This window comes from Schistosoma haematobium, chromosome 4 (genome assembly GCF_000699445.3).
Source record: "Schistosoma haematobium chromosome 4, whole genome shotgun sequence".
Taxonomy (NCBI): Eukaryota; Metazoa; Platyhelminthes; class Trematoda; order Strigeidida; family Schistosomatidae; genus Schistosoma; species Schistosoma haematobium.
Genome location: NC_067199.1, coordinates 33,702,222 through 33,913,360, shown reverse-complemented (window position 1 = coordinate 33,913,360; position 211,139 = coordinate 33,702,222). Strand labels below are relative to the sequence as shown.

General features: G+C 33.2%; 2 protein-coding genes across 3 annotated transcripts; one reads left to right on the top strand and one right to left on the bottom strand.

Moving 5' to 3' along the window:
- Positions 1–29,636: 29,636 nt before the first annotated feature.
- Positions 29,637–121,421, bottom strand: ARMH3 (Armadillo-like helical domain-containing protein 3). 2 transcript variants are annotated; one of them, XM_051216252.1, is made up of 22 exons: positions 74,355–74,832; positions 74,254–74,319; positions 73,117–73,308; positions 70,129–70,221; positions 69,167–69,328; positions 66,281–66,337; positions 65,222–65,265; positions 63,468–63,525; positions 62,630–62,676; positions 60,534–60,676; positions 54,823–55,203; positions 51,376–51,434; positions 48,338–48,403; positions 47,256–47,325; positions 44,836–44,896; positions 43,102–43,190; positions 40,959–41,041; positions 39,111–39,237; positions 38,120–38,198; positions 37,900–37,978; positions 34,110–34,226; positions 29,637–31,268 (listed from the first exon to the last, which is right to left on the bottom strand). In XM_051216252.1, the coding sequence occupies exons 1-22, from the start codon at positions 74,493–74,495 to the stop codon at positions 31,176–31,178; spliced, it is 2,307 nt and encodes a 768-aa protein (XP_051066822.1). In that variant the 5' UTR covers positions 74,496–74,832; the 3' UTR covers positions 29,637–31,175. The 2 variants fall into 2 exon arrangements, with proteins under 2 accessions (XP_051066822.1, XP_051066821.1); XM_051216251.1 differs by lacking the exons at positions 29,637–31,268; positions 34,110–34,226; positions 37,900–37,978; ... (17 more) ...; positions 74,254–74,319; positions 74,355–74,832 and adding exons at positions 93,992–94,648; positions 96,146–96,318; positions 99,064–99,205; ... (2 more) ...; positions 110,463–110,972; positions 121,391–121,421.
- Positions 121,422–132,935: 11,514 nt separating this feature from the next.
- MS3_00007910 (uncharacterized protein) lies at positions 132,936–206,573 on the top strand. Its single transcript, XM_051216250.1, has 9 exons — positions 132,936–133,733; positions 144,795–144,923; positions 170,904–171,602; positions 176,567–176,609; positions 182,797–183,805; positions 188,834–189,003; positions 200,233–200,684; positions 201,538–201,936; positions 205,039–206,573. The coding sequence occupies exons 1-9, from the start codon at positions 133,260–133,262 to the stop codon at positions 206,296–206,298; spliced, it is 4,635 nt and encodes a 1,544-aa protein (XP_051066820.1). The 5' UTR covers positions 132,936–133,259; the 3' UTR covers positions 206,299–206,573.
- The last annotated feature ends 4,566 nt before the right edge of the window (positions 206,574–211,139 follow it).

Genomic DNA, 211,139 nt, shown 5'->3' with positions numbered 1-211,139 from the left:
AAATAGTACAACGGAACAATGCATTGTTCCGTTGTACTATTTAAACTTGGATTAATTTTAGTTTGGTTATTTATTCTCTGAAGAAGTGACTTACACTAAGCCACGAAACGTCAGAAAATCTAATTTTCTACTCATTGGGATATTACAAATATATTATTTTTATTTATAACAATCAACCCAATGCTCAATTTATTCGAAATTATCAAATCAAACCTTGGTAATGACACCTGCTAGTGATTAAATTGAATTTCATGCTAGCAACGTAAGGGTTTAAATCTCACCATTATTGTTGTTAAGGACTGTGAGTGATCTGTTACTTTTAGCATTTGTACATCCTGTGCGGGTTCTTTCGATATTGCTATCAGTCACAAGTTTATGTAAACAGAGATGGATAGTGGTAGCGATGGGATCTGAGAAGCGCATCTCATATTGTTTAGAACTCGTCAGTTGGATTTACCTGCATCCCAGTCTTGATGTTCATTTCGGAACTCTAATCCATTACCTTTTGTTTCAAATGGCAATGAGTTGTCTATTTAGTTAATGAATCCAGATAAACACTAGCTTGTGCCACACAGCTGAATTATAATTCACTTGAAAGGGTTTGACTTTGTTTATTGTCTGTATCAGGACAATATCGAAGTTATCCGCATAGGATCCACATATACTAAAAGGAACTGATTATTTCCAGTATTCGCGCGGGTGATATATGATTAAGAATGATTAAAGATCAATGGATAATATGCTGTTATTTTAACAGTTTAACTCAATGGTTACTCATAATCTAGAAAGGTATTTTACTGAGAAGTTCATTACACGCGGTGATTACAATAAAGCTAACATATTAACCTTCAACTAATTTACAATATTTTGTGATTATGATGTAGTAACAATGTTGAAATCATTCTTATTCGCAACATGAATAAGCTTTATCAGTAGTTCAATCTCTAATTTATTCATATATTCTTGATAAATTGTTTGTAAGAATTCTATTCAACATTATGGTCATGTTTCAACACAGAAAGTATTCAATGTGTTTAACAATTTACCATCTTTTCAGATAGTGCTGGAAATGTAATCCATAGGATTCTAACATTTAATTTGAATGTATCAAGCTTAATGTGAATTTTTATCATTTTTAATTTATTCATGTCAAAAGTTGTTAATGAAATCTGCTATTAATTGTATAAAAAGGGACGAAGAACTGTTTTATTATTATTATTTGAACACATAGATATTGGTACAAAGAGGCATCAAACAGATATGCGCCACACAAATCTCATTTGATATGTGTGAAGGCTGTGATACCGCCCAAGTGCCCAAACCTAGGCAGGTGGTTTTCTTAGGGGGCCACATCCGGAGCCTTCGACCTGAACGTCTGATTCACAAAGTAGTGGAGCATCGTAAGAAGACTCAGTCACATGGAAGCCGGTGACCAACGATTGGCTCATACGCAATTTGTTCCCTCAGGATACTGGAGCCCATGTGTACCATTGGTTTGGAACCAGGGTTTTTCAACTCCCCTAGGTGGAATCTTTATGTCCACCAACCCCGTTAAAGCGTCGGGCATTCGATTTTCGTCCTCTCAGTTTCGTAAACAACATCCGAGATACGAGAAGGCAATGAGTAGGACTTCCCTGACAGAGGATTTTCAAACTCCCAGTTTAGAAAAAGCAATGTGCAATTTCAATATTTTAATTGTGTAGTTTTAGTGCGAAATTCAAATGTCATGTATTGCAGGAAGTATTGGTATTTTAATGTACTGCTTTAGATGTTTGAAATGATTGGGAAGAATTATCGTTCCCAGCTTTAAATTAAATATAATGGTGTTAAATATATCAAGTACTTAATTCTACTTTTATAGATTGTATATACCAAGGAATTAGAAATTATCCCTAATTCTTAACCCTTAATCTCTAAACAAACCTAAACCTAGTGGTACTTAATCTTGTTGACAAAATCCTTAGGTAGCTCCTCTTATATTTTCGAGTTCAATTTATTGATCAATATGGCTACAGGGCATATTGCATTGTGGCTGATATCAGTTCATGATGAAAATCCTAATTCTCTAATTCAAACCCTTAATACTTAGTTGTAACTATGCTATCTTTATAAGTCGGTTTAAATCCCTTTAAAGGTTCGAGAATATGTATATTCAATACCCATCAGTGCAAGTTTTTGTGACACTTTTTTAATTTACAGGCAGAGTAGTTTGTTGAGGGCATTAAAAGAATTGATAATTTTATTACTTGAGTTCATGAGTCAATTAAAGCTAGACCATCATGAAAAATCTGGAAGCACTCCAAGGTCACTTCGTCCCAGAATGAGTCCTATCAACAGGCCAAATCCACGACCCTGCACGTAAGACTCGAACACAAGTCCTGCGGTCTCGCACGCAAGCGTCTAACCTCTATACCAGTGAGCTGGTATCCAATCGTATTAATGTCTAACTTCAACCAATCCACGAAATTAAGCCACTGTTCTGGGTTCGAAACTCAAGAACAGGATTGTAGATGCGCACTGCTGAGGAGCCCCATACGAGGACGAAAAGGCCGTTCAGTGCTTCCAGGTTTTCAATGATGGTCTAGCATTTATTAACTTATAAATTCAACTCTTAAAATTACTACAATCTCCACAAAACCCTTTCTGTTTAAAATCTATCTGAACTTTATCATATCAATGCTTGTTTTTCCATAAGCTATCCATTCAAATATAATGTTTTTTGTTTGGCTTAAAAGCTAGATAGCAATCAATCAAGGTTATTTTAAGCTCATCGATACACTATATTTTATCATATATATATATATCATAAAACAGATCATGGAACATATAATTCCATGAGTTGACGGATTATCTTTCATAATTATATATTTTCAAAAGAATCATTCTTTTTTTTTCTACCGACCAAATAAAATTGATGCTGGGAATCAAATGTTAAAACAGTTCAACATGAACTAAATTTAACAGGACTAAATATTAAACTTAAACTTAAAGGAGAATTTAAGGTCAATATATATGAATACGTTAGTTGTTTTGTATTCGATCAAAACTTAACTATATAGAATACGTTTACTTCATAGTATGAATAAATATAATGCCTTATAAATACTAACGTCGGATTCATTGAAATCAGTCTGACTTGTGTTGCTTTTTAATACATCTACATCTATTTTTATCAGGTATATGTATATATCCATCCACTGACTTACTATTCAACCATGTGGTTTATTTCTTTTCATTAGTTAAAGTCCAAAAATCTTCAACTAAGAAATCATTGACTGTTAAACAGAAAATTCACAAAGATTTAAATAGGAACTTTTGTCTAAATTTGATCAAATAGTTTCACAGTATTTGGGCGCCGAGTTAATTTGGGACATTAAAGAGAAAGAATGTATTTGTAAAATATCAGCGAAAGAATTTGTCAACGTTTCAGTTGGCAATCTGGTTCAAGCATTTTCAAGAAACATCAAAATTATCGAAGATAAATAGGTACATCGTTCTCCGGTTTACTGTATACTGAATAAGTAATCCAATCAATGTTAACAATGTTTAAAGTAGGTATTTACATTAATGTGTAAGAGATATGTGGTGTGAGACGAAAAGCAATTCCCTAAATAACAGTCTGGTCAGAGTAGTTAGATCGACTTCTTACTTAGCTAACCGTAGTTTCCCATTTTATAATCAATTAGTGGCGTCTACTCAGACAAAGTGCAGGTTACTTGCTTTTGCCTCTTTTATAGGTAACTATCGGTCCAGCTGATCCCATGGCGGATGCTATATCAGATATACTACTAGACGAATAAGTGAACGTCATCCTGAGTGATAAACAAGAACTTTCGTCTAAATTTAATCGAACAGTTTCCCAGTATTTGGGCGCCGTGTTGATGTGAGATATTAAAGAGGAAGAATGTATTTGTAAAACCTCAGTAAATGAATTTGAAGTAAATCCAACGTTTCGACTGGCAATCTGGTCCAGGCTTTTTCAAGGAAATATAATCAAACATCAAAATTGTCGAATATAAATAGGTACATGGTTCTCCGGTTTACCTTATCCTGAATAAGTCATCCAATCAATGTTACCAATGTTTAAAGTAGATATTTACATTAGTGTGTAAGAGACATACAACTAGCTGTCCAATGGTAGCTAATAAATAATAATAAGTAAACCTGAACTCCTTATTCCATTCCATCTATATCGCATCAACTGATTAACAGATATTACACTCAACGGTTCAAATCAGTTATCTTATCTGAATATGTTGAACAATTGACTGAAACATTGAAATAACAAACTTTCAATTACAAATACATTCTTACTCTTTGAATTCTTTTATCTTGTTTATTTATCTTCATTTAATGCACGCTGTGACATTTGTGATTCATATCATATATAAAATGCATATGCTTTCTTAATATTCACCAACCGAAGACAATATATAATGAACGAAATTTCTTCTTCTCACTTACGTATACACACAATCTGTTATCTTAACACTTTTCGTTTCACACCACATATCTCTTACACATTAATGTAAATACCTAATTTAAACATTGCTTACATTGATTGGATTACTTAATCAGTAGACAGTAAACTGGAGAACCATGTACCTATTTATCCTCGATAATTTTGATGTTCCTTGAAAAAGCTTGGACCAGATTGCCAGTCGAAACGTTGGATTTACTTCAAATTCATTCACTGAGATTTTACAAATACATTCTTCTTCTTTAAACAAAGATTATCTTTATGAATGGAAGATGTTGACTTCCTAGTTTGAATGTATTTTTTCCTCATCATTTCATCATTTACATATCGAACTAATTATTCATGAAGTATGACGGATACTCATATTGTTTTTATATTTATAGTTTACCTATTATAAAAAACAAAGGATACATTGAAATATCTATGTTGTTTACATTTCACACTGAACAAAGTGACTTGCAGATTGATTTTCATAATAACACTTTTTAAATCATAAATCCAGGAAAATTCTATTCTGTTGTACAATATACATATGACGTAATAACTTCTATAACAATTACTCTGGTTCTTTATAAAAATATAAAGATTATGGTGCAAACGATCTCCTAGTAATATTCAAGCATTCAAGCACATGAGACCGAAAATCCTGGGTTTGAATTTCGCGAGCAAGATTGTGGATGAGCACTGATGTGGAATCCTATAATAGGATGAAATGGCGGTCTAACATTATTCGGTTTGTGATTTCAATCAAAAAAGCATCAAGATATTTTGTTCCAGTGCTATCATAATATAATAAGTTTAAACTTAGAGAAAACTTTGAAATCTGTTTTCTGTATATTCATTTTTTAATAAAACAACACTTAATCTTAAAACAATTGGAAACCATTGGAATCAACATTAAGAGGTCTAATACTATCAATAATATTATTACAATGACATTAATTCAGCAATTCCATCGAGAAAGTTCTTCTACTTAAAATGATTTATCAAACTAACTAATTGAAATCTATTTATTAACTCTTTTAGTCATCTGAATAGAGAATGAGAGTCAACTTACAATGTGGTCTATCGAATGAGTTATCAGTTTACATTTTCAAGTTATTTGAAACCATCAGTATGAGGTTGTGGAGATTATTGAGTTTTCGATTGAGATCATGAATCGCTGAATGTTAGACCACCATTGAAAACCTGGAAGCAATGGACGGCCATTTCTTTCTAGTATGAGACTGCCCAGCAGTGCGCAACCACGATCCTGCACGCGGGACTCAGACCCAGGACCTTCGGTCTGACGCATGAATGCTTAACCTCAAAATCACCGTGCCAGCATCCAACATTGCTAATGTCTAACGTGGATTGGTTGAAGTTAGATATTATTTAAAACTATTAGTGTTAATTATACTACTTTTCAAAACTATGTATGTTCTATCCAAAGAAGTTGTTATCTCCGACAATGTTATTCGGAACATTATGCTATTATTATTTAGAATTAGGGCAATTAATCTAAAACTTGAAGCCTTTCGATATAACTTTTTGTTTCGTCATAAATAATACGCATTTCTGGTGAGCATTTAATCAGATGAAACAGTTCCTCGGCTTTTACTTACCATAAATAAACAGTCATTTCATTTCATAGGCTTCCATCTAATCGATTTCAAGAAAATTATTTTGACAACAAATGCATATATATATATATATATATATATATATATATATATACTAATTGAATTTTTTCTGGTTAGTGTGTTTTTAGCGAGTTGATTTTATACGGGATGGGGTCGCTAACCCCTTGACCAACCCTCCTCCTATATCCGGGCTTGGGACCGGAAATAGCCATACCATACTTTGACTTGTTTCACTTCATACCAATTAGCGCTGTTTGGTATCTTCATTCATTCAGTGCGAATAATGGAAATATCTTTACGTCTATACTTACTAAATCCATATCTGAATACTTTAATGTTAATACAATTTGTTAGCGTTTCTGTGACGTAATATCATTTGGTTTCAATCACTCTAAATACTTTATATTAATTACTATTGAAAGGTATTCAATGTATTCAATGTTTTATGGTTTGTATTAATAATCAAATTTTATCTCCGTTCATGACAAAGAAAAAAAACAATAAATAAACAACAACATATAAGTGTGTTTACTTTTGATCTAGTTTCCATTATTCAACTTAAAATAGACATATATCTGAGATTTTTAATGCGTTTTCATTGATAACAAGTCAATATTATAGATGTATATGTCTATAGCTTATGCAAATATTTACTTAATGTTTTTTTCAGTTATACATAGCTAGACTTTGTGGTAGGAATAATCAATCAATCAAAATCATTTTCATCTGTAGAAATATATACATAATTCAATAAACCAGAAGTAATTCACTACTGAAAAGACATCGGTAATAAGATGTAGAATCTATTAGAGGATCATAAGATGTATTTTAGTAAGTGAGAACACAAATGGGAGACAATCAAACATTATAGAATATTTTTTAGTAAAATTTGAGAACTATACAGTAAATACTTCATTTGCAAAATATCAGTCAATGTTCTCAGACTTTACTATTCCTTCATTTTTACAGCTATCATTGATTGTTCTCGTTCTCTTTTATTTGTTCTTCTTAACCTTCTACCTCCAGACATTTCTTTTTTGATTGATGATACATACTACTCATGTCTGATGACATCAGTAGTACACATCACAGTATTTCTTTATATGTGCATAAAAATTTCTTTAAAGTCGAAATGATGTAGAAAATTATGATTGTATAATATTTCTCCAAGACAGTAAACTAACTCCGCCTGAGTTACTGCCGGTCCCAAGCCCGGACAAGGAAGGAGGGTTGGGCATGGTGTTAGCGATCCCATCCCGTAGAAAAATAACTCGTTAAAAAAACGCTAACCAGAAAAAAATTAAGACATTAAATTATTCATATGACAAATTGTTTGACTTGAAAACTAATAATGAAAAGACGAAATCATTTAAACTTTAGAGATTTAGATAAATTTAAAAGTTAACCATCATTCAAAATTAAACATATTAAATATTCAAACAAATAAAATTTTAACTAGACTTTAAGTGATCTTAAATCTGACTCTAAATGGATCGTTTTTTCATCAACGGAGATGACTTCGTTAGGTTCGTCGTCGGCGAACTCACTAATCTACTGGGGCTTTTCACTTTGACGTCAATTAGATCGGACGATGTTATCAAGTCGGGCTTACCATTTTAGTGGTTCCCTTTTATTACATGTCTGACTCATTACGTTTGTAACCCGGTATCTGAATACATTTATATCATATGAATGACTGTTGTTGATAATGTACATATCGCCGATCCTCCTATGTAATCATCGACTTAACTTACGTTAGTGTACAACGGAATTAAATACGTCAATAACAATCATTCATAAAACATAGGAAATAGACGTATTAGAATTTCATTTTGGTTACTGACTTATTTAATTCCGTTACACACTAACGCAACTTAGGTCAATGATTACATACGAGAATTGGCGGTATGTATATTATCAACAACAATCATTCATATGATATAACTGGAGTCGAATCCCAGGCCACAAAAGACTCATGTATAGATAATTAGTGTTAACTTTGAAACAGAACTATTGAAGATATGAATAAATAAATTGTTGACCAGTTGACTAATCATTTTGTAACACTTCATTATGTAACATACGAAATGTTTTTTTTCCAAATCAAATCATTCTTAGATTATATTTCGAAATGAAATCGCTTGATAAAGATATTCTGAAGATGATACATCCATTAGTGTGTGATATGTCTTCTCAATTGAACGATACTTTGTTATATCTGGTCGTCGCTGATTGTCAGGTCAGAATCGCTTATCACTTATACTTGTAAAGCGAGGAACCATCACAATTCTCACGACGAGAAAGTAAGAACACAAAGACTTGTATAAGCGAAGATTTATTAACCCCAAAACACGCAGTCAACAACGACCCTAAGTGAAAATACATCCATTTATATATTGATTCGTTAACTGATTTTAATTAATAATTAGAATACTTAGTTATAACAAATCATATGCTGAGTATAGTATAGGTCAACCTAATGCAAGTATATCGTATATTATACAGAATAAGTCATACGGGAAAAACAAAACCGAATACTACACTGAATAATCATCATATCGCATTAAAACAGAAGTAATCTTGAACAAAAAATCATAATGAGCAAATCAATCTAATTTTCGGATTAATAATTTGGATATATAATTGTAGAACCTGAAGAGAATTTATCGAAAAGATTATTCTTCGTTCAAATATTAGTCTTTTAATATGACGGGGATTGCATAATTATTGTTATTAACTAATCAAATCTATGGTTGACATTGGAAATCATTAATGACTTGTGGAGAAATTGTGGCGAAACTCTATTTTATGGACGAGTCAATCAGAAGCGTTTGAGGAATTTCAAGGTCAAAGAGCCAAGTTCAACACCTGATGCTCATATACGATCGGTTTACAGCGGATTTTAGAGTACAGGTGATTATTGAGCGGCTACAAGAGATGAGACTACTTAGAAGTTCCTGTACCTGTGACTGCGGTTATCAAATGACTGCAGTAAATTGTGCAGACTATCGTGATGAGATTGTATTTCGTTGTTCATTATGTTGGAGAAAAACGTCTGCTCGAACGGGGACTTTCTTCGCTCGATCGCGACTGAGACTGAGGCAAAGCATGATAATAGTTGCAAATTGGATAATAAAGGCACCAGTAACACTGGCTGCGGCGTTTACAGATGTTACTGAAATTTCAGCCGTCCAGTGGTATCAGTAAATTCGTGATATATGTGCACTTAAAATGCCACGTCTACACGTATCATTCGGAGGAGTCGGAAGTATTGTAGAAATAGATGAAACAGTAGTACGAAAGCAAAAATACAACAGGGGACGTAGTATTAAGGAAGATTGGGTAAGTAGCACTTCCGTAAATATACTTGACAGCTACTTGGAATTTATGATCGATCATACTAACAACACTGAAGCCATGTGGTCGAGATTGAAGGAATATTTAAGACCGTACTACGAGTCTAGAGGACGACTATATGGACGAGTTCTTATATCGTATGCATTATGATTTCAGAACATCTGAACCTTTATCAAACCTTAACAAGTTTTTAAATCACGTAAAAGAAGAATATTCACTGTAATTCATTAGTTTCTTATAATGTATTTTTACTTTATACTAACTGTCTTCTGATTGGCTAATAATTGTCAAGGCCATTTAGGATTCGTTCAAGGTTCGTCCATAAATTAGTTTCGCCGAAATTGTGAAAGTCTATGTCATTTTGAGCTATGTTATGGTACATTTGTTCAGAAAAATAAAGTATTTAATCAAGTTTACACAATCGTATAAGTTGTTACCATGTAAATCATAATCATGAAAATAATTTATATAAATAAGTCATTACATATTTCAATAGTTAAGATCATGAGCCAGTTGAAGCTAGATCACCATGGGAAACCTGGAAGCACTGGACGGCCGTTTCGTCCTACTGTGTCACTCAATTTCCTGGGTTAGTTGAAGTTATACATTAACACCGTTGGATGCCGGCTCAGTGGTCTAGTGGTTAGTAGGTCCTGGGTTCGAACCTTGCAGATGGCGAGGTCTTGGATGCGCACTGCTGAGGAGTCCCACAATAGGACGAAACGGCCGTCCAGTGCTTCCAGATTTTCCATGGTGATCTAGCTTCAACTGACTCATGATCTTAGCCATTGAAATTACTACAATCTCCACAAAAACCCATCTGACATTACATATTTATCAATAACCTTTAAAATAATTAATACTGTCCATTGTCGTTGACTTTCGAACTTGTACAAACTATTAAATAAGTAGTAAATTACATCAAAACAATTATGGACAGCTTCCTCTGATATAAAGTTGTTGAGGACGATTTTAAACAAACTCTACGCTTTCTTCTACAATTATTAATATTGAAGAACAATGATACACTTCATAGTATTCAGACATACTTCATACGGTGTCATAGTCAGATACTTTGTCATATCATGACGTAAATATTGATAATAATCGATCATTGATTAGAAAACAACATCATGTTGTCTAGAATGTGGCATAAGTCGAATTCTATAGATCATGTTGCCATACAATCTATACACTAGGTGGCATGACATTACAAAACCTATTGTTCCTGTATATTGACTGTGTGTTTTGATAATATTCATCATCATACATATTTTCAATTTCATATGAAGTGATCTGTAACTGTAGTATTTAAACTACTAATCCATTATCACTGAACTAATCATTCATACTAAATAGTTACTATGTTTATTGAGCACTATGGGTAAACATACTGGTTTCGAAAAAACAAACTATCTAATTGTAGATATGTCGAATGGGTTTTCTTTCTATACCATGTAAACCACTATAACAGAATGGACATGCTTAGTTCATCTTTTTACAATCTTATTTCATCTGATTACCTAATAAAATGATGAAAAGAGTTAAGTTGATGTATAACAAAAAAAAATATGAAAATTTTATCAATACTATTTTTCCCTTGACTGAAAATTACAAAAAAAAAACAAAAAAACATCAGGGAAACTTATCAATCAATCAATCAATCAACCAGTCAATCATTCAGAAAATCAAATCAACAGAAAACTAGATAATATCCTTACCTGAATAATAATAATAATAATAATAATAATAATAATAATAAGGATTATTTTGATTCCATGTTCTACTACACATGATATTTATTCACTAACCCTAGAGGTTGAAAGAATAAGCACAGCAACAAAAGATACCGAGTTGAAATTGTGAAATAGGAATTTCAGAGAAGTATTGATAACATTAGTAGTATTATTAGTAGTATAATGCTGATGAAGGAACGAACATATCATAATAATAATTAAATTACATAATGTTTATGTAAGAGAAGTGAAAAAGAAACTTTGAAAATGTCAAAAATAGATCTTATAAAGTGTGTAAAAATGAAAAATAATAAGATTATAGATAGATAGATATCTACACTTATATATCTAATTAGGATTACAAATCATCATCACATTATTAGATTAGTGTTACTATCATTTAGTATCTACATATTCACTATCATATTTGGATACATAATGATAAGGTGTAATGATGATTTTAGCTACATTCTATATTTATTATTATTACCTAGTGATTCTGACATAAGTTCCATGTAAGTGTAAACGTTCACACATTGACCGATATATATATTATTTGGACATGAAAACAAACAACGGCTTAATGATTATAATCAGTGATAAGTTTTGAAAATATAAAAATATTTCTGATGAAAAAGTTAGCAACTGTTGGATTAACATACTTACAATAACATTGTTTATAATACACATTTCAACAACTGTTTAGGCCAACCTAGTCGTTATGGTGTTTTTACATTTATACATTGTGTGTCAACGAACCCCATTAGACAACGCTTTTTGAATGAGAAAAATTCAAATCTCAAAAGGGGATTACTTATTCAACATTAAAAACCAAGAAAAAAAACTAATTGCATTTTGTCTCTAAACTGCTTAAAAACAAAACGTTTCTCTAAACATATAGTCAATGTGATATGTGTTGTAAGTTGTAATCTTGTGCTCTATCAATATATGACGCAATGATATCGCCAATTAGAGAACAGTGATTTATCGACCGAACCGATAACACACAAAACCCGTACGAGCAGCCTAGAGTCTTTATCGATCCTTCTTCCTGACTAGCCCTGCCTGTTGAGTCCAGAACATCAGTTTCAACCTCCACGATATGAATCATGTATTTCAAACATACTGGGCTTATATACAAAAACAAAAAAGGGACATCACACAATAAAATAGAAAACAACATTTGTACAAGATCTAGCCAAATGTGACTGTGAATATGGGAGGCTGTAATTGATAGACTAGGCATAACTTAAGAATGGTAAATCGTATAATAATAGTCTATAAGTCAAAATAAAGCTTATAACAAGGGGAACACGAATATGAATAGTTTATTTATTTAACAATTATGCAATAAAAATATTGTATAGTATTAGCGCATAAATAGATCCCAACAGTTACCATTCCTTACTCTAGCTGGGATATACCAATATGATGTGTAAGTTAGATTACAAAAATTATCTGCTCCTAATCAAGATTATGTTTGAGAATGGTTGACTTGATTCATATAATAGTCAATAGTGTTCGTGTGGATAAAATACATTCTCCTCATCTAACTATAACTAATAATGCTGACGTTCTTGATCTAACTCATAACTCCAGCCTGAATCCGGATAGCTAACATTTTTGGTTACTATAATAAGTAATTTACTCACAATTGATCATCCATTCAAGTTTATTGTTTACTATTCTAAAATGTTATATAATTAGGTAGTATTTTCTGAGTGGCCAGTAATTTGCCCAAGGTCGGCAGTAGTTTTACAGCGTGCTCAAATTGAACATGAAAAATCTATATGCAATTTATTAGTTGGATTCATCAGTCAAATGAAGCTAGACCACCATGGAAAACCTGAAAGTACTGAGTGGTCGTTTCGTCCTAGTATTGGACTTCTCACCAGTGGTTGAAGTTAACATTAGCACCGTTGTATGCCGGCCAGGTTAAGTGTTCGCGCGCTACACTGCTAGACGGAACCGCGGACGCGCACTGCTGAGGAGTTCCATACTAGGACGAAATGGCAGTGGAGTCCTTCTAGGTTCTGAATAATGGTCTATCTTCAATTGACTCATGAATTCAACTATTAAATTACTATAATATTCACAAAACCCCTCTCTGATTATAGTCATATAGAATTTGTTTTTTCTTTATTATATTAATAGAAGGATATATAAATATAAATTGGTTAATGAATGCATTATAGTCATTTACAATACAGTGAAAACATATTTTCGTCAAACATGAAAATCACTATTTAAGCCAAAGATATTCATGACTAAAGTAACATACTTATAGTAATTTGTAGATAAACTTAACTACAATGAATTTGCTTCATCGATACTTGATAAGGTTTTTAAACGAAGAAATGATACTATTTTATCGAATCAAATTCAAATCAGAGAAGTGAAAGACTTTTCAAAATATTCACATAACTGAGATTGGTCTGTGGAGATTGTTGAATTTCATTAGTTTTGAGATTAAGCGCTTGTATGTGAAAGTGAAGACCCTAGGTTCTGTCATTGGTTAGATCATTAGTACACACTCATGAGGAGGTGCATACTACTAAGACAAAAGAGCTTTTCATCCCTTCCAAACTTAATAAGGTCAGTTCATGATGTCTACTATATATATTCATATAAGTTGGTTCTTTTTATAAAGTGATTCTTTTAGAATGCACACAGTCAATATAAATTGTATAATAAATGCATTTATACTTATTCAGACTATTAATTCATGTTTTTGTTAGATAAACGGAAAAAAGGTTTTAATTTGAAACGGTTAAACTAAGATGTTTGTATGCATCTGATGGTTAGGAGGTTGGTTTTTTAACCATTAAATTTAAGGTACAAACCTCACGTCAAGTCAATTTAAGCAGCCAGATAATAATAATGCCATTATCACTTACATAAAACAACGAGACTTGCAGCTGACTTCATAAATCTATTCTTGGTATAAATTAGTACAGTAGAGTAAATGACGGGATAAAAGTGATCGTTAGTTCTATTTACGTACTTACTTACTTATGCCCGTTACCCCCTCGTGGTGGAACATAAGACGTAGAAAGTAAGAAATGAAGATGATATTATGTAGAAAAAAGTTACGCAACAAGTACTTGTAATTAAGGTTGTCACATAAAGAGAAGATTGATAACTGAATCTTTTTGTATGCAGAAACTTTATTTAAATATTATCATGGCAACTGATTCACTAAAATTTAATAAATCCGACATACTTCACTTATTGATAATCCTGAAATATGTAGCGTTGACATCAATCCCACTGTCAAATGAATGGCGGATAAGAATGCACTGTTAGAAAATATTCTTCTATTGTTTTCTCTCTTCCAACATATTCATATATTCAACTTAAAAATAAACAACTGTGTAAATAAACCTTTTATTTGTCTCACCATCTATGTTGAACCTAATATTTTAAACAAGAAGTATTTTTCATCAAACATCCTTGGACATCGGCTCAGTAGTTCAAAGGTTAAACTTTCACGTGTGAGACGAAAGGTCATGAGTTCAAGTCTGGCGTGTGGGATCCTGGATGCACACTGCTGAAGAGTCTCATACTAGAAAGAAGTTTTCAGTCATTGTCTAGATTATATCGACTTATGAATTCAATTGTTTTAAAGATTACTACAATCTCCGTAAATCCCCATTCTGATCAAAGAAATCAATGCTAAAACAAGATAATCATCTGGGAAAAAACTGGATTTAACTCGTATGAACTAAAATCAGTTAAAATGTCTCAGTTCTATCAAAGAATAATGGTTAAACATATGTTTTACCGTGAATGAAACTTGGCTTATCCTTTTACTCTAATTAAAAATTGTTATTTTGAAAACTTACCAAGTAAATGGAATACAATCGTCGGGGTATTCAGAAAAGCACCAAGAAATTCCTTTCTTTCGGCAAATTCATTATAAAGGCTGTATGATTGTAAATATATTACTTATTCCAAAGTGATAATCTATTAGTCATCAATAATCGTTCGTTTTGTTTTTTGTGGTAACATAGGTAAAAAAAAAAGTACAAAAAACATTTTTGTTCACAAGGTGACCGATTATAGAACTTTGTATTAATCAACTTTTAACTGTTTTCAATCAAACCAGATAATATTCTTGAATACTGTTGGATAGAAAAACCAATATATACTTAGCTTCACAAATATAAGTAAACTGTTGGATGTATGTAAAGAATATTAGATGTTAAAGTTGATCTTTTAAGTTGTTGCTGAACAGAAGTCATCTGGAGGATATTAATTTTATGGTTGGTATAAAGAATATTCTTTTGAGAGCATCGGAAATCCCTCACTCCAGGTTGTCTACAATTTTATCAATTTTGATATCGATGTTCGTGTCAAAGGTTTTTTATACTATAAAGGGTGTTAAAATATTTCGACTAATGTGTCTTATATTTATGTCAATAAGTCACGATGGATATTGATTTTCTATAAGTATTACACGTAGAATGTGTTACGTTCAAGTTTTTGCTCTCTTCCGTTAATGAAGCAGAGTATGTCAATCTAATTGTAACTTACGAACCCAAAAATAACAATAGAACAAAACTACAATTCATGCATCAATGTTTATTTCCAAATTACAAGCAATCGACTCAACTATCGTTCTAACAATAATTGCAACAATTACAAAACAAACCTTCAATTTCTTTTCGGTTCCTGGAGCAAAACTTCCAAATACCAAACCAAAGATAAAGAAAAACACAAAATTTCCGAAGATAAATATATGAACATACAAACATACTTTAAAACACAGTGAAATAATTCATGTTCAATATAACAGTTTTTAATCAGTTAAATGTCTTCAGTTCTTCTATGAACATCAAGACTCCAAAGTCATCGTATTTGTACGGTAAAAAATGTAATCAAATTGATCATTCTGCTTTTAAGGACCTAGTATACATTCAATATTGTTCAAATTTAGGAATGAATTCACTAAAAACTGAATTCATTCTTAAATTATTCCTCTTTGTACAAATATTCGTCAAGATTAGAACGAATAGTTTGACAGGAATTGTGTTTCATGTTATGAATGAAATATGTAACCAAGTCAACTTCTTAAATCTTGGGAAAACAGGTTTAATAGTTTAAGTAGAATTTGACATTTGATAATTACCATGTGCTCACTAGTGACTAGCTTCGTGAGGAAATTCTCAGAGTTCTGGTGAGAAGCCGTAACCAAAGAAGCTAATCCGTTTCGGGTAGAAACAGGTGTCTACCTCAGTAAAATGGAAGATGGTCGCGAAACTTCATGGATTGGTTGAGGTTAAACATTAACACCATTGGATGCTGGCTCAGTGGTCCAGTAGGTTAGGCGTTCGCGCGCGAGAGACTGAAGGACCTGGGTTCGAGTCCCGCGAGCAGGTTCGTGGACGCGCACTGCTGAGGAGTCCCGCAATAGGACGAAACGGCTGTCCAGTGCTTCCAGGTTTTTAATAGTGATCTCACATCAATCGGTTCATGATCTCAATAAGAAAAAAATTAAAATAAGCGTTATTTTACACTAGTCTTCTGGAACAAGACATCTATTTCAAAAAGAAAAAGTGTACATCTCTTATCGTTGTTTTTTAGACAACAAGTAATTTAATACCATGTCGAAAAATTTATTTAAGCTTTTTTTAAAAAAATAAAAATACACGCTGTGCTTAGAAATAATGTTTATACTTTTGTGGCCTATGATCTGATTCCAATTAGATTGTATGAATGATTGCTGTTGATAATATACATATCGTCAATCTTTGTATATAATTATCAACTTAATACGTGTTAGTGAATAACGGAATTAAATAAGTCAAATACGAATAAGGATTTGGAATACGTATATTTGTACAGTCATTGATTTGGACAGACAATCAGAGGGATGAAGCGAATAGATTAGAGAGAAACGAAATGAGGCTCAGTGGAGAAAGCGTGTCGTCAGCCAACTGTATTTAATTAAGCGTTAATCATTATTTAAAGCCAGAAAAAATAAGTTACAGATATGTGATGAATCGAATAAGAAATATACACACATAAGCGCTCATATAAAAACAGTCAAGGTTGATAAGTGAATAATTAACAAGGTCAAAACGTGACTCAATTAAAATGGATAAATTAACCTGTCCAGAAGCTAGAATAACTTATATGGGCTTAACATAGCAACTGACACTACAATACTATACCGATTGATTGTAGAGAAAACTAAACTAAATACCAATATTATATATTCAATTCATTTTGAAATATTTGTCAGAACTCAGTAACTAAATGGATAACTCGATGACATTTAAAGTGAACAATATTAGGTTCCAGTCTCGAAGTGAATATCAACACTTGGATTTAAGTATATCCAACTGACGAGTCTCACAAATAGGACGAAACATTGATCCTGAATTCCAATATTAACCACCACCCATCATTTTCTTATAATATTATGTACTATTTTAATAAGAGAATCGAATAGTTTATTATATAAAACTGTCTATCATTTATTCGATTATTATTGAAATGAAATGTTTCATAAGAAAAGGTTTTACTTTAAACTACATTTGTATTTTTCATTCATCCACTGCTACATCTTCATCCATAAACAGATTATTAAATTTACTGTAATTTAAACAACATTATCAGATTTTGTTTTTATGTCAGTCAGATTCATTACTGTAACAGATTTTAAGTGTAGTCACTTAAAATCAAGTAATTATACATTGAATGTATAATAATAATAACAGAATTTACGCCAGTTTACAGGCATGATCAATTTGATATAAATAGTAACATTAGATGTACAGAACAAACATGTGATAGAAGAAAGTTTTAAGTATACTAGTTCTGTAATTGGTTAGGTAGTACATGTATTACAGCGATCCAATGCATTAGCCGGGAGTTTTTAATATTTCTTAAATGGACAGCCTGTTGATTTATGAACGGTGTAATTAAGGTCAATTCGTGTGCCAGATCGAATTAATGATAATTATCTACAACTAAAGAAATTAAAACGAAAACAGAGAGCACGGAAAAACAAATCAGTAATTATCAAAATATGCGTGTGACACAGTGATATACTATTGATGTTATTCAAATTAGTTAAGCTTGCTGGGGACGGTGTTAACACAAAGTGACAGCAAGTGGGTGGTTTTACTTAGGGAATGCACTAATAAAGATGGCTAAACATTTAAAGTCCCTATAATATCACTTGTGGAATGAGATACACTTACAGGTGCCAGAACATTCATTGCGTTTTCAGAGGAGCAGTATGCATCGATGCAGCGAACAAATAATGGGAGTGATTTTATCGTACGGATAGATTGTGGTAAGTTATTCCAGAGTCTAGAAAATTTACAGGTAAAGTAATTCATATAAAGAGATGATTTAGAATAAGTTTGTTTCACTAGTGTCATGGAATTACGGGTGTCATAATGAGAAGTTTCTGCATATTGAATCGCGTGATTGGATGTAAAGGATAGTTTATTAAGTAGTTTGAAGAAAAAGATAAGATTTAGTTGGTGTCTCCTCTTTCATAAAGGGTTTAGCCCAAGTTTATTACATCGAGAATTATAAGTTAAGTTACAATCAGTTCCAAGAATACGAAGTGTAAATCGTCTCTGTACTGATTCCAGCCTTAATCTATCCTTTATGCGCGCACTGCTAAGAATAAACGTGCAATATTCTAGAAGTGGTCGAACACAAACTTTGTACATTAAAATACGTGACTAATTGTTATAAAGGTTTCGAGTTATGTAACCTACTAGACGTTGAGACTTAGAGGTCTGTTTCAATATCTGTTCTGTAAACGACAAGTCTTTGGAGTATCTAAGTCCTAAGTCTACCACTGTACGTAACCTAGATAACACTTCTCCATTTACGGTAAGGTCTAGGTTGAGTGATGTATCGCCAAAGTATATCCATCCACATTTAGCCGTATTAAGCCTCAGTTGCCATTTTAAGCACCGCTGTGCTACCTTGTTAAGCTCCATGCTGATGCAATTTTGCATATTTTTAAGCTCATGTGGAGAAAATGAATAAACTATTTTAAGAACATCTGCATATAGAAGGCGGGACAGCGTTAGACAATGAAGAGGTAATTTTAAATATTTGACGTCGATTACTGAGAAAGGAATCAAACCAAGTTAGAAAAGGATTTCGAACCCCATAAGATGCGACTTTACATATAAGGAGTTGGTGGCTAACCATGTCGAAGGCTTTAGAAATGTCCAGATATAGAACTGAGACTAGATATCCTTGGCTACGTAGAGAATAAACTAAATTAAATATGCTCACTAGTGACTGGCTTCACCAGGTATATCCTGGAGTTCTAGTGAGAAGTGGTGACCAGTAGAGTTCAACCAGGTCTGTTGTGAGGTAGTAACTCACTGAAGACAATGGTGAATGTGTCGCTCAATTTTGTGGATTAGTTGAAGTTAGACATTAACACCGTTGGATGCCGGCTCAGTGGTCTAGTGTTTAAGTGCTCGGGCGCGAAACCAGTAGGTCCTGGATTCGAATCTCGCAGAGGGCGAGGTCGTGGATGCGCACTGCTGAGGAGTCCCACAATAGGACGAAACGGCCGTCCAGTGCTTCCAGGTTTTCCATGGTGGTCTAGCTTCAACTGACTCATGATCTTAACCATTGAAATTACTACAATCTCCACAAAAACCCATCTGATATTAAATTAAAGAAGTCAAAATGACATGTCATGCAAGAACGATTTTTAAGAAATCCATGTTGAGTATCATTGATATATTTTCCAGCGAGCATGTAGTTGGAAAGTTCATCACTTATAATTTTTTCCATAATCCTAGAGATAACTAGAGTGATATTTATCGGCCGATAATTGTTCATGTCAGTCTTATCTCCAGATTTGTAACGTGGTATAATGTACGCGGTTTTCCAACAGTAAGAGTAATCCATTTCGCCCAATGGAAAAGTGTTGAGAAAAGTTACTTCTTACAGGTATGTTATTTAAAACGTTTGAGGGTAACCGTGGGGCACGTTGGTTCACTGTGGTCTGTCCAGTATTAGGCCTAATTACATATTGATTGCAGTGGCCGTTTTGTGAGACATTTGAATCATATCTTCCCTTATAACCTCCCCTACGATGAGTAGGGTAAAGCATGGTGTCGGGAAGTATAGTCTTATTTTTATTTGGTAGGGCCATCGTAATATTTTTGTTATTGGGTCTAGAATCAGAAGGTTCTGTAAATACATTCTTTTTACGTGGCATAGACTTCTTAATCTTGACAGTGTTTTTAAAAGCTGTCGCATTAAAACTAAGTATTTGCTTATGGGCTTCTAATGGTAAACTGAATAATATCGGATTAGTGTCGTAATTAGATGCAAATTGGTTATCAGATGTCACTACAGGCATAATAGGCAAATTAGCACTCTTCGTTGGTAAATCAGAGTACTGGAGAACATGAGATAGGGTCGCTGCATCAGTGGATCCAGCAGCTGATGCAACGTGATTTGTTATAATCTCAATACTTTTATTTTCGTTCAAGGTACGTTTTTGCGTAAGTCTTTGATTAATGGTCTTATCTGAGACTATACGAGCGTTTCTAAACTTTGTAAACACGCAGATTAGCCGCTCGGATTCTTTTAACTGTTCAGCTAATATTTGAGAATCGAATCTGAACAAGACCGGGAACGAGTATTTCTGGTGCTTTTTATTAAGTTAAATGCATTCACATGAACTGTCTTGAAGGTAAGATACTTTTAATATCGAATTCCTTACAGTTTTAATGGGGATTTTGTCAAGTATATTACAGACAATCATGTTATTACGAGAGTCTTCGTTTGGTAACTTCATTAGAGATAAAATAGTGTATAGGTAAAAGAAATATTGTTCTCTGAAGTATAGTTTATCATTATTTTTCTTCCGTTTTAAAGAAAGATGAAAGTTAAGTGTTATCTATCTTTATTTATTCATTATAACACAATGTAAGTAAATAAGTTATAGTGTGGTGTATACTACTGATGACGATAGATATTAGTATATATCATCGATCGAAAGTTAAACACCAGGCAGGAGAAAGTTAAGAAGATCGAAGAAAAGAGAACGAGAACAGTGAATGATTGGTGTAGAAACGAAGGAACAATGAAGTATGAGATAACTGATTGAAATTTTGCAAATGAAGTATTTACTGTCTGGTTCTCAGATTTTACTAAGAGATTCTGTAATTTTATGTTCAATTACATACGATTGTCCCGCTTGTGTTCTGGTTCACTACAATGGTATTGTTATTGAGGACGGCATTGTAGGGGCCGACTCTATGTCAAGCCCACATAGATTATTCGAGCCTCTGAACAGATAAATCTACTCATCAATTGTCCGTCACTAATTTTTGTCTGACTATAAATATCGATTCACGCTTGATTAAATGAAGTTGGCTAACTCGCCTTTTCCACCGCACATCATTTCATTTTGCTTCGCTTTCTGGTCAACGATTGTACTAAATATACGTATTCAAAACTTCATTCTCGTATTTGACTTAATTCTATTATTCACTAACGCGAGATAAGTCGATAATACTATCTGAGGATTGACGATATGTATATTTCTATAACAATCATAATACGATTTAAATGGAGTCAGATAATGAGTCACAAAAGCATAACGATCATAATATGAAATTTCCAACCAAGTAGGTATGGATTCCGCGGAATCTATTTGGATTTGGATAATAAGATAGTATATTGTCAAACACTAAGCAGTTCTTTATATATATTCTACAGTTTAGTTATCAAAGTCTACAACGGTATCATGATATTTAGGAAGTAAGATTAGTATTGTGAATCAATTATCAAGTACAAGTGTATTAAATTATCTTTGAGAAACACATTATCAGTGGGCTGGTGAACAGAAATAGAGTCTATGAAGAAAATATTAAATTGAGGATCAAGTAATCTATCAGTTAAGATGTTCTATAAAAAACAGGAACAATTAAGCACTCTACATATGAAAAGTGGATAGAAAGCAAATGCTTAAACCTCTCTATCGAATTCAGTGGTTTCAGTATGAATTATCAAGTTAGGTAAACATCTCACATGCATGTATATATACGTTCTTATGATTCATTTTCGTGTTCTACCTATTACCTAGAACTTTATAAACAAAGACAAATAACTCGATCGTTAACACAGCTTTGACCATATCACTTGTATTCAGATATTTAATGATGAATTACTTATTATACATATATAGTAGATGTACAATATTGCATATTAAACAAATGTATACATTTCAACTTAAAGAAATATCATAATCATCCTTATAATGAAAAGGACAAGTTCCATACTGTATAAACTGTTTGAGATCATCCGTAATTTGTCAGGTTATTTCTACGATGAAAATACTCTTCGATAAAAATATGGCTATGAAATATGAAGAGTAATAATCTCTATATGAAACTAGATATCATATTTCTTACACAAATAGCAACACTCAAATCTGTAGAACCCACAGTTGCAAATCAAAAAACTCAAAAAGCAGAGGCAGCGATTATTAGTTAAGAATAAAAACGTAAAGATGAACATGGGTATTTAAAGTTATTAGTATTGTCAATAACATCATTATAATTCAGCCAATCCACAAGGAAGCAAGTTATACCATTGTCCAACCATAGTATGTCACGTTGATATTCTAGAAGGTTCTATCAGGTTCTTATTAGACAGAATCTCCTCAGTTCCTTTAGAGCCTTTGGAGGCTTTGTTATGCTTTTCGAAACCGTCTCCACATTATCTAATAACTAAGAAACTGTCCGTATATATATGCATTAAAATATGTTAGACTATTATCCTATCTTATTATCAATGCTCCTGTACAACTTGTTATAACGATACAATTATTTGAACTTACTACATTCCTAGTTTTTAAACTAAATAAGAGTAGGGAAATTATCTTTTATTTTTTGACTGATCACGTTGATTTCCTTCATATTTCCGTATGTACACATGTATACATTAAAATGTAATCATGAAAAGTTAAACCAGAAACTAATTACAATAGAATTAACTACTTATCTAATCATAACAACAGCAACAAAACATTCATACATACAGACATGTACACAAACTCATAAATTTATATAGAATACATATTGGATATAGAATAAAATTGGCAAAGGATGAAGAGTGAAAAAATTTTTCACTGCCCCACCCCGCCCCATCTCTTTCTTTCTTTTTTTCTTTTCTTGTATTATTTTATTGATGTATCTAAGCGTTGATGAAATAAAATAATAGTCGGCTTTTGTTTCATTTTGAAAACTCACTAGATAAACAAGAAAAATGTACCTATTCAAGTTTTATTATAGTGATAAACAGTTAGAGAATACCACGAAATTGAGCGACACATTCACCATTGTCTTCAGTGAGTTACTATCTCACAACAGACCTAGTTGAACTCCACTGGTCACTACTTCTCATTAGAACTTCACGATATACCTCTTGAAGCCAGTCACTAGTGAGCATATGTTGATTAATATCAGATGGGTTTTGTGCATATTATAGTAATTTCAATGGTTTAGATCATGAGTCAGTTGAACCTAGACTATCATGGAAAACCTGAAGTCACTGGACGGCCGTTTCGTCCTACTGTGTCGCTCAATTTCGCGGATTAGTTGAAGTTATACATTAACACCATTGGATGCCGGCTCAGTGGTCTAGTGGTTAGTAGGTCCTGGGTTCGAACCTCGCAGATGGCGAGGTCGTGGATGCACATTGCTGAGGAGTGCCACAATGGGGCGAAACGGCCGTTCAGCGCTTCCAGATTTTCCATGGTGATCTAGCTTCAACTGACTCATGATCTTGTAGGAAAATATCATGTAAATGATAGTTTTCTTAAATAGAACATTGCCAATCATGAAAACCCTATTCTTAAAATAGAAAAAAAATCACTTATATCTTTATTTCATTAATCTGACATTATAATAATAACTTATCCATAAATTGATCTCTTCTATTGCCAATCATATAACCAGATTATAAACAAAAATGTAAAAAAGAAAAGTGTAATAAATTTGATTTATCAATAAATAAATCAATATTGAATTGATTTCCTTTTTGTTGAATGACGTTTTTTTATCGAATTTCTTTTGTGTAGAAACTATGGTGAGACTATAATTTATGAACGACCTTTGAGTTACGCTAAACTGATCTTGAGAGGGTCTACCTAGTAACTAGAACTAAATGACGGTTATAAATTAGTGTGAGGAATTCCAATTATGATTTACAGTTGATAGTTAAGATTGAGAATAAGATTTAGGGTTTTCATTACGAACTGACATCATTTATAATGCCCAGACTCTATTTAACCAAATGGATGAGTGAATTTCGGGCCAAAATCCGAGACCTGTTATCTTATATCTGATTGGTTCGTCCATAAATTATAGTCTCGCTGAAAGTGTTAGATATTAGAATCAAATAAATCTACAACAAACAAAAATATTTGTCAACATTTATTTCCAGACTATTTTTTTTAATATAAATTAAATGAGCTTGGATAATGTTTAAGACTATGGTTTAAAGATAATGGTTTATTGACGATGTACCGTGCATTTAACTAAGAAGAAATGACTTAGTGATTGATGTAGTCAAAATTTAAACAGTAATTTGTGAAGTGAGAACTCTCTTCCAGATAGTTGACTGTAGCCGATTGGGTAGTATGATTAGCTCTTATAATTATAGTTCGGTTCAAAACCAAATACATAACAATGTACCTGACAAATGAGTTTGAACTCAATTATTACATTGTCAACGCTAACATCATCAATGTATACTTTGACGTATTATATTCTATATGACAATCGATGATTTTCGGTTATTTGTTTTACGTTAGCAATCTTCATGAAGTCAAGTGATTTACTCTATCTGCACATGTTAGTTAAATATTGAAGAATGCCACAGGTATTCGGAGTTTGACAACGCTTTAACCAGTAACACCTCTAATGAAGCGTACCCATCAAGTGAAATCAAAAGACAGAATCGAGGAGGTTCGGAGATATATTTGATAGGCTACTAATATATCGAGGATCGTTTGATCTAATCTGGCTAGCGATTGCAGGGGTTGTTGAGCACGGCGTTCCCACTCGTGATCTGGTGAGGATGCATGACCGAGTGCCTTAAGCTAGGTGAGTCCATTAAAACTAATGTGGTCACCATCGAATCACAAAAACTTACAGAGCTATTTATTTTGCGGACTTATTTACCGCTACAGATCACTCCCCCCCTAGTGGGGAAGTGATGACCTTAAGACGTGGCCAGCCAGAAGTTTATACCCAATGAGTTTGTCGTTGGTAAACACTCTTCTGATAGCTTGCTAGGTTTAACAGCGTCTGGTCCTCTTTCTTTACTATAAGGGACCATGAAGTACAATATAGTGGGAAAAAATAATGTACAATGAAAATTTTGGTTCCTCGTAAAGCTCACCGTCCTTTTTTTATTTTGGGGATTTATTTACCGCTACAATATCATATTGATGGATTGGAATATAAATGGTAATAATAGGATTATATATACAAATAAGTCTGAAATGATCTCAGCAACTGAAATTTAAATAATTCAAACGTTTCGTCCAACAAAATCGTTAGAACCTCTTTAGTGTAATAATTAAATTATCAAGGGATATGTAGCGTTTGACAAAAAAATCTATACTAAAAGCCTATCTATTCATGGTCAGATGTTCACTAAGGTTTTTTAGTTCAGTTTTTTCCCATTAAATGCCATATATTTTTTGATATTTTGTTTAATGTACTGAAGAAGTTCAAACGACTATATCTGACGAAACATTTGAGTTTTTCAAATTTCATTTGCTAAGATTGTTTCAAATATTATAAGCAAAGATGGGTAGCGGCTAGCGGTGGAATCCGGGGCACGATTTTCGTCTTATTTGGGACTTGTCACAACTGGGCTGGAGTTTAAATGTTCCCATTGATGTTTAGCATTACAATTGATCTGTCTCTTATTGGTATATGATCATACTTTGTATTTCCTTGATGTTGCCTTAATTCACAAGCAATATAAGCAAAAATGGATGTAGATACATTCAGCTTATAATGCTTGTAAATTAAGGTAGTATTGAGACAATCTGCACAGGAAACACATATGCCAATAAGAGAATGATCAGCTGCAGTTCTAAACATAAATACAAAGATTCAAACAAACAATTCAAAATGAATAACAATAATGGGAATAATTTGTCAAAATAACAATACATAGATTCATGTAGAAAGATAATACCGAAATGATTTGTCTAAAAACAAGCTGTTCCATTTTATTTATTTTGAAGGATAAAACATATATAGAAAATATAATTCATATGTAAATAGTAAAACCCATTATGATGAGACCTTATTATCAATGATAAACTATAATAATGATAATAATACGGATACTCACAGTAAATGACTGTTTTCAACATAACACAGATAATAATTAGAAAATAATAGAGAGGGAGAAAGAGAAAGAATTACAATCTCTATCAACTTTACCTCTTCTCTTAATAAATTAGTTCGAATCAAACTGAATAACTGACGAGTAAAAGCAACGTCGGAAAAAAAAGAAAACAGACTACAACTATGAGAGATGAACAGAAAAAAGGTTCATCCTGAAAAAATAAACAACTGGAAAAGAGAACATTTGAAATTTTAGGGTGTAAATATAAATATATGTACACGATAGTTTCTAATTTGGTATCTTCAGTTAAGGATTATCTTAAAACTAAGGAATACATAAACTTTTAAGAAACAAACAATATATATATGCTAATTGTGATTACTTTGAAAAATAAATACAAGCCATGAGATCTGTTAGTGGTATTTGTCATAAACTGAAGTTATTTATGGTACCAATGGAAAATTGGACATCTGTGACTGGTGGCGTTCAATTAGGTTAGAATTGAGGCGTTAAATACCACGGACATATTGTAATAGTCCTGTTATATTTTTTAATGATTGAAGTTGGATATTCGGAGTTTGGATACTAACTCAATGAATTAATTAATTCATTCATTTGAACAAAAATATTGGTACAATGGGGCACCATACGCATATGTACCACATGATAGCAATGATGCCAGTAGGAGTTAGCACTGATTTGTGTGAGGGCTGTGATGCTGCTCGGGTGCCAGAACCGAAACAGGTAGTTTTCTTATGAGGTCACTCCTTGAGCCTCTGACTAAGACGTCTAATCCACAAGGTAGTGGAGCATCGTAAGCAGGTGGAGTCCCATGGTAGTCGGTGACCGAAAATTGTTTCACACGCCATTTGTTCCCTCAGGATACTGGAGCCCATGTGCACCACTGGTTTGGGATCCGGTTAAAGGGCCGGACATTCGATTTTCGTTCTCTCATTTCGTAATCAACACCCCCGCCACGAGAAGGCAATGACTAGGACTTCCCTGACAGAGGTTATATACGCGTGGCCATGTGGGAGCATTTCGAGAGGGAGAGCGGACTCTACCCACTCTCGGCCGCACCAGGGCATTTGGGGGCGACTCACCTATAGTTTCGCCCTCTATCCTTTATAGATTGATTTTACACAAGTTATGATTGCCTATTTGTGATATGTTGTATTCTAACAATAAATGTATAAACATACATAAATGTTAAGGATATGATGTAGTGAAATTCAATTGCTCACTGTTTTCGATTTCATATTAACCACCAGACTAGAAAAAGACTACGTTCTAGACCAACGGGCATAAAAACATTCGTGATCATTGTTCGAGGTTATTTGTTATCGTCCAAAGCATGACACTAATTAAGAAGAATATCATTAATCTAATAAGCATTGAAATACATATGTCATTAATGAACTCCATTACTAAGCGATTAAATCATGTGGACTCTAATAATTAATTGAAAACTTTGTTTTTCAAGCTAATAACAAAAAAATACTCGAAAAGCAGTTAAGAAAACAATGAAATCAAATCGTAGAAAAAAACAAACCGGAAGTCTATGGTAAGAAATACTGCCTTCAAGACAAAACAAGGGAAGGAGAGTCACTTCGTAATAGTAATAATAATAATAACTAAATAATTTAAAACCTTGGACAATACGACTTGATAGATTAGAAATTAATCAATTCAAGAAATAAATATTAAATTAATAATAATAATGATAATAATAGTAATAATGGACTGTGGTTGGAGGTAGTCGACAAGAAACCCTGGACTCGGGTTTCGTGCTACTTGGCACTCGTCAACAAGGTGTACCTGTAATCTTGAGGAAAATTAATCATTACAACTAAAAATATTGAATCAATAATAATAATAGTAATAGCTAAAAAGGGTAAGAAATGGTTAAAAAAAATCATGAATAGACATTTTTTAAAAAAAAATTATAGTAGTTTAATTGACATTTTTAAACTTGGAAACAAGTTCTTTCACTATATATAAAACATATATACACATTACTTAAGATTAGAATTCAATAGTGCTATATATATATGAATATGAATATCGTACACAAAAATTATGATTATTCTCATGAATATGTATAAAATTATTATATTGTAAATGAAAAATCATTAATCAAAATGATTATACAATTCAACTTACTTAGCATAGAAACAAAAATCAGGAAAGAATAAGAAATGAGGAGGTGTTGTTGTTGTTGTCAACTAGCAGACAACTATTAATAATTGGTTTGTTTCAAAGATGAAGAATTTTAAGTAATTAAAATTGTCAAAATCTTTCAACATTGAATAGTCTATTTCAAACGGATAAACATTTGTACAAAGAGGCACCAAACAGATATGCGCCACATAAATCATTCGATTTATATGAGGGATGGCACAATGCCCAGGTACCCAAACCGAAGCAGGTGGTGGTGGGGGGCACACTCTAATAATTGAACAACTTACACTTTATTTCTGACATTATGTATCAATTCAAATAAAATTTTATGTGATTTTAATGTGAAGATGATTTTTATCACTAACATTAAAATAACTTCGATTGATGAACTAACAGAACGTGATTTGATTGGTGATTTAACCTAAAGTGAGATTTCATAACAATATAAGTGATTAAAAGCTGAACCTACACATATCACATAGAGTACGTACAGTATAGACCATCAGACTAAAATCTAATGATCTTCATGGCATGATATAGAATGATATACAATCTATGTTATTGGTGAATTAAAGAAAAAACTGTATTCAACTTAGTTGACTACACTTTGTACTAGAACCTCCGAAGTCTATCTTAAACCTTGTTGTCAGTGAGTATGTGATAGTTATTTATGGAAAGTGGAATATATTTTAGGTGTGGTTTCCAAAACTAACAAACGTCTACTGGATGATATGAAATGTACATAAAGTACCATCTCACCGAAGAGTTTTGATTCTGAATTTATTTGCATTTATCGGAAGGATGCATTTACAAATCTAAAGAAATCGATATTTAGCAGTAAATAAAAAGAGTCACTCAACTTATTTGTCAGTGGTGTTATCTTTGACTTATGCAAACTACGAGTATAACTCAAAATTTACAAAAATATCATAACGTTGTAATATATATTCTTCTTAGATGATCTGAATGGTTTCTGAATGTTACATCAGGCTGATACCTGTAAGACATGCATTCCGGTTACAAACAAATGAATACAGTGACCAATATATCACTACTTAACCACAGTGAAACTAATGTATATAATGCGAAAAGAACTATTCTTCAGTAACACAAAAATTTTATTGAACTTAAACGAATATCTTGAAGTTGAATTTCAGACCTTGAGCATGAAGGCATTCATTGATTCTGACCAACCATGTATAAGTAAAAATACCTGCATGCTGTATTCTACAAACAGTTTGTAAACCCGAAATAATGGACTTTTTGAGATTCATAGATTCTAAAGGCAATTAAATAATTTCACTGTATTCGATGAGAACATGAATGATGAGGATGTTCATTTATTCGATTGTACAACTTCCTAGTAAACTTAAATATATCATCCATTGTTCCTACGGTTTTTTTTCCCAACTTTCTACTCTTAAAACAATACACAGATTAAGGTACATACATACATGAAAATTATACACAAATTCCTAGAACGGTTTTTAAACTGAATAATCATATCGTACAGAAAAGTTAACACGAAACTTTTACGATAGAATTATTTATTAAAAATATGTATACAGCTGGACAGCAACTTAACATGTACAATAAACTATACTACTTGCCAATAAACAGTAGTATAAACAAATATTAAAAATAAATAAGCCAGTAAGTTTGTTATTTACCACAGTAATCTAGTTACTCCAATGATATGTTTACATACACTACTTATATAATATTAATAGTAAACAAGCATTTTATGCAAAATTAGAATACATTGATGAATGTTCATTTAATGAATGATTATGATCACATTAGAATAATAGTAGTGTGTATAGATGAGAATACAACAAACCATGGTAAAAAATAAATGAATAGAAAAGTAAATATGCATACTTTGAAAAATTTGTTATTTGTATAAAGATAATGTGTTGACAAATATTTCCAAAGGTTTTACGTACAAACTCAGATTATAGGAAAATCAAACTAGGAAAAAAACCAAGTATAGAAATACAATGACAAAATCAAAGGAGAATAAGATATGAGACAAACAACAACAACAACAAAAATCACAAACCGAATAACCATGAGTTAAAAACAAATAAAAGAATACAATCTATCAAGGGATCATATCAATATCAATATTGTTAGACAATGAAAGGTTATTCTGTTTGATAAATATACATCGAGTTAACATCTCCTTAATCCGACTGTTTTGTCGAATTACAAAAGAAAAAACTATAGAAAGAGAAAAAGTTATGAAAGACGTAAAGAAGAACAAAGAAAACAACAAATACAAATACCTTCTTATTTTGGCATACAACATTTAGAAGTGTCATTCATTGTTGTTTTGTTCCTCTTCTTTTTTTTAAAGAAAATATTCACATTCATAATACTGTAGCAGTGTATTTTGTCTTTAAGTTTATTACTTCATGGTATTGATGATAATTCATGCAATTGATTTTGTATATCTAAACTTGAATCTAAACAATCTTTACGTATTTGTTTACTGATCGATTCAATCTATATTGGTGTATCGGTCGGTCGGTCGATAAAAAGTATGATAAATTAGAATGAGCAGAAAATGAGAGGGAGAAAAAAAAACATTTGAATAATGTATATTGACAAAAACAAAAACCAAAGAAAAGATCGTATAATAATAATATAAATAATTCAATGATTACAATATTTTATACACTTAAACCTTTAGATTAAAATAGTATGACGGAAAGTTATGTTAATTTAATTCAGTTATTCAGTTACTCTGAAGAATCGACTTACATTATGTCATGAAACATCAGAATTACAATTTTTCTACTTATTCAGATCACAACAAAAAAATATGCTTATCATTAACTCTCTACCTGTTATATCCGGGCGAGAACAAATGAGTGAAAACTGTTAGGAACTACTTATGAACTACCTGGTGATTTCAGTCTATCCTATCGCATGGTCGGTTTGGTATAAAGTAGGAGGTGAATACTGCAGTAGATTCGGATCATACAACAAAACACTCAACACAATATCTATAATGAAACTATGATTTATATTTTGCCCCCAAATGACCTGTTACGGCCGAGAGTGGGGTGGACCCACCCTCCTCTCGAAATGCTCTCACACGGCCACGAGTATACAGCCTCTGCCAGGGAAGTCCTACTCACTACCTTCTCATGGTGGGGGTGTTGTTTACGAAAATTAGAACGAAAAGCGAATGTTTGGCGCTTTAACCGGATTCCAAACCAGTGGTGCACATGGGCTCCAGTATCCTGAGGGAACAAATGGCGTATGAAACAATTTTCGGTCACCGGCTACCATGGGACTGTATCTCCTTACGATGCTCCACTGCCTTGTGGGTCAGACCTTCAGGTCGAAGGCTCGGGGGGTGGCCCCCCCTAAGAAAACCACCTGCTTCGGTTTGGGCACCCGGCAGTATCACAGTCCTTACACAAAAGTGTGGCGCATATATATTTGGTGCCCTCTAGTACCAATATTTATGTGTTCAAATAAATAAAAATAAATAAACAAATTTATATTCCATTTATTTGTGTACCCTAGAGACACTTCAAACTTTCGATTAGACATTTTTGATTCTCACAACTTTCTATGAATGAACGTTGAATGATACCACAAAGGGGAAATATGAGAAGTTTCTCGTCAAAAGTTAGTTTAATAACAGGCTACCAATAACGCTAGATCTTTCGAAACTTACAGAGAAAGTGTTAATATTATAGATAAATTTTAATCTTAACCTATAAGATCAGATTCTACAATTTTCTTGAGAAAATTAGCCGAAAGAAATTTCAATGTTCACCACGCTGGAAAATATTCCCTCAGAACAATAGTAAATACTTTTCAAACAATATTTAGAATAAGGGCTAAGCGGATAACACGATAGCGTTCGAAGCAAGTCAGTCAGTCAGTAACAACGTAGAACTTCGTACATACGTACATCAGTTCCAGTTGCCACACCACCTTAGCACAGAGATGCAGTTGTCGATTCTAATCCCGTGGTGGTAGAGGTAGCAAGAGTATAAGCAGTAATAGGGAAGATTAGGGTTTGGAGATGTTATTTAAAGAGTATAATCCAGTGAAATAAATTTGAAAAGAGGAAAAAGAAATGAACATGAAGAATTCAGAAGATTAGAATATGGGAGAACACAAAGAGTGGATGCACCTGCGCCATTGCAAACGATTTTGAGCCATGTCATTCAGGGTCTCTAAACATCGGTTGCTATCATCTCGTGGTCCCCAACCAGGTAGTCTACACCTACCAACATGACTCAGTCCACTTGTCAGTGACTTCATGGACTTGTGCCATGTTTTGGTCTGGCCACCCCTAGCTTTCTTCCAACCTACTCCTATACCAGTGAACATCACTCATCGAGGTAGTCGGTCGTTGGGCATACGTAACACGTGTCCCAGCCATCTCAACTGATGAAGTTTCACTACGTCATCAATTGATTTGCCATCCTTACCTAGTACCCGTTTCCTAACAACTGTGTTACTTACTCGATGGTCCCATGATATACGAGCAATGTTTCGAAGACACCTATGATCGAATACTAGTAACCTACGAATATCCTCACTCTTACCGGCCATGTTTCACTGCCATAAAGTAGGATAGAACGAACTACTGCCCAGTAAACCCGTCCTTTGGTTGATAGACGGATATCTCGCCTACGCCATAAATGACGCAAGTTGGCAAAAGCTGGTCGATCCTTCTGTATCCGTGCTGAGATTTCGTCACACACCAGACCACAAGGGCTGATGAGACTTCTCAGATAAGTGAAGCAGTCGACACGCTCAACTACTTGGCTCCCTATCACTAGTTCGGGTGTTGATGTAACCCAGTCCTGAAGCAACATTTTGCATTTCGAGGGAGAGAATCGCATCCCGAACATGCTTGCATTGTTGCTTAGAGTGGTCAGAAGACTCTGCATTTTGTCAGCGTCTTCGCCAAATAAAACAATGTCATCAGCATATTCTAAGTCAACAAGTGAACCTCCCGGTAGAAGTTCAACCCCTGTAAATTTAGATGAGGAGAGTGTTATCTCTAAAAGTACGTCAATGACAAAGTTGAACAAGAATGGGGAGAGTGGGCAGCCCTGACGAACACCACTTGAGGTAGCAAACGGTATTGGGTTTAAGTCTCAGCGTGAGCGTTAACATTGAGATGCAAGTACATTCAACTGACGAGCCCCAAATAGGACGAAACGCGCATCCGACATTCTAATACTAGACACCATTTATCTCTGGTTATATTTCAGTGATTTTATTCTCTAGATATTGAAAACAATTTTAATTACACGAGCTTATTTTAACAACAAAGAAAAAAAAACCCAGAACAAATCAATAAATACTTACAATATTATGAAACATTATTGAATCTTCATTGTCACTCTCAAACTCTTCAATTTTATCTAAATCTTCTAAAAATCGTAAAGTCAATGAATCATAATTGGCTCGAACAATGTCTAAAACCTATTGAAAGATAATAATAATAATAATAATAATAATAATAATAATAATAATAATAATAATAATAATAATAATAAAGAAACAAACAAAATGAAATGACAAATTTATTATTTAGATTATAAAAATTGGGCATATTAAAAATGACATAAATTACTGATTATATATATCATCAGTAGATAATAAGATCTTATTCTTATATTGTCAATGTTATGAATGGACGCAATCCCTTATATATTAATTGTCATGTTATCGATCAGTATTTCATACTAAATGTATTAATGGAGTTATAGTGTTGTTATCCGTTTAGGTGAATAGACATAAAGGCACAGAAATGCAAGTAACTAGTATGAATTCTTGATGATAGATCTTATAATGAAAAATGCCTACTAGAATATAATTTGGGTCTAGAAGTTTCATTTTCACTAACTTCAATCATCTAATAACAAACACTAGTTAAGACAGATTTTAATTTGTCCATAATTTACAAGATAAAGACAATATGATGTGATTAAAATACATTGATAAAGCGTTAACATGAAATCTCTTGAATCCATTCAAGAGCATTTGTGTAATTCCATTTTTTAAAGTATGATATTGATTAGTAAAGACTATTCATACTAAAGGAAAAGAGTTTAATATTTCCTGAGGAAAGGGTGTGATTATAAAATAATGAAAAAAACACGTCATTCAAGCTAACGGGCTCAATCACTAATTATTGATCTGAATCAACTAGGTGAAGTCAAGCCTAACTGGTTTAGTCTACAAATAAACTTAGACCAATGAATAGAAATTATGCATGACAGTAGCTCGAGATCGAAAAGATTTTTTCAAATACAATAATTGACTTACTGAAACTTCGTTATTTTTACTTATATATTTATTTACTTGTAATTCTTTACTCTTATTTTCCTCAGTACTTTTGATAATAGTAATGACAATGGCATTCATTTAAAAATCCACGTACTCCATTTTGAGCCATAACTTAAGTGTGATTTACTTTATTTTATTTCAACACATAGATAATGGTACAAAGAGGCACCAAGTACATATGTGCCACACAAATCTCATCCGATATGTGTGAGGGCTGTGATACTGCCCGTATACCCAAACCGAAGCAGGTGGTTTTCTTAGGGGGCCACTCCCCGAGCCTTCGACCTGAAGGTCTGACCCACAAGGCAGTAGAGCATCGTCAGGAGATGCAGTCCCATGGAAGCCGGTGACCAACAATTGGTTCATATGCCATTTGTTCCCTCAGGATACTGGAGCCCATGTGCACCATTGGTTTGGAATCCGGTTAAAGCGCCGGACATTCGCTTTTTGTCCTCTCATTTTCGTAAACAACACCCCCACCACGAGAAGGCAGTGAGTAGGAATTCCCTGGCAGAGGCTATATACGCGTGGCCATGTGAGAGCATTTCAAGAGGGAGAGCGGACTCTCCCTACTCTCGGCCGTACCAAGACATTTGGGGGCTAAGTGTGATAAGTAGAGAGGTGCTATTAGCCTAAACAAATCAAAATAACAGAGCTAATCGCTGAGACTACTAAGTCATCGCGGTCAATATCATTCATTGTTTTAAGTTCAATTCCACTTATAAATTAATTACTGATGTCGACAATTCAATATATATATATATATACATACTTTTATCTGGATCATGAAAAATGTAGTTTAGTCGTCTTGTACACATACATAAAGTCAGTCATTAACAACGTCGAACATCGTACGTACGTACATCAATTCAAGTTGTCAACACATACATAAAACACAAACTAGTAACTACTTAGATTCAACATAAAATATAATCAGATACATAATAAACTCAAAGTGAAAAATAAATAAATTGGTATATGTATGTGTATGTGTCTGATTATGTGTTGATGTATGTATACCGTTTTAGAAATGACATAAACAACTGTATACACACATATCTACAACAAATAACACAACCAATATCGGTTTAACAATTGATTAAATGTTAACAATGATAGTATTCGTCTAAATAGTAACAGTAATAAGTAATATTACTATCATTATTATAACTATTCATAGTTATTATTGTAGATTAAAGAAACAAACAAATATTCAGTAATAAGAATGTCTCAATAAAAAGATATTTTTAGTTAGTTTATTAGAATAAGCAAATACTTTTACTTTAGAATAATTTTCATTTAATTCATGATACAGATTATTGAGATTTAGTTTAGTAACGGATTTATATCATTAGAAAAGTATCAGTTGCTTTGAGATAAATCTTGGAAGTGAAGAAGTTCCAGACAACTAATGAGTTTCAATAAAGGTAGTGAAATAGTTCTTAAATTGTACTAAGTGGGAAATTTATGATATAAACTCAGTACAGCTTGAAGTTATTTTGATGACAGGAGAACTGAAGTTTTTAGTAACACTATATTGTGAACAAAGATTTACATACATACATGACTAGAAAGCATCCGTTACTTCACGACAAATGGTGCGGATTGCCAACTAGCATGAAACCTAAGTCCAAGGTTTCCTACCTGAGACCACTAAACAACTCAATATAGTGTATTCGATGTGGAATCCCTAAGATTAGTGTCCACATTGCAGCTTGGCCGAAAAAAACCAATCAACAATAAAAAGTTGGGATAAACATGACATTAATTACTACCCATCGGCCAACTGATTACAAGATTTATTGAAAGTGGAAATTGGATTCAATATTACAGTTAGTACAGATAAATAAAATGAGTTTAAGTGTTATCTCAGTAGCAAGAATCTAAAAAAATGTATATTACAGGTAATCAAATGTGCCTGGACATTATAATACTGAAGAACTGTAAATTTTTTTCACCATAAATACTAAGACAATATCTTCTAGCTACGATTTATTTTTAATGATGACAAAATTTACAGCAAAGTGATTTTTTTAACTACAATTGATTAAGACTATGTAAGCGAATTATGAAATATGGAACTTGTTATTCTACTGCATGAACTATATGCACAAGCTATTGAATGTCTGGACACAGTAGCTATGTGAATAACGCAATCGTGTTTGAGGCAAGCGGTATTGGGTCCGAGTCCCGGAGTGAAAATTAACGCCAGGATGCAGGTACATCCAGCTGACGAGTCCCAAGCTGGACGAAAAGTGTATCTTGGATCCTACTACTAGTCACCATTCATCTCTGCTTATAAATAACTAGTAACTTTTAGATACTCAGCAGTTCGTAAAGTACAGTAAAGGATTTTAATTTTCTCAAGTTTAACTGAGTAAAAGCAGGCAACAAAAGCGATCGCCTTCAATACATTAGGCCAATCACAGATTGGCTAAATCATAGGTGGACGTGATTGGCTAAGAAATAACTTGCACTTCCAAGGTAAAAGACACAATCGGTGGTCTAATTTTCGAAGGGACAGATATATATATGTAGATGAATGAGTACGAATACAATGATTCAGTTAACCCATAGACTCCCTTTTTCATTGCCAGTGTTCTTACTGGAGTTGGCAGTTAAGTTCATGTATAAAACGACTGCATATCAGCATCAACTAACTCATGGACACTGTATGTCACAACAAATTTAATAAGTTATAATGTACAAGGACGGAGAGGGTAATATTATTTCGAAAATTCAATATATATATATATATATATATATATATATATATATATATATATATATATCAACAAGCATTTACTTGATTCTCCGTAAGAGAAGTTACATTGTTTAATGTTGAGAATGAAGCAATTTTAGCGTTGAAATGATTAACAATTGATCTGAAAAAGAAAAGAAAACATTCACCCATATATAACAGGGAATATAAAGCATAAATAAAGATGATAAATAAGAGAACTGTTAATAAATAATGAAATCATTAACAACTAACTAATTTAGTAAATATTTTACATAACACATACCGTAGAGTGCTTAATTGAAGTACAACACAGGATGCAGCATCTTTAATTTCTATGACAGTACTAGTTGAATGTTGAAGAGCTATATACACATGAAAAAAGAATATGAGAGTGGGAGGAAAAAATGATACTCATTTAATTGTGATTAAATCTATAACTAACATTCATCATACTTATTTAAACAGTTAATAAGATGAGACACGTGTAGGTAGCTCATATTATTTTCGGAACGACTTAACTCTAACGGTTGCGACATCCTACTGGAGCTTCCAAGTCTTTAGAAGCCAGTCATAGGTAAACGTGTAATAGTGGTAGTAATAATAATTGTTATCAATATTCAGATGGTGAATGAGTTTTATTCTGATATTAATGTTCGTCATAAAAAAGATTTACACGAATATTTCTAATGCATGAGTAGTATATATCCAAGTTCAATATTAGTGTGTTAAAGGGCTATGCTAAAGTCTATTTATAGATTAAGTGAATTATGCTGATGTAAATGGAACCGCACAATCTTGAGAAACATTCCTAAATTAAAAACCATACAATTGGCCCAGCAATCGGAATTCACTTGACGATCTAGGCTAGACCACAATTGAAAACCTGGAATTAATGAACGGCAGCTTCGTCTTAGTATGGGACTTCTCAGCAGTGAGCATTTGTGATCCCACTCGTGGGGTCCGAATCAAAGACCTTCGGTCTTGCGCGCGAGCGCTTAGACTGTAGACCGTTGAGCCGGCATCCGGTGGTGTTAATATCTAACTTCAATCGGTTCATGATCTTGCGCAACCCTTCAATCATGGTCTGAGAAGGATAACTATCACACAACCGATACATATTGAACTCGTGAATTAAACTGTTTACATAATACGATCTCCATAAACCTCTTTGACTCTAGCTCAAATGAACAATAACACAGATTGGTTGTTTATGATAATATTGATAATAATAATCAGTATAAGCACATGATGTACAAAAAACTGTTCAAACTTACAATACTCATAAAGATTCTCAACAAGTAAATGCATACGTATTAATTCATAGTATAAGTTATCATAAACGTCAGGCGATTGAAGAAATTTATCACCATGAAGAATGAAAAAGTTGAATATTTGAAGTGACTAGATGATTAAATATAAAAGGAAGATAAAGGAAAATAAAAATATCACGAAAACTAGAAAGTGAATGAATGGAAGATAATATCTACCAACTTGATATATGTAACTTATTCAGTAACTATACTTTTATTTAATTCTATTTATTATTTAAACACATAAACATTGGCAACAAATACAGACGCGCCACACTTCGTCTTTCGATTTCAAAGACGGGTAAAATACGGTCCGGGCGCCTGAACCGATGCAGGTGGTTTTGTTAGGAGGCCATACCCTGGGCATTTGATCTGAAGGTCTAATCCATAAGGTAGTGGAGTAACGTTAGGAGATACTTTAAGCAACAACCTAATTTAACGATAATTGGAGACGATAAACAAATCACTGTTTTAGAAATCTAAAATAAACTGCACATAGAATGCATAAAGATTACTTAACATGAAATATAAGAAAAAAGTATTTACTGAGTTATTAGTGATATTGTGGTGTGTGCAACGATAACGATGTTTACCAAGAAGTGCACTTTTAAGAATAGTATTTTCATAAAACAGTTAGCTAATCAACATTCATTTGTGAGATTAAAACTAAATATGTATTGAACTTTGTTACAAACAGATTATCAAGGTTCTAAAAATAATAACTATTAGAGTAAACAACCTTTTGATAAACAATGATTATGCTCTCTTAATACTATTGATAACTTAACAAATAATAAAACCTACAAATTAATAGTCTAATATTTATTAGTAAAATGTTTGTTTATAATAACGAATGCTCTTGGTGGATGAGTTTGTAGTAGAAAAAATATATTAGTTTAAGGGATTTTGCAGAAACTATAAAATTCTTGGAGTTTACATGATGAAGTGATTTTGACTAGACCATTATTAAGAAACAGGAAGCGAGATGGATAGCCATTTTAGTCGTAGTATGGGACTTCACAAAAATATCCATCAACGACTTCACCATAGAGGATCGAACTCAAGACCTTTGATCTTTCGTAGGAATACGTATGCTTTATACAATTGAGCTGGGATCCAATAATGTGCTTGTTAGCTTTAATTAGCTCGCAATATTGAGCGACTAACTTTGATGGTTAACTATCTTACATCTGATATGGTTGGACTCAATTAGCCAAGGTTTCTCACTAGAACCATAGGAATCCCATTCTGAAACTAGTCACTAGTGAACACAAAATTAGTATATTAGCATAGTGGTAGGACTCTTTGAACATCGAATCACTGACTAATCTTGGCTAGACCATAAACGGGAATAAGGAGGCACTGGAACAAACTATTTTATTGAGGATTTCAAGAATATTTATATGGAATTTAATGTCTAACCAATTACTTAAAAAATCGCTACAAAACATTAATATTGATTTTCATAAGAGAGAAGAGGACATCTTTTCTATATTTAACAAATGTGACATAAAAAATTTCTTTGAGAATAATCTATATCAAGGACTGATCTTACTAAAGTAAATACTAAAATTCGAGGAGCAGACGATAACTGTTTCATCTTATTATGGGTTTCATCAGCGTTAGCGAATAATCATCATTCATTATTCACTAACGTTATCTGTTTTAAATTGAGCAACATTCATAAACCTCCTATACTAAAAATAAATTTCTTTTTCTTTTCAACAAAAAAGAGAGTAGTTCTGATAACAACCAGGTAAATAGAATCAAGAATTCTACAAACATAAAATCAATAACTAGATTATATCATACCTTTTCCATTAATTTCAAAGCATCAAGCAATTGTAAATTACTGCAATCCAAGTTGAGGACAAATTTGAGTAAACTTAAAATAACTAATAACGTAAACGAGGAGAAAAGAAAAGAAAAGGAAGGTTTCAGTTATTGATTTGATACTCTTTTTAACAGTTATTCATATTTATTCATAAAGTTACGTAAACGTGTGTATGGATTTGTGCGCATACATGAACGATATAGCATTAAGTTATAAGTTCGAGTCTTGCACCATTAAATTCGGTTTTAGCAGTAGTCGTATTTAATTGACCACATGCAGTAGAATAGCATTTAAGTTATATTATTGAACGAAGAAATTAACAATATAAGTTTAGAGTTGTATACACGAGATGATTATCTTTTAACATTAATAATAATTTTTAAGTAGGCTGGTGTAGTAGTTGTACAATTTTAATCAACACAAATTTATAAAAGGAAGCTTTAGTAGTAATGTGGTGTATACTACTTATGTTGATAGGCATATATAAGATGTAACACCAATCAGAAGTGGAGTGCCTGGCAGAAGAAGGTTGAGAAGATCGAATTGAAGAAAACAGGAAGGTAAACAGAGAGTAATTGTAATAACAGGAATGAAGGAACAATAAAGTTTGTAAGAGATAATTGATGAAAGATATGCAAACAAAGTATTTAATGTGTGGTTTTCGTATTTTACGAAGACATTCTTTAGTTGTGCATATAAAAATAAGTTGGTTATCCTCACCTGAGGTCTCGTTAACTACAGTAGTGAGCCTTGAAAATAAAATAATTTGCCCAAAATATTTATATATGAAGTTTATGAGTTATGTTTTTAACGTAACTAATAACAAGATGAGGATTACCAAGTATAGTAAGATTTAGAGTAGGATACAAAATGAAATGGTTTACATTTTATCCTAAAACATTTATTAGTCTTAATTTGACGTAAGGTGAATAACTATGTGACTAGACGCTTGATGTTAGCTAGATAAGGAGAAGATTAGAAGAAAGTTAGACTCGGTCAAAATCAAAAACTTGACATCAATCCATAAAGATAGTGACAATTGGTCTGAAGCATTTTGTTCAATACAGAGTATTTGAAGCTATAAAATTTTTCTTACGAAATATTAGTTGTTAACATTACAATGAACTTTGTGATGTATTAAAACTGGAGTAAGATAGATATGATCCAATTTTCATCGCTTGAACATCATAGTAACTGTAACTTATTATCAATGGAAATTAACTACCCAGATGAACAATATAAACTGAGAGTAAAAAGGTGATATGTAGACGCCTTAACAAAATTAGAACGCGAATTAGTCGATACATATGAAAAAAAAATTAGAATTAGTATTCCATTACACTGTCCAATATTGAATAATTCAATCGAAATAATACTTATATTATTAAATTGTTTAAAATGATAAAAGACATCAGACAGTGTTTATAGGCATCTCTTCATAAGGATTTGATACAAATGTGGATTGATTAAAAACGTAATAATAAAAGAAATAGTAGTGGTAAAAGCAACAAAAGAAGAAGAGATTAAACAAGTAATACAAAGGAGTGAGACCAAAATTTATGGACGACCTTTGAGTGACGCTAGACTGATCTTGAGAGGGTCTACCTGATAACTAGAACTAAATGACAGTTATAAATTAGTGTGAGGAATTCCAATTATGATTTACAGTTGATGATTAAGGTTAGGAATTAGATTTAGGGTTTTCATTACGAACTGACATCAGTTATAATGCCAAGACTCTATTTAGCCAAATGGATGAGTGAATTTCGGGCCAAAATCCAAGACATCTTATCTCATACCTGATTGGTTCGTTCATAAATTATAGTCTCGTCTAAAAAAGAAATGTATTTTAAAAAAGAGTGAATACATTTGTATCATGGTTACTTATTTCAATCCATGTCATTCAAGATTTTCAGTCATTGATTACGACAATCATGTGTACTTCCATAACCAAGTAGTGTAAATAGGCAAAGCTAAATCTATGATAATTATGAAGCTATGAGTCTGTTCTGTCAATTTCTAAATGTACAGGCCAAAAAAAACTATTATAGAAAAATTTAAGAAAGAAAAAATATTTTTAAAGGAACGATAACAACAATAACAGAAAAAAAGGTATCTAACCTGTCCATAATGATTTCCAGTCGAATTCCAAACGAATTTTATGCATTTTCTGATAACATAGTAAATTTTGACATACGATTAAACAAAGTCTAAGAAGAATAGATATTTAGAAGCGGAGGGCATGACAATAGATTAAGTTTATAATGAAGAGGAAAAAGGAAAATAAAAGAGTTGTTATTAGCCATGAATTAACCAGTTACATTCCAAGTATATCATCATATCATTATTTCCCATATAAAACTAGTTCAGTTTAATATGAAATCTAAGTCTTCACAGAGAAGAAATCATAAATATAAATAGATATATGATACTAGGGACAAATGCCTACAGAGACGTTACTCATTGAGATGACGGGATAAGATGATATTGTTTAGGTCAATTCTTCCAATATCAATTCATTATGAAATTCAATAACAGTAACGTTTTGTGGTCAATCGATCAATTCAGTATAAAATTTGTTTTATACGACAAGTGAGTAGTGTCAGTCGGTGTGACTTGTTTATTCTCTGTATTAATTCAGGTGGACCATAATTATTGTGTGATTTTAAAGTAACTCTGAATTCTGTCTACGTATTAGTACCATAACGTCTGCGTGTAATTCGGAGTATAAATGATCATATTGCAGTCTAAAAATGATGTGATTTGGGATATGTTTGTCGTCATGTTTTTCATTCAACAAATTTTCACTGAGCCAGTCTTTCGTGTTCTCACTTTAAGTTGTGGAAGTTGAAGTAGTTCCCGTTTTCCAGTAAAAGCAATAGGATCAAGGAATAGCAGTGGTTCCCAAATGTCAAGTAAAAGCAATAAGACTGAGGATCCATCGGAGTTGATACATACATAACCGCGACGACTCCCCAAATATAGCAGTTCGTTGTCCAGCTACAAAAGTCTCAACTGGGTCAATTTTACAGTTACAACGCTCATAAAAACAGAAGTTTGTTATATCCGAATTATTTATGGAGTATTATTGCACATTTTCTTACTGGATAATTATTAAGTAGTTAGATTATACCCCTATATATATATATTCCTTTTATTATAAGCTTCCATTTGATCTATTGACTATTGTTATATGATTTACTACTCTTAACTTATTCCCAAATTATCAGTTACAGTATCTCACACTCAGCCACGTCTTGCCTGATCTTGTATAATTGTTATTTTCTACTTTATGGTGTGATACAGTCTGGTCTGCTTGTATATAAACGAAGTATGTCTAAAATATACGATTAACACAGCGGAGGCTGATATTTATGTACTGGACTGGATGGGGTGGGCTAGTCAAGAAGTTGATACACAGAGGACCAACAAGAATTCAGAGTTGACTCTAGGCTGCTCGTACTGGTTCATGCGTCATTGGTCTGGCACAGTACCAAGGTCATATAAACAGGTGTTCTATTGGCGATTCAATCACGTGATATATTAACAGGTTCATGGGACATAACAGTTGTCCTAGATGGTAGAATAATTATGTGTGTAATACCGCGAAAAGATGTAAATTACTTGCTTTCAACTTAGTGCATTGAGAGTCATATGTTATTTATTGTGAAGCCTGAAGATCTTAGGTTCGATTGGTAGCAGAATTGTGCTTTAGCACTGTTAAGACGTTTCATACTAAGATTAAACATATGTTCAATACTCTCAGGAGTTCAATACTTTCACAGTAGAAATCAGACTACGACAAAGAATATGATTATATTTAGTTGTTCATAGTAAAATGAATAATTCACATACTTATATAAACGATGTGGAAGTTTCTTCATCAAATGTCCATGAGCAAATTCTATCATCAAGTCTAAATTGGAAAAGTAGATAAATAAACATAGACGTAATCAAAAACCGGAAAACATACAGTGTAGTAAGCTTATGATAATACTAAGTTAATTTGATTGAAATTATAAAATGATTTTTATCCTATAAATTTCCATTATTAATAGTTTCATTTTTATCAATCAATGTATAATCATTCATCACGGATAAATAGTAATTTCAATATAAGGTAGGGTGAAAAGTCGAACTCTACGATTCATGATAAACCGATTTTTAGGTCAAGGACTGGTTAAATCAGCTATATCAATAAAAGGTAGTATTTGTCACGGATTGATCTCATTTGAAGTAACAATGAGAACTACTTATGATTAATAGATTACGTATATGCTGGAGGTGAAGCAATTTTCACCAAAGGCATTGAATGGCCGTTGTGGTAGAATGAAAATTCAAATCGCACTGTTGTGAACGAACACTCGAGGCGGGGACAACCAATTTATTGTTTAATACAAGATTACAGAACATCTTCATAAGATATGAGAACCATACATTATATACTTCATTTGCAAATATCCCATCAACTGTCCTTCATATTCTGTATGATTCGTCCACCTCACAATTCCTTTCTATTTCCCTTTCTGTTTTCTTCAACTGGATTATCCTAGCTTCCTAATGCCAGGCATTCCACTTTTGATTAGTGTTGCATACTACTGATATCGACAGACATTAGTAGAATACAAGAACACGACCGGACGTTGATGTTGTAGTTCTAGAGCTTGAGCATTTGCCATCAGATTTGAAAATACTGGGTTAGATCCCCAGTGAAGTCGTGCGTACGCACGCGTAAAGAGTTCCATATCATGATGAAATAGTTGTTCAGTGATCTCTGGCTTTCAATTGTATCTCATTTGAGATTAATCTGTAACGAATGCAACTTACAAATTAAACCAGTCTTTACAAAAACCGCTTCAAATAAATCAGTCAAAGTCCAGAATATACATTATAAGAAGTTCTGGTTATGAAACTATAAACTACCAAAAAGTAGTACAAAAAGCAATGTTAGTTAAGTTTCACACATTCACGCTTCTTACTACAAATTACAGGATATCAATTATTAACTACGTGTAATGACACTGCATTAATGTGATTGCCTTTAATCGTCGTTTCCAACAAATTCTAATTCAGCCATCATCAAATTGCGACAATTCAACATTCGGACAAACTGCTTAAGTCAATAAGGATATTACACAACCTTGTCGAATTTCGACTATCATATATAACTGACTAGACTATCGTGACTAGTGAAAATAACTCTACATAAGAGAAACGACTCGAAAACACTACAATTCGTTATATCATAATGGGTTTTGTGGAGATTTTTAGAAGTTTCACAGTTTGAAATCATAAGTCAATTGAAGCTAGACCACCATGGAAATTTCTAAAAATCTCCACAAAACCCATTCTGATAATAATCAACTGCTCACTAGTGACTGGTTTCAGGAGATACTCTTGGAGTTCTAGTGAGAAGCCGTTACCAGTGGAGTTCAACCAGGTCTGCTGTGAGATATCAGCTGACTGAAGACAATGGTGTACGGTGGCGCAACTTCGTGGATTGGCTGAAGTTAGACATTAACACTGTTGGATGCCGGCTCAGTGGTCTAATGGTTAAGTGCTCACGCGCGAAACCAGTAGGTCCTAGGTTCGAGTCCCGCGGGGTGCGGGGTTGTGGATGCGCACTGCTGAGGAGTCCGATACTAGGACGGAACGGCCGTCCAGTGCTTCCAGGTTCCCCATGGTGGTCTAGCTTCAATTGACTCATGATTTCAACCATGTGGAATTTGTTATATCTTGATAAAATTTTGAAAATACGGAGAACAACTTAAAAACTGTGTAAAATTCAGTTTGATCTATATCAAAGAGTAGTATAAAATGATATTGAATTACGCAGAGGTTATTCAATCAAGATAAAACTCACTTTTATTTGTACGGTACAAGAAGCGTAACAATGAATTCACTATGTCAATTCATGGGTTTTAAGGTAAACGTTAGTTTAGAGACCGGTTTTGCCATTATTATGAGTCGTAGACAAGTAAATTACTTTCTTACCAAGTCTATATTTTCAGACAACGTTTTATGCTCCATTGCCTTAGCACCGGATGGAATATTATACAATTTTACACTCAGACAACCATAGTGACAACCCATCAAAAGTTAACAGTCAGTTAAAACAATCTCTTTGAAATAATTAATACCTACAACATGAATTGACTTCAACCATAGAAGAGAGCATTTCAGTTAGTACAACATTTAATTTAGCTAAAAGTACTAAAGATTATAAAATGACAAAACAATATGTCAAGAAAAAGAAGTAGAAAATACAAACCAACCTAAAATAACCATAGCAATCGGACGACTTGTAAATGCATTGTAGCTTTTCGGATCAGATTTACGTGAACGCTATTGAGAAATGAAAAAAGAAGAAATACACTCAAGACAGATTTGCAGAAAATAGACATGGACCTTATTTCGTGCTGGACTGCATGTAGGCTAGCTTAGCGGTAAATACCACAAACTGGAGTGTTACACATAAATTCTATGCCTTCTTGAAACCGATGTGTGGGATTATTGGTGTTCAACTATGTGCTGTTGATGAAAAGTGCAGCTAAATGTGTAAATTAATCCAAAGTGCATACTGCTTTGAACACTGACAACGCATAATGCGGTCACACCTGATTAATGTTCAGCCTGAAGTAAACTAGGTACTTTAAGCTGTAATTTCGTGGTCTGGAAAGCTAAGACTAACTCAGAAATGATACGAAACAGGAAAATTCGATCATCTAATTAACATAAAGGGTTGCGGTGTTAACTGATTGTATTTGACTTATTGTGCTTCCAATCCAGTACTCTCAATGTTAAAGTGAAGAAATCCAACGACGTTGCAACTATGACCCCAGTCCTCTAAGCCTCATGACTCAACTCCCCGGTTGGTTAACCTGAAGTGAAATGGACATTTACAGGTATAATTGGGCTGCGAGCTATCACGCACAGGGTTATAGTTGAAGACCTCAAGAAAACCGATTCAATGGTACTAACTCCCCATCTGAACGTAGTTCTTGGACCAAGTAAACTCCCAAATCTCACGACGCCCCGCGTAACGTTCATGCCAAAATATGTAATACCAAGAAACGCAGCGAACTATCATAGCGACCACAAATACCCGATGTCTTCATGATATCCTGGCAAAACACTGATTGCCACTTTTCCCAGCCCAGTGTAAACATGAACACTGAGATGCGAGCAAGTACACCAAGCTGATGAGTCCCACACAGGACGACGAAACGTGAGCCTTGGATTCTAATGTTAGTTACAAATCTTGTATTCTAATAAATTTTTACCACAGGGATAAATTGTAAATAAAAGCAATGCAATAAAACAACACATGAAAATGATATACAAGCTATTAACTCACAGATTTATGTATTCTAACTTTAAAACTGGTTTGCATATCATGCAATAAGGGACAAGCCAATTGATTCTATAGGAAATTACAAAACGACGAACGAAATTGGTTTATCACTCCCATATTTATTAAATGTACGCATACAAACAATTTTCTACGAAAAATAAGTGATGTTGTGTAATTCTCTGGTTAAAATTTGAAAAATCACATTAACGCAGTTATATAATGGAAGGAATCAAAAAAATACTAAACCCAGATTTATTTGACATGTATCTAGACGACAGAGTAATTTCAACATGGTTCAAAGAGAAAATTGAACGACAGAATTTAATTGGTGCAAAGAACTAGATGAAGATGGTATTAAGCAATACTCAATTACTGTTAATATCTCGTAGGGTGTAGAGTGTCGGTTGTGGATACAAAAAGTCTGTGGTAACGTCTCAAACTGTAAAACTGGGTGATCTAGATTCGAATTCACCAGCGAGGACCAGTTCCTTTCAGATTGTAGATATGCTTTATTGATGAGTGCCAACTAGCAAAAAACCTGGGTTCAAAATTTCCTGCCAACTACCACTAACCAAATTACATGTACTATGGTTATGATCTATTTATCAAAATCGAATTTATCCTAATATAAAAATTTTGTTCTGTTTTGTATTGATAGGAAAAGAAAAGAAAAACAAATTTTTTCACTTAATTAGTCAGATTATAAGATCATGAAGTTCTAACATTTACGATGTCTACTTTTGAACTGCTTCTTTAATCTTTTCTCATTTTTCATTTATTTCTTACTTCAACTTCAATACTTTGAAAACTGTCAGTAATCTCGAAGGTGTATATTCTGATCAACTTATGACCACATAATTGAAGAGAGATATTTAAGATATTATTTTAAGCAACTGACTGGTGATAATTATATTCAAGTTTAGTTATTTATCATACATACAATGCATTCTTGATCTAATCCATTCGAAGAGCAAAATCTATGTAGATAAAAGTTTAAAGAGTAAAATAGAAAGATGTAACTAGATCTCCATTGTATGGAGTACAAATCTTGAAAAGCGATAAGAATCTTCATCCATGTTATGGTAAAATATTTCATAATCATAGCAATTATGTTTGAAATGGAGAATTCAACTAGCCTACATAATAGACAATCATGTAACTCAGTATGTTTTAAAACAATGTTACTAACAGCAGGTCATCATTATCAGCAGTGCTTTTCAGAATATCAACGTTGTTTTCTTTTTTTTATGAGACAAGTATTATGAATGTTCTAGTAATGAATACTTATAGTTCAAAAACAATGAAGAATAAATATAATGAATTCTGTACAGTTTAAAGGCTCAATATTACTACCCTAAACAATGTATACATTTATGTATTTTAATATAATTTTATAAAAGTGAGAAACAATGAAGTAATTAATGATGATTACGTTATGTGTAGATTCTTAAAATTTACTCGGTGTTATGTAACAGATCACACATCAGTGTAGTGCTCATAGATTTAACTGATTTCTTTCTTAACTCGATTCAAACATAGCTTTACAACTACTTTAATTTTTTGATTGAGATCATGAACCGATTGGTGTTAGACCACCACAATTGAAAACCTGGAAGCACTGGACAGCCGCTTCATCCTATTGTGGGGCTCCTCAGCAGTGCACATCCAGGATTCCGCTGGCGGGATTCGAACCCAGGGCCTTCGGTCTCGCGTGCGAACGCTTAACCAACTGGACCACTGAGCCGGCATCCAACGGTGATAGTTTCTAATATCAACCAATCCACGAAATTGCGCGACCAACTTCCGTTGTACTGAGGTAGATACCTGTCTCTACCCGACAAGGATTATCTCCACTGGTCACGGCTTCTCACTAGAACTCCGAGAATTCCCTCACGAAGCTAGTCGCTAGTGAGCACATGTTGATTACTAGTATAGGGGTTGTGAAGATTATTAAGTTTTTGATTGAGATCATGTTAAGAAGTAAGCGACTGGAGCTGTCACTTTAAATTAATAGGCATGTTAGTCTATAGTGATGACTCAAACAAGGTAAATTAGCTAGAGTACATGGTTATTAGATTCATACGAAAGTAGGTAAGTTTATTGGAGAACAATAAGATCAAAGTAAATCCCAAAGATCAATATGTTGAATGTACTGCCGTGTAATGGAAAATCATCACTCCGAGAGGCGTTACTTTTTCACAGACAAAAAGAATGGGTTACTAAATATCGTCCTTGATAATAGTATTCTCCACATGCCTCATGATTTTCCAGTATTTGTGATATGGTTTAATAAATACAGGGTTAATTCAACATAGGGTGACTAGCATGAAAGATTCACTCTTTAGGGTCATACATTCTGATATTAAATCGAGAAAACAATAAGTACTAAACCATATTGTTTTCCAAGTTCCTCAGTTAGAAATATCATTTTAGAATATGTGGGACAAGAAATGTTAGTTACATAAACACACCTTCAACAGCTATCGAATCCCACTGTGTATTCCGACAAACGATTTCCTTGTCTCCTGACCTAGTTCATAGCTCAAATCAGTTGATCATAGTCCGTGTAGAGCCTAGTACACATGTGCATCATCCAAAGTAGCAATATTATTTCACCACAGTGTAATTATATTAATAAAACAAATATAAAGTTAGTTGCGATAATTAGTCACAGCAAAACTAAACACAGAATATGGGAGAATGAGATAAGGGGATAAAAAGTATAAAAAAGACAATATTCAAACTTGAGATTTATACGAAAATAAGAGTGCATGTATCTGCATAACTATGACCGATTCGCAACCACAATAACTCCAATCATCGGTCTTAACAATTACATGGATCTTGACTACACAAACAAAGGTCAGACCAATAATCAATGACTTGGCGACTAATGGAGCACCTTGGTTTGTCTACACTCCTAAATATTTTCCAATCCATTCCTACACCATCCAGTATCGATGAAAGTTAAAATAATTTATAAAAATCACTTGTAAGATCAACAATAAAAGAACTAATAAATTCAGGTTACTCAGTCATACCTGAGTTATACAGCAAAGAATAATTAAGCAAAGATGACAACTGTTTAGTGATTCCGGAGCTAAAAAAAGAAAAAAGAATTTAAAAATTCAACATTCAATGATAAGAAAATAACAACAAAGAAGAAAACACGACTGAAAAAAGAATGCTCATGAACAAGTTATTCTTTATTAAAATAACCAGACAATAAAAACAGTAATTTGAAAGTCATGTTTCAAGCTCTTAAAGTCTTGAGAAAGCTTTCCGACCTTCTCCTAAAAGCTCGGCGCTCTGATGTAGTAATAATGGCCAGTGACTTTAATGCTCAAGTAGGTAAACTAAGCGAAAGAGAAAGACACCTAGGTGGATCTTATGGTGTCGTGGCTCAAAGAACAGATAATGGCGACCGTCTGATGCAACTATGCTCAGATAACCGCCTGTTTCTTGCAAATACTATCTTTAGGCATAAGAAAAAACATCTTTTAACATGGTGACCCCCTAATTCGTCCCAACGTTGGACCCAAATAGGTCACATCGCTATCAGCCACCGACGGAGGGGCTCGAAAGAAAACTGTCGCTCATTCTGGAGCACATGCTTAGATTCACATCATGCTCTAGTGCGAGCGCGTATTTGTCTGCGTCTTACTGGATGTAACAAAGACGCTGCAAGGAAACCTGTTAGGGTCCTATTTAATGATAGTCAAGTTAAGAGTATATTTCAGGAACAACTAGGAAAACAGTTAGGCAGCCATATAGGTGATGCCCACCCCGAGGCAACATGGAATGATATCCGAAAAGCTGTGGAAACAGCTGTGATACCTGCTAGTACAGTAAACCGTAAGGTTAGGGAGCAACACTGGATCTCAGAAGCATCTACCGCACTGATAGATGCTCGAAAACTCATTCAATCTGGATCTGAACGTAACGAAGAGCGGAGTCAGCTTAAGCGCAAGCTGACAAGAAGCCTACGCAATGATCGTCAACAGTGATGGGTAGCGAAAGCAAGAGAGCAAAAATGAAGATTGGTGCAGAATAATATGAACTCATCTTAGTTCGTTGGGTTCTCATCAACTACTTACAACCTATAATATTTAAACTCAAAGTTATCACAGGTATTGACATACTTATAATAACTACGAAGGTGATTAGACATGAATCACATGTATCTGCCAAAGCAGTTACATTGATACAACAGACAGGAGGGCCTACATCCGATTCAAAAAACATATTCCAAAAGTCGAAAGGTCAAGTCGATTAAAAGCATCCAGCAGTGCCATCTCGAGACATCTCCTTGATACTGGACATCAAGTCGACACACTGAAGTCTTTTAAAGTGATTAATAAACAATCAAACTCCAATCTTCCACAATTCGCCAAAGCGATAGCGATCAAATGTCTGAAACCAGATCTATGAGTTCAAAAAGAACCACTCATAAATCTTTCTTTGCCCTGATAACATTACATCATTTTTATTGCGTCACTTATTATTTAAACTCTTTTCCATCTTATGATTATATCATTGTCACTTTTCGTCAATTCATAATTGACTGATTCCAACTTATATCTTTCTTTATTACCATTAATCTGTTTTCGGTTACTTCATTACGCAATCATCTAATGTTTGTGAACTCTACGAGTTCCAATCACTATTTCAATGTTCTGGAACTCTCCCTTCCAAACTTTATTTATTTATCTGTAGCAAAAATTTTATGGTCGTATTAACTCTATTGAAATCTTAGTTACATCATGATACACACATATTCATCACTAATCACTGTCGCATTTATAAATATGTCAATATCTGTAATAACTTTGATCTTTAAATGTTACAGGTTGGAAGCAGCTGATGAGAATCTGACGAAATAAAATGAATTCATATTATTTTTCACCAAACTTCGTTCTTGCTCTACTTATATTCTTCAGCTTGCATATAATTTATATTGAAATTCTCTAATGTCGTTTCAAATATGGAAGAAACACTAAATCATAACATTTTATTGACAGATGAGGAGATAAGCGATATAAAAACGAATGTTAAAAATATTTCACACCTCACCAATTTTCTATATGCGCATATCACGGATTAGAAATCTGTTCCGCTGTTACGTTATTATTTTTTACCTTCTCACTAGCAATCCCGCTTTTATCTTTGTTAGTTATTGATACTGTACTCGATAATATTTATTATTTATTTATTATAACACATAGATATTGGTACAAGGAGGCACTAAATACATATGCGCCACACAAATCTCATTCGATATGTGTGAGGACTGTGATACTGCCCGTAAACCCAAACCGAAGCAGGTGGTTTTCTTAGGGGGCCACTCCCCGAGCCTTCGACCTGAAGGTCTGACCCACAAGGCAGTGGAGCATCGTAAGGAGATGCAGTCCCATGGTAGCCGGTGACCAACAATTGGTTCATACGCCATTTGTTCCCGCAGGATACTAGAGCCCATGTGCAACATTGGTTTGGAATCCGGTTAAAGCGCCGGACATTCGCTTTTTGTCCTCTCATTTTCGTAAACAACACCCCCACCACGAGAAGGTAGTGAGTAGGACTTCCCTGGCAGAGGCTATATACGCGTGGCCATGTGGGAACTCTAGAATGCTGGTAATTGCAGCTGACGGGTCACAAATAGGACTGATCGAGCGTCTTGGATTTCATTGATAGCCACTATTTAGCTCTGCTTAAAATGGTTGTGACTTAGCGGGAATATTGAACCAATCCGTACAGGATGCATATATGTCAAAAGAGACAACAATTGCAGTCCTAAACAACAGTGGGAGGATTCAAACAACCAACATGCATGAAATCATATTTGTATTCCTGATTTATTCTATTCTTAACCATTCTAGTCATTTTGTAATTCCGCCAGTAAGTAAGCAGCCATTTTGTGTAGATCACTTGAAAAGTATCAGGATTTAATCGCTGCGGGTTGGATGTGAAGAGCGCTTGATTTCGTTATTTTGTTGCTTCCCCGGAATTCGTTGAATTCCTCTTCTGAATTCGATGGATTTTACAGTAGGAATGAATAAGGTTATTTATTATTTACTATACTTGTTTCTATAACAATTCAGTTGGAATGAATCTTTGTTAAAATGAATATGTATAACGAAAACCTTAGACATTTCTAGCACAGCATTTCCATTTCTCCATGGTATAGCCAAATGTATTCAAAGAAATGAAGTGATCAATTTCATTTTTGTGTACCCTTTCGGTGTTGATCGAATACTATCGAACACGTTAAAACGTAGCCACTGGTCTGAACGACTCAAATCCGTTTGCTCTATGTCCTAAAAGCTAAGTGGTAATTTCATAAACTCCAAAGCAGGGTGACATGAGTTCGAATTCCTCAAAGATCACCAGTTCACGCAAGACTGAGTGAAAGCCATGCACTAACAAGTGCCAAACTAGTATGAAACCTAGGTCGAAAAAAGATAAATACTATCATTAGTATAAGTACTCACTTTTAACATCTTGCATTACAACAGAACAATATTCTAATAAATCAGCCAATAAATTTCTCGGTTCCATAGATGGTGCATACAGTGAATCTATGTCCAAATTGAGGTTATTATTATTATTACTATTAAACTGTCCATTACTAAATGATGATATTGTATTCAACCGATTACTATTGACACTTTTAGTTGAATGATTTAAAGATGATAAACTTTGTGGGCTGGAAGATCTACTGTTAATACTACTACCGTTATTATTATTGGTAGTATTGATAGTGGTATTAGTTGTAATAGCGGATACAGGAACAGCTTTACCCGGTGAAACTAAATTTGGATCCAAATAACCAACCATAGATTCAGTACTAATAGCTTTTAAAATTCTATAATCTGTAAAATGAAAAAAACGAACATATAAAACATTGTAAATAATGAACATGAGGTAAATTGAGTTGTTTATGAGAAATTAAATTTTACTGTTTAAAAAAAGAAGAGATTTCATCAAATCACAGTAACATCACTGGCGGCCATACCAAAACATGTCACAAGTCCATGAAATCACTGACAAGTGGACTAACCGATGGTTAGAGACCTTGAATGACATGGCTCGAAATCGTTTGCAATGGTGTAGGTGAATCAATTCTTTGTGTTCTCCCAAATTCTAATCTTCTGAATTCTCCTCTTTCCAAATTTATTTCACTGCATTGTACTCCTTGAATAACATTTTCAAACCCTAATCTTTCCGATTACTGTTTATACCCTTACTATCTCTACCACTACGGGATTTGAATCGACAACTGCATCTCTAGGCTAATATGGTATGGCAACTGGAACTGATGTACGTACATAAGAAGTTCTACGTTATTACTGACTGATTGATTAAATATTTTACTGAGACATTAGAAATACATGTTAAGCAAAGAGTTACTTTAAATTAGTACTTCATTATGAATATTTACACTAACATTCAGAATTTAGTTTTACAATTAAGTATAGTAAAATCAATACGGATTAGTAAGGAATTAAAGAGTAAAATAATTTAATTACTAATTAAATCAACGGATATTAAAATGAAAATTAAATCAAAATTACATCTTTTTACGTAACTAGTGAAAAGAGTTAATCGATTGAGCAATAGAGCATTTAGTTTTAATTTTGAATCCATTAATTACTATATTTTGGTACAAAATATTGAGGTATTCTATTCAAGTGATTAACTATCTTTAAAGTTCATCTTCCAAGGTAATTGGAAAGTTGGCAAAGGGAGTTTGTTTTCGTCTTCTTAGCATTTTTGAAGCATTTGATAGGCATTCGGAAAAACCAGAATTATGAGTACAAAAAAGAACTTGTACAACTTCTCCTTCTACCATGGTCTTAATCTCTCGTAAGCTTCTTTTCTTTTCTCGTTTCACAACAATTCCTTTCATCTTCTTTTCTAAAAACCTTTGAACCTCAAACTGATTTGCTTCTGTTTTTTTTATGATCCTCCTGACTACAATTTATCTAATGTTCAACATTTATTCGTGCCACTCTGAGCCTTCTTTTTCCAATTATAATTTCTTTATCCATCTTCATGATGAATATTCAAGCTCTTAATAATAAAATTATTTGTTTCCTTATTAAAAATAACATTTACAAACCTTTGTTCATTCTACTTCGCAATTACCATGTTTAGCAAAAACGTTTTATCATCACTTGTGATTGGACAGCTTTGAAAATGAATTCGTCGCAAAGAGAACTCTTATTTTAATTGTGAATCTACATACGGTTATGTAGTACTATGATGGGAAACTAATTAAAATAAAGAATTTCTTCAATCAATTTGAATATTTAAATATAGATATCCGGCCATAACTGATCAATCAAATGATGATGCTTTAATTGGAAATGGAGGATCTAAGTATTTCGCTGGCATGTTTAGTGTGAAAGTACTGATTGGTTTCATTCCAACTAATTAGTCCTATTGAATGATCTTAAGTGTTAGACGTTTTCCCTACGCGTTTCACATGAACGTATTTAATGAGATTGTGAAGATATTTCACATGGTAGGCTAACTATCTAGACGACTAATGAGAACCAGGCAATACTGAACTATTGCATATAGACATCGACTTATATCTTGACGTTATTGTTTTGTGCTGTGTTCTTTTCGAATGTTCTTTCATTGTCATTTATGTTTTGCGTTTTGGTTTCTTTTTGTTTACCTCTTTTTACTTATAATATATGAAAAACACAAACCAAACCAACAGACTACTACTATTTGACCAGACTAAATATTGTTTTTCTTTTAGTTAAAAGATATTGAAGTGATTAAAAGCAGGATAAGAACAAATGTATTTGAGATAAGTGAGATCCCAATACAGAGGTTTAGATCCGATTTTTATGGATTAAACATATCAAAATAAAATATATCTTTGGACTAGTATTTTATTGCATACAGGAAACATTCAGAGATAATAATAACAATAATAATAATAAGAAGAAGAATGGTAATAATAATGTGACGCTTTTACAAAATAAAGAATTCTGTACTCGTCTTTGGGTCACACATTTTGTAGTAAGATTTAGTAAAACCTGCAAGATCTTGAAACAGAATAATCTGAAGCAAGGTTAGAATTTAAAAGAATTATAAAACTGAATATACATTATGATTGATGAGGTAAAAAGAAGCATGCCCTTGTTGGCTTCGCTGAAATTCCTCATTTCATTATTTATTATTCATCTCAAACTTTGTGTTCTTTTTATTCTGAAAAGAATGGGGGGTTGTGTAGATTGTAGTAAATTTAACAGCTGAATTCACGGAGTAATCAATGTTAGGCCAATATTGAAAACATGGAGAAACTGGACGTCTGTTTCGTCCCCGCACGAAACTCCTCAGCACTGTATATTTACGACCTCGCACATGAACGCCTAACCTTTAGACCACTAATCCGGCATCCAGTGGTGTTAATGTCTAACTTCAATCGATTCATGACTTGTGCAGCCAGTCATCCATTGTTTGGGGCGGATACCTGTCGTTACCCGACACAGGTTGGACTCCAACTCACAAGAACTACAGAAAATCCATCTTGAAGTCAGTCACTAAAACGTACATAATTATTATCAGAATGGGGGTTTGGTCGAATTTTCCAGCAGATAACTGACAATTTCTTTCTATTTCAAAAACACAGAAATTACTGAGTATCTCGCTGATATCTTTTTAACTGAAAACTTTTATGAAGGCTTAGTGGTTAAGACGTTTTGCTTTTAGCCACTAAGTTCTTGATTCGAACTCCACTTTAGCTACTTTGGTTTGGTCAACTAGTTAGTATCTATCATTCATCCTCATACTTAGATAGTCACTTATACCCAAGTATATATATAAACTAATTGTACAGCCCCTTCCAAAACAAAACAGCTAGGCATAAAGTAATGAGGTTTAATCAACTGAATAGTGCTACATTTCCACTATACAATTAAGTACTATAACAATTAAGATAATAACTAGTCTAACCACCTAAAATTGCTACAAACACACAATTTCATTTCATTTAATTAAATACCATCCAATTAACAATAATTTGAATATTATGTCAACAATCAATAAACATTTTCCAGAAAGCATTCAATATGCTGTATCATTTTAAACAGGTTTTTGTATAAGAAATTTGAATGTTACTGTTCCTCAGGTGAGCTTTTACAACCATGGTAACGTATATATATACATGTTATTTAAAAGAAAAATAAAGGTTTATCTGTAGTTTACAATAGAATGTGGAAATGATTGAAAAATTGTAACGAGGACAAAAGCAAGAACAGAATAAACGAAATACAATGATGTATAGAGAAAGTTATACAGAGTACATACAATTAATTTCTATGTATTTTAAATCACTCTAATACTCAATGAATATAATTATTGTAACAATAAACTGAAAAGTAATTTTGTATTTAAACTGATAAGATAGAATATTGAAGATGAAAAAAATATTAAGCGAGATTTCTTGCGTATTTTCGGATAATAATGCTATGTTTGAAGAGATTACAATATCTGTGAAATCTGTGAACGGAACGAAGACCCAACGACACAATGACCACATAACCTTACTATTAAGATGCGTCCCAGATGGGGAAGTTCAGATCAGAAGAAAAATATATTCCACAAGCAGCCAGAAGCAAAAACAACAAAAACAAACACAACTCAGGGGTATATATACGGCACGAAAATGTCCTTGGGAAACGACACAAAAGAGCATATTAAAAGAGACAACGAACCAATGATATTTAAGGTCTTGCAAGGTGGGAGATACGATACGAAAGTGAAAATTAAATTCGAATTCCCAAAAAGAAATTGCGAAAATGAGACATTTACCAGGTGAGTTATAGGGATCTAGCATTCCCAACAAAGAACCAGTAGTAGAATCTAGGGTACAGGTTTCGTCCTAATTGAGACTCATTAGCTGAGTGCACATGCAATGTAGTATGGTTTCTTGTGACTCGGTAGTTTAATTGACAACGCTTTGGCATTTGAAGTGATAGGCAACGAGTTAGGTTTACGGTGTAAACATTAAAATTTATGTGCAGGTGAGTCTAGCTAACGAGTCGTAAGTAGAACGAAATATGCATTATAGACGTCTACTACTAGTCACTACATAGGAATATAAATCACTTGTAACAAAAGATAATATACAGGCATCCACTCAATACTGGTAAAATTCCACCCTGAATATCAATAACAGGTAAACACAAATCCATATTTTTCAGAAAAACCAAAATATACGGTAATGAATATCTCGCTTTATATAAGTTAATTACATAACAACTACAAAAGTATGTTAACATGTTATGTCTAACAGTCAATTACTATGTATTATAGATTCATTTGTTTAATGGAGCAGTGGTTTAGTAGCTCAATTATTCAAATTCCAATGAACAAATCTTAAGTTTAATGCAACTCCAACTCCCATTGTTTGATCAGCTGGATAGTATCACAAGTTTTCATACAATGTAGCTTAAAGCAGTGTGTATAAATCTGTATCGGATAAATGAGTTACATTATTATTATTTTGAAAATATAAGCATCGCAAAACGAAATCACTTAGCGACAAGACATCCGAGGAAGAAAGCCTCTTTATGGGAATCGCAGCAGCAATCAGTATAGAGGTTTCCGGAAATACCATGATGCGCATTAGAAACGATAAGTAGTTGATATAATTATGAGTAACTGTAACTTATTATGGTCTCTAAATAATCCAGGCAACAAATACAACTGCCCACTACTAGAATCTTGTGCCTTACTAACCTATATCAATTCTAAAAGTTAACACCTGACTCACGACTGCGGAGAATTACTACTTACCCAAAAATACAATTGTTTATAAATATTTCTAACCAGCTTTGAAATATAATTGGAGAAAGTTACAAATTTCACGTAGCTTGATCTAATTATAGGTAATAAACTAATCCACATGATTATTCAAATCATATAATAGTATGAATGAACTCTAGTGGTCATAAACCCCTACCTTATTATTAGTCAACAGAGTTAAATGTTGATTTCTCAACCGAACTAGATCCTACATATAATACTTCCGTTTAATGATGTGCAATTAATTTCCTGTAAGATTCAGTTATTATTATATCATCGGTTAAAAAAAGAAATGTACTAAGTAGGAGAAAAAATACAACGAAAGAGATATTCACACACACACACACACACTAAATATTCACTGTCAACTTACCTAATATAGGATCTGGGACAATTATACTTTCTAAATCTCTTGAATTATTTGTATAGTGACCATTGGAATAAGAGAGAAGTATAGCGAAATGATGACTACTTCTAGCTAATTCATATAGACATAGCAAAAGTGAATCACATGGTCTGAAATGAGATGAAAACAAAAAAGTCAAGTTAAATGGATAAAAAGCTGATATAAATCAATGAATTTATGAAAGATATTTCTTTAAGATGACTGAGTAGTAGTAGTAGTAGAGATTTTCTCGACAAGAGGTTAGATCCCAAATCGTTAACTGACATTACACTAGAGAACTATAGGGAATTATAGTACACTACACAATGCAACCATCCACTTTGTATTACTCTATGGTTGTGAAAAATGCACTATGAAGGTGAAAGACTTAACTCATACAGAATCGAACCAATGAGTGAATAAGTAAGGTGGTGTATGGAGAGAGGAAGCTGATCGATGATGCTATAGAAAACTCAATTGATTGTGATGATTAGGACGAGCTGTAACAGGTGAAATTTATCTACGTCGAGATCGAGACAAAAATAGTGATAAAGAGCGACCAGCAGAACATTGCAAACTGATTAAAAAAGTAGAGAGTGTGAATTATCGGATGCATATCGTTAAGACGAGACGGCTGTTTGAATGCTTCTTGGTCTTAATTGGCTGTGTTTAGTCACAGCCAGTATTTGATATAAATAATAAAATTACTTGAACTGTAACAGACGAAAACTCAGGTGGGAACAACTAATGTATCACAATACAGAATCTCTTGGTAAAATATGGGAACTGTACATTAAATAGCTCATTTGGAAATTTCCATAATTTATCTATCACATTTTATATGATTCTTCCAGGTCACAATTCCTTACTATTTCCGTTTCTGTTTCCTCTTCAATTTCATCTTCTTAGCCTTATGATGCCATGCTTTCTACTTTCGATTGGTGCTACATCCTACTTATATCTGCTGACATAAGTAGCACACATCACAGAGCTAGCTGAAATGTAACTTTTCATTCAGTATTCATGACGATGAAAATGAGATTGTTTCATCATTTAATCTCATGTATATACGAGGTGCTTCTTACGTAACTCCTATAAAAATGTTAGGGATTTCGGATTTTCACTGATAGTCTAGCAGCTGACTATGAATGTAAATTTAGTTCAGATTGTTTTCAAAAACATAATAATACGATGATAATCATAATGAATTTGTTCTATTGTCGACTGGTTTATAACTGCTAGTTACTTTGCATAAAAATATTTACAAAAAGAGGGAAAACAGTACACAATATTTATCAGTCGACAAGACTTTAGTGCAAATACCAGAATGGTGGTGATCAAAAAATGAAATTCAAGTGTTTTACATCAAGAATAGTAATGAATGAATAGATAAAGGTATAGCACAATATTTGTAGCTGATGATCAATATTACAGGTACCTGATTAACTAATGCAAAAATTTATTCACCATGTGATGGGATAGGGCTATTCGATTAAATAAGAGTTTTACTGAATTAGGTTGAGACGCATGAAGAAAAAATTCAACAGTCATGAAAGTACTTTTAAAGTCAAAGGATAAATTTAACAATCTACGTACAAATATCAACAGGACACATAAACTATATATATATATATATATATATATATATATATATATATATATATATATATATATATATATATATATATATATATATATATACTACGTTTCCACTTGTTCGGCACGAGCTCAAGATAACTAACAAAACAATGTATATAGTCTAGGCGATTTAAACTTACACCAGAATAGTCAAGCGATGAATATTTAGGATTAAATGCCAAACCTTAAATTTCTGAAATAACAACGAAAAGGATATTTGAAAAGTGTCTAAATTTAATAATAACGACTGATATGCCCTTTGTTAATAGAATAAGAGAAGAAAAACTTTCTAAGAGGAAGGAGATGGCTGTATAGATGGATGTTGGGACGTTTCATGTTGCTAAAATCACATGCCACAAGGCCAATGGTAAGTGAAAAGTATAAAGAAGATATGTCACTGGAGTAAGTTACCACCTGGATATCATTGTCTAGACCAGTTTACTTACCTTAAACTAATAATCGATGCAACATCACCGGAGACCAAAGTAGTGAACTGAATTAATAGTATGGAGAGAAAAATATATAGATACATGTATAAAACAAGATCAAATAAATATTTGAAGACGATTTTCATCATTATAAAAACTGACAATATGCAAGTAGGTAGGTACAGACTACCTGGTTGTGATTATTGTAACCAATGGTTACAGGCTTTGGGTGACATGATTTAAAGTCGTTCCTAATGGCGTAGGTTCAGTCGTTCATTTTTTCCCTCTAGATCTTAAGTACGTACGTACGAAGTTCTAGTTTGTTACTGACTGACTGATTGACTGACCTTATAAATATTTTTTCTGTTCCAGTAATCCATAAATATTTTCAAATCGTATCTCCGACGCTTAATCTTTTCTAAAGCCACTATCACTGTTATTAATTGTGATATCTTGGCAATTTCTTCTCTATGCGCTAATGCAGTTTGGTCCCATGCAATGTTCTACGTTGATTATGAGTGACTGATTGAATATAAAATCTCCCACATATTTTTATAGAAACGAAAAAAATAAGTGCCCATGTAAAGATTAAATATGTATTATTTCTCAAAAATTCAACTTAAACCGGCCAAAGAATGGATTTGAGGCAAGGGGGATTATTTTACGGTGTTTTCACTACTGCGTTATCCTCTCGTACTAGACAGTTTGTTCAGGCAATAATCTGTTAAGTGTAGCCTAGATAAATGAAGTATTCTCTTAATACAGCACGATGAACCAAGAAAATCATGTGAAGTGTACTGGAATAAAATTTGTGCACATACAAAAATACAGCAGAAAGAATGAAATAATGACTTACAAAAGATGAAAAAGAAGATAGAATACCACCAGAATTGTCACGTTGTTGTCCAAATTTTCTACATTGTAATATGAAAAAATTATAAATAACTAGTGTTCAAAACATGTTAAAGAAAATCAAAGTACAGCTCGAATAACACCGAAAAGATTTTAATAGACTTTTCTGTCTATCAATTTCATAGTCAATGGTATTTATAACAACTGTGTTTTAGAAAACCGAAGATGTAAAGATACTTAAAAAGGGTGATAGAACAGAAACAGAGAGGAATAAATAAAGGTCTAACATGAAGACAATTAACTGGTAAGAAAGAGTTAAATAGGTTGGTCTCCCTAAGATTTAGGCCAACCTGAAAAAACTTGATTATAAGACTTCAACCTCTTTGAATAATTAGAAAATTGGAATTCAGTCCAAGTCAAGAAATAAAAAATGTCTTGTGGAAGTCAATGGGATCAATGATCAAATACACAGGTAACATGATGAATTTAATTTAAACTAACTCATTTATCAGGTATGAATGATTAATGATATTACTGGATTGCATAAACAAAAATAGGTGGAGCGGGTCTCAAACTTGGGATTCAGCGACCGGAAATTGTACATTAGGCTGCAGTTGTGCAAACAAAATATACACTATTAATGTCTATATTGTTATTAATAATTCTAAATCCTTTGGTAACATGATTTGAACTTAATAGAAGTGAGTGATACAGTTTATAATAATCTTTATTTTTTCTAATTTCACTAGTGTTTTACTTCATCTTCCCTTGTTGATCTTAAATGAGGTAATGACGATTAAAATCAAAACGTAATTTTATTTGTTCATTTACTCCTAACTAATCCATTGAATTAAAAGTACTTTTATCTGGAAAAAAAGTTGGTTAGTCAGTCAGTAGGTTACAGGTCTGAAGCTCGAACCTAACTATTTTGGTTTAAGGTGATAGATAGTATCACTAGCCTTCACCTAAGCAATTTGCCAAATGAGTTACATAAATTCTGTTTACAACTTATCTTTATGGTAATGGCCTTTCTTAGAATAGATGGGTGTGGCGCATATACATTTGGCGCACTCTTGTACCAATATTTATGTGTTCAAATAAATAAATAAATAATAAATAAAGAATAGATGAACTGCGCGGTATTGTTTTATTTCGGATAAGTCAGTCGGATGCACCTGTATCTGTGTTGAAGTTTACATTAAGAGTCGAACTCAGTACCCTGCCCTTCAATTCGCTAAGTGATATCTGCTGAGCTACTGAGTCTAGATAGGCACTAGTTTGTTCAACGGACCGGTTAGTTGTATGGGCTGTCCGCTTCTTTAATTATACCTTCTTTCAACATCTGGACTTGTCATTTTAACTCGGCCTCCAAATGCACGGGAGCACAACACCTTGTAAATATGGTCACTTGATCATCTTTAATTAGGATTTCATGCCTTACTTTGTCACGATCCAGAATTCACGGCCCAGAATAGAGAACCAGAGTAAAGACCAGATAGTGCTTAAGTCCACACAATTACAAGTAGCCACTCCCAGTGAGTCCGAATATAAATCAATGTGAGGAAAGAGAATCATATATTTAGCAGTCCGAAGGCTGAGTGTCTGTTTTTCCACGCTCAACGACTAACTGTATATGAGTTTCACGATCACAAATTAATAATATAATATTAAACAATTAATAAATCATTTTTACCATATGCTAGTCAACATCTACAAAAACAAAGTTATTCAAAAGTAATATTTACATGTTAAACTCACAAGTTAAATTCAGACAATGCAAGAGCGACAGTAGACAGTATACTCTGAAGGTAGGATAATGAAGAAAATTTAGTATTATTATCATGAAAAGATCGTTGTTTTTGATTAACTGGGTTGATCAGATGTAGGCGAAATGAAAAGTGAGATGTCAACGGTTGAACACAATATTTCCCTTGACTTCCTAAGAAGACAAGCATACACTATTGGTTGAAAACGCGGCTTAATTATTCGTGCATGTATTTTCGATTCGGTTAGTCAATCATAAAGTTTCCTGCTCACTTTTAGTTTTCTCATTCATGTGACTAGTTGGAATGGTTATAGGATGTTTGAATATCAGTATCAAAATTGGATGTCCGTACAACATAACAACTACACGTCGAATGTACATCTCCAATTCAACGAGGAATTTTACAGATAATCGAATGGGACCCTAGTTGGATCTCCACTAGGTTTACATTTCGCTTACCACTTTTTGGCAATACTAAAGAATGATCTACTTAGACACGAGATAATCAGAACAGATGTAACCAATGAAGAAGAGTTACGTGTTATCCGTACGTTGCTCAACAAGAAGATGCATTAAAATTTACCAACAAACATATGACCCGGAAAATAAGACAAAGTCAGGTTGCATTCCTGCAACTAACACTTAAATGAAACAATCAGTGAAATAACAACGGACAAAAAAAATTCTGTGGACAACATTCACTGTAGCTAAACTATAAACACTATTCTACAACCGACCAGTCGTTCGAACCGGAAAGACAGAATACCTTAATTCATCTCAATCATGTGGACTTACCGATCCAACCCTTGTGGATTCAGCTACATTCGGTACACAGTAAGTTAGTCCGTCATCTAATATCCAACTATTGATCTATCTTGTTAAGCAAGAGACGATTAAAATCAATCAAAAGCTCTATAATGGTCCATCTAATTGATACGAGACACAAAGTGGATATCAACAATTCAATTCAAATCATCCACTTGATCTCATTGAACATGTCATCTAGTCTGTGTATACCGTTTACAAGTAATTTGTAGTAAATTGTTACTTACATTTAACAACAGTTCATCTTCTGTCTGCTGAATTAATGTTTGAAATAAATTCAATGACTATAGAGAAAATAGAAAAAAATTCATAAAATATCAAATGAAACAGTAGGTTGAGATATGTTAGGTAAAAAAAAAACGAATTAAGTGTATAGACACACTATCTCCAATCCGTTGAAAACATTGAATTATTTATTGGTTACGATGTTGGGTAGTTAAAAAGTGTGACATTGGGTGACACAATTTCCAATTTTACAAGATAGTGCATTATTATGATTACCACTTCGACTACTTAGATGCTCATCTTGATAACTTCATCTAAATGTGCTAGTGTAGCATGGCATGTTCGGCTAACATATATTTGTACCTGGCTCTATGTTGGCTATGATTGAATGATTTATTATGATGATATCATTATTACGTAAAATGAAAGTCACTGTAATTCATTTATACTGAACAGAGATATTTTCGACAAAATGTAACATAGCTTGATAAAAAAAATTCGTTAAAAAGAGATCCTTTCGCTGAACTTCTTGTTTTTTAAATGTAACTTGGTTTGTCTTTTTAGATAAAAAGTGTTAAATAACATTTTATTTATTTGAGCACATAGATATTGTTACAAGGGAGAAACCAGATACATATGCGCCACACAAATCTCATTTGATTTGTGTGAGGGCTGTGATACTGACCAGGTGCCCAAACCGAAACAGATGGTCTTCTAAAGGGGCCACATCCCGAGCCTTTGACCTAAAGGTCTGGTAAACAAGGCAGTGAAGCAACGTAAGGAGATGCAGTCTCATGGTAGCCGGTGACCAATAATTGATTCATACGCAATTTGTCCCCTCAGGATACTGGAGCCCGTGTGCACCATTGATTTAAAATCCGGGTTTTCCAACTCCCTAGGTGGACTCTCCATGTCCACCAACCCGGTTAAAGCGCCGGACATTCGCTTTCCGTCCTTTCAATTTCGTAACCAACACCCCCGCCACGAGAAGGCAGTGAGTAGGACTTCCCTGGCAGAGGCTATATATGCGTGGCCATATGGGAGCATTTCGAGAGGGAGAGCGGACTCTCCCACTCTCGGCTGTACCTGGGTATTTGGGGACGTTAATTAACAGTTTGGTCAGTTAGATGAAGATATAGAACATTCTTAAGATTATCTATTATCATGATGAATAGCACCGTACAAAAATGATATTTTTCATGTGTTTATATGATAATATTCGTATTTTGTTCATATTTACTTATGTTCATTGATGGATGGACGTTAAATATCCAGTTAAATTGAAATACAACAAAGTATTTGATAGCAGAACGCAGATTATATTAAAGTACGTTCCTTAGAGGATTAACCATTTCTTAGCTAATAAGTGTTAGTGAATAATTGGAGGAGACTTTAAAATCACAAGTAAAATTTTAGATATACTAACGTTTTTTATTACTGTGATTGTTATTTTCACTCAACTTAATTTATTTGGAACAGAATTTCATTCCTGTTCGACCGTGTTCTGATTTGGGGACTAGTCGAATGAAGTAGTGTCCGAAGAATACTAAGCAATAAGAGTAGCTGGGTCGTATAAAAGCAGATCATGACAGTATTCAGGTCGGATGAACAGATAATAACACACAATTATTTATTGTAATAAGAAATCGGAACGAAGATTCTTTATAAACTCCACACAGTTTCATTAAGCAGATTGATAATTAGGGGAGATTCATTAAGCATAAACAGTGGACTATCTGGATAAGAAATAACTTCATGAAATTATATTCGCCTAAGAATATTAAATTTGAGACAATAGGATTTAAAAGCTTACAACCAATAAGTTGAATTTTTCGCTAGCTAATATAATTATGAAATCCCTATCCAAAAGTGTTCGACGAATACTCAAATAGCGAAATACAAATAAGCAAACGGTTACAGGATCATTATGCCGATTTAATTATATCATAACTGGTATATAGACTGAAGAAGAACTAAGTCTGAGATTAATACGCTGTTTTACAATATGCAGCAACCTATATCTAAGCTATTGAATAAATAAAAACATGTTTTTTTCTATTTGTCTGGAGACCTAGGAGAGTTGGTGCCGGTTCAAAGCACAGGTAAAGGAAGAGGGTTGGGCATAGCGCTAGCAATCGCATGCTGTAAAAAGACACTGCTAAAAAACGCCAACCAGAAAAAATCGTTGTCTTATCTACCGCTTCCATCTATTCATTATTTATAGTAAACTGTCTTCCAGAACAACGGCTAAAAGTTGAAGATCTGGTTAATTTGTACATTATGTTTATCATCGCAAGTCAATTTTAGTCAGGGTACTGTTAGAAATCAGGAAACCAAGGACATCTGTTTTTTTTCTATTATGGGGAGCTTGGGTTTTACCATGAGATGCCAACCCAGCGGTTCTAAGTGTTCGCTGCTAGACCTGACGGTCTTGAGTTCGATTCTTAGTGGAAACGTGAGTGAATAATACAGAATCTCAACAAACTAGGACAAAACAGCTGTTTAGTACTCCCTAGTCTTAGATGATACACCAACTGAAATCAATCTGTGATGAATACAAGAAATAACTAAAGTAATTAAATAAAGTAAACAAGTATAGATCCATATATTCAGATTCGTGCCACAGATTGGCTTCATCAATGCGATTTACAATTACTGGTCAAAGAGCAACAAAAAACTCAAAAGACAAATAATTTCTTATAAAATAACTGTTGTAAAAAAACTTTTAGACTTGATACAATACTATCTAAAACAAACTATCCAATTCAATGTAGAAGAAGAAAATACTAAACAACTTGGAAATTGTAGATGTTTTCGTACTATCCAAACGAAAAAAATGTGGTGGAACATTAAAGAATAATTCATCATATTAAGAATAAATAACTTACATCAGGTTCCTTATATTGTAATAGTAGACCAAGAAATCTGCATGCAGTAACACCATGATAATATCTTAATTGAGGATTGATCAATGTATTCATGATTAAGTCATAAATACGATCATCTAACAGAATAGGAATAAATGGATTTTTGTTTAAAGATGAAGTAACCTGTAAGAAAAGGAATGCACCGCATAATAAAAATTATAATCACGGTTAATATTAGTTAGTTATTTAAGTATCTACAGATAGATTTAAATCTAAACACAATGAACTACTATCATTTAAACGTATATGAAGTTTATAAGTTGATGAATGGCATTTGTTAACTAACAGGTTCAGTTTGTTACTGTAGGAAGTTTGCGGAGGTTGTTGAGTTTTCATAGAATATATTGAGTACTAATCTTAGTTCGTCAACGTCGTATGGTAATAATGATCATGTATTCACACTAGTGAATAGCTTTGAGACGTAACCCTTGGAGTTCTAGTGAGAAGCCATGATCAATGAAAGTTCAACCGCGTCGGATGTGAAGAAGTTATCCAGTGAAGGCAATGGGAGATGGTCGTCCAATATCGCAAGTCGGTTGAAGTTAGACATGCACACCACTGGATGCTGGCTCAGTGGTAGATACAGAGGTCAAGTGCTAACCCTGAGACCAAAGTCCCTGGGGTTTGATCTGCGGCGAGTTCGCAGATGTGCACCACTGAGAGGTCTCATAAAAGGACGAAACAGATATCAAGTGCACCCCAGTTTTTATTGGTTGTTATCACTTAGATCGATGCATGATACAGTCTATTAAGATTTGATTTGATCAAACGAATTTTTTCTATCACCTGTATGAATTTGATCAACTCAATTTGAAATAAGTGATGAGTGTCCATATATAAACTTTAAAAGTGATTATATATATATGGAAAAAGTCTCATGATAAAATATGAATAAGTAATAGTAATTAAAGTGTTCAACTTACTGAAGCAAATGTCATCATTGAATTGAATATAAGAATACGAAGTAATTCTGGTTTATCTTCTCGGACCAGTTCAACGCATAGAGAAATATAGTTCTACATATGATAGATTTATATTAAAAATATATATAAAGTTATTTAAATCATTTACTTAATACAAGGTAGTTTATTTATATTACAGGAACATAATGACATAGATTTGGTAAACAAAAAAAGGATGAGTTGACAACTGAAAACAATACAAAGGCCAAACACTTGTCAGGCAGTAAGAAATCCTTATTAAACTAAATTATATTCATTGATTTAATGTACCCGAATTCTGCTACAATAGATCACAAAAAGATTGCCCACACAAATGAAGCAATGATATTGTGAAAAGAATAAAAGAAAGAGTAATACAATTGATAAATAAATGAACAATGAAAGCACGTTATAAGAGACACAGTTCAGTTCAAAATACAGACAAAAAATATTTTTTCCGTTAAGAGAATTCTTCTTATTTGTATGAACGTTCTAATAGGAAAATAAAACGCTATCACTATTGGCTTCTATTCTGAGCCGTATATGATAACGTCACATGCTACTGGATTCCACGACCTCCAGGAACCTAAATGAGGAGTCTGATGAACCGGCAGATACCAGTCATATACAGCTTTGTCTGCCATACCACGAGTCATCTCTTAGATTTTTCCACCCAGCCTCAGCACTAGTAAGCACTGCCTGATGTGTAAGTCGCTAAGATAAAATTCGTAAAAAATGGAAAAGCAAACGAAGTTTATACTTCAAGATGGTGACACAAATATCGCCTCTGTGCCCAAACATACACAATCGAACGTCCACAACGAAGATCAAGAACAAACATTTGCCACTGAGGCTTTGTTAACGTCATGCTTTTTTCTAATTATAAACATTTATGGAATCCTACCACTTATGTTTACAGTGCAAGAACAATGTTGAATAAACTGATCACTTCACTATTGGTGAAAGGTTACCTAATGTGCAAAAAATCATTCATTATTGCATGACTGGGTATTCATGAAATATCATAAAGCCTGAGATATTAATGATTTATTGAAATCGAAGATTATTGTTGTGCGTAGCTATTACTTTACAGTTTTTATAATGAGAAAGATGAAGTAACCTGTTTATATTATTATTAAGCCATAAACAAAAGTCATACTTATATTACTATGAATTTGTAAATCGTGGTGTTTTGAATTGAATAGCATGGATAAAACCAATATTAGAAATTATTTCAAGTTAGTTTAGGAACTTAGACATTACAACACACAGTGGCTAGATAGTTAAAAGTTTGAAAAAAACCCTACATTTATACTACTCATCAACACCTAACTAATCATACTGGTTAGTTAGAGATGTGTAGATGACATCTTTATCATTATAAACTAAATGAATTAGCTAAAAACGTTAACAGTATACCTAACGCCACTAGATTTACTAAAGAGATCAAGTATGCTTACTACAAACTGCCATTTCTTGACTGTTTGATGACAACGAAACATGATGGTTTTCAAAAAATCAATATATTCCGAAAGCCAATACATTCTTAGAAACATCCAGATTACAAGTCAGCACATGGCTTTTCTACAAAGGCGATAGTTAAGAATTTGATAAACAGAGTTCAGAGACTTGTCACAAAACCGAATTACATAGAAACTGAGTTGAATTTGGCAATGTTTACTTTGGTGATGAATAATTATCTTAGCGACTTTACAAAAAAAAATAATAGAGAAGGTCGAAAAGATAAAGGGAAAGAAAAACGAAAAGAATGGATTAGGACGGTAGTGATTCCATATTTCAAAGAGACGTTATTGCTTATTGGCACTCGGGCTCCTTATAACTCACTCACCAATCAGAAGACGAAGGCAGAAAGCTGATCAGTTCTCTGTCGTAATCAGTCCAATTATGACTCAAGACTCATATAACAATATACTAGAAATGTCTGGTCACATAGTAACATAACTAGAAAGTTACGATGAGCACATAAACTAGCCATAAGTGACGCACAACCAAAGGTAGAGGGGAACAATTAATCGATGATAAATTTGGAATAATAAGAACTAACGACGATTTGTGGATCAGATGGAAGCTTGGGAATAAGAGGGTGAAAAAATGTAACATTCAAAGACGTCCACTAATTATAAAACCAAAATTAATATGATGGGAAGAAAAGTCAAAATTAGATTGATTTATTCATTATAAATGTTATTCAACATTAATTCCGTTTTAACCGGATGTGCTGATTATTCAGTATAGTATTCGGCTTTGTTTTCCCGTATGACATTTTATTCTGCATAACATACGGTATTCTTGTGTTCAATGAACATGAACTATGCTCAGCATGTGATTTGTGATAACTGTATATATGTGATTTTGTTCTAATTACTAATCAAAATCCGTTTACGAATCAATATATAAATGAGTGTATTTTCGACTAGGGTCGTCGTCGATGGCGTGTTTTGCGGTTAATAAATCAACATTTATACCAGTTTTAGTGTTTTTACTTTCGTGTCATGGGAATTGCAGAGGCCCTTCATTTCGAGTATAAGTGATAAGCGATTCCAACATAACGAACAGATATAACAAGTAGCGTTCAACTGACAAGACATATCAAAAATACAAATAATAATCCTTTGTATGATTTCCTGAAAAATTAGACTGCGGCATTATTCGTCCCATAAAACCACATGGATATATTTTTAAAATTATCCGAGTAGTCTTTCCAGTAATTATATCGAATAAACTTATGACAGTAAACTTAGTTTGTCTTACCTATATATATATATATATATATATATATATATATATATATATATATATCGAGAGACAAATACAGGTTTAAGCATTTAATATTTACTAAGCGGAACGGACTGATGTTTTACATTCTAATGGCATTCACTTTGTAGTTCCGAGCGAATCACACTCAAAAAACAAGATGGTTTTGATTAAACTGGAATTTTATCAACTAACCTCCATGAAATCTTTAACATGCTCCGGTCCTAAAAGTATCGCACTAAGTTCCTCATTTATACTTGGTGATCTACACTTGTGAACGCCACTCAGTAAACAGTCCAACGTCTGAATAGCGTTGGCAACTCGGATGCGATGTCCATCATACTGAGCTGTTTGAAGGCATTGTATAAACAATCTGTTTAGCTGAGGCTGATAAATAAATAGAGAATTTCAAGTTAAAATATAAACCAGTCTTATAAAAACGAAAGCATCTTAAACAAGGTCACCTTATAGGCTAATTCACAGGCTCTAATATTTGCCAAGACTTTTTAAATTAAGAACCAACGAAAAAAGTCAGATGTACATTAAACCCATACGAAACAATACAGCTATAATGCCAAAATGATATTTTACCAAATGAATGAAATTCACGCCAAAATTCAAGACCTAACTTAAATATAATTGGTTCGTACGTAAATTATAGTTTTGCCGTCGATCCAATCTCCAATCCTAGTTGTTATATTATTTTCGATCCATATTAATCAAAACTCAGAATAATGTATTTGATAAACCCTTGTTCTTCGGATGGTACCGTAAGTGATGCTTCGATTGCTAAATATGACCAGCTATTCTAATAAGGTAACATCAGTCACTGGAAGCTGTCCATGGGGCAAAGTTACTAAAATATGTAATTTGACAAAAATTTAAATAGTAGCTCTTAAAAGTTTTACCAATCAGCTGTATGTACTTTGAAAATACATGAAATACAACTTGACAATAGATAGTAAAGAAAACATTTTCAGGTCATGCCACTAGAATGCATGTACGCCTGCTCCGCGCCACTTAAAGCAACTTAGCACGAATACAAAGTCTTATGATTAGGTTAGCTTAATATTTTTCTTAAATCGATTATGTGAAATCAGCAATGACCTAAACTTTACACATGTTCGGAAATAACCGGTGCGAGCGACACAAATAAACATGATTGGCATGTACTGCAAAACAAGAATAATTTGAAATTCGTTAATAGTTGATAATACCTAACCTACATCAGTGGTTTTCAGAGTGGTCAGATGAAACATTTCGAATTAGTTTGAGGCTATCCAGTCAAATGAAATAAGTTTATCACAGAATAACACCAACAAAAGGACAAACCTTCAGTCTAACGAGATCTTCTGAACTTGTTTTCTCAAAGTGTGCAGACAAACATTTGAGATTGGGCTAAACATTAGAGACAAAAGTAATGAAACATTTACTTTCAGTAGGAAAAAGTCGTCCCAAAATTCCGCTCTGCCTTGAGTGATGTCTTGTCCTTGGAACAGCTTATCATATACCTGAAGCACTTTCTCTTTAAGTGAACCTTTCGGAGTCTTTTTCCTTTCTCCAACCACAGACATCACTGTAACTACTGTATACAAATCACGCACAGCTTAACGACCTAAAATGCGGTATAGGCAAACAAATATCCTATAAATTTGTGATTTATTAAGATAGACTGATTGGTTTGCATGCGTTCTTTCATAAGGTAAGATTGCAATGTTTTTATCGTCCTATTTTTAATTAGGTGGCTCATATTTTATGATTATAAGTATGTTGATTCTAAGGTGTTCAACATTTAACACTTAAAGAAGGTCAAGGATGATGACAGAAGGGACACTTAATCGTTATGTCACAGCTCGGTAATCCATTAGGGGTCATTCTACTTAAGCTCTCGCTTTTCAGACTAAATAAACACTTCTATTTCCGGGCCAAATTTAATCTTCAGAAAAACCTTAGCAGCAACCACTTACTGTTACGGTATGATGAGTCAGTATATACAATGATGTTACTTTCACATAATATCTGATAGGTTAGGTAGTCGCATCATAGCAAATGTAAAAGGGTAGAGCTGACCTGTTATTTTGGTAGCATATAAAAAGTTATGAATAGACCCTGAGCCGAGTTCTATTTCTCTAACAAATTCCTACTAATTGTTATCTTCGGATACGTCAAGTTCGTCCTCTATGATCATCAAAGTAGCCTCATTACCTGGATACCACGAAATGGTAGTCCACATCAGATATTATCTGGAGGTGTGACTTCAGTGCTAGCTAACGGTAGTAGATACTATCTACATGGCGCTGCGTATTTTCATATGCTTAACACCACCTGTATTATATCCTATGTGTGTAAGGACACAAAACAGGCGAAAAAGAAAAAATAAACTAATATAGATGCGTTTTGTTAACATGCGGTGGCGTAGAAACAATTTCAGCATGATGATTTCTGAGTTTTTTTCGGAGAACATATATTGATACACATACATGTGGGCAAAGAAAATTTTTTTAAACAATGATGTTAAAGAATAGAGAGATGAAACAAAATGTTAAGTTAATTTTCACGTGCAGTCGTCATTCAAGTGTTTTGCAAACCCTAGCCTTTCTACAGAACGCGTTGACGTAGGCTGTTCGTTAGATACCACTGAAGTTTCTTCGCGACTGTTTATTACGTAGTGGGTTGCCGTAATCCTGGGGTTTATGTTGTTAAATTGTGCCGGAGGAAAGCTAATATTATTAGAGTCTTCTTCTAAATTCGCGACTTTAACACGGCCAATACTGACGTTACCGTTAGTTCCTTTCTTATCGATGATATAGTACTTACGTTTGATGAAGCCTTCATATTCCGTGTCGAGATGTCGTCGTAATGAGCTGCGCTATACAAAAACGTATGTGCTATATCGTAGGGCAGATCAAACGAAAACATTAGTTGGCTGCGATCCGGTGGAAACAGGTTGAATTGAACACATCACGTTTGCAAGCCAGTTCGTGTAGGAGGATCCACGAATTCTCCTGAAATTCGAAGTTCCGTCCTATAAACGAGTTGTGCTGCAGTGTATCCAACGTCAGCTTTCAATGAGTTCTGAATATCGAGCAACACGATTGGAAAGGCGTCCGTTCATTGTGAAATGTTTGCAGCTGAAGATGAAGATTTTAGCTGTCGTTCGAAATGCCTTTTTGTTTGTGGGTGGCAGCGGTAGTTTGGAATCTTATGACTCTTGGTAGAGTGGTCAGACAACGGAGGAGTTCAGATTCGAACTAGCGTTCATAGTAGAAGTGAAGCCAACGTCTGCTTCCCATCGTTCGACGGAGGCGCAAGCCAGTGCTTCAGCAGTAACGTACTTGATGGCTGCTTCCGGCTTTTATGTGAAAGGGTCCACACACATTGAGAGGCAAGAGCTTCTTCTTCATTCAGTTAAATGTCCTACTGAACCCAGATGAACATAGTCAAGCCGAGCTTTGGAAGCTGTGATGGAGCTCAAGGGAAATTCGTTGTGTCTATCACCGTATATTTCTTTTAGTTTACACAGGAACATTCGGAATTCCTCACGTTGTTATTCATACCAGGCCGTCAAAATCGTTCCGAAAGGAGCTTGGAGGTTGCTCGAACAGCTGGATGAGAAAGTTTGTGCAACTTATTGAAGACGTATCTTCGATAATATTTCGGCACAATTGAACGTTACCACTGAGCTATTTTAGCCGCGGCTGACCTACAGTATGACTGAGATATATTTACAATTGACTGATCACTGAGTGGTGATCAACGTCGGGTCCTTCTTAGTGCAGATCGAGTCCTATCGAATCCGTCAGGGAGTATCAGTTCTCTCACGATTACAGGTACACCTTGTTAACGAGTACCAAGTAGCACGAAAACTAGGTCCAGGGCTTCCTGTTGACTACCCCCAACCACCATCTTACTTCAACATAGTGCACACCTAGACTGGTGGCCACATCACAACATAGTCGATAGCATCCGATCTTCACTAAGAAAAACCTGACGTACGTGACATTGATCACAACCCAGTGACCAATGTATTGTAGTTATGTCACATAGTAAATTTTCCTTAACTGATCCGATCAGTTTGAGCCGTAGTTTCAGGGTAGTCGAAAACACCTCGTGCCGAAAATCGGTGAAGCTGAGCGAGTCTATAAAGACCGATTCCTTGAATACTGTTCATAGTCATAGGAGACAAGGCACCTGCCACAACATTGTGTGCCCCAGAAATATGTTGTATATCTGAAGTAAACCGCGAAATACAGTCCAACTGTCGAGGCTCTGGAGGGAAGTATTTGTCTGTAGACGAGGTTAGAGAAAAGGTGAGGTGTTTGTGACCGGTAAACACAGCGAATTATCGGCCTTCGACAGAGCACTGAAAGTACCGTAGAGCACAATACATAGCTAAGATTTCACCACTGAAAGCGCCTTATCTCGATTTACTGTTCTGCTGTATTTGTAGGGATCATGTGCAAGGAAGATACTCATGTGCTATTCGATGACCGAACAATTCCTAAGTGTATCATGTGGTTGAATTCATTTTTGGCCAACCTCAGCTTTCGAGGAGCTAGCCACTGTTAGGAGAGGTTTGTGACGTCATTCTGCCTTGGGGTTCTAGTGATTTCCGGAATCCGGTCGGCAATGCAACGCGTTCGTTTACAGCGTTATTTCGAAATGAGGCAAGGACTGCCTGCACCTGTTGGGGAAGCTAAGATAAGGAAATCTGTCTTGACAGGTCATCGTCAAACGTTCGTTTACCAATGAACTTTCGCATTCGTAGCAACATTTCAGCTGCTGAGCCATACTGCAGCTAAATGGTATGGAAGAATTGGTGTAGATTTTGTCGGTCGTGTAGGTCTCTACATATAAGGATAGCCTATTTTTAGGTTTTGTAGGGTTCCAAAACATTACTGGTAAACATATTAGGTGTGACGCACCTGGTAAAATCGCTCCATAGTACTTTGATCACTGGGAAGAATTGTGCCCCTAGGTCTTTCACGCTGTGCTCGTCAAAGTTATCTTCTGCGTAGCAGAATCAGGCTACAATGTTGTCGGAACAGAACAGCATGAGATGAAATGTGGGAGGCGAAAGAGTCTTTGTGGTGGCATTGGTCTAAATAATTTATGAGTCTATTCCGCCATGAGGAATATAAAACACACCAATAATCGAGAAAAGAGACCTGAAAACATGAGAATGATGCCAAAATATATTAAAATAAAAATACGAAATAACGTTGATGTTTTAACAAGTAACAAACTAACAGACTACGAGTTGATGTACCAGATCACATCGTGCTCATCACCACAGATGCCACAAGTTTGACAACGCCTTGACACGTAACACTTTTGTAATCGAAGTACTCCAATTTAATCAAATCAGAAGCCAGAATTGAATGTCTATCTTCCCAGTGATCTCACATTCAAGTTTGACGATTGTGTGTTTTTGACTGATACTACTGCAAGCTTTCATTTGACCTATTGGCTTCTTTTATGCGACTTTCCACTCTTAACATATTCCTAATTTACCAGTTACTGTATCTCACACTCACAGCCACTGTTGACTAGATTCCATATGATTATTATTTTTCATCTTATGGTGTGATGGGGTCATATCTGTTTTTATATGAACCACGTATGTAGGAGATACACGAGTCACAGCGAATGATAATATTTGTACCCTGGACTGGACGGACTGAGCTAGGCGTGATGTTGCTACATTAAGGACAAGTAAGGATTCAGAGTCGACTCTAAGCTGCTCGTACTGGTTACCGCATCAATAAATTGGGATAGGGACAACTTCGTTTGAAGTTAGTGTTCTGAGTGGCGACTTGTCACGCGATTTCTTAACGGGCCATAGGACATAACAATCTGAGTACGTTTTATATCATTGTTTCGTTCTTAAGAAGGTAGCAACATTGTCACATAATTCAATAATTTTGTTATATATATTACAGCACCTCTCTATTTTATTGTTAGAATCATTTCAACGATGAAAATACAAATAGTGTAAAAGGTCAAGCTTCATGTGATTCTCTTTGGATTTCTCCCTTTTAGTCTTAAAAGCTAGTTGACTCTAACCATCAACACTTGTTTGACTGTTAAAATTATGTGCTATCCGATATAGTCCCTAATAAGCAGTTGAAATTATCTAGTAAATATGAAACGAATTTTGAGAATGTAGCGTCAAGTACTGTGTCCCACCTACGTGGGTTATTCTAGCTTACGGACAGATTAATTTATTTATGACTTTCGATTCATCATCTACACATGTTTTGGTCTTCTTGATTATTCTCCTATAACCTTGATTGTCTCTAAATGAGTGTGTGCGTTTGCCACTTAATCTTTTCGTCACACGTTTCTAGCTTATTTTGTCTAGCTATAAATAGCGGGTCATGTTTTATAAGATGGAGTATGCACACATTCCTGCCCCGCTTTTCGCTGTTAATGCCCATCTGGTTAAACAAGTGCGTGAAATAAAGACAACCAGCTGAATCCATTATTGGCTTATGATAATCGCTGTTGCACAAACGAGGTTAGCCTTCATGTTATACACGCAGTTAAATGGAAAATCAGTATTTATGGCATATTCATACATTTACTCGAATCGAAGTCAGGTCATGGGCACTGTAAGAATAACAGATTGTTGATTACTCCCAATAGTGTTTGTTTCATATTACAGATATACCTGTAACAACTTAGGTTGGTTGGTTAAAAGTTGACCTCAAACAACCAGGCACATGCCAAAACAGTATAGTTCAAGTATTCATTAACTTCCTTATTTTGTATACGCATTATATTTCCTATTATCTTATAATGAATGTTGAGAGGCTTTGTTTGTCTGAACAAATAGTCCCATGCTCCGCTGTGACTGCGGGAAGATCTAAATAAAGACCTATTCACTACTTGTCTGGTTTCTTCTATCAATAGCACGAGGGTTACCTAGAGGGACGAAATACCTGTTACTATTGTTCTGAGTTCTCATAACGACGGCCATCCCATTTTAATCATTTTTGTTATCGCTGTATACTCTCGTATACAATTATCGACTTCAGTCATGTTAGTGAGTAACGCAATTAAATAACTCAAATATGAAAATCATGTTTGAATATGTATATTTCATACACTCATTTATCTGAACAGATAATCAAGGAAACGAAGTGGGGAAAGCGAAGTGAATCGGAGAGAAGGACAGTGGGCCAACTCTTCCTGATCAAGCGTGACTCAATATTTATGGTCAGGCAAAAATAATTTACACAAACATAATTATTAGGGTAAGCAATTAACAAACGCTCATATAAAAGCAGTCAAGGTTAATAGGTGAATAGAAAATGTAGCTGGAGAAGAATGAATAAATTGGTCTATCCGGAAGCTAGGATAACACATGTGGGATTGATATATTACTTGACACTGTGAGCTCTTAGATGCCATGATGATGATGAACTTCTACATCTTAGTGAAAATATGTACTACTATTTTACCTCACATTTTCGTTTTCGACATATCTATTTTAGATAGTGTATAGTTTAGGATTTCCTATAGTAAGGTCAACTCGTTTTCATTTCTGCTCAGTCTATAGTTCCTTTTATTCAGACTGATCTCGAGTAACATACTCAAGAACTTTCCCGAATTTTTCGGCCTAATCTAACCAAACGTTTTCTGCCCAAATCATTGTTCTCTGTATATTTAAGTTAACAAACGAACCATGTGATATTTGTACGAACTAATAATTCCTTTGTACAGGACTCCCCACTTATTACGAATTCGAAACACAATACGTCCGTTTGTGCTCATCTAGTTCTGTTTGGCTTAAATTACACTTTTCCTTGAAATTCCCAATCAGTAAATTAATTTGAATACTTCTAATAATCATAAACCAGTAAAAGAATTCCATTACGGATTAAAGTTATATGCTATAATAAACTACTTGGAATGTATAAGTATTGTGTCTCTGAGCTAAAATTGACTTTTATGTTAACACAAAATTCAGCCTTTATTCATATGATGCACTTTTGACTAATGATGCTTCACTTCTTTGGGGATTTACATTAATACTGGTGTTAATCCGTTCTTGTTCATTTCCCTTCATACAAGAAAGTACTCGCTTTTATTTTTATTTGGTGTAGGTAATTTTTGTTGCTAACAGATTGTACTTTTGTTACTTTGTGTTTAATATTCGAAAGAAAAGGATCCACAAGATACAGAACACAGTTTGTTAAGGTTTATAGTATAAATCCAAGAAAAAAACCTTTTCGTTTCCCCAGCAAATGATAAAAACCTAATGGAAATGAATAAAGTAAACGTAATATAAATGACTCATAAAAGTCACTTTTCGAATTTATATAAAGTTCCATCATTCAGTATTACTTGGTTTTGAAGTGCAGCCACTTCAGTCATGTCTTGCTTGAAACATACGAAACCTAATGACACGTTTAGAAGAGACAGAACCATTTTTCCATTTTTGCATGTTATTTTTACTGATCACTATGACTGAACATTTTTTTTACTAAGGAAGATGGGTGAAGTTTAACGAGATAATTTTACCAGTAAACTGGTCGATGCACTAGCAGTCAGTTATTTCTACCAAGATTTTCATCGGCATGGTTTGAAACTTTTTGGCTGAGTTTTTGAGGCACAGGTAAGAAAATGTGCGAGTGAGTTAGCAGTCCCTTACCGAACAGATGAGTTTTCACAATGTGAGCATTTGATTTCTAAAAAACTCAGTTTCATTTTCAGAATATCTTGTTCGGTCACAACTTGACTACCTAATGCTTTAAAAAAATACTTCACTGGTTTTGGAAACAAAAATTTATCTGCTTTAGAGTTCAAAATGTTTCACCAACTGGTTGACTGATTTAGGTAAGATGACATTTAAAAAATTAAAGTTCATCTTGTCACTACTTAGCTTTCTAAATACACTGGTTACTACTTCACCTTACAATTACCTTTCAGAATCCATTCATTTAACCGCAAAGTTAAATTTGTGTTATATTACGTTCACTTATGCAAAACCAGAAAACAATAAAAGTCGATAAAATTGGAATCATGAGATTTTTAGAAGTCGTTTACATCATTAAAGGAGTAACTAAGTGGACAATTTACTTTACAGATAAGTGGATAAAAAAATTTATGACTTTTCCTATAAGGCAGAAAACGGAGAGACTATAATTTATGGACGAACCAATCAGATTTAGGATAACGGATCTTGGATTTTGGCTTGAAATTCACTCACTCATTCGTCCAAATAGCGTCTTGGCATTTTAGCTTATGTCAGTTCGTGATGAAAACCATAAATTTAAATCCTAACCCTTACCACCAACCGTAAATCATTGTCTTCATTCTTCAAACTGCTTCATGACCTTCATTTAGCCCTATTAATTAGGTAGACACCCTTAAGATCACTTTGGTGTCGCTAAAAGGTTGTTCATAAATTATAGTCTCACCCAGAAAACACCACAATTCCTGTGTCAAACGATAGTAATTAAATACGTGTAACGTTTTGCTCACGACAAACTAAATTTTCGTAAAGTACAACACTGAAAAATAGAAAATGTTACAAAGAAAGAAATATTTTTGAGAACAGAAGTAACCAAAATATAGAAATAGCAGTATAGCAGTAATCCGTTAAACAGGAAATTATTCGTATCTATGGTGATGTGAAATTAACCAAACAAGCTCAAACTACTCAAAAGTGATAAGTAGTATAGTTTGACGCCACAGTATATGGGACAAAGAAGTGGGAAAGGAAAAAGGTAATCTTACTAATAGTTGAATTTATTTTCACTTTAACAATAAAGTAAATTTGAAAATTTACAAATGTTTTTCAGTGAGGATTAGGAACACAAGGTTATATGTTTCTGAAGAATTACACACTACAGGTAATACTAATTTCAAACTAGATGTCAATTAGTGACAAAATCTATGCTATTAGTGATGATATATAATGTTGATCAAACAGCATTAAGTAAACAACAATTGAAGTGTATATTGTGTTTTGAAGAATGGTTGTCCAGTTTCTATATTGTGAACTGTATATTCACATATAGAATAATGCTAAGATACTTGAATGTGTTTATTCAAACAGATGATGACTTTGAAAGAAGTATTCTATGAAGGAAAATCACCTTCAGAAATCCACCACAGAATATAAAATATCTTTATATGAACTATGTGGATATAGTAACAGGGAGCAGATTTGAGATGAGTTTAAAATTTGTAAAATCGTTTGGCAGAAGAAATCCCCTGTGTGTCAACACACTCCTTCAGTTTTTATACTCATTTGTACTGAAATCTGGCTAGATGTATTGCGAGGGGCACAAAGAAAGATCTACTTAAACGGCTCAACAACGTAGAAGTTATATTTCACTAATAACAAACTGGTTAAAATATATTGTCTGGAATCGCTTTTTAAGAAGTCAGGCATATAGACTACTCGGAAGAAACCTCTCTAATTGAAACTACAATGAGTCGAAGATCTAAGTAGCAATGCCCCAAATAACAGTCTGGTCAGAGCGGTTAGATCGACTTCTTACTTAGCTAACCGTGTTTTCCCATTTTACAATCAATTAGTGGCGTCTACTCAGACAAAGTGCAGGTTACTTGCTTTTGCCTCTTTTATAGGTAACTGCCGGTCCATGGCGGATGCTATATCAGATATATTACTAGACGTATAAGTGAACGTCATCCTGAGTGACAAATAAGAACTTTCGTCTAAATTTAATCGAACAGTTTCACAGTATTTGGGCGCCGTGTTGATGTGAGACGTTAAAGAGAAAGAATGTATTTGTAAAATATCAGCGAAAGAATTTGAAGTAAATCCAACGTTTTGACTGGCAATCTCGTCCAGGCTTTTTCAAGGAAATATAATCAAACATCAAAATTGTCGAATATAAGTAGGTACATGGTTGTCCGGTTTACTGTATACTGAATAAGTAATCCAATCAATGTTACCAATGTTTAAAGTAGATATTTACATTAGTGTGTAAGAGACATACAACTAGCTGCCCAATGGTAGCTAATAAATAATAAGTAAACCTGAACTCCTTATTCCATTCCATTTATATCGCATTAACTAATTAACAGATATTACATTCAACGGTTCAAATCAGTTATCTTATCTGAATATGTTGAACAATTGACTGAAACATTGAAATAACAAACTTTCAATTATAAATACATTCTTACTCTTTGAATTCTTTTATCTTGTTTATTTATCTTCATTTAATGCACGCTGTGACATTTGTGATTCATATCATATATAAAATGCATATGCTTTCTTAATATTCACCAACCGAAGACAATATATAATGAACGAAATTTCTTCTTCTCACTTACGTATACACACAATCTGTTATCTTAACACTTTTCGTTTCACACCACATATCTCTTACACATTAATGTAAATACCTACTTTAAACATTGCTTACATTGATTGGATTACTTAATCAGTAGACAGTAAACTGGAGAACCATGTACCTATTTATCCTCGATAATTTTGATGTTCCTTGAAAAAGCTTGGACCAGATTGCCAGTCGAAACGTTGGATTTACTTCAAATTCTTTCACTGAGATTTTACAAATACATTCTTCCTCTTTAATGTATCATCCAGAGTGGTTTGGAAAGTATCAAATAAAGACAATCTACAGCTCTGTTCACCACACTTAGTCTACAGTGGTTGTATGGTAGATAAAACCAAATCACTCCCAACGATCGGCTGTATACATAAACAAATTCTCAATTTGGCTCGATCTCATATTTTACACAAGGATTCGAAATAACATCTTTAGTCAATGTGTTCAACAGGATGTCTCTTCGTTCACATGATAAAGTTTAATAGACAGTTTTACTAGTTTCTTCTATCCTTTGATTGTGTGCTTATCTTCATGCTCTCCTCCTCTATCTCTTCTTTATGGTTCATACATTTATACTGATTATTTTTGCACTACTTAATATGTACTTTTAGTAAATATTAATTTCATTTTTATCTTCTCAGATCATAAGCTGTTTCACCCATTAATATACTTATTAAGCTGTTCTTGTCACCGTTAATGAACCAGTCAACTTGCTATATAGAGTATTATATTTCATTTCTTATAATTAGTTAAGCGATCTATTTTATTGTCATTATTGACTTATAAATTGTTTTAGTTGATTTAATTGTGTTATGTATCTATATACATATAACTATATATTAGAGTAAAGAATGATAAATATCTAGATAAAAACAATGTTATTTGCCTATATACATTGTTTTAGTGAAAAATATACACAGATAAACATACATATAAATATACAAGAAAATGTAGTCAACCGGTTTTTATATCAAACTGTTAATGTCTAATCTATATAAAGTCATAAAATATCTCCCTATTGTCTTAATTGTTTAATGAAGAAAAAGAATAAGTTTCTTTAATGAATAAAGAAAAGAAGAGTTTTATTTCTGTTATATCCGAGCGAAGATTAAATCACGGGTAACTTCTGAGACATATTAATTGACTAATATTATCTATGGTATAACTATTCAATAATTAGATTATGTATATTTATATTCCTCTTATTATAAGCTTTATTTTGACCTATAATTTATTATTGTACGATTTACGGTTCTTAAGCCATGTTCAGTTTATTAACTACTGCCTCCCACATTCACAGCCACTTTTTGGCTTTATTGTGTACAAATGCTATTTCCTATTTTATGGTGCGCTGCGGTCTCTTTGTTTGATATATAAACACAGTATGTTTGATTTAAATGATTCGATTCACATATTGGAAGCTGGTATTGTTGTTCTGGACTCAAGTGGATGGACTAGGCGGACATAAGACCAATAAGGACGCTAGGATGCTTATACCGATCGAACGTTATTGGTTTGGCATAGTGCTAAGATTGTATATGTCGTATTTTGATTGGCGGACAAATCACGTGATAACTAGCCGGATAAAAAGTCATAACAGTTTCATTGGAAAAGGTTTAAATCATATTGTTACTGATGTTAAGGTTTGTGAATAATTAGCTTCTTTTTAGCAGATATCTATCCTAGAAGGATTGTCTTGAAATAGTCATTAATTTATCTGTATTTTAAATCAAACTATGATATTGGCAGATAATGAAAAGCGTAAAGTATTGAACTTGTGTATTAGTGTGAAAATCAACGCTCAGATGTATCCAGCTGAAAAGTTTAATATAGGAAAAAACGAGTATCCTGGATTCTACTGTTAACTATTATCTTACTTAAATCCACTTGGTGTTGCTTACCTGAATCTTTCAATTGATGTTTAGCACTGCAATTGATCAGTTTATTGTTGGAATATGTGCATACTGTGCTTATCGCCTCGATATTGTCTTAGTTCACAAGCATTATAAGCAAAGATGGATAGTGACTGCCAATGGAATCTATTTCGTCTAAGAAATATACAAGCAAACAATATCAATTGAACTTGAACCTTACACCATCTCACAAGCAAGTGGCTATTAAGACTCAGTAGCTAAATGAATAACATGATAGCATTTAAAGCGAAAGGTACTGTGTTCGAGTCAAAGACTGAATATCAACACTGAGATGCAAGTATATCCAGCTGACAAGTACTAAATAACACGAAACGCATATCCTGGATTCCACTGTTAACCACTATCCATCTTTGTTTATTATCATACTTTTCTTTGAAAAAAAAAGAAACATTCGCTACTTTTTTTCTACTTTTCAAACATTTAATGACTAAACTCCATAAAGAAAACTTTTATGAGAATTTTATCTTTCTAAGAAAATATGAATATTTTCTTTGGTTTCAATATATAAATGTCATTAAATTATGAAAAAGAAAGTTTGTTTATGCTGTGAAAACAGTTGAGAATAAAAAATTGAATAATAATTCATCTTCTCATTAAATAGTTTCGAACGTATATACACACACACATACACATGCGAACACACGCGGGTATTTGTAAAGTCAGGGAGAAAAAAGGAGAATAAGAAATTTACAGTGGGATATTTTATCATCTGTTCAATATTCAATTGATATTATTATTCAAATGAATTTTTAAACGTGTTATCAATTAGTTACGAAAACTTGAAGTAACATATGACATATTTGGAGTGTGTGTCTGTGTGTGGCAAATTAAACTGTTAGTTGAATATATTGACATGGTTACCAATTGCATAGTAGCTTCGTGAAATGGTATCTTCATAAATTTTTATTGTATAAAGTTTTTAAATTTAAATTTTCATCTTCTGGAAAAAAACGTTTTGCTCATTTACTGTTTCTAAACTTTTTTACTCTTGTTTCATTTTTGATCACTTTATATTATTATGGTAATTGTTGTTTATTTCAATCTGGCTTTATTATTTTTTAGATAAATTATCTGAGGAAGATGTTGAGATCGTGGAGAAGATTTGTAGCTCAGGTGGATGATTTGGGTGAAGTTTTGTCCTCTGAACTGGATGGTTTAGTTGTGGAGCCTTCATCGATCTTCTGAAAGACATTATCAGCACAAACTTCAGTTAGATGTGTTCACGACTAAACCATCCAGCTCAGAAGAAGATTTACTTTTTAAGTCATTTGAAGCATTCAGTTTTCTAAGGAATGAAAAAATTAAACTCGCTGTATATGGAATACACGTATCTGATTAAAATGGAAATTAGATAGCTAGTGAACGTAAATTAGAGTAAATAAACTCTGTCATCTATATGAAATAACTTACGAGTTTAGAGGTATTTCTAGGCAATGCACATATGATGCAAATATTTTCAACTTAAACTAATCAAAATTCAGTCAAAAATATCAACAGAGCTAAAATTTAAATCCCTACTTATAATCATATAAAACTTGTTCGATTGAATTCAAATAACCACTTGTTTCTACAACACTTTTAATAACTTGAATAAATACATTGTTAGTTTTGGTATCAAACGATAGAATAGAACAGACCGGAATTCATGGATATAGGTTTACCCCTAGTTTTTATTTATTAACAATGTGTATTTACAGCCCTAGGATCACTGATACTGACTTAAAGATCTGAATTCATATCACCTGATAGCTTGTTCGTAATGTCTAGTTCTAGTAGATCATTAACTGATTCCATCGATGAGTGACTGTATCACTAGAAATTTGGTTCACTCTGTAAATCAAGATCTTTCACAAGAATTTTAAAAAATCTACCTGAAAGCTAATTTACAATGAAAACAATATTATTATTCAGTTTGGTGGTTTGTTAGCATTTGTTTATGTTCAGGATTTCTTATCAATGTTTCTACACTAATTCACTCAAGAACTCCATTCTTCTAAATGGACAGTATACAGTAGACACATTTTTCATACTTACTGATCAAAATATTTTCAATTACACTGTACTAATAGAAGAATGGAATGAAGTCATTACAGTATTATTTTACGTAAGGAGCAATCAAATGCTTTACGATTAAAATATTGATTAGTTTCAGCATTTACGTTCATGATTCTAAAGTCATGAAATCGAACATATTTGTCAGTTGAAACTAAACTATCTGGTAGAAATATCGATAAAATAATAATAATAATGTTAATATATATTCTGCAATGATTACCGAATGCACACCAGCTTACGTTATGATCAGGTTGTTTGAATATAGATAAACCAGTTAAAAGATATAAGAGCATATTGTCAACTGGCGTGAATAATAAATTACTTTAGGTGAATATTTGTTAATAATGTTAATGTTAATAATAATAAATCATATGATTTAGTAAAAAAGGGATAATCAGAAATCATAGCATTATTAGAGTACAACATCATTATTGAAGTATACACTTTGATAGTAATTAAGTAAACTTGATAAGCATTCTCAGTAATAATAGTGTAATTTTGCTGGTGAACCGAGATATGATCTCTAGGGTAAACATTTCAAAGATATTGTCAGAAGTGAAAACATTATCCATACACCGCATAAACGGTGGCGAACTTGTTTCACTGTTAGACAGTGCCAGATAGTTCTAGGTTACCGAAAATTTACTCATAAATTAATTATTTTACTAAAAATGGATTCAGGGTGAACATTTCTCTCTTCGATATTTAGTTATGAGTGCTATAACTGAGTGATTCAGAAAGATGGATTGTGTTACTGGATATAGAAGATAATTTATTTAATATCTAGATATTATCGTTCGTCGTTCAAGTTGCCGCTTCCATTAAGGACCAGGTCCTATGTTGGTTCATCTAAATTTGAAATCTAAGTTGCTATTACTTTCAATAATACGATGTAAAAAACGAAGCTAGAAAAATTCCAATTTGTTTATCCTTAATTTAAGTGCTACTAACAATAAGAGCTTAGTGTTTTAAAAGTTCTTAACCAATAGATATAATACAACAAAACACGTGAATCACTGTTTCTTTCAAGTTTACTTACATTACTGCTGTGAAGGCTATTTTGAGTGGAAGGCATTTGCGATTTATTCAGTTGGCTCATACATTGTTATCTCGGTAGAATATCTATTGCCTGTCGATATGGACGATTTTATGTATTTTTGGGTTGACTGCCTTTAGTTACCGGCGTCTTATAAAATCCTTGATAATTTGAGAACCACGTATGGTATTAGCATGCTCAATTTTTACTGATGGGGCCTTAAAACCAGTGATTTCTTGGGTTTTTAAAATTCTTCAGGCAAACAAAAACGTTTATATTTCAAAAAGGGATATTTGTATTTATGCTTTTGTTATTAATGTTGAAGACACAATATCGGCATCCATAAGATCTATACTGATGTTTGAGGCATACAGGTTGTCAGAGGTTAGATCTTAATTTTTCATAGCTTATGTTATACTTTCAGTACTTTGTGACAACTGAGGACTTTCATTACCATGTGATCCAGTCATGATAGGAAAAGTTGCTGATAAGGAATCTACAATAATTGTGGTAGCTTAGGAAGCATTAATGTTGTGTAAAGTGCTCGTTTACATAAGTCTTTGGTTGATTGTTTTCGTTGCGACTATATATGACTTCTTAAACTTAGTGGGAGCAACAATTAGCGGTTCAAACATTTTCACTCGGGTACTAAGTGGGGTTCAAATTGAAAAATAATGGGATAAAAGTACTTTCAGTGTATTTTTTTAAACGAACAAACTAACAGAAGATTGATTGCTCTCAACATCAAATACTTATCTAATTTCAGCGGTATTTTATCTGGAATGTTATAGAAAAGGATAGCATGTCTAAAGATAAGAAATTCAGTTATTTCACTGACAGATTCTACTTTAATAACATCCAAATCTGAGGAGTTTGTGCTCTTAGGTAGTAACAGTTTGAGGGGAGATGAACCTTTAAGTTTCTGTTTAACATTATCACGTGTTGGGGAGAATATTGTGATTAACTCCATTTTTAAGAGAATACAGCCTACCTGTTTGTTTAGGCAATATGCATACATTGAATTATCAATATTATAGTTGCTCAACACAATATGGGTTTCAAAAAAGTGTCTCTCGAATGTTCTTTCATAATAAATTGTCGTCTAGTAGATGTTATTTTCTGGTGAAAACCATAACTAGATATTTCATTGAAATAAATTATTTATCGTATTATTGCTTAATACACCAAATTCATTGGTATTAGATGGTTGAAGATTTGCAGAATATGTGGAAGATGACAACATACTAGAGAGTATTAGTAAATTGTTTAATTAAATAATGTTTAATTGTTCGATGTTTGTATTCTACAAATATGGTCACGATTTAAATGTGATTGTATAGCTTGGAGTGTGAAATATCCTTGTACCTACAATTCTGCACGCCCGGACTTGTTCACCAGAAGATTTTTAAACTCATTATAATTTTACCCCGATGATTTCTTTAGGATTTTCCGAATTCGATGATAACGCATTTTAATTAACATAGAGTTCACGTGACAAGTATTTGGTTACGATGGTGGTCATATATATATATCAAGCTAATTTTTTGACAGTCATTAATGAAAGTTTACTCATTCGATAGTTTGTTTCCAAATTGTATGAAATACTTTCTTACTCATCTATAAGTTTAACGTCTTCTATGGTCGATAAAACAAAAACCTATTAGTATGTAATACAGTACAAAGGGTAACAAAATGATATCTATTGTCTGAGATTGTTAGCACAGGAGTTTCATCAAAATTATCAATTTTTTTTAAAAACTTTACATCTTAACGTTCTAAATTCGATCTCCTTTAGCAAGGTATTGAATGCTCACTGCTGAACATCATTTAAGGTTGAAATAGCTATCCAGTAATTCTCAGTTTCCAGTTAGGGTTTAATTAAGATAATTTTGTATTGTATCCCCGGCGGCCTGCTTGAATATCTGGGTTACCAGTTCCTCCGATCTAGATATTTTATCAAGTTATGTTTTCTTGTTTGTTTTAGCACATCATTATGTCTATTGTGCTCACAATCTATTCAGGCGCGTTTATGAAAAGTTTACAACCTTTCGCTATACGGAATACAAAAAGGTACAATCAGCGACATCATGGTGGCTGGCAATATGTATTGAAACGAATGAACATTAATGAAATGTGGGTTACCAAACTCCTAACATCTAACTGGTCATCATTCAAAATTGATCGTCACAATCGATCAGGATATAAGAAAAGGAAACTTGTTGAAATACTTTATGCTGAGAATTCTATGTTTTACCAAAAATATAATGTTGAATAAAGCTTATAATAATAATAATAATAATAAACTATTGTTATTGGAATCACTTCACTTTGAAGCCATATAAAAGTAGACACTATTGAACTATAGTGAATTAATCGAAATGGTATCTCAGTTAATACTGTACCATAGAGTTACCAGGTTCGGTTTCATACAGGCGTATGGGCGTGCACTAATACTTTCGTAACTAAACTCCTCAACTATGATAATGACTGTTGGGGTGTTCCGGCAAATTTCTCGCAAGAGACAAGCAAGAATCAGGAAACACTAAGAAGCGTTTCCTCCAATCAGCGTTCACTTGAAGTCTTAGCCAAAAATATCAAGGGAGCGAAACGTCACATGCAGAGGTTCTGATTGGCTGGTTGCTACACTGCTACTATGTTTAGTAGCATTCCAGAATCTTCGAGCAACCCAAGAACATCTGAAAATATTATAAAAACCCTGTATTTTCTGTATTAAAATGAACCTTGGAGTAAAGTACTTCTCGCATACTTTGAGTCTTCTCTATCGTGTTCAGGTCTCTGTATAGTTCTAGATTCGGGGTTATAGAATAACTTAGGAGACGAATCTAGCGTTCAATACGCAAGATTAATCAATGACATCCCTTATTAAAGTAATTTAAGATTAAAAGAATGGTCAATTGATTAGAATATATCAACATTTCAAGTATTTAACAAATAAATAAATAAAATAGAATCGTCAGTCATATTCTTTATAAACAAGTGTTTGTTGTTATTATTACCATTCAAAAAACTACCACAGCTAAAAAATAATTAGCAAAGTTAATTACCAGAGTTATTCTCTCATTAAGTTAAGTTAGTGAAGTGTTGTTTAAATTCATAATGGTGCACAACTACAATACAAATTATTACGAGTATTAACAAAGACTAATACTAAAACAAGTTGAATTCATTAAATATGATAAGAATAACTTCATCAAATACATATATATATATATATATTTTATATATCAGTCAGAATGCTTGTTATAACTATGGTGAGTTAAGTAGCAAACCCATGGTGATTATGTAAATATTTTTTTAAAAATTATTATCATTATTATTATTAAGATATTATGTCTTCTTATTTCCTAAGGTCATTAAAATTACGTTACCTTCTATTAAAAAACGAGGTCGCTTATATGTTGTTTATTTACTATTTGGTTTATATTTAAGAATTAATTGAAAATAGTATTACACTACAAAGAAAAACATCTACAATGTTTACTTCATAAAATTTTGAGTTTACCTCATTCACATTATGTAAACAATGTTAAATTGGGATGGTTTAGAACGTAAAATTTTATGAAAAAACTTACTGATAAAGTTTTGTAGAAGAAGACTACTCTAATTAGAAAGCAATGAACAGCGATTTTATTTTAGTGAAGGACTCTTCTGAAGTGGATGTCCACAACGTCATCGAGAAATCAAACCTCGGAGGTTTAGGTATTGCATCAATTGCTTAACCTCTAGACCGTTGATTTAGCATCCAATAGTTTAAATATCTAACTAGTCAGTTTGCACTGTTGTCGACACTAACATTTGAATTGAAATGACAGTTATTAAATTTTTTGGATATAACAGATTATGCAACAATTACTAATGATTTTGGGAGTTCGAATTTTAATCAGTATAAAATAAAACCGTATAAACATGATTGTATTGAAGGAAATAATGATCAGTTTATCTTCCAGTGTGAAATAAATCTTCATCTCCCTTCCGATTGTCCTCATCCGTTTATTGGACTGTATATTTTGATGCGTTAGTTTTACAAAGTCGGAAATTTGTATGCCAACTAGTCAATGGAAATTCAACAATGGAGATTCCGTTCAGGTACTTGATTGTAATACTTATAATGTACTACTGATTATTATTAAAAAATGTGTTTTATTTTATCGTAGTGATAGTTAGCGATAAATTATCAGTGAAGAGGTTTATATACATATCACCAATTTCTTAAATATCGTGATCATTCTAGTAAAGACAGTGTAGTCAGTCATATCGAATAGAATAAGAACAACAGTCTTGAATTTTCACTAACTATCCTCAGATGATCAGTATAGGGTTGTTGAGACTGGTGAGTTTTGATTGACGTCATGAACCAATCAATGTTAGACAACCACTGAAAACCTGGAAGTGCTGGACGGTGTTTTTTTCTAGCGGGGGCTTCTCAACAGTGCTCATCCACGATCCCACACAAGGGACCCAAACCCAGGACCTCCGGTCTCGCACAAGAGTGCTTAACCTCTAATGCTTCCGGGTTTCCGATGGTTGTCAAACATTGATCGGTTCATGATCTCAATTATCCTCAGATTGATTATTAGCTTGAATAAATCAATTGACTATTCACCACATCATAACTATCAATGTTTATTACAGCATTCGTTCACGAGTATTTCGTGATTTAGCTTAATCATTTAAAATCAATGCCTTTTGTCAAATCTAGTTTATTTAAACAAATTTTTAACAAAAATCTGATATATTATTCGTTAATTTTATAAATTTTACAACGCAGCATAGTCTATATATGCATGAAAAATAGCAAATATGATTATCTTTATAAACATTTTGTATACATTACTACAAAGACTCTATCAAGATACCTTTTTTGAACAAATACCATGAATTCAATGAATATACTCAACAGATTACATTTTTTTGTTCTGAACAATGATCTTTCATTACAGAAAATACAAAATGGAATAGAATCTCTACAAAAGTAATATCTATGATTATAGAGAAATAGACAAGTACATAATTTATACGTACCATAACATGAAATATCATCATTACAATTGATTGTTAACAATTCATGATAGAAAGAAATTATTGTATTATTTAAATATACTAATTATATTGAAATAAAGATCTATGAAAAATGAAGCGGGAAAAAAATTATTGTCAACATACAAAAATGAAATACGAATAGATAAATGATTAATATTTCATTTTACATTACACATTTCTTTAGGTAGTTGTACAAAATTATTCACTAATCCAATTGGACGTAAATGATATAAGAAATATTCTAACATATACATCATATCTGGTGTAACATAATGAAAACTGATTCCAACATCACTAAGTAATGACTTAATGATTATCGGTACCAAAATGAATGATTATGACATGATTATTATCATTATTGTCAAATGATGAAAAAAAAGGGGGAAAAATTAAAAAAAAAATAAATTGTAAAGGAAAGTAATGCAAATTAACACTGTACATCATTGAATAGAAAGTTCTTCTAACTATAGAGATTTATCGTTGTTATCTTCACATTCGGGTATCATAATTAAAACAAGATATCATTTTTATAGAAATCATAACATTTATATCAATGTAATAATTTAATATTTACTTATGAATTAGTATGGTTAAACTTATTCCAGGCAATAATTAATTAATTTAATGACTGATGTAATAAGGCTCAATTGAATGAGCGGTAATGTTTGAAACTACTATTGATTTTATCTAGTTATACAGTGTAAAATAAATGTCAAGAAAGATTCGAATCTACAATAAAGTGATTGCAAGTCAAATAATTTAATCAGTAAGACATTGTACCATAAATAATCAGAACAATAAGTCATTATTTGTTTGAACCAAATGAATTCATTCGTCTTTAGTGTATTATTAGATCTTGAAGTAAATAGAAGAATTCATAATTTCAATGTCAGATGTTACGATATAGTTGACGAGATAAGGCGTTTCAAAGTTAACAAAACGGATCCTAGCTTAAATTTCGGAAGAGATAGATATTCTTTGAAAAGAATAAGTACCCATCTGACCTCTACCATGACCAGTTTTTGATGTTCATGTAAACAACGTATGTTTTTAAACGGCCACATTAACATATCGGTGTGTATTGAGTACATTGTAATGTTCCCAATCTGACAGACGACTGTTGAAACTTCTTAACCTTTTCCATTCTCCTGCTTTGACTCGGAAACCTGAACTTTTGCACGTCTCCACTGACACCTTAACCTAAAGATTTCAGGTCACAAGTCAAACGTGCTATAATTAAACCACTGAGTAAGAAACCGATGGTTCTTACTTACTAATTCAGTCAGTTTTTGTTAGAGAAGGACAATCTTCTATCGCTTACAGGTGACTGTCACTTACTCGGCACAGCTTAGCTCCATTAATCAACAATTCTTCTTGAAACTTCGGGAATTGATTTTCGGTTGGCTACAAGATCGTTAAAATTGTAGCATATAAAACTGAGTAGTTCACACAATGTGTGTAAATGCTTAAAGTTAGAGTGTATATAACTGTTTTACGTGTTAACTGTATATATTCGAAATGTAACAAAGAACGATTTCTACTATACTAAATAATACAGTTCGTAATATTTATTGAAACATGAACGGTAAACAAGTAAAATCTAGTCTACGGATCAGTGCACATTAGTACAAACCATGATTGTAAGTAAACTTATTATATTCTGCAACCCATGAAATGTTTATTTAGTTACCCATCTCTTGTCTTTTCCATTTTCTCGGCGGGTAAAAAAAAACACTCGACAGTTGGATTTGAAATATAAAGAAAAAAGTAATAATATAAATTATTCGGACATCTAAAATTACTTGATGTGGTGCTGCATATAAGGTTTGCGGTTGTAATTTCACAGGACGCCAGTGCAAACTTCGAAAAGATGTAAAATTCAACGACATATCAAGCGAATCCCAACGGAATTGATAACGACCAAGTATATCAAATACATCATATAAGCGAACACCAACTGCTTGTCCACATATACCTATATAAGTTGAATAACGTACAGGAGTCAAAAATTATTTCTGCAATTTACTTCAAGTTACAAATGTGGATATAACATAAAAGATGTTTTCCACGTTTTTAAGAATCAATTATTTTCACTATATTCATGAACACTTGCCTTATAGTGCGCTTACGCATGTCCGTCAAATTATCGGCTTACAAATATAAATATCATGAAGGAAAAGAGAACTGAAAATATTCTTTTATCAACAAATTGGAAAAATAAATAAATTCATACATAACATATGAGAGGGTTATTTAGTTTCTATTTTCGGACATTGTTTTTTTATATTAACCTTGAGCAGAGTAAATTAGACTTAATTTACGAATTTTTTAAGTTAATCGAATTGAATTTACTGTTAAGTAGATGTATTGACTTGATATGACAGTCTTTCATTCCATGTAGCCTCAGCTTACGTGTATATTATAGAAATTTTCTTGAAGATTGTTGGTTAGAAGCAACTACTAAAAAGTCCTGACCTAAGATTTTCTCTGTTTGGTACTCCTCTTGAGTTTTGTGGATAGGTGTTGATGCCACTTCGTGTCACAGTCAGAGAAGTTAGCAGTTGAGGTAGTCGTGATAAGACAATTGATCTGTAGGATTGTAATGTTTACAAACTAACTGACCAGTTAGCAGAATTTGGTCTCATACTGACTCCTCTATGGTGTTTATCGGAGCTTATCGACCAAGATAGGGTTTAACCACAAAGCTGAATATGGTTTGATAATGGGTGTTAACTAGTGAAAGTCCTAGATCCAAGGCTTCTTGATAGTTGCGTTAAACCAATAACTCACCAAAGAATATGGTACACATGATGTCGGGTCACTAAAATTAGTGGTCAAATTGTAATGTAATCAATGGAATTCGATCAGTTCTAAGGAGTAGACAAGTATGACATTGATGACTGATTAGTGGTCTATCAGTGTACGGTGAACCTTTTGATTGATAGTTATGATGATCGAAAACGATCAGTATGATTAAAATGATTAGGCTCATTATTAATATTTTAATAAGAAAATAATAGTAATAACAAATGTATGCACTATTTACATGAATCTTGAAAGTATTTCAACTGGAAAAATATTATTTGTCCCATTAGTTATGCAAGGAGAAAATTTGTTATCTTCACATTTTCTATTAGAAAATAACTATATCAAGATGAATTTCAACAGATGAGGAGGCACATAAACATAAAACCAATGTGGCAACCCATATGGAAGAGATAGTTTAATTATAGAGTTGAATTTTAACCGAAAAAGACAATCAGCATGAATACAGAAATAAATGAAGACAACAAAACCTAAAAAGACAATCACTCACAAACAGTGCCATCAGAACAAACTTATACAACACTTGTGAAATAATTATAAAGCTCACTTTTACATTAAGTAAGCTCTGATAGTTTTGTCCAAGATTGCAACAAAAACATCTAGTTTAAGTAACACAACACCACCAGAAACATACACCTGAGCTACAGATGCCCAACTCAATAGATCTACTTCCATCAAAAGATGGGCTTTTTGAACCTTTAATAATATTTAGTATGTATTTATAGATGAAAAAAGATAAATTTCAACCTCAAATATAGGGTTCATATGCAGCGCATATTTGTTTTAGGAAATAAATAACCAGAATCTTTTATTTATTTCGAATTTACATCCACTTCTAACACTAACAGTAATTTCTGTTTATAATCAATCCACGATACTGCGCGACAATCTCTCAATGTCTTTGATGGGTAACTGCCTCAAAACCGAATATGGATTAACTCCATTGATTACGCTTCTCTATGGAACCCCGAGAATCACCTCTCGAAGCGAGTCACAAGTGAACTCATGAGCACATAATTTCAATAAAAGCTCGTTTGCTAACTGGACCGTTTATATTATTATTATTATTATTCCTACTATTATTTCGTTCTCATACACTAATTTCTGTTCGTTGTTCTTGTTATTATAAGTACCTTACATTCACTATCTCTTTACAACCTCATTGTTATTATGTGGCGTATATGTATTTGGAGCTCCCTTGTACTAATGTTTATGTGTTAAAATAAATAGACAGTAAAGGTTCAACAATCTCCACAACTCTGTACTGATAAAGAGTTTATATTACCATACAATCAAAATAAACAAGATTATTTAGAATAGAAAACGGTCATGTAGTTGTGAAAAATGAAGGAATAACGAGAAACTAGGAGTTCTAATGACAATTAACGTGGACTACACAACAAGTTAACAATGTTAGTTTGTTAGTTACTTTTAAGGTAAACTAAGGAAAATGAAAATTTATGAATGACTTATTCTCGTTTCAATGAACATATTAATATTAATAACTTCATTTGATCATTCCGATATATAAGAGACTTGTCCTAATCAGGTTGCTGATTATAAACGACTATAGACTTCTTTAGTTGATTCAAACTTTAAAAATATCGAGCATTTAGGACAAGGTTATCATTTGTAACAAATTAAGCTTTTAAGAGCACAGCATCCAGTTAGACTCCTGAAGAATTTCAAGGATGTTTCAAACAAATAAAGATCGAAAAAGTTTATTCACTAAAACAGGAAGTGTTTTAAATCATGTTAACATAGATATATTCTAAATTTTATAAAATAAGCTTTAATGAACTGTTTTCACGTTTATTTGAAAGGGTTATGCTATACCGGATATGTCTGGATTCTGGTAGGCGAAGTTTTGAAGAATATTAATAATTTTACTTACTCATTTTTACATCTTCCATATTTTCATCATAAACTGGACAATTATGATGTCTGTCAATTGACTGTTCAACTATACGCTTTAATGCTTCTCTAGATAGAACGTAGCCTGCACCACCAGAAAAATAACCATTTCGAGCAAGAATCTAAAAGCCAAAGAGATGGTATAAATATTGAGTAAAAAAATTGTATTTAATAATTCTATCTGAATATATACTGTACTTGTTTGTAGTTTGAAAATTCCACATATTTCTATGGCTTTGGTTTGTGAATGCTTTAAAATGAAAATTTTAGACAAAAGTTGATTTGTTTCAAACGATTCTGAAGTCAATCTGTTTTTCATGTTCACTGTAATTTAATAATGATCGTTTCACTCGAGAAATTTTGAAATTCAATCAGTCAGACTAGTAATCAAAGAAATGTACACAGATAATATGTATCAAGTGAAGTTAATTTCACTGTAATTATTTTTAGTTGCCATATAGATGAAGAGATCATTTTCATTTCTAATAGAACATTATTATGTGTTTCGTTAAGATACATGATAATAAACAAACGTTGTATATCATTTAGTTAAAAATATTAAACAGAATAACTGATAGACATATTATTCATTAAAGACCATTTACATAACTGAATTAGCAACAAAGAAATACTTAAGAATACCTTTAAGTAAAATGAAAGACATAGTGGTAATCAAAATAACCACAACTAAGAAAAGGCGAGAAAAGTAAGCTTATAGAAGTTTTTATGTAAGTTATTAACCAAAAGCATAAATTCTCTAGACTCTAGACTATTACATGGAGATGAACTAGAACGGTCTATCGAGTCATTCGAAAACCTATGTTAAAATTGATGTTTAGAGAATTAAATTAACCCACTGTTTCAATAGTAAAGAATTAAGAAAATTCAGATGATTCATAATGTAGTTACACGGGAATCGTCTATCAAAATAATCTAAACAGTCAAAAGAGTGGGATTAAATGGTGGTTGTATCAAAAACTTGTGCACTGCTAAAGCGTTGGCAGTCAAACAACTCTGAGTACAAAAGTAACATGTTCATTTTATCATTCTACCTTAACCTTCACACCAATTTCGATATGTTTTGTTTTTATTTTCTTACTGTTATAGTTTACTTCTTAGATTAGTAAACAGCTACTGTTACCGCCTTACAATTTTTCATAATCAGAATTCAATTGTTATTAAAAATAAAATTATATTTGTCAAAATCTTAGTGATTGAATGTAAATACAACTTTTCAGTCGACAGTCTGGTTCAACCTTTTTTAAAGGAATTTAATCAATCATCAAAATTCTTGAATATAAATATATTATGGTATGTGCTACTTATATTGACATAAGTAGTATATGATGTTAGTCGTGAATAGGTCAGGCAGCTGAGAGACAAGAGGATCGAACAGTAAAGAATGGAAACATGATGCAATTTGTATGAAAATGCAAGAACAATGAAGCCTGAGTCATTATGAGACAATCGATGGACATTTTGCACATTACGTATTTACTATTTGATTGTTAGATTTTATTTGCAGGTCCTGTAATTTTGTGTCAAATGCACTCGATTGTTCCCACCCGTGTTCTGTTCACTACAACATGATACACAGGTTACTTGTACACCAAACAATTCATTCAGTCATGTTAAAAGTGATGAGATCGGGATTTTTTGTAGTGAGTAGGAGTCATTTCGAGTGAAAAAGTGAGAAAATGTAGTTAGATGACAGATATATATGTGTGTATGTAGATTTGGTGTGAGAAAATAATTTCATCACCTCCGGATGGCTATGGTTGATGATGATGTTGGGTTATGTGGTAGATGCTAATCGAGCGTGTTATAGCATGCATAAAAATGATAATAAATAAACAAATGTAATTTAGCACAAGAATACAAACTAACGAGCGAAACGTTTGATTTATTTTAAGTTGAGATTTTAATAAGTAGAATTTCCTTCTTTAGTAATATATCCTTGACGTTTTGCATTTCTTCTTCATATCCGTCAAGTGGGCAATTTTTGATCCGTAGGTCTTTTTCATCTCCCTACTCTTCATTAAATTCTAGACCAATATGTAATCGTGTTTTGATACTTAAAATCTCAGATCACTAAGTCATATTGAATAAAACAAAGACCGGAGATTTGAGCAGAATAAAATGAATCCATCTTATGATTTAATTTTTGTCTGTAATTCGATAGCTTCATCAAATTATTATCCCGCGAATATATGGCCTACCTAAAGAATATAAAAAGGATATTCCTCTACGTCCTATATTAGACATGAATAACTCTCAATATCATGCCATCGCCAAATGGCTAGCTGAAATTCTACGATCAGTCAAAAATCAACTCAATAGATACACCACTGCTGATTCCTTTGACTTTGTCGATTCAATATTGCGTCAACGTAACCGGAAAGAAAATGACCTCACTAGATGCTTTCTTTCTTTTTACAAATATACCTTTAACGGAAACAATCTGCTAACTGTAATTATATATTAATATAACGAACTCGATGTCCATTTTCCAACATATTTTTTGAAGGAGCTAATTCTTCGACACACTCTTAACGTCCATTTTAAATTTAACAATGATTTCTATAGACAAACTGGGCAGCCTATGCTCCTTCACGAGGGGTTTTAGGCATAAATAAGTGTATAGATAAACTGACGACGTAGCGATGGAGTCACTAGTCGGCCCACTTTTAGGTGACTTTTATTGCTAATCTCAAAGACACTATACTTAGACCAATATTTGTCAGCCTTTATCTATACAGGAGATACTTTGACGACACATTTACAATTTGTGACAAAAATATCAAAGTCAACAACATCCTAAACGCGTTCAACGACTGTTATCAATCAATCAGGTTCACAGTAGAATCCGGTCGCATTCCGAACTCCACATCTTAGATGTTTAGGTAAAAAAGAGACCTGACGGTTCCCTACAAACATCGGTATATTGAAAGTCAACATGAAATAATCAGTACACGAATTTTCAAAGTTGGTTTTAACTGCAGCAAAGGAGAAACCTAACACATTCTCCATGTTGGGGGGTTAGACGTATCTGTAATAAAGATACAGTCGATACCGAAATTACTAAACTACGGCAGATAGAGATCAACAATGGATATCCATCTAGATCCACTGAGAAAATTCTAAGCTAAGGCAACAACGTGAGTTTCCGTAGCATGAAAGAAGACTCGCTTCATGAACATTCGTTTTAAAGGAGACACTGCATCAGAAATCCTGAAAAACAGCCTATGCTTCGAAGTTGTGTGAAGGATAAGCTTCCGCTTTGGGTCAAATTAGTTTACTTGCTCGTGTGGAGCAGGTTATATTGACCGTGCAAAACGAGCTATTTTGGAACGCATCTCCGAAAATTACCCTGCCTAACTCTCCAAGGAATTAAAGAAGTTACTCAGGATAACAATCTTCGAGTATTTAGTCATCTTCGATCACTTCGCTTCACCCGAAGCCCCCTTCAAAATCATGCAAACAATCAGAATGGTTAGCCCAATAGGAATGTGAATGAAAAAACTTATGTACAGCCGAAGCTATTGTTACCCACCAGTTTAAGACTCACTTTTGCGTACAAAACAGTATGTTCAGTCCCTCATTCTTCCATGTCCCTAACCTCCCTTTCTATCTTCCATAGTCTATTGTTTTTATTTATTTTGTTATTTCTACTCCTTTCCAGTTATTTTCACAACTATTAATTAGCAATTATTGCAATTTTTAATCTTTTTGTTCTTAATATGTGTCAAATGGACAATTATTTTCACTTTACTACTTTTCACTAGCCAATTATCACATAACTTCTTGTCAGTATCCTATTTTCAAATCTTGACAATATACCACCTCAAGTTATTTTAAATAATTAGTACACTTCTATTTTATTGTAGAACACTATTTTAGCAAATAAAATTAACTATATATACAACTGTACAGCTTAAGTAAATGAAATTGTCGAAAAGTAAATTTTATTTTTTATTACAGGAGTATTTCCCGTATTACGAATCACTGTGCCATTTGATATCTGGAAGGTAAACGTATTTCTCATTGGAAAATAAACTCTTAAATAGATCAAAAGTCAATGAATAAAATTTGCTGTAAATGAGTATAGGGATTTTCAAATTGATTCTTTTCTTAATATAAAACTTGAATATTTAGCATCTTCAATAATTATCTTTGAAGTTAAAGTTTTAGCCAATTAATTGATAGTGATAAGACATTTTTGCACCAACGAAATTCAGTGCTTTAAATAACTGTTTTACAGTTGATGCCACATTAAATCCATAAACAAATTCCATGCCTTATAAACATGGTAGTCTAATGAATAAAGTAAAAATGACCCAAGTTTTCAGAGAATACGGTATATATTATTGATGATAAATTGTCTTTGAATGAAAGAAGGTTACGCGTCATACTTGGTTGTGAACATGTAAAAATCATGAAATATTGATTAGTATTGTTTTCGGTTTCATTATTGACATCTAGACTTTGAATAAAACAAAGTGTTTATCATAAATGAGATTTTTAACTCTTTTGCATAACAATTAAAACCTTTTATCTCAACTCTAGGAAGATAAACCGTCCCTCCATATATCTTGAATTTTTAGTGGAAACAGACTCATAAAAATTATGTGACATAATTTCTTAAATAATTCGTTTTAGATCATACTTCGATTGATCCTATTTTCATGATACAAATATTTGTGATTTGGAAAATGATACATTTTGAACTAAAACTACTGTTCACATGATATATAAGTAACACAATCGCAAACATCAACCTACTGGTAGCATATACGATAATATATGAGTCATCTGTCTAAGCTCGTTCGATTTTCTCGAAATTCCACCACCTCTAATGTAGGGGAGTTCTTTGTCTACCAATCAAAAGAAAATTATACTAATTAGAAGTAAATTTTGCTTTTTGTTCTGTAGCGTAGATTTTGGAATTAAGGGATATACCCTAATTGCTGGTATTTGACTGTAGATGTCTTTAGAGTACTGTTTGTTAGTAGTGAAACAACTGAATGATCAATGCTGATGTTAGATTTAATGTACTGGACGAAGATTTATTGATTAGACTGTAAACTTTCATCGATAAAAGTCGTTGATTATATGTGCTATGTGACCTCAACCACCGTTAACTACAATTATCTATACTAAGTGGCGTAGAACTAGGTTGGAAGGAAGTTTGGGCAGTTAAACCAATTCATAACTCTAATCACCAGCTCTTGACTTGATTTGTGTTGGTAGCTGAAGACTATATGGTTGGAAACCGTGCGATAATCTGGATCAGTGGTTGGAGATCTTAGGTAACATGGTTCAAAACTAGTTGCAATGATAAGTATGTTAATTCTTTTTTGTTATCTGATTTATTCGAATTTTAAGTTTTACTCTATATTTAGTTGTTTTTATTATGATTAATTCGACCGTTGTCCCTGTGCTGACATTATGTGGCAATATATATCGAAACATTTATTCTCAAACCTGTATTGACTGTCCCCGATTGATTAACCACCTAGGCTTCCTTGCAAAAACTTACATTCAACTATAATACCACAGGAAACAATAAATAATAAGTGAAGATACACATTATTTACCGGAAATCTATGCCCAAGCATAAAAGGCATATCTGGTGAGTAATTCTGTAAAACATTCAATAAATTTTCCATAATTACGTAGGAATCATCATCGGTCTTTAAAAAATAATCATAATCATTACGAAATTGGTAAATGTAACGAAGTATGATGCGAAATTTACTCCATAAATGCATTCTCACTTCTGGATACGGTAATTTTAAAACTATAAATGTAATAAAAAAAAGGAAATTCAGTTATAATTCTTTTCGGGAAATTAACACAGGTGAAAGATAATAAATTTAATCATTTACTTTCCCTGACATAAAATGGATCAAAATAATTTCCAGTTTAATCAAGATTAGGTTTTTGTTTTCAAGGATTTCATTTATTTAGAAAGAATTTTCAGATTTAAGACCGTAACTGTTTAGTAACAATTTCTTTCGTCATGGTTTGGTTACTAATCGTCTACGAGTTGTTCTCTAGTCGTGTATAAAAAGTTGATTTCATTTAAATAACTATCTCATGAATCATTGTATCAAAGATGAGATCGACTGAAAACAGACCACTAAAAATGGTTTTTATCTCATGTAATCAATCATAGTGATAAAGTCATTTCTAGAGGCTTTTACATTAGTTTTAGTGGCACAGTATCTGAATCCGGTTACACCGTTTCTGATTGTTATGGAGTTATCGGAATATACATCCTGTTTACCCTCGTGTATTATTATCGAGTTAAATTGCATTAGTGAATAATCGAATTAAATAAGTTAAATACTGGAATAGATTTTCGAATACGTATATTTCGTACAATCGTTGATCAGAAATTGATGCAAAACGAAATGACGCGCAGTGGAGAAGTTGAGTGAGCCAACTAGATTTATTCCAGCGTTAATTGATATTTATAGTCAGAAAAATTAGTTACAGACATGTGATGAATAGGATAAGAAGTGCACACACATAGGCCCACGTAAAAACAATCAAGGTTGACAAGTGAATAATTAACAAGGTCAAAATGTGACTCAAGAAAAATGAATAAATTGGCCTATCCGGAAGCTATAATAAACTATGTGGGCTTGACATAGCAACTAACACTACAAAGTCAGTGGCTATCTGAATTTAAAACCTCAATGAAAAGCACATTGACACTGGGTATGAAAAATTCAGGGTCCGAGTTCCTATGTGAACATTAGTAGTGAGGTCCAAATATTTCCAGCTGACAATTCCTAAATATAATAAAATACGCATCGTGGATTCCACTGCTAGCCGCTATTTAACTCTCCCTTAAGTAATAAAATCTTAAATTATCTTCTAGGATAAATAAGTGGGATATATTGCAGAGTTGTCTATCATTCTTTGGAATTTAACGACTGATATCGTTTAACTATAAAATAACGATGCGTTGTCTGTTCAACAAACATCCAGATTGAACTACTTATGTCATTGGTAAAATTTGAGAAAACCTCCAGGTAGCTCATAAAGTATTTAGGGAGATTACACATTAAGTAAAAAAGCAGTTTTCAGATGAATCAAACTATTCAGTAAGTGTTTTTAAGAAAAAAAAGCAAGGAATAATACTCTCCGATTCAAATGTGGGTTATTTTCACATGCTGAATACGGTTGTGAACATTGGCATAATTAAACATTGTATCAAGTCCCCAGTAAAATTTTCACACTACATCCATTTGATAATAATAATAATAATAATAATAATAATAATAATAATAATAATAATAATAATAATAATAATAATAATAGAATTTTAGTCGCGTACCAATATACATTTTATTACGATTGTAATTTTATAATAATCAGTAGTACTCTTGAACAAAATTAAATTTTATAGACGTAACTTGTATTTGATATTTCATTGCTCGTAAAGTCAATTGAAAGCATAAAAAACTCTTTAGGCCTCGTAACGACTGACTAACAAAACATACTCATTCAGTTATACTAAAGTTTGGAAGAATCTAAGTATTAAATTCACTTGGTATTGTTTACTTGAATCTTATCATTGATGTTTAGCACTGCAGTCGGTCAGTCTCTTATTGGCATATATGCATACTGTATAGGAAGAAATCTGCATCCTGGATTCCACTGCTAGCCACTATCCATCTTTGCTTATAATTATTTTAAGTCTTGCTAAAACAAGAAACTATTCCCAGAATCATGTGAAATTTTGTCACAATCAATCTTTTTATCCGCATCTATGATTTTATGGATTTTGATAGTAAAAACTAAAATATTTCAGTGGTCCATCATCAATGTATATAAACATTACATCGTTATATGGTTTCTATTGTTAGTTCAATTTATCCAAGACGAAATTTGGAGTATTTCATTAATTCGACAACCAGCTAAAAGTGAAAACCATCATTGTTATATCGTAACAAATTAAACTGTTGTAAACAGAGGGAGGGAAAAGGGAAAATGTAAACATTTTTGGTTGACTCAAACTGTCATAAATTAGTGTATATTCGTCAAGCGTTGTTCGATTCGAATAGTGCCCAATTTCATATAAAAAGTCTAGATAATATATGTAGTAAACGATGGCATAGCAGCATCATGGATTGATAGAAATTAGACTTGCACTCCATTGGATCCCAGCTAAGTGATCTAGAAGTTAAGGGTTTGTGTTGTCAGCTCGATGATTCTGGGTTCAATTCCCGGTAGTGGGGTCATGGATGAGGACTCCTAGGGGGCCGTAATAAAACAAAATGGCTTTCTAGTGCTCATATATATTCACTGGCTGTTTAACTTAGGTCAGTTCGCAACTTCACCGAAATTAAACAATCTCCACAAACCCCTATTGGTGATATATTTTGGCTGTAAAATGATTAAAGTCAGTCAGTAATCGAACGGATCCTTCACTAATGACCCACAATAAATGAAACACTTTGAATATTACATATTTATTGCCGACACATAAATAATATAATTATAGGTACATATACATAATAAATTTATTCTACAAACACGAAACCGTTAATTGTATTTTATGAAGTGAGTAGCTTCATAATGTATGAAAACAGACTTAGTGTTTTTTAGGATGATATTTAATAATGATAATGTTAGTTGTTATTTCATATAAAGTATAGGGACAAACAATTCTTTTAGTTTAATGAAAACATAGTATGTGTTAATTATAGATGGTTTTTATGAAAATGAATTATTTTTGACAGTAAGATCGTACTAGGTAAATCGAGAAGCATTGTCGCAAGTCAAGGAAAATGAGAACGCATACATACAGAAATATTCTGGATAATTCACACATCAACAGTCTTTCAGAATATATTGTACCAGCATCATGTAAAACATATAAAAATTATTGGTTATCAAAAGGATCACGATTTTTTAACACTATACACACTGGTAATGTCATGCCATCTGAATCCTCCTTAAAAGTTGTCCATAAACTCAAGTGAAGCGATTTATAAACAATTACAAAGCAGGAATTTATGTAGACCAGAGACATCAACAGTTCACCGATTCCACTCCAATCTATGCATACAAAAGCCCTATGTCAAGTCTTTCGTTGTACTATCGTTTTAACTCCCATTTGTTCTTTATAATTATTAATTGGCTATTATTACATTATATTATTCTGTTCATCATGAATAATTGTCTCCTTTACAAAATATCTTAGCGAACTTTTATTCACCATTACATTATTACATAACTTCCTTTCTATTTCTGATACTTACAAAAAATTTATCGAAAGTTTCTTTCTGTTAATCAAGTTAACAATTATCTTTGTTACCTACTATGTAATTTCTTCGTATACTTGATGACATTTTCGATCACTTTTTATAGGATGCTATATTTTTTTTATTTTATTCAAGTCTGATGTATTCTCAAAAACTATTATCACATTTGTAGAGCTTTAATAAATAACATAATCGGAAGGGAAATATTCTTTTCTAAATTGTCTTTATTTCTTCTAAATTTCAACAGAAAGAACATGTACTGCCGATACACCCTAAGAGAGACTAATCAATGTGAAAAAGTGCTTAAAGGGCAACGAATACCCACTAAAAGTTACTGAGAAATAAGCGAAATGTGAAGATGAAAAACTCAAAGGAAATACAGAAAATAAAAACCAATTTTTATTCAACCTTAATTCAGAGGTGATTATGTCACAGGGTCAATCATTATGAGACTAAAAACTGCATTGACAAGGACTTATCCTACAGCTAAACTGATCGTCTTGTCCAAAACAGCATTTTCTTTAACACAATCAAACATCGATAGGTATCCCTTTCATTTTACCACCAACTATGTATACAAATTAACATTTGTTTGCCAAAGCAGATACATGGATATAACGGAAAGGAGAGCCTACATCCGATTCAAAAAACATATTCCAAAAGTCGAAAGGTCAAGTCGATTAAAAGCATCCAGCAGTGCCATCTCGAGACATCTCCTTGATACTGGACATCAAGTCGACACATTGAGGTCTTTTAAAATGATTAATAAACAATCAAACTCCAATCTTCCACAATTTGCCAAAGCGATAGCGATCAAACGTCTAAAACCAGATCTATGAGTTCAAAAAGAACCACTCATAAATACCCATTTGCCCTGATAACATTACATCATTTTTATTGCGTCACTTATTATTTAAACTCTTTTCCATCTTTTGATTATATCATTGTCATTTTTTGTCAATCCATAATTCACTGATTTCAACTTATATCTTTCTTTATTACCATTAATCTGTTTTCGGTTACTTCATTACACAATCATCTAATGTTTGTTAACTCTACGAGTTCTAATCACTATTTCAATGTTCTGGAACTCTCCCTTCCAAACTTTATTTATTTATCGATAACAAATTTTTTATGGTCTTATTTACTCTATTGAAATCTTAGTTACATCGTGATACACACATATTCATCACTAATCACTGTCGCATTTATAAATATGTCAATATCTGTAATAACTTTGATTTTTAAATGTTACAGGTTGGAAGCAGCTGATGAGAATCCAACGAAATAAAATGAATTCATACTGTTATTCGCCAATCTTCGTCCTTGCTCTCTTTAACATTAAAAAGGATAAGTTATGTTATATAATGAAAGCAATTCAATTTATCATTGAGTATGAATAGAGAGTATTCAACGAAGAAAAATTTCTTTTCTACTATTTCAACTATTAAAGTTGTGCAGTCATATTCACAGTGATTTAATAAATTGGTGAGTTTATCAAATTACAGACAAAAATTAAATCATATAATAGAATCACGTTATTCAGCTCAAATCTTCGCACTGAGATTTCAACTTTCAAAACACGATTGCATATTGGTGTAGAATTTAATGAAGGATAGGGAAATGAAAAACACTTATGGATTAGAAATTGAAGAGAAATTGCCCAGATGACGATATGAAGAAGAAATGCAAAACGTCAAGGTCACAAAACTAATTGACTAATAATCATGAGAAATCGTCATAACAGCTCATTACTAATTAGCAAGTAATTTATAATGTTGAAGAAATTATGTATATATATATAAAGAATTATATGGTAAGTATTCTGCTTGTAATACTGCAACTTACCAGCAACCGGTAGGATTGGATCGAATTTTGTACTCATAAATATATGCTTTGTACATCTTCTAGCCCATGTCTTATGTACATGTATGGCTTTCTTATAATAATTTTCTGGATGTGTATTAATATAACACAATATTCTTATTTTATTATACAGTTTTGTAGAATAGTCTGTATCTACTATTAATGAAAAGAGATAAGATTATTATAATATTAATATCAGAGTTTATTTACAATCCTGTAAAACTAGACTTACTGTGAATACTTGGCTTTGAATTAATAGCAGTTGTATTGAAATAAGGTGGGTTAGTAATAGTTATTGTATGCTCTCTGTTCTTTTGTTTACTCTGTGTATTTTTGTTGTCTAAATGGTTATATGTAGTTTGTGCATTAATGATTAGATATTTTTTATTATTATCATAATCATAATTTGTAGTAGCGGTACTACGACTAATACTACTACTACCATCCACAATATTTTTAACAATAAACTCGCTTAATTTATCGGATAAATAATTTTTTTTATTCTTATAATATTTATAGTACTCTTGATAATTGAACGTATTTCCAAAGAATACTTTAAAATTTAACAGTAATAACAAACCAGTTACAATGCCTAGTATCAGACAGCATACTCCTCGACATTTAGAATATGCCTGACGGGAATTTCGACAGTATGATCTCTTCATAGAATTAGACAAGTTAAAATGTGTATATGTTTGTATTTCTAACGTTTGTTTAATCGTTTCATCCAATCATATTGTAACTGAAAAAATTGAAATAAAGCAGAAAATATATTTTTTAATTTATTATATTTACTTAAGCACATAAATATTGGTACAAAGAGGCACCGAATACAAATGCACCACATAGATCACTTGATTTGTGTGTGGGCTGTGGTACTGCCCGGGTGCCCAGACTGAAGCAGGTGGTTTTCTTAGGAGGCCACACCTTGAGCCTTCGACCTAAAGGTCTGATCCACAAGGCACTGGAATAACGTCAGGAGATGCAGTCCCATGGTAGCCAGTGACCAATAATTGGTCAAATAGTGAATTGAAAATTTGATTAGTAAACTGTGGTGCTAAATTATACCTAAAACTAACAGAAAACACTAGTTCCAATCTGATGGTAACTGGCATACTTATGAGGTATAACCAAATTTAAAATTAAAGGGCTGCAAGTAAAGATATAAAAGTAGTATATATATATATATATATATATATATATATATATATATATATATATATATATATGATTAATTTCAGGTTCAATATAAATCTAAACATGACAAGTACAGTTCAAAAGGATCAAACGATATAGAATATATATATATATATATATATATATATATATATATATATATATATATATATATATATGACGATGTAAATAAGGCAGATTTGCCTCAACGTCTTTATATCTCTTATTACGAGCTCTGTTCTTGCCTGAACCAAAAGGATTAGACTTGCCAACATAATATGTCTTGATCTGATAAACGGTAACTTTTTTCAACCTACTTCTTTATCGGCCATCAATTCACTTTGAAACGAAACCGAGCAAAATCAGAAATAAATGTGATATTTTCACATTATTAATATTGTCTTACTTAAATATATTACGTTATCAAACCAAAAGGCAACTTACAATAACACTATCTTGTAATTCACCAACAAAGAGTAACTAAACATTTCCGTATAGCTTTGAACTAAAACTATACGAGTTCTAGTAGCCATTGTAAATTAGTCTTAAGTAAAACTACCAGTCTTCAACAACAAAAAATCACACAAATTATTTTGATAATCAGACAGGTTTAGAGAATGGACGTATGAACTATTGTTAAACCTTGAAATATTGAGAATTAATCAAATTGGTACATACTGTTAGGCCGTTGAAGTAGTCAACAAAAATCCTCAAACCGGGGAGAGCCTTGCAAGCTGATACTTATCAGTAAGACGCATCCTTAATACTAAGATGACTGATGCTTCCTCTGAAATTCAAACCTCAGTCACTCACTTTCACAATCACAGAGGTTACTAGTGACCTCTTCTGGTTGGGACTGAGCATTTTGGAAATTTAAATTAAAATGACATTTCGATGAATATTTATTTCTTGTGATCACAGAGTTTATTCACAATTATATCCCAAATCTGATTTTTTTTTCAGACAATTTGTTTTTGTGAAATAAATTAAAAATATTTGACTTCGAAAGAAATTGTTTAGATTATCGTCTAATCATAAGCATTCTTACTTATACTCACGTAGAAGATATTTATTTCATTATCTTATGAATGATTAACTAAATTTATATTTTAAACCTGGTGACATTTTAAACAACATTTACTAATATTTATTTTCCCATTGAACATAACATTAAAACAGGGATAGTGACCTTGTAAGGTGATAGTATTTCTTTTGCTATACATTTCATTGAAGTGCTTTTCAAGTTATTAATTCAATCTCAAGTACTCACTACTCAGTTATACATCATAGTACTTTGTAAAAATCTTTTAAATGTCTACACAAATATGTACTATTCATTCACCTTAAAAAATTGTTTAATATTTACTACAAAATCAAACTAATATCACGTATTTTGCCTATCTATAACAACAGATCAACATAAACCTTTAATTATATTCACTATCACCTGTTAACTTACGCAACACTGGTTTGCCGTTTTATCATCTGAGCTTTAAAGGTTAACTGGTAATACAGTTTAATGACATATTCTACGAAGTTTGCTAACATTTATTATTCTGTCTAGACTAATCAAAGATCAGTCAGTTTAGTTCTAGTATTTGAGAGCTGAGTAATTAATTCATTAAATATGACTAAAATGAAATTCAATTACAAGTTTTAAATTCAGTTAAAGCATATCGACTTCCCACAAGAAAAAGCTATCAGATAAAAAGAATCCTAATGTAGATTAATTAAATGCTTATATGTCATATTTACTAAGTAACATCATGGGGATTTCTGTGTAGTTATGAGTTATTATTTATTCCTCTTTTTCATGATGTGCTATGAATGTGAACATTTACTGTAAATAATATGAGAGCGATTATCTTTGTCCGTCATTATTTAAGAAGCATAAACCAAATGTCACTCAATACAAATATATTAAAAGAACCAAAAAATGTGAAAAAATGCCAACCAATAGTATACCTATTGACTAGGTGTTTGTGGAAATTTTAATAGAAATATTCAAGTTTTGTCTTCTAACTCAGTGATTATTAACTCTCAGCTGCAGTACTAATATATACAGTGACCTATTTGTATTTCCTTTTTCATTCTCCATCTATCGAGTTTCGTTAAATATTAAATTCAATGGTCAGACTTTATATCTGATATTGAACTGTGGTTATTGGTAATAATAACACCTTAATCCCATTGTTATATCCGCGTCGCTTCATTACTTATGCCTTAAAAAGTGGAACCACTACAATTCCAATGAGTTGAAGTAAGTTCCTAAAAGATTAGTACAAGTGAATATACGGTCGCTGAGTTACAAAAAACATCTCACACTGGATGTAATGCTAAATATAACTCATGTAAATTCAATACAAGGAATATCATAATTGATAAGAATCACACTGAAACTGTAATCAGTCTTATGTTGGTCAAGTTCTTACACTGAAACTTAAATGATAATCACCCTGAGCAGTCATTATACTAAATCAAAAGGGAATATAATTGCTACTGAACAAAGTTTCATACATGTCATATTAAAGGAAGTTCATATTGAATTGACCTGAGTTATCATCATATCCTGTCATATAACATATTTATTTATCAAAACGCAGAATCAGTTTCCATTATTACATGGAGTAGCAGACATTTAGAAACACAGAAACCAAGAATTATTGACTGATCAGAAACGAAAATATAGTCATGTTAAATACATTATAACATTAACTAACAACTTTTTGTTTCCACAATTATTTACGTATAAATCATTGGTAAACTAAATCATAATTTTAACTGGTTTTGATCTTTAGCTATAACCGAACATATTTTAAGCCATTTATGTACATAATTCTTAAAATCATATTGAAATAGCTGAAATAAATATAATAATATTGACGACAAAGCTGATTTTAACTTTAAAATGCAAACTCTAAAAGAAATTACCTCACACTTCTCTCCAACTGACCTTTAAAACATTGAAAAGTATCCTTATGTTAGCTGTTGAAATGGAATGTCTAGAATGTGTGCAAATAGAAAAGCTCTTGATTCAAGTGGCCATATATATAAAGAGTTATCTCCAATAAGCATACACACTCCACTTGATCTCAGAATCACTTATACATTGTTGTTACTAAATGTCAGAGAACATGGAGATACAATGAGGAACGAACACACGCAAACAGAGTCATCTAACAGCCATAGCTAGGAGAGCTGAAGTTCTTTCGGTATGGAAATGAAAACAGTGAAATGTCGGATATTTCGCATTTTACTGTTAGCCTGTAAGGCAATGACAATGGAGATGCTATAAATTTTTGTGTATCGCTTTGGTTTCAGTCACATAGAAGAAAGAAAATTTTGCATTCACTAATATGCAAGAAACTACTAAGATACGCAAACGTTTTAACTTCTGATAACTGTTCACCATATGAGAGGAACGTTGGCTCAGATTAATATATTAAGAGTATAATCAAAGCAAATGCAATGTTCACAAGCACTTGTTATCATATTATGAAGCACGATTCGAGTAATTTATAAGTCTTCTCACAGTAACACGATAACGTCTGTATACTCACTGTTGAAGAGTCTTTCACAAAGCAACACCTTCCTTAATCACTTCTTTCATAACCGATGAAGAACTGAGAAATTCTAAATACTTACCTAAATCTATTGCTTATTTAAAATGTTCGTGAAAACATTGGAAATCATTAGGAAAGTATTTTTTATAAACTCAAAAGAAAAGCTCATTTCAAAGGCAAACCTGTTATTTTTTAATAGAGAAAGCGGCTCTAAATTTGAATAATGATAATCCTCATGAGCATTTTGTATTTCTTTTAATTAGCCAATAATTTTTGTGAGCATTACTAAAATATATGTCACTTAACGCTTGTCTATTTGCTAACCAAATAATGTAAAGACTTAAGTCATGTGTGCGATGACATTTGATTAGTGATAAAGAAGACTATGATTATTTCAAGGTATATATAACTTTTCCTTAATTATTTAATGATAGAATAATCTGATGTTGTTATTTGTTGGGTTCTGAAGTCTCAACCTGTCTCATGCTTTACCTACTGAATTAGTTCTAGGTCAAGTGAGAATTAACATGAATTATACATTTCAGCCATAAAGCACATACGCATGTTACGATTCACTTTTTTCCTCAATTGTTCCTATACTTATCTTTAATCTCGTTCTTTCATTTAATTATGAAATAGGCCTAAAATCCAATTATCTGGTTAGGTAGCTTTCAATGCATACGAACTACAGTTCTCACCAATTGTATTTTCTTTTAAAACACATTTGTATGAACGAAGAATATTCTTTTCAATAATTTCTCATCAGGTTCTACAATTATAAATCTAAATTAATAATCCATAAAATTAGCCAGATTTAAGGCAGAGCACATCATTTAAAATTGTAATAGGTGAATCAAGAATTGTTGTTTGTCATATCAAATCAAATCAAACCCTTAATGTTGGGGCTGACTAATATGAAGTTGTTGACTGGAATCAGTTTATAAGTGAAATGAAATTGTGAGATAAATAATGATCAGAATAAATATGGTCACCATGGGGTGAGAGAGAAAATAATGGAATTAAAATCAGAAATTACGTAATACGTAGAATAATATGAATTAGGTCAGACATAGTAGATAGAGGTGGATGCTGAATAAATTTCTCAAAACGGTTATCAAGTGTAATAGTAAAAATGATAAAGATAATAATGGTGAAGATAATAATAATAATGATAATAATAATAATAATAGTAATAATAATAATAATAATAATAGTAATAATAACAATAATAATAAGTTTGGGCCATAAAATGAACATTAATCAGATTACGTCACCATGTTATAAAATTAATTATTAAATAGTTGGCCCCAAAGTTGGCCAGGGTAAAAGGAGTGGCTGAAAATACTTCTTTTGGATGCAAAGCTCTGGCTTTTTGATCCAAATAGCAATTGCTTCAGCCGTCTGTAGGATTAGCAGTCTGACGGAACTAGGTAGACTGCTGTTAACACAATAGATTATTGCAAAAGATTGCTCCATGTTATCTGTATGTCCTGTTTGAACTAGATGATCTAAGATGGAGCTGTTAACAGTTTTGACTACACCTTTGCTTAACCACACGGGGAGGTACTCACGAGCTCGAATGTATAGATTCCTAAAACACCTGCTAATATAACTTGCTCCACAGAAGCAGTTGAATTGATAGATACACAAGGAGGTGGCTAGTCTAGGTAATTTATCTTTCAACCTCGAAGTGATTATTGGTCGTGTGGAGAACATTAGTTTTACATTATTCGGATGAATATGTAGAATAGTATCAAGGAATACTACGTTTATCATCAAGTCAATTTAATTAATTAACTATCTCCTCTCAACATTGCCTATGAAACATATGCTTATCATGGATAAGATTATTTTTATTAATTTCACAATGATTAAAGCAACTAGAGGGTATCGGGAATGAACTTCAATGAACATTGAAACCTATTGTTTACATCTGTTTATCTCGTTAGTATAAACCAATTTTTAATTAAATAGCTCGTGTATAATTTAAAACAACACTTGTAATTGAACAGCATTGTCAGGCTTTATTCTGATTTAAAATAGAAAACCAATATCGTTTGCTAATAATGTATTAATCTAATATACACCATGAGAATTTTCATATTTCAAACGTACAGATTAGATATGAATTCAATAAAAAGAAACTAAGGTTCTTTAAAATCTATACTGACTAAGTATTAACTGTATAAGTAATTAATATCATTTTTATTCAATTTACATTAAACAATATTATTATTTAATTAAAAGTAATTTTAATAAATAAAACTATTTCAATAAACCAATAAGAAGTGATATAGAGGAAAGCAAAAAAACAAAAGAGGCAAAATTAAAGAATCTTGTGGTATATTCAAAATTTCTTGTCAAAAAAAATTTATAAATAAAGAATAGAAATTTTGCTGCATTCTTTCTTTTCTCCTTGAGTATTATCTCATTCCCGTGAACATGAAAGCATAATAATAATTATTATTATTATTTGTACTTTAACACATGATTCAAGATAAATATAACAATAGTATTCAAAAGATATTAGGATAACTAACATAGTGAACATACATTTCATTAGAAGAGAAACTTAGATGTGGAAAATTTTATAAAGAAAAACCATTTATTTTATAATTATAAGGTTATTTTTATATGTTATATTCATATTGAATTGTACTTTTGTCCACTTTTTTTTAATACCATATGTGAATAAAACCAATGGAAGGGAACACAATAAAAAGTAATGCTACAAAAAAAATGGTCTACTTTTTTCTTTAATTTTCAAAATGTTATGAATAATAATTAAAGATGTCAGAGTTATAATGTACTTGCTTAAACCAAGTGCCCAATGAAGACGAGTGGTATATTCGCTCTATCTTTTATTCAATAATGCTGCAAATCATTCATTATAAATTTGATTAGTGTATTCAAACTTTCAAACGTTTAGGCTACTTATATTTTTAGTTGCGTAAATATTGCAGGACCTTTTGTTTTACACTAGATTATATTAATTATTGGTTTTTTAAGACCATCTAACGTATTCATGTTTAGAAAATATCTCAAAGCTACGTACGACCGAGTTAAATCAAAACATTAATAGAGTGTAGTAAATTCTCCTGTTTTGCTGGTCTCGACAGAAATAAGAACCTATCATTCTAAAACTTATATATTAGATATATCAAGGAATGAAATAAAATTTCATAAGAGCTCAGTCAACCGTAAGCATTTTTTCGAAAAGGATGAATGATACATAGCAACTGTTGCAAACGATATTTTAGTTTTTGTTTGAACATTCACTGGTTTAAGAGATAAAAAGAAAGGATTTCTTGAAGAATCGTAATAAATTAAATTAATAATCCTATTTTTAAAGTGACTAAATAAATAGTAATATATAAAAAGATGACTGAAATTGGAAAATTTTTATAATCGCCGAGTTATTAGTCAAGTTTACGGTTATAATGATGACATTTGGTCATACCAAAACAATTTTAGTTTAATCCAACACTTGGCGACAATAGTTTACGGAAAGACAAACGTTATTTATACTGATATCATTAAATGTTTTTGATTTATTCATTGTTCCACCGAAAAATGTTGAGTATGACCTTATTTTATATGACATTTTCTAGTCAAATTTAATTACCTCGTTATAATAGAGTTTTTACAATAACAAAATAGATAAACCAAGGGTCAATCGATTTAACTTTTAGTATTCTCAAATTTAGCTATCAAAACACTGTTATTTGGAAGAAAATTAAAAACTTTATTACCCTATTCAGGTTGAAATAAGAAAGTAAGCAATGGTTTTGAATGCGGTATATGATACAGAAATTTCTGTATCTCCCTAATAAGCACTCTAGCAGCTACAAATGGGTCGAGACTCATGGAGAGGAGAATAAAAGCTGAGGTAGTATATCGTGATTACGAATAGAGGCTGAAATAATATACGAAGCGCCTACCATTTTATGCAAAACCATGCATAATTTACGAGATCGAACTAACAACTAGATCTCAACCTCTCTAGAAATTAACTTGAACTTACATTCAGCGCTAATAACATATATAGTGTCACTGAGTAATATAAAAGGAAGATACTACTCAAAAGTAATACACTAAGACCTTTATAATAACCGACTAAAAACTTGTTAATCAATAGCAGACTACATACAGAGATTGAAACAGGAATCCTGTGATTTTGTTTATTTCAGGTGTATCACCGGTTTTCTGTAGAAAGTAATTGGCAGACAGTAACTGAGAGATTTAATATCAGCTGATCTATTCACACAAGATTTGATCTTTGTAGGTTGTATGGTAAAACTGCTACTGCACACAGATGATACCGTATAAAACAAGTCGGTTGATTGGTTTATACAATTCTCGAATATGCCTGATATATATTTTATCTCTCTTTCAAGTCACTTTAGAAAAATGGCTTATTAGAATCCCGAGAGTTTTGATATTTAAAATACCTATTCGCACTAAGACGTTGGAGAGAAACTAGAGTAAACCTGCAAATCCTCAAATGGATAGAACCTTAGAGAGGTCGGATTATTCGGATAATTCAGCTGCCCATATTTTTTGCATGGTTAAGAAGGAAATATATGCGTTATGAAAGGTGACCTGTCGATCGCTTGATAGAAATGGTTTGGAAAACTACTTTGCAAGTAACGTTTGTTAAACTTTTTATGTTCCACATCTTATCGGCCGAAGATGGTAACGTCAAAATCAAGCAACATGGTTATCGAAAATTCTATGATTGTAAGGTTTACCTGTATGAAGATTAGAGATATTATATATTCTCTAGTCGTGTTGAAACGAACTGAACATTAAAACAACTTTTGTACAAAATTGTATTTCTTCAGGTTACGTTAACAAACTGTTTCTTTGATCTTCGGGACGAAAGCCTCTAAACTGTCTTAGATATACATATCCTGATCACGCGTTTTGAGCTGTACTCGTATACGTATATAAACAAATATATGTATTGCTAAGGTCATAGTTTTGATGTATATGTTATAGTGCCAATGATTCTAAAAAACTATTAGGAATGAATTATGGGGATTATTTCAGCCAGACAATAAGAATTTGATTTCAATGAAGGTTATATTCAAATATACATTGCATATCTACATATAAAACTACCTACGTCTATAGCAAGGGTAGTCAGAAGCTCTTTTTAGCACGCGGTATAGGACTCAAATACCGTAAACAGAGAGGCTTTGAGGTATGTATAGTCATGATCAACGTTATTTTAATTCAGTACTACGTTTACAGTAAGCCTCACTGTAAGGGCCCTGTAACTTGAACAATTTAGGGACAAAATGCTAGGTAAGTCATAAATATTACCACTTCAAACGACCGTAAAGAAAGATAATGTAGTCAAATACACTCTTCACAGCTTCTGTATTGTTTAAATAAATTGACTATAAACGTCGAAGCGGTATTGGTATTTTAAGTTTGGTATCTCAACTGATTGCAAATTTAGAACTCCTCCCGACACATGGTAATTTATTGCTGAATCGTTAACAACCTTTAAAAGTTCTTGCATTCTTCTGTCATTAAACCTGATGTATTTTTGTGCACTTCAGTTTTTAAATATTTTCCTTCGCTATCATGAAGTCTCTCACAAAATCTGAAATGAATCAGAGAACTTTCGATTTTTCAGTTTGGCGGTAGTTTGCTTAAGTCACAAACAGCCAATTTCAACTTATTCTGTGTCTACAATGAAATTTTGTCATCATGATATAGCGAATTTATTGTCAGCATTATCCTTGAATTTATTCAAAGAAGGTGATGTACAGTTACAGAAGCATGAAATGAATAAATAGAGCGAAATACATATTTCTTCTCAAAGTAGTCTCCCTTTTCATGAAAGGAGCTCAAAGTACTTGTCTTAAATCATAAAACCAAAGTTTCAATGGGAGAGTGATTTTTAAATTTTTCCAATTCTAACCTTAACTTTTTAAAAAACCATTCATCATCTACGCGTCTATGGTCTCGCACACAAGTGTTACGACTGTTTAAAAGTTTGTGTTATGGTGAACGCGAGGTCAAACTTAAGAAACATTTGGCGCAAGAGCATAAAAATGGGCAAAGACTGCTCAAATGAAAACAACAGGTAGATAATTTTGCGTAAATTCAAAGATATTTAAAACCTACGGCCATAATAAGCATATATACCACTTTTCCCGCTGACGAAAGAAATGAAAAAAGCTTCTTGGCGTCTTGTCACTTTATTTTCCTCATGCTCATTTTTACACCTTATTGGCTAGCTTGGATACAATGCTCGTTTCTCTCTGACAAACACTGATTTCTGACTTTAACAATATCGTTTAAAACATGCAAATAAATTCTCTCTTGTTACTGTTTAGAAAATAACCCACAAAGACGACCATATATTAATGAGTAATGTAGATACGAAACAACAAACGAAACGTACATGATAACACATCTTAATTACAAATTGTCTAATTTGCAAATTGACTAATCCCATTGAAACATTAAAACAACATATGCGAGTTTCGACGGTCGTATATCTCATTATTACAATTTATCAACTATTGATCATTACGTTCTGAAATATTTAAATGGACTTTTTAATGACTGTGATAATTAAATCGTTTTCGTATGTCTTAGGCTGAAAAACTCCGAACATATTGTCTCTGATGATAGTAAATGAATCCGCGGACTTTTATTCAGTGTGTCTAGTGACGTTTGATCACCATATCTATCTGACGACAAAAGAATTCGTCTTTTTTTCATGCGACAGAAGTGTGGAGATGGGCATGACAAATTTCAATTTGCAAATAGTCTCTGGTAATATTTGCATTTATTTTGCTAATTTTTACAGTCTGTAAATTTACCACAAAATGATTGTACACGTCGTTTAAGTGTATGAACTTGAACACACTTTCTTCCATCGTGTTACACGCATAGCATGACCCGAAGGTCACTGAAAGTACTGGACTACCGTTTTATCCAGCCACAATGCAACTGCTAAAACTAAAACTGCTACCAAAATCCTTAGTTGTTATTTATTTACTCTAAGTTGTAGTTAATCTGGGATAGTATCATTGCATACATCCGAATATATACTATTGACATCCCGCTGCCCGTCTGAATATCTGGGCTACTTGTTTCTTTCATCTAAATGTTTCAACAAGTTGTCCTTTTTATTTGTTTCAATACATCATTATATCTGTTAATCGTGTTCTACCAAAAGTATATGGTAAGCTTGGAAAGATTAAGCTTTTATATAAATTCAGGATTAAACACTGTAATCTCTTAGTCACTTAATTCGCTTTTTTAATTTGCGACCTCTGACTACCAAGATAAAGGAAAAGCCTTAACATTCATGACACGCTGACGTATCTGACTTTTGTGCAGTGGATGGATTTCCATTTTAAAAAAAACTAAGGGCCAACATTTCGTTATTCCACTGCCTGTGACGCTCAGAACGGCTAAATCAAGATGATCCGCATAAGATACGAAGATATCAAACTAAGACTGATCAAAATACAGTCAATATTAATAATAACGAGACAAGATCCTTTCTAAATGTCACATATTCATGGCAAGTTTTATCAAACACTATATATTATAACCATTTCTGTGGCCGAAAGATTTATGATTATTGTTGTGTTTATTTTATGAGTCAAGGTGTGAAACTGAATTATATCATTTATGATTGTGCGTTTTCATCATCACGAACAGCTTTCTTAAAATTGCACAGCTAAAGTTGTGTTTAAATCTTGTTTACTCAAGTAGTATCTTATCTTTTATAATTCGTCTTTATTTGAACTTGGCCAAGTTTATGATTCCATGAACATCGTGTTATCCTTCACACGAAATGCATTATTATCTGTAATCAATGGTTTGTATATTGATCGTATAATGAAGCTCCTTTCAAAGTCTCTTCTGAGCGTGCAAGGAAATCAAGCAGCGAAATGCCGCTCGACAATTCAAGAAAAACTTTATCATCTCGGAAATGGCAAGAAAGCTATTTTCATGTCTGCAGTTTATATAACTGCTGACTTTATTTCTCCAGAATCGCAGGTAGCTAGGCAAATTATATAAATGGTCTCACAAAAGTCATTTTAAACAGCATTGACCTCAGTAAGATTCATATTTTAAGAAGGGAAACACATCAGAAACAGGCGGAGTTTTTGCTGAATAATTGCATTTTCCAGTTCATTCACTTAGCATTCATTCGCTATTTCAACGGTACCCACTCAAGAGGTGCTGCTTGTAATGAGTGCACTCAGCATTCTCACAGTGAAGACCATTGTCAGAAAATGCTTCCATCGTCGACAACAATGACGTACAAACTAATAGATATACAAAGGCTGGCCGAGAAATGTCCCCTGTGATTGTGGTATTTCGATTCATTGATAGTCAGGCACTGGTTTATAATATACTTTTTCTTAAAGCCTTCACTCCTAGTATACCATAAGTGGGCCGTTTACTTGCTGGGGTTCATGGAATTTATTGCATCATAACATTTCAAATGTTGCACATTTTTACATTTAAAAAACAGGACCAAAGATTAGGGACTGGTACTGTCATCGTTTATTCTAGAGAACGGGGATTCTTAGTAGTCCCATAAAAGATTTATAACCTGCATTATCGAGAACCTTATAAGGTTGTCGCTTTAGTAACAGAGACTTTTGTTTTAAGTAAGGCACAGTTAACTAACAGTAACCACTCACGTAATTCAGTGATCCGTGCAATAAGATCTGTTTGACGGTCTTTGATATGTATCGTAATCAACCAACAGGCTAATATCAAACTAGTAAATCTCAACAAGGAGAGTACTCTGGCTTGAACTGAAAACACTTCAGAGCGAATAAATAAAAGTCGTTTAACACTATCAATCCACATTCAACTCAGGAAGACTGTTCAGCCTCTTGACGGCGACAAAATATTACCCCTAAATATCCCACATCCATGTTTGGCTTGTGATAGAGTTTCATTGATGATGATTTAATTATGAAGCTTTCATTGTTCTTCTAAACATCATCAACACAAACTTCAGGTAAAAGCGCAGTATTCGAATTTCTCCACATATAACTAACAACTTGTCTTGTCAGCTTCCATCTTCGTTGGTTACAGTTGGCATTTAACCTGTCATTTTCTGCTTCTTCGTTTTGATTCTATCGCCTCTGGACCTGATTCTTGGTCTTGTACTTGTCCGTGACTTTCACGACTGGTTTGTAAATTAGGTCGATTTCAATCTGTTTATTGATTACTAAATAAACTGAGTTCCAAGCTCCCGAGAATGCCTTCTACCTAAGGCTTCAACACCCTTCAGTCAAATATGTGTTCACAGTTGTTCACATGCACTAATATAAGTAAGCATATGTCATGGTGTCTATGCAGACCATTCTGGCAAGGACATTCACTTTGTCTGATGCGGTGGTTTCCTCTCTTGGAACAGTTTATTTTGTAGATGATATTCAGGTTTTTTCTATGGTCATTTCGTCCTTTGGTTTATGACAGACTGATTGAAGCGATTTTACTGGTTTTTGGCTGGAACTATTCCAGACGGCTCCAATACACTCGGTGCAATTTTTGAACTGTTTTTTATGCAAGGTAGAATGATCCGTTTATTCGTTCTGTTATTGACTTTGTTTTGGTTAGTGAGTCAGGTTTATACTTGGTGAAGTCGCATGGTTTGCCGTTCTTTAGAAGGGTAGAACCATGTCGGATTTAGTACACTTGCCTATGTAGAATCTAAATTAAGGTTTGGAATAAATAATAACTGTCTAGGTAGTTTAGATACGTGCTATTGCCCAGTTGAAGCCAGAACAATCTGATTGGGTTAATGACGGCTACAAATTTCATCATAAATATAAATGTACATCATTACCTAAACAAGTATTACCACCAAGTTATTCAGCTAATCATTTTTCAATCAATAAGCAATCTAAATTACAATAAATAAATTTTATCCTATCCTTTCTGGGCAGATCGCGTACAGATTTATCGGAAAGATAATATTTGGTCGCTTTATAACAGAGCGTTTCCAATTCTGCAAAAGTTCTTCAATTTACAATCGAAAATGAATAATTCCATTCAATGCAAGCAACACAATCAAAGGAGGGACAAATCAATATGGATGCCGCAAAGACTAAAAACAACATGAGTGCAGTTCAGGATGAAACATGGAAACTCAATGAAGGCGTAAGAAAATAAAAACTATAATAAAATACAAATCTTACCATCTCAAATGGGATAAAAAAACCAACAAAATATACAACTGAAGGAATAAACAGGAATAAATTACAGGCGTACAAATGGAAGGATTTTCACACACAAAACCCTCAAAATGAATCTTGCAGTCTACGCTACTAAAATAATAGATCTGTTCTACATTTGTCTTCATGTGACTACCCAGTCCGTCAGACATTATGTGGAAGTCACATCACCGTGTACACTGACTCATCTCACCGTAACAGTACGTGGTTTCTTCTACGGGCTTTTGAAGATTACATTTAGGCTGAGAATAAAATAGTATATCCAACACGAAAGCAAAAGACTAAATAAAGTGACCACATTAAGATTGCCAAGCCGTAGCATGACAATTAAGTGTTCCCTCAAGCACCATTCTTTAGGTGTTAAATGTAAATCTTCTCAGTTATCTCATTTTTGTCTTAAAGGATAGTGTAATTGATAAACAATAACAGTAACTGTCATCACATAGTCCCATGTGTTCTTCCGCGCTCTAAGTGTGTTGCAGGGTGTTCTTTCCCTCTTGAACATAGTCTGTGAGCACTTGGTTTCTTGACTTTGTAACAGACTAGGTTGATTAGTCAAAAGTTGACCTCAAACACCTAATTATATGTTAAAACAATACAGCCTAAGTACTCATTCACTTTCTTATTTCGTATAGGCATTATATTTCCTATTATCATATATTGAATGTTGAAAATCCTTGTGTGTTTGAACAATCTAAATAAAGATTGATTGAATACTAATCTGACTTCTTCTGTCGATGGAACGAAGGTTACCTAAAGGCATTAAAAACTCCTAGGTTATTACTACGTTAGATGAGAATCGGATCTATATGAGTTGTCTTCCGACAAACTTCAGTATCCAGTTTGCCTGTGTCGGTTTTAAGGATCAATGGTTTCAACAGTTAAATTTTTTTACTCCCTTCACTTTGTGAGTATCTTCATCAGAGACTTTGTTGATCAGACTTTAGGTGGTTTCCGGTTAGTCTCTGTTGATGATGACGACTGTATCTTACACATGATGAATTAACGTTTTTTGATCACCGGAAAAAATTAAGGCCTCATTCTCTGGATCACTGCCTCCCAAATGACTCGTGATATTAGTGATGACATATATGCTTCTCTCGTCTATTTAATTTTTGAATCGCAAATATGTTGTTGAGCATAAATGGGTGAGTTCTAGTAAATCTTGACTTTCAAGAATCACGCTCTTTGGAAAATTTGTGCCGTTGGGGGTGAACGGATAGTGTTTTCTTTCCTGAGCTTGATTTCATTAATGTTAATAAAGCTGTTACTTCGATGGATGTCATCATTGCGTTGCTAGCGGTTTGGATTTTCCCTCCAAAGAATTGTGCGGGAGATCTATTGATGTAACTGCATGAATTTATTAAACGTTTCGTGATATTTCTCGCGATTAACTTTGTGCGGGAATCCCAGAGAATGATGACGGTAAACTTGAAGGGATTTTTGGTTGTTGTTGTTGTAGTTTCTACATATCGAAGGGTTGAGAGGGCACTGATCTAATAGCTTTCATTCCCCATATTTGTCCTGCATTGATAATGTTTTTTAAAGTCGTTGATAATCTTTGAACTTTTTTGAGTACTCCAAACATAATCACTTATAGGTAGTGAGTTTCGTGCATTCCGCTAGCTAATTCGAGAAAGGCGTGCTGAGAGTGGTATTCAAATAACTACAGGCTATCTTTTGAAAGTCATTTTCACTGTGTTTTGGATCCATCCGTTTGATTCTAGCTTTAAACATATTCGTTTAGAATTTCGACTTTGGACATTTTGGTTGCGCTTTACTTTGTTTCCAGTTTACTTTACACAGGACGATATCACAAGTTGGGGTAAGCGGTAGTTAGTCATATGTAATCCCTATATTAAGCACACCCGACCATGATAGACAATACTGTATAGTTTAAATATTCCATAACAAAGTAAAACTCACCAGTCTGTTAAAAGAAATGTATTCTTTGCATATTACTATATTGTTATTACTTTATCGAATGACCGAAATTCAAGTATATGGACTGAATGTAAAAGGCGATCCAACTAACCGAGGTTCATTTCATTATGCTAAACCGATGCCTTCTTTGCTTTGGTTCATGAAGCCTCACAAGGTAACTTATTGTCAATGATTACATCATGACACAAACCCTGCATTTAATCTGTGCTGTACTAAAATTTTGATGACAAATATGATCTAAAAGTGCAAAACATCTCAAAAATGTCGTTCACATAGTTAAAGGTTTCTTTGGTAAAATATGGGTAATAAACTTTCCATTCTTGCGTTTTGTAAATTGTTGATGACAAGTCTTCAATAATAGATTGTGAACTACCCATCATGAAATTTGGGCCGTCTACCCTGGGTCTATTGAATTTAAGAATTCTTCGAAGACAAATTTCCTTACTGATCACTTCAAACTCTTCCAACGAAATGCTTGATAACTTGCTAACTACGGAAATGAAGTGCAGGAAATCACGCATGACTCCAAATCCTCCTCATCCTCGTGTGTAGGGTGTGGCAAGCCCATTTGGCTGCTGTATCATTTATCTAGTCATTGTAACTCGGACTCAATTCACTATGTTAATTTCGGTGTGTATGATCGAATGTATGTCTGTACATTAACTCTTAAGCTATTTTCCTATTGGTTTCAATGTGCAGATAATCGATAATCTATCCACACCCGATTAACTCTCAAATATATATGGATTTTTAACAGACTCACTTACTCTCTCTGTTTCATCGTGTGCTTGCTCACCGTACGCTTGTGAATTATTATTATTCATTAACAATAAACTATCTCTATAACTGATGTTCAGGCTTCTCAATAATCTCGAGTAAATTCGCAATTCTACTAGGAGATTAAGCCTACCTAAAACACTCAGTAACGGGATATTATTATTTGGAGTCAGATATTGAGGACATTACCCACAACAAGGGAAGAAATTTTAAGACCTTTAAAACAAACGTCAGTTCTAATGCCACTGCAAAATTCAGAGATCCTGCAAAGAAGTACACTAGATTACAGACATTCAGATTCTTATTTAAGCTATGACGGATGTGACGTCTGCACGACGTGATGATTCCTTCGTAATGGACTCCCTATTTATTACGAATTACACGTACAATATGTTTGTTTCTGCTTATTTAGTTCTGTTTGGCCTGGATTGCACTATTTCAGGAGTTCCTAGTTAGTATACTATTTCAAATACTCCCAACTATTATGTATAATTAAACAAGTCCCTAGTGAAAGGTGATGTGACGATTAGGAGTATCTGAATTATTGCACGAACTAGGAATCCCAGAAACGGCGAAATTTAACCAATAAGTAGTAAATGAGCACGAACAGATGCTTTATATTTAGAATTCAAAAACAGGCAGACCTCAATTACAAAGGAATCGTTAGTTCATACAAACACTCCATCCACCACAGCTTAAATGAAAATCTAAATTGCTTCAATCAATCGTACATCTTTTCCTTAGTTTTATCATGTATCCATCCGAGTGTACATTGGATGTAGACTGTGTGACCTAGAATATACTCATTAATACTAGACTTAGCGACTGAAATTGTAACGGAGTAAACGGGGTCCCGGAATCGTGTAAAACCGACACATTGATTGTATACTAAAACCGCTGTTATCTATAATTTGAACAGTCGATATTACAAAACTATCCTTCCCCACGATATAATGTTGGATCTTCATATCGTCAAGTTATGAATAATGTAGTTTTCATTAAAGCATATTTCTCATAATGATTAGAGGATCAATTAGGAGTCACTTCATGTTAGTATAAACAACATTTGGCATGAAATCACATGAATTATAATTAAAAGCGAGCTCATTTGAACTCATGCTTCGGAATGAATATGTTTCCTACTGGAAACAAATGCATGATGACGACAAATAAGATTTGACAAGACATCAGGATTTTGTTCTTCTGAAATATTTTCCTCAAATTTGTTAAAAATGTCATTGAAGAAAAACTGATCATCAGAAAAACCAGCAGCAATTGAAATTGCATCAGAGTTTCGATCATGACTCGATTCATTCAACATATTATCCTTAGATTGGTAAAACATTCCAACGGAAATATGTAAGTTGTTAGAACAAACCATGTCTGGTACAATAACATGAGATAAGTTGATTAACTAGAAGCTTTTGTCGCACAATGCTTCTGAGTTTCATTTAATTTTCGAGTGCTATTTGACTCTATACTGTTTCTTGAAGTCGTGGATAAAAATAAATTATCATTAGAAACACTCTACTTAATACGATAGGAATTACAAAGTTAAACATTATTTGCTGCAAACAGAGCTGTTATTTACGAACTGCTTATATGTGTCCAATTTTACCACATTTAAAACGTTTAATATTGCGAAATACACATAAATTACAGGAGTGAAATTTGTCAAAAGACAAACATTTACGAAACTTGTGGTCATCTTCGTGGCCTGCTTCGCAATTACTCAGTGAATTTTTATCTGCATTACATGGAGTACAAACTGGGTTGGGATGGCGTTGTAATGATGTCCTGACGAATCATTTTGTGATATTTTCCTCTTTCACCATATTTAGAATGTTTACACTTTACATGGTCTACCAGTGGTTCTTTGAGAGTTGTATAAGGGAGTGAAGTAGGCCAAAGTTTTTAGTAGGTTGTAGGTTTTTTTATTAATGTAAGGAAATGAGCCACAATATTAACATCCTCAACATCTTCATTAGTCACAGCCCAGATTTAAAACTTTTTCAAGTAATCCTCAAAAGCATCTAAATTTGAACATATGTCTAACTCTTCCATCACGGGCTTCATCGCGACGTCAACATGATGATTAGAAGTATTTGAATTATTGTACGCACTAGGAATCCAAGAAACAACGTAATCTAACTAAAAAGTAATAGACGATCACGAAAGGATGTATTGTATTTAGGAATAAAAATCAGGCAGACATCAAGTACAAAAGAATCGTTATTTCACTTAAACACTACAGATAACGTTTAAGACGTGGAGAATAATTCTAGCTATAACAAGACTGTCAAATATAACGCTTTGGACAGTTCTTCGAAACATTCATTCTGTAACAGCTTATGCCTGGCAACACCGCCTATGTGATGGTTCAACAATATACTGGCTGTGATCTCAAAACACTTATGACTGAATGATAGCGAACCATAAATATCTTTGGTGACTGTGCTCTATACTTCATGAATTAGAACAGAGTAAACCACTGTTCAGTACACTCATTCGTTTATTTGGAGAGATGTCACACGTCACATGTGCTGAAAGTTGGTGATGGTCAACTGAGCCCTCTGATTTCGCGCCAACATGTTGTCAGATATAAATTAACCAGGATTGATAGGACTTACATAATGTTTCAAGAGGTTTTAGGTCCAACTATTTCACTTCACTTATTCAGGTGTTGATGAAGCTACTTTTCGCAACGAAGGGGAGAAAGTGACCTCCAAAACATCCTTGGATTGCCACCTAAGGCCATAAGAAACTCATACATAAGTCAGACTTTCATGACGCAGGACTGTACCGTCAGGGCAACCAAACTCAACGAGCAACATTTATCTATGTACGTGGGATGAGAATATTATCTTTAAAATAATGTCAAAGTGAAATCAAACAGAAATGTGGAAATCGGATAGCTCAATGGACACCAGCTCTTCTAATAATCATTTGCTTGATGAGTCGGAATGGTTGTCATTTGTTACTCGCTGCCACTCACTTATCCACTTCAGTTGACTTGACGATAACGAAGTAACGAAAGTTACGTAGATTGTGACATTCACAATTGATTGATCACTGGGTGGTGATCAGTGCCATGCGTGTCTAATCCTTAATAGTACGGATCGAATGCTATCGATCAGGTTGCAATGTGGCCACCAGTCTAAGTGGCTCGACACTGCAGGCACTATATATTGACCTTCAGATGGTGGTTGGAGGTAGTCATCAGGAAACCGTGGACCCGGGTTTCGTGCTACTTGGCACTCGTCAGCAAGGTGTACCTGTAATCTTGAGGGAACTGGTGCTCCCTGGCGGGTTTGACCTCGCGCCGATAAAAAGAAGAGGAAATATTCCTGCATTGTGGGAGAGATCACTGCTTCATCATTGGTGGAGGACGAATTTGGTAAGGCTCAAGTATTCTCAAACTACGTTAGCAACGTATATACCATAGAAACACCCTTCCCGTTAGTCCATACAAATCCTTCCTCACAAACCCTGGTCAGTGTGACCATTAAAGTACTCGATGTCCTTGGTCTGCTAAATAAGCTTGACATTGGCAAATCCACGGGCCTGATGAACTGAATCCTAGCTTACTTAAGAAATTAGTTAACTTCGTTGCGAACCCTTTAAGTATATGCTTTAATCTACTCGTAACCCATAGTCGTTTACCAAAAGACTGGATGAATGCCACAGTAAGTTCTGTCTTCAAAACAGGTACGAAACATAAACCTGAGAACTACCGACCCGTTAACCTAACTAGTGTGGTTGTTAAAATCTTCGGAAATATTATTCGGAAGAAGCTATTTAAGTACCTCGATGAAAACCGGATCCTTTCGGATAAGCAGCATGGTTTTAGAATAGGTTACTCCTGTCGCTCGTGAAAGTTGGTGCGCTCTTAAGGACCAAAAGTTACCTGTAGACGTAGCTTTTGACAAAGTTTCCCACAACCGGCTGTTATGTAAGTTAAAAAATGCCGGGGTTGGACGCAATCTATTGGTGTGGATCAGACTTCCCAGTTGTGCGCCAACAAAAGTACGGGTGAACTCAAAGCCGTCTAGCGGGGAAACTGTACTTGGTGCTCTAGCGTATAGCTTTCGGGTCAGTGTTATTCCTCTTGTATGTAAATGACCTACTATCATCATCGGTTTCGCTATATACTGACGATTTCAAGATATGGAGAGCGATAGGAAGTAAGGGTGATAGCTTAGAACTCCAAAACGACCTGGAGAAATTATCTGAATAGTCTCAAACCTGACAGTTGCCGATAAATACTTCCAAGTGTATTGTGATGGATATCGGTGATCAAGGTTCAGATACATACACGATGAATAACACTGAGCTACCTGTTGTCCAGACACACACTGACTTAGGAGTCATCGTTAGCCAAGACTTAAAGACTACCGCACGCTGTCGTGCAATAGTCACCAAAGGTTTTAGAACTTTACGTAGGGCCTTTAGTCATGTCGACGCTAAAACGTTTTTGACCTTGTATACAGTGTTTGTGAGTCCTAACCTTGACTACTGCAAACAAGCAGCTGCCTTCTGTTTAAAAAAGGACAGTGAGCTTTTGGAAAAGGTTCAGAGAACAACAACTACGCTGATTCCCGAAGCTCACGTATGATGTTCGACTCGCCAAGCTAAACATATTCTAATTGTCATATCGAAGAACTAGAGGCGACTTGATTACAGTTTTCAAATTGCCTAGTGATAAATTTTCATTTGATATGCCCTCATTTTTCTTACCTTCCAAAGCAGAGAATTTACGAGGACACTAAAAAAGTTCACAGGCCCAGGACAAATTACTTGTCAGCTGAATATCAACATTCCCATCGAATCATCGACGAGTGGAATTCACTACCTCAGCACGTGGATGAGGCTCCATTCGTCGACTCTTTCAAAAGAAAGTTGGATCAACTGAGAGACCACCATTGCGAGGACTAACACAGGCCATCAAGTCTCCTGCCCTTTCTAAACTGAAACTAGAATCAATGGTGAATAATATATCTGTAACGTTTCCATTAAAAACAACCAAACGAAATAACAATAAGATTGAAAAAAACAATAAGTGAAGCACTTCTTTCGGCCTAAAAACAATTTATGTCTTTTCTGTACACATGATTAAGAACAGGTGTCACAGATTATGAGTGGGAAGATCAAACGACTGGGTTGCTTTTCAGTTTTGCGTACCAATATCTTCCATTTCTGGAATTAAGATCACCAACGATATTTTGTAATGGATTAGCTTAATGACACGTGTAGTTTTGTTCATATCATATTTTTATGAGAAGCTAGAGTAAAAACGCTATTTGTAAATGGGAGTTCCTTTTTAAGTCCGTAATGCTAAAAAGCTGTGGGACCGTTGATAAAGTAGACCAGGAAGAATGTGAAGAGGAAGGAAGTGGCACCGTGGAAAACGTTGAGAATAAAGCAGAGGAATCGTTTGTCGGTACTAGTCCTATAAGTGCTCATAACTCAGTGAGCTACAATCCTCCAAAAAACGGTTTGATCGCTTCTGCATTAGAAATACCTAACTCTGTGTGCCTGTCATTTGAACATGTAGATCCTATGCTCCAAAGCAATTCCCCTCCTTGTTCGATCAAAAATACAATTCCTCAAGATGAGAAACATTCAGGGTTATTCACAAATATCAAAAATGACTTATCCACTGATCATGGATTAGAATTTAATAAAAGTGAAAACCAGGAGCAATGTGACAAACTGATGGATTTACCAAATGGTCCCAAGCAATACAATGAAGTCCTTATTGATGGATTTGCTATTTTATCTTTTAAAACAATGGATGATATGCTGGTAAGTTTCATTTCGTGAACCATCTTACTTGCTATGTAGTTATTTTATTCAGAGTGTAATCACAAATGCCTTTACAATTTTGTTAAGTTGCCCCTGATGATTCCTAGGTTTACAGAATTTTATGTTCATTTTAAACTTTCGAGTGCAGGGTTGTATCTGATTTCATTTACAAGGGTTATATTTTGTAAGAAAGTGATTGGTTAGCTTCTATGAAGCTCAGTAATAACGAAAAAAAGTGATACATCGGTTTAGTAAGAACTGGTTTCGTTCTTAAATTGCTTTATATCTGAAAAACGAAACTACAATACATACATATGCACTCACCATGTTTCCGTTTAAGGTAGAGTTATGTGGTTTGTTTGATGTATTTTCTCCTCACTGGTTCGAAAAACTATAAAAATTATCAGTATGCGTAGTCTTCGTTTCTTAATATGCAGAATTCCATTGGGTTTTGGAAAGTGTGTACAGCGATGGGTTTTGTATTCCCATTTCCGTGACTTCAATTTTCTCCATTTTTTCGCATACACATGGATCACTTTAAACAATTACATAGCGCATAGCTTTATGCAATTCAGATGGTATAATTTTGAGAAGTTTAAGATATTTCAGCGAGACAACTTTCTAGACGATATCGTTTTCTTAAGTTGTATATTCGTGTTTATAGGTAATTTCTACGTATAGTAGTCTGTAGTGAAATACAAGGGTTTTACAAAATTATTAAAGATGGTCAAACTTATTCGAGTAGAAGTCAATAGAAATGAAGTGGTGTTGCATAATATAGTAAATATTATCAAAAATTTCATGTACTGGGTATGATCATTTACAAATGGAGGTGTGTTACTTCAATGCAATTAAATTTTTCAAGTATTGAGTAAGAAAGGTTGCATCATTTTTTATGGTTAGCGTTTTTTAGCGCGCTAGTTTTCTACATGATGGGGTCGCTAACTCCATGCTCAACCCTCCTCTTTTGTCCGGGCTTGGGACCGGCAATAGCCCCGGAGGGGCTCCAAGTGGAGTTTTGCATCATTTTGCAGTAATAAAAAATCACCAAGAGCCTACTTTGTGTAATAGTTTCGAAAGCTGTGAGAAGCAATGCATACAACAAAACCTAAATATAACCGTTTGATTTATAAAGAAGGTGGAATTCAAAGGTATGTTAAGACCATGGTAGAATAAAGGACTGAACGTAACTCTTCTGTACACAGAGCTTAGATTTGAGATGGTGGATTGCCATAGCCTTGGCTGTGTGTGAATTCCCCATCCAAATCCTTTCTGCATCAATTATTTTTATTTTGCGAGTGATTTTGAACGAAGATTAATGCAGTGGGGTGTGGCCAGAACTGACCATGTGTTCAGGAACTGTGCTGTCGATCGATTTGTATGTTATAGTTTGGTTTGATAAACACGCTATTAAGACTTGGTCTCTTGGGTGTTATGGTAACTAACACTATCCCTCCAATTTCTCGCCACAGAAAGCAAACTAGTTTAGTGTATTTATCACCTCACTTGATATATTAATTAAAACTTAATGAGCAGTTTTTTATTTGCCTTGGTTGGTGTTTGATCTGGTTTATAAGGTAGGATTAAAATTTTACTAGAATCAAAGATTTTATTATGGTTTCTTAAACCATAAAATCCATGTACTTTCATCTGACTATTACTTGAAGTAAACCAAACGTTGAAAAAAGTACACAGGACTTATGATTAGTTGGGTTTATGACAGTCACTTATTCACCATCAATCCAAAGAGTTCTAAGACGTATATTCGTTAACCGCTTTTGTCTTAGGAGCATTATGTGGAATAGTATTTAACTTCATCAGTCAGGTAGTTTTATGGTGTTTGTACGTACAGTTTGAATCATTGTGGAATGTTCTGGAGCATGACAGCTCATAAGTAACTCACATGGGATGAATACAATTCGATGTGTTTTTCATGGATGTCTGTCACAATTATGTTCATTAATTTTCGACACGGTCATTTCCAATCGTAATGTCATGCCTTACTCATTAGGAGTTGGTCTTTCTATTAGTCCAGAGTACTCAGAAACATCTGCTATTTAAAGACTTAAGATGATGTTTTAAGTATCATATACGAAAGTATGAAAGTTCATTACATTTGTCGCACCAGCGCTTTATCACTGTGGGACTTTCTTTTTAATGTTAACAGGAACTGAATTAGCCTCACAAAACAATCGTTTAGCTAAACATTCAAGTGCACATTAAATAATAGGTGTCCTGTGAGGTGGAGCTAGAAATTTTATAAAAGCCTTGTAACCCAAAAAGACATCTGAATTTCGTCATTGTTGAAAAGCTACTGTGATAAAAAGTGAATTAGTAAAAATAAAATATTCTGACGATAACTGAGTATTGTGTTTAGAATTTCACTTTTTGTTCTGTAAATGCTAAGTACGTTGTGCTTCAATTGACTTACTATCTAATCCATTTCGAATTCATTTCGTTAAATTTTAAGGGTGGATAAATTCACGAAATTAGCCGATACTTACTGAAATACGGGTAGTTTAGTCCTAATATGAGAAAATTATAACATTACTCTTTTAGTGTTCATGTACACAGGTATCAATATTCATTTTCATAGTAGTTGGCGGATAAGGGGTTTGGCTTTTAACTCGTGGTGTATTTGTGTAGGTTGTTCTAGTTGTCATATCCTATAACAATTTCACAAAAGCAACACTTGAACAACAGTTACACAGAGCTACTACTCTTGCACATCAAAAGAGGTGTATGAAGATGCAGATGGTGATTAAACCAACTATTTTATGCTATAGGTAATTTTTAGTGGATGTTGAATAGTCAGTGCGAATCTGTATCTCGGAATTTATTTGCGTAATTACCCTCATATTCTGTTAGTTTGGGGTTTTCCGTGCGATCGAATGCAACGTTCGATGATTTAATAAACTTTCGATACTTCCTAGTCTATCTAACCTGATTCATTCATTAGAAGTTGCTATACTTATTTAAAATATATCTCAACACTATAAATTAAGGATTCATCAATTGATAGGGCGATATAACTTGTTTTTTTATTAGGAACAAAACCTTGATTCAAAGAGCGCGTCATAAAATGTGTTTTGAAGAAACGAACAAAAAGGTTGGATACCATAGTTAAAAATATCAGGAAACGCATCCATTTTCCACTATGCATGCAGTGTCACAAGCTACTGGGTTTTGTTTTGTTTCTCCATCTATGGGAATATTTTAGTACGTTTTCTGAACTGTTGCGCTTGATTATTTTAGTGATTCAGTGGGTTAGGAATTACGAGTCATCTCAGGAGATCGGTTGTTATACATAAGTGAGGGTTATTCATTCTTTGTGTTGAAGTCCAACCTTGATTGAAGCAAGACAAGTATTTTTCCATAAATATCGACATTTCATCATATTTGTGTGCCTGAGAAGTTTATTAACATCCTAAAGGCCCTATATACAAACACCTCAGGCAGAGTGAGGGCATACAACCACCTCTCTCCATTGTTCCATTCGAACAGTGGGGTTAGGCAGGGTTGCCCAATCTCACCATTCCTCTACAACTTTGCCATTCGGGAAAAAGCTCTGATGGATGTAAGTAATGGCGGTGTGGATCTGCCGCCTAGAGAAAGACTTCTTGACCTTGAGTATGCGGATGATATTGTCTTACTGTGCGATAATGCCAAAGCCATGCAGTCCGCACTTAATCAGTTGGCAGTCAGTGTCCGTAGGTATGGCATGTGATTTGCACCTTCGAAGTGCAAAGTACTTCTACAAGACTGGCAGGATTCTAATCCTGTACTCACCCTGGGTGGTGAGCAGATAGAAGTAGTCGAGAAGTTCATGTATCTAGGTAGCTGCATCAGTGCTGGTAGTGGTGTGAGTGATGAGATCAATGCACGTATAGTGAAAGCCAGAGCGGCTTATGCCGATCTGGGCCATGTTTGGCACCTTCGTGATGTCAGTCTGGTTGTAAAGGTCGCATCAACAATGCGTCGGTGAGAGCAGTTTTGCTCTATGCTTGTGAAACCTGGCCTCTCCGAGTTGAGGATGTTAGACGACTCTCTGTGTTTGATCATCGTTGTCTCCGAAGGATTGCTGACATCCAGTGGTAACACCATGTCAGTAATGCAGAGGTTCGGCATCGTGTGTTCGGGCACAGAGATGATAATGCAATCGATGTCACCATCTTGGACATGTTCTACGAATGTCGTCCCAGAGAATTCCACGTCGTGCATTATTTGCCGACGCCGAGACTGGTTGGAAAAAGCGGAGAGGTGGTCATTACATGACATGGTGTTGTGGTATGAAGGAAAGCTGTAAATGACTGGCTTGTGTTGGTCCTTCAAGACTCCCTGGCTGGGGTCCGAGAGACAGTGCGACACAGTGGTTAGAGACGTTATCAGATATGGCTCAGAACCGAAGCCAGTGGCGATCCTGCTGCAAGCTTCTTGTACTTTCTTCATAAAAAATGGTTGCATCTTCCTTGACTGAAAGATTTCTTCTGATTGTACCTTTCCGTTCTCCCATTATTACCACTATTATTATTACACTACCTTACACCAATCTCTTCCTTATTGTGCGCTACACAAAATAATGAGAATTTAAAGAGAAGGAAAAAAAAGAACAATAAGGAAGAGATTGGTGTAAGGTAGTGTAATAATAATAGTGGTAATAATGGGAGAACGGAAAGGTACAATCAGAAGAAATCTTTCAGTCAAGGAAGATGCAACCATTTTTATGAAGAAAGTACAAGAAGCTTGCAGCAGGATCGCCACTGGCTTCGGTTCTGAGCCATATCTGATAACGTCTCTAACCACTGTGTCGCACTGTCTCTCGGACCCCAGCCAGGGAGTCTTGAAGGACCAACACAAGCCAGTCATTTACAGCTTTCCTTCATACCACAACACCATGTCATGTAATGACCACCTCTCCGCTTTTTCCAACCAGTCTCGGCGTCGGCAAATAATGCACGACGTGGAATTCTCTGGGACGACATTCGTAGAACATGTCCAAGATGGTGACATCGATTGCATTATCATCTCTGTGCCCGAACACACGATGCCGAACCTCTGCATTACTGACATGGTGTTACCACTGGATGTCAGCAATCCTTCGGAGACAACGATGATCAAACACAGAGAGTCGTCTAACATCCTCAACTCGGAGAGGCCAGGTTTCACAAGCATAGAGCAAAACTGCTCTCACCGACGCATTGTTGATGCGACCTTTTACAACCAGACTGACATCACGAAGGTGCCAAACATGGCCCAGATCGGCATAAGCCGCTCTGGCTTTCACTATACGTGCATTGATCTCATCACTCACACCACTACCAGCACTGATGCAGCTACCTAGATACATGAACTTCTCGACTACTTCTATCTGCTCACCACCCAGGGTGAGTACAGGATTAGAATCCTGCCAGTCTTGTAGAAGTACTTTGCACTTCGAAGGTGCAAATCACATGCCATACCTACGGACACTGACTGCCAACTGATTAAGTGCGGACTGCATGGCTTTGGCATTATCGCACAGTAAGACAATATCATCCGCATACTCAAGGTCAAGAAGTCTTTCTCTAGGCGGCAGATCCACACCGCCATTACTTACATCCATCAGAGCTTTTTCCCGAATGGCAAAGTTGTAGAGGAATGGTGAGATTGGGCAACCCTGCCTAACCCCACTGTTCGAATGGAACAATGGAGAGAGGTGGTTGTATGCCCTCACTCTGCCTGAGGTGTTTGTATATAGGGCTTTTAGGATGTTAATAAACTTCTTAGGCACACCCTTCTTCAGTAGACAACCCCAGAGAACAGTCCTTTCTAACGAATCGAAGGCAGCCCTGATGTCAAGAAATACTACGATTGTTGGCCCCCGATAATTATGGTGGTGTTCTAACATTTGGCAGAGGGTGAAGATATGATCAATACATCCTCGACCAGAACGAAACCCAGCCTGCTCCCCGCGAGTCAATCTTTCTCGGGTTTTGAACAACCTACGAAGTATGACGGAAGCCAATAGCTTGGACGCAATCGGAAGTAGACTTATCCCCCGATAGTTGTTACAGGAACGACGTGAACACTTTTTAAAGATAGGGACAACTATCGACTCATTCCATGACGTTGGTACACTCTCTAGTTCCCAAACCTTTGTAAACAACGTCGTCAATTCCTTAGTCAAAAAGTCACCACCATCTTTAAAAAGAGCCGGAGGTAAGTCATCTGGGCCAGGCGATTTGTAACGCTTCAAGAGTTGGAGTTCCTTGTGGACTTCCTCCTCGTTTGGTGGATCAGTCGTCACCGGCCATGGAGGGCAGGACAGTCTGACCGATGTTGCCGGAGCAGCAGGCCAGTTGAACTGCCCTTCGAAAAATTCTGCCCATCGTCCAAGACGTCGATGGATGTTAGTGATTGGCATCTCATCATCCTCGTAGATTGTTTCGCTCCTTCACGACTCTCTGGCTGGGGTCCTAGAGGTCTTGCAACACAGTGGTTAGAGACGTTATCAGATATGGCTCAGCATAGAAGCCAGTGGCGATCCGACTGCAAACTTTTACTTTCTCCATAAAAAGTGGTTGCTTCTTTCTTAACTGAAGGATTTCTTCTGATTGTACTTTTTCGTTTCCCCCACTATGACTATTATTATTATTATTATTATTATTATTATTATTATTACACTACCTTACACTAATCTCTCCGTTATTGTTCTTTTCTTTCTCTTCGAATTCTCATTGTTTTGTGTGGCGCGTATATATTTGGTGCCCTCTTGTACCAATATTTATGTGTTCAAATAGATAAATAAAATAGTCCAACCTGTATATATTTTTCCGTGCTCATATTTTGTTTCAAAATTTTGTTTTTAAGGTCTTAAATTCTTTACTTGGCTTGTTCTTAGTTTTCATACTCTACTTTTAACTGTTAAATGACTGTTTTGAACGTTAATACACCTAACAAGGTTTCGATAGTTGTGTGTTGCCAATAGCTTCAAACCTACTCACTAACTTGTACCGGGTTGCAAGGTTAGAATTCAGAAAATATATAATTTCAAGTTAGGTAGCAGCATTATGTGGAATGAATAGTTAACATAATTGGGATATCTATTTTCTACATTCTAATAAAAGTTGTCTAGTGGTAAATATGTCATGTTGCTATGTTAGAAGGCAGTTAATTAACTATGGAAAACTTGAAGTTAGCATTAAGCAGAGACAAGGTAACTAGACACTGGTCAAATAGAAAACGACATATTGTGTTCATTTTAAAAATTTACATAGTAGACTAAAGTACATAGCAGGTAAGTGATGGTTTGGTCACGTATTGCGTATGCCTGAACACCGATTACCACGACGCTCAATGCTCACTAGTGTTGGGGATGGTTGGAAGAAAGCTAAGGGCGGCCAGGTCAAAACATGACATCAGTCTTTGAATTCACTAACTTCTGGTTTGAGTCATGCTGAGAGATGCAGACTGCTTGGTTGGGGTCCGCGTGACTATCGTAACCAATGGTTGGAGACTCTGGATGGCATGGCTCAGAATCGATCACAATGGCATAGGTGTATACACTGTCTGTCTTCCCTTAAACTAAGAGATTAAAATCGCTTCATATCTTTCTTTCTACTAACTAATTCTTTCTTCCTGTACCATATCCTTATATGCAATCTTTCTTTTATATATTACAACCTCTGTATTAACTACTTTTATGAATCCTGTGTTCATCTTGTTGTGTTAATGAGGTATGGCAACTTGGACCGATGTGCCTGGTCCTACGTTGTAGCTGACTGACCTTTAGTTCCTTACTGAAGTTTAGAAAATGTTTGTTGCGATTGTTTATTTTGGTTTTGATACTGCGTTTTAATAAACCGATTTTTCAGCTGTGAAATTTAGTCACAGTAATGTCATGCCCATTTACCAGCTACAGATGAGTGTATTTGGCTTCGAACCAATTTAAATACGAGGGCTAATGATACTATCCGGTTACTTAAGTAGAAGCAGGCGAGGGGGCTCTAACAACTGACTCACCACTCAACATATCAGTGTGGCTAATTTATGTGGACATTTGGTTGTCGTTCAGGTGGACACTTTTACAAACTTCACTTCATCGGACATAGTCAGGGAAACGAGATAATGCGGCAAATTCCTTGATACATTGATTGTGTTTTAAAAATATGATAACACAGACGGTGGCGATAGCATTACTAACCCGTTCATCCGATTTGGCGCATAGTCTAGCCTAATTTACATTCTTTTTGTTTGGTATTAGGGGATAATAAGAATATCCGGTTCTGAAATACATCATATAAATAAATTTTTAATTCATATATGTTGGTTTGGATCTGCCGATTGATATTTGGGACTACAAGTAATCCGTTTCTTTTGACATATATACATCTTTTGCTGATTGCTTCGTTATTGCCAGTAAGTCACTGCTCTGGGATGCAAGTACTTCCAGCTGACGAATCCCGGATAGGACGAAATGCGCGTCCCGCTAGTCGCCATCCATCTCTGCATTATATAACTTTTTGAGAAATGCATTTATCTTAGGTTCCTATTCCTGTTTAATATTTCATCATGTTTTTTCGAAGTGTTGCTAACAACGCTTCAGAAACCACATTGCTGAGAGTTTGCCTTCCAGTGAGACTGTATTATTATACATTTTAGATTAGTTACTTTAGTAACCAATGGTTGATGGGACTCTCCATTTCTTATGACCGATTTTAAATTATTATTATTTCAATTACCCATATTTGTAATATTTTTAGTTGTTGTTTAACTCATTTCTCCCTTGGAAATAACAAGTATGAGATAGCCTAACATCTCTTTTCATTATGCATGACTGCAATCGATATTGACAGGAAGGTAGTTTTATTTTACAAACTTGTATCAGTTAAAAATTTTACGTTTTTTAATGTCGTGTAAAGAAAAATGTAAGGAAAATAGTGATTAATAGGAACAATATTCATGTACCCTGATCATTTCTTCTTAACGTGGTAGAGATCTTAACCTAAAAAAACTACCCTACTATCAAAAATAAATTACTTGGTCGAATTTGTGTTAGGATCAGCAGTCATTGATGACTGAAGCTAGTTTATATGATAATACATGTTCACCAACAAGGCTTTAATTAACTTGTTCTGTTCCTCGAGTGATAATTTTATATCATCCATTTTCTGTGAGAAAAATTCGACGACAGCAGAAATGTATCCATCCTGGGATCATGTTTGATCTCCCCACTGACATCTTCACAATGCCTAGTGCTCTGGATGAACAATATGCATTGCATTCGATATTTTTTGCTCACTTGGCTCTATAAACCTGACCACGTGAGTATTTTTCCATGCTTTAATCTAAAGACCGATTGAGAACACAGTACAGGTCTAAACCAACGTTTATTATATTATTACAAACACTGAAGCGAAATGTATATCACAGTTCTCATATTTGTCTATCTGCGACCATTAACCAATCACCGTTCACTTTCACTGGGACAACACTACTACTCATCAAAGATTCAATGTTTTAAATTTTATTTTGTATTGACTTGAGAAAATCCTCCAATGTGTCACTTTTTTAATCTTCCTAATCCAATAACCTTGTTCGTTTATTCCCCTTTCCCCCCTATCCGTTTCGATCATCACTTTGTCAAGAATGTCACCATTTAAACTGATAAATAAGTGTATATGTATCAATTCTGTTTTCTTCTTTGTCTTGGCTTATCATGTCAGTGAAATTCAAAACTAATAGTGTTCAAGAAAAGTAATGAAAAGCCTAAGCAGAGATGTTCTGTTTCCATTTTCTTGTTATAATTATTGCCATATATATATTCAATTGATAATATCAGTTAATTATTTTGTCTAATACAATGTTTCTTATCTCTGCTTAAATCAACTCAATTCAAGACCACCCATATGATTATATTATTGCCATTAAACTGTCCTTATTTTCTGCAATATATGAATAGATTTGGTAAAAAAAATACTAAAATACGACAAGTATTTTGTGTAGGTTATATTTTTAAATAGATTTTTAAGTGATACGGTGGTTTACCTACTTACTTGACTGTATTAATGATAAATAAAAATGTATTTTGAATATATAGAGAGAGTAGTCGTTGGTTTTAAATTGAAGTTAATGCAACTCATTTGATAAGTATAGAATCATATATATATATATATATATATATATATATATATATATATATATATATATATATATATATATATATATTCATCTTTGAGCCATTTTGTTTATATGTTAGTTAGCGATCCCAACTAGCTGTCTAAATTGAACTTACGAAAAATAAAGTTCTAACCTACGATCTAACTTCCTAAAGTCAAATCCTTTTTACTACATATGTAATTGATAACTAAATATTGACTTATATCAACAATTTCTTCTCATCATCTGACTGTCTACTCCCTTACATATCACCTTTTTCTTCATTAGTCTTTAGTTACTGGTATTAGTTTGGCTGTAAAAAGTCGCGTTCACAACGCGTCAGGGAGAACAGTTTTGTTCATTGGTCCTGAAACATAGATCACTGGTCTGAGGATGCTCAGAGACGCTCATCTATGATCCTGCACGCCGGATGCGCACTGCTGAGGAATCCCATAAAGGACGAAACGGCCGTCCAGTGCTTCCAGGTTTTCATTGATCTAACATTGATCGGTTGGTGACCTCAACCAAAACTCAACAATCTCCACAACTTTATACCGATATAATTAGATACTATGAAATTCGATTAAAGTGTAACTATTATAAATTTTACCAATAAATCATCTAGACTGTACCTTTTCCCCCTGTAAAATTTGTGTTAATAGCTTAGTAGTTAGATTGTTATAGGAATGTTACAGTATCCATTGTTTACTAATCTTATGATATAATATGATGACTAGCTTGTTGTTTGAAATGATATTCTATGCTGATATCCGTATTATAGCCTTATTAATGTCTTCAAATAACGCTTAGTATTAAAAAAACTAGATATTTAATAAGTTTAATTATTGAAATTTTGTTTTCTTTCTGGATATCATTCACATTTAAAGTTTTCGGGTGTTTCCTCTTTGTCTTCCCTGTCTTCAGGAATTCACTAAACTAGACGAATCACAAAATCCTGGAATGAACCCCACTATTGAACAAACCTATAAACGAGCGCGTCGATGTGGTATGCCAAAACTTAAACGAACAAAAGCATTTCTCAAGCAGACACTCGTAAGTAATTGTTTCTTGAAAAAAATACTCGGTTCTCTTCATGAAATTTTGTCTATTTAATGAACCCTCAATATTTTCTCCTAAATTTATCTGCCTTATAGTCAGTATATTCATCTCCGTTGTATTAAAAAATGTCTGTTTTCATCACTGAGTTAAGTGGGAAGAAACTGTAAAACAATATTGATTCATTCGACATCACATACAATTACGATAGTATTTCAGATACAATTGGATCATGATGTTTTCCATCCATTTTTAAAGAGTATTAGAGCTCCTATAGATTTTCTGAACAGCCACTGAATTGTTCCCATTTTTTAGAGTGAAAATTTTCGGTTGGTTGACATATGCTGGTTAAATACACCATAGAAGTTCATTGAAATCACGAATTGACTTAAATTAAACCACCATTGAAAACCTGGAAGAACTGGACGGCTGTTTCGACCCAGTATGCGACTGATCGGCAGTGCATATCCACGATCCCTCACGTGGGGACCGAACCCAGGATCATCAGTCGCACGCGTGAACGCGTAATTTCTAGACGGCATCCAACTGTGTTAATTTCTAACTTTAATCAATCCACGACATTGTGCGACCATCTTCTATTGTCTTCAGTAGGAAACTGCCTTGCATTCGATATGGATTAACTCCACTCTTCACGGTCTCTCACTAGAACCCCAGAATTACCTCTTGAAGACACTCACTAATGAGCACATGGTGGTCTAACTCAGGTTGATGATTTAAAAGAAATTCAACAATCTTCACAACCCTATGATGACGCCATTGATGATCATTTTTTCCTGTAGTACCTGATTTGAAAAATTGATTAGTGTTGATGATCATGTCAATCACGGTGTAATCACAGAACCAGAAAAAAGTGTTTGTGGTTGGTCATACCACTACTGTGAATGGTTGGTGTTTTGTATTATTAGCTCTATACTTTTCAAGCTTGGTTGAGCAACCTGTATATGAGTTGCACTGGATTTTATAGGTAATTTTCTCTAACTTTCCTTTCTCATCTGTGGGGAGGTAGCATCACTGAAGATGCTAGTTATTCTTTTGCATTACAGATATCCGACAGCCACAGAGCCTTTTCATGGAAGACCATTCCTGTTGCTTACTTAAAGACTCAAGTTTATGCGTTAAATTTTTTTGGTGACTTTAGGTGACGTTTTACGTTCAGTGGTTGATTTACAGTTTTTTTGAAGATAAAAGATACTATTTTAGTGGACTTGTGTGTATATCTAGCAAGTTATTACATAAAGTTAGTACAAGTAAAAATCTATACGAATTTCACAAAACCACTTTTTGTTTGAACAGTGTCACATCAGTCGCTCCAAGATGTCACACCAGGAAGATATTACCTCAATTAGAGTATAATTTATGAGGATAATATTTTTGTCAGGAAATTTCAGTTTGATCTATCAACTAGGAAGATTTCATAGACTTTTCCCCATGTATTTATATCATCATCACTACATAAATTAATGGCATAATTAGGTTTTAGTTGCACACCATGGAATTTCAGTAGACTACCGTTGAAAATTAGGTAGCACTAGTAAGCCGTTTCGTCTTAGGTAGATATCCACAGCACTGGTACTTGTCGAACCCCTGGGCTTCGCGACGAACACATCCTTCAGACCACTACGTCGGGATCTGATGGCGGTGTCGAAACACAAATTTAACTATTTCCAAAACCCCCTCCATACTAACATGCTTATCGTTAAATTACTTTGTCCAACCAATTTATTCTTTCTTGAATCCTGCTATCTATGCATAATCACTTATGCTATTACTGATACTGTTTGTCTACTTCTATCACTCCCTCATTTGTCTTGATAATTTCATCTCACTGTGCTATTTGAACTGACTCATATGTGTGCCATTACACATGACTGACTGAATTCCACCAAGTTCTGATTATAAATAATTTAAAACAGTCAACGTTTAACTATTTCAAGGAAAGTATGATATTGTTCCTGTCATCAGTTTTAACAATTAGATAATGTTATTAGTCTTTCTATAATGATAATTGTTACAATGATATAAAAAAAGAAGAAAGAATTATAGTTAGATAAACTAAAAAAAAACTAACCGTGTGTGATGTTATATTTTTCTATTGTTAGAAACAATGTGTACGTGTATTATGTGTGAATTCCAATAAACATAATATAAATGACATAATATAAATGATCTCTTAAATCAAGTTGTTCATACAGTTGATCATATTTCACATTATATTCTATTTTGTTCAATAGGATTTATGTATTTTAATATTATTCGCTAATGATTATTTTCTTTTCCAAATTGAAAATATTCAACATATTTTTTCTTTGTTTAAACGTGTTAACATTTAACATGTTGACATTTTGGCATGTTGGCTGTTTTCACCTTAAAAACAAAATGAATTATAATAATCAAATAGATGAAACAATATCAAATTATGTGTTATTAAAATTAATAGCAATTGAAGACGGTATATATTTTTCATGGTAGTAGTTTTTTTTTTAAAAAAATTAGTTTGGGATTAGGTGAGGTTGGTTGATTGATTTTTTAAATTTTTATTTGGCATAGTGTATGACTCAAAATTTCGATAGCTAGCTACTAGACAGTAAAGTTACAGTATTGAGAGTGGTGTTTTATTTTTTTCTTCGTTGTCACCCAACCTCCTGGATCGTCTTTCTTCCTTTTACTTTTATGATCATCTCACTCTTCTGTGTGAAGCTTTTCTCTCTCTCTCTCTCTCTCTCTATATATATATATATATATATATATACGCGTGCATATGTGGACACAATCCATTTTCCTATTGGTTAATATGTGAAACATGAAGGCAGCAGACAAGGATTTTGTTTTCTATCAGTTTGATTTACTTACTGCTACTATATTGGAAAAAGATAATTGGGATAACAATAATAGTAATAATGATAATAATGCTATCCGTTTAATCCACCTCCACTGATTTTTGTCAATTGTTTATCACAACTTTTAGATTACTCGATGTGTAGCTACCCATAGAACATTTATTAGTAGATGATAATGAGGGTAATTATGTTACATATTACTTATTGACCTAACGGTAACTGATATTAGTTTTTAAAATTAGATTTATCTAAATTATTCATTTGTTTGGTTAGTAGGTTATAATTTTGTATGATACTCACAGTTACTAAATTATAAGTTACAGTGTGATTAGAACCATTAAAAACTTTCTAGATTACTCGATAGTAGTGGTGGTGTATGTTACTTAAGTAGTAAGCAACACCGATCGGAAATGGAAAACCTAGCAGCAGAATGCTAACAAGATCGAGTTGAAGAAAACAGGTAGGGATTGTGAATTCAAAGAATCATACGGATTGTGAAGGACAAATGATGGATATTTACAAATGAAGTATTCAATGTATGGTTCTCGTATTTTACCAAGATATTCTGTAATTTTTTATTAAAAAATTAATTTGTTGTCCCCACTTGAGTGTTCGTTCGTTACAGTAGTAATAGTAGTAAGTTTTTATCTACCTGCAAAAGTGGAGCTGTTAGGCACGTGTTGGACTTTTATTTTAATCACTTATTGCAAAAAATAAAACATACTCAGCTTTCAATTACACTAAACTGTTGATTCATATAGCCGATCCTGTTTGAGAAGTTAGATAGTATTCATAGTTCTAAATGTCGAAAAATAATTGTTTAGTAATTATTGACTAATTGTTTTGGAGGAAAAAGAAGATACATATGTTTGTTTGTTTATTACTGTGTTGATTCGGTCAACTAGTTTTTCCTGTGTGTAATTGATAATAATTTATTTGGTGGGCGGAACAGTGAATTTCTTGCCGATTAAATCGAACAACAACAGGTCTTGAATTACTGCTGAATTTGACCAGAGAGTTTTGATATGGTATGCTGGTAGTCTATCATCTATCCAAGTTATTTCGTTACTATGTTGTAATCAAGGTTATGTTGTGGTGATTTGGTCATTAATCTATTTATTACTTCTTTCTTTTTTCTCTATCCCTCATTCCGTGTTTTTAATAAAACGAAGATAGTATATCATCTTTCTATATGGAAAACCTTTAGTTTTGAAGATTAAATTAGTTAAAAGTTGTATACTTCGTGTAATTTGTGCATAGAAAATATTGTTCGCATATTGTGGAATAATTGGGTGAATAGTGTTGAGGTTAAGCATAAGGTATTAGGTAAAGATAGTTAATCGGTTGATAAGGTTGTGAATTTTTGTTGACTAAAATGGTTGGCGCATGCATTACATGACCAATCTGGTTGGCGTTTGGATAATTTAAAGCAATTAGTCTCTTTTATAAATTTCGATAGAACAATGAGAAGACGGAGTTGATCTGAAAAATGTGATGTATTTGCGCTATACATGACCAGCGGTTGGGAGACGTTGGATAACATCGCTCATAATTCGTCACAGCGGTACAAATGCTTCTAATCTTTACATTGTTCTAGGTCTTGAATTCCAGTGTTTATTCATACTACACCTGTTGGTTATTTTTTCAAACCATATTCTGAATATTCTCCAATGATTCTTGTCTAATTTAAATTGAGTTTCTTACATAGATCATGTTTAGAAATAAACTAATTGTTTGATGACTACCCAGTAGTCCGATTTTATAAACCCTTTTCTTAAAACTCTCTTTCTTGCGCTTAATCTTCTCTATATAACATTCGCCTATCTATTATCATCTATCTGTTTGTCAATTCTCTGTTTCAACTTTTCTTTGATTAAAAAGGATCGCAATTGTCTATGTTTTGTTGTTTCTTTATTGATTATTTTTGGATACTTGACAATTTCCAGTTTGTTTGGACAGTCATAATTTATGCTAAAGAAGTAGGATGTTTTATGTAGTTAGTGTATGTATACACATGTTTAATTCTTGCACATTGTCTGTTCCAACGTTTATTTTTATATATTTTACATATGTTAAAATCAATCTGCCAGGTCATTTCGGTTATCAATACTGATAATCTTGTATATTTGCAACTTGTATGCTTATGTACATGTATGCATATATATATATATATATATATATATATATATATATATATATATATATATATATATATATATATATATATATATATATATAACGGTTAGTGATAGGTATCCGTTTCTCTGAGCACATAATTTATAGCGGTTTATGTGATATAAAGCGTTTGCGAAAATCAATATTTAAAATTCATTTCTTTTAGTATCATGTTGATTTTGCTATCTTTTGTAATGTTACTCTAATTTATAATTAATAATAATAATAGTGGTAATATTTACTCAGTCCAATGCCGTATATTCGATTATAGTAAATAATTTACAGAATAAAATGTGCAAAATTGCATAAAAATTCCTGTTGTTATAAGTGTTTAACTTGTAACTGTTCAACAGGTTTACAAAACAGTTATTCATATTCATCTGTAAATGTTCTCAGTTAGTCTTACTCCTATGACATCTGTTTTTGTCGCTGAATATATTTCATGTATGGATTCTATAGTAGTTAGCTCTTGTTACTCCAAAGGACTGACGAAGATAGATACGTGCCGACTTGTTTGTTTAATCCGCCTAACTAAGTAGAAGAGTCTATTGGCTTATCGTGAATGAAAAGAAAAACGTTTTTGTAAAGTCGCGCGAAACTTAAGCGCTGGATAATGCACAACAAATGAACACGTTAGCAGTTTACTTTGTGGAATTAGTGTGTAAGTAAGGACCTCGATTTAACTATACTCTATGTAATTTAGATGGACACGATAACAGTCTACTCCAGTACGGTTGCGATCTCCTGTCGTATTCGGAAATGTTGTAACAACACATTAATGTGAAAAGCTATAATAAATACACTAGTATATGACCTTGTACATCCGCGAGTATGCGTTACATTTATATATAGAATGCACATATCAGAGATATACATTTCATAACACAGGTTCACTCAATCGCAAGATATAAGTTACATGCATGTATACAATGCATAGATGTAGGCCTACGCACTCCATCGTATACGCATAGTTATAAACGTCATTCACCCCAGACCGTAGCCCGGCAGCAACAAAACAATGAATGAAACAGAATTTCGCTATTTCCAGGCACCACGCAGATTGTAGTGACACTTCTTCTGTTTCCCAATAATTAGACTCTCTATAGATCGTAAATATTTCTTATATATATATATATATATATATGTATATATATATATATATATATATATATATATAATTAAAACAAATCTAAAAATGGAAAATTTATGGGAATAAACACATGTTCTAAAAAATTGAAGGCCTAGAATTTTGACCAAGCTACCGCATAGTTATTATAACCTTTAAAATTATATTGTTTTGCAACAAAAATATTTCGAAATGTTGATATTTTAATCAAGTCGGAAAAGAATCTATTTCCATTAGGGTTTTTAGATTTTTTATAACAAGCTTTCGTTTACACGATTGGGACGCTAACCCACGCACAATCTTCTGCCTTTATCCTGACTTAGAATTAACAGTAAGTCTAGAAAAAGTTCCCATACTTAAGGATAGACCAAAATGATTTTCGTTTGCTTTTGTTGTCAGCATATTAATAATAGTAATAGTACTAATAATATTTCAAAAGTGACATTTTTAGACAGATCTACAAGGTCAAGGGTTCATTCATTTTTATTTGAGATACGAATGATGACATATACATTATTTTCTACTGAATACTTGCATATTATAATATTTCATATTCGTTTTTTTTAATACACATTTTTAATGAATAGTTATCTTTTTTAACTACTAACGGATTATCATTCGGAATTCAGCAGTTCGGTACAATCTATATTCATTATATCATACACGTATTTCATGCATTCGTTTTTGGAATAATCCAGTAGTCAAGAGTTTAACCAAGAAAAAACTACTCTTTTAGTGTGTGGTGACAGTAATACTATTCGACTAACTAAATGGAAGCAGTTGTGAAGTAGCTAACCTTCACCCGTGTTTGTAATTGAACACTGAATATTTATGAATCAACAACTCACTGCTACTATTTTGCCCCACGACTTTAGAATTAATAATATGTGGACTATCTTGCTTATTAATAACAAGATGTGTTTGTTAGAAATATGCAGTTGATTACTCTCTCTCGGGTCAATTGGGCTTATGTGGATATAGAGATCGGTACCTCAAGAGGTTAGGTCTTTGCAAGTTATATTTTATTTTAAGTTTGATATTATGAAAATTAATTTAGTTTTAATTGGTAAAATTACCCCATTGTTGATCGTTTGACTAAAAATTTGGTTGGTTTTAGTTGACATAAAGGCATCGGTGCTCATTGTCTCGATATAACCATTATGACACGTTTATTATTATTAGATATATTCAATATCATGTTTTTGGTACGATATACAATTCTCGACACAAAGGATTCCAACAAGTTTCTGTTTCTTATTTGTTGGTCGGTCCCGATGATAAATGTTGAGTGATCATCGGTTAGATGTTAACAGTTCAGGAATCGACATCTGAATAATATCCATTTTCGATGCGTATTGCCAGAAACCACGGTGTTTCTACTTGCACTTTTTTGTAACTTGTATAGCAAAATGTCATAAACTTTTCCTAAACGCACTTCAGTAGGCCATGCGATTAATAGACGTAATTATGTATTAAAACAAACAAACAAAAACAGACAACTTGTTGAATTATCTAGATGTTAGGAACAGGTAGCCCAGATATTTAAGCAGGCCACCGTTATGTATGGAATATGGCTAGCAGTCTTATCCGGTACGCACTTTTTATCCTATTGAGGTAACACGTTGATGTTTGAAACGAACGCTATTAGGTTCCAGTTTTGGCATGAGCATTAGCTATGGGATGCGAGTATATCACGCTGATGACTTCCGAATAGGAAGATGCACGCACCTTGAATATCACCTCTAACCACATTTTATCTATTCTGTGTAAAATTATGAGCATTATATATATATATATATATATATATATATATATATATATATATATATATATCAAATGATGTGTAGATCTTTGCCTAAATATTTTGTGTTCGTTTCTTTCACTAGAAACTATTCACAATTTTACACAATATCAATACTAATAATGGTCATAAATATGAAACTTAAGTAATTGTACACATAGGTGTAGGCGTGTAAATGTCATCATGTAATACATACACTTATTCAGTCAAACAAACCAAAATCTAATGATAATATACACCATAATTAAGAAACAAATTGTAATATTAGTCTCTTTTTTCTAGTGTTATAGAACTATGTGTTCGTACATTCATATATATATATTGTCTGTTGATAACTGGAATAATTTATTACTACTGATGTAACTATTTATTTATTTAGTTATTTATTCATTTAATTTTACCCATACAAAGTTTAGTGTTTTTTTATGTTTTTACTTACACTAGCTTATTTCTAACAGCATATCAACATGTGCTAGAAATTAGTTGTAGTGTTGTTTTGTTTTCTTGATTTTAGTCTTTTTCAAATTAATTCCTTTTTAATCAATTATACGGTTATTTTTTCCAGTTAGTTAGTCATTTAGTTAACCAATAGGACGGAACGGCTGTTCAGTGCTTCCAGGTTTTTCATGGTGGTCTAGCTTCAATTGACTCATGATCTCAAGTATTGAAATTAATTTATTTGCTTATCTGGGGAAAATGTTTCCAATGAGATATATTCAAATTGTGTATATTGTCCGATTGCAGTTATATATATATATATATATATATATATATATATATATATATATATATATTAGGCGAATGGTAATATGTAAGAATGATGAATGGATTGATAACTGTATGAACGCTCATCAACTGAGATACATGTTTAGTTATCGCCCACTTTAATGTTCTGTTCTGGCAAAGTAGGAATAAGTTGGAATACATTTAGAAATGATGGAATCCATGATGTTGTATTAATTCTTGAAGTCATTATGTCTTGGACTGAATCGTGTCTAAAATGTGCAAGGTTTCTTCATTCGATTTCACAATAAAATTGTAATCTATGATTAAAGATCATAAACAAAATAACTTGAAATAATTTAGTAACACGTAATCACTGAAAAATGCATCAAGTTGCCATGAGTATTTGGAACTGAACACAAAACCATAAAAAATAGATGACAATTATCGTACTGAAGATACGCGTCAAGATTGATCTAGTCTTACAGATAGCGTGTGGAATTGTAATTACTAATAATCATGATTTAAAAAATTATTGTATTTACATAGTCAATTGAAATAACAAGCACCAAAATTAAATTAACTCAATGTAGACATCGGCAAATGGGTAAAAATGTAAAAAGATTACGTAATAGGCATGGTTATTCGATTACGAGTAGCCTGACCATTGCAAAGTGAATTTTTTACCGCATTTTCTTTTTGTGTACATATTAGTCAGTTAATAAAATACTACATCTTACATATCTTCCCTCTAACACACACTCATCATAAATTTCCAATCTCTATATAAACCCTTTTAATTACACATTTTATTTATATGTAATAATATAAGTTATTTTTAATCAATGAGAGTTACATGTTCATTAAAAATAATTCAATTTATCGACTTCAGTTTATCCACCTATGGAATACAATGCAAGTAGTTTTTCTGAGCTAGGTAGTTTAATTACATCGTCGTTCTGGATGAAAACATCAGCATCTAACTCATGTAAAAGTGGACTTTTCAGTTCTTCCACAAGTGTTATATCAATTCGCTCCCATAATCTTGTTTGTGATTGGTAGCTTTCATAGATTTTGTTTCCAATTTTTATTATATGTGTATTGACTATCTTTGTCGGTTGACTTCTGGCCTTGTGAGGCTGATTGTTGACCTCTTCCGTATGGATTCATAGGTTAGGTCTGTGTCGATTTTACCTGTTAACCGGTAATTGATCGGAATACCACACTTCAATAAATTCTTTGGTATTTTTAGATTTTCCTTGATCCAGAGTTTTGACTCAATTAAACGGTCCAGCTGATGAACATAGCACTAAAAGCATTCACCTCAGCTGTGAACCTTTTTCATTATCGAGTGATGTTTATGTATAAATTTTGTGTTGTTTATAAATTAAACAAGACTAATAATGAACTGAAATTCGTATGAAAATAAAGTTGCCCTCACTTAGTAAGTAATATATCATTTCACCTTGTAGTGACGTACACTTTCATTTTAAGTCGCGAACATTGCCTATAACTATTGTTATCATTGCTATTATTATTATTATTATTATTATTATTATTATTACCATCATTATTTTAATAGATGACAAAGATTTGGAGCTTTGTTCTGTTTTTTCCTCTCTTACTCTCCCTCTTGTAATTCTGAAAACGATAGTTGATTTTATTTTTCTATCTTTCTGTCTTTCCCTACCTTCCTTTTTATGTGTCAATACACACAAACAACAACAACGTGTTGCTGTGTTTAATAGATCTTTAAGTCTGCGCGCGTGTCTTTTATGTATAACAAGAAGTAGTTTTTATTATCAACTATCACGACGTAAAAAATTATATCAGCAAGAGTACTTTTACTGATTCCATATGTTAAATACTCTATCTTTCTCTGCATTTTCACCCTTTTTTCATTCGGAAGCATATTTTTTTCTTGATTAATTACTGGTCGACATCAAATGAAGTTACATTGTCAGTATAAAGTTTTGTGGAGGTTATAGAATTCCCATGGTTTAAATCACTAAGTGATTTCAAGTAGATTACCACTAGGCACTGGACAACTGTTTCGTCCTAGCATGAGCTTCTTCAACAGTGGGCACTCACGAATATGTCTTAAGGGATTGAACCTAGGACTTGTCTCGCATGCGATTACATAGCCTCTAAACCACTGAGTTGGGATTCAATGTTCGACATGTTTAGCTTTAATCAGTTTGTGGTTTTGTGCGAAAATCTTCCTTCGCGTACGGTGAATAACGATCTCACATCAGATATAATTGAACTCAGTGGTCTAGAATTTAAGCGCTCCTACGCGAGGCCAAAGCTCTTGGTTTGTTTTCCGCAAGCGGAGCCGTGGATGTGAACTGTGGGTTCTATAGTAGGATGAAACAACTACCTAGGGATTCCTGGTTCACAATGACAATCCAGCACAAATCTGTTCGTGATTTAAACTTTGAAGTGAAATTAGTACTTTGTTGTTGATTTTTAAAGTAATTACTACAAAATCAAAAGTACAATAGAATATAATTTACTGTAGTGTTGTGGAAAAATACTAAATAGTGAAAATGATTGAATATTTATTTCACTAATTGCTTTGAGTCACACAATGTTTATGTGAGGATTGACAATACCACCTGACCGTTGGGATTGTGAAGTAGGTGGAGCAGAGTCAAACCTGTGGATTTATGATCAGAGACTTCTAACTGCTTTTACCTCTGGTTCCATCTGGGCTTTTCTACCTGGTCCCGCATTACAGCAGTAATAATAATAATGGTAGTCATAATAGGTTCAAGGTATTCTGTCAATTACCTTCAACCACAAAGTAGTAGGCTTCTTAATTAATTCTCAACTGACTGAGGTGTATCCTCAAGATGTGTATATACTACATTGACAAAATCAAGTCTGTCACGTAGTTCCACTTTTCTAGATGTTATGTCTGAAAGAGAGAAGGAGAGTTTGAACAATCTAAGCGACTACTACTACTACTACTAGCAGTAGTAGTTGTTGTTCACTTTGAGATTATTCATTCATGTCTTTAATTATTATTAAACTAAAACAGTTCTAATATACAGGTATTTATTTCTCTCTTCTATAACAATATGAATAGTTATCATAAATATATATCGACAAATGGTTTTATTCTTAATGAACAGATTAATAATCGAGAACAATTATAAATTCAATGATATTACCCTTCACTGTGTTTTATGTTTTGTTTAGTGCTTCTATTTTATCTTTTCACTGATTGTCTTGGTGTTTTTTGTATTACTTTGTTTACTTTTTGGTTCATTTGGATGATTCGTTGTCTATGATTAATGCTTTCTTTTGTCCATTAACATTATTGATATACCTCTCTCTGGGCATGTCAATTGTCAATCATTAGGTCACGTGTTTCAACCAACTTCCAGTAGCAGCATGGTTAGTGTTTAACATGTCTAGCATAGTAGTAGGTGTGACTACATTTACTACTACATTCACAAAAAAACTGTATTAATTTTTCTCACTTATATAGATTTTTTCTTCGCATAGACAAATGTAATCCAATAGGTACACATGCAGATTCATGTACACACTTGTTTATTTTAAACTGTACTTACTGTTTATACATATATCATCGGACTGTCTAAACATTGATGTGTGAAGAAGCTTTTATTTTGTTCTTGTGAATTGTATTGAACTTAATTTGAATAAAGAGATGTTTTGTTTTGTACACAGAATGACATAAATTACCATGATAACGTATTATCATTATCATTTGAATTGTTTGGCGTCAGACGGCAGTTGTGTTTTTCATTATTAGTTCCCGGGGTGTAGTTATTATATCTCCTACACAATTTGTCTTACTCTGGCTTTCATTAATAGGCTATTGTGTCTTAGGGAGGACATGGTGTAACTTACATGCGGATAGTTTTTATGATATCTGTTGTAGACGCTGTAGTTTCTTGTATTTCCAATAAGCTGACTGAGTAATAATAATAATAACAGAATAAGTATTTTATCCTAAAGTTTTTTTGTATTACAAAACTTCATGGGATTATTTAGTAGAAGAATATCAAATCAGTAATTGTAATAATATCAGTGGTGTAAAAAAGGTAATTTTGAAATCGTAGATCTGAGCGAAAACAGAATAACTGTATTTACAGTGGTACATCAAATTTAGAACCTTGTCATTCAGCATCTACAACTAATAGCTATGATTGTTGCATGGATCGCAACTAGGTAGTCTACACCATTACATACCAACATGATTCAAATCAAACACTAAATAACTGATGCCGTGTTACAATTTGACTATTTCATAGCCTTTCTGCTCACTAAATGCTACATTATCAGGAAACATCTCGTTGTTAGGCGGATTTCTAATCAAAATTTCGTTATATAGACCAACTTCTTATTTTAGCTGTTAGTCTATTACTTGAGTATTATTAAATTGTTAATTTTTATTCTTCACAGTTAAGTTTAAAAGCTTTATAATTATTACTAAAATTTCACTATTTGTTATTAAGATAATGTGTGTTATGTTTATTGTGTTGTGCAATTAATTTGTAAACTTTGGTCTGTGGTTTCAAGCAAAAAATACTCCGTTTGTGAAGTGATTAATTTTTGTTTGTTTTTTCTCATTTGTTGAGATTAAAGCTTTAAAGTTGTATGATGATTGAGATATAAATCACAAATAGGTTGTATGTTTGTGTGCGTGTGTGTGTGTTTATGTACAGTGATAATTTAACACAACTGGTAAATAATTCACTATCTTCACACAATATGATGTTCTCACTAGTGATTAATTCCAAGAAGGATTTCTAGTTCTTGTGGGGGACCGTAACCAATGCAATCCAACGACTTTAGGTGTATCGAAGTCATTCATTAATGGCATTAGTTTGTGGTTGTTCAAGTAAAGCACAATACAGACTCAGTGGCCTAAATTTTAAGCGCTTAGCGTGTGTTATAATCTCTTTCTTACGGTATGATACAGCTATTCCCATTGCTTAATATTCTTGGACACCAAATCACTCGACAAGTCCCCAAATCAGAACACGGTTGAACAGGAAAGAGATTATATTCCAAATAACAAGGTTAGATGGCAGCAAGAAGCAAGTAAGAAGCACAATAGAGAAAACGTTAGTATATTTATAGTTTTTACATGAGAAGATTCTAGAGTATTCTCCAACTATCGACTAGTGTTGATTGGATAAGAATTAGCCAATCAGCGTGCACCAAAGCAATCGTGCATTGAGCATGCTTTAATCCAGTCTATGTCCCGCTAACACCGTGTGACCTGAACGTCCTAGGTTTGATTTTTGATGGTGGTGTTTATTCATATATGAAAGGAGATTCATACTAGGACCAAATAGCTTCTTGGTTTTCAATTGCTGTCTTACTTATGTTAGTTGATGATCCTTACAACAATCTCCATAAATCCGCTGTACTTAAGCAATAAAGTTGTCTGATTACAAGAATAGAAAATACAACCTGTTGAAAGTATGTATGCATGTATGTGTGTGTGCAATGTTAGTTTATACGCCAAAAAAGTTACACTCCTATTTACATAAATTTCAATGTAACAAAATAAAATCGAAGTACATATACAAATTAGACTACTGTTATATGTCCCCTTGAAATAATTTTTTGTTAATCAAAAATAGATTGTGTACATATTATCGATTAGTATTAAAATAAATATATCTAAGTTGCTTTTCCTATGGATTCGTGAAATTGTTTTCCCGAGAGAGTAATGTTCGTCGACGATGATGGTGATGATACCTACTTCAGATGTGATTTATCACTCACTGTCATCTATCTTTAAAGAGTTGGATTATTCCTACATTTTTTGGTTAATGTGTGTTTTTATTATCCTTGATTCTATTTAATTATTGTGGTTTTATGTCAACCTAGACCACTTAATTTGCAACATTATAATAACGCTTACATTAATTATCAAATGGCTTATACTTAGTGCCTTAATACCTTCTCAGATCGACTTCATATTTTAATGTTGTGGCTTTTAGGTTCTATGCTGACCCCTCCTCCAAGTATAGTATATCGAAGTATAAATTTCTTAAAACATAATGACATTTGTTAAAAGAAGTTGTACTCGTTAGGACATCACACTAATTTATTATCATTATTCATTTTTGGTGTGGTTGTTTGAATCTTTCGATTGATGTTTAGTACTGTAATATATCAGTCCATTATTGGTATATGTGCATCCTATGTGAATTGCTTTGATATTGCCAGTAAGTCACAAGTATTATGAACGGAGATGGATGGTGACTAGCAGTGGAATCCAGGACGCGCGTTTCGTCCTGTTTGGGACTCGTCAACTGGATGTACCTGCATCTTAGAGTTGATGTCCACTCCTGGGCTCGAACCTAGTACTGTCCGTTCGGGCCCAGGAGTGGACATCAACTCTAAGATGCAGGTACATCCAGTTGACGAGTCCCAAACAGGACGAAACGCGCGTCCTGGATTCCACTGCTAGTCACCACTCACCTCTGCTTATATTCCAAGTATTGTTTACCTTATCCGAAGTTTTATATTATGCCGTATCTGCTTAGCGAAATGGGCGAGAAATATATCAAGTAATAAGTTATACTTTTGATTTGTGAAAATTGAGAATTCCATTTGATTTTTAATGTGTTTTTTTTTACTTCAATTGATAATTATTGTCTAAGGCTTTCGTGTGTTGTATTGTCACATTGTCACTTTTTCCGAGCAAAATGAAACACTTCAGAAATATCTGTGCATGTATAACTATATCTGCATAGATTTTCGATCACAACTAACTCATCATTACTACTCCTAACACACCGTTAGGAAGAGAGAAAGATAGAGAGTGAACTATTTCTATTTGTATTGTACTGTTATTTTCTTTAGTTTTTCACAATGAGAAAAAAATTGTCAATTACTGTGATTTGAATAAATAATTAGTTTTAAGTATATTTGAAACTTACTCGGTTTTGTTTATCTGTTGTGTTCTTGTCAGCGGATTTACTTCTATACTTTCGTGTATGTATATGTTGATGTGTATCTAATATCTATGTGCGTGTCTGTCTGATTGCTGAAACGTGTTTGCAGTTTTCCTCATCCATCAAACGAATGCCCTCAAGTGTAGTAATATTTATTCATTTTACCGTAAATGTTCCAGATATACATACATTTTTACTTGTCATAAGCGCGTGTGCTCTTTCTCTTTCTCTTTTTATTACCTCGATAACTTATTAAAAAAAAAGTACTGAATCTAATAGTCATGTCGTCGTTGTGTACCTATCTGTATATCTAATGCGTATGAATTATGAGACGCTATAATGCGCAAATATCAATTTATATGTGTGTTTGCGTTCATATAGTAATATATGTTTATATATTTTTTCATGCATGCGCAAACATATGTGCATACATCTATTTTTAATGATTAGAGTGGAAACAGTATCCGAGACACAAAACAACATAAGAATGTAACAAGTTAACCATGATATCTGATTATTTGCCGGTTCTCATTTCCACTCTTACCTACCATTAATAATAATAATATTATTAATATTATGTACTCTGATTTCGAATTTAATTATTCCGTCAATGGATTCGTTTGAATTTGTTGATCGTTATCAGCTTTTCTTTACCCTCAATCTTTCAGTCGGCTACCTTTTTTAAAGGAAATACTGTTTTCTTGTAAATATTTGTCTTTCTCCGTTACCTCTGATATAAAATCATTATTTCTGTTATTATTATTATGTGGTGTAAATGTTACTTGATATAGTGTTATTGTCTGTATGATACACATTATTTCAATAATGTTCACGTTTTAACAAAACATAATACTATGACAGGATAAGTATTGGGAAATTCGAACCTTCGAAACTGTTCTATCTGACGTTATTGTGTTTCTATTCTAATTCTCTAATTACTAAATACTTATATTTTTTATTCTCCTACTTGTAAGCTTTTTCGTGGTGCTTAAATTGTTATAATATGCTATACATTTCTTAAGTTAGTGTTGATTTATTACGAACCTACAACTCAGTTCTCTTTCAATTATGGTGTAGTTTTATACCGTGGTTGTAACTTCTTAGTTAAGTCGATGTGTGTGATCAGGATCTTACTCTAAATTATTGTATGAGTTTTAAGTTATGATTGAATTGAATGTGGCAATATAAGCTGACTGCCGACTCAAGGCAAGAGGTAAAGAAAGGCTTGTGTGTAGCGAGCGAATGAGAGTTTAGTTTGCGTCGTAGATGCGGGACAGAGAAAAATCATAATTAGAATTCCGATTGTGAACTTTAACACGTGGTATCGATAATTATTTCAAACCAAAACACGATAAGTTATATTGTTTATGTGTGAATGTGTTTTGTATACTTTAAGTAAGCTAGCTAGCCAGCTATATTTGCAACTCACACTCCGTTGGCTTTAGACATTCGATTTTCAAATAATTATTTTGGTCATAGTTCCAAAGAAACGTTATTTGATGTCGTGAGATGTGTGTATATGTATGGTCCATGGCCTTCATCATGGAGATATACACTTTGCTGAGTTAATAATTTTTTGTCTTATATCTGTACTTCAGTGGTAGAATTTTTTAATGAGAATATAAACCTGTCTACTGGTTATCGAAATAATTTGAAAATACCAGCAATATTACACCGGACTGATTACTAATTAATGGGAAAAATTGATATAATTCCATTTACGAATTATAGATTCGAATAATCACTCGGTCATGAACAAGATGTTTTTTGTATAAATGTGTGGGTGTGTGCGATAGTACTACTGCTAACTCAGCTTCTCAAAGCTGAAGTAGATGTATATTAGTTTCGATGTTTGAACCCGCAATCTCTGTCAGTCAGTTAGTCTCAACGTAGAACTTAGTGCGTATGTATATCGGTTCAAGTGACCATACCCCATTAGTTCAGAGAGGTGAAGCTGTTGGGGCGAATTCCATAGTAGAGGTAATAACATTACCAGTTGTAATAAAAAAGACTAGACATCGAAGACACGATTCATGAAAATATGAGGTAATGAAATGATTATAATGATGAGGAATTCAGGATCTTGAAATGTAAGGGAAGATAAATAATGAATGAACCTGAACCATGTTATTCAAAGTCTCTGACCACTGGTTACGATAATCACATGGACCTAAACTAGGTAGTCGACACCTGTTAACATGCCTCAGCCCAATTTTCAATGACTTCATGGACTAGTGCTATGTTTTTGGTTTCGCCGCCCCTAACTTTTTTCCAACTCACTCCTACACCAAACAACACCGCTCGTAGAGGTAGTTATTATTTAGGTGTATGTAACACATTTCCTCGCCACCTATTTCATTTGATCAAGATTTAGTACCTCATCAGTTGATTTGCCATCCTTACCTAGTACCTTATCCCTAACTCAGACATTGCTTACTTGATGGATATATTGCCTACGTCACAAGTTATGTGGATTGAGCTTTCAGAATCTACTGAAATTTCATCGGACACCGGGAGGTCACAAAGTCACATCACTCCATATATCAATTATTTAATAATAGTAATCCTATTGTATTGTTAACGAAGCCATGACTAGATTATGAAGACATACAAGTGAAGCTTGTAACTTCCCCTTAAAAATTGATAAAGATTGTGATATTTCAACAGTGAAAATTCCATCTCATTGCCTTATTGATTTCGAGTTTGTGACACCCATGCATGGGTATTTATTGCTGCAAATTGATGCATATGTAATGAATGCAATGAACTTGATCGAATTATATAACTTGAACAAGTTTAATACTGGGTGTAAAAAGTTCATAACTCCGAATGATATCGATATTATTGTATTTTGTATACTGGATACGTTAAGCTTTCATTATCTTTCTTGATATATTGGTCAGTAAATATTTTAAAAAGGAAATAAACTATTAAGATTAATATGTAGCATGAATCAGACAGAGTATAATCCGTTGTCTGTTAATCTGATGAGTGATGGTTGTTTCAAAGCCTCGTGATTCAAATCCTTTATTTAATAGTAATCTATATCTTTGGTAACCTTCGGTAATTTGATCAGAAAAATTGATTGATTCATTTCTAAAAAATATCTTCCTCTGAACCTTCTACATAAATTTTTGTTGGCACTTTCAACACATCGTTTTCATTCTTCTTTTCTGATTCTATTTTTCACCACACTGAACAATATGATAAAAAATTCGACGATTAGAAACTGATTTCAGTTTGAGCAGCTATGTATATAATGATCTGGCACGATCGGAAACCGCTTATCAGTCAGTCCGTCATTCATATGTACCGTAGAACCTGGAGTTTATCTACAGCGGTTCAAGTCGTCACACCGTATTAATACGTCGATATTAAATTATCATGACGAATCACAGAGTAGTAGAAACAGTTACAATATTAGTGGTAGTTGACAGTACTAAACACAGACTTGATGATTCTGAAACAAGGATAAATTTATGGAATAGGAAAGCGAATTTCAATTTTTAAACCCGAAATCTAGGGGCAGATGAAAAGGGAATAAATTTTCATCATTGTGACCAGTTCTGAGTTATGTCATACACCGATTCAGTCTTCCTGAATAATGACCATGTGAATCTCTACCACGTAGTTTGCATCTACTAACATGGCTTGGAGCAACAGTCGATGATTTAATAGACTGATGCAGCATTTTGTTTTGTCTGCTACTAGATTTCTTCTACTATTTTTCCCAGTGCGCATCATGAGTCATGCTTAATAAGTGTCAGCCGCTTGATGTCACGTAAATTTACAGTCTCATAAACCACTTGGTCATCTTTACCTAGTACTCTACATCTAATCACAATACTGCTCACTCAGTAGTCCGAATATACACTGTATTTCAAATGGATTAATGATCAAATACTGTAGTTAGAAATCTGGACCACAAACTCAGTATTGTGAAGGTTAAGCTGTTATTGGGAGGCCTGTCTGATCTGTGTTTTGATTTTTCTGGTAGGGTCGTATACACTTACTACCGTAGAACCATATACTACGATGAATTGTTCAGTGCTTCCTGATTTCCAATGTTTGTCCAAGATGTATATTTATAAATATATAGTGGCACCTGTCAAAAGTGAATATGCCATAAATATTGTTTGTTAGTAATAAGTATCCAACGTAAACATGTGTTATAAGTCATCATTTTTTGACAGATATTTATCTTTCATTATTATTATTATTATTATTATTATTATTATTATTATTATTATTATTATTAATGACCATAAATTTGATAAATAATTGGACACATGGTCGTTATTGTTTTATTATCATAATGGGAACAAGAGAAACGATTTCATTGATAACTATAAACAGTGTAGTGAGAGGAAGCGCAAGAGGGCGAGGTGGAAGAAGGGAGAAATTAAAAAAGCATCATAACAGTCATAACATAATCAGCATATTTGTTTATGATGATCATGGCGACTTTTTTATTATTTTACTTTAGAATATGTTTATCAGTTTTCTATTATGATAATCATCTCTTCAGTATCCAATCAACTCTTTTCCTTATTCCCAATCCTTCCCTATATGATAACATTCTCATCGTCTGACTTTTCAGAACTTGGACATCTACCAGGAGATTCACTAGTTGACTTTTGATACACAGATTGTATATTTCTGTTTGCTGGGAATGCTGACAAATTTCAGTCTTTCGAGCACCTTAAGGGACAATTCAAGGATTTTTGGTATACATTTCTCTCCCTCAGAGTGCAAAATGTTGCTTCACGATTAACCTGTGTCGACAACACAGGATATGTGTGGAGACATTTGAATTTTCTCAGATTAAATCACTAATTGATTTCTGTTATACATCCGTTGAATGCGAGGAGTGCTAAACAGCTGTTTTCTCATAGTACATAACTGTTCAGCATTGCGTACGCATGACTCCACGAGAGATCAAACCCATGGTTCTGAGACCTGTCTCTGAGCACTAAACGTTTAGACGATTGGTCCGATACTCAATGCTTTACATGTTTAATCTCAGTTAGTTCATGATATTTTACAACCACAACCTCTTATATATATATATCGGTATAGGATTGTGGAGATTGTCGAGTTTCATTGAAACCATGAACTGATCAATGTTAGACCGCCATTGAAATCCTAGAAACAAACCTAGATGAAACGGCCATTCAGTCCTTCCGGGTTTTCAGTGGTGATCTAACATTGTTCGGTTCATGGTTTCAATTATTGCCAATATATAGTTGTCGAGTCTATTGCATGGAAAATGTTACTTTTCTGGTTGAAAAGCAAGAATAAGTGAGAATTCAACTATATATATATTGCAGACTAATGGTCACCGTTTTTCTCAATTTTACAGTGAAGGTAGAAAATTACATAAACATGGTGCTTCAAGATACTATTCTTATTGTTGAGTAGCAGTGAAATCCAGCATTCATGTTTTTGTTTGTATGTAAGACGACTACTCAGGCACTATGTTACTTATTCTAACCTTACTGTTGGTTTTTGTTAACTGTAACCTGTATTCGGCATTGGTCTTTTCAGATTTAGCAGTGCTATCAAATTAACTTCTAAGATCACCACTTTGTTTGATGTCTTTTGCTTGTTTTACACATAACCAACCACTGTTCGTGATTGGTTAAAATTAAAAAAGATCATATTTACAGTCCTCATCAACTCTAGTTTAATTTGTAATAGTTTGTTTATCCCGTTGATATTTCGAATGAATTTTGATCAGTCTTAGTTGGCATATATGAATCCTGTGTGGAATACCTCTATAGAAACATTATGGCACATGTTTATGCATAGAATAGATGAAATGTAGTTAGGAGTGGGATTCAGAGGTAGAGTTTCGACTTGTATACGACTCGTAAAATGGATGTGCTCCCATCTTAGAGTTGGTGTTCACCGCGGGGTTCAGACCCAATACCATTCACTTTAAACGTCAGTGCGTTATCCGCTTCCACTCGGTCACTGAGTGCAGATAGCAATTTACTTTTGTAACGGGTATTTCCGATTACTGCTTATACTCTCACTACCTCTACCACTACGGGATTTGAGTCGACAACTGCATCTCTGTACTAATGTGGTATGGCAACTCGAACTAATGTACATAGGTAAAAAGTTCTACATTTTTACTGACTGACCGACTTGCAACCGGTATGAATTTTAATTTTATCTGTTATGTTTGTAGTGGTCCCGTTATCTATATTTTGACTGAATTTCGGTCAGTCAAATAAATTTCGTAGTGGACATCAACTCTAGGATGCAGTCATACCCAACTGACAAACATCAAATGGGTCGAAAAGCACATTTTGAACTTCACTTCTAAGCACACTCCGTTTGTTCTATGTAAAATTAGGAACACTACTTCCCAAGTTGTATATATATATATATATATATATATATATATATATATAGACAAGTTGTCGAATTCCTTTCATATTGACACCTGACTGATGAAGTATTCACTATTTGACAAAACTACAATAGTTTATTATTCAATAAACCAACTGGTATATAGCAACTAATTTCATATTACTATCCGTAGGATAAAATGTCTGTATCAGTAATTTCACTGCTGATCTATGCATCGTTTTATTAATGTTAATGATAATAATAGTAGCAATACAACTAATTTATCAAGTACAGGCTTTATGCACTCGATTTTAAGCTTCATTTTTATTATAATGGATCAACTTAACTCCTTAAACTAAGATACATATAATAGGGTTCGTGTTTAAAACACTAAATTAAAAGCTAAATGCTTCATTTAATTAATCAATTAATTGCTTCGCTGCACTACGTTTGCATTTAGAAGTATATGCAATTGACAATTTAACACATATCATTTCCGCATTAAACAAACTGTTTATTCTAAACTAAAATAATGTTTCGTTCTTAGTTCATAGTATTATATGTTTTATACGTGTTGAAGCCTGGTTGTGTAGTTTTTTTTCTAAAAAAAAAAAATGATAATTCGAAGTGCATAATTTATTCATTCATTCACCCACTCACTTATTCGTACACTGATTTGTTCATTTGTTATGTATGAATTTCATAATAAGATTAGTGGCATCAAGGATTATTTATCATTATTACTAGCCTTTTTTCATATTGTAGATACATAGTTACGATAGCAATAATATTATGCCTGGTTTAACATGTTTTACACTGTTTAATATATATATATATATATATATATATATATATATATATATATATAAATTCATGCTCGTTGCACAAGTCAATTGGTATCTAAGTCCAGTAGCTAAGTGGATGATGCGTATTGTGTGTTTTAAGCGGAAGGTACTGGGTTAGTGTCCTTCAGTGTAAACATTATCATATTCGGATGTGGGTACATCCAACTGATGAGTTTGGAATTGAACAAAAATTAGCTTTCACTGCTACCCACAATTAATCTATTTAGTAAAAGCTTGCTATATATCAGGGGGATCCACACAAAATTCACATGTACTAATTAAGATTTTTTTCGAAATTCATTTAACATTATCAAAATGGGATAATTCAAATCACTACAAATCAAACTATCTATTTTCTTATTTAATTCATAGTCACCAAGGCTTAATACGCGCCATTGTATTCATAACTATATATGCACATACATGCATGTAGATAAATATCTTTGTAAATAAGTCTGTTATTTCATTCATTCAGTATGTTTTTATTTTAACGTTGATGAAGTTAATTTCCATTTCTTTATTCGCTACCTTTTTTATCTTCATATTCTTCAAACCAGTTTAAATATGTACAACTATATTTTATACTTGTTTAGACAGTTTTTTTATTAAAAGAAAACTAGTTAATTCCTTTTAGTCATTGTTCCCCTCATAAGAAAGCTATATTCTATGGTGTTTAAAACACTTGTTAGTCAGTAATAGTGTAAATGTATGACCATCTATGGGTGTGTGTGTGTGTGTGTGTCTATTATGTTTGAGATAACATCAATAAATCTAATCAATCTGATACCGGTATACAACAATTTCCTTCTCTTTTAAATATCAGCTACTCTAAAAGATAAGTATTCTAAGGAAGATTACTTTGGTAGAGATTAGAGAAAATTTATTTATATTTCAATGTATTCGATAATGTCAATTAAATTTAGTGATTATTAGTTAAAGAATTTAACAAATTGAATTAATGTTACATGAACGAAGAATTGCATTGGATAAATTTTCTCCGACAATCTCACATCAGTTCAGCGAATAATGATGTTAAATTTGGGAAACGGATAATAATCCCGGTTACAATGAAAACATATCGAAATATAGGAAATACAGTTTAAACAAGAAGCAAATAACATATTGAAGAATAAAATGTTAAAAATGATACTATCTTAAGATTTCCACACGAATACCACTACCACCAGTTTTTACGTCACGGCACACAACTCTAACTATTTAAGGTGATAGCTATTGTTAATGGGATATATGTAGGTATGATAGAGTTTGAATATACAAATTAAAATCGTTTAATACACAGTGACGCAGATGCACTGAATTCTTACTTCTCTTTACACCTTGAGTACCAATATTCTACTTTACATACCTTTTCATTCAGTCTTTACAAACTGTATTCTCAATGTTCAACTTTTCTCAGTATCATTTCAATTTCTTTACTATTCAGCTTGTCTGTTATTTTATTTTGTCTTCTCAACTCGGTAGTGGCAATCTTATCAAATTTCTATCAGTCTCTATTTCAAATGATTATAACTAACTGAATAACTCAAATCTTACTTTCTGGTTAGCGTTTTTTAGCAATGTTGTTTTCTACAGGATGGGGATGCTGACCCCACACCCAATTTTCCTCCTTTACCCAGGCTTGGGACTGACAGTAGCCCTAAAAGAGCTACGTGCAGAGTTGACTCAAATCTCTATGAAATATATTAAACGAAAGTCAAGTTAATAAATCTTTGCACATGGTAAATGATTTATGCATATATATGATACATCATTACCTCAGTCCAAAAGAATGTAGGTAGGTCATAATTAATAATTATTGTTAGATGATGGTTAGAGGTAGTCAACAGGAAACCCTGGACTCGGGTTTCGTGCTACTTGGCACTCGTCAGCAAAGTGTACCTGTAATCTTGAGGGAACTGGTGCTCCCTGACGGAATCGATCCCGTATTCCCTCAAGATCGCACGCAATGTTGAGTCACCTAGACTAGTGGCCACATTGCAACTTGGTCGATAGCATTCAATCATCACTAAGAAGGACTTCACACATGACATTGGTCACTACCCAGTAATCAATCAATTCTAATAATGATTGTCTTGATACTAATATGTTTACATGATATTTAATGTGTAGGATATGTGTTATTTGGTTAAGTCTTGAATGATCTCACATAAGTTTAATGTATACGTATAAATGAGATAGTTTCTTTTTTTTTGTTTTTTTTCTTCTATTTTTAATGTCATGTGGTGTGTAAAATCCAACAGTATGTCTAATTTGTCTCTTTAATTATTTATTATACCGTGTGTTATGGAATAGTTTATTTGCTTTTTTCTGTGTATATATAATCATTAATGCCATTCCACATTATAAACTATCCGCTTACTATGTTACGTTTTTTTTTTAAAGTCAGTAAACAATGTACAAATGATTTGGCATTTTAAAACACAGAATTCTATCTTATATATATATATATATATATATATATGCTTCGATGAATTTGTAAACAGATTACTTATTTGTTTCTGAAAACATAGTAAGTGTGATTGAATGATATTTTTCTTTTAGATTCGCCAGAAGACTAGCGATAATAACTATAATGTATTGAGGTTATCTTTGTTATAGTGCATTCACTGAACAACTGAATAACTTTACAAATGAGTACAATCGTTCAGCACTGACTTGTTAAATGGTTGGAGATAGTTGATGGGAAATCCTGGGACTAGGTTTCTTGCTAATAGTTGATACTTTTCAGCAAGACTTACTTGTAGTCTTGAATAAATTCGAAAGGTTATGTAGAGGTCATGGCTAATGAGTCATTGAAAGTATTATAAATTTACTAAGCCAATAAAGTCAATAATAGTTATTGTAAAAACGGTTAGCTCGAAGGAAGCAGAATAAATTTAGTTGTTTCTAAAATTACTTAATAACTTGGAAAATTTTCAGGTTTAGTTCGCTTAATGTATTACGTATAATAATGATATCTTGATACTTAAAAATGTACTGACCTTCAATTGTTTAGTCTTAGGTGCAAATCAATAAGTTCTTTAAATCCTTTTCATCATTATGCATATTTTTAAATTTAAACATTGAAATTCAATGTAAATTCTATTCTATTCCTTCCCTCTTTTTCTCTACCTTTCAGTCACAGACATCTACATCAAATGATTTACTTCGTCATCGCCGACATCATCACCATCATCATAATCATAGTCACTACCACTTTAATAATATTCATCAACATCCAGCATTGTGTGCTTATAAATCGCATTGTGATACCAATCATATGTCGTCTACCATACATTTATCACCGAATCACGAAAAAGATACCAAGTCAATAGTAAATACTACTATTACTGATGGTATTAGTAAACTTTCTTCCATACAGCCTAATAATAATAGTAATGGTAATAGTAATAAGCATTATCATCATCGTTCATATGAAGTAAACAATAGTACTAGTCTTCATGAAGAAACTAATCATAATGATGTTCACTATCGAGATGATGAAACTCCCACTCCTCCTCTTCATCATCATAATCCTTATTGTTTTACACTTAATCTATCAACTCATACAATTGCAACATCAAATTCTCCTATTGATAACACGTTGATATCTTCAAATCGGTCTCATCATCATAGTCATAATCATTCCTCATTGACTACAATGCCTAAAAAAGAACATAGGTATTCACAAGAAAGTATTCAATCCCCACCGGAATATACTTCAATGATAAGTCCAAAAAATCATTCTATTGGAAATAATATTACATCTTCATCATCACCACCACCACAAGATTATCGTTCAATGTCGGTACCAGGGATATGGAGTTCGCGAACCAAGGTAATTTATTGTTCTCTCTCTCTCTCTCCATATATATATATATATATATATATATATATATATATATATAAAATTTATTTCAACGCATAGATATTGGTACAAGGAGGCACCAAATACATATACGCCATACAAATCTCATTCGATATGTATGAGGGCTGTGATACTGCCCGGGTGCCCAAACCGAAGCACGTGGTTTTCTTAGGGGTCACTCCCCGAGCCTTCGACCTGAAGGTCTGATCCACAAGGCAGTGGAGCATCGTGAGGAGATGCAGTCCCGTGGTACTCGGTAAACAACGATTGATTCATACGCCATTTGTTCCCTCAGGATACTGGGACCCATGTGCACCATTGGTTTGGAATCCGGTTAAAGCGCCGGACATTCGCTTTTCGTCCTCTCATTTTCGTAAACAACACCCTCTCCACGAGAACGTTTAAAATGATGATGAGAAATCATCTTTTGCAATTATGAGGTGAAAATGATAGTGTTATACGTATCAAATATCTAATTCTGTTTCTTTAGCTTGTGTGTGATAGGCGAATCTACACTACCACAGATCTTGACTGTTAACCTTGAATCCTGAAACAAACCTGATAACACTACAGTTTATGAAGGAAGCAATAATATAACACTTCTAATACTCCTTGAGCGAATTTCATTTATCTATTCAGGCATAACATTTTTATTTGCACCGATCTCCCTTTTGAAGATATTCTCCTCTTTTTAAATTATTTCTCATATCCCCTTGATTTTGTTCATGGTCGTTTCTAGTATTAATTCATTTGATTCAACCCCTCTACTATTATTAATTTTCTTACTTCATTTACACTATAATTTATTGTTGACTTATTAATTTTACAATGCTTTAATGTGAACACCCATAATCTTTTCTTGTTATTGTTTACAATACGTAATCTTTCTATAACATCATGTTTATTCATTGCTTATATGAGTTCATGGAATGAATGTTTAAAATTTCGTTGTAAAGAGATCCCTTCGCTGATCTCGGTGTTTTTAAATGTCTGAAAAGTAAAAAAACGTTATTGTTGAACAAGGTGAATGTTTATTAACTCAGTGCTTGACATTACCACTACCATTTTATTTCGATTTGGTTTAAAGTCGTGTTTTAATTCATTTGATCTTTTCTGGCGTTTTTACTACTTTTTCGTTTTCATTTCTATTCTCTTTTCTTCCTTCCTTTTTTCCCTATATTCCTAAACAAAATAGAACTATGATTTATGTGTGCGTGCGCATTTTCACGATACCTTATTCTTTATAAGCTTGAGATTATACCACATCAATAATATTGCTAAGCAATATTAGTGTTGTTTTGTTAGTTTTATTTCCGTTTGTTATTCGTCACCCTCTCCCCTACTTCCAACTTGTTGTTATTGCTATGTTTATCATCGTTTTATATCTCAAGGTCACGATGACTTGGTTATGTCGATTGCTAATAATATTAACAATAATTATTATGATTGACTACTTTGATCGTTTAACATGTGTTGGGCTTGTTAAACTGTAATATGTTTTTTTCGAGAATTTTTCAACTTTAATACTTCATATGCTGCGTCGTAGGTTTAAACTCTGTTCACTTTACTTCGATACAGAAAAGTGAATGGCGTTATTAAACCTCTCGAAGTCAAGTATATAAGTATGCACCTGGTAAATAAACTAAATCAATGCACCACAACACTCTACACATGACATAAGACAAGTATTTTCAATAGTTCAATATGTCATATTCCTGTTTGTGTATGCATATCAAAGTCATAATACTTGAAGATAGTTTTCGTCATTGACTGATATCAGTTCAAGAATTATTGAGCAACGGATGATCACTGAGACACAAATAGTGCGATTGTTTGTCCAAGGCAAAAATGTGTTTCCCGTGCAATGTCGCTTGGAGGTTCTTTTACTATCTTTATATTTTTTTATCACTTAGCCGTTGTATGGATTAATGATTTAGTGGATAACGCATTTCACTTTCAGTCTCTGAAATGTATACTCTTGAATTTTGTTTCACCTACTTTTGTCATCGATTCATGAAGTCATTGACCGTTGGTCTGAATTATGTAAGTAGATCAAGACTATTTGGTTGAACATCTACGGGGATAACCTTGGTCAGTAGCTGGAGATTTCAGGTGACATGGTCTAGAATCGGTCGCAATGTCGCGGATTTATCATCTCAGTCTTCTTTCATACACGACCTTTCCATTCTGTCTATTTGAACGGGATTCTCAATCAGGAGTCTCTCTCGTTATCATTATTACTGCATTATTTCTGTCGCTATGTCACTAGTTTCGTTAAGTTCATCTCGTCATAAAAAATCTGGTGTGGGGACTTGGGTTAACACACAATTGTTATACCCTAGGTGGATTATAATTAATTTGAAGGCGTATAGTATCACTGAGTTTTGCAAAAATTGTGTTTATGTGTATGTTGAGTACATGAATCTACAATTGTTTACTGAGTATTTAATGATTTTTATTCATTAGTTTATTCCCTTTACAATTTAAACTGTCTTTCAAAGAAACTTTTTTTCTTGTTCATTGTTTAAGGTAAACAAAATAGTTCACCCTAAATTAAGTTTTTTGTTAAAAAAATCAAGAAAGAAAAAGAGAACAGCTTCCCATTTCATTAATTTTTATTCTTTATGTAGCTTGACTGAATTAAGGCCAATCAACTTGTTAACTTATTCCATTGAAAACTTAATATTTACACTTCATTTTCGTTAAAAATTACAACTAAAGGAAACACTTGATGGTGTTGCCAATTTGTGAAATTATACATTTTTAAATAGTGATTAGCAGCAGCGAAACCTATGACGTGGATTTTACCGTAACTGGGACTTATCACCTAGTTGTACTAAGGTGGTGGTGACCTAATAGATTTAGTATAATAATTGGAAAGGGACTCGGACTTATTACACACGACTTGATAATAGGTGTGATTGGCACTGTATAAACTTTATATCTCACTGAGCCATGAAATAGAATAATATTAAACCTGACTGATTGTGAAGAATTTATTCTAGGGAAAAACACCACTTATTCATATACAGTTTCACTTTGCGGTGAACATTAGTTAAATTTAAATAACTATAACTATAAATCATAGTGAATGAATGCATGACAAGAATTATCCGTATACAGTAGTATATCATAATGAAATAATTAATAACTGAAATTATCCGAATACGCAATCAAACGTTATGTTAAACGGTTATCATCCTGTGTTGGTGACTTAGTGGTTAAGATGTTTGACTTTTAGCCACTAAGTCCCAAGTTCGAACCGCACTCTATCTACTTCAGTCTGGGCAACGGGGTTATATAGTGAGTCTTTATAATTAAAGTGTGGCTCATACCTATGTACTTGGTGAATTATTTAATTAAATTTTAAGAAACAGTCCTAAAAAATTCATGATCTCACTTTTTCGCTTTCTATCACAAACCAACGTTCTTATTTTACCACGCCGATATAAACTTGAACCCCAGTATTTATCATTTCAAACATCAATGTATTATTTGGTAAGCTATTGAATCCATAATTTTATTAGTTCGTTTAAAGTGTGTAATATATATCATTATTAGGAAGCGATTTTAAATTTTTCATTGTTAATATTTACTACTAAATTTGAACTTGTATCTACTTGTCCTGTGCATCCAGGCACTCGTTCAGAGATTCTAACCAAACTCTTGAATATGAATATTAGTAAGAATACAAACCCTCTCTTTTAATAGTATGAAAAATTAGTGATATCAGTGGTACTTGACCAGTGATATGACAGATTTAATTCGATTTAAAGTTATTATGAATAAAATCCTATATTACGTGGTTGATAGGAGCCCTTTACCTAGATTTTGCGCAGTTGACATATACTTATCAGCAGAGTACACCTACAGTCTTAGGGGAACTGATGTCTCCTGTTGGATTCGAGTCAACTTAGTTCGAAGTTTGGAAAGTTACTGCTGCATTTTTTCAGGCCTCTACTGCCCTCCTGTCTAGATTTTTTCACTGTCTACCTTCAATCACCTAGGGTTAATTTTTATCATATTCAACTTTAATTTGTTCATCAAATACCGTTATATTTTTAATTTCTGAATGAAGTTTCGTTTCTTATAATATCAAAGCAGTTTCATTTCTCTTTTTTTGTAAAATGAACAAACGTTTTCTTAGTGTAGGGTTTTTGAGATTGTTTGAATTTTGTTGAAATGATGAACCGAAGGTCCTTTGTCAGAGTCTCGCATGCGAATAGTGAATATAAACTGCTGAGACGTCTCATGCTAGGGCTGAACGGCCGTCCGGTGTTTCCAGGTTTTTAATGGTGAGCTAACACTGATCGGTTCGTGATCTATATCATAGTATGCTTTACATTTCTAGTTAGTGTTTGCTTAAACCAATATGAATTTGAAGCGTTACATATTATCATTCCGGTCCTATGTTGTGTGTTATTGAGTAACTTAAAAGTGTAATTATAACCTATTTACATTTTGTACTTTCTCATCACTAGTTCTGAGCAAATTGTTTGAACCTGAGTTCTTTTCCTCTCAGCGGGAATTAAATTACTTCCAGTGATACATTAAACCATTCTACAGATTAAGCGCTCTACTGGAGACTAAAAGTCCTGGGTTTGATCCCCTGTGGTGGTGTCGTGAATAATGCACTGCTGAGGGAAGAATACCATACTAGACCGAAACAGCCGTCCAGTACATCTAACTTTTCCATAGTGGTCTGTGATACAAACTAAAAAGAATTTTTATGTCATTTAGAGTAACAGGTAAAACAAGAAAAACAGGGTGAGGAAGCTATGGAGAGAGAGTGTGTGTGTGATTGAGAGCAGCATGTAAATTGAATTTTAATGCTGACATTTCTCTTTATTTATGTGTGCTTGTGTGAGCGTTGCACATTAAACTGATTTATGCATTTATTTTCTGTTTTCCTTCTTTTTCTTATTATATTTTAGCCGGATATTATTTCACCGCAAAAAACTGACAAGATAACATATGGTAAGTATAAAGAGTGAATACATAAATGATTGCGCTTATTCATACAATTCTTTTTTTTTGGGGGGGGGCAGAGAAGTGAACTAAAGGAATTATTTTTTTCGAGATTTGGTGTTTAGTAACTTAATTTTGTTTTTCAAATGTGTTAGCTGGTAAGTTTACATTTGAAATTGTACCGTACTCATGACTTAATGTTTAAAACCAACTCAACTACCAAAGACCACTGAGCTTTGAAATTGAGAAACCTTTCTATCTTTTGTTGTTTTCTTTTGCAGTTGTGTTTCATACATTGGCTTTTATACACAAAACGTCGTAACTTAAACCAAGTATACCCACTTGGATCACGTCATTTAGTAGTTGCGTTTACTAGGCTGTTCAATGTACAGTTTAGCATTTAGTAACAGACGAATTGTATAGTACCGTTCGAAGATTCTTCTTTCCCCCAACCCATAGGCTATTTGTTTTACAGTTGTGATAAATTTCAGAAAGTTTCCATATTTTAATTAATTACTGACTTAGTTAATCCATTTGTGGATTAATTTAACAAGTCACTTTTACGTGAAATATGCTTTGATGGTTTTGTCCATAGTGACAATAAAAGCTTCACGATTAAATAAATTCAACTCAAAAAACAAAATGCAATCAAAAGTATCCACTTGAGCTGAAATCATCTTAGTCATCTTCATAAAACCTTACAATCTATCGTTTGCCTAAGTACTGCAAAATTTAAATGCAATAATAGTTGATATATTTTTCAGTTTGTCTATCTTCTAAATAAATGGAAGATATTTGCATGAAGGTTCATCTAACGAATGTATATACTACATGGAAATGTCAGTAGACAGGAATTTGTTGGAATATGTCGTGTTTTATGTTATGAATTCCTTACCGTAACCAAATATATGTTGAATGTAACCAAGTATTATTAACATATGATTAATTTCTTGTTATCAACTATAATGGTTGTGGAATTTATCGTGGATAGTCAACTACCACTTATATTGAGGAAGTCACTATAGAAGTGGATCAAAAGCTATGAAAAATTCAGGGAAGGAGTTTTTTCATTGAATTTCCTCACTGAATTGTCTTTATTTTGTTTATTGACCCAATAAACTCAATGTTTCGTTTTTTGAAAGTTGCATAGATTGATAAGTTAATGACATCAATTAATCATCCACTTCGCGAAACAATACAGTTTTAGTTTTAATCTTTACAGAAAAGCTTACCCATCATTGATAAAATGAATTCTGACAAAGTAGTTCATTATCAGTTACATCTGCAATACAACCGAAAATTAATGTACTATGGATAATTGTTCTTTTTGACTAAATAAAAAGAAAAAATGAAATGTTCATAATGATCAGAGAAATACTTTTACAGTCTGATAAGTATTGTGTCTGTCTATAGAAGTTGATTTCACTAAGAGTGAAGAAAATGGAAAACAAGTGATTGACCATTGTGAATACCTCGATTAGTAAAAGGGACTCATCTGTTCATCAATTATAATTATTAGTTTTTCACTAAACACCACCTTCCTTGAGAAAGGTTGAACATTTAGAATATGGTTCAGAAAGACTAATTAGAAGGGAATGTATGAAGAAATACTGGAACTCAATATCTAGGGTAAAATTTAAAAAAATGCATCTGAGCCATATCACCTTAATTTATCACTGATCTCGATTATCGCGGTGACCTCAAAAAGGTAGTTTACATCTACTAACATGGTTTAGATCGACACTTATATGTTTTTGATTGAGATCATGAACCGATTGATGTTAGACCACCGCAATTGAAAACCTAGAAGCACTGGACGGCCGCTTCGTCCTATCGTGGGACTCCTCAGCAGTGTGCATCCACGATCCCACTCGCGGGATTCGAACCCAGGGCCTTCGGTCTCGCGTGCGAACGCTTAACAAACTGGACCACTGAGCCGGCATCCCATGGTGATAGTTTCTAACATCAACCAATCCACGGAATTGCGCGACCAACTTCCGTTGTACTGAGGTAGATACCTGTCTCTACCCGACAAGGATTATCTCCACTGGTCACGGCTTCTCACTAGAACTCCGAGAATTCCCTCACGAAGCTAGTCACTAGTGAGCACATGTTGATTACTAGTATAGGTGTTGTGGAGATTATTATGTTTTTGATTGAGATCATGAACCGATTGATGTTAGACGTGAACGTTGAGGTAGGCGTTGGTTAGGAATACAGTATATATACCTAAATCACCAATAATATTAAATTAAACAGTTTGTAATACATAATAAAGTTAGTATTAATTTTCACCACAAACTGTCATGAATTTAAAAATCGTTGAAAACTAGTGAGCACTGATAGTTGTCATTGTTCTAGCTTAAAACGTTTGTTTATTCTACACATTCTGTATCCTTCGAACCAGAGATCTTTATATCTTGCATCATTGAATTTGAACTGATCCATACTATTACCGACATCAGTTGATATGCTATGTAGTGCTACCATCATCCATGATATTTGTTTATTCTTTATAAAATGGTTATCAGTTCCATCAGTTATAACGGTTCTTAATAGTTTTAAAAACAACTTCACTTTTTTCTTACATTTATTTAGAAAATAAGTCACTTACACTTTAATAAATTTTGTACGCGTAACAGTCAATATTCTAACATGATGTGTGTATCTCCTCAGTGTCATTCGGAGTCCAACTAGTACTGCGAGTTATATTTTGTTTCTATGCCTAAAACTAATAAGACATTTTTTAAAATATTGATTTCATAGTAAATAGCAAGAGTTTGTAGCGCAGTACCTATTTAGGGTCCTCCTGATCATTGTAACCAATGGTGTTAGAGATTAAGTGATATGGTTAAGAATTGTTCGCAGTGCCATGAGTACATTCACCCTTTATCTTCCTTTAGATCTTAAGTCCTTAAATTTCCTATGCATTTAAAGAAAGAACAACTTTACTAACCAATATTTTCCTCTCGAAATGTACCTTAAAACGCTCATCTTTTCTATTCCCATTAATCCTGTTAATACTACTACTACCCTAGGATTTGCCCTGACAATTTCACTTCACTATGCTAATGAGATATGACAACTTGAGCCGATTTATATATGTTTAAGTTTCTATGTGGCGTTTGAGTGTTTGATTGTATTACAAACAATGGATACACATCCATTTTATAGTTGTTAACTGTAGTGAACAAATAAAAATATTTCATAATAATGTTAATGATAAAAGTAAGATTACATGAAAAAATTCTTCAAAAGAAAAGAAATTTAAAAGAGAACTACATTATGTACATATATACGTCAATGTACTACAGCAATTAATATGATATGGTAATTTATCATTATTATTATCATTATTATTATTATTATTATTATTATTATTATTATTATTAGCTTTGTCCAATATTATATTTTTGGTACTATATAGAATTCCCAGCACGAAGTATTTCAACAGGTTTACGTTTCTTATCTCTTGATCGATCCTGACGACAAATATTGAGTGATCACCAGTTAGATGTTAACAGTTCAGGAATCGACATCTGAATAATATGCATTATTTTTTATGCATATTGCTAGAAACCATGATGTATTCCATTGTGTTGTTTTGTAACTTGTATAGCGAAATGTCGTAAACTCTTCATAAACGCACTTGAATAGGCCATGCGATTAATCGACATAATTATGTGTTAAAACAAACAAACAAAAACAGACAACTTGTTGAATTATCTAGATGTTAGGAACAGGTAGTATAGATATTCAAGCGGGCTTCTGGATACTGAATGAAGTTATAAAACAGTAACAAAGAAAAATAACTCAAAAGCATATATCTCATCATCGCTAACAACTATAATCATGGTTCTCCATATCATTCATTATTATGATTATAACCATCTTCATCATTTAAGTACAAAGTATTATGATTTGTCTGGGTGTGTGTACGTATGTGAGTGAGTCCGTATGTTTCTTATTGTTTTTCTCGTTGGTGTTGTTATTATCTTCAGTGGTAATCATGAGTACATGACTGATCATGTGCGTGTTTGAAACAAACACAATATAATCAATCAATCATTTATTATTATTATTTATTGATCCATTGTTTTCTTAGGGAAATGTGTTTTGTTTTCATTCAATGCGTCTATTTATTAGTTAGTGTTTGAATATGTTTTGTTTCGATTATTCGTCCATTTATTCACATCTTTTTCTACTCTTTAGTTTGTCTTATTTTCATTATTATGTACATACAAAAAAGTTTAAATTATAACAGAAAAAACGACTAATTATTGAGAAATAGTTTCTTAATTCAGTCCCTTTACATATTTGTGTTAGTGTGTATGTATGCATTGTAACTATATAGACTCTTTTGATTTCTTCTTTCTCTTCATGTTTTTTTTTCTAGTTAGTTGTTAATATGTTATTGAATATTCGATGTAACTTATATACTTTGAACAATATTGTAAATAATAGGTAAATATTAGCAATATATACAATGGGATAGTCTATAACATTAACCTAATATCGATTAAAGATATGACTTAGTGTTTAAAGCAATTGACTTTCATTTATTAGATTGTTACAGTTTTAAATTATGCTCTTCATAGTTTTGTTTGGCTGACCAGTACCAGTTTTATTAGCTGTTATAATCTACTGCGATCAATAGTCGAAACGTTGACTGATTATGGATGAGAATCCGTGATAAATACAGTTATTCTTCAAATCATTGCAGACCTTGAGTTCCAGTATTGCTTTATGCATAGTTTTTCATCCATTCAGTCGTTCTTATTATCATTGTTATTACATTTCTTTGCTAATAATCTTGTGTTGTTAATGTAGTATGGCAGCTTGTGGTAATACACGTATCTACCAGTTTCTATTTTATTCATTATTGACTGATAGAGGCTCAAAGTGATATTTCTCTAAGTTCAAAATACATTTGTTAACTTGTGCTTGTTAAATGAGTTATTGAATCATAGATTTAGGTCCCAATTCATCATTTGCCCTGATTTGAATGCCTAGCTACCGTCGTTAATAATTCCCACATGCGAAATATACGTCTCATAACTGAATGGGTCACATAAATTTCTGAAAAGTCATAACTTTACTGTCATTCCGTAAGAACTATTTCCTCTGTTGTCAAATGCTGTTTTTTTTACCATAAAATAAAAAAATAACCATCCTGTAACTACAGCTTATTGCGTATTTCGGAGCTGTTGTATTCTCTGGGCTGGATAGTTCTATCGTGAAGGTTTCGTTTTCTTTCTATACAACGTCATTAGTACTTTTTAATGTGAAATACACTTCTGATAATTACTTCATAATATATGTGAATCTAGGCTTATATCTGGTGAATGATAGGTGATATATATATGAATTCTCATTACAATTTAGTTGATAAATTCTCTTGAGTAAAAAATCTCTTTAGATTATAGAATTTATCCTCTTATTCCCGGTAGTATCCATATATTTTGCCACTGCCATTGCGACCGTTAATAATTATAATTGATACGAACGAGCCGAGTACTGCAGTGGTGGGGAATAATTATTTCACATAATACATGAATAAAGGGGAAACTATGGTTGCTAACTCCAGAAATTTGGATCTTACCAGGCTACAGAATATCAAAAAATTGAAATTTAACATTTCACTGAAAAGAATTAATATTTTAAAGAAAAAAACCTCGCTATTACTATCCAAATGTTAAAAAAAATGGTTCAGACTGGTAGATTTATTTTGTGATGATAATAATTTTTTTTCCTTTTTCTGTTATGCACTGTTAATAGTCATGGACACACTAGTGGCTTGCTTTGAGATGCGATTCCTGGAATTTAGCTAAAATCAGTGACTAGTGAAGCTTAACCTTCTTGGATGTAAATCAGTTACCCACCGCAGGCGATGGAAGATGGTCTCTCAATATTGTAGACTGATTAAAGTTAAGCGTTTACAGTATTTGAACTTGATACTGAGGTTTCTGGTTTGGAATCCCGGATGTTGGGTCGTGGGTGAATAATGCTGAAGAGTCCTATACTGGGATAAATGATCACTCAGTGCTTCTAGGTTTTCAACGGTTGTCTAACTAAGATTAGTTTGTGATCTAAAAGCTATTAAAATGCATTACTCCTAGTTAGTAGTGAGTTTTTGGTTTTTCTAAATTCATTTTTTATTCATTTATTCACCTATTTATTGATATGATTTTTGTAGGTAACAGTTGTGATACTGATAGTGTTAAAATAATGCCAAAGATTTCTGTTCCATCTGAAAATCTTAAACGATCCGACTCAATCAATAGTAGTAAATCTCATTGTCATCAATTTAGTGTAGCCGCTCTAACTGATGAAGTTATGCATTCCTCTGCTCAATCAGAAGAATCCAAGTCACAACCTACTATTATATCCAAATCTCCAAAACATCCAAGTGGTAAAAAGCGAACTTACAGAAAATCAGAACAACGTGATATCGTAAATACCGTATCCGATAAATATTCACATCGTCGTAATGAATATGATAAATCTTTTGCGTATTCCAAATTTGACAATTCTACACGTGTAAACCGGTGCACAGGTGTAGATAACAATGGTAGCAATAAATCTTGGAATTCAGCAATTAACGATTCGTTAAAAGGAGCATTATACTTTCCTACAACTGTTGGTACGAATCATAATTGTGAACGAATACATGAAACGGTTTCAAAATATTCTCCAATGACCAATCATAATTTTAATTCGACACCATTTTCTTTACGTAATCCAGCTGATTCTCTTCCTGCTCATTCATATCTACCACCAAGAGGATTACAAGAACCTACAAGTTGTGGTTCACAGATCAGACCTCTGTCATCATCATCTGCACACGTAGCACCACCTTCAGTCCCATCATCAATATGCTCGAACTCATTTTTTTCACATCAAAATTTATTAAAACAGTTTATGGGTATTGATTCAGAAACTGCTAATCAATTACTCAATGATCCACGTTTTATGGAATTGTATGCGCTTACTATGGCTACTCTAAGTAATAATGTTGATGGTGTTCCTGACTCCATATTACCACCACCAGTGTCACGAATTTCTTTGCCTAATCATGCCAATACCATAATATCAACATCGGTTAACAGTGGTAATCAAAATAATAATTCTTGTAGTCGATTTAAAAATGGAAATACTGTAGGACATTTACGAACAACTGATCCTTCACAATTCGGAGAAACATCGTAAGTTGTTGTTCCAGTTTAATTTGCAACATTTAACTTCTTATGGATTTTTCATCTAGTTTTCCTTAAACATAAATGTTTTTAATTTAGCTTTACAATTAGCTATATACCATCACTGATACAATGTAGCAACTAATTTTTATAGCATGTTAATCAATTGCCTTAATTTTTTTTAGGTTTACATAATACTACTTAATTTAGTAAACTATTGGTTGATTCACTTAATCTTCGACATTTCATTATTCTCATAGTTTATGAATGATCAAAACTTGTATGTTTAATGATCCATTAACTAATTAATTAACTGGTCCCATACAGTTTTTGCATTTGTCATTGGTCACACTTTACAATAAAGCATGTGATGAATGAAGGAGCAATGGTTGTATTTGTGACTTAATTAGTTGTGTACTTCTAATTATGGAAATTTGACTTTATATTTGTTCGTTCCGTCCAGATTTCTGTTATTTCCTAAAATTATAAGATAATAAGTATCATTGTTTGCATGTTTTTTTTATGAGTGGTTATTATTTACTTTTTAAAGTTTCAGATGGGTTTTGTGAATATTATAGTAATTCCAATGGTTAAGATCATGAGTCAGTTGAAGCTAGGTTTTCCATGGTGATCTAGCTTCAACTGACTCATGATCTTAACCATTGAAATTTTTAAAGTCTCGTTTATCTTCAACCATGGCAAAGAAACTCATAGGTCTTTCCATAGTTTTATATTTTCTGAATAATTACTGGATTATATTAGCTTGGTTGTTGAATTTCTGATTAATAAAATACCAATGAGCAGTCGGTTTAGTAGTTAAGACGTTCAAAATTCAGCCACTAAGTCTCTGGTTTAAACCGCACTCCACCTAATTTGTTTCGATAATCGGGTTAATATCATTAGTCTTAATACTTACTGTGTGGTTCATACCTAAGGACCTGTTGAATAAGTTAATTTATTCTATACTCAACACTTTGGTCATGTTTTGTGACATTTATTTATTTTACCATGGATCTTGGTACTTCAGTAGTTGAGCGATTGAATCCAGCAGCATTTATTTCAACACATAAATATTGATACAAGAGGGCACCAAATATATATGCGCCACACCATATTTGTGTGTGTGGGCCTTGATACTGCCCGGGTGCCCAGACCGAAGCAGGTGGTTTTCTTAGGGGGCCACTCCCCGAGCCTTTGATCTAAAGGTCTGATCCACAAGGCAATGGAGCATCGTGAGGAGGCGTAGTCCCATGGTAGCCGGTGACCAACGATTGGTTCATACGCCAGGATACTGGATCCTATGTGCACGATTGGTTTGGAATCCGGTTAAAGCGCCAGACATTCGCTTTTGTCGTAGAAGTAGGTTGAAAGAAATCTATGGATGAATCAAATTAAGATACAACATAATTTCATAAACCTTTTGATAAACTTCTCGTAAAAAGAACAACTTGGTTTTCTTCCATTTAAATACATACTATTTCTTTTTTTACTATTAAATTTCTAAAGAATGTTATTTTCATTTTATTATTCTTACCGAACAGTTATTTGTTTATTTCCCACAACCAAAAAAAAAACAACAACACATATACACACAGTTTCACGTAACAAATTGAATTATCTATCTAAATGTGATATAAAGTAATAAAAAAATTTTTTGGAAACTAATAGTTTTGTGTACATTTCCTCCCATTGTAAATTACATTTAAATAATAATAGTAATAATAATAATGATACTGTTTATATCCTATCAAAATATCATGTGTATTACATTTTGGTGTGTGATTTTTTGTTGTTGTTGATACACATAGTAATAATTAGAAGTAGTTCGTCAAATTTCTTTTTTTTTTCAAAAAAAAAAAACAAAAAAAAAAAAGTATCCAATTTAATGTACATTTAAACATGGATATAAATTGTGGTTGGACAGGTTGTTTTGCTCTCCAGTCGATTAGTATATACGGTTAGACAGATAGAGAGATCATTGTAATTGTTTTAAATGATAAGTGTTTTTCTATGCGTGCATGTCTGTATTTGCTTCGGTGTTTTTCATACATTTCACATGCACATACATATTTTGTATGTATGTGTGTGTGATATACACAATGCTAAAATGTTTAGAAACAGACATTAGAGACTGACTTGAAAAATGCTTAACAAAGTTAAAGGCAGTCAAGCTGAGATATGTCGTCAATTCATGAAGTCATTGACTGTTAGCTCTAGCGATTTTTTTTTATAGATGCAGACTATCTGGTTCGGGTGCACGTGATTATTGCAATCAGTGATTGAAGACTTCAGGTGAATTGACACAGCTTCCGTCTCAGTGATGCAGATGCACTCACTTTTTATATTCCTTTCGGTCTTGGATTCCAGCTTTCCTTCAGATATATATTTCCACTTTGTCTTTTCGAACCATGTTCCCAATGTTTGGTTTTTCACATTATAATTACTGCTACATCATATCAATTGCTTTGCCTTTCATTTGGCTATATTTATCCCATCGTGTTTGTATGATGTGACAAACTGAGCTAACATATGTGCTTTCCAGGCTCTATATTGATGATGACCGTCTGACTGACCAAATGGAAGTAATTAGAGTGGGGTCTAGTTTTTTTTATCGAAATGTTGAATGCTTTAATCGTTATGCTGGAGAACGAAAAGAAAAGAAACTAGAAATTCATTTCTTGTCAAATATAAGCGTTAAACTTTTCACTTTATTTATTTATGTCTTTCGTTCTCGTGCATAACTTTTTCATCTCCCAATTTATTTCCTTTTCTTTCTTATTATTGTCAAATTTATCGAGACATTGACATTTTATAGTCTTTTCATTTTGTTAAAGACCTACCATTTAGATGACTACCTAAATCATACACATACAAACACCCTGTTTTCACCTGACGTACGACTTCACTGGTTTTTTGTTTTGTTTTTATAGCTTCGTACTCCAGTCTCTTGAGAACAAACTTATCTCTTGATAGCATTTTTTATAACCATAAACGTATAGTTTAACTATTACCGTTATTCTTATTATCATTAGTAGTAGCTGTGGTAATGTCGTATAATGCAATTTACAAGTATAACTATAGTTTACACATCATTTTATATTATCATTGCTGTTGTCACTACAACTGCTAATATAACTCTGATAAACTGATTTTGTTTTATGTGTACATATCCATGTATCTCTGCTTAAGCGGACATTTCAATCTATTTTACCCTATTACTGTTGATATTACAACCCCTCACACTCTTTCTCTCTGTGTCACTACTTCTACCGTTTTCTACTGTTGATATTTCGCATATGTATTGGCGGAAGTAAAGAAGAAAATTACGTGATGAATAATTCTATTATTACCATTCATCCATATCATTGTTTTCCTTATTGTCGTTGATATTACTATTGTTATTATCTTTATTCTTATTCTTCTTCGTTATGACGTAATTAATTATTGACCAGGATTATATTACATTGTCTTAGCTTTTCCTTATATTGGGCGACTATAATGGAAAAAGGTTGTTGCACACAGTGAACAGTAGCGTTGCGCTGTGTCAATAAAACCTAATAGTTATTGAGAGAGAAGAGAAAACTGATAAAAGCCCGGTGATATCAGTTTTATAGGACAACATTAAAAAAAACTTCATTATCATCAATTAGTTAGTGATACTTATAAGTAGAGTTTATGAGTCTCTGTTGACTTGAATGTTCTAGCATGTGTGTTATAAGTAACTACCCACCCTTTGCTCAAATTCTTCTTATTGTCTAGCACAAGAGTGTATTTAAAGAACGCTGGGATCCACCACGTTGAGTCGTTGTGAGTTCATTTTAATACTGATAGTGAATGAATAGGTAAACAGTTTTACCATACTGAATTAATCTAACAAAAACAAAGGTTACAAGATTTAACAGTTGTGAACTATGAAATGATAATTCCGTGGTATATAAGTATTTTGATCATTGCGAGACATGATAACCCTGAGATCGATTATGTGTTGTGTTATAAATACACTATCGAAGATTTTCAAGCGAGGAAAAATAATCAACAATGGTTATTAATAGATATTACCTTACAGTTCTGGTAAATCTTTACAAAGCCACCTCAGCTAAACTAATGAATTTTTATTTTAAATTTTTTATCCACTGACCAAACGTAATGTAGTGAATATACTTATCGGTAGTAGTTATCCACAATAATTATTTTTTTCTACGCTTATTTGTTTTCTGTAAAATTTATTGTGTTCAAAATGATTGTGATTTAGACATACATTTACAGGTCTAGTCATATTTATTTGGTGTACCAATTAAAGCTCGACATGAATATAGAAACTTGTTTTAGATTTAGCATCAAACAGGACTAGGGCAATTTTCATACAGTTAATATGCGTTCCCCTGCAATCCATTATTATACCTTACATCTGGGAAGCATAGTCACCTGAATTCGAATTAAATTACAAAAAAAAAGTCATAGCTAAATAAGACTGACCATTTCAAGCAGAGATAGATAGTGGTTGGCGGTGGAATCCAGGACGTATATTTTGACCGATTCGGGACTCGTTGTCTGAATATATTTTCTTACTAGAGCCCCAAATAAGACGAAACACGCGTCCTGAATTTCACAACTAGCAACCATTCATCTCTTTTGCTAAAAATGCTCGTGGTTTAATGGCAATATCGAGGCATTTTGCACAGGTTGCACATATCTCACAAAAGCAAATGTTCATTTGCAGTCCTTCACATCACTGTGAAGATTCAGACAGCCAATATATATATATATATATATATATAATCTTACCGTTTTCTCGCTGGTGTTTTGTCTGTCTTGCTGCTCAATATGGCAACTTGAATCTGTGTAGTTGTCTGTCAGTTAATATATCTGTTAGTCTAAATAACCACACACCGAAAGTTCATGGATAGACGTTTTGTTACACTGAAAAAAACCATAAAACGATGATAAATGTACAATAAATTATCATTTATTTCCAAAATACCTGTAATGATTTCGAATAATTGTGTTTTTCTTTCATGTTTGTGCATATATTTTAAGGTTATCTCATTGTGGACAACAAGTCAATTTATCCGGCATTCAAAACAAATTATATCCCTATAGCAATATGATGATGCTTGGTACTAATCGTCCCCCACTAGCCCCTAGTACTGTTCCACAATCTTCACAGACCACATCTAGTTCGTCTATAAACCGTCTTATCCCACCAAGTAAGTTATTATTATTATTATTAATCATAATTTTGCTTTGCATTTACATAGTTACTTGTTAGGAGAATTCGATAATATTCTTTGCATACATAAAAACTAGATTCCTACTTTTTTTTTAAACGCATTTTTCTATCTTCACTTTTTAGGTATTTTTGTTTGTTTTGGTTCGATCGTGTTTTTTTAAGGTATACTTTCCCTTGTTGTTTGTCGACTTTACCAATCTGTTTAGACTTCATGTTATAGTACTGTTTTCGCTTGTTTTCTTTTGGTGTGTTTTATTTCACCTGAGCATAAAGTATTCTCATATCTAATGAGTAAATTCCTTCGTGATGTATTTTACGTTTTATTGAAAAATAGTAGATTTTGGATTTTCCAATAATCATTTTCCAGAGGTTTATCTGAGATACATCCTATTTATTGTGTGCAAGTTCTTGACATCATCAATTTTCCAAACTGTTTAGACACAGTCATTTTTATCCAATAAACTTTCGAAGCCTAGTGTAGAAATGTCTCATGGATTGTGAGGGATGGTTACAGAGTATTGGTTCCGTGATTAAAGCATTCAGCTTTCAACCAGTAATCTCTTCAGGCTTTAGCCTCTTCTCGCGTGTTTCAACTTAGACTGTCGAATAGCAAATCACTGACTTTTATACTTGAAATAGTCTAACACAGAGTTCAATGCATGAAACCTTCATTTAATAAATGAGTTGCATTTTTTTTTGTTAGAAACGATCGTAAAAAACAGTATGACATTTATAATACAGTGTGATATGCGCTATTTATGCATAATATGATATAGTGATAATACTTTTAAGGATAATTGTAATTAAACACCGTTATGTAATTTTAAAATATATTCACTTTTTTTAAACATTCAACCTTGTTATATTTGCTAATCGCATTATACTTGGCAACTAGATCTCAGACATTATAAAGCTTGAAGGAAACAGCCTAAAACCATTCCCCTAGTATATTGAAAATGTCATTTCTCAGTAGATTGTTTTTAGTTGATGAAGGCGATGCACGAATCTATTAGCATCGATCGTTCACATTATTCATCAATAAGACATATGCATTTAATATTATTTTATACATTCGTTCTGTTTTAGTTCAATTTATGACACTCACTGACTGACTTAGTTACTCTGTTTGTTCATTTATGTATTGGTTCTAAAATATTATCATAATTTAGTTTAACTGAAATTCCGTGACATTTGTTTGATGCTTATTATTTGTATACAATTGTAGTGGATTCTTTTTTTAAATATAAGTTCTTTTATGTGACACACTTAATCAAGGCATAATAATGCTGCTTATGTGTATAACAAATGTGAACAGTGATTTTTACATAGACCCTTTATATCAAATGATAAATGACTGTATTTCAGTTGTATATATGTGCATCAGTTATAATAATAATTTATCGTCCATATAAAGTAAATACCAGTGAAAGATAATGAAACAAAATGTGTTCATTTCTTATCTTATGTAGCTTATGCTATTGATCTCTGTGTTAAACATGATCAATTAATATGACATGCATTGTTCTGAAGTTATTATTTTACTATTTGTAAGTCTATTTTCAACTAAATCATTTAGTACACTCTGTAATATCTCTCAGAATTATCACTTGAAGAAGTTACCTGATGACTGAGCCATTAACTCTAAATTGAATAGGAGATTATTTTTTATAGGAGATATCAAAGATGTTTATTTCTTCTTAAAAAAAGTGTTCATAATGTTTGTAGTTGTAGCAATAACTTCAACCGATAATTCATTGTTGGCTTGATTAAATGACTGCAGATATTGTTCGATGAAGCAGATGACCTTATTTTAAACAATATCTCTGTAATAGGTGTGAGAATAGGAAAATATCAATGAATAAACATTTTATAACCTTTAAAGTATGAACTGATCTTAGCTAGACCACTATTAAAAAATCGGAAGAAATAGACGGCTGTTTCGTCCTAGTACTGGTCTCCTCAATAGTAAGCATCGACGAAATTGGGCAAAGGATGAGGGTTGCACAATGTAGTGAATTAATTGAAGCTAGATATTAACACAGTTATATACCAGCGTCAAATAGAAATGCGCCACACAAATCATTCGAGTTGTGTGAGGGCTGGAATACAGCACGGGTTCCTAAAACAAATTAAGTGATTTTTTTAGAAGACACCTCTCCGAGCTTTTGACCTAGAGGTCTAATCCATAAAGCAGTGGAACAACGTCAGGCGATGCAGTTTCATGGTAACCAGTGACCAATAATTGGTTCGTACGCCATTTTTTCCCTCAGGATCCTGGAGCCCATGTGCACCATTGGTTTGGAATCACGGTTTTCCAACTCTTCTATGTGGATCCTCTTTGTCCACCAACCCGGTTAAAGCGCCAGACATTCGCTTTTCATCCCCCCAATTTCGTGAACAACACCCCCGCCACCAGAAGGCAAAGAATAGGACTTCCTTGTATACACCTGACTACATAAGAGCATTTCGAGAGGGAGAGCGAACTCTCTTACCCCCGACCGTTCCAAGGCATTTGGGCGCTTGAATTAATGAGTTCAAACTTAAATGGATGAGCAAAACTGCTACCAGTCAGTCACCTACAGCGCAGGACCAGGCACATATGTGCAACGGTTCAGGTTGCCGTACCTCATTAGCACAACAAGATAAAAACCAAATTCATAGAGGCAGTTACATGAATGGTAGTAACATAAAAAAAAATACATCCAAGGATATGATACAGGGAGAATTAAGCAGTTCGTAGAAAGAAAGCTATAAAGACAAAGAGTATATACACTTACACTGTTATGATCGGTTTTAAGTCATTTCTACCCAGAGTCTCTAACCACTGGTAAAATAGTCCCAGCCATGTAGTCTACATCTACCGACATGGCTCAAACCAGAAGTTAGTGACTTCAGTGACTGAAGCTCGAATTTCCACTTTTTTATCCCGTAAGTTGAAATGTTCTATAGTAACGTGTTCGTAGAAGCTGTATATTGATGATTAAAATGAAATTCTCAATGAGAATCATGTTTCTTTTCTTCATTATTCACCCACTAAACATTGAAAAAACGTGTGGTTACTCTCACACAAACAAAGCAATATACATACATTAGACATTTCCTTATCTACATTTAATGAATTCACAAAAATCCAATCATTTAAAGTAGTAAAATTAACGATAGTGTAGTTTAAATGTAGAAAAATAAGATTTTGTATTGTTCAGTACTGTATTATCATAATATTATTAGATATGTAAAGTGTTAAACGTATAAACTTGAAATATATCAACCTATCATTACTAATTATAGTATTGTTAATTTGTTTTTGTTTTGTTTTTTACTTCATTTATTATGAATACTTTATACATTACTATCCATTTTAGTGTATGTCATTGTTGATACTATATAAAGGTTGAACAAGTACATTGTTATAATCTATCTCGATTGTGAATATTAAGTTTATTTTTTAAAACAATGATACCTTAACTGATATTAATTCATGATATACAAAATTTACAAACTTCTACAAAATCGCTTCAAGTAAATTACTACAGTTAACTCACTAGTGATTTAGTTCAAGATATTTTTAAAGTACAGTTCAGGCGTATCGGTATTGAAATAGTTGTCATCAAGAGGATTGGATGATCGTTGTACTATATCTCACATTTATCAAAGTGTGGGAATATGTACTATTGGACTGCAACCCAATAATTGTAATAGTTAATTGTTCGCTGTGATATCTGACAGGGTTATGATTATTCACTGCTGAGAAATTCCATATGTTTGAAAGAAAAAGAGCTGTTTTATAGTTCTTGATTTTTAAAAGTATCCTAATTGAACTTGAGATTGCTAATAGCAGTTATTTCATTGTTATATTGTGCTTAGGGTGATATCGTTACATTTTTTTTTACAACAATCTATCGCTGAACTGAACAAATAAAACTAAGTATACATGGTTGGATACAACTCACAATTCATACCCAGATTAAGTAAATTATCTCAGAAAGCTCTGTGATCATTTTGTCATTGTAACCACTAAGTCTATTCGCTTTCGGATGACTTATTTTGTCTTTAAAAAAAATAACTCCTGACAAAATTTTCCCACTATGTTCATTTCATTACTCTGATTTTTTTTCAACTTCTTCACTAATCTTTGGTGAAAAAAATATTATGGACATCCTTCTTTGTTTTCTCCTTGCTTACCTTCTCATTTATCCTTCATGACTTTCTACTTTTCTCATCTTGTTCTCCTCTTACTTCTACATCTTGTGCTTTTTTTTCTTATTCTCACGAATAATATATAGAGAAGGATGTATAAGACTAAGCTTAACAAATGCTTGTTTGTCGTTCTTCTATGAAGTAAAATCGTCTTATTGTAACTTTTTTTTGTATTCTCTGCTGATGTCTTCTCCTTCCTCTTTCATATCTCTTTCTCTCTCTGCTTCACATTCTCTTCTCGTTATCATGTTGCAACAGTTTCCTATATGTTTTGTTTTTGTTTTGTACCCTGAAACGAATGAAATTAGTATGTATATATGTGTACTTGTTTGTTTTCACAATTTTAATAACCCACTTGTATTGAATTCCAGATTTAATGTGTTGTTGCTTATTATAAATTATAATTGACTGTAAGATTTATCACTATGTGCGTCATCTCTTTAGAGTTCTGCCTCTGGGTATGTGTATATGTGGGAATTTCTAAATAATAAATATTTGCTGTTTGTTGTTAAGCTTTCCGTGCATGAAAATTCCAGTCCAACAACAGAAATTTATTGTCTTACGTAAGTAAATACACATACATAAAAGTGTTTCTCTGGAGAGAAGACTAACAATGATTGCCAGTATACTAGTAGTACTGCGGTGTATGCTACTTATGTAAGTAGTATATATCATCAAGCAGAAGTGTAATGCTTATCAAAAGAAGATCCGATTGAAGAGAACAGAAAGGAATTGTAACAAAAACAAAACTGAAAGAATCATGAAGGATGTAAAAGACAACTAAAAGATGTGCAAACGATGTATGACTTTCACATTTTCGGTAAAGCACCGTGTGATTGTGCGCTAAACAAGAAATTGGTCTTCCCCTTCTGAGTTCTCGTTTACCACAGTACTACATAATGTTGAAAACAATAAATTTGTAAGGCTTGCCATAATAATATATAGCCGATAATAATATTTATTACTATTTTTTAGGCATAATCTATAAACTATTCCAACATGTTTTCAAGCATATACACTGATTATATGAATATCCATCGACAAAGCTGAGCTGTACCGTTGCGCCAATGATGAATTCGCTAACTGCTTCAAGATCACAACTCATTTCTTGAAACAGAGTTAGATATTTTTGTTGCACATTAGAATTAGGAGTAACTGTCAAGATTTTCATCACTAAGTGGCATCAGCTGTAATTCAAGGATTCTAAATCGCATGTCTCAAGTACTTGTCTTGGCGTAATAAGTAATTTATCAATCTCTACTGTTTCTCTCTCTTTCTTGATTGGCTTAACTAATTAAGATCTTAAAGTTATTTGAAAGCATGATCTATCTTTATACCCATTTGTCAATATTTGAATGGACAGTTTCACAGAAATCGGCTGCCAAGTATTCATGAAGAGAAATTAGTTATGAAATTACTTTGTAATGATGTCAATGATTAATTCGTTGACGAAGTTTAGATCAGATTACACAGCGAAAAGTGTTAGATCTACTTAACCTTCAGTTGTATATTTTATATTTGGTTTAAATAAACAGTTATCCGTTTGGTAACTTGTTGGGACAAGTTTAATTTGAAAAGAGTTTCCTTAATCTGCTAACATCGGTGGGAAGACTGTTGAAAACCTGTGACCAAAATGTTTAACAGTTGTCTTGTTTCAAGTTCGCGACTTTTTGAATGTGGATATTTATGAACTGACGAGACAATAAACTCACGGCCTTCAGGATTTGCAGTGAACCCATCACTTTTAAACGAGAGAGATATTTTCAATATTCGAGAGATTTTTCGATACTTGGGATTTTTATACATAACTTATATACCCTGCTTTGAACCGCAGTATTTTTCATACAAGTCGGCATGTTTACTTGTCTGTCCACACCGAAGTGGATTCACATTTGAATGAACCATCGACACACCATTTGAGAACTAAGTTTATTAACCACTTAACAACATGTTCACTTACGTAAACGGGGTAAATATTTATCAGTTTGTCCTAAAAACATATGTCAGCCAATATTATATAACTCATCTCACCATTAGTATAAAGTTATTTGCATACCGTACATACTTTATTATTTCATCCGGATATTTACTGTCTTTCATACAAACTCTATGGAATTTGTTTGTCGTCATTGAGAAAAAAGTATCTTTTTAGTTTATACTGTTTTGTTTAAAATATAATGAGAATAGACTTTATCCCGTTTTTTTTTCCACCATATATTCGCGTGCAGATTTCAATGTGTAGTTGGTTTCGTTTCCACTTTTCGTGGTCTTCTTCTTTTTTTTCTCCTTTGAAATTTGGTTTTATTTAACTTTCAAAATGTTTTGTTTTGTGGATTTTATTTATTATCCCATTCTTCCTCTTATTCAAAATTAACATATTCTATTTGTTCGTTTAATATAGAATGTGTATATGTGTAACTGAACCGTTGATTTATTTGTTGTTTGGATTAGAGAGAAAAAAAATTGTTTTTCTCTCACGAAAATATTATTTAATGAATTATTATCTGTAAGATGTTGAAATTTTGTTTGTAATACTTGTTAACATCATTTGCATTTCTTCTTTTTTAAGTAGTCTATTTGTATAGACTTTTCACTTATTTTCCTATATATATGTGTGTATGTGCATGGCTATTAGAAGTGAGTGTGTGAATGGAACGTGGGAAGAGAGTGTAAGAATGTGTTTTTTTGAATATTCAATGTTGAAGTATCAAATATTTTCGGTGATTGATAAAAGGACTTAGTCTATTTACTCCGAAACAATAAGTGACTAGTTTTAATATAACTAAGAAAGGTTATGAAGAACTGACAGTTATAAAGTGGTCTTTTCATCACGTCTATAATACCATCCAAACTATTGAATTGAAGATCAATGATCCGTATTTTTAACTTGTGACTACAATCTATTGTGTATTGAAAATAGCTTCATTCTACTTTCAAGATAGTTGAACTTCGCGCCAATCACTATTGTATTATATTAGCTCTTATAGGGTTACTGCCGGTCCCAAGCCCGGGTAAAGGAGGAGGGTTGGGCATAGGGTTAGCGTCTCCATCCCGTAGAAAACTAACTCGCTAAAAAAACGCTTACCAGAAAAAATAATCCAAACCATTTTAACTCTGCCCTGGGAGTTAGAAGGTCTTCATTTAGAAGAATTATGACGCTTCATGGTGAAAGCCGAGCTCCTTCGGAATCCACGAGGCCGATGCCCCTTCTAACAACCAGAGCAAAAATTTTTATAGGTACATGGAACGTTCGAACAATGTGGGAAACCGGGAAGACCAGTCAAATAGCAACAGAATTGAGGAGATACAACTTAGCAGTACTGGGAATCAGCGAAACCCACTGAACCCAAGCTGGACAGAAAAGGCTAGCTACAGGAGAGATGCTGCTATACTCCGGTCACGAAGAGGACAATGCTCCACACACTCAGGGAGTCGCTCTAATGCTGTCCAAAGTAGCACGAAATGCACTTGTAGGATGGGAATCCCACGGATCCAGAATCATCAAAGCATCATTCAAAACAAAGAAGGAGTGGATCTTAATGAATATTATCCAATGTTATGCACCCACCAATGATAGCAACGACGACATTAAAGATCAATTCTACGAGCGGCTGCAGTCAATCATAGAGAAGTGCCCAAGAAAGGACCTAACTATTCTAATGGGAGATCTAAATGCCAAAGTCGGAATAGACAACATCGGATATGAAGATATTATGGGACGACATGGACTGGGAGAGAGGAACGAAAATGGAGAAAGATTTGCAAATTTGTGTGCATTCAACAAATTAGTCATAGGAGGCACAATATTTCCACACAAGCGTATACACAAGGCTACATGGATCTCACCGGACCACACTACAGAGAACCAAATAGATCATATTTGCACCAACAAAAAATTCCGAAGGACAATGGAAGATGTGAGAACCAGGAGAGGTGCTGACGTAGATTCAGATCACCACCTAGTTGTAGCCAATTTAAAACTGAAGCTAAAAAAGAACTGGACAAGTGGACAAACAGCACTACAAAGGTTCAATACAGCCTTCCTTCGAGATACTGACAAACTCAATGAATTCAAGATAGCTCTCAACAACAGGTTCCAAGCCTTACAAGATCTACTGAAGGAAGAAGAAACTAGTATGGAGGACAACTGGAAAGGCATCAAGGAAGCACTAACTCCAACGTGTCAAGAGGTTCTGGGCCTAAAGAAATACCATCATAAGGAATGGATCTCTACAGAAACATTGGACAAGATCAAAGAAAGGAAGAACAAGAAGATAGCAATTAACAACAGCCGAACACGAGCAGAGAAAGTCCAAGCACAAGCTGAATACATAGAAGCAAACAAGCAAGTGAAGAGAAGCGTTAGAGCCGACAAGAAGAAATACGTGGAAGAATTAGCAATGACGGCAGAAAAAGCTGCTAGAGATGTAAATATGAAACAGCTTCGCGATACAACGAAGAAACTAGCAGGGAAATACAGTAAACCAGAGAGGCCGGTCAAAGACAAAGAAGGTAGACCAATCACTGAAATTCAACAACAGCGTAACAGATGGGTAGAATACTTCGAGGAACTCCTGAATAGGCCGGCTCCAATGAATCCACCGGATATCGAAGCAGCACACATAGATCTTCCTATAGATGTCAACCCACCAACGACGGAAGAAGTCAGAATGGCCGTCAGACAAATCAAGAACGGGAAAGCAGCGGGACCCGACAACATACCAGCTGAAGCACTGAAATCAGACATCGAAGCGACCACAAGCATGCTTTACCTTCTATTCAAAAAGATTTGGGAGGAGGAACAAGTGCCGATGGACTGGAAAGAAGGACACCTCGTCAAGATTCCAAAGAAAGGAGATCTGAGCAAATGTGAAAACTACAGAGGCATTACACTACTGTCAATACCAGGGAAAGTCTTCAATAGAGTGTTGCTGAACCGGATGAAGGATGCAGTAGACGCCCAACTTCGAGATCAACAAGCTGGATTCCGTAAGGATCGGTCGTGCACAGACCAAATTGCAACACTACGGATCATCGTCGAACAATCAGTTGAGTGGAACTCATCACTATACATCAACTTCATTGATTATGAAAAGGCATTCGACAGTGTAGATAGGAGGACATTATGGAAACTTCTTCGACACTACGGAGTTCCTGAAAATATTGTCGATATTATCCGGAAGTCATACAACGGACTACAGTGCAAGGTCGTGCATGGAGGACAGCTGACAGATGCATTCCAAGTAAAGACCGTAGTCAGACAAGGCTGTTTACTCTCTCCTTCTTTCTTCTAGTGGTCGACTGGATTATAAAAACCTCGACATCTGAGGGAACGCACGGAATACAATGGACAGCTCAGAATCAATTAGACGATTTGGACTTCGCAGATGACCTAGCCCTCCTATCACGTACACACGAACAGATGCAGATAAAGACAACCAGTGTAGCAGCAGTCTCTGCATCAGTAGGCCTCAGCATACACAAAGGTATAAACCAAGGTCCTCAAATTCAAAGCGGAGAACAGCAATCCAATCACTCTTGATGGCGAAACTCTGGAAGATGTAGAGTCCTTCACATACCTGTGAAGCATCATCGATGAACAAGGAGGTTCAGAGGCAGACGTAAAGGCGAGGATCGGCAAAGCAAGGGTCACATTCCTACAATTGAAGAACATATGGAACTCAAAACAACTTTCAACCAATATCAAAGTGAGAATCTTCAATACGAACGTCAAGGCAGTTCTACTGTATGGAGCTGAAACTTGGAGAACTACAACAACCACAATCAAGAAAGTACAAGTATTTATAAATAGCTGTCTACGCAAGATACTCAACATCCATTGGCCAGATACCATCAGCAATAGCCTTCTGTGGGAGAGAACAAACCAACTTCCAGCTGAAGAAGAAATTAGGAAAAGACGATGGAAATGGATAGGACATACATTACGCAAATCGTCAAACTGCATCACAAGGCAAGTCCTAACTTGGAATCCTGAAGGGAAGCGAAAAAGAGGAAGGCCAAAGAACACATTGCGTCGGATAATAGAAGCAGATATGAAAAGGATGAATTACAACTGGAAGGAGCTAGAAAGGATTGCCCAGGACAGGGTTGGATGGAGAATGCTGGTGAGCGGCCTATGCTTATTCACGAGGAGTAACAGGCGTAAGTAAGTAAGTAAGTAAGTAAGTAAGTAAGTAAGTAAGTAAGTAAGTAAGTAAGTAAGTAAGTAAGTAAGTAAGAATTATAAGAACTCGAATCAAACGTTATATATTTAGAAGTGATTGTCGTGAAACCCTGGACCGGAATGTTTCGTGCTAGTTGGCACTTGTTAACAAGGTCTACCTGTGATATTTAGATAGCTGACGTTTTCTGTAAGGTTCTAACTGTCAACATCACAGGTTCGTTTTATCGACAAGTGCCAGCTAGGATGAATTCTAATTCTACGGTTTGTTCTGTTGACTACTTCCAACTACCTAACACCAAAACAAAGTCCACGTAATATTGAGTTATTTTGACTAATGGTCACACCTCAGCCTGATCCGCAGAATTCGATCTATGTTAACGATTAGGCAACATGATATTAGTCACTAGTCATTGATTAAACACTTGTAATTTTAACTCAAATACTAGTCGTACGATTGAGTTTATAATTTACACTTGCATTTATTGATTTACATGATTCCTTATTGTAGTTATTTATTTATCAATATGGCGTTGTGGAGATTTCTGAATTTTAGTGAAATCATGAACCGATCCAAGCTATGCAACCATGGAAGCAACCGTGGAAGCATTGGATAACCGTTTCGCTCTTGTGTGAGACTCCTCAGCGGTGCGCATCCACGACTCCGCAACTGGGAATCGAACTCAGGACCTCTGGTCTGGCGCGCGTACGCCTACTTTCTATATCATTGAGCAGGTATCCAATAGTGTATAAGTCTCACTTCCAACGGATTTAACACATTTTCGGTATATGTATATAACCTGTATTTTTTCTCTTTTTTTACTGTAGATGCAGAATCATTGTCAATTAGTCAACTACAAACTGATCGATCTCAGGCTGTATTAGCTGCAGCTTACGCTGATCGTGAATTCGTAACATCAAATTCAACACTGGGTAAACTGAAATTATCTTCTCAAGGTATAATGATCAATAGTGGTAGTGATCGCAATAATAATTCAACTGTACCAAGTTCATTAGTCAGTTCATTACAATCTACAACAAATATCAATTGTCTGTCTGACAGTTATAATAGAAATGCCCAACATTTCAATATGCCACCTAATCCAATCATACAACGTCATCATCATTTAAGTTCTATGCCTCAGTCATCTATCGGTACATTAGAATCATCATCTACTCTGCATAATTCCAAGTCAAATTCCATAAGTTCCAATCTTTCTTGTTCCTTATCATCAGATTCAATGATGAATAAAAATTTCGGTTCTTTCCCTTTCAAACTCGTAAGTGTGAATCTGTTGTTATTATTATTATTTACAAATCTATTTGTAAGTTGTTTGTATGCACCACCGTGAATTTATATTCACACTGAGAGTTGAAACTAGTATTTTTCGCTTGCAACACCCAACTTGTTATCCACTGAGGTGTAAATATGTTCCAAGATTTTATGAAAAGAAGAAGTTGTTTATTCATTACAAACCCTTTTTTATCCATTCACTGCAACATAACTATTGGTAGATATACTTTGCGCTGAGAATCCTATATTGTACCAAAAATTTAATATTGAATGAAGCTAATAATAATATGCTTGGTACATTTGTTAGCTGTTCGTGTTTGGTTTGAAATAAAAGACAAGTAAATTGGTGAGATTTTATTGAATAAAATTATATAGTTTATATCATTAACTGAATTTGGCTTAACAACCACTGGACTCTGTAAAACGCACTGGATAACGGTGTTTTGGGGACTCTCCTTATCAGCGTGCACTAATCCAATCCAAGCACTTAATCAAAGATCTTTAAGTCTTGAAACATGCATTCGCGTTACCTTTGAACTAATAACTTAGAACTTAATTGATCAAATGTCTGGATCCAGCTCATTCTCATTATAGCGCCATTTTTAAAAGTCAGTCAGTGATGATGACCATCTTATTGTCAACATTATCAAACCCTACTAATCATGACCAATCTAATAGATTTTCTACTTTTTGAGAATATATATATGTATATATAACTATGCTTATGTTTAAAAGATTATTGCGAAAACCAATTAGAAGATAAAAATCCATTTGAATACGAATACCCTTAATTGCAAGTTTTCTTGGCCCTTTATTACTTTCAATCATTTTTTTTCTAGTTTAATGGCGATCTACACAATCCTGTCTCGTCGTCTTCGTCCTCATCGTTGTCTACACACAATGATCGTAATATCATGATGGGATTGCATAAACCAGAATATATGCCATCAGAATCGGTGCTTCGCCCTAATTTTCCACCTCCTCTTCAATTAATACCACCACCACTCCCTCCAAATATACCTCCGGAATTTTTAAAATCATTTCTTGTACCTGATTCTTCATCATCATTATTTCCGGGTCCCAAAGTTAACGTTACTCTAAACTCATCATTTTTGCCTTCCAATCCAAACTTACAATCCACACAACCGTTGTATTCCCCTATGAGAGTTAATCACCCTAATCGATCGGATAAAACTAATTATAATGGTATTCTACACCGTCCAGTTCATGGAGATAAGGTAAAAAGTGTTTTAGTTAGTTTTTAAGGCTTTTATTTCTGAGAATATTGCTTACTTATTTAACTTAATTTACCACTGAGTAATAACTGTCATCATATCTATCTAATTCCTATCACTCGTTACATTTTGTTGATTAATTTACAATGTAGCCAATAGTTTATATGACAACTACTTTACTGTATTTTAATGTTATTTGGTCGAGAACATACCTTATGGACCTTCGTTCCATACTGGTTGATATATTTACAGTTTTGGAGGAACTAATGCTTCTCATGAGCTCTGAATCCACATATTCACCCATTTATACACATACATATTTTGGAATATATGTAATCTTATGGTTTACATTCATTACCTTAGATAGACAACCTTTTAAACCAAGAATGGCTGGACAGCTGTTTCGTCCTGATATTGGTTTTCTCAGTTGTACATAACCAAAACCCCAATAGTGATCAAACTCATACAGAGCTCTCCGTGAGACCTACAAATCCTGGGTTCGATCTCTGGTGATAGCCATAGATGAACACTTTATTTACCATACTAAGACTTAACAAATATATAGGGTCTGCTGGTTTTCACTGTTTGTTTAACTAAGGTCAGTTTGTGATGTAGGCTATCAAATTCAACTCTTTCCGTAAATCCCTTGTTCACTCGGGTGTGTAGTGTAATGTAAAATTGTTTAATCGTAGCTTAGTAATTTCTTAATAGTAGAGAATCATAAAAATGCACCACACAAAAAAAACTGTGTCATGAAAAAATACAATATAGAATATCATATGATCATAGGAATACGAATTGGATTAATAAAGGATACAATGCACATAAAAAATACTGTTAGAATAGATTTTGTCAAAAGTTTATCTTACTGCTTAAGTATGAAACAAGCAGTCACTAAATACAACATACTGAACACCAACCAAATCACATTTGTTGCCGAAACTCTGAAAGATGTGCAAACTCCTCCTTACGTAGACAAGGGGGAACTGATGCAAATATAAGGGCATGGATGGATAAAGCATAGGCAGTATTCCTATCAGTGAAAAACATACGCAACTCAAAACAACTGACAACCAACACCAAGGTCAAAATTTTCAGTACGAACGTCAAGATAGTTCTTTTGTACGGAGTTGAAGTATGGAGAACTACTACAAGCATCACTAAAAAGGTACAAATGTTAAAAAACAGTTGTTTACACAAGCTAATCCAAACCCGCTGTGAAGACACCAGCAGCAACCTACCGTGGGAAAGAATAAATTAGCTTCCATCTGAAGAATAAATTAGGAAAAGATCCCTTAGGTGGATAGGGCACATTGTTGAAATCATGAAACTGCATCATGAGGCACTTGAGAGCAATGAGGAAGGACAGTTCGGGAAAATTTAGACTAGAGATTCGTGGTCGGCGGCCTATATACCACTAAGGTAACAGGCGTAAACATGTATGAAACACATAAAATTAAAATTCATCAGAATTATCACTCACAACATTCTGACTCCATGTTTAAAATAGTTTTTATGGTACGAACCAGTCTATCTCAATACCATAATTTATGATTCACATTGAGAAATGAGTGCAATCCAACTACTAGTTGATTCATTCATATGACAAATGAACTGTTTGTTGAAGCTTTCTACTCAGTCCTAACATCAACAACTAGTTCCAAGTAACGGTTTATGTTATTCACAAGTAAGTCATATCAGTAGTTAATTAAATTTAAGTCTAATGAAATTCAGGTTTAAGTAGTAGGGAGAGTGAATAGCAGGTGGCATATTGGTCATTATGTTTATATCAATGTTTGTTAATAGTCTGTAAATAATAAAAAGAAAAGGAATTGAGGATGATTTTCAAAGGATCTTATCCTGTTGTGTTTGTCAGCTTCCTGAAAAGCTATTATCTATTTTTTTTTAAAAGTATTCTACCTTTCTGCTAAAGTTTCCAGTTAAGAACACTGTGTTTATCAAGTGAACTTAGTATTAATTTCATACAGATTTTGCTTACGATTTAACCAATTTTAGAATGGATTCGAGTATTATTAATACATTAGCTTTTGTAGATAGGTAATAGCGAGAAATTGATTTAATTTTATATTATTCATTAATCCTAACTATTTTTTTAACCTTGTGTATTTATGAATAATAGATAAACGACTGGTATTCATGATCTAGTTCGTTAGTGTATCTTGCAGCAAACATGCTAAAGTCCGATCCCGCGAACCGCCGCCCGCGTAAAAAATCACATGAAACCTTTTTTTCTTTTTTATAGCTTTTACAAATATTGTAGGCTAAATCCCTAGGTTTGTACGTATCGTCTTAGTTTGCGATCAGTAACTACTCATTCAACTAAATGGGATTGGTTCGAATTTAGTTGATGAGGTTGTAAAGCTTCATTGATCGAGAGTTGGTCGGAACACGTATTACGTTAGTCCAGTCAACGCCTACCTTGATGCACTATGTTCATTATAGTAAGGGTTGGTTTGAAGAAAACTGGAGTCAGTCAATCTAAAACGTGACACCAATCCATGAAGTCATTGACTATTGGATTGAGTTGTATTAATAGGGTCAAACTATTTAGTTAGAATTCGCACTATAAACTTGATCAGTGTTCGGAGACGTTGAGCGACATAATTCAATATTGTATGCGATTATTCAGACGTATTCACTCTATTTGCACTGAAGTCTTATGTTTTAAAATCATCTTATACGTTTTTACACCTCAATATTTATTCTTTTTGAATGATATTGTTTATGCATAATGTTGTATGGTACCACTAATCCTGTCACTACTTCTACTCTGGTATTTGTATTGTTAATTACGTCTCCCGGTACTACGGATATGGTTTGGCAACTTGAAGTGATTCAAATATATCCCAAACTCTGTATTGTGTATGACTAACTGACTAATTAACATTTTACTATTTATTGCAAGAAATTATGTTGGAATTGATTGGTATACTTATTATCAAATGCAATCGATTCGCAATACTGTGCGGTAATCACACAGTGTAATTTAGAATATCTGTCTCTTATTTCTTTGATGATAATGTACATATTTTAACTTATTTTTCATACCATATGTTTTCTTATACTTATTTTTACTTAATCAAGCTTTATGGACGTTGGGCTGACGCACATATTCGTATCGCTCTGTTTATCCAACATTGTAAATCATCTACTCAAGGATTACAATCATCTCCGGTTATATCCTCAATATTTTCAACATCTAGATTACCAATTCGTCCTATGGTTAAACGTTTGAGCCTAGGTGTACATTCCTCTATGCCTTCTTCCATGACTAGTGGACCTGTAAATTATAATTCAAGTAAAATAAATATTGAATCAGTGAATAACAATCGATCAACTCAGCCGCCGCCACTAAGACCTCCTTCTCTTCTTCCTTCACAACTTCATAATCCTATTAATTCAGTGAACAGTAATAATAATAATAATAATAATAATAATAATAATAATAATAATAATAATAGCGGTCCTTCAATTCCTAGTAGTATAACCTCTGATATATCATTTTGGGGACATTTATTTAATGAATTTATGAATAATCTATCAAAGGAATTTCTAAATAGTATATCAGACTGTAAAGATACTCAACTAGCAACATTACAAAACTTTTATTCTCAAATGTCACAAATGAATAATTCTGTATTAAATGGAGGTTCTTTCCCGAAATCAACAGATTTTTCTTTTCTCAATTCAACAGTATCATCGTCATCTATGGCTAACAATAGTAATAATAACAATTGTTCACCAGTTCCATCAGCATCAAATATTGCCGGCTTCAACTTTCCATTAATTACTCAATCTTTCAATTCCCTTTCTTCTTCCTCCTGTTCTTCTTCTTCTTCTGCTACTACTACTACTACTACTACTACTACTACGAGTGTTCGACCAACTGTTCTTCCTTCATCTCCTGCTCTTATGAATTTTTCATCGTCAACAAATGTTTTTAATAATAATGATTTAAAACGAAGACGAACTGATTCTTCTTCAAGTAGCATGGATATTAATAATTTGCCATTTCCAATGCGTTTTCCTAATTCTTTTCCTCGACCACCGACTATTCATAATTATGTGCCTCATCAGCATTCTTCCCTTCATTCTGGATCATCAATACCACCACCTCCAGCACATTCCGATATGATAAATGTAGCCGCCGCTGCTAGTTTATTAAATGGATTTCGATTGCCTGAAACCTTTTTAAATCATTTCCCACATCCTATACAGTTATCATCGGTGTCAAGTGGTTCTTCTTTGAATGATAGAAAAAACACCAGGTCATCCAATACTACTACCGGTACTATTACGACTTCCAGTAATTCATCACATTTAATTCCGATCAATCCTTGGTGATTTTAATCACATTGTTTGTCTATTTTTCTCCCGATCAATAGTTTATAACTTGTTTCAAAATGGTGATTTTATTGTTATTAGCTAATTCAATCCTAGTGAAGAGAAGATAGGTATGTGATTACGATTATGTTGATAGTGTATGTGTATGAGTGTGGGAGAGGTAGGTGCAAACAAAAAAGGATCAGTTTTCATTTCAATTCTTCCTTTCATTTAATTGTGTTCTTTTACTTTTCCTTTGTTTATTTATTCAAACATGCAGAGATTTACTTTCGCTATTATATATATATATATATATATATATATATATATATATATATATATATATATATATATATATATATATATCAGCAGTACAATGTTCAGTTACATTTTCTGCGTACTTCTTTATAATTATTATTCATTATTCTTTGTGTGGTTTGCTTCCTACACTATATTCATATCCTTATCAGAGAATACACCTATTGTCATCATCATCAGCATCATGGATAGCCAATCACGATAAAGGTGCATGTAGCATTGTTGTTGGCTAATCTCAGCTATTTTTCTTTTAATTTCAAAAACAGAAACATCACCTCCCCTAACATGTACACAAACTATGTAGAATGGAGTTAAATATTTTTTCTCCGGTAGATTTCATTTCAGAATCATGTATATTAATCATTATTAAAATTTGACAAAATGAAGTTTCAGTACACCATAATACATATAAATAAATACAAAAGTCATAATAATGTCTTCTTGTCTATTCTTTTCACTTGCGTTCTTTTTTTCGCCTTTTTTGTCTATTGACGATTATGTTATGTTGTATATTAACGTGAAACATAATGAATGAGCTATAGGGAATGTGTGAGTGTATGAGAGAGAATTTTTTATCAACGAAATCACTATATCTCTCTTATTTTTTGTATAACTCCCATTCTTCTTGTCCTTACTTTCATATTTCTGACCTTCAAATGACACTACTACTATTAGTACTTAGTTACATTAGTTAAATAGATAAATAGACAGATAATCAGTCGACTATTACTACTACCATCACCATTATTATATTGTATTATATTATAATACCTTTTATATTATACTCATCTTTTATTTTACACATTGCTTTGTAGACAGTTAAATTTGTCACAATGTCCCCATTCACTTCTCTTCATCTATGTTTTTTTTCTTCTATAAGTCTTTATACCCTTAGTGCTTCTGTTATAGCTTATTCTTTTACCCGAAGAAGAATGTATCCTTTATGCGTCATAATGATAATTGAATTGAATTATTTTTATTATTTCATTTTTTGTGTTATATTAGCTGAATCATATAGTTAATTGTGGTTAATATAAATTAACAGTCAATTTTTCATTAGTTTAACAACAATAATAAATACTTTCCTACTAACTATTGTCATTTATTAATTCAATTGCCTCTTTAAAAATATTGTTAATATACTTTGAGATTAGTATTGTCAATTTCATTGTGTTATATTCTCATCCCCAGTTATGATTAATTACATAAATGGATAACAATGCAAAACAAGCAAGGACTATTGAATACGTACAAATATACTGAAAATATTGTAAATTTAATGGCTGTTCAATTGTTCATTATTATTATTATTATTATTATTATTAGCATTATTTTCATTTTGTTTTAATTTTTCATAATGATCAGTTTGACAACGATGATTACTAGCTCTAACATAGAGTTTACGTTATTTTACACAATGGAAACAATGTTTTGGTTATGGTAGTAGTAGTAGTAGTAGTAGTAGTAATAGTGGTAAATTGGTTAATCTGATCCTTTTTTTCAGTTTGTCTCTATGTTCATTATTATTATTTCACTGGTTCCATCTTCTTTCTTTCCATTTTCCATCCAAACTGCATCTTTACCCTGTGTATCTTGTGCTTCACAGTGAAGCAAAAAAGAAAAACAACAACAACTCAAAAACGTTGTAAGTAAACCACCAAATCCAAAGTTTTCTGTTTTTTTTCGCTGATTATTATCGCTGTTGTGGTTATTGTTTATTATTGCGTTCAGTTCTTTATTTTTCCAAAATCAAAATCCTGTTTTTTTTCGTATGTCATTTTGTTTTCTATACATGTGCATTCATGGGATACTGGTAACGGGAATGATAGTACGTAGTGTTCTATGCGTGTGTGTGTGTGCCTCTACATAAGTGTAGCAATATGCATAGACTTGAACACAACACTATATACATGGATTATTATTGTTATTATTATCAAATGAAAGTTATTTAAGAATCGTTACTTTTCTCGTGAACATAACGATGCGAGTAAATTACTGTAGTTAGTAGCCGTTAATTTTCGATTATAGAAATGTAAAATAATTAATCACAACAATTTCTAATATTTGATATGTGATTATTAAGTAACTTGGTAATTGTTTATACCTTTATACACCAACTATACGCTTATAATGTTATAATATTAACTATTTCTATGTATAGATGAAATGATATATATGTTTATCTACACAAGTAATAATATTAGACGAATCCAGTATAGTTTGAATGGAGGAGACCAGCATTATACTATGAATGCTTCAACGAACAGATTTACTAGAATAATTAATTACTGATCATGACTTAATGAGAAAAAACATATTTACTTTGATCAATTGATTGATGAAGTAGGATTTTGATTTCAAATGTTAAATTGTCGAAATAATATTACCTATGAATAGTCTTCTTTTTGTGTGTTATTCAATAAAATAAGCATAACTCACTGAAATAGTTTCCTTTTGTTTATCGTTTTAAATTGGTTAAAAGTCAGTGTAAAGATGTTTGTTTTTTGATAAATTAAAATTCTTAAAAGTTACAGTCTAAGTTCCTTGTGACTCAGTGAGATCTAAGATTTTTTTAAAGTTTAACAGTTGTATTATTCTGGTATTAATTCACTTGGTCATATAAGTAATCTATGAATAGATCATCGATGTAAAGGATTATTAGAACTAATTATCTATCGAAATATAATGTAGCTTAAAATAACCGAAAAAACAACTCATTGACATTATACCCATATATCACCAGTCAAAGGAGTGAGATGTGCAGAAATTATGTTACACATGTTTTTTTTCTGTGTATTTCTTTATGGTCTCGAAGCATAACTTACTGAACTAAGATATCTACATAGTTTACTAACAGGATTCGATTGTACATATCACCGAAGTATTATTCATATATAAATGGAACTTTTGAATAAGTGAGTAGCGCAGAATTTCAGTGCATCATGCTAATAAGAAAGAAACAGGTCCATCATTAAGATTAGTTACAATCTATCTATTCCACAAAAACAGTCATGATATATTATTTTCTTATTAGGTTTTATTTTGTTATTCTATTTATACCGACGTCCTTTCTTGAGTACCTCTCACCGTTTTCATTATTGCAATATTTTATAGTTCGCTATATTTTTGCAAATCTTTATTGTGTTCCCTACTAAACTAGTAGGATTATGAGATCATATAAATCCCTATTAATATGTTTATTTATATATGTAAGTATGGGTAGCCTAGTAAATGCATTGTGATACAGTTATTTTATAATTTATAGCATGATTGCTTCTTCATATAATTCATTTTAGAAATTAACTTATCCTATGATTTATGACGCCTTCATTATATGTCAGTTTGAAAATGAATACATCAAAGTACAGAACCAAATTATGTCATTTCATAGGTTGAAATATAAAGCAAAGTCACTTAACATCAACCTGATATTGTGATATTTATAGAGATTTTCATTCTCAATTATAATGTAAAATCGAAGCTTATTAAGTTGTTATCAATATGGGGTTGTAAAGATTATGAAGTTGTTGAGATCATGAATCGATTGATGTTAGACCATCATTGAAAACCTGGAAGCACTGAACGGCCATTGGTTTTTTAGTAATTTATAATATACTCTTATTATTATTGTATAAATGATTACTAATTATTACCACTATTTGATTATAATGTTCAATGTTTCATACACGTTTAGTTTGCATTATTTTAATTATTAAATATATAATAAGTTCATTTCATACAAGTAAAAGATGTCAGATTATTTAACATGATTTTATAATCAATATTAACTATAGTTGAATTTCTAGAGTGTAATAAGAAGACGAAGATTATTAGAATTATGTAATGATATATTAGCGCAATGCATTTCGAACAATCTGATCGCATATATACTTGTTAAGAATATTTACATATAAAAATGAAAAGGTCAACTAGACTAAAAATGAAGGGTAACAGGTGATAAGAATAATAAAGAAATAATGTGAAAACAATTTGAAACCTCATTACTCTGGATAAAGTGTGAACAAACTGTTTTTGAATACACAGAGGGGGTTTGAATTTTCGTATGGCTGAGGCTTCAATAAACCTTAGTATACGCCCTTTTACACTTTCATACAACACTACAAAAATTGAGTTAAATTAATGCGATCATTTAATGATCACTTAAATTAATGAATTTTAATTTATTACTGTAAATTGTCAATAATCCAATCTTTTTTTTGTATTGATAAATATATTTGAACGATAGTACAAGTGAGTTAAATGTGCATAGTTGATATACAAACCTTCTACTAAGAGAGATAATATTCTACTTCCTGTACAATCTGAAAATTCAATTATGGTTACCTTTTTTGGATGCATACTGTTAAAGATATCATAACTATACTAAAGCACCTATTTAATATTAACTAGTTTCAGGTCACTACTCTGTAAACTATAATCAGAATAATCTTTAAATTAATACACGTATACAAATGGATTTGTTGTTAGTTAGTATATGAGCAGGGATTACTTCTTTCAGAATAAATGCTAGATTACGAAGAGAG

Coding starts and splice junctions, on each gene's coding strand:
- ARMH3 (XM_051216252.1), bottom strand. CDS start 74,495: ATGTCTGTGGTTGGAGAAAGGAAAAAGACTCCGAAAGGTTCACTTAAA. Junction 65,266..66,280: donor AAGATGAACTGTTGTTAAAT/GTAAGTAACAAT, acceptor TCCTACCTTCAG/AGTATACTGTCTACTGTCGC. Junction 43,191..44,835: donor CTTCCACATCGTTTATATAA/GTATGTGAATTA, acceptor TATTCTTCTTAG/ACTTTGTTTAATCGTATGTC.
- MS3_00007910 (XM_051216250.1), top strand. CDS start 133,260: ATGCTAAAAAGCTGTGGGACCGTTGATAAAGTAGACCAGGAAGAATGT. Junction 144,924..170,903: donor CATTTCTCAAGCAGACACTC/GTAAGTAATTGT, acceptor TCTACCTTTCAG/TCACAGACATCTACATCAAA. Junction 171,603..176,566: donor TATGGAGTTCGCGAACCAAG/GTAATTTATTGT, acceptor ATTATATTTTAG/CCGGATATTATTTCACCGCA.